General features: G+C 52.1%; 15 protein-coding genes and 2 non-coding genes across 42 annotated transcripts in view; 6 read left to right on the forward strand and 11 right to left on the reverse strand.

Annotated features, from left to right (window-relative positions):
- Positions 1-1,645, forward strand: part of chrd (chordin) — a 15,279-nt gene extending 13,634 nt beyond the window's left edge. For 2 of the 4 annotated variants that reach the window (XM_029255742.1, XM_029255743.1), the window contains exons 19-21: positions 1-208; positions 329-422; positions 498-1,643. The exon at positions 1-208 is cut by the window's left edge and continues 59 nt beyond it. In XM_029255742.1, the coding sequence (XP_029111575.1) occupies positions 1-208; positions 329-422; positions 498-565 (370 nt within the window). In that variant the 3' untranslated portion in view covers positions 566-1,643. Of the gene's footprint in view, positions 209-328; positions 423-497 lie in introns of all 4 variants that reach the window. The other 2 variants (XM_029255741.1, XM_029255740.1) reach the window with 2 other exon arrangements.
- An 8,314-nt stretch (positions 1,646-9,959) lies between these two features.
- Positions 9,960-34,745, forward strand: LOC108932238 (chloride channel protein 2-like). Of its 4 annotated transcripts, XM_029255394.1 has the most exons (25): positions 10,028-10,154; positions 18,430-18,583; positions 20,685-20,729; positions 25,228-25,359; positions 26,027-26,155; positions 26,240-26,373; positions 26,988-27,065; positions 27,463-27,541; positions 27,637-27,762; positions 27,847-27,931; positions 28,290-28,391; positions 28,521-28,605; positions 28,805-28,960; positions 29,058-29,127; positions 29,214-29,324; positions 29,421-29,634; positions 30,402-30,535; positions 30,670-30,848; positions 31,119-31,230; positions 31,363-31,433; positions 31,633-31,695; positions 32,877-32,915; positions 33,045-33,149; positions 33,238-33,324; positions 33,511-34,745. In XM_029255394.1, the coding sequence occupies exons 1-25, from the start codon at positions 10,104-10,106 to the stop codon at positions 33,706-33,708; spliced, it is 2,739 nt and encodes a 912-aa protein (XP_029111227.1). In that variant the 5' UTR covers positions 10,028-10,103; the 3' UTR covers positions 33,709-34,745. The 4 variants fall into 4 exon arrangements, with proteins under 4 accessions (XP_029111225.1, XP_029111226.1, XP_029111227.1 ...); XM_029255392.1 differs by lacking the exon at positions 31,633-31,695 and having other exon boundaries at positions 9,960-10,154; positions 33,511-34,743; XM_029255391.1 differs by lacking the exons at positions 20,685-20,729; positions 31,633-31,695 and adding an exon at positions 25,783-25,876 and having other exon boundaries at positions 10,044-10,154; positions 33,511-34,741.
- Positions 34,746-38,818: 4,073 nt separating this feature from the next.
- Positions 38,819-51,140, reverse strand: LOC108932239 (protein FAM131A-like). The gene is made up of 5 exons (XM_029255395.1): positions 50,651-51,140; positions 44,601-44,694; positions 44,333-44,515; positions 43,220-43,354; positions 38,819-41,215 (listed from the first exon to the last, which is right to left on the reverse strand). Exons 2-5 carry the CDS (start codon positions 44,668-44,670, stop codon positions 40,710-40,712), a joined length of 894 nt encoding a protein of 297 aa, XP_029111228.1. The 5' UTR covers positions 44,671-44,694; positions 50,651-51,140; the 3' UTR covers positions 38,819-40,709.
- A 2,572-nt stretch (positions 51,141-53,712) lies between these two features.
- On the reverse strand, positions 53,713-57,634 carry alp3 (alkaline phosphatase 3). Its single transcript, XM_029255893.1, has 11 exons — positions 57,574-57,634; positions 57,374-57,490; positions 57,131-57,246; positions 56,506-56,680; positions 55,828-56,000; positions 55,599-55,739; positions 55,151-55,220; positions 54,932-55,066; positions 54,462-54,653; positions 54,272-54,388; positions 53,713-54,124 (listed from the first exon to the last, which is right to left on the reverse strand). Exons 1-11 carry the CDS (start codon positions 57,632-57,634, stop codon positions 53,844-53,846), a joined length of 1,578 nt encoding a protein of 525 aa, XP_029111726.1. The 3' UTR covers positions 53,713-53,843.
- A 933-nt stretch (positions 57,635-58,567) lies between these two features.
- eif4g1a (eukaryotic translation initiation factor 4 gamma, 1a) lies at positions 58,568-80,832 on the reverse strand. Of its 11 annotated transcripts, XM_018748732.2 has the most exons (33): positions 80,493-80,832; positions 80,005-80,262; positions 75,891-75,969; positions 75,554-75,671; positions 75,385-75,468; positions 73,594-73,614; positions 71,769-71,951; positions 71,136-71,238; positions 69,012-69,145; positions 67,053-67,145; positions 66,893-66,965; positions 65,990-66,811; positions 65,701-65,789; positions 65,392-65,593; positions 65,131-65,264; positions 64,895-65,011; positions 64,425-64,811; positions 64,086-64,232; positions 63,612-63,848; positions 63,359-63,463; positions 62,648-62,908; positions 62,440-62,548; positions 62,244-62,358; positions 61,849-62,126; positions 61,633-61,754; positions 61,354-61,526; positions 61,141-61,266; positions 60,786-60,867; positions 60,592-60,690; positions 60,379-60,513; positions 60,210-60,291; positions 59,935-60,075; positions 58,568-59,790 (listed from the first exon to the last, which is right to left on the reverse strand). In XM_018748732.2, the coding sequence occupies exons 4-33, from the start codon at positions 75,626-75,628 to the stop codon at positions 59,609-59,611; spliced, it is 4,911 nt and encodes a 1,636-aa protein (XP_018604248.2). In that variant the 5' UTR covers positions 75,629-75,671; positions 75,891-75,969; positions 80,005-80,262; positions 80,493-80,832; the 3' UTR covers positions 58,568-59,608. The 11 variants fall into 11 exon arrangements, with proteins under 11 accessions (XP_018604248.2, XP_029111212.1, XP_029111213.1 ...); XM_029255379.1 differs by lacking the exon at positions 80,005-80,262 and having other exon boundaries at positions 71,136-71,235; XM_029255380.1 differs by lacking the exon at positions 80,005-80,262 and having other exon boundaries at positions 71,145-71,238.
- LOC114911721 (small nucleolar RNA SNORD66) lies at positions 64,318-64,393 on the reverse strand. Its single transcript, XR_003797981.1, has one exon. It is a non-coding gene; the product is annotated as a small nucleolar RNA SNORD66 (small nucleolar RNA).
- LOC114911722 (small nucleolar RNA SNORD66) lies at positions 65,863-65,938 on the reverse strand. Its single transcript, XR_003797982.1, has one exon. It is a non-coding gene; the product is annotated as a small nucleolar RNA SNORD66 (small nucleolar RNA).
- A 938-nt stretch (positions 80,833-81,770) lies between the features above and the next one.
- psmd2 (proteasome 26S subunit ubiquitin receptor, non-ATPase 2) lies at positions 81,771-92,825 on the reverse strand. The gene is made up of 22 exons (XM_018748920.1): positions 92,739-92,825; positions 91,684-91,865; positions 90,538-90,594; positions 90,235-90,399; positions 88,774-88,895; positions 88,457-88,681; positions 88,009-88,167; positions 86,256-86,400; positions 86,093-86,153; positions 85,854-86,000; positions 85,620-85,726; positions 85,401-85,528; positions 85,199-85,286; positions 84,917-85,079; positions 83,996-84,097; positions 83,755-83,912; positions 83,581-83,664; positions 83,315-83,483; positions 83,082-83,176; positions 82,866-82,992; positions 82,652-82,770; positions 81,771-82,559 (listed from the first exon to the last, which is right to left on the reverse strand). Exons 2-22 carry the CDS (start codon positions 91,798-91,800, stop codon positions 82,377-82,379), a joined length of 2,721 nt encoding a protein of 906 aa, XP_018604436.1. The 5' UTR covers positions 91,801-91,865; positions 92,739-92,825; the 3' UTR covers positions 81,771-82,376.
- Positions 92,826-92,913: 88 nt separating this feature from the next.
- On the forward strand, positions 92,914-96,338 carry srprb (SRP receptor subunit beta). Its single transcript, XM_018748529.2, has 7 exons — positions 92,914-93,105; positions 93,392-93,486; positions 94,430-94,507; positions 94,597-94,679; positions 94,879-95,015; positions 95,123-95,177; positions 95,258-96,338. Exons 1-7 carry the CDS (start codon positions 92,964-92,966, stop codon positions 95,472-95,474), a joined length of 807 nt encoding a protein of 268 aa, XP_018604045.1. The 5' UTR covers positions 92,914-92,963; the 3' UTR covers positions 95,475-96,338.
- Positions 96,339-96,468: 130 nt separating this feature from the next.
- On the reverse strand, positions 96,469-99,054 carry wdr53 (WD repeat domain 53). Of its 2 annotated transcripts, none has more exons than XM_029255676.1 (4): positions 98,998-99,054; positions 98,658-98,736; positions 97,860-98,346; positions 96,469-97,716 (listed from the first exon to the last, which is right to left on the reverse strand). In XM_029255676.1, the coding sequence occupies exons 3-4, from the start codon at positions 98,343-98,345 to the stop codon at positions 97,021-97,023; spliced, it is 1,182 nt and encodes a 393-aa protein (XP_029111509.1). In that variant the 5' UTR covers position 98,346; positions 98,658-98,736; positions 98,998-99,054; the 3' UTR covers positions 96,469-97,020. The 2 variants fall into 2 exon arrangements, with proteins under 2 accessions (XP_029111509.1, XP_029111508.1); XM_029255675.1 differs by having other exon boundaries at positions 96,470-97,716; positions 97,860-98,350.
- A 1,097-nt stretch (positions 99,055-100,151) lies between these two features.
- neu4 (sialidase 4) lies at positions 100,152-103,336 on the forward strand. The gene is made up of 5 exons (XM_029255798.1): positions 100,152-100,174; positions 101,453-101,756; positions 102,144-102,190; positions 102,329-102,399; positions 102,537-103,336. Exons 2-5 carry the CDS (start codon positions 101,556-101,558, stop codon positions 103,334-103,336), a joined length of 1,119 nt encoding a protein of 372 aa, XP_029111631.1. The 5' UTR covers positions 100,152-100,174; positions 101,453-101,555.
- Positions 103,337-107,684: 4,348 nt separating this feature from the next.
- LOC108932242 (G-protein coupled receptor 87-like) lies at positions 107,685-112,057 on the reverse strand. The gene is made up of 2 exons (XM_029255817.1): positions 111,993-112,057; positions 107,685-109,060 (listed from the first exon to the last, which is right to left on the reverse strand). Exon 2 carries the CDS (start codon positions 109,056-109,058, stop codon positions 107,943-107,945), a length of 1,116 nt encoding a protein of 371 aa, XP_029111650.1. The 5' UTR covers positions 109,059-109,060; positions 111,993-112,057; the 3' UTR covers positions 107,685-107,942.
- A 2,263-nt stretch (positions 112,058-114,320) lies between these two features.
- p2ry13 (purinergic receptor P2Y13) lies at positions 114,321-118,145 on the reverse strand. The gene is made up of 2 exons (XM_029255744.1): positions 117,959-118,145; positions 114,321-116,162 (listed from the first exon to the last, which is right to left on the reverse strand). The coding sequence occupies exon 2, from the start codon at positions 116,135-116,137 to the stop codon at positions 115,085-115,087; it is 1,053 nt and encodes a 350-aa protein (XP_029111577.1). The 5' UTR covers positions 116,138-116,162; positions 117,959-118,145; the 3' UTR covers positions 114,321-115,084.
- A 2,626-nt stretch (positions 118,146-120,771) lies between these two features.
- Positions 120,772-131,352, reverse strand: LOC108932311 (P2Y purinoceptor 12-like). Of its 2 annotated transcripts, none has more exons than XM_029255793.1 (2): positions 131,315-131,352; positions 120,772-122,070 (listed from the first exon to the last, which is right to left on the reverse strand). In XM_029255793.1, exons 1-2 carry the CDS (start codon positions 131,350-131,352, stop codon positions 121,071-121,073), a joined length of 1,038 nt encoding a protein of 345 aa, XP_029111626.1. In that variant the 3' UTR covers positions 120,772-121,070. The 2 variants fall into 2 exon arrangements, with proteins under 2 accessions (XP_029111626.1, XP_018604094.2); XM_018748578.2 differs by lacking the exon at positions 131,315-131,352 and adding an exon at positions 122,862-123,009 and having other exon boundaries at positions 120,772-122,123.
- A 6,481-nt stretch (positions 131,353-137,833) lies between these two features.
- igsf10 (immunoglobulin superfamily, member 10) lies at positions 137,834-147,264 on the reverse strand. Its single transcript, XM_029255894.1, has 6 exons — positions 147,000-147,264; positions 146,421-146,550; positions 145,821-146,211; positions 141,386-145,612; positions 140,323-141,223; positions 137,834-139,742 (listed from the first exon to the last, which is right to left on the reverse strand). The coding sequence occupies exons 1-6, from the start codon at positions 147,185-147,187 to the stop codon at positions 137,834-137,836; spliced, it is 7,746 nt and encodes a 2,581-aa protein (XP_029111727.1). The 5' UTR covers positions 147,188-147,264.
- A 15,567-nt stretch (positions 147,265-162,831) lies between these two features.
- On the forward strand, positions 162,832-170,005 carry aadac (arylacetamide deacetylase). The gene is made up of 5 exons (XM_029255236.1): positions 162,832-163,066; positions 164,715-164,943; positions 165,087-165,156; positions 165,922-166,093; positions 167,252-170,005. The coding sequence occupies exons 1-5, from the start codon at positions 162,923-162,925 to the stop codon at positions 167,858-167,860; spliced, it is 1,224 nt and encodes a 407-aa protein (XP_029111069.1). The 5' UTR covers positions 162,832-162,922; the 3' UTR covers positions 167,861-170,005.
- Positions 170,006-186,567: 16,562 nt separating this feature from the next.
- LOC108932351 (muscleblind-like splicing regulator 1) lies at positions 186,568-222,528 on the forward strand. 8 transcript variants are annotated; one of them, XM_018748633.2, is made up of 11 exons: positions 186,568-186,622; positions 197,407-198,180; positions 210,254-210,424; positions 211,398-211,610; positions 212,829-213,068; positions 213,701-213,754; positions 214,752-214,905; positions 215,811-215,846; positions 216,580-216,671; positions 218,889-218,962; positions 219,440-222,528. In XM_018748633.2, the coding sequence occupies exons 2-10, from the start codon at positions 198,007-198,009 to the stop codon at positions 218,943-218,945; spliced, it is 1,191 nt and encodes a 396-aa protein (XP_018604149.1). In that variant the 5' UTR covers positions 186,568-186,622; positions 197,407-198,006; the 3' UTR covers positions 218,946-218,962; positions 219,440-222,528. The 8 variants fall into 8 exon arrangements, with proteins under 8 accessions (XP_018604149.1, XP_018604148.1, XP_018604147.1 ...); XM_018748632.2 differs by lacking the exon at positions 186,568-186,622 and adding an exon at positions 189,365-189,535; XM_018748631.2 differs by lacking the exon at positions 186,568-186,622 and adding an exon at positions 191,997-192,289.
- The last annotated feature ends 9,058 nt before the right edge of the window (positions 222,529-231,586 follow it).

Consider the following 231,586-nt stretch of genomic DNA (forward strand, 5'->3'; position numbering starts at 1 on the left):
GCCCGTGCGCCGCAGCCCCTCCGACTGCTGCAAGGTGTGTCCGGGGGAGGGGGGGCCCCCGCCGCCGCCGCCGCCGCACGCCGAGCTCATGCAGGCCGACGGTTCGCGCCACTGCAGGTTCGGCAAGACCTTGTACCAGGATGGCGAGCGGTGGCACCCGCACGTGTCCCTCGTGGGAGAGATGAAGTGCATCACCTGCTGGTGTGACGTGAGTTACTCCACGTCGGAGTCAGCTGACAGCTCTCAGCCAATCACAGAGCTCCGTTGGTCAGGGGGGTGCGGGGGGTGCAGCGAAGTGTGCGTAAGTGCCAGTGTGTCTCTGCTCCAGAACGGCGTGACCAAGTGCCAGAGGCAGCAGTGCCCGGTGCTCACCTGCCACCAGATCATCCACCGCCGGGGCGGCTGTTGCCCAGAGTGTGAAGGTCAGGATGGGGAGGGTGTGGCGGGGGTGTGGGCGTGAAGGAGGACCCGCCCACTGAAACGGTCTCTCTTTACAGAAGCGTCCACCGTGGAGGAGGAAAACTTGATGATCCTTCCTGAGAAAAAGAGCAGATGGAGGCACTGAAAACGGCGATGCCCCACCCCCCACCTGCCAGCCCAGCGTCGGGTTCGAGGAGCGAGGGACACGTGGAGACGGGACGTTGCAACCTGTGGACGCTGAGCGCCGAGCGACACTCGCAGAGAGACGGTTTCTTCTTCAGCTGTTCTTCAGTTTTTGGGCCGGGAACAGGAAGCGTCTTCTCCCTCGTCTCCCGCCTCTCGTTCCAACGTGAGCCGTGTCGAGCAGAAGTCCTGCGCTGTGGGGACGGACTCAGGGTTTGGACCCTCTTGCGATCTTCTCTCTGCAGCTCCGTGGCTTCCGTGCGTGACCGTGAGAACTGCGTAACGCAGCACACGCCACATGCGGCTTCTGCTCTTATTGCACTTTAAATGAACTGGGAAGGGTGGTCATTTGGGTGGGCGGGGGGGGGCTCAACACTGATAGTGCAGTATACCGCGGTACTTCCGACATTTTACGCAAACCTGATGTGTGACTGGGGACCGGAGGAAAAGCTGGAAGAGGCCCTCAGAGCAGAAGAACATCTGTAACACACCTTTTCCTGTTATTTGTCCATATTGTTGTGTTTATATAATATTTTTCTAAACTTGTTTCTATTTTGTATTTATTGTGCGTGTGCAGAAAATAAATGCCAAAAGAGCCAATGGGTCAAAGGAGAATTTGCGGTGTGATAAGTCCAGCCCCCCCGGCATCCTGACACATCCGTGTCTCTGTGGATGTGCAGACTTCGCTCACACAACGTGGATAATTGTTTGCCCAAAATGTGCTTGTAAAGTGAATTTTTTTTAAAATGAGAAAAATAAACGTGTTCCTGAGCCACAAAAGCTATTTTTTTCACTCAACACACAAAGTTCTTGCGTTGCATGTTCTCTGCATTAAAATACAAGTTGATCAAAATCCAGAACCTTGTAACTGCTCAGGACACCTTTAAATCCAAGCTTAAGTCCCACACGTTCAGAATCACTGATGGAGATGCCATCTGTAAGCTATTGTTTTCCTTTTTATTTTCTAGTTTTATTATGTTGATCTACGGCAGCACGATGGCATGGATTGAAATACAGCTTAGTTTGTATTCCCTCCATCCTTTCCTCCAGGTGCTCTGGTTTCTTCCCACAGTCCAGTGATATGTGTTTCAGGTGAACTGGTCCCTCTAAAATCGCTGTAGTGGGTGCATGTGTGTGACTGGCTTGAGAGAGACACTCTGCCTCACACACTATGTTTCCGGAATAGGTTTCAGACCACGAGATGAATGTTTACTAATTATGATAATGAATGGATTTTGATGTTCTTTTATTGCTGTAACTCACGGTCACTTTTTTTAAATGCTAACATTTATTGTAAATTGCTTTTGAGCTGTAAGCCCTATACCTCTTTACTGTAAATTCACAATATAGAATAAACATTATTTATATACACTATATAAAATATAGATTACTATTATGAAATCACTACCTATCAAGGCAATTAGCCATAAAAGAATAGTGTCAGATTACACAAAACAATATTGTTTCAAAAAAGTGTTGTACATTTTATTACTTGAACTGATAGGTAAGGCTTTCCTTTGCCTTTTCATTTTTGTTTAGCTCTTTCTTTCAAACTCTTTTTGCTTTAGGGCTCATTGACAGACAGTGATTTTGCGCTAAGATACAAAGGAGAGACTTCTGAATGTGGGGGTGGGTTCCTCATCTTGCGCGGTTCCTGCTGTCCGGAAGCGTTTCTCCTGCGAGCCGACAGGTCGTTACGCAAATGCGGGGCCCAAATTACATTCGCTGTTCATTACGCAAAGAGAGCAAAGCATTGTGGGTGCGGGACTGACTCTCTATCTGCGTGTAAATGTTTCACGGAGCCTGTTGCGCGGGGCTCGGGATCGAGGGCCCGTCGACCCCTCGGACGGAGCTCCGCAGTCACTGGAATATGAGGAGATGAGGAGGCCGGGAGCCTGAGGAGGACAGCGAGGCGAGCGGGACTGTGGCTCTCGGGCACAGAACGACACTTTTGCTACAGGGGAGACGTGTTGCGAAAAGGGAGACACCCAAGAGCGGTGTCACGCCCCCCCACGGCTGCGCAACAGGGAACACCTGCTTCGAATTAGCAAGCACAAGCTTAAAAAGGGGCTGCGGAACCTTGTTCAGCCTTCTTGATCACTTGCGCGCCTAGTCTTGCTCCTTGATCCTCGTCTCCGACTCACTGGTTTGCCTGATCGCTCGCCTGCTTCTTGGATTACGCCGGTTCTTGGATTTGCCCCTTTGGGTTCTGTTTGTACATCCGTGACCCTTCGACTGTTCCCTGACAACGTCTACTGAACCGGCCCTTGACCAAGCTTCCTGTGCCCCGCGCTCGGGTCCGACGCAACCGCGCCGGGGAATAGCGTGATGTGCGGTAGGTAAGGTGTGCGGTAACACCCTGGGCCGCCACAAAATCGCGACTTTTTACTCTATTTTACCGCACTCGAGAGCGGAACCCCTTTCACCACGTAAAAGGAGTTCGTGAACGTCACCCAAGTGTAGAAACGGACACGGAGCTCCGTTTATTTGCGCCAAATTTCTCTAGATGTTTCGCACGTAACTAATACAACGTAAAAATGCACTGAACGGAAGCCGCGCGCGCGACTGCCTGACAACCGGCCCTGTCTCGCGCTCCGCCGCTCCGAGTGCGTTTCGCTGCCCGCTGGCGGCAGACTGCGGAATCGCGGCTCGTTTCCGCTCCGCAACGGACACGTTGCAGAAAATAGAACTGTGGAGAGGAGGGCGCGGTGGGTTGGACCGATTCCTGCTTTTCCGTGGGTCTGGGGTTCGAGTCCCGCTTGGGGTGCCTTACGACGGACTGGCGTCCCGTCCTGGGTGTGTCCCCTCCCCCTCCGGCCTTCCGCCCTGTGTTGCCGGGTAGGCTCTGGTTTCAGGAAGTGTGTGTGTGTGTGTGTGTGTGTGTGTGTGTGTGTGTGAACCGCGGAGAAAAACCTAATAAAAATAAACAAAAGTGAGAAATACGCTTATGTGCGACATCTTAATGACACAAGGTGCAAGTGTGCAGAATTACTACGCTACAGCAGAGCTGGATTCCATGTTGATCTCTCACACACACATTGTCTGAACCGCTTGTCCCATACGGGGTCGCGGGGAGCCAGAGCCTAACCCGGCCACAAAGAGCATAAGGCTGGAGGGGGAAGGGACACACCCAGGATGGGACGCCAGTCCATTGCAAGGCACCCAAAACGGGACTCAAACCCCAGACCCACCGGAGAGCAGGACTGTGGTCCAACCCACTGCTCTACTCCACCCCGTGAGTCCATCTTGATTGTAAATGTACAGTGGAGATCTTTTTACACACACACACACACACACACACACACCTACCTCTCTTCCCCATAACAATGTCATCTTTAGTTCCCCAATTTTGGCCGTACATGTCGACGCAGCTGAAGGAGTCACATGAGTAAAGGTGTGTTTTAGTCAGTTTTATACAAAGCAGAGGGTGAAAACAGCATAGCAATAGAGATACACCGAGAAAAGGCATTTATCATGTCATTGTACACAGAGGAGAGTTCAGGGTCAAAAGGTCACAATTCATCACAGGTATGATCACGTAGCACTTTCTAGTAACTTCCAGAAGGGTGTCAACATATTTCATAATACACTGTCGCTGTCTTGCAAATCAAATGTCACTTTTTTCCAGTGGGGGAGACTTAAACACTTTGTCCTCCACATGGTAGCGCAGTGGTTCGATCTCCTACCTTAGGACCCGAAGGTCATAGGTTCCAATCCCCCCTCCTGCTGTTATACCCTTGAGCAAGGTACTCACCCTTAAAAAATGCTCAAGTAAAACTACCCAGCCGTATAAACAAATAAGTATATTAACACTGTGTTGTTTTGCTTTGGCAGAAAACTGTCAGATCCAGGTAAAAATGTCCCAGTGGACGGTCTGTGTACTACGACAATGAAGAAAGGAGTTCGGGTTCTCATTAACAAGAGAATAATTAAATTCTATATTATTAGAGGTGTCTTGGATCGAAGTAAGTAAATAAACAAATGTAAAGTGCGCTCAAGACCTGTGTTTTCGGAAGTCGCGCGTGTTGCGTCGTAAACGTTTCAAAAAACGTCGTTTGTCTCCACCTGCTGGACGCGGTGGGAACTGCAGCCAGGAGATTCCGCTCTGCGCGCGATTCCAGCGCCACGTGTTTGGTCGCAGATCTGGACGAACCTTCCTACTGCCAGTTGGACCACTAGTTCTTTCACGAGGCCTTCAGTTACCAGGTTTGTGCAGGAAATCAGCTCACATGTCTTGCCAGCTCCCATAGATGGAGGACGTGGAGAGCAGGTCCACATGTAGGACAGATGTGCTGAGCATCTTTGTCCTTTGCCTCCTATTGACAAGTACTTGCACAATACACAGCATATACAGTATACTCATACTTTTCGCACTTACAAAACACACACACGCGCGCGCACACACACACACCATCTGAACCACTTGTCCCAGATGGGGTCGCGGGGAGCCGGAGTCTAACCCAGCAACGCAGGGCGCAAGGCCGGAGGGGGAGGGGACGCACCCAGGACGGGACGCCGGTCCGTCGCAAGGCACCCCAAGCGGGACTCGAACCCCAGGCCCACCGGAGAGCAAGATTCGGACCAACCCGCTGCGCCCCCCCCCACTTGCAAAACACCGTAACCCCTATTTTTGGTGAATGTAAGTGCTGTGTTTTGTGGTGTGTTGTGTTTTACGTTAGATGCAGGGTTTCAAATTTTTATGGCGCGTTTTATTCATTTTGCACTATTTTAAAAATTTACAGCACTGATTGCACTTACGTAGTCACCTATAAATGGCTACATGTGGGGTGTGTTTGTATTTTTTATTTATTGTTTATCTGTTGACTTTAGTGTAACGTAGATTTATTTTTGTGTGGTGTATGTTGTGTTTTAACTCTGTATATGTACTTTATCATTCACCTACTCTACTAAAACAACAATGGGGAGACGTGTTGTGAAAAGGGAATCACCCAAAAACGGTAGGTAAGCTGTGTGTGTGTGTGTGGTAACACCGTGGGAACAGGCCAGGGGTCCGCCCCTCTTGACCGGTGAAGGTTAGCGGGTAAGTTTTCCTTTAATTATTTATTAAGTATGGTTTTAAGCCTTGGGGTATGTCTTTTAGTGTTTTAAAGGTTCTGCCATGCTGTCTTTATATTAGTTGGTCTTATTGATTTTGTTTCGTTTTAAATTTTAATTGTTTGCATGGAAGTTTCTAGGACTAATTTATTTACCGAATAAAGATTTTAATTATCGGAAATGATGACGAACGGTGAAATTTATTCCTGTCGAGTAAGACCGTGGGGACCCAGCCACCCTTGGGTGGGTCGGTGATCCATTCTGATCTGTAAGAAAAAGAAAAATACAGTATACTCATATATGGGGTCACGGGAGGAGCTCCTGGGGTCAACGTGTGTGTGTTCACCTGTGTGCTGTGAGCACAGAGCGCGGTACACAGCTGGACAATAATCACAGCTGTGAAAAAAGTTGCTGAGTACACACTGGTGTACACCGGTAAATGCTGGTAAAGACCGTAAGGTCCAATGGGTCTCTTGCCTTCCTTCAGGTTGGGATGTGTCTCACAGCAGGACCGACTCCACTTACCAGGATTTACCGCAAACCCGCTGTGATGCCACGTTGTTATTATTACTCTCGTTACATCATGTTTTCCAGGTGCCTCAGCCGCATACCGCGGAGAAGTACTCATGACACGGTAAAACCACTGTGCAGTGACTGACAGCACCATCACTTGAAGAAGCAGTAAAAGAGCGGTGTGGTTGGGGGGTGGAGGGGTCACACGGCTACATGACGGGGTGCTGTTGAGCTCTCGAACCCGCGCACCTCTGGCCTGCGGCAATACACTGACCCACTGTAACACGGTGTCCAGGGGATGACGACTCGATGAGCTCCGCTCCTTCCCACGGTAAAAACAGGGTACCGTTTCAGTTACTTTTTCAGTTTTTTCCTCCACATGCTGGCTACTCTGTTTCACTGTATTTATTACCACACCCCCTGAACTTCACCATGTTCGCAGTCTGTTCGCACTTCCTCGTTTCTCAACCAACATCCTGCACATGGTCAGATCCAGACCCATTGAACATCTGTATGTGTGCGTTAGGGTGCCGCGTGCTCTGCTGGTGATGAGGGCAGTAGCACCGCTGCAGAGATGTGCGTGAAGGACCCCTCCCCCAACGGTGGACGTGATCACCGGCAGGGGGTGGTGTTGTCCTCTCTGTGCTACTCCTGATAGTGACAGGAGCCCTGATCCTTAACACCCCACACACACCAGTCCAGGGGCAGCCAACAGAGCTTTAAATATAAAAATAAACACACTGAGGTACGACTGAGAGTCTCCACCGTCGCAGCGGTTCGTGTTCCATTGTTGCGGTCGCATGTCGAACAGTTGGAACTCCAGAGCGCGCACACCTCTGCGAGGCGTGTTGTGCAACAGGGACTCTAGTCACTGCTGCCTACATGGGTTTGTCCAACAGAAACACGCCACCAGGTGGAAAAACCCACGTCGGGGAGGGCGGCGAATCTGGGTGTGGTACGCGTGGGGTTTTCGTCCCGCGGTCAGGACCGTCCTCGGCTCCACGTGCCCGGAGGAAGCGTGCGGGACTGACCGTCACGCGGCGGTTCGAGCGCAGTGACGTTTCTCTTAAGGCTTCTTTCAGGGAAGGAGGAGCCCTGCTGCACCGTGTCACACAGAGGACACGCAAACACGCCAATGACACGGGCTGCTTCTGACACCGGAGACCTGTGAGCACGAACCATCCAGTGCGGTCGTCCTGCGACACTTAACCATCAGAGACCACAGCCGTCACTGTGTGTGTGTGTGTGTGTGTGTGTGTGTGTGTACGTACACCATGTCCTGAGGTGCTACAACTGGCGGACTCAAACCCTATCCCCAGAGAGCTGTGAATCGTCACCTTTTTCACACGGGTACCAGCAGTCCTGCGCGTTCCCTGGGGTGTAGTGAGGTCTACAGCCTCGGTGTGTTTCCCACTAAACAAACAAACACACACACACACACACTCAGTGGGACCGCAGTTGGCACTAATTGATATTCGCTGCACAGAGGGCCTGTGAGACACAGGAAGTGTGGGTGCGTGACTCTGGAACGGGGGTTCGTAGGCGCTGCCAAAAGGCGCTCGGAAAAGCCGAAGCCTGATTGGCTGAACCCGCGTTGCGCGTGGTCCTGTGACTGGCTGCCCGGTGTTCCTCCCTTCCAGACGGAGCGGGGCTTCTAGTCCCCGAGGGCCCCTCTAGGCCTCAGAGGGCACCCGAGCACCCGCACCGTGTTGTCGAACAAACTGTACGTGAGTTCCCCTAAAGGGCCAAGACCCAACACCCACCTGGGCACCAGAAATCAAAGTGCACCTGCATTTATTGGTCTGCAGCCTCTTTGCTGCACAGTAGCACCGTCAGGTAGTCGTTCTGCGTAAACACACTCCCGTCTCCGTTCATTTATGAGGCTGAGGGTTACAGGTTTGAAAGTCCAGGTCGGAGCCACTCGGTGGAATGAAGTTCCTGCTGCACTCATTTCCAGAGCTCCTCAGTTCGGGGTGTTTGGCCTCACTGGAAGAAGTGTGTGACCCCGGGGGGGGGGAGCAAACCCACCTATCGACTGTGTGTGTTTGCATCGGGTGGAAGGTAATAACTTGTCGTATCTACACGCTCTGCACTTTGATACGCACAAACACTCGAGCGCAGGGAGCTCTTGAGGTTAAATTTTACACACTGTGGAGATGCAGCTGGGTTTGGACCCCACTCCCCACCGCGCGACAAAAGCAAACAGCTACCACTGATAATACTCCTCCAATACTCTTCAAGTTCTGATCCAATACGGGTTCACTACTTGCTCCGATACTGTAATACTGGTCCAGAGCGCTCCGCTACCGGTGCATAAGTGTTCAGAGAGCGGTCCAATACTGCTGGAAAACTCTCAACCCCCTTTCAGTAGGACCAGTGCTGTTCTGGTGCTGTTCCAGTGCGGCTCTAACAGTCGTGTAACTGTTCAGCATCGGCATGAAGAGATAAGTGTGAAAGATAAGCGCTGTGGAAAAAGGATCTGGACTCGTCCTGAGCTCCACCCCTCTGAAAGTCCACTGCTGTGGAATTCCTGTCTTCTGCCAGTAAAAGACATCAAACCGCGGTCTATTTACCCAACAGCGCAGCTCATTGACCACAAAAGGAACACAAGGAACAGGGCCTGGAGTCAGAGTGAGTGTGACTGAGCACAGCGAACTTCACGGTCAAAGTTGACCTCCCCGCATGAGGAAAGGCTCCTTTGCTCCCAGGGCCCCCTGCGGGTCGCGACCCAGGCGCCGCAGGAAGTCCTGGGGGACCCGGGTCTCACCGAGGGCGTGAGGGAAACACGGCCCTGAGTTTGCGTAACGGTCACGTACGGAGCCCGCAGTCCAACCGAGCCGTGGCGAGCGTGTTCCCGCCGGCCCACAGTGTGAAACGTGGTAAACGTGGGTTCAACGCCTGGCGTGTTGCGGGCGTCACAGCTGCGCGTTTGCCCAGCCGTGTCGGATCCCCGTGACGGTTCCGAGGGCCAAGCGTTCAGCAGCCCCCGGCGCCACGTGAGATGCGTTTAGGCATGTCTTCCTCCGGGCTTCTGAAATACGCGGATTCGGCGACCGGAGCCAGAAGAGGCGCATGACAGTCAGAGACCAAATGGGCCGAAAGGAGCGAAACCCGAGAGGAACTTCAGAGACGGGCCCTCGGTGCAACCCGAAGGGAAGAGGAGCGGAGCGGGATCGCAGGGCGCTTGAGTTTTTGGGCCGCAGCTCCATGGTTCTGCCCTCCTTTAGGACCTTCAGGTTCTCTCTGGACTTTTGTACTGGGATGGATCCAACAACCATACCAAGGTGTTTCGCCTGGGACGCACGCACGCATACACACGCACACAGTTGGAACTCAGCACTGTCTTGTAACTGTTTAAGTTAGAAGTCACTTCCTGTGGTAAAAACAAAATGCAGAGACTCCGCCACACGGGGCTTTGAACACTGCGGATCTGTTCCGTGTCGGTTTGTGCGTTCAGGGTGTGTGTGTGTGTGTTCGGTGTGAGCTCTTCGTTCGCTCCATCTCTTTCATAACTCGTCACGCCGTGCCGTGCCGCCCCCACTCCGGGGGAGATCCACACACGAAGCCCGTGCCTCCGCGCTGCGCTGCGCTGCTCCCCCCCCCCCTCCCCCCGCGGCCCTCGTGGTACAGTCCAGCCCAGGGCGGAACAGGCGGGCGGACCGCACCACTTCTCCAAGGCGGGGGGGAGAAGTTCCGCGATAGTCTCGCAAGTCCCGCCTCGGCCGGAGTCCCGGACGGAGAGGCTATAAAATGCGGCAGGAGACGCGCTCCGCGTTCCAGAGCGCAGCTGCAGCGCCGTTCGGTTCCCGGCGGCCCAGTCCAACTTCATCCGGGTTCGGGTCCCGATCCGGGTTCTGATTCCGCTCCAGGCGCGGTGTTTAAGGGCCTCCGAAGAGCTCCGGCCGCGGGTTCGAGCGCAGCGCTTCGCAGCCATGGCGGGGGACGGGACGGAGCAGCGCGCGCTGCAGTACGAGCAGACCCTGGTGAGCGAGAAAGTCCGCGGGGGGTCCGCTTTCCGGGGAAACTTGACATCAGACAGTGGGCTTGTTACATTGTTTCTGAAGACGGGAGGTGACACGTGGGCGCGGTCACATGATCGCTTTTCGCACCCCGTCGCACGCGCGCACACACACGCGCACGGAGGGGAGAATGAATCGGTATCGGGGTCCGGAGGGGGGACTGTGTTGCGCGTGGGCTGGCTCGCGCACCGCTCTACATTCACGCGTGAAAGGGGGCGGGTCTGAAGGTGTCTGCGAAACTCCTCTGTCTTTCTGAGCGGGATCACCTGTTGGACCGTCTGTTGGACCGTCTGTTGGACCGTCTGTTGGACCCTGTCCCCTCGCTGAAGCGCCTCACCTGTTGGACCGCTCGTGCAGCCCATTGGTCATGTTGGCTGTAACGGACCTGAGGTGCGATATTGAATATTGTTTTAATCCCATATTTACTGTAAACACACACTCTGTGTCAGTGTCTCCGCTTCTCTTTGCAGGGACACTTCTTGTCTGTCGGGAATGTGAAGTGAGACTCTTCCTCCTCTGCAGTCTGACAGGAGGGACAGGAGTCCAGCAGCCTGGACGCACGCACGCACGCACGCACGCACGCACACACACACCCATGGGGGGTGCGACTCTTATCCAACCGATTCTGTGCTCTACTTGCCATCTGGAGACTCCTGGTCTCTCTCACTGTCCCATGTCTGTCCCCGCCATTGTCCCCCGTGTTGCTCCCAGTTCCGTCTCGGCGCAGCATCTTCACGGTGAAACGGCCCCTTTGTCTTTGCTCAACTGAGTGTTGAGTCGGAGCCCGAATGTTTGTACAGTAAACAGAACAAACACAAACTGCAGCGTGGGGGGGGGTTCGAGTGTTGAACACTGAGTCAGGTCACAGGTACGGGTCGCTCTCCCTGGTCCTCCGCCGGTGTCCCGCTCTGTCCCCCGTCCTCGGTGGCTCCAGAGGGAGGAGGGACCCGGGCTGCAGCTGAGAGGACGGAGAACAAAAGGGCGTCTAATGGGATTAAAACCCAGAGCCAGAAAATCCAAAATCTCCCGTTTCACTCTGTTCCAGTTTGGCATCTCGCCTTGTGAGGCTCCGCCCCCTCGCACCCGCACGGCCCTGTCTTGGGCATCTCTAATGTTGCTGTGGACACGCACTTGCAGGACTGAGGAGCGCTGATCCCACCGCTGGGTGTTGGTCGGGACCTGGTGCTGTCTGACCAATCAGGGACGAGGAAGGCAAGGGCGGTGGGCTGTGATTGGACCCTTGGGACTGTGAAGGCGGAGCTTCAAACCCTGTACTTTCCTGTGGTCCATTTATGTGATGAAGCCCTGGTGACCCACTGAGTGTCCAGAGAGGTTGTGGACAGGTGTGTGTGTGTGTGTGTGTGTGTGTGTGTGTGTTTGGGGAGGATTGAAATAAATGATATAATTGTATCACTGCATAACCATGACCACCTCTCAGCCCCCCCTGGATATCTGTGGTGTGTGGGCAGCGGGTGGCATAGTGGTTAGTGTGTACACTCAAAGGACTTGGGTTCAAATCCCATCTCCTGCCTTATTGATGCAGTAAGTAAATTTATTTTGCTCTTTGGAGAAAAGGGTTTCCTAAATTAAAGTGTGTGTATGTGTGTCCCTGCGTTAAGAAGCTTATGAAACAGTTTCAGGTTCCTCAGTTGTTGTGAAAGTCCTCCAGCTCCCTTCAGGTGTGTGTGTGTGTGAGAGAGAGAGACGGAAAGAGAGAGAGGGAGAAACAGCGTGTTTGTTCTTCTGCGAAAGCCTCCCTCTTGAAGTCACCTTGAGTGGCTCGTGTCTGAGCGCCCCGCACACTCCCTGAGCTACCGGACGCGTCCCGCCGCTGTTTGCTGTTCTCTCGAACCTCGCGGCTCTGCGATAAGTGCTGTTGATCCTGTAAACTGCTTTGCACCGGAGCGACGCTGGACACGCTCCGCGCACGGCTCCACGCGGTTCACGTGGGCTCCCGTAGACCTCCCGGTGCCCGTCCCCCTGGCCCTGGCTCCGCCCCCTCACTGTGTCCGTAGCGGAAGAGGACTCAAACATGTAACGGAACGAAGCGAATCGCTTTTCTGGCCTCCGGTGGCTGCTGGGAGTCTGTTGTCTGCCGGTTGCCGGGAGACTTGTCCCGCGCTACTCGTGACCGCTGGGCTTCCTCTCTAAATGAGTGAGACGCTGAGCAATAAGTAACTAGGCGGAGGTGGGCGGGGCCAGCTATCCTGGGTCGGGGGGTGGGGGTCACTCAAGGGCCTTTGAAGGAGGTGGGATATGTGGGGGTGGCCTTGTGCCCTGGTGTGTTGTGGTCCGGCAATCATCCCGTTAATGCTGGGCTCACGCTGAGTGGCGGGGCTAGATGACACCAGGGTGTGGGTTCGTGTCCCGACCCAACCGGTGTCGGGTGTCGGCGTTTCCCTGCCCAGTTGAACTCTGAGGGCCAGCAGGTGGTGTCGTGGTTAGAGCTGCTGCCTTCAGACTTGGAGGTTGCAGGTCCAAACACTACCCTTGATCAAGGTACAAATCCTGAACTGATATGGTAAAAATTACACAGCTGTAAGTAGCTTTGCTTTGTAAGTTGCTTTGGGGGCACAGAAGGGTCTTGAACCCCTGACCCCTTTCCTTGCTGATTGGCCAGCGCATGTCTCCGCACCACTTGCTCAGTGACAACTCCAGCGAGAGCGACCATGTGGTGTGGCATTTTGGTGGGTCGGTGGGCGGGGGCGCAGGTGGGAAGGTCCCTGAGCGGCTTGGAGGGGGCGTGGCTAGCTGAAATGGGTGTGGCCTGCAAGATTTCCACACCTTTGGCCTCCAGTGAACCGGCGGGAGAGAAGTGGAACGGCGCAATGCAGAAGTGTGACGATGAGACGCTGACCGGAGGGCAAACGGGTCAGGATCAGTTGACCAGTAGCGCTCTGCACACGGGTTCGAGTAAGGAGAGCAGAAACTGAACTGCCGGCCCAACCCCCCCCAGGCTTGAGCAGGTGGGCCTAGACCCCCCTTCCCTGCTGAGCTGTTCAGCGATCAATCGTGTTGATTGAGCAACACACGACTTGAGTCTCTGGCAGGACAGAATCGTCCTCCTTGATGTCCTAACAGTGACCCCCTCCCCCCCCCCCCCCCAGTCGGATTCTGCGGGACAAAAATACACCCCCCCCCCGCCCACGCTGTGGAAGCACTGTTTCCTGCCGTGTTGCACTGATGTGGGGGCGGTTGCCCTGACAACGGCACAGTTGTCAGCTTGTCATTCTTTGGTTGCTGTGTGGGGGAGGGGCAGGTGATCCCCCCACAGGTGGGTTCAGGTTGGTACGCTCTTGGAGGGGGGTGGGGCGTTGGCATGTGTTCCCTTGTATCCTCATGTGCAGTCGAACCCCCGGCGCCGAGCGAGCGTGTGACCAGCCTACCAACTGTGCTGGCGTGTGCCCAGTCCCATCAATCAGCGCCCCCCGTGTGCCCCCCCCCCCCCCCCCCCGGGAGCTGCAGACCCCCCCAGGACACCCCTCCTGGTTCCACACAGGTCACTCCTACGAAGTCTGCTCTCTGAGGGTCTTTGTGCTCTGGGGACTTTGACTGCCTTGGGGGGGCTGTGTCCCAGCAGGCTGTACTGTACCCCCCCCCCCCCACCCCCACCCCCAGTGCGTCTGTCCAGCTCAGCCAATCGGAGCACGTGGGAAAGGCACTCGCTGTTAATTTGGCTCCGTTCGGATGTCTGGAGGCCGTTGTGTGACCCCAGGACTGAATGAGGGTGCGACTGTCCCACCTGTCCTGTCTTCTCTTGTCTTGTCCCGTCCGCTCTTGTATTGTGTCCCGTGCTGTGACCTGTCCCTTGGGGGCGGGGGGTGGGGGTTGCCCCACGTTAGCCGTGTTTTCACCGTTCTTTGTCCCGCCTCTAGGCCCGTGGGAGTCGCTCAAGGGTCGATAAGTGTGTGATAAGAGGTGTCGGGTGAGGACAGGAAGACGGTAGGATGTTTGGTCAACAGCGCTGAGGACACACGCACAAACACGTCATCTGCAATCTTCTGGGCAGCTGAGCCCTTCTAACGCAGTTACTGTCCCTCAAATGCACAGGGGGAGGGGCCAGTGTGATGGATGGCTGCTGTGGGGGGGCGAGCGGGTCGCTGTGGGTCCGAGGTTTGAAAGCCCTGCTGTGTCACACAAGTGTGTTTATCACTTGACAAGGTCAAGTGGAGGGTGGGGGGCAAAGGTCAATTGTCTGGCCGGATCTGGTGTGTGTGTGTGTGTGTGTGTGTGTGTACATCTTAAACACATGGCTGTTTAGTGTCACTTTAAAGGGACCTGTATCCGCCCGTTTCCCTGCAGTTCTGCTTCATGTCAGATCAATAGCTGCTAAGTTTAGCTGCCAGCAGGTCTCTCTTCTGGTCTCTCCTTGTGCCCCTCCCTCAATCCCACCCACGGTGCTCCTGCTTTTCTGTGCTGCCTGCGGAAGCCGTGTGTGTGTGTGCGCACGCACGTTCTTCTATGACCTGATGTTTTGTTGAGCTGTTTTCTGTTCGTTCGCCAGTTTCAGAGATGTTAATTACCCACAATTCCCTCATTAATTGCTCCGAATTGTTCTGTCGGGTCGTTGGTTCTGTGAGTCTCAATGGACCTTTCTAAGGGTCTCGGCCAGTCCGGTTCACACAGGCGTTTGCAGGACAAATGGACCTCGAGTGACCGCAGGCCCCGGGGCATCGTGTGGTTCTCGAACCCTCGCTCCGCTGGCGGTCTGCTCTCAGCTCAGGGTCCCGCTGGTCCAACACCTGTTGTCGGAAGGTGTGCGTTCTCCGTTGCGTAACACTCCGTTGCTGCTGTTTGTTCACCGTGTTGTGCAACGCTATTGTCATGAACACGTGCAGCTGGTGACCTTTGACCCTGGCACCGTGACGGCTCCGCGAGCAGCTGAGCCGATGACGGACGGTGCGCACCATCACGTCTTCTGTGATTGGTTCTTCCATGCAAGTTCGTAACCCGTTTTCAGCGATTGGTTCGGTGTTCCGCTCTTCTCTGCGATTGGCTCCGTTCTTGTGGCGCCAGCCTTTGATTGGCTCTGCTCTCCCAGTCTGGCGACTGGCTCCCCGCTCTGATTGGCCGTTTGCGGAGCTACCTGGCTGTGATTGGTTCCTCCCAGCTGCCAGGTGTTTGAAATGCGTCGAATCTGTTGGAAATGGTGGCAAAGCCTGTTTTATTGCTTAATCGGCTGCGGACCCCCCTGAGGATTTAAAAGCTCTGACCTCCGCGGCCCCGTGGCCTCGCTCTCCATGAGCTGTGGAGGACCTGATGGGAGCCCGCCGTGTTTGGCTGCTTTCTCCGAACCCCTGCTGTTCCAACACGGCCGTGTAACCCTGAGGTTGGCGGTCAAGGGGACGCTGACCGCCCCCCCCCCCCCCCCCCCCCCCAAGACTCATTGATGGCAGAACCGCCCCTGGGCCTCCTGGTCATATAGAGCTGGGTTTGACTGCACACAAAGTTTTGACTGCACACAAATTCATAATAATAAATAGAGAAAACAAGAAAATGGCAAGACCGTGAGCGGATTCCATGTTCTGGTGGCTGCTGGACTCCCGTGTTATACCCGGGTACGAAAGGCGGAGACGGGATGCGGCTCCACTTCCAGCAGCGACACACCTCAGGGTGTCCGAAACACCGGCCGATCAGGGGTCAAGGGTCAAGGGTTCAAGGTCACGTTCACACCGAAAGTCAAACACCCTCACTGCTTATCAGAGGGAAAGTGCACTTTCAGCAGCTGTTATTTGTCTGTGTGTGTGTGTGTGTGTGTGTGAGATGGGGAGAGAGAGAGAGAGAGAGAGAGACGAGGGCTCTGTGCGCTAGCTCTCCTCCAAAGAACGCACCCGTGGGGGGTGGGGGGGCGGTAGAATTGTGTGGGTTTAATGTCACTTCAGATTCCTTCTCATGAAGGAAGTGTGTGTCACATTATTTAGCATTCTTTTTGTTCCTCATACAAATCGGCCATTGTGTGTGTGTGTGTGTGTGTGTGTGTGTGTGTGTGTGTGTGTGTGTGTTTACTATGACTGATGGGGGACTTTGACTGTCCTTCAACAAGAGGATTATTAATTGTTCTCAGAATGATGCAATACTGATTACAGCACTTTGATTGATCTTCAAACCGCTGTTGGTAAATGATTTTCATTGTTTTGTCTCTATATAATTGGTGCGCGCGTGTGTGTGAGTTTCTACAGAGTTACGTGCACCTCAGAGTAAACAAAAGAGCATCAACAACAAAGAACTTTAGACACAGGATTATGGACACACAGCTGGGGTGTTTCACACCAACATGTTGCTGGTTCACATCCCTCCAGTAGCTCCAATAGAAGTAAGACTGAAATGAAATGCATAGATCATCATAGCAGATGGTGTTGGACTCACTGATAGAGCTGTCAGGAGATGGAGGGAGAAGTGGCTCTCAAAGAGTATGAGTATGAGACGGTATGAGACTCTTCTTGAGTGTGAGAGGGATTCAGCAGCTCCGAGGGACACAGGGCGCTCATTCCATGTCAGGGACAGAACCCAGATGTGGTGACCTTTCACTTTTGGTCTCTGAAGAGTTGGAGCACCGAGAGGGCAGAGGTGCAGGAGCAGAGCGCTCTTGCTGGGCTGTAGGGAGTGACCAGGTCCTGTAGGTATCAGGGTGCAGATCCATTGACCACCTGTTGACCTTTGTCACCACAGTGTTGAATTTTATCTAGACATCTGCAGTGGAGAGTCACGGAGGGAACACATGATAACACTTTGGCAGGTCAAACACAAGTCAGACACACACTTTCCCCCACGGTTCCGTGCGAGGGGGGGGTCTCCCGAGGCGAGTTCCTCGGAGGAAGCGGCTCCACAAACGGTCGCTGTGTGTTCGACTCGGTGGGGCGGAGAGGCGCTTTAGTCACGACCCTGAACATCTGTCCTGGCTGAGGTTCTGCATCTTCTGCGGCTTCACGGTGTCTGGACATCCGTCCCACAGATCATCTGACAGCCTGGCGGCCTTCTGCTCCCCCACCCCCCACCGCCAGTGGCCCTCCGTGTTGCCCAGGGTTATAGTGTGACCGCAGACGTGGAGGCGGGGTGTGTGCTTTCAGCTGCCCCCCCCCCACCATCTGACCCCTGAAAGGGCAAGTTGGGACCAGCTGGACCACAGTACACTTACCCCCCCCCCCCCCCCTTAGGGAAGGCAGAGTTTACAGCTGTGCGTGCGTGCGTGCGTGCGTGCGTGCGTGCGTGTGGTCTGGTGCATGCCTGTGTGTTGCAGTACCCCCCCTTGCCGGTGCTGCCTGGTGCCTTGTATCCACCCCCCCCATTCCCCCAGACACATGCAGGAGGAACAGAGGGCCTCCTTGTGCTGTTTTCACTCCTGCAAAACTGTCTCCACTCAGCAACTGTCCTCATGTCCACAGTGTGATGGAGACACTGCAAGGTGGACATGGACTCATTTCACAATTAATATAATTAATATATGTGATCATTACCTTAACCAAAATTAGTTATACTGGAGTCAGTATGGTCAGGGAGCTGTGCGTGCGTGCGTGCGTGCTCACACTCGCCTGTACAAGTGTTGCACTAGTCTCCATAGGTCATGGCCAGCAGGGGGCGCTATCTACTGGACCTGGGAGTCAAGGGCTCGTTTCACCTTAGGTGCAGCTCCCCTGTTCTTCCCTGGCCGTTATGCCTTGCTGTCCCAACCCCCCTCAGTGGCTCTGGGAAATCAGTGTCAGCCCTAGGGGGGGTTTGGGGGGAGGCTGAGACCCCAGAAAAGGAGACGGTCAAGTTCAGTGTTTCGTGGGCTTCAGATGTCGGTGAAAATGTTTGTGCTTCCTGCTTCCCCTCCCTTGCAGGGCTGTGACCACACAACCTACTCGCCGTGACCGCGGGGGGACGGTCGGCCGGCGGCCTTGCGCTCGGGCCATTCTAGGAAACGTTAATGTTCCGCCGAGATGACGTTCAGGTCGACTTTCTAGGAAACTCATCTTGTGCAAGAAGGCCGCTGTACTCTGACCACATAAAGTGTGTGTTTCACTCTTTACACTGGTGTGTGTGACCTGCAGAGGACCTTTTAATTGGTCTCCCTGTGCAGTGTAAAAACACAGTGTTTATCTTTTACCCTGAATAGTCTTCTGAAGGTTGGTTTTGCTGTAAGGTGTGTGTGTGTGTGTGTGTGTGTGTGTGTGTGTGTGTGGTTTCTCATCCTGACCAGTTTCCGCTGGTCATAATTTGACTGTGACCTTTGACCCCTGATCCCATGTCCCTCCCCCAGATGTACGGCAGGTACACGCAGGACCTCGGGGTCTACGCCAAGGAGGAGGCGGCGCGGCTGCGCGACCAGGGGGGGCTGCGGCGCTCCGTCAGCGAGAGGAGTCGCTCCATCGAGCTGCTCGAGTACGACAAGGGGCGCTGCGCCAAGTGCCGAAGTGAGTGGGGGGTTGGGGGATGGGGGTATGGATGATTCTTCCCAGCACCACCTGACTGCGTCTCTGACACCCCCCCCCCGCTTTGAGAAGCTCAGGTGCCCTGTGGCTCCGTCTCGTGTCCACCCTGCCTCCCTGTCCTCTTCCACTCAAAATTCAGCTGCTGTGTGTCAGTGTTGTCCCTTCCCCTCGTCTCTCTTCGCCGTCCTGCTGATGTTGCCGCCCCCAAGTGCGGCTAAGGCTCCGCAGAGGAAGTGTGGTGCTGGAAGCCTCCGTGTCGAGGACGTGGCCGTAGCTGTGAAGGGGACGAAAGCAGGACCTGCCGCTCAATTTGCTTTTCCTTCTCCAGTTATGAGGCGTGTTTGTATGGACTGTCGGGTGGGGGATGACTGAGCGGGTGACTGCTGATGGAGTGGGGTTTCTGTGCGGAAGGAGCGCCCCCTGCTGGCGCAACAGTGCTGCGTCGCTCTCGCTCTGTGTGGGACGTGTGTCTCCGAGCTGCGATGTCCTCGTTGAACCCGTGTCCTCCCGCTCGCAGAGGAAGTGTGTGAGTTTGCGATGAGGAGGTGAGACAGAGCGAGTGGCGCTCGTGTTCCCTGGCAGAGACGGAGACAGAGATGGAGACGGAGAGAGACGCACATGGGCTGTTCCTCAACAGCACCCATGCGAGTCACAGGGCCTCCCAGATCCCCACACAACAGCGCCCCCCAGTGGCCAGCGCTGCAGCTTCACTGTGTGGCGACCCTGCAGACCCTGGGGTTCTAGCATCCTTCCCGGTCCCTGGACTGCTGGTCTTCCTGCAGTAGGATCCTCCGCTCACTCCAGGCACCGCCCCTGAATGCTGAACTTAAGCTGATGATGATGATGATGATGATGATGATGGGGAAACTCACCAGGGCTGCAGTCGCAGTTCCCCAGCGCTCACACTTGACTGCAGATGAGCGAAAGTGCTGTCCTCCTGCAGTAACGGCCGATGTCCAGCAGGGGGCGGAATGCCTCTTTGTGACGGGAGCCACCGGTTCCGGGGATGGAGGCGGGACCAGGCAGGTGGCGAAGGGACTGCTGGACTCCAGGCGTCCTGTTTGCGGCAGAAAGACGCCGCAGTCCCACCGAGTCGCGGTTCAGCTTCGCTCTCTGGGATGTGGTACGCTGATGGGGGGGGGGGGGGGTAGTGAGGGATCATGGGTAGGGGGCAGCAAGCAGCTCTGCATCACAGTGGAGCTCCTTTCCTCAGGTGCAGACTGCAGTAACTTCCTGCTAGCCGTGTGTGTGTGTGTGTGTGTGTGTGTGTGTGTGTCTTGCAGACAATGCAAGGTGTCTGGAACATGTCCCTTCAGCAGCCCCATGCTGCCCCTGTCTTGAAATGCCCTGAATCACCCTTTGCTCCCCCTGCCCAGCCCCCCACCAGGGGACAGGTTAGGCTGTTGGGGGGGCACAACAGGTGATGTCAACATGAACACCGTGGGTCACCATGGCAACAGGCATGCTTCCCGATCACCACTCTCTGCTGTTTTGGCTCAGACCCCACGGCCACTTCCGCGCCACGTAGGTACTGGGTCCAGGTTGACTCACGGATGGGTTGTCATGGAAACTTCCAGGAAGCAACGGATGACGGATGACTGGGTTCGATGCTGTCGCTTGTGGTGCGGTGATGCTGCGCAGATGCTGGTCAGCGGCTGTTTCCGCTAATGGTGTGTAGCTGCAGTGCGGTGTAGCTCATTTGTGTGGGGGTGGGGGGCAGGGTGGGGGGGACATTGAGGTCTGCAGTTACATCAGCTGTAATTGGACTCCTAAAGTGATCTTCAGCTGGGTGACCCTTGATCAACACAGCTGTGGAAAAGAACACACACTTCAGAAATACAGCGAAATCTTCTTGCCCCCCCCAGCAGAACTTATCTCCATTACAGCCCCCTCTGTACTGTGTGTGTGTGTGCGTGTGTGTTTTGCTGCAGTGGAGAAACCGAGTAATTCTATAAAGCATCCCCCCACTTGCATTGTGGGTGGGGCCAGGCAGTGGGGGGGTACAACAGTACAACGGTACAACATGTCCCTGAATGGCAGGGCTCCACGGGGCGTAACTAACCCACTGTTTATTTGTCCTCAGGGTTCCCGTACTCGCTGGAGCCTCCGCCCCAGGACTTTATCTCTGGTAAAACTTTTCATGAGTAAATTAAACCCATTAAACACTTCCCTGCCTCCACCGTTAACCCTGGGGGGCAGCGCCCCCTGCCTGTGAGGAGGCCCCCGCTGTAGCGGCCAGGTTTAACACCGCTGCTTTGACCCTGTCATGCTAGCAGGGCGAGTTGCTTTTCTCCCCACTCAAGAATCCCATTGGCTGACAGCGAGTCCCCAGACCGGTCCCGTCCAATCAGAGCTCAGTGCGCTGCCTGGGGCGCAGAAGAAAAGCTGCTCGCCTTGAAGTTGGGCTCTGCTGCACATCATCCATCCATCCATCTGTCCATTCAAGTGTCTGTACAGCCATCTTTGCCCCAGCTTGTCGTCTTCTTCTCCTGCCCCCTTACTTACTGTTAACAACCCCCCGCATCCGTGCCAATGCCTTTCTGTATGTGGGACAGGAAGTCGCATGATTACTGGGTGCTCTGGACCAGGTGACTCCTGGGGGGTGACCGTGAGTGTGTTTTCACCTTCTGTTCCATGCCCACCCGTGCCCCCCTACCCCCCTACCCCGCACGTTCAAGTTCCACGTTTGCACAGTTACCACGTCTGCACTCGAATGTGTGCGTGTCGCTAATGCCGCTCCTCTCCCTCATTGGCCGAGTGTGTCCCAGTGGGTGTGGCCTTCTATGAGCCCCCCCCCCCCTCCGCCCCAAGCGGTGCTGCGGAGGAGTAAATATTTAATAGACTGGTTTGAACGGAGCAGAAGATGAACAGGTTTGATTAAACAGTGAAACCTGTGTGCCGACGGTGATCAATGAGCCCTGCGACTCGTTAATATCGCCAAGGTGATTTAACGGGCCAGGCGGCTCCCGCATCGTTATTAATGTTTTAATTAACAGGACCGCTTTCGTTTTTAAAGCCTCCGGCTGCGGCGGAGTGTTCACTCGTGTTGGGTGTGACCCTATCGAGGTGCACTGGTTTGGGTGCCCCCCCCCCCCGTCTCAGTACATTGCAGTAAAGAGCAGCCCTCAAACAGAAGTATGAGAACATCTTAGTTCAACTCTCTTCAACAGTGTTTACAGCTCATGTCTGGTGTTACTGAGTGTCAGTGATCAATAATGTTGATGGAATAAATCGGTGAGCATGTCTTCCTTTATTGTTAATCGTTTGATGTACACTGGTTGGAGCTGCTGCCTTTGGACCCAAAGATCGGAGGTTCGATTCCCACCTCTGGCTCTAGTACCCTTGAGCAAGGTACTTTCCCTAAGTTGCTCCAGTTAAATGACCCAGCTGTGTAAATAGGTAAATAACTGTAAATTAACACTGTAAGTCGCTTTGGAGAAAAGTATCAGATACGTGAACACATGTAATTGTAACTTTGGAGTTCTGAACAAAATGACTTATGAACAGAAGCAGCGTTTGTAAACTGATGGATTGGCGCCGCGTTTGGCTGGGTCCTGCTCTCTGGTGGGTCTGGGGTTCGAGTCCCACTGGGGGTGCCTTGCAGCAGACTGGTGTCCTGTCTACGGTGTGTCCCCCTCCCCCTGCAGCCTTGTGCCCTGTATTGCCAGGTTAGGCTCCGCTTTGCCGCGACCCTGCTCAGGACAAGCTGTTTCAGACTCTGTGTGTGTGTGTGTGTGTGTGTGTGTGTGTGTGTGTGTGTGTGGAGTGGTGCTCCCTCCTGGTCCCCTGTGCCTCTGGCAGTCATCAGCTTGGCACCAGGGTAATAAACGGTAAAGTGACCTTCGCACCTGTAAGAGAGAAAAGGGGGTGATGAACGTCTGATTGCTGCGAACCAACGACCTGCGCACTGGGATGGAGAGGAGCACCGGTTGTGGTCTTTGTGTCAGGAACAGCTCAACCAGCTCTGCTGGTTGTTAGAGCTTCCTCACTAGACTGCATCATCATCATCATCATCATCATCATCTTGCTCAGTCAGCATTCCCCCCCGTGATCACAGGTCACTCTCCAGTGGTGAGCAGGTCAGGACCTCTTGGGTGACTTCACTGTGAGCTGGTACAATGCAACTGCTTCAGTTTTTTTACTGTGGTACAAATAGGGAGGGTGGCTTTACCACTGAGGAATGATGGTGACAGTGACAAGTGTGGGCAGGAGCTCCAGGTCCTACCAGGCAAGTGTGTTTTCTGTCCGTTGGGCTCACTAGGGGTCCCTTTGGTGGGACGGACACACACGCACACACCCACCCACCCACCCACCCGGAGCCACTTCAGTGCAAACGAGTGCCATTCTCATGACATCACTGCTGGCCTCCTAGGTAGCTCTGTAATAGAGGTTTTTTTTTTTTTTTTTTGTGTGTGCGCACTGAACCTCTCATCGTGTCTCAGTCATCAGACGCTTCTGCAGACTTTCCTTCTTCATCACTCATCTGCACTTTGACCTCTTCATATGGAGGTTTCTCATTGGCCATGTGGCTCCTGCCCAGGACATCTCCTCCCCCCACAGGATACGGACCCCCAGGTCCTTCACCTGCTCCTTCTTATACTTCAGCAGCGGGCAGGACAGCGACGCCCCCTGCTGGTCCCTCTTCTCTTGCTGCCCTGCTGCTTTGGTGCCTGAGAGGGATGCGGGAGCCCGACCCTGAGGCGCAGCGGACCGGGGGGGGAGGGGGTCGGGACGCACATCTGCTGGGGGCGGAGAGTTTTCGAGGGCCGGGGTGGGGTGAGTCACTGTATAAGCCGGCCTCAGGGAGGCGTTTTTGTTCAGAAAGGTTGTTGCCATGGCAGCAAAGTGTTTGCATTGAAAAACACCAAGTTCGGGAGTAAATTGGAGCCCTGAGCTGTGTGTGTGTGTGTGTGTGTGTGTGTTAATTATGTTTCAAGAGCTGCAGGTGATGGGGCAAACAAAGATTTACTGTGCACTTCCTCCAGTGCATCGAGACTCGGGTTCAGCCGTGGGGGGGCTCACTCGCGTTCTCCACACGGGGGGGTTAGGGGGCTGAATCCCCCACCCCAGGGACACGAGCAGAAAGGAGAAAGACGTCCCTTTCTCAAATGGGGACAGTGGAGCCATGGGGCTCGATGCGACGTCCCGCCGAAGTGAAACGTCTTGTGGTGGAACGTTGCTCATAAAACATGACATGGGATGATAAACGACACTGAATCGGTGTTGGTCAGGTGTTCCGGTGATAAATGCGCTGTTGCTTTCAGTGTCGCTCTTGTTGCTGTCGCTCCGTGTGTCGCTGCGCAACTGGACTGCACCGCAGTAACCACATCGGGCCACTGGGGGCAGTGTGGAGCAACCCTGCTGTTGTCAGAGCAACAGGCCTTCGCCGCAACGTTTAACGGGTGCTTGATCAAGGGTGATGTCACTCGTGTGTGTGTGTGTGTGTGTGTGTGTGTGTGTGTGTGTGTGTGTGTGTGTGTGTGTGCGCTGACTGAGGAATGCAGGGATAACTGACCTGACAAACACCTGTCTCACCTGTAGGCATTTGGCTGTGCTGTTAGTGCTGCATTGGGCTGAGGGTGACTATATTAACGGAGCTCCTACTGAAGCACCACGGTGACACACACACACACACACACACACACACACACACACACACACACACAGTCAGGGTGGGCTCAGATCCAGCCAGCAGATTTGTTTAGTATCCAAGGCAACCTCTATTAGGAAAAGACACATCAGCACTTTGGTGTGTGCGTGTGTGTGAGACAGAGAGAGAGATGTCTTATATAATCCCACACATTCGCTAAATGCAGAGATGTGTAGGTGTTCTCTAAAGTGTGTAATGTTCAGCAGTGTGAAGAGACCACATATGACCACAGCCTGGCTAGAGTGTGTTCACACATCCCACAGCAGTGCCCCCCCCCCCCCCCCCCCCCCCCCACCCCCACCCCCACCTGCTGTCCCAATGCTGTGTCACACGGTCTTCGTGGCTCCAGTATCCGTTTCATTAAGATCAGTGGGTGGAGTTTGGAGAGCAGTGGATCCTCCCCTTTGCCGGGATCAGAACCCAGGAAAAGGTGGACAGGTTTGACATGTTAGTGTGTCCACCGTTCATGCCTGCGGGATTGTTGGACACTGCGTCCTCCTCTTATCAGTACTGACTGCGCAGGGATGTGTCCTCGGCCTCCACTTGATGTGAACACACACACACACACCGAGACAGGAGCAGTTTTACTGGACACAGATCTCGGACAATGATGCCAGAATATATGAAATAAAGGGATGCATGGGAGTGTTTCGCACCCCAGACCAGGCGAGGAGCACAAAGATGATCACCGAGCAGCGATCTCCGCCTTGCAGGATACTTGTCGTCGTGGCGACCGTGGGCTCCTGCAGGTTCCAAAGTTTCACTGTTGTCTTCCACACACAGCAGTTTCAGGAACTCAGCCACACCTCCTTTCTCACCTCTTCTCAGTCTCTCTTCATTCAGCATGTGGTGGCCATAAGTCAGACAGGTGCATTGTGGGCAATGTAGTCCCATAAATTGTCCTGGCTGAGGACCAGAGGATTGTGGGTAATGTATCCCCTGTGTCTAATCCTGCTGTTGCCTGTGATCTCGGCAGTTTGTGCGGTGCGCTGTCAGAAGTTCCTCATCTCACGGGTGGGCGAAGACTGGATCTTCCTCATTCTTCTCGGCCTCCTGATGGCGCTGGTCAGCTGGGCTATGGACTTCGCCATCGCCATGTGCCTTCAAGGTGGGGAAACGGAGGACTGACGAGATCTGTGAAAGTTCCAAGACTTGTGTCTTGTGTTCTGTGCACGTTGTGCTCAAAACCAGTAAACCAGCAGTTAAACACGCTGCACACTTGCACACACTGGAAGGCTGTTCATAACTCAATTTGTTCATAACTCTGAAGTCAAACAGACAAAAGAACACTTAAAGAAATAAAAAGCCTGTCTTCCATAGTTAGGGTCTGTAAAAAGTTCAGGTGTAGCTACAGTAAGAGAAAATAGTGACTCCACTGGTCTCATGCTTAATAATTTTCATATGAAATTGAGTTCTGGTCTCAACTGTTTACAATTTCTCAAGTCTTTTGTTACTTATAATGTTCACGAAAATGTTTTAAAATGGCTTTTGGCGGCTGGTTGTCTCACAGTGTAGGGTTCCACCACTGCAGGTCACTTCAAGGTGTCATCAGAGAGGGTGTAAAACGATGTTATGCCACAGTCACAATGAGAGACCTCCCCCAGCCGAGTTCAGCTCAGAAAGAGGTAGCAGTCGGTCTGCGAACCCCCGACGCAACTCACCTGTGTGCTGGGAGTGTTCGGGTGTTACTGCGCACCTGGTGGGCGGAGAGCATGTCTGCGATTGGCTGTGATGTGGCTGAGCAGGCGTCTGATTGGCTCGCTGTGCCTTTGCAGCACAGAAGTGGATGTACGGGGGTCTCGACAGCAACGTGCTCCTTCAGTACCTGGCCTGGGTCACCTACCCCGTGGTCCTCATCACCTTCTCTGCTGGCTTCACACAGATCCTCGCCCCCCAGGCTGTTGGTGAGTCCCACACGCACACACGCACACACACGCACACGCGCGCTCTTTGAGCTCTCACTGAGTGCCCTATGCCCTGCCCACCAGGCTCAGGGATCCCCGAGATGAAGACGATCCTGCGGGGCGTCGTCCTCAAGGAATACCTCACCTTCAAAACGTTTGTGGCCAAGGTGATCGGGCTCACGTGCGCACTGGGCAGCGGGATGCCCCTGGGCAAGGAGGTGGGTGTGTGTGTGTGTGTGTGTGTGTGTGTGTGTGTGTGTGTGTGTGTGTGTGTGTGGGCGGGCGGGCAGAAGGGGGCGCTGTGCTCCCTCAGGCCTGCATTTATCTCCTACACAAGATCTGCTTCACACTTGAGCTCCTCGTCCTCCTCCTGTTCCGTGGGTATTTTTAGGTGTGACGGACTCACCTCGCATTCACATGGCAGGAACTCTCTCTCTCTCTCTCTCTCTCTCTCTCTCTCTCTCTCTCTCTCTCTCTCTCTCTCTCTCTCTCTCTCTCTCTCTCTCTCTCTCTCACACACACACACTCCCACATTAATCCATCTGCTGCGCTGCTCTTTGCCAGCCATGCTCTGCGTGTGGGACATGAAAATCGTCATGCCTTTTCCTGAGAGTCCTACTTAAAGCTGTGTGTGTGTGTGTGTGTGTGTGTGTGTGTGTGTGTGCACGCTCCTCCCTCTACCTCTCTGTGATGAAGCTGTTGCATTGATACTTGTTCTATCTTCTGTTTGACTTTTTACATTAATTACTGTTCCTATGTTCTTTGACCTTTGACCTCTGTGTGTCCTGACCAGTGGATGGAGTGTTGACCCCTCCCCCCACTCTGTCCTCAGGGCCCCTTTGTTCACATCGCCAGTCTGTGTGCGGCGCTGCTCAGCAAGTTCATGTCTCTTTTTGGAGGTATCTATGAGGTAAGGGGTCCCGCTCACTGGCTCTGCCCCGATTCTCTCTTGCGCACACACACACACACACACACACACGCACACGCACACCACTTATGTCCCTACACTCCACAGTCAAATTCAAATCTGATGTAGCACCTGAGCAGCCCCCCCCCCCCCCCCCCAAACCCCAGTCTACCGTGTCCCTGGAGAGACGCACTGTGGCATTCGGCTGATTTCACCGTACTCTCTCTCTCTGATCACTGCTGTCCAAGGAGTGCTGTGTAGAAAACAAGGTAAAAGCATGGTGTGTGTGTGTCTTGTTCAACCTCAGCTTCTTCATGATCTCCACCCTTTTGTTGGTGGCTCCATCCCAGCATTCCACAGCACCCCTCCCCCTCCTGACGCCCTTTCTGCTTCCTTCCAGAACGAGTCGCGGAACATCGAGATGCTGGCGGCAGCGTGCGCCGTGGGGGTGGGCTGCTGCTTCGCCGCACCCATCGGAGGTGAGTCGCACTGTGCACCCTGGGGGGGTGGGGGGTGTCCCAGTGCGCTGCTCCTTGACGCACCCAACCTGTCTTCCGCCCCCCCCCCCCCCAAGGTGTGCTCTTCAGCATCGAGGTCACGTCCACCTTCTTCGCCGTGAGGAACTACTGGAGAGGCTTCTTTGCAGCCACGTTCAGCGCCTTCATCTTCCGTGTCCTCGCCGTCTGGAACAGGGACGAAGGTGAGGACACGTCCACCCCCCCACCCCCCCACCCCCCCCAGCCAGAAGCTCCACATCGAACGCACCCCGTCTCTGTGTCCGCAGAAACCATCACTGCTCTCTTCAAGACGCGCTTCCGCCTCGACTTCCCGTTCGACCTGCAGGAGCTCCCCGCCTTCGCCGTTATTGGGTAGGTGGGGCTGTTGGGGGCGGGATTGGGGCAGGTGCTCGAGGCCTTTTTCTCCTCCCACTCATTCGTCGTCCGTTCCCAGCAGGATCAGCTCTTACCCTGTTCTACTGTTTGGAGAACATTCATAGAGTGCAGACTGTGCGTCGGATAGAGACACAGAACGTTGTACTGTGGTCCTGGTTGCGCGAACGTTGAAGACACCAGGTGTAACACAATGGGGGAAATGTGATTTGGGGGGGGGGGGGGGATTGTGGAGGCGGAGTCTCAGGTGGAGGCTTCTCTTCCCGGTGCAGCAACACAGAGAAAACCATGGCTGGCCAAGTGTGTGTGTGTGACCCTGCTGCTCCCTCTTCTTCAGGATCGCCAGTGGCTTCGGGGGGGCTCTCTTTGTCTACTTTAACCGGCTGATCGTCCAGTTCATCCGCAAGCAGAAAACCATCAACCGGTTCCTCATGAAGAAGTGAGTGATGGGACATCCATTTTGTGTGTGAGTGTGTGAGTGTGTGAGTGTGTGTGTGAGTGTGTGAGTGTGAGAGAGCCAGGAGGACGGTGCAGGTTTAATGTTTCCCTCCACCCCACCCCACCCCAGACGACTGCTGTATCCTGCCTTGGTCACCCTGCTCATCTCCACACTGACCTTTCCACCTGGGTTTGGGCAGTTTATGGCTGGGAAGGTAAGCTGTGTGTGTGTGTGTGTGTGTGTGTGTGTGTGTGTGTGTGTTTCCAGTCAAACAGAGGTTTCAGTCAAGTGACTGAAGACATTTTGGCAGGAATTGAGTGCTGTTGTCCGTGTGCTTTGTCTTCTGTCCAATACCAACTTCAAGTTGTGTGGGGGTGCTGTCACCAGTGTGACCTCTGACCTCTGACCCTCAGCTCACCCAGAAGGAGTCCCTGGTGACCCTGCTGGACAATCGAACGTGGGCAAAGCAGGGCATCGCTGAGGAGTTTGACTACATTGGTCATTCACAGGCCTGGAAGCACCCACAGGTCAACGTGTTCGTCACCCTCGTCCTCTTTATCGTCATGAAGGTGTGCTTCCTCTCTCGTGTGTGTGTGTGTGTGTGTGTGTGTGTGTGTGTATATATAGACCGCACATGTCCCAGCCACTTGCTCCCTGTCCCCACAGTTCTGGATGTCAGCTCTGGCCACCACCATCCCGGTCCCCTGCGGAGCCTTCATGCCAGTCTTTGTCATCGGTGAGCCCTTGTCTGATTGGTCGTCTGTACGTCATTTGCATGTAATGTCCACTATGTTCATCTGCCCTCTGTGTGTGTGTGTTTAGGCGCGGCATTTGGACGGCTTGTTGGCGAAAGCATGGCAGCTTGGTTCCCTGATGGGATCCACACAGACGGGAACATCTACCCCATCGTGCCGGGTGGCTACGCTGTGGTGGGTGAGTGGGGGGGTTTGCGACGTGGACCTGATGTCCCGCTGGGGGTCGGGGGGAGGATATCTCTACTCCACCATCCGTTTTGTTGCTCTGCGCCAGGTGCGGCGGCCCTCTCCGGCGCGGTCACTCACACGGTCTCCACCGCGGTCATCGTGTTCGAGCTCACGGGTCAGATCTCGCACATCCTGCCGGTGATGATCGCGGTCATCCTGGCCAACGCCGTGGCCCAGAGCCTGCAGCCCTCACTCTACGACTCCATCATCCGCATCAAGAAGCTGCCGTACCTCCCGGAGCTGGGCTGGGGGCACCACGAGTGAGTCCCGCCTCCTGCCCCGCCCCCCAGCTCTGCTCTGCCCTGCCCCGCCCCCTTTGCAGGCCTCATCTCGCCTTTCAGGTTGTGCACCACATGGCTGCTGGGGTCGCTAGTGGCCTAAAGTGTGGGAGTGGCGCTCTCCTCCTCTCTTTATCGTGTTTCTCTTTCACTCGCCCACAAGTCCACTCCTTATCGTTCCGTTTAATTGCGCGTGTGTGTGGATGGACTGTGGCTGTCCCTGACCCTGCAGTGGCCAAACTGGAGTTGAGGGTAGAACAGTAACTCTCTCTCTCACACCCGTCATCCGCTCGGCCATCTGGGTCTAAGAATCATTTTTGAACACAGAGAGAACCGTTATATAACACTGCAGTGCGTGTGTGTGTGTGTGTGTGTGTGTGTGTGTGTGTGTGTGTGTGTGTGTGGTGGGGCGGGGGGGGGGTGATGCTGTGGCACCAGTGGCAGTACTGCGAGTCAGTGTATTGCTGACGGGGCGTTTCCATAGCAACGTGTCAGTGTATGGGGGGATTTTTTGGTAATTTTAGGTTCTCCTGGGGGGGCAATGTTGTTTTAGGGCTTTAGGGCTCTGGGGGGGGTGTTAATCATTTGGAGTCCAAATTGGAATGAGGGCAAGTGGCTTCAGGATGCAAAGTCATCTCTGGACGGACACACACACACACACACACACACACACACACACACACACACACACACACACACGGAGCTCCGCCTCCCTCGGTTCACACCCATGTCCCCCCCCACCCCCGCAGGAAGTACAACATCCGTGTGGAGGACATCATGGTGCGCGATGTTCGCTACATCACACTCAACTGCAGCTACAGGGAGCTCCACGAGGTGCTGCTCTCCGGACACCTGAAGACCCTGGCGCTGGTGGAGTCCGCAGGTGAAGGGGCGGAGCTTGTGTCTGGGGCGGGGCACCAAGTCGTCATAAGTATCCTCGGGCGACGGGGGCTCTGTCTCGGGGGGGTATTTTACTGCGGTGAGCTCAGTGTGTCCGTGTCTCCTTGGGGCCACCAGACTCCATGATCCTGCTGGGCTCCATCGAGCGCTCACAGCTGCAGGCGCTGCTCACTCAGCAGTTGGGACGACCGCGGCGACTCGAGTTCCTGCGGCAGCGTGCCCTCAATGCCAGGAAGAGCCAGGAGGGGGCGCCGCAGGAGCCCGTGCAGAAGGCGAACCAGGAGGTCCGCTTCCAGGTGTGTGTGTGTGTGTGTGTGTGTGTGTGTGTGTGTGTGTGTGTGTGTCACAAGGGATTGCAGCACTGGGTCTGCGCACTGAGGACTGCGGACTGCATGGGGGGCGGGGGGTGGTGTTTGATGAATGAATCAATTCCTAAAGTCTGGAGGGAGTGGGCGGAGTGTTTCAGCCTCTCGTCCTGTGTGTGAATGTGGGGGAGTAATCTGTGTGTGTGTGTGTGTGTGTGTGTGTGTGTGTGTGTGTGTGTGTGTGTGTGTGCGCGCTTGCAGATCTCCACCGAGGAGTCGTCCTTCGGTCCCGCTCGCTCCGGCACCCAGAAGCCCCTGAAGCCAGCACTCAAGCGCTCATCGGTGGAGAAGAACAGTGTGGAGATGCCCATGAGTAGGTCCCGCACACACACACACACACACACACACACACACACACACACACACACACACACACACACACACACACACGCGCGCGCGCGCTCTCTCTCACTCTCACTCTGACCCCCCTCTGCCTCCCCTGCAGGCCCCCATGAACATTCCGGAATGGCTCTAAAGAGCCTGTTCTGCGCCCACCCGGACGCTGCCACTGTGGAGGTGAGACTGAGGCTCCTCCCCTTGGTGTCACACACCTCGCGCTGCTCTCCTCACTGTGTGACAGATCCCACAATGTGCTTGTGCTGTGCCCCGGATCTCTCTCTCTCTCTCACGCACACGCGCCCTCCCGTCCTGCCCCTCGTGGTGCGCCGGTGTCTTAATGCTCTGTTTCCTGCCCCTGTGTGTCTCCACTGTGAAGAGCAACAGCAGCTCAGGGGCTCCTGACAGCAGGAAGCCCAAACGCGTGAGGATCTCTGTCGTGGTAAGAGCGCACACACGCAAACGCGCGCACCCACACAGAGCATGGGCGGCTGTCCAATCCCATCCATCAATCAGACAATCATCTTTCGCCGCGTCAGCCACGCCCATCTCTGTTCTCTGCCTGACCAGATCTGCCCCGATGACCTCTGACCTTTATCCCCCCTTCCCTGAGGTCGATGGCCGTCTCGGGTCCTGAAGGGGACAGGCCGAGCCCCAGGCGGGTCGGGACGTCGTTCGCACAGCGGCATCTCCTTGACCCCTTGTGAGGGCCGATCGCAAGCCGTCGCCGTGGTGACGGGGCCCGCAGAGGCCACAGAGCAGAGACCCTGCTGTTGAGCCGTGTGAGGGAGCCCGGGGGCGTGGCCTGCTGTCCGTCATGAGGCCCCCGGTCACCTGTCCAATCAGATGGTCACTGAGAGGCGGGGCTTGAATCATCTCCTCTGTGCCCCATGTGCCAATGCTTCTGCTGCTGTAGAAGAGGGCCCGCACCGCCCCCCTGCATGCCATTGCCCGTGTCTGAAATTGACAGATGTCAAGTTGGAAATGCACAGAAATTTCATGCATGGTAATGAGCACGGTAATACTGCATGTTTCACTGCGGTCACTGAGATCAAGACCCTCAGATTGGGTAGGCGGAGTCTCTTAATTGCCTCTTCTCCGATTAAACGTTGTCCCATGTCTGTGTGCTGCGAGGGGACGGGTGGGGTACCAGGAGGGGGACACCAGCGTTACGGTGCGGTGAAGCGCCGAAGAACCATCCTTTTACCACACTGTTGTGGCACCAGGAACTTGAACCCCTCTACAGTGGGACTCGAACCAACGCACCTCTAGCCCTTGAACCGCCACGGAGCGGAGAAGTTGGAAGCACAAAGAGTTGATGATGTGTTGTGTGGGCGAGGTGAGATGAGATCACTGGATCATAGGGTCCTGACCCATGTGTGGACGGGAGTCCAACAGTGCAGCATCATGTCCATAGGTCGCACTGGTTGGTCCCTCCGGTCCTCGGGGGACCATCCAGCTGTCCTGCACCATCGCTGTGTGGGCACCTCACCTCTGTTTCTACTGTCCCCCCCACTGAGATCATCACTGTGAGACAGGAACCCCCCGGAGGTCCCCCTTCCACACGTCCCCATACCTGTGCGTCGCTGTGTATCTGAGAGCTCCTCTGTTTGTCCCCCACAGGATGACCTGGACCTGGAGGATGAGTTGACCCTCCAAGAGGTGAGTGCCCCCTGCTGGGCGGGAGTATACGCAGTGTGTAATCCAGGCTGTGTGCTCTGTTCCTGTGGACAGAGTGTGTGCTGCACTGGGAGGGGGACCCGTCTCTCACTCTCCTGTCTCTTTATGTAGATTGCAGAGTGGGAGGAGCAACAGCTAGATGAGCCAGTCAACTTCAACAACTGCAAGATTGACCCTGCCCCCTTTCAGCTCGTGGAGCGAACATCACTTCACAAGGTCTCCCTCCACATCTGCATGTCCTCTCTGTCTCATGTCCCATGTCCCACCCTGTAACATCCCCCTCCGGTGTCTACACCCCCCACAGACTCACACCATCTTCTCACTGCTGGGCCTGGACCACGCCTACGTCACCAGCATCGGGCGCCTCATTGGGGTCGTGTCACTGAAGGAGGTTAGTGATGATCCTGGCTGCTCAGATGTCATCATGATGACATCACGGTGACATCATGGTGACATCACTTGAGGGAAAAGGTCCACTTTGTAAACTGTGTGGGGGGGGGGGGAGAGCTGAGCGCGGTGGATGTTATGTGACGTTCCATATGGGACGCTGTGCCCGCCCCCCATCTCATTCTCACAGCTCCGGAAGGCCATCGAGGGCTCGGTGACGGTGAAGGGGGTCAAGGTGCGCCCCCCCCTGGCCAGTTTCCGTGACAGCGGCACCAGCAGCAGCGAGACAGAGGCCACAGAGCTGCACAAGCTGTGGGATCGACACCGGAACCTGACGCTGCCGGGGGAACACCGGCCCTCTGACTCGGAGGACAACAAATCGCAGTGAGGGGCTGCTGAGGGGCGGCTCCCGCTTGATTTTTGCCCCTGTACCCCCCAAACAAAAAAGAAAAACTCCAAGTGCCCCTCGGCTCCCCCCAACTGCCCCGGACTCGGAGGTCAAGGCGCTGCTACTGCTGTGGGCTGTGACTCAGTGAGGAGATGTGATGCAGTGTGAGGAGTACCACCGCCACTGCCGCCGCCATCGCCGTCACCGTCACACCCAGCAGCCCTTCTAGAAAATTCACACGATTCTGACAGTCTTCCCACCGCTCGGATTCCCTACTGTGTTCCCTAGTGCTGCTCGTTTCACACCTGGAGAGGGAGCAGCACACACTTGCTACTGGTGCTTGAAGTCACACACTGGGCCTTTCCAGGAGCTGAGGAAAGAGAGAGAAAGAGAGAGACACACACACACACACACACACACACACACACACACACACACAGCCTTCCAGGGTTCTACATAGTCCTGGAGTGTGGTTTAATCCTTCTGTGCAATCAATCACTTTTCACTTTAATTCTAAGATACTTTACCTCACACAGAGACCACACTGAGGGGAGCAGACATGCTGTGTTCAGTTGTCTGGACTTCACACCTGGTCAGAGTGCGGTTAGGAGACCTTGCGACCATGTTTGTGCCCCACTCTAATTCTTAGATTGTTTTCTTTTTTTTTTGTTTAAATATTTATATATATATTTCCCATAGCATTTCCAATGGAAAGTGACCTGCTCTGATTCACAGACACCTTTTGAAGGTGTTTCCTACTGGTGGTCGTGGGGACTGTGGACGAGAGGTGCTCCGTGAATAACCGCTACTTTCGTACTGCTTTACCGCTACGTCTACTCTTGCTTCCGAGCTCCTCTGAAGCCTTAATGCAAAAATCAGGATCACACACACACACACACGCTTGCTCTCCACTCATGATTCCGAGCTTCCAAGTTACAGCCGTGAAGGAAGAAACTCTGCAGTCCATCTATGCATCCCTCAATGGCCGTGTGTGTGTGTGTGTGTGTGTGTGTGTGTGTGTGTGTGTGTGTGTGTGTGTGTGTGTGTGTGTGTGTGTGTGTGTGTGTGTGTGTGTGTGTGTGAGTGAGAGGCTCTGCCTCATCCTGCCCAGTTTGGCGCAGCTAGGGCTCAGTGGGGGCCCCTTCCACTTCCTTAGGCCTTGCTATGCATGAAGGTTCCTGTGTGACACACGTGTGCTTGCCTTGTAAAGAGCCTGCACTCGCTCTCCTTTTCTACTACAGCTTACACACACACGGGAACACATTTGTTTTGCATTCTGCAAGGAACACTCCAGCACACACACACACTGTGCCATACTCATACACTCTCACTCTTCCTCCATGACCATGAGATGGTTAAATGCTGCTTTTTTGCCAACTGAACTGTTTGTGACCAAAAAAGTAAATGTTTCTGAGAAGTTTGTGCCATTTTATAAGACAATACTGCTGTTATATTTCCGAGTGTGAATTTACACTGTTTTCACACTGCTTGTTCTGTCTGGTGTTTCAGTTACTGTTGCGTCTTGATGGGCGTCTACCATTCCTTCATTCATTGATTCATCAGTGCTCAGCACACACTGAACTTTTTAAACTTCTTAATCCACAGGTATGATAAGAACATCTTATGCCACTAAAGCAATGGTTTACAACTGTAACGCTGATTCACGTAACTTCTAGTATATATCTCCAGTGCAGCGGGGCTGCATGTATCATGCTAATGTAGGACATTGGGGCAGTCTAGGCAGCACCGTCTGATTGGCTGAAGCAGAGTCACATGATGGTACAGGATAGGACTGAGGGCAAGTTGTTGTTGTCGGATTGGTTAAAGCATAGTCACGTGATGGTGCAGGACAGGCCTGAGGGTAGGTTGTTGTTGTCTGATTGGCTGAAGCATAATCACATGATGGTGCAGGATAGGCCTGAGAGCAGGTTGTTGTTGTCTTATTGGCTAAAGCATAGTCATGTGATCGTGCAGGATAGGCCTGAGGGCAAGTTATTGTTGTCTGATTGGCTGAAGCATAGTCATGTGATGGTGCAGGATAGGCCTGAGGGCAAGTTATTGTTGTCTGATTGGCTGAAGCATAGTCATGTGATGGTGCAGGATAGGCCTGATGGCAAGTTATTGTTGTCTGATTGGCTGAAGCATAGTCATGTGATGGTGCAGGATAGGCCTGAGGGCAAGTTATTGTTGTCTGATTGGCTGAAGCATAGTCATGTGATGGTGCAGGATAGGCCTGAGGGCAAGTTATTGTTGTCTGATTGGCTGAAGCATAGTCATGTGATGGTGCAGGATAGGCCTGAGGGCAAATTATTGTTGTCCGATTGGCTGAAGTGTGATCTCACACCAGTTCCTCCTTTGTGCCCAAACACTTCCATTCTGGCACTAAGTGCACCATGAACCACTTTTCCTTCCAGTTTGTTCCTACAATGTCGTAGGAGTGTTCTAATCATTTTTACAAGATGTGTGAGAAGTATTTAAAATATTTTCTGGGTTCCATGTTCAAACATGTCAAGCCATCTCACCAAGTGCCTGAGACCGTGTGGCGTTACTGGAGGCGTGAGGAGGTGCGACCGGGTGCACGTTGTACACGGCTGCTGTTCGAGTGGCTTTGCTGCGCTCCACAGAAGTCGGTCATTAAAAACAACCGTAGACCACAGCGGCTGGAGGGACAGGACCGGAAACGCGTTCAGAAATGCGTGCGCGCGCGCGCTGACAAATTGCATTCCTTGACGGTACACTTCATTTTCTGGCTCATTTCAATGACAGGTGCGTATTTATTGAGTCATTAATCAGAGCTAGGTGATCGCTCGTTAATTATCAGTGATTTATTAATAGGTGATAAATTTGTGCAATAACGATTCTTCATCTCATTTTGTAACCAGATTTTAATCTATTACTTGACATGAGTGCAAGATAACCTTATTTTTGTAAAGAAATTGAATATATGATGTGGAATCCATAGAGAACAAACTAATAAGTGCACAGGTAGAGTCCTGCAGGCACCGTGACCCTGCGGTGACCCCTGAGGGCGCTGGAGTGACGCAGTGCACGTGTGTAAATATTGTACATGCCAAGAATGCAGGAAATTAACTGATTTTTTTTTATTTTTAAGAGATGCACAATGTTTTGTATATCAGGGATGAATAAAGTTTTAACAAAACGCTGTGGAAACGTGTCCTGCTGTGCGCTCTCCCTCCGACGGCCACGTGACGAGCATCGCTCGCCGTTGACCTGCGCGTCACCCGGGTCGAGTCCCACGGGGTCACGCACACTGTGCCAACGAGGTTAATTATGTAATTAATATTAAGAAATTTAGTCCTTTGAACCCCCTTTGGTCTGATGTCTCCATTCCTGACGACCGAAGTCCCCCCAACCCCCCTTTGTCCACACCGCTGTGGACGTGTGATGTGTGTATTCGGTGTCCTGACCCCCGCTGCTCTGACTAACGCTCACTTTTCCCGAGAGCACCGCGGTAACCGCAACTTCTCACCCCTCCAACCTTCGTTTTACCTCCTGAGGCAACAGCTGTGCTGTGGAGGTCAGAGGTCACAGACCCCCCCCCCAAACTTAGTCTGCGATGTGATGAAAGACGAACACACGGTGGTTTGAGCTGCCGTCTTTGGACTCAGGTCACAGGTTCAAATCCCACCTTCTGCTGTAGTATCCTTGATCAAAATACCCTGAACTCACAGTAAAATTTACCCTGCTGGATGAAGGGCCAAGTAGTTTAGCGTTGTCACTCATCCCCTCCCATGGATTGTCCTACTGTTGCTATGGTGATGACACCAAGCTCCTGCTCTCCTGTCCGCTGGAGAACAGACCCTTGGCCTGCCAGCTGGATCGTCCTGCAGATCACAACTTCAACGCTCTCATCTCGCCAACATCATCGGCTAAGATCCTGGGAGTAACGACGGATTCGGGTTTGTCTTTGTTTCAACATATCGAACCCACAACCTGGTCCTGCACATACAGCCTATATAACATCCGCAGGCTCCGCCCCATTTCACAACAGACTCTATGCAACTCCTGCTCCAGACGGGGGGGACGCCCCACTTGGACAACTGAAACTCTCTTCTGTCTGCTCTTCCGACCTCCTCCATCAAACCTCTCCAGCTGATGCAGAATACCGCGGTAGGAGTTGTGGTTGACCTGCCGAAGCTTTCCCACGTATCCCCCTCCTCATCAGGAGTCAGGTGGGCTCGTGTGCTCCGTCATGTCTCGCTGCTCGATGAGTGACCACCAGACACCCACTGTGCATGTGTATGTGCAGCAGTCAGCGACCGCACAGCGACCACCACGTGCAAAGAACATCAATTGTTTTTATTCATCGGTTCAAACAAAGGCAGGAGATGCAACACAGTGGTCATGTACAAACCAAAGGGCAACAGAAGAGAGCAGGGGGGAAAAAAGGGCTCCAACGACTGAACCGCTGGTCGTCCGGTTGGTCCCAGGAGGCTGTCTGAGCAGAGGTCAAAGGTGAGGAGGTCACAGTGACCGCACTGAGGTGGTCTCAACGGCGCCACCTGCCGCCTCTATGTTTGCGGGAGGCACGCTTCCCAGGGGTGGCGCTGCTTGCGGCCGAGGGGCTCCAGCTCCCGGCCAGTCCTAGTAAAGACATGCGGCTCACGTGAGTGACCGTAGGCACCCTGCCACTGAACCGCGGTTACCGTCCGTAAGGGCGGTCAATCTCCTGTGTGGGAGAACGTGGCTTGTGAGCTTCATCTAGCAACTAGCACAACACAGGGTCGCGACCCCACACCCACTCTCCTCTGGATTGGAGTTAACAGAAGAGGGAAGAGCTGGTCGAGAACCGGCGGACCGCCTTTGTTCACCGAGACCACGCTGCGCACGTTCGGACGCATGGAAGGTCGTCCCAAAGAGCCCCTTGGGCGGAACCCTCAGGGGGATTAAGGGACTCTTGACCACGGCGGGGTGGGGGGTCCCGCTATTCAGCAAGCGGAACGGCAGCGGGGCAGGAGGGGGATAAACCCTTTGGACCAGGTTGATGGGAGGGGGCGTGGCCTTGACCGGGAGCGTCCGTCACTCTGACAGCGACGTGGAGTAAAAGACGGCAAAATGTGTGCGTTTGTGTGTACGTGAGCCCCCCCCCCCGCCCCCCACCCCCCACCCCAGACAGCACAGACACTCAGTGTCACCGGATGCCAAGACACCAGAGTGTGTAATCAATTGACCAACTTCTCCCCAGTGAAGGTGCCACCACACACACACACACACTCTCGCTCGCTCTCTTTGGGTGACTCCGCCCCCCCCCCCCGTCCCTCCAGCCTCTCTCTGATGCGACGAAACACACTCTCCATCGACACGGCCTCCGCACACCCCCCCCTCCCCGCCATCGCCGCTGCCCCCCCAGCAGGAGCTGAGATCTGGACCGTCAGAAAAGGGAAATAGAGACGAAGGCACAGCGTTCGAGGTGAACCTGAGTTTGACCCGACATCTGAGCGCCTCACACCTGTGCGCTTCACACGGTCCTTCTTACAAAAATATGACTCTTTACAAAATGTGCACAAAAGTCCTGCTTGGGCGCGACATCGAGCTCCACGAGACTCCACTGCGATCCAACAGGGGGCGCTACTCCCGACCACAACTCCGAGCACAGCGGGAAGGACGCGGAGGGGGGAGCCGAAAGGGCCGTTGGCGCGATGGTGTCCGCTGGTGGACACGGGTATCAGAGTGTCCCGCCGCTGCCCGACACACGCACACGCTCACGCACACACGCACTCACAGAGACATGAGGAGATGATTACTGAGCCACGTGTCTCCTTCCATGTCCTCCTCCTCCTCACACGCCATCTCGTAAGCGGGAAGCCTCGACGTCGGACTGAAGGGTCATGTGGACGGCTGGTCCTACACTCGCGGTTGTTACGGAGACGACGGGGACTACCTGGTGGGCGTGGACACTGTCAATGGGAGGGACTGGCGGAGGGACAGGTCAGCTGCACTTCCTGAGCTGTGGAGCAACACGCTGGTCCTTCACACCCCCCTCCGCACGTCACAAGAAGAGTGCAGCTGTCGCCATGGCGACGCAGCATCACCCTCAGCCCTGTTCACAGAGGCAGCCGCCGCTCCGACCTCCCAGCTGAGGGAGGCGCTTCGGTGCCGTCAGCAGGACCCGGAGGCCCGATACCGACGGGCGGAGCGGCAGGTGGTCACGACCGCTCTCGGCGTGGGTCGTGACCACAACCGCAACATGCGAAGTCACACATCCAAAATAAGGGGGGGGACCACATTTCAGACATTTCTTTAAAATAGTTTTTGTTCAACGGGCCTTTTCACCCACTGGGAACCAAGAAAAGAGATACGGACACGTAGCGTCGTGCAAAGCACAGAGAGCCGAGGCGCACAGCTGGGGGGGCGGTGACGGCGGCGGGGGGGGGACATGTACAAAAATAGAGACTCTGAGACAGAACTCACACCTTCACTGCATCACTGGAAACGAGTGTTTCTGTCTGGGGTTCTTTTTTTGTCTTTTCCACATTTTAAAATCAAACTCTGCACTTCTAGCACTGGAGTGAAACTTCAAGAACATTCCGTTTGAAAAGACGACTGCGCCGGGGAGGGAAAGCGCCCCCCCCCCCCCCGTTAGAAAAGTAGGAGTCGGTGGAGTTGAGAGCCGTTACGACGAGTCGAGAAACAGCGTTTCATCTCGACAGCTTTAGAACATTCCAGCATCTGCTCATATTCTCAAGGTTAATAGTTTGCCATGCTGGGGGTTGGGGGGGGCAGCCATAACCATAAACCGTGCTCAGCCCACGGGGTCATTTCAGCATTTGCGACCACATGCAAAGGACATTCCCTTGTGCATGTCCCGGGCAACGCCCGCCGCACTTCCGCACCGACAGCAGGATTGTTCACTCGCCTCAGGACAGAACACACACTACAAAATATCAAACCAGGCAGGAGATTATCAAACCAGGCGGGGCATTCGCAAGGGGGGGGGGGTCTACAGGCTTTTTGGGGGAGGGGGGCCACAATGAAAGAGTCTAGTTCCCCTGCTCCATCTTCCTACCCCCCCCCTCTTCCTCCTCCGCCTCCTCCTCGAGATCCTCCTCCTCGTCCAAGGACACGACCCCGGAGGAGGCCACGTCGGAGACCTTCCTGCGGCCGCCGTACCCCGGTGACCCGTCCCGGTAGACGCTGTCGAAGTCCTCGGCCGCCGACTCGTCCTCCTCCGGCGACAGGAAGGATTCGGAACAGGAGGCCGAGCAGGAGGAGTCGTCGGCGGCGGCGGCGGCGGCGGCGCGGTGGCCCAAGGGCCGGAAAGCGCAGTCTCCCCGCTGCAAGCCCTGCAGGACGCCCAGGATCTTCGCCGCCAGGTCGGCGGGTGACGCCGGGGAGGCGGGGGGCACCGCAGGACCCCGGAGCAGGGGGTGGTCTTCCAGGCTGCACAGGCTGGAGCAGAGGGCGTCCGGGGAGCCGCCGTCGCCACCCTGAGGACATGCCTGGCCGTGCAGGAGGTCGCGCAGGTAGTGAGGGTACTGCACGCCATCTGTGGGGTGTCCCAGGAATTACCATGGTAAAAAGCGTGGACAAGTCACACTTGTTGTGATTTGAATTCTGAAGTGTTTACAGAAACAATGACATCACTGGGCGTTAACAAAACAAACAACAAAAACGAAAACGGTGGAGTGATGAGGACAGGCCCCCCCCACCCCTGGCGCCGCTCTGCATCGCTATTAAACTTTCATGACGGATGAATGCAGGAGGATCCGGTTGCAAGAGGGAACAAGAAATGTTTAGAGAGGAGGAAAGTAGGGCAGTGGGACAATGGAGTTCAACACCGCGTGTGCGTGAGTGCGGCTCTGCGGCTCTGCGGCTCCGCGTGTCGGACCGCGAGCTCCTGCCCGGGCCGAGTTCCCGGACCCAAACGCACCCCCCCGCTGCCCGCTGTGAAGATGATCTACGCGACCGGTGTCGACGGAGGTATCATTACAGTGTTTATGAGACCGTTTCGCGTTTCTCACGGAACCTCTGCTGCTCAATCGCACACAGACGCCAAATGACCCCGTTTTACCTCGTCTGTCATTGGCCGTTTCGGACACGCGATGTTCTCACGTATTCAACCAAAATCTAATATTAGACGAAGGGCACCTGAGTGAACAAATAACACTTTTTTCTTTATTTACTTAATGAACAAAAGTTCTGGAAAAGCAATTACCCCAATTAAAGGGGTAATTAGTCCGCTCACTGTAACCCTCCTCAGTTTGACCCCCTCCATCAGAGCCAAGCTGCAGTGCAGAGACTCAAGAAGCACATTACACCACAACCAAGGGACTTTCCTGAAAAGACCAGACCCTGGAAAGGGTTGAAGCCATTTCTAAGGCTCTGGGACTCCGCCGAAGCACAGCCAGGGCCATGATCTCTACCACCTGGTACAGTAGGGAGTCATCATCCCAGGATTGGCCAGGCTGCCAAAGTTTCTTCAGGTGCCTCCTCAGCTAAGTGCTTCACGAGTCCCATGATGAGAAAGACACTGGGCAACAATGGGCTTCATGGGAGAAGAGCAAGATGGAAAACACTGCTGACCACGAGAACATAAATGCTCATCTGTCATTTGCCAAGAAGCGCCCTGATGGTCCCCAAGTCTGCTGGGGGAATGCTGTTTGGACAGAGCAGTCCAAAGTGGAGCTTTCTGGACAACATGGGTCCCGTGATATTTGCCATAAAGCAAACACTGTACTCCACAGAGAGAACTTCATACCGGCAGTCGCACGTGGTGGCGGCAGTGTGATGCTCTGGGGATGCTACGCTGTCTCAGGACCTGGATGACTTGCCATAACTGTAGCAATTATGAAATCTGCTCTGCATCAGATAATTGTCCAGTCACCTGTCCACGAGCTGAAGCTGAAGTGTGGTCGGGTCATGCAGCAAGACGGCGATCCGGAACGCAAATCCACACCAGAATACACACCGTAGCTCAATGAAACATTTGGAAGGGTCTAGTCAAAGTCCAGAGCCAAAGCCAAAAGACAATCTGCGGCAGGACCTGAAACAAAAAAGGACTGGTGTGCAACTGCAGGAAGTGTTTGCTTGCAGTCGTTGCAGCTAAAGGTGACGCAACACATTACTTTTCCACACACTGCCAGTTGGTGTTTGTAGGACAACTTTGCTCATTACGTGAAATACATTTTTCAAAAGTCTTCTTTCTTCACTCAGGTTTCCCTTTATGTAACATTAGATTCACGCTGGAGACCAGAGAACATCCCATGTCAGAAATTAGGAAGGAGGAACATGCTTCTGCACAGCACCCTGTCTATGGACACGTACAGTATAGTGTCACAGGTGGGGGCGGGGCTTCTACGGGCAGTAAAATATATGTACGGCTCTGGGGGGGGGGGCGGTATCTGAAAGATTTATAATGGAAATATGTCTCCTATCCCCACAGTTCAGTGACACATATACGCGCGCACACACACTCACAGGCACAGAGATGCTCTCATGAGGGGCCCTCTGCCCTACGTCGGTGTGTGTGTGTGTGTGACCAGATAGACACCTGTTGTCCGAGACGTGTAGGACGTCTCGTTGGCGGGGTAGTCCTCGTCGTACGAGTCGTCGTTGGAGTCCTCTCCGTCCACAGATGACCAGGCACGCAGCTTGGCCTCAGCGATGGCAAACTGCTCAGCAACACCTGGACACAGCACAGTGAGACAGGTGAGAAATTTCTTCTAGAGGGAGCATGTGTATGGACACACACACACACACACACACACACACACACACACACACACACACACAATAAATCATACTTCATCGGCTTTACTGCCCCGGACGCAGTAAAGTTTCCCCGTGTCCCCACTCCGGTTTTCCTTCCGGAGCGTACTGTCGGGCTCCACGTCCTGTCCAGCGCTAAGGTCCAACAGCCGGCATGTCCTGCGGCCCCCCAGGACTGAGGCAGACTGACCCGGCAGCTGTCCAAGCTCACCAAGACACGGGGCTCCGAAAGTATCCCACAGTGGACTGTCTCTCAGGACGCCCGACTCCAGAGCCGTGGCCACCGTCCTGGGTGGACCGTCCCGGTGTCCTCTCGGGAAGCGGATCGGATCGGGGGTGGAGCACAACAGGACAAGGATGGGGGGCGCACAAACACACACACACACACACGTGCCTGGAGATGCCCTTGGTTACTGTGGAAGCCCCTCCAACGCACAAGAGCAGCAGCGTCACGCCAGCTGGACAAGACATGACGCAAATTGACTTGGGGGTCTGCTTGGGGGGACAGACACAGGGGGCAGGGGGCTCCGTCCTGTCCGGCTTGCTCACAGTCTGACCAGGAGGGAGGTGTGTGTGTGTGTGTGTGTGTGTGTGTGTGTGTGTCAGGTGGCTCAAGTCCCAGGACAGAAAGTGCTGTCCAACCCGCGTCTGGACCGGTGTGAGCAGCACCGAGCTGCGTGGAACCGTGCAGCTGCACACACTACACACTACACACACTCTGCCTGCTCCATACGCTCTACGCACACTGCGCTCCGGAGCAAAGTGTCCCCTAACTTCTGCTAGGGAAGCATCACCCGGAGTGAGTATCTGTAACGTGTGCGCGTGAGCGTGTGTGTTGCAGCAGGAGGAGAGCGCGGGACAGCTGCCAGGCGAGCGGCAGGGTACACGACCGCACCTGCCGCAAAGCGGGCCTCTTGCTCCCCCTCTGTTAGGTCCGAGTAGGAGTTGAAGTCGGACTCGAGGGCGGCGGGCGGGTCGCTGGGTTTGGACCAACCCTTCCACTCGATGAGGTGAGCGACGCGGCCCTGCGCCATGGCGGTCGGTTTCGTCACGTGGTCCTTCACCACCTGGGAGATACCTGTGCGCAGAAAGAGCCGCTGGAGTGTCCGTGTCGCACGTTCGCACCCTGCGCGTGCGTGTTTCCGCTGACCGCGCGTGTTTACCTTGTAACGACGACCGGGCCAGCGCCGCGATCTCCTGAATGGTTAACGCTCTTCTCGATTTCGGCAGCATCTCCAGGGTGTCATCAGCATTTACCTGCGAGGAGACGGAGGTGTGAGGACCGGGTCCCGCGGACAGAGACTGACCCCAAACAGGTTTCATCATCAGGTTGTCGTGGCAACACAGAACGCAGTACGATTACCGATGACCTGGACCGAGACACTGATGAACACCAGTAAGAGAGACATTAAGCCACCCCCCCGCACCCCATCCCATCCCTCTGAGGGCCCCCTGCGGGGTCCGGGCAACCGCAGCGCAGACGTTTCGCCGATTCGAGTTGACCGGGGGGATGTCCTCCTCAAACTGACAGCCAGCTGCAACAGAGACGTCGAAGACGCCGCTGGATCGTCTGTCCTCGCGGAAGGACGGAACAAAGGGGCTCGTCGCTCGGCCCGTAACTCCGGGGACAGAATATCGGTCGCTGCCGTGTCGCTGCGCCGCTTCCCCTTTTGTTCTCGCCGCTATAAATAGACCTTCTCTCTCTTTGTAAGTCAGGGCCCTGAATGGACCGAGCGCCGAGCCCCAGACCGTTTACATCGTTTACCGAGGACGCGTCGGAAAGACCTGGAAACACGCGGGCCGGTCGAGCCGTAGCTCGTATTCCCGCCGGTCGGCGCTCCGAGGCAGACGACCCGGTCACGTGAAATGCCCGTCGGAGGACGTCGCCCCCTAATGGCCGCACGGTCAGCGCAGAACGGCGAGTGTCCAGGTGGACGATGGAGGGCCATGGACGTTTCACTCGGGCTCAGGCGTCCATGTACCGCACCCTCCCGGCCCCCCCCTCGACCGCAGTAATGAAAGGTCCGCACTCAGGTCCCGTCCACACGCTCCGGAGTCTGTACCAAAGGGAACAGGTAAAAACACAGTAAGGTGGGCGCGAACACTTTAGACACTAAATGCGGCCGACCGCTGACCGCTCCTGCGACATCGGGGCGACCGCACGGAAATCGCACGAGCTCCGGTCGGTGCCGTGAAGCGCTCCTGACGACCAGGCCCCTCTGGAAACGCGCTGCACCCTGCTCCCCCCACCCCCCGAGTTTCCACTAAAGGTGCGTTGCTATAGCAACCGGTCACCATGGAGCAGCTCCTCCCGGGATGCGCGCTGCGAATCGTGATGACGTCACGCGGATTGTGCCGCACGCTCTGAGAACCAGCAGCAGCGCTGAGATGAGCTGGTGCTGCAAACGCTGAGCGGCGGAGAGGTGCTCTCCTTCAGGTCCTCTCATGTTTACTAGAAATTCCCGAAATCGGTGTCATTGCTCCTTCGGTTACAGCACTTCCCAGTGACCACCAGCTGCTCCTGTTGGACCGGACCGGGTTCAACCGGGATGCCCCGCGCAGCGCTGTGAACAACACACACACACACACACACGGCGACCAGTTTTTCTGCTCCTTTATCCTCATCATTCACTTCTCTGCAATTTGCAAAGAATTTTGACACGCAGCGGCAACGAAAGCTGTTGCTACGAAGACAAGCAGAAGAGAAAATCATGTAAATATGAGGAAGATGATGCCATTTGCTAAAGAATACACTCCGTGTCTCGGCTCGGGTCACACACCTGTCGGCAGCATCTGTGCAGGTTATTTAAGGCTATCAGGGGCAGGTGAAATAAGAGTACAGACCATATTCGTGAGCGAGTTCTCGTTGCCATGGCTACGACCTGCACTTCTGGTCAGTTACACTCCATTTACATATTACACTAATGGATCAGCGCCTTTCAGCAGACCACGGTGCACGGGTTCGACTGCGGCCCCCTGCCTGACACGCACTGCTGTGGAAGCATGGATGCGTCTCCTCCAGATGACATCATCACATAGTGACAGATGCGGCGGCACTCGGGCTCCTCCAGCACCCCTGTGTCCATGCAAACGATGCACCTTACCGCTGGAACGACAGGACATCCCGTCACCTAAATGCAGCAGGTGTGGGACATCAGAGGTCCCGGGGGTCCAAGGGGTATCGTGTCCAGGCACCACAGACAGGGCGCAAGACGAGGCAGCGGAGACGCACCTGGACAACGGGCTGGAGAGGACCTGACAGAGCACAGTCACCTTCACTTTCTTTCTCCGGAGACTGGAAAGTCTGCTCCAGGGGGCTTCTTGTGGTCATCATTACAACTGACCGCTTAGTGTCTGTACTGCTATTCTTCACCTGAGTGTCTTCATTGAGAATCATCTCAGCGTCACATTGACTTATTGCAACGTGTTCTGCCAGCACTTTGCTCTGCGTGTGTGTGTGTGTGTGTGTGTGTGTGTGTGTGTCCACTTTCCCCGTGCATCAATATACTGTCTTATCAGTCATTGGTCGACCGGTCAGTACAAGTATCTCCAGGGCAGGTTCTTCCACTGCTTTTCGTCAAACAGTAACGGACAATTAGGCTCGATGACTTGCGAATAATTTGAAAAGTAAGTGGTCGCGGAACATTCCGGGAGGCCGACGGGGCAGCGGAGAGCACAATTAACGCACATTTGGTTAATGAGAGAATCACGAGGCTCAGAAAACCCGTTTCTGTCTCCCTTCCTCCTGAAAGCCGCGCACATTCTGCTTGTGATGCGTTCGACTTTCCTTGCGACCGTGTGACGGTGTGGACCCGTCCCTTTCCAGGGGGATGAGCGAGTGTGTGAAACGGACCCCGGACATTTGTCCTAAAACATCTGAACTCTCCTCTCCTTCTCCAAGTGAACACTGTGACTGTGTGACCGCGTGACCTGGTGACCGTGTCCTGCTGGACAGCAGTTCCGCCGCTGAGAAACGAGCAGCAGGTTCAACTAAGCCCTCGGGCTTCCTGGAGGGGTCAAAGTCGGGCGAAAGAGGCCCGGCACCCCTACGACTGAGAAGCTCTGCGGTCCACTCACAAAACACACGGTTGAACCGCAGACAAGGGATTTCCTCATCGTTGTCCTTCAGAGCGTCTCCAAGAGGACCAGCTCCCTTTGCTCGTAAGAGACAGGCAGTGCACGTACGTGTTCGTGCGCATCTTCCCCGTGTGTGTGTGTGTCTGTGTGTCAAGCAGCACCATCTTCGCAGACATGCCGAGCGCAACCATGCAGCTGTGCGTGACCGTGTTGGAGTGCGCAGCCCAGAGCCCTTGGCGGGGGGGGGTATGGAGACGGACGGATGAGGAATCGTCCCGTGTCGCCAGGTCAGCTGATCGAAGTGCACAAGTGAACTGTCAAGAAGCCAAAGCCCACGTGGGACGCGGCACAGGCGCTCCCACGGCTCCGTCTGGGTCCGAGACCCGACCACACGACCGCCTGGCCAAACACGACCCAGATCTGAGATGATGAGTGATGAGCTCCTCCTTATGAGAGGAGACGTCGCTCCTCTTCATTCTGCAACGCACAGGCCACGCCCCCTCTGAGAGGAGAGCGGCGGGGCTCTGAGCCTCATCAGCGCCACGGCCATCTCACGTTGCCATGACAACAGGATCGACCCGGTACTGAAGCTGCGTGACTGAAAATGAGCGAATTAGTAAGAAGACAAAGAGCCGCGGAGATCAGTCGATACCGAACGCGTTTATTTACCCCACCCCGCCCGACCCCCCCGCAGCCATTAAACACTTATTGATGGATGAGTGACGGAGCCTCAGAAACCCCGCGAAGCTCCTCGCGCCGCGAGCCGCACCGGATGTCTGGTTGGCGAACGAGACGGACAGATGGACGGGCGGAAGCGGTGAAAGGATCTCGACCTTGTGCTGCTCCTTGTGCTGCTCTGCCGGCGCCGCGCGGGGGGTCCTGCTCACCCCATGGTGCACGTGCCCCTCCTCCAGTTCCCGCCACCGGGGCTCCGGGCACACAGAGCCTGTGAACCACCATCTACTCGGGTTCCTTACGCAGCGTCATCGTAACGCCCCCCCCGGAGCGCGCTCGCAAAGTTGTTGTCATGGAAACGGAACAGAAACCCTCCTTGATGCACGCTCTGTGTGGAAATTTGTGGAGGTTTGACACAAACAAGAATGCAACCGGGCTCAGACAATTAATAATAAATGTAGAAAAAGAAATTTCAAAAATGGTAATTTATTCATTTAAATTTAAATAGTTAATTTAAACTAGATAGATAGATAGATAGATAGATAGATAGATAGATAGATAGATAGAGTTCTGGTAGAACAGTGTACTAGTGTAACAGTGAAACGCCATATAACATATAAAATTGTAAAAATGAAACTGTGTCAATGAGACACTGTACTGGAGAAACAGTGTATCGGCGTGCTGGTGAAACGGTGTATTGGTGATGAAATGGTATATCAATGTACTGGTGAAACAGAATATCGGCGAAACGGTGTATCAGCGTGTTGGTGAAACGGTGTATCGGGGCACACACACACACACATTTTCAGAACCGCTTGTCCCATACGGGGTCGCGGGGAACCGGAGCCTACCCGGTAACACAGGGCGTAAGGCCGGAGGGAGAGAGGACACACCCAGGACGGGACGCCAGTCCGTCGCAAGGCACCCCAAGCGGGACTTGAACCCCAGACCTACCGGAGAGCAGGACCGTGGTCCAACCCACTGCGCCACCGCACCCCCCATTGTGTATCGGCACACTTGTGATGAAATGGTGTATTGGTGTGTTGGTGGTGAAACGGTGTATCGGTGTATCAGTGTGTTGCTGAAATGGTGTTTCGGCACACTGGTGAAACGGTGTTTCGGCACACTGGTGATGAAATGGTGTATCAACGTACTGGTGAAACAGTGTATCGGTGTATCAGTGTAGTGGTGAAACGGTGTATCGGTGTGTTGGTGAAACGGTGTATCGGCACACTGGTGAAATGGTGTATCGGTATGTTGGTGGTGAAACGGTGTATCAACGTACTGGTGAAACGGTGTATCGGTGTGTTGATGAAACGGTGTATCGGCATACTGGTGAAACGGTGTATCGGCACACTGGTGATGAAATGGTGTATTGGCGTGTTGGTGAAACGGTGTATCGGTATGTTGGTGAAATGGTGTATCAAGGTACTGGTGAAACGGTGTTTCGGCACACTGGTGAAACGGTGTATCGGCGTGTTGGTGGTGAAATGGTGTTTCGGCACAATGGTGAAACGGTGTATCGGTGCATCAGTGTAACATGTTTTAAGCTCCTTGTTTCTCTTTATTTCACTTCTTATGCTTGTGATATAATAAAAATCATCTTTTACATAAAGTGACTTTTACATGGAGGAGCAGGATCTTGAATCATATTTACAGGCCTGTTTAGACGGCGAGAGAAACGGGATGAGAGCTGAGGGACGGAGCCCTTTTTCCTCCTCGCCCTTCACATGTGTGTAAAGAGACACGTCCACTGTCCACATCACTTACAAGGACTCACTGTGCAGTGCAGCAGAACTGGGGACCAAATCACAGAAAGGTGTTTATTTTCTTCTTCTTCATTATTATTATTATTATTATTATTATTATTATTATTAGTAGTAGTAGTAGTAGTAGTATTACTGGTTTGCCTGTTTGTGAGCAAGGCAGGAGAGGCTCTCACACCCCCGAGTGGAGGACAAGAGCAGAACCGCCTTTTGCGCTGCAGGATCAACAACAACAACAACAACAACAACAACAACAACGGAAACTCCTCCGCCGTCACTGCGCTCACATCACGTGCGGATTCCTCCTGCCCATGATCACATCAGTCATCACGGTCACCGCTTGGTCTCGCGCCCAGGTGCGCTGCCGAACCTCCCCCGCCGTCTCGTTGTGAACATGACCCCGTCACCGGAGCCCCAATGCGGTCAAAGCCCCGCCATAGGGGTCTTGCGGGGGGGGCTTCACCACCGCACCGCCACCCGCAAACCGGCCCGGCGGCCTCGCGAGGTCCACCTACCGGGGGGGGGGTCGGTAATGGGTGCGCGCAGCGCGGCGCTGTGTCACACACGGACGGAGCGAACTGGGGTGACCGAGCGGTGTGTGTGTGCGCGTGTGTCGGTACACAGAAATCTGCGAGTGTGAAGGAGCCCGAACGGCCCGATCGAGTCCCGCTGTGCTCGAATCCCGGTTCTCGTACCTCACGAAGGGACGTCTCCTCCTTCTGTCCGTCCTCCTGAAGCCCGGCGGGGGTCCGCAGGGGGTCCGCAGGGGGTCCGCCCACTCGTGTCGGGCGCTTTCCTCTCGGTGTCTTATCCTTTCTCCGCGTCTGTCTTCATCAGCGCGCGCGAGCGCCTGTGTGTGTGTGTGTGTGTGTGTGGGGGCAATGTCGGTGTGTGTCCTGCTCGTCACCGGCGTGAGGACGAAGCGACGACAGGCAGCAGCGGCTCCGGCATCACCAGCATCATCATCGGCCTCCCTCCTCGGCGTCTCCGTGTCCGTGTCCCCCCCCCCGTCCCTCTGTTTCGCGAGCGACCGTTGCGTTCACACTCGGCTGCACACACCGAAGCGCGCTGACATAGACGACGTCTGGAGCTTCCTGTCCGCGTTCGGCGCGCGCCCTCTGTCCCGCCGGGGTCGCTCCTCGAGACGGTGGCGCGCGCGTCGAGCGTCGGTGCGCGTCTCGCGCGGAACAGGACGTATAAATCAGGGTGTTTTTTCTAAGACGGAGCGCAGCCGGCTCTGATTGGAGGAAGGCGTCGAACTGCCGGGGGGGGGCGTTTCAGAAATGGAAAAACATCATCATCATCATCAACATCATCATCATCATCACCGGTAGCAGCGCGAGCGGCTCCTCTGCCACCTCTCCGAGGAGCAACAGGATCTCGGCTGAAAAAAACTGTTTAAAACCCATAGAGGCGCCGCGCGCCGCAACAATATTACACTTTAAAATCCAAAATCATCATGTGTAATAAGATCATATTTCCTCGAAATGCCCGCTGTGCGGAAACACACCGTCCCGAGAGGGTCGATAACCCCCCCTTCCCTCCCCGTTATTGTTCATCATCGTGAAGTGACATAACTGCACATGAAAGGCTCCCGCGCGCCGCTCACTGTCGCCCATCACGCGTGCATTCATGTCTTTTCATATATTATAAGCATGTATGTGGAAGGCGTTGGGTCCGAGTCCTGCTCCCGGCGCGCGCCACCGACCCGCGGGGGTCGAAACGCGCCTGTTTGTGACAGCAAACAAAACCCACGGAGGTGAGGCGGTGTGTGTATATATATATATATATATATTATATATACATACACACACACTTCATTATTCGTCTGACACTTTCCTCCGAAGTCACGTACCACGTTATGTGTCTGCACACCGCTGTTTACACTGATTTACCCTTTTTATACATCACGCCGGTACATACTGTATTAGTTCGGGGTAAGTTCCCTAGCAGCAGCTGGGATTCGACCCAATCACCTTCGGATTGGACAGCAGCGGCTCGAACCACTACGCCACCTGCTGTACTGCGGCCCTGTACTCCGTTCGAACCCGTAACCCAACACGCCACACTCCCGAATCACGACCCAAACCCCTCATCCATCAGTCCTGAAGCCAAACGCGAGTCCTGACGGGGGTTCGAGTGACGGACGAAGGACTGACTCCGCCCCCGGCCGGGTTCAGAGTGGGGCGTCGGCAGGTGAGGCTCGGAACACCAGACCTGTGGGGGGGTCTTTCCATCGAGTCGTCACCCATTTTTGTGTGTTGAATAAGTGGCCATAAAGAAATATACCGACCCCCCCCCGACCCCACCCCACACCCCAATATTTCAGATTCAACAGGAGATGAAGGCGATGCCGCATTGAAAGATTCTTGTGTTTTAGCGCCACCTACTGGCGCCTCTTCCTACCGCAGCATGAGGCTCCATCTGAAAGCCAGGCGCAGAGCTCTGCGAGGGGGGCTGGGTGCGCGACCCTGGTGGGTCCCTGGTGGGTCCCTGGTGGGCCCCGAACCTCCGCGCGGGACAGAACCGAGGGTCACACGCAGTACTGTAGCCCGGAATTCAGGATGTTGGTTCGGTACCCGGATGGTCCTGCATTCGGTACTCTGATGGGCATCAGTTCAGTACCTGCAGGGGTCGTGTGACACCAGAGTATCGGGTCACTTATTGCCTAAAGCGCCATATGAAGAATAAGAGAATAATAGAGATATTAGAGAAAAAAAATAACAGTGTTAGGAGTAAATATTCACTTGTTCCGTGGTGAGGTTAGGGTTAGGTTTGGGTTCGGTTAAGATGAGGGTTACGGTTAGGGTTTGTTTGCTCTCCGGTGCTGCAGTAAAATCTTATGAAAATGGACTGGAGGGCAGAGGAAAGGACCCTTCCTCTCTCAGAGGCCCCCTGTCCTACAGCATCTCCTCACTGCCCTGCACATGATGGACCATGAAGGATCTACACATGACCCTACAGGTGAGGTTCGAGATACCTGTCCAACAGGCAGAGACATGGCGAGAAACAGGACTCAAAGCTTAATTTAAATCTTAACTTAAACTTAAAACTTAAAAGTGTGTTCCACTGATGTATGGATGAGTGACCCAGTGTAAGTAGTGTATCTAGCAGTGTAAGTCACTGCGGTGAAAAGGTGTGTGGGCTGATAACCCTACACAGAGATCACTGGACACTACATAGAGTTCATTGGAAGTCGCTTTGGAGAAAAGTATCTGCTAAATGAATAAATGTAAATGTAAATGTAAATAGGGGGGCGCGGTGGCGCAGTGGGTTGGCCCACAGTCCTGCTCTCTGGTGGGTCTGGGGTTCGAGTCCCGTTTGGGGTGCCTTGCGACGGACTGGCGTCCCGTCCTGGGTGTGTCCCCTCCCCCTCTGGCCTTATGCCCTGTGTTGCCGGGTTAGGCTCCGGTTCCCCCGTGACCCCGTAAGGGACAAGTGGTTCTGAAAATGTGTGTGTGTGTGTGTGTAAATGTAAATAAAACAGCAGTGTGGGAGGAGCTATCTGTGGAGTAGGAGGAGCTACACACTGGGTGGAGCTATCTACAAAGTGGGTGGGGCTACGCACTGGGAGGAGCTAGCTGCATAATAGGTGGGATTATCTGCATAATAGGAGGGGTTTTTAGTGTGATGCCAGTTGTGACTTCTGACCTCCACATCCTGTGAAGATGGGACACAGAAAGCATGAGAGTGCCCCCATGCTCATCCTTTGCACCATTTATTAATCACTGTTTTTTCATACACAACACAAATATGTTTTCTTTATCAAATTTAATCCAATTAAAAACACTTACATCTCCACATTTCTCACTAAAATCCTCATAATAGCAAGACATAATTCACGTGTTGTGTTTTCACACGGATTGGGGCGTCACGCTGCTGCTCCATTCAGCGGAGCAGGTTCTGCAGCACGGGGACAAGAACAGCGATGAGCCAGGCAGCAGGCGAAGTGGGGGCGGAGCTCCGTGGAATGGGGGGCGTGGTTTCACAGTGGCTCTGGTCATCGCCGATGCATGCGGCGAAGGCCAGTGCATGTGGGATGTAACTCTGCTCCTGCACTCCGTGGAACAGGTGAGCCATGGGGCCCCGGGCCAGGACCGCAACGTCCTCCCCCCCGTGGGTCTCAGACTCGGTGGGCACCGCCGCCTGTTGGATGTAGTCCTTCGACTCTGGGACCGAGAGAGAGAGAGAGAGAGAGAGACGGAGAAACGGGGGGGAGGAGGAAGAGGACGAGCAGGAAGAGAAGAGGCACGGTCATTTCCACTCTCCCTGGACCAGTGGGACCCGCGGGAGGAGCACGAGACGACGCGCCACACCTGTGTCCACGCCCCGGATGTCGGGCCGCTTGTTGTTGACGATTTTATGACCGGGACCGTTTCCGTACATCAGCGTGGTGTAGGGCATCATGTCCTTGCCGAACAATGGAGATTTCCCTGCGGGGGAGGGGCGTGTCTGAGCAGTCGGTCCAACTGCGGTCAAGGACAAGTCGGAGACTCGGCCGCCTACCCAGAATGCTGTTCCCCCGGAACGGGAAGCCGTTGAAGGTGAATGAGTGGGAGTGGTCAGCGGTCACCATGGTCAGGGTGTCGCCGTCGCCCGTCAGCTCCAGCGCTCGGCCCACAGCGTTGTCCAGCTCCACGGTCTCATGCAGAGCCATGGAAGCTCGGCTGGCATGGTGTCCCTGGTCGATGCGTCCGCCTGGGGGATGGGATGCGGGGGGTCATCGCAGCGGTCCTAGTGGTCATCCAATTCAGACTTTATGGCAACTTGAGAGCCTCTCTAGGGCGGTCGTTGCCCCCTGGTAACACTTGGTCCTTTCCCAGCCCCGGCAGGGAAACTCAAGAGCATGATGGCGCCCCCTGCTGGGGCTCCAAAGCCAGTGTGGTCATCAAGCCCCAAGTAACAAGCAACTGAGTTGTGTTGCGGTCGTCAAGGGGTCAGCGAACCTGACCGCAGGCTGCTCAGCGGAAACTCACCTTCCACCAGAAGGAAGAAGCCCTTTGGGTTCTTCTGCAGGATGCGGATCGCCTTCTCCGTGGTGTCGCTGAGGGGGGGGTCCATGCTGAGGTCTCTCTCGAGCTCGTAGCGCAGGTCCCCGGGTTCGAACAAAGCTGCAGGCGAGCGACGACCACATTTCAGCGGAAAGTGCCGGTGCGTGACCGCATTCCTCAGGTCGAGCCGCACGCTGAACTCACCCAAGAGGTAGTCGGTGGTGGCCGGGTCCACGGCGTCAAAGTCCGTTCGGTTCCACACGTATCGGGCCACCTGGGGGGAGCGGGGGGGAGGGGGGGGGCACGCAGGGTTAGCGCACGACGTGTGCGGTTGTGCAGCAGTTATGTCACCAACAGGAGGACGCATGGACCGCTGCCCCCCCGGAACCCCTCCCTCCAACTACAGAGATGATTAAAGTGATGGACATCGACATCGACATGGGGGGTGGGGGACATAGCAGTCAGCCGGCCTCCTTTGGATTGGCAGGTTGCAGGTTCGAATCCCACTTCCTTCTGCAGTACCCTCGATCAAGGCACTACACTGGTACAGTAAAAATGACCCCTTATATAAGTCAAATAAACGTGAATAAATATGAAACGTGTGTGTGTGTCTGTGTGTGCACGCGTGCGCATGGACCACGTTGTTCTTCACCTTCCCCCCCTTCGTGTGCTGCCACTCGGAGATGAGGTTCCTCCCGTCGGAGCGCCTCCCCCTGGCCGACGGGTCCAGTGGGTACTCGGGGTCCCTCGTGCCCTTCGGGGTCATGTACTTCCTTCCTCCTCCGATGATCACCTGACGGGAAGGAGGCGAGGCTGAGCGCACCCACTCTGCAGTGAGACAAGGTGAAACACCCCGTGTGAGTGCAGGGTCGAGTCCTTACGTCGATGTCCGTGTTGCTGAGCAGCTGCGCCGCAATGTCCCTGCAGCCCTGGGCTTTGGCCGCCGCCGGCATGTCCGTGTCGCAGTACCACTTGCGGCTGGCGCTGTGGGCGTAGGCGGCGGCGGGCGTGGCGTGCTGCACCCTGGTTGTCGTGACGATGCCCACCGATTTGCCTGGTAGGAAGAGACCGCGGTAAGAGACCGAGGCACTGGGGGGGCGGAGCTGACCCGCCTACCGGCCCCGGCCCCGCCCCCCTCCTGCCGCCAGCCCGGCACGCTCGGCGGTTCAGCGCAGCCTACGTGAGGTTTCGGAAGACTCCCTGCGCCCCCGTGGAAACTGCACCGCCCACTCAGCCCCCCCATGCCGTAGTAATATACGCCTCAGGACCAGGTGGCGCCAGGGAGCGCAGCGGTTAGAGCTCAGTGTCTGCCTTCCATTCAAAGGACCTGGGTTCAAAACCCACTGTCTCCCATAGTAACCCTGATCAAGGTGCTAAACCCCGTAAGGAGGCAGTAAAAATTACCCTGCTCTATAAAAGGGTAAATTGGTGTAAGTAGCTCTGAAGACAAACATCAGCTAAATGATATAGATAGGTGAATTAATGAACAACAGAAGAATATTTAAAAAACTAAATGAGCAGGCCACCCCCCACCCCCCACCCCCCAACTCTCTTCTCACCTGCGTCTTTGGCCCATTTCAGGATGGATGTCACCTCATTGCCCTTCTGGGAGCGACACGCTCCGTTGCGCCCGGCCGCACTCAGCCCCACCGTGTTCAGGTTCGCCTTGACGCCACACAGGTAGGCCGTTGCCGTGGCGGCGCTGTCCGGGATCTGGAAGTCGACGGCGTACACCTGGGGGGGTAAACGTGGGACGCGAACCCACGGGTGGGAGGAGAGCGCAGAGCTGCCGTCCGCATGACAAACAGACCAAGTGCACGGTGTGACGGGAAGCGTGCGTGTGGAGCGGTGGGGGGGTGGCATGTGCCAGAGTGTCCTAACCATTAGCATGTAGACAGCAGGTGAGACATGTGGCTCTGCTGTTCCAGCTGATCTGAATGTTCAGGTGTGCAGCACCTGGGGGGTCCAGCTGATCAGAACTTGCCAGTGTGTGTGTGAGCGTGTGAGCGAGCTATACCTTTGCTCAGACACACTGAGGTGCCCCCACGCGGTACTTTGACCTACCTGCTTGTGGGAAGTGTGTAATACCTTGGCCAGCTTTCAGTGTTTGTGTGTCTGTACACATCACACCTCGATCTGTGGTACACACAGTTGTGTGTGTGTGTGTGTGTGTGTGTGAGGTACCTTGACCAGGCCCACATAAGGGAAAGTGTCCATGTTCATGATGGTCTCCTCTCCGGTGCGGTTCTGCAGCTGACCCTTGAGGATGCGGGCAGCAGTGACCGTGGTGATGCCCATCCCTGTGGGCAAAGCGAGGAATGCTGGGAAACGGCAGCGTTTCGACACACGCGGAGGGCAGCATCGGGGCCCCCAGAGGGTGCGGACTGCGCTCGGCCTGCGTGACGGACACCGCGCCATCGCTCTCACCGTCCCCCACAAAGAGCACAATGTTCTTGGCCACGTTGGTGTTGAGTTTGCGGTCGAGCGCCAGGCGTAGGACCGCTCGCGCCTGCTGCCGCCAGAACTCTGGCTTTTCTTCTTCGGCTGCCGGCGACAGGGATAGTGACGGTCACAGCCACGGCCGCGCTCAAAAAGAACCCCAACTCGCCTCATGGTGCCTTCCTTACCTGGATGGACGGTCATAATGAGCAGGACCAGACACGCGACGCTCAGGGGCAAAAATGCCATGACCGTGGTTGCAGGACCCGTGCTCTCAGGCTCCGTACACACGGGACAGTACAGCGTCGCCCGGAGTGCCCCTCCCCCCTCCTGCCAATCATATGATGAATCTTATTACGGTCATAAACATTAGCTAATGGTGGCCAAGCCACGCCCACCAGCAAACGAAGGCGCACCTTAACGAGCCCTTAACAACAGAGCTGGGGGGAGACAACATTGGTTTTTCAGGCCTGGACATGAATGGTTAAGGGTGCCGGTCACTGACTGGGAGCCCCTTGACCACCAGCCCACTGGGCACTGGAGAAACGAACCCAAAAACAAACTCCCTGCTTCTCCCTGGGCCACGGACTGCATCGCGGAGGAGCGTTTTTTCCGGAACCTTCCCGGAACGCTGACATATTAATAATTAACGCATTAATAAAAGCACAGGAGTTCAAGGAGAGCTGTTACGTAAGAGGTGGCAGCTTTTTGATGGGTGACCTCTGACCCCCTGCAGACATGTGTGGTCTTCTCACACCTTGGTGGCACAGCGCCCCCCAGTGGACAGTGCAGATCAGCACCACCTTCGCTTCCTTTGCATTTAGCTACACAATTTCACCGTTCGCACAGTAGTAATTTTTACTGCATCACTTCAGGGTGAGAACCTTACTTAAAGGCAATGCAGCAGGTGGGGTTCGAAGCGGAAACCTGCAGGTTAATCACTACAGCACTTGCTGGCTGTCACCGGAAGGACGATAGGACAGAGCTCACGGGTGCAGAGCACGTCCCCCGCCGGCCTTACAAACATTACATAGCAATGGACTGCAGTGCAGTGAACTGCTGCTCTGTATGTGGGTGTAGGGATTACTGCCCCTTTCACAAACCATGCAGCTGCTCCAACCCACAGCCCCTCCAGGTAGAACCACCAGCATTCAGCCACCCCCAACTGCACACACACTTGTCTTTATTTGCAACGTTCTTTATTTTTCTTTTCCAGTTTCTGATGTGAAAAGAGGCATTAATTTCTTAAATACTTAAAGAAAGCAAAAAAGTATTTACACATTTCAATTAAACCGTAATCAACGAATCCAGGTGATAATTACAAGCACCTTCTGCTAGGCAAGGAAGAAAGTATAAATACAGAAAAACTGCCACTTCTGTAAAGAAAAATTACATGGCATTACATTAGCATTTTTATTTCTGAAAAGGAAAAGAGAATATATATTTACAGAACTGTCCTGAAACATTTCCACCATAAGCAGAAAAAGCTTCAGGATCTGTACTGTTTCTCTTTATAAGTTGATTTCTCTATATATGTTCAAGTTTTTAATGATTTTTTTTTTTTTTTTTTTTAAAATCCACTACAGGCATTTTTGAGGGGCAGAAACCCCCCAGACTGAAGTGTAGAGCAAATCTGAGGAGAGCACTGTCCCCACCCCAGTGAAGGCCGAAGTCCGCCCCCAGCGGCGACACGCAAAGGGGGAAGGGGGGGGGGGGTTCAGCTCATCAACAAAACCCGCGTTACATGTAAAAGAAACACGAATAATCCTAGGGCTAAAAACAAAGACGTCGCCACCTACGTTAAGAGCGCCATGTTTATGATACATATGAGACACGTGGAAATAGAGTCTGAGAAACGCAAAATGATAGTGAAATATATAAGAGCAGCCTCGGTTCATCTTATCTGGGTTTGTTTATTAGACGTCGGAAATAGTGTGTTGACGCGTTCAACAAAAGGTTAAACCTCACGCTGAAGGAACCGCACTCCCACAGTTAATACGTTTATCACTTTTCAATTATTTCCATTTTATTTCATTGTTAGACATTCGCCAGGAGAAGAGGGAAAAAAAAAAAAAAAAAAAAAAAAGACGAAGGAGCTCGTGCGAAGCCCCTCCCCCCCACTTCCGCAGGAGATCCGCTTCGATTCAAACTCAAGTCACATCTGCGACCAAAAGCCAAAGTCCACGTGCCCTCGTGTCCATCCAAGAGGGGGCACCGCGGGGCCTAGCTGTTGTCAGACTCGTCCTCGGCCTCCCGCAGCCAGGTGAAGAAGGCCGTGACGGACTTGAGGGCGACGCCTTTGCCCTGCTGCTCGGCAGGGTCTTTGCTCGATTCCCACTTGTAGAAGGCGTCCTCCTTGATGACGTCCTCGTCATACAGCGTGTCGAAGAACATCCGCAGCAGGTCTGGCGCACAGAGCAGAGGGAACACGTTGGAACCGAGCTCTCGTACCCCACTGTGGGACCAGCCCTGCCAGCAGGCCCCGCCCACAGCCCAGCGCAGGAAAAAAATTCTTTGCACACCAAAAATAAAACCCCGCCCTCACTCACTCGCTGGCTGCTCCATCTTCACCATGAGGGCTTGGAGAGCGTAGAGCGCCTGCAGCTCCTTCTGCTCGTCGCTCAAGTACTTCTGCAAAAGCTTGGCCCTCTGGGTAATCTGCACTGCATCCACCTTGTAGGGGTTCTCACCTGTTGGGCAGGGGGCAACAGTTACAGCACTGCAGGACAGCAGCTCAAGAGCAGGTGCTTGGCTACTGCTTGTGTGGCTTTACATCGTGCGCGTACATACACCCACGCAAGCGCGCACACGAACATTCACTCACAGATGATGGCCGATTGACACACAGAGGTCATCACGGCACGCACAAACGCATTGGAGGCGATCTGCTGCTCGTCCAGGTTGGCCTGCAGGGAAGATAAGGTGTCAACACGGCGAGCAAGGTGGCGAGTCGTTCCAAAGAGCAGGACTGGGGGGGGGGGCGCGGCGCTCACCTCAACCCAGTCAAACACACGCTGATTGTCCGCCTTCTCCTGGAAGAGCCTGTCCAGCTGTTTGCTGATCTCCTCAGGCGACAGCTCTTTTGCGCTCATCTTCTCGGAGTCCTCCCCCAGTGTGAACTCCACTTTCTGCACAGGAAATGAACGTCAGGTGAACACTGTGCTCCGGATCCTTGAACACAGGGCCACACACTGCAGCGGTCTCACCTTCTCTGTCACAAACTTGTTCACATCCTCATCTGCTGGCAGGAAGTCTTTCCAGCTCAGGCCTGCTTCTCTCCACAGTGTGCCAGCTTTCTTATGGCTCTGAGACAGACAGATACACACCACAGTTACACTCCCTGACACCATCAGCAGGTTTTACTCACATACCTCAGGCTCAGGGGGTGGGGGTTACTCACCATTCCCTTGCACAATAAGGTAAGGATCTCCACCAGCAGCACCCCTGCCTTCCCTAGTGGGACAAGAGGCTTCGACAGCTCCCTGGGGTGGGGGAGTCAGTGGGGTCATGGTGAGTGACGCTTTTACGCACATACAAATGTTTACATGTATTCCAAAAAAACTACTAGGAAGATGACTAGAAATTGATTTTCTTGCAAAGTTCTATGCAGCTACTTGGGTGATGAACATCGGTACATATGGTGACGGAAACCAACTACTTAAGGTAATGCACAAACTTTTGTAGATGTATGTCGCTTTGGAAAAAAGCATCTGCTAAATGAATAAAAGTAAAAAGGAGCGAGGCAGGGGCCTAACCTGAAGAGCGGACCCATGGCAATGCCCCCCTCGTGCAGCATCGGGGTGATGATCTCGGCCAGGTACAGCCAGATGTGGGGGATGTCGATGGCCATGTCCTCAGCCACCTCCAGGATCTCACGCAGCCTGCAGGAGGACACGCGGTCAGAGGGAAAGCAAGCGGAGGCGAAGGAAGCACCCAGGGCGGCATGGAGAACAGCGCAGGCGTCTCACCCGCGGTAGTACTGCTCCGAGGACAGGATTCCTGCCTTCACCAGTTGGTGGAGCAGCAGGCCCATGTGCTCGCGGGCGATAGTGCTGCGCTCGAGCGTCGACTCGATGCCGATTCGCACAAACACGAAAAGGAGTGTTGGGCAGTTTAGCTCCTGCACACACTGCAGTGCCTCCTGTGGGGGGGCAAGCACAGGTTTACCACAGTGTTACCATACAGGGTTACCAGAGGTTGCATGCAGAGGACAGGGGGGTTGGTCCCGTCAGGCACCGCTCACTTGCCTTCATGTCATTGATGTGCAGGTACTCCTCAATGATGGCGGTCGACTTCTTCTCCAGCTCTTCCTCACTCATGGAAGGCTTGGGGGGGGCAGGCGCTGCAGTGGGCGTGGCCTCCCGTTTCACTGTCGGTGGCGAGACATGTCATCCATGACCACACTGAGAAAGTGCAAGTACACCAAATGCGGCACCACAGCCTCGGCAGAACTGGCAACGTACCCGTCTCCTTGCTCCTGGCCCGGTCGCGGCTGCTGCGGTCGCGTTCCTCAGTCATGCTGGACACGCGGCGCACGGGGTCGGTGGGGCCACGCTCCCGTTCTCTGCTGCGGTCGTCCGTCTCCCTGCTGTAGCTCCTCTTGGTGACAGGTGGGCGGTTTCTATCGCCTCTATCTGGACCTCTGCCGTCACGGCGATCGAAGCGGTCACCGCCACGGTCCAGGCGATCCGCACGGTCAAAGCGGTCACTGCGCTCCCCACGGTCACGGCTGGAACTGGTCCTGATGAGTCAAAGCAACCAAGGATCAGTTCCTGCCTTCTTTTGACGGAGGGCCCTTACGGCAGGGCGGTACAAAGAGGAGCAGCTGTTGCCGTGGGAACAGGTGGGCCAAACGAACCTCTGAGGGAGCCTGCGGTCGGAGTCAGAGGACGACATTGTGGAAGATGAAGAGGACTGCTGCAGCGCTGAGAAACGGTTCAGAGTGCTCGTGGCAGGGCGTGCTGAATCAGAGGCTGAGATAACATTTCACTGTGAGGGACACTGCATCACCGGAGATCTTCCTTGCCATTGGCACAAATGCTCATGGAACCTACCTGATTCAGTCTTGGAACCAGAGCCACCACTGCTGCCCTTGCCCCAGCTACCCCACGAACCCTTGCCCCCAGGGGCAAGAAGCTGGTTGTTGAAGTCTACAGCTCCAGGCTGCTCAGGAGGCAACAAAAGGAGATGGGTTAGGATGGGACACATGGAGAGCAGTTCACTCCTGAACGCTGCTCTTGTCCAACTGGACAAGCCACCCACCTTGGTGATCTTGCTGAGGCGACTAGTGTCAATAGGCCGGTTTTTGGAGATGGGCACCGTGTTCCAGCCCTCATCCTGTGGCAGACTGCTGCGTCCTCCTGATGGGTGGAGGCCACTCCGACCACTGCTGCGGACGTCCTTCTTGGACAGGAGCTGCTGCTGAACCTTGATTTGCTCCCTGTGCTCCTCCAGCTCGGCTTCCTTGTGAATCTGCTCAATGGTCTTCGGCCCCTGGTCACCCCTCCTTGGGACCCAGTTGTTCTGGCAGCGACAGAAGCCAAGTTTAGATTAGCAGCATCATGTGACAGGAGGCAAAGGGACACAGTGCTTGTGCGACGCCTACAGGGGACTGTCTACAGCTGCAGCACAGAGGCTCTGCTTCAGGAAGCCCTCTGCATTGAATTGCTCAGCTGGTCTCTCTCAGCCCACTTGGAACCAGCAGACAATCCAGGGCTGAAGGGTCCGGCACCAAAGACCTCACTTGTCACACAGCAGACTCGACAAACATGCTGTTCAACATGTGGAGCAGAACACACCAATCACACTTGGGAGGAGAAAGGCACCAAGGGGGCCAACATTCAGCATCTTTTCTCTCTAGTCTTTGGTTCCCGTCACCCAGGTCACAAAATACCGCTTGGTCAGGGTTGGACAAAAAGGCTGGGACTGTGCATAAGAGGTGCTGAAACCCAAAGCAGTAAAAGGGGCTGTTACCCGTCTGAGGTCCAGCACGTCCTGCAGCATGAAGCGGATTCGGGACGAAGTCTTCCTCTCCTTGATGATCTTCTCCATCTGGTTGAAATACTGGTCCATACGTGGCTGTGGGTGGAAGAGACAGAAGCAGAAGATGAGCGCAGCAGCCAATAGTAGGCGAAAGTGCTGGCCCGGGCCGCCGACGACCATCCTACCCCACATCCCGAGAGAGTGCCCAGCACCCAAAGGGAGAGCACGAAACAGCCATCCTTACCTTGGCCTTCTCAAAGTCCAGATCCTTGCCAATAGTGGAGAGAAGGCGGCAGAGGCACTCAAGCGACTCCTCGTCGTGGTTCTTCAGAAGCTTGACAATGCAGTCATGCATGATGGGCTCCGTGAGCATCCTCAACTTGAAAAGCTCACCGATGAACTTAATATTGCCGAGCGACCGCCGCCTCGCCTTGTCCTTGGCCTCCTCAAGCTCCTCCTTGAGACGCTGCTTCTCCTCTTCCTGACAAGAGGCAACCGATGTGGGGAGATAAGGGGTGTGTGCACAAACTGTCATAGTTAGTGTCCATTGGCTCATTTAGCAGACGCTTTTCTCCAAAGCAATGCACGTCTCAGAGAAAGAACACAACACGAGTGAATTCGATCAACGCGATGACAAGTTTGGATGCAGACATGTGACCCTTGACTACAGTCAGTTTGAGCAGAAACTCCAAGCAAAGGCCAAGAATGTGTCAATTACCCCAGTCGCAGCATCCAGCTCCTTCTGCTTCTTCTCAAAGACCTCATCATCATCCTTGTCCTTTTCAAACTCCTTCTGGCAGCGGTTGAGCAGCAGCTTGCGGAAGTTCACAGTGGTTCCCGGCTTGTCGGTGGTGGAGACTTTGAGCTGGAGTGCAGAGAAAAGGAGCAAGCGTTAGTTTCACGAACATGTACCTGGCATGATGTACAGGAGCATGCCGCACTCATCAGCACTCCTCAGATCCTCACTGCCATCATTGCAAGTCAGTGGCCCAGACACGTGGCACTGAATGGAGGTCATCACAGGAGCCAAGATGGTTCAGACAGACAGCACACCTACCCCCATGAGGCAACGGCACATGTTGGCGTAGGCGACGGAGAAGTTGGGCTCCGAGATGGCCTTCTCAAAGATGAGGTCGATAACGCCCTTGAGCCGCTCCTCCGTGTCGATGGTGAGCTCGGTCACCTGCTTCATCAGCTGCTGGAACATCTGGGGCGTAAGCTTGTTGAGGATACTCCTGACGCGGCGGAAGAGCTCTTGTGTGCGCAGCATCTCAGGATCATCGCCCTCCTCGGTGCTGGCGACTTGCTTCCGTACGGTGGGCTTCCAGGCCTTCTTCGCCTTGTTCAACTGCACGTCGTCATTGAGTGACACACTGGCTATGATCTTACGAGGCTCCTTGCGCTGACCCTGCTGAGAACGACGGGGGCCCCCCATCACAGAAGGCTGAGAAAGGGAGGAAGATGCGTCGTTACCACTACTGCACTAATAGTTACCTGCGTCAACTATTCCAGGTTGGCGCAACTTACTGGGCCGCGGCTGCCGACAGGCCTTCCGAGGTTCGCGAAAGATGGCGTGAAATCTGGGCTGCAGTTCATGCCCGTCAGGCGGCTGGGATCCAGAGGTCGCAGGGGTGTCTTGTTGGCCTAGATGGAGACCAACAAGAGCAGTGCTCAGAGCAGACTGCTGCCTGTGCACACAGAGACACTGACAAAACTGGAGCACAGCTTTAGTCCTATGCTTTAGAGGGCAACACCTTGCGCACCTTGTCCAGGACCACGTCGCTGATCTGTGGCAGCCCTTCAGGCTTGTGCATGCTGGCACTGATGAACTGAAAGCCCAGCAGGAATTCACGGTCATATTTCTTCTTCTCTTCTGGGTTTATGGGCTTCCATTGCTCTAGAAAACAAATGCAGGACTCGGGGTTATGATTTACCTTAACATACACTTCACACAACACAAACACTGCATTTCCACAGTCCACGATCAACACTGCATGTCCAGTGAAGAGAGATTACAAATGCACCTTCTTTATACTGGTACTTTTGATCCGAAGGCTTGTGGGCCTTCGGTTCGATGTTTTCAGCATCCAGCTTGTCTTCCTTTTCCTCCCAGGTTTCATCCACTTCTTCAGCAGTGGGAGGGGCTGGGTGAGACTCTTCAGCATCTACAGGGGGAGCCAGGGTTTGGGACTCCTCTGACTCCGGGCGGGTGTCTACTACCTGCTCCTGAAAGCAGAATCAAAGGGGGTGGGACAGTGAGACAGTGACATTCCATCCTTATCACCACACCTGTGGTGCAACTTCATGGGAAAACAAATTGCACAGAGACCAACCTCTTTGAAGGCATCCAAGAGATCTCCAACAGCCTCCTTTTTGTTCAAGTCCTTCATCTTCCTCTTCTTCTTTGGCACAGAGACAGCAGCTGTGGTGGACAGAACACATAAGGACCCTCTAGCAAGAATGTGAAACACAATGATCACAAAGGCAGCATCTGTCACCTCAGATCCTCATTGCCATCACTGCAAGTCAGTGGCCCAGACACGTGGCACTAAGTGGAGGTCATCACAGGAGAAGGCGCGTGCGCGCACACACACACACACACACACACACACACACACCTACCTTGCATAGAGGTCTCCCCTGCAGGGGAGCTCTGTGGTGACGGTGTATCCTCCCTCTCACTCACTGCTGGAGCTGCGTCTGTGGTCGTTGCGGTCACTGTAGACTCTGCAACTGGAGCTGGCGTTTCCAAAAGTGGCGTAACATCCGCTGCGGGAATGATTGGTGGCATTGGCACCACAAGAGGGGGTGTCTGCGCCTGCGGGACATCGGGTTCGGCGATGGGGCTCACGTCACACACTGTTGGGAACTCAGGGGTGCAAGTTGCGACCCGGGACCCTATGGCAGACATGCCGTTGACCAGCTGCAGCTCCTCAGGCTCAGCAATGGGAGACTCCAGGGGGGCCTCTGGCTGGGGAGGGGGGCTTTCCACTTGTTCCGGGGTGGAGGCAGGCTCCACGCCATTAGCAGCCAAGGGCATCTCCACAACAAGCTGCTCAGGTTCGAGCAGCACCTCCCCTGCCTTCTTTTCCACCGTCTCCGGCTCCTCATCAGTGCTTGGCTCCACGTTGGCAACTGGAGACTCAATAGCTGTCTCCGTGGCAACAGTGGCATCCTGCTGAGGGGCGATGTTAGTGAGGGGACCTGTGGAGGCATCAATGCTGTCGCTCACCGGCGCAGTGGAGCCATTAGTGGGGACATTAGTGTTGTCAGGCATCTCTCCGGGGGGAACAGGCACGTCTGGTGAGAGCGCCACCTTGGTGTCCGTGTACATTTCATCCTCAGAAAGGGTGGACGCCGTGGAGCTCACATCAGCCTTTTGGAGCTCGGGGCTCTTTGATGGCAGGGGGACAGCCACACAAGGCGCAGGTTTCACTTGTTCATCTGCAAATGGAGAATGCAGTGAGACCAAGCAGTTACACCCTGCATACCAGGAGGCACTTTGTTCCTGCACTGCCAACTCACCCAGCTGGATGGAAGCAGGACCCATGTTCTCACCGTTGGTCTGTATGCTGCTGGCATCCAAGCCGAGAGCAGACTGCGGAAGGAGAAACCATAGCATCAGAGCAACCACCGTGCTGACCGTGAGCTCTGCAGTTCGGGAGATGGTTACTTGGAAACTCACCTGTGGGGGGGTTGGGGTGGATGTAGTTCGGCCTCCCGACATGATCTCTTCTGTGATGTCACGCCCTCCCTGGTTAGGGTCGCGTATTCTAATCTGTTGAAGCAATCAGTATCATGAAAATCACAAACTGGTCCGGAAACAGGCATCAAAACAGGGAGGAAACAACTGAAGAGAGACGCTAAAGCTTCCGCTCATGTCACGCAACCCACCGCTCTGATGCTACACACATGAATGTGTCACGAGCAGTACAGCAGCGTACAAGTGATGCCTGGAGTTGAATGCAAGTGCGCCTGGTTAAAACGTGCAGGCAGCAGCAGCACACTGCGAAGCTATGTGTGTGCCAGAAGGAGACTCAATGTGCCAAACAAAGCACCGTCAAGCACAACAGAACAAACTAACCTTTGAACAACTTTCTCTGCTGATAAAAACAGGAGGACAAGGAGAGCCCATCCTTCCTATCCCCACTAACGCATATACAGTACCTCGTCCAGTCCAGCGTCGTGATCGGCACACGTGTGACCTGGAGGCCCAGCGCGCTTGCAGCAAGGCCTCCTGCATCCCGGGCCTCAACTGCCACCGTGAGCCGACTGCTCTGCCAAACAGGCCTGCATGTTTAACAAGCGCTGCCGTGGCCCAGGCCCTCTCCCTCTCCCAGCGTGCAAGTGAACAAGCGAGCGGGAGAGCGATAGGAGCGGCTGCATTGGTGAAGCAGCGCTGCTGGAATGTGATACCCGCCCACAAAGCGCAGGGCCAAACGGAGGGGCCCGGGCGGGGGGGCTACGCTCTCCAAACAGCCAGGCTCGCAGTGGCTCTTCTCGCGATTGCTGAGCAAACTTTCTGCCCACGCTTGATCCCCTGCCAACTGCCTGCCTGCTTTCCGCTTCCTGGGGTTGGGGGTGGGGCAACATCGAGCAGCAGGGCAAAGTTGTACCATTCCCCCCACCTCTGTACAGAAAGTGCTTTCACCTCAAACCTTCTCTCTCAGACAAACAAAATCATTTTTAAAGTAACGGCACGGAGGAGCGGTGTTCCCGCACACCTCCCCACCCCGACTCAGAAGGGTCTGCTCAAGAAAGGCGCTCTGTTTGGGTAGGGGGTTCCCCCACTGTGCCCCTCCCCCTCCGGCAAGGACAGGTTCTCTATGCAGTCGTACCAAAAGCAGTCGAGGCCTCAGAACACAGACCAAACCAGCCAAAAGGTGCAGCTCTCACACCACTAGTGCTCCCTACCCCTTCAGGGGTCTGGTCATGGACACGGACACAGCACCGCGCATTTCAACATCTGAGCAGTCACCTGCAGAACAGCTGCGCAGACACACCGTGGAGGACAAACAGGATGGGACTTCAGGTGATGAGCAGCTCTGCGCCTTTGTATGCGAGAGGTGTGCACGTGCGTGCGTGCGTGAACTGTCTCAGTGCTCCTCTCTATCTCCGTAGTCCAAGCTAGTTGGGGCACCGCACACACATTTCCTCAAGGTGCAGATCGGGAGGGGAGGCCAGTGACTCCAACATTATTCGTTCAGCTTCAGTTCAGTGTTTTCAGTGACTTCTCCCATTACTGAGCGCAGTATTAGGTGCTCAAAATGATGACCATGTTTAACCTTTCATGCCGTTTGTTCAATCCCCGCCAATACAAAGGGGACAAATTACATTTATAATTATTTAAGTGACACTTTTCTCCAAAGCTACTTACACTGATTTACCCATTTTTATAGCTGGGTAATTTTACTGGAGTAACAAAGTACCTTGCTCAAGGGTACTATGGCTGGAGGTGGGATTTGAACCTGTAACCTTTGGGTCCAAAAGCAGCAGCTTTAACCACTAAGAGCTGTCCCCACATGATTGACACAGTGACAAAAGTGACACACAGCACCTTTGTATGCGAGAGGCAAGTGATGTGGTGTGTGTGCACGTGTATCCTGCAACAGGTGGGACACAGGTGGGTACAGAGCCAACGTACCTGCTTGCGTTCCCTCTTGGTGGGGATCTGCTGTGGTGGGGGTGGCTGCTGCTGCTGCTGCTGTGGGGGGTTCATCATGACTGGTGCTGCTGGCACTGAAGGGGGGTACTGTGGCTGGGGCGAATAGTAGGCTCCTGCAGATGGGGAAAAGCACACTGAGGGACGCCGGACACTCGAGAATGCCACCTGGTGGGACCTGCCGGCTACGAGTGGGACACGCAGGACAGACGTGGACGCCGACAACGGGGTCAGCGCTTGTTTTGCGTCACGGTCTATTTCTGCAGCCTGACTGTCGGAGAAGCAGCTGAAACAGTCAACCTGCAGAACCTCAATTCCAGATCCAGTTCCTTCGCCAAAAACACCAGCAGCCGAAGGCCCGAATGACACACAAAACTGAGGGGGGCAGACCTGCGGCGACTGTCCACACACTCTTTACAGTGTATGGAGCGTGGCGGGCATACTCTGTCAGCCTGGATGGATTGACTGTCTCATTGTGAAGAGCAACACCCACTACACACACACAGCAACTCCCTAGGCCGCTGTCACACCATGATGGGGAAACCAGGACACACGAGCGTGGCACCTCCCAGCAGCACAAGCAGCTTCACATTGTTGACCAGGAAGAGCACGAACTATATTTAGTCATAACACAGGGAGCACAGCATGGAGGATGGAATGACGGAGTGGCTTCAGTGCGAGACATGCAGAGCGCGCTCTGGAGCCGAGCACATGGCACAAACGCGGGAAGCACATACCGGGAAGCGGTCCACGGGACGAGCGATTGCCCATTTGTACAAGACAGGAGCCGCAGACCCGGGGTCCCTCGTCCCTACAGGGGTCTGCAGTTCCCTGGTGCGCTTGGTCCTCCTTACACCTCCTGCACAAGGGCTCTTTTCACACAGCTTTCTGAACAGCAGCTCTCTGCTCACCTCAACCCTTTGGGGCGGGGGGGGAGCAGGAAGGCTGGAGCCGTACTAGGCAATGGGGCTTTCACCAGCAAAACCACATCGGAACGGTGTGTGTGGGTGAGAGAGAGAGAGCCAGCGGGGGGGGGGGCATTCAGTACTTTCATACTGAGTTATAAATAATCCTTCCATACAAACTGCCTACGTGGACTTGGGGGGGGGGGGGGCGGTCTAATGGCACAAGGAGCATCTTGACAGAGTCCCAAACACTTTACAGCGTATTTGCGGTAACTAATCTGACACACAAAGAGCCTCGACCTGTTCACGCAGCTCAGGGAAGTGCTATGTAATGACAACATGGTGACCCAGCTGAGCTCGGCGACGGGCAGGCTGGTAAAGGTTAAAACACAGTACGGCTGTGGTACAAGACGGGACAGTGAGACACGTCTCACTAAAACTCATGTATGGAAGTAAATGCAGGAGGGGAGATGAGCGCTGCCTGCGAAGAGTGGCCCACACACATTCCTCAGCTCAAATTAACTCAGCTCTCTGTTCAGGCACAACAGACTGCTCTGCAGGATATTGGGGCAGCCCTTGGGGGCTACGAGCCAACGTGAGTGGGAGTAATCTGAATACACGCAAACGTGTAACCCACAGTAAACTGCTCCACTTCTCACCATCCCATCACCTGCATTGTCTCTCACACACAAAGGCCTCATACAGACAAGGACAGTAACCATCCCAAAAATGTGCCGATTCTCCACAACAATCAGAGCAATTCTGAACAAACAAGAACGTGCATCTCACACACCTCCAACACAGTGCTGCTGGAGACCCAGATTCTCCAAAAGCTTTGACATGCAAATGAGTCGACAGCCAGATACTGGAGATGTCTTTAGTCACACAAAAGCATACATGCCACACCTCTATCCCAAACACACAAACAACAAGGAAGGGAATGCTGAAGGCAGTTTAGCCAGGGAACAATGAATATTTTGGTCTGGCAAACACACAGAATGGGATTCCTCAGTAGGTGATGGGGGGGCCACAAGTTCACACAAACACATGCACCAAAGCCATCTCCCCTCTTCCCCCGACAACACACACACACACACACACACACACACACACACAGTAAGCATGTCACACTATGGCAGGTACCAGGCCTGGCGTGCGTTTCTTTTTCTGTTCAGATGAGGCCCCAAATAGAGCCTCTTACCATATGTACCATATTCTGCCGGGCTGGATCCAGGGTAGAAGCTGGGTGTTCCCGTGGCAACTGGGTACTGCTGTGTCGCAGTCACATAGGTCGATCGGTACTGCTGGGGTTCAAGAGGGACAGAAAAGAGCGGGGAAAGACAGGATTAGAAAGCAGATCCTCCAAAAGCAGACCTCTCTCTCTCTCACACACGCGCGTGCACAGACAGAGCCCTCTCACAGCCATCCTACCCACCTCCGTGCAGCCAGAAGGGCTGCCCCCAGCAGACTGGTTGCCCTCCCTCAGCATGCTGCACTTTTAAGCACTGCACAATGAGGAAGGGCCTGGAGGGGTCATCCAGGGAGCCACCCATTGGGTGAGCCAAACCCTGGGGCCCGGAGCCTCCTGCCTTTTCACCACATGCAGCAGGCATGAATGGATGTGCTGTGGTTCACAGATTGTTCAGAGGATGGCTCTGTGTGTGTGTGTGTGTGTGTGTGTGTGTGTCTCAGCACCAGGGACTGAGGTCACTGAGGCTCACATATGGCAGATGCTGAAGCCTGACCAACCCACAGACAGGACACGGTTTGTGTCAATCTGCACTCTGCAGGTACTCAGAAGACCCCCGGCAGGGCACTGTGAGGAGGACGATACCTGCCCGGAAGGGATGAAGTAGGCAGGGGCCTGGGAGTTGCTGAAGGTCAGAGACTGTTGAGGAATCATCACCATCGGCGAGTTGTGCTGGTAAACGTGTGTGGGGGCCACAGACCGCGCCGAGCCGCTGGCTGGGACCCGTGGGGTGCTGCTGGGCAGTGTGGGCCGGTTCTGGTAGAATGGCTACAAGGCAAGATATGAGATGCCATTACTACCAGAGTCCATGCTGCATAGAGATAAACTGTAGGAGCTACAACTGTATAGCACCAGTGCTGCTAAATTCCAGCAATTAGACCATAAAAGACCAATTAAGTGTTGTGCCTCTACCACAACCCACCCAGCTGAGTTAAGTCAGACTTAAACATTCAAAACAGGTGTTTACAGCCAATCACACGTGCTCCCACGTTGGACAGACATCAAACCGGGTGATGCATGGAGTCCAGGTATTCCACACAAAATTCACAAGTTTATTTTACACACTGCTCCTAAGAGCAACAAAATATGTAAATGTTTAGACAGCCACCAATGACAAACACACATATGGAGCAGCCGCTCCAGCACAATCGATAGATATGAAACGCACAGCTCCCTCCCAGCAAAAGCAAACGATGGATGAAGTGCGACGAACCAGCCTGGAAAAGATGCAAGACGGAGCACTATACAGGAGGCTACGCAGAGCTATTCCCTCACAATCTGTACCCGAAAACCTGCTTTGTAAGGAGAGTTATTTTACAATGAACTCTTAATAGGCATTAAATGGAAAAAATGAGCAAAAATTTCAATTTTTCAAGATTTGCCTTTTAAACTAAGAAAATCCCATTAAAACCAAATGCAGAATATCAGCACCATGCAAGATTCCTTTAAAAGGCATGTTTAATACCAATATGTTCAAGAACAGCTATAGATTTGCAATTTTCAATTGTATTGTAAAATTTGATGCATTAAAGATGTATGAATCATGATACATGATTACTATAAAGAGGTTTGAGAAGTTGCTCAGATTACCTAATGAGGCAATTCATACTTATATAATGCTCATAACCCCTCTAAGCTATTCATAAAATATTTGGGACAAATGAACAGTAAAACCAAATCAGTCATATCAACATTGCCTTCCAAGACAATTCTACATTTATCACGTGAACTTTCAAACCACAGGTGAGGTTCTCCTGAGCCTTTTCAACACTTGCATTTTGAGCTTTATGGTTCATTGCTATCATGTTTTCACGGTACAGCAAAGTCACAAGATTACTGAACGATTGCTGTTAATGGGCTAAAGACTACGAGAGTGCAATACATAGGAGCAGCCATGCCACTGTGAGAAGCCTGCTCAACATCACCAAGATGGGCATCTTCAATGGAAGGATCTATTCTTACTTCTCTGCTCTTTACCTGACCCCTCCCAAAGCAATTTTCTATTTACAATTTACCCATTTGCAGAGCCAGGTCATTCTAACTGGAATAATTCAGGGTAGGTACTTTCATCATAGGTATAAGAGCAGGAACTGGGATCTTCAGCTGCAAAGGCAACATCTCGACATTCAGTGGCCCTGGTCTGATATGTCTAATGGACATCAGAAATCAACAGAAGTAGCACTTTCTCCATATCTGTTGACATCTGAAGACCTCTGCATCATTCTGTGACCTTAATAAAACACCTTCATTGGACACGAGGCCTGGACAAAAGCAGGCTGCTCATCACCTGAAGACCACCATCTGTGACATCACATAAGCTGCTGCAGCAACAACTACAGCAGCCAGCAGATACAAACACCTCAGTGCCCGGCACTACAGTGAGGAAGAGTAGGCGTGAAGATGTCTTTACCTGCAGTGATCTGAATCCTCCCTTCAGCAGCACAACACACAGAGGAGCAAGCAAGAGGAAGAGAGGAGAGAAGGCAGGAAAGTCATCCATTACCCATTAGCACAACACAGCAAGACAGACCCAACCCAGAAGCTTGGCAGCATGCGGGAACACTCCCAGGCCCCACAGCCCCCTCCCTGACTGGAGTGTTTAGACATTGGGGGGGGGGAAGCACTGCATGAGCAAACAGACCCCCTCCCCAACAGCCACACAACCAGAAAGAGAATGAGGGCCCCAAATTTACTGTACTGGAAGAGCAGCAGCACCTTGCAGCCCAGCCTGAGGGCTCCTGTGTGCCAGTCTGCACTTGTTCATGTGTCCACACAAGAACTCTGCACACTGGACCCCAAAAGGTGAACAAGAGCTGAAACATTCCCAACTGCTGTATGGATCTACTGCCGCCTCGCCCACCTCACCTTGGGATGGATGTCCGCTGCCAACCAGGGCAGCAGGTTAAAAAACCATACAGCAAAGCAATTCATTAATTACTGCCAGTTAGTGGAGAACTTGGCTATGTCTAGCAATAATGTGCTACCAGCAGCGTTTGCTTTCTCGCAGAAGTAAAGAGTTGCCCACTTCCTCCATCACCAAGGAGGAACAGGGCATCAGCTGTCAACATGGAGACACAGATCACCAAAATTATAGGGCAAAGACAGTTGGGAAAATGGATCTCTTCTGGTCAAGAAATGACCACTCCTGGGAATGTCACTGAACACATTCTCATCCCAGATGGGGGTCAAATTACCTGTAGAAAGGTGAGCATGCGCATAAATAAGGGCCCTGTCTCTGCTAGTAAACTCTTTAATGGTGCTCCAGCTTGGCGGACCAGCTAGGACTCCTTCAGGCTCACTTTAGCTCTTGAGGCTCCACTCCAAACATCCAGTTGCTCTCCACAAACTGAGCTCCAGCAAACTGAACTGGTGCCATAACCTGCTACAAATTCATATCTCATGCTGTTATTGTTCTTATTGCTCTGCAAACTCCCTGCCCTCGAAGCCTCGTGTACCTGTCGATGACAAGCCATGGAACGGTTCTGAGACACGTGCGGTCGTGCACGCATGCGAAGGGAAGCAGGGGTGAGCACAGCAGCAGAGGAACGGCGCTGGGAGTGTGTGGCAAAGCTCACAGACACTGGGTCAAGCAAGGGGTGTGCAATGCGTCCATCCGTTCCTCATCTCAGCACATCTGTCTGTGTTGGACAACCGAGAGCCCAACAGAACACTTAAAGTGGGAGCCAGGGCCAAAGTGCCACCGAGCCCCCCGGGCTGGAGTTAGTACCTGATGGTGTAAAGAACGTGGCCCCACAGAGTACTGGAACAGGAGCAAAAGAGACAGGTCAGAGAGGACATGGGGAGGACACAGTGACAAGAAGGAGGGTCAAAAACATGGGGAGAGACTCGTTCAGAGAAAGAGACCAGAGAGGACCGAGCCACATGAAACGGCGTGTGCCACGCAGCGATGCCGGGGCCTCAGAGGGCGCTCGGAAGGGGAGGATTCAGAAAGCACTTTGGCACAAGGGGGTTTCAACAGGTTTACCTACTCACACCTGAGTCGAGGTCACCGTCACCCCAGCCAGTGACGAGGCACACTACATACTCGCAGGCCCGGTAGCCAAGCTGCAGACAGACACACCTACATAACCACAAATACTTGCAGAGCTGCTACCCGTATCAGGTACACGGGACAGCACGCACCGCAGCATAGAGTGCAGGACAGACCCAGGGCTTGACGGCAGGGGGGAGGCATGTGTACCTGACGAGGCTGCGGTGCTGTGTTCATCTGTGGGGGTGGGGGGCCAAAGACGACAGAAGGGGGCTGTCCAGGAGGATAGGTGGCCTGCAGACAGAGTGAGAAACTGACCCATCCAAGACTGACCCATCTCACAGCATCACAGTGCCAAGGCTAGACACACAGAGCTTACCTGTGAGAGTCCAGGGGAGGGGGCAGGGTGTGGGGCTGCGGGGGGTCCTGCTATAGGTTGCGGGGCTTTATTCATTTCATCTGGTTCTGCATGGAGAGCTACACACCTGTGGAGAAAGCTAAGGAAGAACATCAGTGAAAGCGGTGTAGAGCCAGGCAAACAGCCCTTCACACATCCCAGAAGGAAGGGAAGAGGGGCTCCTCTCAGTCACACACACACACACACACACACACACACACACACACACACACACACGGTACTTTGTGCGCCATGCTTTCACTAACACACCACCTTGGGGTAAGAGCAGCAGGGCGAAGCATCTGAAGGACAAGCTCACCGAAGGGAAGGAAGAAGGTCCCTGACACAGGGATGGCGGTGTGCGGAGACGCCGTGTGGGAGCCACTCCTGTGGTCAGCCTGCAAGACAGCAGAGAGGGGGGGGGGAGTCACACACTGTCTCTGCGAGGACACGTAGAGGGACATCTAAGGTGCTTCCCAAACCTGTTATCACAATGATGCACTGTGCCACGTCATTCTCTCAGCCGCCCCACTCCTTCCTGAGGTACACAAGTACACCCCGGATGTCTCGTTGCTTTGCGATTCAGGAAAGAGTGGAAGCGCAAAGATCTCAGAACAAACACCATCATTCGAACCTGTGGTCCAGCAAGGACTGGGAGGGGGACTTGAAGGAGCCTGCTGAGAACCCCTGGGATTTCCTGCAGCCACTTGAGACTCTGCCTACTGCCTCACACTGCCTGCAATCACCATCCTGGAAGGAAGGGGGGACGCTAAGGGAAGAGGCAGGGAAAGACATTGCTCGTCTTGAAGGCAGGGCTACCATTAGAGGGTGGCAGGGGCTGGCTGGGCGGGTTGTGCTGAGTGGGCGCTACAGAGGCTGGGGGAGGGGTAGCCACACTGAGCACGCTCAAAGAACACGTATCAACACTACAGCGGATGCTTCCCATGAAGCCAACTGGGGTGATAAGGAAGGAGGGGTGTGAATTTACATCAAGATTATATTGACTTGTTTAACTTTATTCCCCACTGGGGTCCTTCGCATGCTCTCGCTTGTTTATTCGCTCTCACTCACTCACACACACTCACACTCGCTATGCTGCCCTTGGACCTGGAGCTCGGATGAAAGCAGCCATTGGTTTACACAGAGAGCTGCTGAGTCCAACACTTAGTCATGTCTGGTCAACACAGAGCAGAAAGAGAATCACTCAGTCCAGTCCAGTACACACACACCGCAACAAGACACCCTCTGGGAGAGCTCCATATCCTTGTGGGGTCATCACACCCAAACAAGGCCAGGTGCTGCGGAGGAAGTGAGACGAGCCCCCCTCCCCCCCACCAGAGCCTGATGGGTGTCTGATCACATTTACCCAGGACCTGGGGTGGGGGGGAATGGGACAGAAAGACGAGAAGGAGCGAAGTACACTCTTACCCCCCAGGGACCAGTCACACACCTCCGGCTGGGGTCATGCACCTTTCCTGCCATGAGTGCATGTGTACAGAAATCACCTGCAGAGCAAACCATGGTCCACAGCAGATGGCACACGATGGCACACACACACACACACACACACACACACACAAAACCACAGGGCAGACTGGGACTCCTACAGGTGGTGGGGATCATTCACAGGAGAGCTCCTGCGTAAGGGCACCTTCAGTGTATTCAGGTTGACGTGGAGGGTCAGCACTACATGCCTTAGATACAAACTGGGTCACAGTCGGACTCCCATGCTCTGCGCCACAGGTCCAGTGCTGCTATGTGAAAAGCAGCAGGAATATGCTGGAAGAGCCAGTCAAACCTGGAGGAGCAGAGCCAACCAGGTGTAACAGGAAGGACTGAGCATCACTTTGACTGGCACCTTGAAGTGCAGGCTGCTGTAATTAGAAACGTTACCCTGTTCCCCAAACGGCCAGGATACCAATCAAGGGGGTTTGAAGTTAACCTTTTAGTAACACACATATGTTCACCTAATGCTTCAGATTCGGGGACTTCATTTGAGGTGTTTACACTGTTCACAAAGATTTTACTATATCCATTAAGGGTAAACACCTTGATCAGAGGCACTACAGCATAAGGTCACTTTTGAACCTGGAGCCTTCACATGCCAAGTGGGCGCTCTAACCACGCTACCTGGTGGCCCATTACAGATATAAAAGGACAAGCAACTCAAACCCATCGATGCACGTAACACACCGAGTGATTCCACCGCAGCCTCTTGCGTGTCCAGTTGCAGCAGGCGAGGGAATGTGGACTAAAGCCAGGACGACCGACAACCGTAAACAACCGGGCTCAGAGGAACTGCAACGTCACCGTCCACTTTACATTAACACACACACGAAGGCACACTCCAGCAGCAGCAGCCAGCCCATGATATGGAGGGCAAAGTCCACACACAGGGAACAGTGACCACAGTCCATTTACACACCACATGAGCTCAGGTGGCCTGTTTGTCCAGACCTGTAGAGCACAATGTTAGTCCATCCCGATGACCGTCCTCCTCCAGTGAGTGACGTAGCAAAGAAAAAAAATAAATTCTTTCAGAAACACTATTGCAGGTACCTCGTTGGAGCAGGACAGCTAGTTCACCCACCCCCGACTCTTTCTCTCTCTCACACACACACACACACACACACACACACACACCTTGTCACGCAGCCCCTCCTCCGCCGCCATATTGCGCACATGCCGATCTCCCGTCCGCGTGCGCACCAACCACGTGCTTCCTGCGCGCAACTCCGGCACGACCCGCCGCAGCTGCTCCTGCGAGCGGCTCGAGACACAGCGCGCGAGTCAGCGAATCGCGCGACTCCCGCACCGCTACTTAACCGGTTACTTTACCGCCCATCAAATGAACGTCTAACGGAAGCTCGCCGAGTCCGAAGCCACTACTTTTACCTCAGGGAAGCGCTCAACGCGCACGAATTGTGCTGTAGGCCCCGTTAGCATGTAGCTAACAGCAAAGCCCAAGCGAGTTTTACACGACGGGAAAAAGTCAATTTCGCACCAAAAGTACATGGTTTCATTAACAGCGTGGTACATTTAATTACTGCTGAAGTACCTGGGGGGCTTCAGGCGGCGATCGGTGAGCGAGGTTCTAAAAAACTGGGAGCTATTATAATTAATAAGACAGCGCGTCCGAGTGTTAAAGTCCGCAAGGGGTCAGGAGAGATGAGACAAAGGTGACTTATCCATGTCAGCAAGACAACGGGGGTCCAAACAAAGATGAAAAATCCATAAGGAGAAGGCAGGGAGGTCCGTACAGGGCCGCAATAATCATCGGAACGGCAGTGAAGCGCCGCACGGAGCAATGAGAAAACCCCTCCCCTTCCTCATTAGTATTCACGTTAATTTGCATAAACAGTCACGTTCATCCATAGCAAGAGAAAACTCCTCCCATCAACATTACGGTAAGCCGGTGACAAACCCCCCCCCACCAACACATTAACCGGTGTGTGTGTGTGTGAGTGTGAGAGAGACCTCCACCCGCACACAAACGAAGAAAAACATGGACATTTCATGAAGGGGATGTGTGAGAAACCCGCCCTACCCTCCAAGAAAGGCATGTCCACTAAAACACATTATCCACAGGAACAGAAGACACCCTCCCACAGATAACGGACACTGTCACTGTGACTGACCCCACACACACACACACACACACACACACACACACACACACACACCCTAAAGAACGGCAGTAGCCCACACTCTGGCCATGAACACACAGGTCGAGTTTAAGCTGAGAAGAACAAGATTACAGGTGTTTCACTAGACTAGTTGTTTCTGGAAGTTACAGTAGTTACATTATTTTGCACACCGTCGGTGCCGAGAGGCGTCAAAGGCTTCGTAAGGACGAAACACACACACACACACACACACACACACACACGGCAGACGCGTAGCCCCGCGCTACGCACGGCCTCTTCAGATCCCGGGCCTCCGCCGTACGGCAAACGGCTTAAGAATGTCGCTGCCTGGAGCGAAAACGCCGCTAAACTCCAACGCTCCGCACCGCGGTGTCCGATCCGTTGCGCTCATCCTCATGCAGGCCGAGGAGGGAGCGGTTCGGACCCCAGGCCTAACTGAGCCTGCAAGGCCGCCCGGCCGCCTGTCCGTCCCCAGCGCCGGGGCTCACACGTCACGGGCGATCCGGCCTCCTCCCGACGCCCATCCCGCCATTCGCATTTATACAAGCGGCCGTGGCGTGGCTCAAATATCGCAGGGAAGTATTAGTATTATGACCAATAGATAACTATTATTAATACCGTGGCCGCCGCTCAACTTCTTAGCTTTAGTTTCAACGAACGGCGACAAGGCGACGCGCCATTCGCTGCCCATCATCATGGTCATGCCATGGTGGATATTGAAGGCCGAAGCGGTCGAGAAAGCGGCTGGAGGGCGGCCGAGAGCCCGGTGTGTCCATCGGACCTTACCGGCGGAGCGGAGCGGCTTCCCTCGACCCTGGCCTAGCGGATCGGCTCTGCTCTGCTCTCTGTCTCTTCTCTCCGCTCGCTTTTTAGCTCTTCTTCTTCCTCCCGGCCGGCGGCCACCCGCTCTGTGTGTGTGTCTCTCTCTCTCTCTCTCTCTCTCTCCTGAGCGCAGAGCTCCCGTGCGGCCGCTTCCACGGGGTACAACGACTGAGAACCGCGTAAGAACCGAGTCAGAACCGGCTGAGAAACGAGTCGCAATTCCTGGAACAAAAAAGAGAGAGAGCGGCGCTCAGCGGTTTGACCCCGGAGCTCCGCGCACACACACACGGACACACCACGTGGCGGCGGGCCGCGGCGCCGGCTAAGGGCCGCGCTCGGAGGCGCTGCTGCGGGGCTGCGCGATGGGGGAGGACGGGCGCCGCAGTGGCGCTCGGGATTCCTCCCGCTTCGCTCGGATCGGACGAGAGAGCCGCGCGGAGACACGGTGTTACCTTTCTCTGCTCGAGTCCGCAGCCGGACGGGGTCCTTGCAGGAGCCGCGCGGCACTTCCGGCTTGATCACCACGGGGGTTCCACACGCCTGTGTCACGTGACAGGGGGTGAGGTGGAGGGGGCAGTTTGGTGAGAAGGAGAGCGCGCGCGGCCCGCAGCGTCTCTCCCTCAACTGAAGTTAAAATTTTCGGGGGGAAAGGAAAGAAAAAAAAAATAGAGTGACGGTGTTTTTGTAACGGCTGGACAGCAGAACACGTGTGCGCTCGCGATCCGATGAACTACCGGGCGGTTAGAGTGACGTCTGTGACGTAGAGGCGCCTGTTCCTCTCGGCCGGTTCGCTGACTCAGACTTGACTCGTGGTACAGGGGCGGGGCCTGTGACGGAGGCGGTGGCGTCACGGGGTCACAGAGTCACAGAGTTCTTGGAACATTGTGTTCGTGATCTGCTAGAGCGCCCCCTTTGTGCGGTCTGCAGCATTACAGGTACCCGTACCGGTACCGGTACCGCGGAGAAATCCCCTACCTTGTACCAAAGACAAGAAAATGGATATATAATACAGACATATATATAAATATGATGTATATAAACTGATATAGGTATACATTAATTTATGTAAGCTGAGTAGCGCTGCAGGTGCTGTGAGAGGACGTGGGTTCGATCCCCACTCCGTCTGTGTGGAGTTTACATGTTCTCCCTGTGCCCGCATGGGTTTCCTCCCACACTCCAAAGACATGCTGCTCAGCTTCACCCATAGTGTGAGAGTGACGGAGAGAGTGCGTGTTCCACCGATGCATCGATGAGTGACCCAGTGTAAGTCACCATGGTGAATAAGGTGTGTGGGCTGATAACACTACATGGTATCCATTGTAAGTTGCTTTGGAGAAAAGCATCTGTTAAGTGAATAAATGTAAAAGCCTGCGGTGAACAAATGGCTCTCCCTCCACACCCTTTAGTCCACCTGTGTTCAAGTGTTTCAATAATCCTGTAGAGATGGATCAATTTCTCCTTTCAGCAGCTGAGTTTCTGCACTAGGAACCAGTGCTAAATTGAATAGATGATACATAAAGTTGGACTCATGTCTCAGTCCTGGTGGACTTTGGTGGACATCAGATAACCAGCAAAATGGTCAAAAAGGTTTCTTACTGTATGCAGTGTGACATGTTCATAACATACTACCATTTACCATATTTATTTAAAACGAGACCTCGATATGTATGTCATGCTTTCATTTATCCCCAAAAACTGATAAAACAGGATGCTTTCTCTCAGACACATGCTGTGTTTAGATCACATTTTATTTAAGCTGAATTCTGTCCTGTACGAAAAACCAACCAAACATCACTAAAGATACTGTAGACACATCTCCATGCTTTTTTTTTTTTTTTTTACAAAAATGTTCCAAAAAAAAAATGTGTATGATACTTGTCACCTTGCAGTTGACTGCACCATCGTTTTCTACAAACAGATTTTTGGCTCTGCATTATTGAACTCATCCTCATTTTAACTGGGGACATCAGAGAGGGAATGGTTTTAAACAGTGAAAAGTTGAGCACTGAGCCTCAATCAGCATCAGTATTTGCGTTTAGCTTTTCCAAGTTAATCATCAGATGATATAATCGAGGATCAGTACTCATTGGGGGACCAGTCAACCTCCTGCCATGGACCAGGCCCCGTGGCCCCTTGAGGAGGATGGAGCCATCGGAGCTCCTCAAGGCCATAGGGGTTGGCCTCGGCCAACTTCCCGAGCAGCTCCCAGCAACCTGATTGCTGACCTGCAGGGTCCTACTTCAGAGATGATGTTCGGGGGAAGAAGGAGAAAGGGACATTGTGTGGTGTGTTTAAAAGGCCTCTGTTATAGAGACAGGGGAGTGGCAGGAGGCATCCTAGGCATCATAGTTGGGGTTTTTGCGCAGAATGACAAAGCCCTCCAGGATGGGCGTGACGGGCAGGTACTCTTCCGTGGCGAGCTCCGCCCTCTCGCCGTGAGCCAGCAGCACTGGGGTCGTGTGAGTCTGGAAGCCTGTGATGGCTTTGGGTTTCCCAGCCTGGCCGACCACATCCACTGCCTGTACGCAGACATATACTGTTCTTTAGCTTGTGCACGTGCACACACACGCAACCTGTCCTTGTGGAAAACAAGGCACACGAGCAGTCTCACCTGTCCCACTCGGACGGACACGGGGAGGGGCCGCAGCTCCTCGTCGAAGGTGACGAGCATGCGAGGCTGCATTGCGGCCACCAAGCTGTACAGCACATAGTGGGACTTCCCCAGGATTACTATGGTACAGAGGAGCACAGAGACTTTGTGTGAGAGTCCACATCAGCAGCGCTCAGGACAGGAAAACACTGGTGTCGCAAAGAGAGACACTCACTGTTTTTGACATCCAGGAAGGACACAAGGACGGTGAGCAGGCCAGCCACTGCCACCTGGCTCAGAAGCTGCCGGTCACTGTGGTAGGGGCACAAGGTGAGAGTGCCTTTGCCCAGGTGAGTGAGGCCCTGTAGGTACAGCACAAGGCACTTAACGACAATCCAGTGCACTGCCCCGACCCCCCCAACGTTTCACGGCCGAGCTGCTCGAATCGTACCTGTGCAAGCCGCACCATGAACAGGTTGTTGGGGTCCTTTGCGTGGTATTGCGCGAGCTGCCGGAGCATCGCAGCAAGTCTCGCATTGTTGGTGCCTGTAAGAGCGCAGTAAGATGGGAGAGCAGCACAGGTCAGCGCCACAGGGGAACTCTGAGTAAGTGCAGGTGCCAGGAGCAGGACACAACGGAGTATCTCTCAGTTTAACACAAGGCATAATAAACAGTGACACTCACCGCTGCCCACCACACCCATAGCGAAGATGGAGTTGTAGGAGACCTCAGGGTCGGCATCATGGGAGAACTTGCTCAGAGTATCCAGGATGTTGAGGCGTGGGTTCGAGACAGAGATAAGGGCAAGTGCCAGAGGCACAGCTCGGCGAAGGGTGGGCTCCCCGTAGCGCAGCTGAACAGGACAAGCACGGCTCCAATTACACATGAGCAACAGGTTCACACACACAGACACACCGAGCATTGCGGTGCGGGGAGGTGTGGGAACTGACCAGATGTCCAAATGTCCGCAGAGCCATCTCTGAGCCAATCTCTTCCCCCATAGCGATGAGCGCGATACCCAGCACAGCCACCCCCTGCCAAGGGAGACACCACTTTATTTACCCCACAGACGTGGTGCTTCCAGGTGACCAACCTTCCAGGGGTGTGGTGGATGCGATGCCTACCTGGTGGGAGCCCATGTCTGCTGTGCTCTCCTTGTCCTTGTCCTTCTTCTCCTTGTCCTTCTTCTCCTTCTTGTCCTTGTCTTCCTCCTTGTCCTTGGTGTCATAGTGCTCACTGCAGATGTGCAGCAGCTGTTGTACCTTCAGTACATTTCCTGAGCCTGGAAGAACAAGGGTGAGAGTGAGGCACTCAACCTGGGAACCAAACATCCACATAAACAGTTGTTTCCACGACAACCCTAACCTGCATATGCACATATGTCCACCAGGGTGTTGGCAAAGCTTCGGAAAGGCTCCGGAACCACCTGTAGAGCAGCTAGCGTAGTCTCGATGGCCTCACCTTTACCTGAGGACAGAGCGGGGGAGGACCAGAGAGCTTAAGACAGCTGGTAGCACAGTGCTCTGCTCCTCTGAACCCAAAGGTCACAGGTTTGAGTCCCACTTCCAGCTGTAATAACCTTAAGGGTACTTACCTTAAATTGCTCCAGTAAAAAAAAAAAAAAAAAAACCACTGCGCTGCCATGTAAATGGATAAATAATGGTAAGTAGCTAACTTTATAAGTTGCTCTGGAGAAAAGTGTCAGATAAATGAATAAATGTAAAAGACAGTAGGACCACATTAGTTAAGGGTCAAGGGCTCCGTTCTTACCAGTTCTACATATTTCAGATGCTACATTTACTTATGGATTTTTAATGTATATTACTTATGTATTTCAGTCTGAAATGTAGGTCACTTTGAAAAAGAAAAAAAAAAAAAGTGTCTGCTAAATGAATAAATATAAATGGAATGTAAATATATTTACTTACCTGATGCTATTCTCCAGAATAACTTTTAGTGATCTACCCATTTATACAGCAGTGTCATTTTTACTGTATTAATTCAGGGTAAGTACCACAATCAAGGGTACTGTAGCAGGTGGTGGGATGTCAGCCTGGGTCTCATGAGTCCAAAGGCAGCAGCTGATCACTACATAACCTGCTGCCCCTTATTAAAACATTGTGAGACTTCATAATAGACATTACTGTTTTTTTTTTTAGAAACTATTTAATCATGAGAAAGGTGTGTTTCTAGTGTTACACCACACAGGACTACCTTCTGACTGTGTTTAGTTTTTAATAGTGAGGAGGCAAAGTCCAAGGCCCATGTGTCACCCATTCTCCTTACCCAAGTGGTTCAATCCCAGGCCCAGGGGCAGCCAGCGGGCATACGTGTCCTTCAGCTCCTGTTCTGACTTCTCCATGATGGTCTGCACGATGGTGGAGGTGACATCCCCATTGCAGGAACCCACAGAGATCATTCCACAGGCAAGCGCCGTCACACCCACTACCTGCGTTCATATCGAAGGGTGGAGAGCACTGAGCTGTCTTTCTGGGTCTCTGCACAGCGCCGTGGGTTCCACCAGGTTGCCAACAATCACAGTTTCTGTAAGCAACCTGCTCTACCCACCTCCATGCTGGACTTGGAATCCCCCATGACTGGAAGCAGGAGAGAGAGGACATCCTCTCGGTTAGAGCCAGCGTAGGCCAGGCCCAGCCTGTGGGGAGGCCAAGAGTCAGAGAGAGAAAGACACACCCCCTCCAGAAGGCAACCTAGAGTGACCTTCCAGCAGCCCTGGGCCACGGTCCGCACGCCTTGATGGTCGGCTCACCCGAAGATGGCTCCAATCCTCATGATGTTGCTGTTATGCAGGACGTAGTCAGAGAGCAGCGCGAGGGCAGGGTCACACTCATTCCTCACGCCCGAGTTCACGATGCCACAGGCCAACAGAGCACCAGACTGCAGGGGACAGAACATATCACCAGAGAGCCCTGGGAAACCTGGACCGCAGTTCAGCTCAGGTCTAAGAGCTGGTGTGGGAGAAGCGCACCTTGATGTAGTCCTCGGTAGAATACAGGTACTTATCGATCTGGGTCAGACCACCGTCCACATCCCACAGCAGCACCATCCCAAGGGAGGCAGCTGCGCTCAGCATGCCTGAAAACAGAAACACACACACACAAAAATCACCAGCTTTGCTCTCTCAAACTAACCTCAGTTTTACCACGTCAGTATACAACGGTGTGTGTGGTGGGGGGTGCGTAGTAAAGCATGCATCACACACCATGATCCTTGTTCTTGTAAAGCCACTTGTTCCCATCGTCTGTCAGCAGCTTGTCCTGCCCAAAAGCAGCATTCACAAAGCCGTTGACAAAGGAGGAGGCCAGGTTCATGCGGGCAGAGTCCACCTGGGAGCCGCTGCCTCCGAACCCTGGAGACAACCCGGAGTAGGAATGGTCAGAGGGCCGAGAGAAAAGCTTCTCAAAACGAGGCCCTGGAATTATTTTCTTAACAGGAACTTACTGTTGTTTTCTAAATGGGTTTTGTAGATATCATCAGGGACTTTGGGCTCCATGATGTCCAACTTTAGAAAGGAATGCAGAAAGGAAAATGGTTGTGATGAGAGCAAAGTCCACCGAGATTGACATCCTATTAACTTTACCAACATTCCTTTCACCCCACACACCTCTCTGGCCAGGGCCAGGAAGTTGCTGTTGAGCTGGACGTTGGACATGATCTCTGTGAGGTCCTCATAATCCTCAACATCCTCGCTGAGCTCCAGGAACATGCCATGTCTGCCAAGCATGTAGGCCATCTGCTTTTGGATGATGCTGCAGGAAAAAGACATCCCTTTTGAAAAGTAGTGTAAAAATACAGTGAAAATGATGGTGTGTGTGTGTGTGTGTGTGTGTGTGTGTGTGAGAGAGAGAGAGAAAGAAAAAGCTAGAATGCAGTTCCCTTTCCAAGGAGGTTTTGCTAAACACGAGAGGCTGCAGGCAGCGTAGCTACAACACACAACAACAACAACCCATATTGATTAAACACACCTCTACTGATGTGCTCTTCTTGTGTGGTCTTATCTCACACCTCTACAGACAAGACAGACAAATATTGGACTCTCTGCACAGGCAAGCAGTGATTGGTGCCTCACTGAATGTGGAAGCCTCTCGAGTGACTGAAATTACCGAAACAACTGAAATGAGCCTTGGAACTCGAAGGGACAGATTAGCAAATTCAGTCAATGGCAGTAAAAGGTTGTTCTGATCTCAGTCATGATCCAATCAGAGCAGTTTTAATTTGTGAATATAATTTGTAATTTGTGAATCTCATCAAGTCGTAAACAGACAGATTCACCATCCGTATTACCGTTTTACATCTGTGTACTCAGGATCCTCATGCTGCGCACATTCCAGTGGCAAATGTTCATATGTACAAACATTTTTCCATTTATTTGCATTTTCACTTTTCTTTCCCCCTCCTTCCAAAATGAGGTTTTTGCCAAGGCCAGGGCACCTCAAGAGTATTAACTGACTGGCTTCCACCGTCTCCAGTTCTAATTCCGCTGTCCTTCATTGACAGCAATCAATAACAGGACGTCGAACGTTGCACAAGTTCATGGGATTTGTGAAGACTTTTGTCACTCGTTTTAAATTATTTTACATTAATGTTGTAGCATTAAAAAAATTCATTAGAGCTTTCATCCAAGACCTTTATAGAAACTCATACTTCAAGGTATGTCTCCATTATTACAGTTTCATTGACTGAACAGATAGTAAAGCAAACTGAAAGCGGCCAAATGCTGGCAAATGTTACACATCATTTCAAGTTTCCAGTATAGTCTGTGCATCCTACAATAAATGAGCAGTTAAAGTCGTACAGCAAATTTTAAAATTGATAAGAGGTTTTTACAGAGTGAAGTCCATGACTAAATGGAAAGATGCATGTGATGTAAATGTAAACTGAGTTGCAAAAAGACCTCCAGTCACATGAGTATGCATGCAAGACTGTAGAGTGCCAGCAGATCCCACAATGTAGTGCATCTCACATTCTCTCACACAGCTGTTTGAGGTAATTTTCAAATGCACTTTCAGCTTATCATGCTGGACCAGATAAATTAAGATTTGGACCAATTAAAAATAACAAGTATTACCTGTGGATCTGGTGCACGAAAAATGGATACAGGGAGACCTAATAACAATGGACCACTGTTGATTACATCTCCACATTGTTGTGAGCTAACTCTGTCCTTCTGGTTAAAAACCTATATTATTCTGGTGACAGAATTCAGCTGTTATACTGGGAGAGATTTGTCAGGGGAGTGTGTGTGTGTGTGTGTGTGTGTGTGTGTGTGTGTGTGTGTGTGTGCGCGCGCATGATTGTGTGAGAAGTCTGAACGTGATTTTGGACACCGAGAGATTCGGGTACAGCAGGCTACTCACATATCCTTGCAGGAGGTAAAGATGTCCTCCACCAGCTCAACGTCATTCAGCATCAGCGCCAGACGCAGTGCCTCTGGGTAGCGACCGAACTTGCGGAAGATGTTGAGGGCGCACTTGAGCAGTGCTATGTTCTCTGGCTCGGGGACATAGCTCACACAGCTGGAAGCCGCAGGGGCATTAAAGAGTTTTCTGGTTACCTGACACTTATCCTAAACAGATTACCCCTTTTCACCCATTTACATTTTGGGGAATATTTTTTACAGCAGTAGGAAAGAGTGGGGCTTGAACAAACAACCACTGGGTTACAAGTAAATATTCTTGCCTACATTGTTACCTGCTGTGCCACCTTCTGGATGAAATCAGCTGCACGTTCACTTAAGTTCGTCTGCTTGCTTGCAACTGTTGAATGGGCTCGGTTTTGGACTTGACGGTGGGCAGACACACTCACCTGGTCAGGTAGAGGCACACCTTGGCGTAGGCATTCTCGTCAATGTACTGCTCCAGCATGTCAAGGCGTTCGATCTCCATCAGCAGGTCGCAGGCTTCATGTTCTGCGTTGTGAGCCATGTTGTAGGGCACTATCTCCTTTACGAGCTTCAGCAGCACCTCCTGCTGGGCCTTGTCACTCTCCTCTACTTCCTGCCACTCCTTGGCCACCTCCCCTGCCAGGTGCCTGGTGCAGGAAGCAAAAGGCTGAAGATCAGCGCACTGCACAGTTAAACGTGTGCGTACGAGATACATTCTCCACGTGCAAGCCATGCGTACCTGACGTATTCGTGGCCCCAGGATGCCAGCTCCTCCTGCGACCCCAGCAGACGATACTTCAGGCACTCTCGGTCGCCGCTCATTGTCATGGCGAGCACCGACACCACATCTGCACAGAACCTCTGACCAGAGAAATGATGCAAAGGAGCAGTCAGAACCAGAAGGACAGAGCTTGAGCTCCCATCGCACCACAACAGGCACCAGTAACAGAGACACAAGGACACCAACTGCTGTGTGTTCCCTTAGGATGATGAGATGGCTAAGGTACCCCCACCTCCATTTTTAGAGGTCTGCAGGTAGAATCAGGAAGACAGGACTCTTTTCCTAGATGTTACTTCACCCTGCGGAGGGGTCACTTCTTTCAAATATGATTAATAATTAAAGTAGAAACAAGAAATGATATCTGAAGCAGTAAAAAAAAAAAAAAAAAAAAAAAAAAAAAGAGCACCACACAGTCCTTTATTTGCTTATTTCTAAGCTGTGCACAGCCCGTGACACTGCAGGCACAGACTCTAGAGGTTCTATCAAGGCAGTTCACCAGCTGAACTAACCCCAGCTCAAAGGTACCATCCAGCAGAGTAGATTACAGTACTGTGTATCCCAGGCACATCAGCACCACACAAACAGATGTTTTCATTCACATCCAGCACTGTGATCAAAAAGTGTTCTGACCTTGAATGTGATCACATCAGCCAGCTCATCTTACATACAAGTAATGGGTGGTGTACAGTTTGGAGCCACTTCTGTGCACCCAAAGGGCCCCCCATAACCCAAATGGTTCAAATCCCAATTCATTTTGTTGTGCCCATAATCAATGTATTTACCCTGAAAATATACATTAAAAATTACCAAGCTGCCTACATTTCTAAATTGTTATACACAGCTTGGCGTACAAACCTAAAATAGTAAATTGCTTTAAAGAAAAGCTTCACATTAAGTATAAAAATATTTTGCAGCTCATAGAACTAAGTTAAGTTCAGCAGTTACTTTTATGGTTGGCACCCTTACTTTTAATTGTTGCTTGCAATGTGGTACTAAGGGTCATATTACTACTGTAACATTATTACTTGGATTTTTTTTAAGCCGATGCCTTTATGGGAAGCAATTTAGAATATCTGACCCACTTATGCAGCTGGGCATTTTAACTGGAGCAATTCAGGCTCAGTACGTGACAAGGGAGCTACAGCACGAATGGGCCAGTGCACCAACTGGTACTCCAACTTGTCTGACCTCACAGGAAGAAACACTATTTGCCTTTATGTATGTGTAACAACTTCTGTCAACGGAAAGGCACCGACACATTCTGTGTCTGATTTCGGCACTTTTCACGATGAAACAATGTTGAGAAAGGTGCGCTGGACCAGTTCCATGTCAGGGTAAATGTCTAATGGGACTGTCCACCGTAAGGACAATGGTGCTCACAGAGCTCTGGACACACCAGTGTACCACAGCAGGACTCACCTTGTTGTCCCCTGGCGCCATGCCCTCGTAGATCTCCTTCAGCTTGGTGTAGTGCGGACGCAGGAACTTGAGTGGCTTTGGCACCGACGTCATCGAGGTGGTGGAGGAACGGATGTGGCGTCGCAGCTCCTCCAAAGCGGGTCGATACAGGGAGGTGTCATCCTCCTGAGGCCCAGGGAGGGGCAGACATGGAGGAAGGCAGGGACTGTTAGTGGTCTCCCTAAGTTTTGCCCTGTGCACCAGTGCAGTGTGGACTTCCAGTGTTCCCACAGGCCAAAAAGGAATCTCCGCAGCGATACTCACACTCAGTCTCTCCACCATCATCTCAAGCTCCTCCTGAAGCTGCTTGTCTTCTTCAGACTGAACAGAAAATAAATGCAGTAAGTATATAGTACAGACTTTGTCCAAATGTGACTAGCAATCTCTGTGTAGCAGGTGAGTCTGCAAGTTAATGTGACAATGACCAGCTTGTCAGTTTCTCTCTCAATAAAGCAATTCACTGTATTTTACCTTATTTAAGTGCCTATTACACAGAGCCACTTTCAGAGAGACATCTGTCAAACAGAACAGTTCACACTCTTTCCACTTCTGACACGAGTGGGACGGTTGAGAAATGAGTTAAACATGATCACACATCTTCTCTCTCACACCCTGCGGCCCCAAGCTGAATGCACATAAACCATTACACAGTGCATTCACCAACTGTAATATGCAGACACACTGGTGCAGCTGATTAATAATGTTAGCTGTCTTTGATCATCATCATGTAGATGCTACTGATCATTAGGTATCCACTGTGTTCATCATCATGCAGGTGCTAGTTGACACTACCAATATTAACTACCTAGATTATAATCCAGTGTTCATCATTCAGAAGCGAGTTATCCCTAACTACCCATTGATTATGTGTACTCGATGGGACAGCTGTCATCACGTACGTTGCCTTCGCTTCGATTTCGTTCTTAGGTCGCAGGTTCGAATCCCACCACCTCCAGCCCACTTGAGCAAAGTTTACCCTGAACTGCCCCAGCAAAATTACCCAACAACTATGGATAAGTAACTGGAGGAAAGCGTCAGCTAGCCTAATGAGTAAATGTACAGGCGAGTGACTAGCCTAGTAGCTACAGCTAATGAGAACTGGTAGGCTGCACCTGCTGGTGGTGGTGGTGGTGAGTTAGCTGCTCACCGTAGCGTTACTTTTAGCTGCGGAAACACGTATTTATAGCTGAAGCAAAGGAATAGGAGAGCAATGAATGAGAATGTGGCTCGTCTAGCCTCCCATCGACATTTCCAAGAGTGTGTGTGCGGTATTTCGGACGCGTTGGACGCGCTGCTCGCACTCGGCCTGCTCCGCCGCCTGTGTGTGTCACACAGTGACTCAGTGAATTCCTCCTCCTGCTGCTGCCGCCGCTTCAGCCGCACACGACGCGACGCGGCACAGCCTCTCACCAGCTCCTGCTCCTCTTTCTTTTCCTTGTCCTTGTCCTTGTCCTTCCCCGCGGGCTGCTGGCCCTTCTCCTCCATCTTTTCCGGCTGTTTCTTCTCCTTGTTTTTCGCCTCCTCCATGGTTGCAGCTCCGTCCGTCTCTCAGCGATAGCGAAATCGAGGCGCCGGCGGAGCCTACGGAACCCCTGAGGGGACAAACCTGTGAGATCACGCGCGCTCTACGGTAGCCGAGCGCAGACAAACTTCTTCAAAGTCCTCGCTATGTGAACTATGATTAAAACGATTATTTTTCAATTCCACAGAACTTTATTGAATAAAATCACTAATATCTTATTTTGTCACAAAAAATTAATTTGTGGAAAAAACATAGAGATACTTTATGAAATAAAACTACTTTTAAAGTCTGCGAACATTGCTGGTGGTTCAGAACATTAATTTAAAAAGCTTAATATGAATAAAAAAAGATACTTTTTTTGTAATGACACGTTTACACTTTTGCTTAAGGAAATTTTTACTACTAGTACTTTTAGTTGAGTATTTTTTTGAGTACGTGACCCAAATGTGATTACAGTATTGTTAGATTAGAAATTGTTTTAATTTCTATCTCAGCCTTCTGCCGCCTCAGAGCCTTCTGGACACAAGAACAAACAGAGTGTTTCGTTCCAAATTCTCCTCAAGTTTACTGTATGTTCACAAAGAATGATTATATACTATTTGCAGAACAAAGAAATAAGTTCTCATTGATTGGCTTAGAAAGTGAGTCGAGGTCTAGGGACAAGACTAATAATATTAAACAACAGAAAACTGTAACTGGTTATACACGATAGGGAAGCTATACGGAGGATAATATCATGTGATATTTCAGTCGACTCCGTTCGCCCTTGAGCACAAAGAGAGAAAAGTAAAAACAACAAGAACTTCATTCTTGCACGCACATGATCTAACAGGTGACTGACGAGAAAGAAACCGACACATACGGGAACTTGCAGTATCCAGTACTTTACTTCAGTTCGCCTACAGTGTGTTTAGTTTACATTATTAGTTCATCCGACACATACTTGTGAGAAATAAACGGCTCTCGTGTCTTTCTCCACCTCTATTTCCCTGTCCTCCTCCTGTTCTTCTGGTGTGTGTGTGTCACTACTACGATACCACTGCACTAGCGCGCCGCGAGTCCGTCGGTCTTGAATGTGTGCGCATGCGTTCTGCGGAAGTCCACGTGTCGGTTCCCTCGCGCTGTCATAGGCAGCGGCTCCAGACGGCTCGCGCTCATCGTATCCAACATGGCGCAGGGAGAAGTGGTTCCGCCGCAGCCTCTCGCTTTTCAGCCGTATTTGGAGTCTCTCCTGGCGGAGCTGCGGGCTCAGGAGCCGGCCGTCGTGCTCGGGGTGGCGGTCGCCGTCGTCGTGGTCATTCTGACCATAGGTGGGTGTTTGGGGGAGGCCTGAGTGCTGTCGGGGGCTAAACGGGGGCCAGACTCTGAGGTGGGATAACTGTAACTTATTCTTAAACTATTTAAATTATATAAATAAATGGCTGGCGTATAGGGTTCAGAACTTTTGGTGGGACTTCTCACATGACTTGGATAAGAAAGCTTAACTTGAGATGTGAGGAAGAACAGTGGCTCCTTGATGACAGCTGCGTGTGCGTGTGCGTGTGCGTGTGCGTGTGCGTGTGCGTGTGCGTGTGCGTGTGCGTGTGCGTGTGCCAGTGTTTCTACACGCTTTCCTGGGCAAGAAGTCCACGAGGAGTGCGGTGCTGCTGATCGGACTGTGTGACTCCGGGAAAACGCTCCTCTTCAGCAGGGTACGTGTGTAATCGCCCTCTGAAAAAGTGTCACTTGCATTTTTTTCGTCTCATTTCACCACATAGATAGTCAGTTCTGCTATTAAATTGCTACATTTCTGTGAAACACTGCTAATTGACATAACAAATTTCCATTTCTTTGGGAAAATGGGTTCAGGGACAGTGTTTATGAAATAGTCTCCTACTGACTTTTGACAGCACACCCAAAATTAGATTTGTTTGTAGGTTTTCCAGTGTCTGTTGCAAATAAATAACAAAGCATATGAAATAAAGAATATGCAGTTTGTGACACTTATTGGATACTGTAGTAATGTAACATATCGCCAGCTGTCTGTCTTATCTGTTTGTCTGTTTGTCTTATGTCTTTGTTCTGTGCACCATGTGAGAAGAGCTCTCTATAAAAATAAACTGCATTGAATTGTTTAGTTTCTGTCAAAGCATTTTATTTCATCCAGCTTCTGTTCCAGCACTGGACCTTTCTTACACCATCTCCACCGGGACCAGCAGAGCACTTCTTCACACTCGCATTGCTTTGGCCGGCTGTGTTTAACTGATGAAAATGAGTCCCAAAATGCAACAGATGCATAGTATGAATTAGAATTTTTTTTCAGCAGAATTTCCAGATCGCACTCACACATCTGTGTCCAGTGCCCTGTGTTCCTGTTCTTCTTAGTTTCGTTATAGTCAGATCACGTCATGATGACAGGACAGGAACAGAACTTAACTGTAACCAGTTAGATCTGTATCAAAGCAGTAGGTAAACGCACATGCCTCTGTGGATGAATGAAGTATTCATTTGTTCGTTCGTTCCAGGAAAACCAACCACGTTCTCCACTCTCCTGTGCCGTACGTCTGGCACTCGCATTCTCTCCTGTCTCCACTTTGTTGTCATTATCGGTCACTTTCGGTGCTGTTTGCATTCACCTCAGTGTTTTCTCTCCAGCTTCTGTGTGGAAAGTACAAGAGAACTCAGACGTCCATCACGGAGAGTAGCGCCCTGTACAGGACGAAGGGTGACAGGGTAGGAGGACGAGCAACGCTTGTACGCTTCTCTGTGTTTGCAGGCTTTTCCTTGATCAGCTGTGAGTGATGATGTTTCTTTGACTTCAGGGAACTGCGTGGACTCTCTGTGACCTCCCCGGCCATGAAAGCCTGCGTCCACAGTACATTGAAAAGTTTAAATTGGCGGCACGGTAAGGCTTGGCCCTCCACGTGGGGACAAGGGACAGTGATGGATCAGAGAGGGGTTCTCCTCATTGAGGGAGGGAAGTTGCAGTGCCGCTGTCTGAATCGTTAACAATCCATGCACTACATCGGTCAGCAGTCACTCTGTAGGGAGAAAGTGTGTGTAAAGGTGGTGCTGGGGGCTCATGCCCAGTTATCTCTTTGCAGGGCCATTGTGTTTGTGGTGGACAGTGCCATCTTCCAGAAGGAGGTGCGTGATGTGGCGGAGCTGCTGTACTCCCTGCTGACGGACACTGTGGTGGTGAAGAACGCTCCCGCGCTGCTGGTGGCTTGCAACAAGCAGGGTAGGACAGCCGGGGCCCTGTCTCGTGGGGCTAGGTGTGCCATATGCAAAAAGAAGAGTGTAAGCAGTGGAGAAGTGTGTGATGGGTATGTGCTCCGTCCCCTGCAGACGTCACCATGGCAAAGTCAGCCAAACTGATTCAGCAGCAGCTGGAGAAGGAGCTGTGAGTATCCCAAGTCACACATTTGCTCCATGGACCCAAATGTTCTTGATCTGAGTTTCCCATCTATGTCGCTGTCACAGGAACACCCTTCGAGTGACGCGTTCCGCAGCTCTGAGTGCCCAGGATGGGTCACCGGGGGGCACCACTGTCCACCTGGGCAAGAAGGGCAAGGACTTTGAGTTCTCTCAGTTGCCCATGCGGATGGAGTTTGTGGAGTGCAGTGCTCGTGGCAACAAGGGCGAGGAGGGCGATGCTGACATTGCGGACCTGGAGACGTGTCTGGCCAAGCTGGCCTGACGGGAGGGGCAGTGTGTCGAACTTGAGTTACAGCACCTCAAGGTGTTTGTGGGTCGCACATGCTCAGTGTGTAGGTAACATTGGAAACTGATGAAAAAGGCTGTAAAACATGGAAGTGTTTCCTCAGAAAAGGCATTTTTTCTTTTTAATTTTAATGGCAAGCAGACACACTGACTCTGTCTGTGTGAGAGGATGTCTGGTATTTGAATATTTTACCCTGAACAGGCTACGTATCTTTAATGTGATGCAACTTGCTGTAAATGTTGTTATTCATAGTTGCTGAGTCCAAACAGGAGCTTTAATAAACATGTACCATGCAGTAAATTCTGAATGTTGTTACTTTAAGAACAGCTGCCAGTTCTAAGAACAGACGTATAATTAAAAGTATGAAGCTGTTACAAATAGGAATAACATTTCAGATTGTGTGCTGCTGTATGATTGCTGTGAGGGATTGTGTTCAATACCCACTGACACACACAACTCAAGTGTCAATGGGGGGGTGGGGGTGGTTCGTGTTCTCCTGTTGAAAAGTATTATCAGAATGTGTTCATCTGGATGTTCTTCAGGGTGCACCTGGCACTGAGAGCCTTAACTGCGCTGCTTCTGCCACTGTGTGAGTGCAGTTTTGTCTGAATACAATTTAAAGGTTTTTCTCATCGATTTTAAAGTCTGATTCATTCCTTGTCCTTCAGTATTTCTACAGAAACTGTCACTTGTTGCTCCTATTATACGGTAGAAATCTGATCGTATGAAAAGGGGTCTAACGGATATGCAGCAGAGCTAGCTGTAAAGGGTGTAAATGTGCTGCTCTTCATCTGTTTGTAAACTGCACTTTGACTATTAAAATGCTGTTCTTGCAACAGATTACTTGTGAGCAGAAACAGGTTCTTACATTTACTGTAAGATCAAAATTTGTGAATTTTTTTTCAGCTGAAGTCAGACGAGTTGTTAGCAAAATGACAAAAGTCAACAGTAATACGTAATGCTTTATTTCACAAGCAAATGTTGATGAACAGAACATGTAGCTTGACTTCACCTGAGCTCAGCTGTGCCCACTGAGAGGCGCGAGTTGGCTGAGCTGGTAGTAGGTAAGCTCCGCTGGCCTCCTTGCTGTAGCTAAGGCAGGAGCAGCACCGCTCTATCTTCCTGAAAGAGGGGAGGGAGGAGGGAACGTGGTCTTCTCACACAACTGTGCCCCCACAGGAAGGTGATGAGACTGAGGGCTGCGGTGGAAACTCGGACAGCACAATGTGCATCCAGAGAAGCACCCAAGACCCATCTCGCCCCTGACCTCACGCTGTGCTTCTCTAGATGCATGCTGGCTCAGACGGGACATGTCAAAGAACAGGTCAAGCTGGGCAATAACCTTGTCTCACACTGATTGGTAAATGTTGGCTGCCAATGAACTCCATCATCCCTAAACAAGCAGCACAAGCTGGATGTGTTTGTTCATTCAAACATAAAAGGTAAGACTGCTATCAACATCCCCAAAGTGACTGTTTTATCCAAAGTCCAAACACGCACGCACGCACGCACCCAGCGAGCCCTAGAAGGGCTGACTGCCTGAGTCCTTGTGTGAGATGCCTGAGAGGGAGTACACAGTGATTGCACTGCCCTGATCAGCCACCAGGAGGCAGGGTTCACCTTTCAGCAAAGCCGGACACAACCAGTTCACCTTGTCCCCGTGGCTGAAGCGCAGTCGGGGCCCAGTGTCCTTCCCTGGGCTCAATGTGTGTCCTGTCTCAGCAGCAGAGGCTCCCTCTTCCACCCCCTGCCCCAGCTTGTCTGCGGGGACCTGGGCTTTGGGCTTGACGGGGCGCTTTCCCCTGTGTCTCCTGCTGGGGGCCGCTTCTCCGCCCTTGCTTTCGCCCCCTGTGCTGCCCAGAGCCCAGCTAACATCCCACAGCGCCACCTGCGAGTCGTTGCCCCCGGTGGCCAGCCAGTAGGGGTGTGACAGGAAGCTGAGGAAGTGGGTCTGGGACACGCCCTGGGAATGGGTCCGAAGGGAGACGTGGCGCTCCACACGGGACCCGGCGCCCACCTGCAGCAGGTGCACGCGTCCGTCCTCTGCGCCGCAGGCCACCACGTTCCCGCAGGTTGCCACGGAGACGCAGTGCGCCAGCGGGGGATTCAGAAGCTGGCCGGATGACTGCACGCTACCCTCCTCTTCTTCTTCCTCAGCGAAGTCCTGTAGGTTTGCTGTCCACAGGGGGCGGGCTTTCTGCAGGCTCCACAGCATCACCTGTGATTGAACAAGCAGACGGGTCAGTCAGGGGGTCAGCGTCGAGGTCATGTGACCAGATGCCACAATTTAGGCGGACATGCGACAGAATAGAATACACGAGGCTGCGGCGACCTTCCCGCTTGCCGCTTTGCACGTCTCACCTGCATGTCCAGCCCTGCGGACACGAGGCTGTGCGGCCGCCGCGGACGGAAGGCCACCGAGGAGCAGATGTTGGTGTGTCTGCGCAGGGTCCTCGTCACCTTCCCGCTCGCCAACTCCACCACCCGCACGGCACCCGAGTCGTCGGCGGCAGCCATCAGCGCTCCCGTCTCGTTCGGCGACAGCCAGTTGATCTCGTCGGCACCGACGCGCAGTTCCTCGGCGGGGCCCTTCAGGCTCCGGGGGTCCAGGGCGCTGACGGCCTCGCCGTGCGACACGTAGAGCGCGTTCGGCGACACGGGCGAGAACACGGCGCACGTCACGTCCTCCCCTCCGCGCAGCCGCGCCGTGCCCAGCGGCGTGCCGTCGGGCGCCCACAGCGCCACCTCTCCGGCCTCGCCCCCGGAGGCGAGCGGCCCCCCGGGGTCCCCCGAGACCCCCACGCAGAGCACGGCTGCAGAGTGGCCCCCGGACCACTGCCTCGCCATGCTGTCTGGACAGGACGGCGCGCGCGCACACAAGCGGAGGACAGAAAGAGTTTTCACTGATACAGTAATAGGAGAGTAATACTACAGTACAGCGGGTACACTGGAGTAAACCTGTACCGCCATTATGGCTGTAAAGGAAACAGCAGCATGATGTGATCATCAGCTCATAGTTTTCACGGGGGAAAAGGGTTAAAGGGCCCTTCAACTAACCAAACAGTGAATGATGAGGTAACAGTGTGAACTACGGTAAACTGTGGTAAACAACAGTAACAGTGCATTAGGGTCCGGTAAATAAGGTAAACAGTACGGTACCTGGCTGTATCTGCCGTCACACTCCACAGTCCAACTGGTACAACCTTCTGTTCCGGCCGGGACTAGTAATAGTAGTGAGCTGGACAGATAAACACGACTGAGTGACTGACACACACTGTGACTAACTAGCTACTAGCAGCAAACGCCTGACTGACTCGTCTACGGTCTAGAACCGCTGTTAGTTACGCGACTAAACTACTACTAGTCTAGACGGACCGCTCGACTCGAGTCGCTCTCGAGTCTCAGTTCGTCACGAGACAAACACACCCTCGTGCCCAGCTGTACCCCCCGCCCCCCGCGAGGTTTGCGCGGTAAGAGAAGCTCCTCGTAGCGAACTCACCGTTTCGCACGTGCCAGCAGCGGCCGTCGTCTCGAGACAGGCTGGTGGCGCGTCGTGATGACGTCAGAGGAGCCCGCTTCGCGTTCCGGCTCTTCCGCTCCAGTTTCCTAATTTGAAGCAAATTAAATTGCGAAGCGAGTGTTCGTGTGCGCTGTAGCGCGAAGGAAGAACGAAAGACTGAAAGTAAAGTAAAATGAAATAAAATGTAATGAAACAGACAGAGAAGTGGAGCTGAGACGTGTCTGAAGGCCTTACGCCGCCTTCTCCGCCTCACTGCCGAGGACCCTGCGAATCCTCTTGCTGTCGACAAAAAAACGTGCCCTTTGACCTCAAACCCCTCTCTGTGGTCCCGGTGTGAGCCCCGCTTCTCTTTGGCTCCTCTCCTTGCCGAGAGCGGTAACCAATGGCGACGAACGGAACCGCCGGACCCGCTTGTGGCGCCGAGAAATTAAGTCGCGACCCAAAACCCGTTCACTCGCTCGCTACCGTCAACAGGCATTCCCAGCGGGACTCGCGGGGGTCCGGAGCCCATCCCGGTGCGGCGGCTCCTCGGACCGCTCGGGGGACCCCCCTGGACTGGACCCTCGGTCCGCGATCGGGGGTGCCGCGGTAGGCCCGGGATTCAAACCCAGGCCCCGCGAGCGAGCGCACGGCCAGGGCTCCGACCGCTACGCCCCCTGCCGCTCGAGAGCAGCAGAGAAAAACACCTTTCACCTGTGTGACCAGGGGCCGTGCGCGCTGCAACAAAAGTGTTTACAAAGCCTTCCACTGGCTTTTGTGTGACGAGCCACTGCAGCAAAAGTGCTTCTGCTCTTCACAATGGCTTCGCCAGCTGTTGCTCGGCAACACGGTTCTGCAGCGCTCTCTCACTCTTTCTCTTTCTCTCTTTCTCTCTCTCTCTCTTTCTCGCTCTCTCGCACTCCCTTTCTCTCTCACTCTCTCCCTCTCGTTCTTTCTCGCTCCCTCTCACTTTCTCGCCCCCCCCAACTCTTTCCCTCTCTCATCCCTCCCTGGAACACGAGTGCTGGACGCGCAATGGTCCACTGCTCCGGCTCCGTGGGCCGACACGCTGCACGGCACCTGGATCTGCTCAAAGGGGTCCCATACACACACACACACACACACGTGCACTGACACTCTTTCATTGTCCGTCCTGCTCTTCCACCAGTCGGACGCTGTAAGTATCCCTCTGCTTCCATTTAAGACCTTATTTGTGTGTCTCCTGAAGAGTAAATTTACCACGTTGACTGTGAACATGACTGTGTTTCAGCATCTGTCGTGTGTGTGTGTGAGACGCTTTGCACTGTGAATCTTGCTGCATGTCCAGTGAACGCTCACACACACACACACACACACACACACACACCTGAATCCCGGGCACACGAACCCACAGCAGCGGTCAGCAGCCTGGCCTGCAGAGCACATGTAGAACAGGCAGAAAGTTCTGCACAGCGGGAGGTGGGGTCGCGCTCCAGTCCCTCCCTGCTGCTGCGCCCCGTGGACTCGTCCCTGTGGACGGCGCTCAGAAGAGAAGCCTTTCTGACAGCGAGCCCAGAGAGACGGAGAGGACGGCGGTCCAACGGTTCACCTGTCCAACAAGCAGTCGGTTTCATGTCCGTCTCATCCTGTATTTCTGCGCATTAATCGCTGTTTATGTGTTCTGCTGGTTCATCAGCGAATGGGTTCTACACATGGGCTCCAGGGACCCCCTGCAGGGCTGTGGATGGGCTACAGGGGTCCATGTAGTGCAGCTGTGCTTTGAAACTAACACTGTCCAACCAAATAACAGTTAAATAGAAATGCTACAAATAAATTCTAAGACGAAACACTGAAATACTAATTTCAATGGGTTTTTATGATTTTTTTCATTTCATTGCTGTTTCATAATAAACTAGATTTTTTGCAATATGATTATCATATTGTTGTCGCTGTGTGACATAACTGTATGTGAAAGTAGTACTTCTGAGGGCAATAAATGAAAACATGTACAAGTAAAAGAAATCCTTTAAATACCGTGTTTTGCCATAAAGGTGGACTAAATATGAGAGGAAAGGAGGAAGTGCGTTACAGAAATTCTATGTGTCTCATTAATGATTCCCGAAATCGAGGGTAACATCCTTTCTGCTCTCTATTTCGGTTCCTTTAGTTCAACTTCCTTTATGTGTTGCTGCGCTGCGTTACAGCACCCGGGCCGCCTGGGCATAGGTTCGAATCCGGCTTGGACTCTGTGAACTTTGCATGTTCTCCCCATGGATTTCCTCTAGGTGCTCTGGTTTCCTCCCGCAAAGCAAAGATGCCATTTTTGTGTATGTGTGTGTGAGTAACTACCTTGTGATGGACCGGTGTGCCATACAGGGTGTAACCAGCCTTGTGCCCTGCGTTTCTAGGACAGACTCTGGACCACCTGATTTGGACAAGTGGTTAATTGATTGTGTGTGTGTGCGTTTGTACTTAGAGAGAAGCAGAAGCTCCGCAAGAGGAACATAGACACAAAGACACAGCGAGATACACAGGTTCGCACGCACACAGAGACGCAGACAGATACACACTCGAGAGCCATGGCGTCCCCGTACTTCCCGGCGCGCGCGGTGCTCTTCCAGAAGGAGCCCAGTGGGGTGACGTACCGCGTTCCGGCCCTTGTCTACCTGCCCGGCTCCTCCTGCTTCCTGGCGTTCTGCGAAGAGCGGCTGAGTCCGGCTGACGCCCAGGCCAATCTCCTGGTGATGCGCAGGGGCTCCTACCGCCGTGGCCACGTGGAGGTGAGCGATGGGCGGGGCTTCAGCTCACACACACAGACCCCCCGTTGTCACACACAAGTGCCGCTGGATTTATTGCTCTCTTTATTTACTGTAACTGTTTGCTTTTGTCCGTGTTATCTCACTCAGTTGTTGTTCCATATAATGAATGTGTGTCATTTGCATTGTGGGAGATGTGTGATACTGTGACTAGAAGTGTGTGTTCAGGGCAGAGAGCTGTATAAAGTCACAAGTTGTACTCCACTGCATTACACACAAAAACATTTCTGTTTGTCTCGTTTTTGCACAAAATTCCATGCAAATTTTTTCCTTATTTTTCCCACAGGTGTTTTTTCCCAGTTTTTAAAAAGCGACGTTTGCTGTAACATTTCGCTCCTGTGTTGTTCGCAGTGGGAGGCCATGAAGGTGCTGCCGTCTGCACGGCTCCAGGGTCACAGGTCCATGAACCCGTGTCCCGTGTACGACGAGTTCACCAGCACCGTCTTCCTCTTCTTCATCGCCGTCCTCGGCAAGACGCCAGAGTCCTTCCAGCTGATCACGGGCAAAAACGTGACCCGCCTGTGCTTCGTGTCCAGCGTCGACCAGGGGGACACCTGGAGCACCGTCACCGACCTCACCGAGAACGTCATTGGGGACACCATTAAGGGTGGGGCTCACGGGTGGGTGGGGGTGGGTGCGAGCATGCGTGTGTGTATCTGCGTGCGTGTGTTTTTGCCGCAGCTGCTGTGCTGTTCCTGTCCCCGTCCCCCGCCGCAATGCCACCGGTCTCCTTTGTCCCAGCAGAGTGGGCCACCTTTGCCCTCGGACCCGGACACGGCATCCAGCTCAAGTCCGGCCGGCTGCTGGTGCCAGCGTATGCCTACCACATCGACTGCAGGGAGTGCTTCGGGCGCCTCTGCGTCACCACGCCCCACTCCTTTTGCTTCCACAGCGACACACACGGCCGCACCTGGCGCTTCGGGGAGGCGGTGCCGGCACTGGAGAGCGTCGAGTGCCAGATGGTCTCCGTTGACCAGGAGGATGGCACCAACGTGCTCTACTGCAACGCGCGCAGCCCCCTTGGCTGTCGGGTCCAGGCGCTCAGCTTGGACGATGGGGCCGTCTTCCAGGATGGACAGCTGGTGCAAAAACTGGTGGAGCCACCGCACGGTTGTCACGGCAGCGTGATTGGCTTCCCAGCGCCCATCCGCCTGCCCGGCAGGGCTCAGACTGCTCCTGGTACCACCCAGAAATTCCTCACCCCCACCTGGGTGGTCTACTCCCACCCCACGTGGCCCAACACCCGCAGGGACCTCGGCGTGCACCTGAGCCCCTTCCCCCGTGACCCGGACAGCTGGTCCGAGCCGTGGGTCATTTACAAAGGCCCCAGCGCCTACTCGGACCTGGCCTGCATTGAGCCGCCGTCCCCGGGCTCCGCCTTCGGCACCGTCTTCGCCTGCCTCTATGAGAGCGGCACGAGGACAGCGTACGACGAGATATCCTTCAGCACGTTCACGCTCTACGAGCTCCTGGACAACATCCCCCAGCGCACACCAGCCTCGGGGCGGGAGAGCGCGCCCTGCGGACTCTGCAGCGTCTCCTAGTGGTGGAGCGTGGAAGTGCAGTTTGCCAGCTGCGGAACCCGTCCACCTCTTTCCTCTTGGCGGGCCTCTTTTTGCAAAATAAAAGTGCAAAAGATGCCATTGCACTGACAAATTGTGTTCATTGAGTTGTCTATAGTACTAATAATATTTTTTGGAAAAAGCAAAATTTGCACAGAATAATACACCTGCGAATTGTCCTCCTGTTTACAATGCAAATGATATGTGAGTATGATTTGGTGAAGTTACAGATGTCGTAACACTAATAGGATGTAATTTCTTCACCTCTCATTATCAGAATCAGAACGAGCTTCATTGCCAAGTATGTTCACACATACAAGGAATTTGTCTTGGTGACAGAAACTTCCACAGCACAGACAGAATGACAGTGACAAGACACTGATGAGAAGATAGAATATGTGAATAAAGGATAAAAATATATAAAAATATAAAGTACCCAATATACAAAAATGGACACTAGACATATGTATGTACAGGTATGTTCTATACAAATGCAAGGGAATGTGAGTAAGAGATGTGATGTGATAAATAGTTCTAATTATAAATATAAATAGCGTTGTGTATTGCACTGGTTTACTCTCTAGGGGAGAGATTTAGCTGTTCATGAGGTAGATGGCCTAAGGAAAGAAACTTTTCTTGTTCCTGGCTGTCCTGGTGCTCGGTGCTCTGTAGCGCCGGCCAGATGGCAAGGGTTCGAAGAGGAAGTGGCCTGGATGTGAGGGGTCTAGAATGATTTTGCTAGCCCTTTTACTGACTCTGGACGAGTACAGTTCTCTGAGAGCTGGGGGGGATGTGCCGATGATTCTTCCAGCAGTCCGAACTATCTGCTGTAATCTTCTGCTGTCTGATTTCGTAGCTGAGCCGAACCAGACAGTTATAGAGGTGCAGAGGACAGACTCGATGACTGCGAAGTAGAATTGCATCAGTAGCTCCTGTGGCAGGTTGAACTTCCTCAGCTGGCGAAGGAAGTACAACCTCTGCTGGGCCTTCTTCACAGTGGACTCTATGTGGAACTCCCACTTCAGGTCCTGTGAGATGGTGGTGCCCAGGAACCTGAATGACTCCACTGTTGCCACAGTGTTGTTCATGATGGTGAGTGGGGATAATGCTGAGGTGTTTCTCCTGAAGTCTACGATCATCTCCACCGTTTTGAGCGTGTTCAGCTCCAGGTTGTTGTGACTGCACCAGAAAGCCTCGTCACCATCCCGGATGAGGCCAATGAGTGTGGTGTCGTCTGCGAACTTCAGGAGCTTGACGGAGGGGTCTTTTGCGGTGCAGTCGTTGGTGTACAGGGAGAAGAGCAGTGGAGAGAGCACACATCCCTGGGGGGCGCCAGTACTGATTGTATGAGTATTGGATGAGAATTTTCCCAGCCTCACTAGCTGCTGCCTGTCTGTCAGGAAGTTGGTGATCCACCGACAGATGGAGGTGGGCACGGAGAGTTGGGTTAATTTGGACAGGAGGAGGTGTGGGATGGTGGTGTTGAAGGCTGAGCTGAAGTCCACGAACAGGATTCTCGCATAAGTCCCTGGTTTGTCCAGATGTTACAGGATGTAGTGCAGTCCCATGTTGACTGCATCATCCACAGACCTGTTTGCTCGGTAAGCAAACTGCAGGAGGTCCAGCAAGGGTCCAGTGATGTCCTTCAGGTAGGCCAACACCAGTTTTTCAAGTGACTTCATGACCACAGACGTTAAGGTGACAGGTCTGTAGTCATTAAGTCCTGTGATTTTGGGTTTCTTTGGGATGGGGATGATGGTGGAGCGTTTGAAGCAGGAAGGAACTTCGCACATCTCCAGTGATCTGTTGAAGATCTTTGTGAAGATAGGGGCCAGCTGGTCAGCACAGGTTTTTAGGCAGGCCGGTGAGACACCGTCTGGGCCTGGTGCTTTCCTTGTCTTCTGTTTGATGAAGACCCGACGCACCTCCTCTTCGCAGATCAAAGGTGCAAGAGGGGGGAAGGTGGGGGTTACTGGAGGTGTTAATTGATGCATGGGGAGGGGGTGTGAGACAGGGTTTTTCAAACCTGAAATAAAACTCATTCAAATCGTCGGCCAGTTGTTGAGTTGACACGGAACTGGGGGATGGTGTCTTGTAATTGGTGATGTCTTTCAGGCCTTTCCACACTGATGCAGGATCGTTGGCTGAAAACTGTTTCTTCAGCTTTTCAGAGTAGTTTCTCTTAGCCATTCTGATCTCCTTTGCCAGTGTGTTTTTGGCCTGTTTATACAAGACTCCGTCCCCGTTCTTGTAGGCGTCTTCTTTGGCCTGACGAAGCTGTCTGAGTTTTGCAGTGAACCACGGTTTGTCATTGTTGTATGTTAAACGAGTCCTGGTAGGGATGCACCTATCCTCACAGAAACTGACATATGATGTTACAGAGTCTGTGAGCTCATCTAGATCGCTAGCAGCAGCCTCAAAAACACTCCAATCGGTGCACTCGAAGCAGGCTTGTAAGTCCTGCTCTGCTTCCCCAGTCCATCTTTTAACAGTCCTTATTACAGGTTTAGCTGATTTCAGTTTCTGCCCGTAGGTCGGTATAAGATGAACGAGACAGTGATCAGAGAGCCCCAAAGCTGCTCGTGGGACAGAGTGATATGCATCCTTTACTGTGGTGTAGCAGTGGTCCAGTATATTACTGTCTCTGGTAGGACATGTAACGTGTTGTCTATATTTTGGCAGCTCACGGGAGAGATTTGCTTTATTAAAGTCCCCGAGAACGATTATAGCAGAGTCCGGGTGTTGTTGCTCTGTGTCAGTGATCTGGTCGCCCAGCTGTTGCAGCGCTGCGTTCACGCACGCTTGCGGTGGAATGTAAACACTTACGAGGATGAACGAGGAAAACTCCCGCGGCGAGTAGAAGGGCTTACAGACTAATCAAGACTAAGAGTGTAAATTAATGTTCATTTCATTGAGGCACTTTGTGCATTTCTGTGTTTATTACTTAACCCTCATAAGGATCCAGTTAGGGGTTAGGGGTGGGGTTCAGGGTTAGGGTTAGGGTTAGGGGTAAACTCCGTCTGACGCTGAACACACAGGACAAATCAGAGGGCCGTTTGAAGGTCACCACGGTGATGCGGTTAACTGTCCTGTTTGGGACTCGTGTTCAATATTAGCGGTCAGCAGGAGAGGGGCGGTCATGCGGCTCCAGCCTGCTGTCCTCACATCGCTCACCGCTGGACTCCCTCGTCTCAGCGATGCAGGAATACAGAAGGCTGTACTCTTATGGGGGGGTAGAGGAGAGGGCACCATTGCAACCCCCCATCGCTCTTCCACACTCTTGGCTCTTTACCTGCGCTTACTGTACCTGAGAGGAACCACAAGGAGACACGACAAATAGCCCTTTACACCCAATAGCGTGAACTTGAGGCGTGACCCGTTTTACATCTTTTCACAGCCAAAAATTGCAGACTTTACATTAACTCACTGAAATGTGTCCGCGTCACCATGCGGGCCAGTTTTTGTCTGTGTACCTGTACCACGGGTGTACCTGTACTGTTGTGTGTTCCACTGACACTTGATCACGGCTCTGGGGTGAAGTGTGTTGTCGCTGTGGACGCGCACAACTACGCACAAACACACAGAGACAGGAAACAGTGACACACGTTTATCTTTGCTTTAAATGTTTAATTGCGTCCGATGTATTTTTATAAAGCTCTTTTCACACTGCAGCACAGAGCGCTGAACCGGTGTTCACAGAGATAAAAATAAATGGTTGGCTGTGCATTAAATTACTACAATAACTTTATTAATTATTAATGCTGTAGGTTTGCCTTTTGGTCACGGTGGAAAGGAACAAAGAAACAAAAAACCTCCAACTGCAAATCGATTGAGAATAAAACCTCTGGGCTTCCAAGTGCCGGCGGTTGGCCCCCCTCCTGTGCATTTGAGATAGAAGAACAGTGCCAAACAGGGCCAAACCGGGCCAAACCGAGTCAAACGGGGCCGAAAAGGGCCAAACAGGGCCAAACAGGGCCAAACCAGGTGAAACAGGACCAAACAGGGCCAACCGGGTCAAACAGGGCCGAAAAGGGCCAAACCGGGCCAAACCGGGCCAAACGGGGCCAAACACAAACAAAAATTTTCTGATTTGCGGTATTCTTCTGAATTATGATCCTGTAAAGAGCACAGCATTTTACACATATATCAAAACGCTGCCAACGTGTCTTAGGTATGTTGTGAGTACAAAGCGATGTATAATTCAGTGTAAAACAGTGTAAAATTGTCTCTTTGCCACAATAGTCAGAAACGTGAACATGGACCATTGGGTGCCGCTTGGGGGCACACGAGACCGATATGATGGAATGAAGAGCACAGAGCAGCCTGGTGACAAAGACATGAAAGTGCAACAACAGCAGTGGAGGTGGAGGTGGAGGTGCTCTTCTCTCCTCTTCAGTCTGAATCTGGAGACCAACAGGGAGGTTCAGCCGGACGTTCAGCACGACGTTCCTGAATTCCCGGCTCTGCATCATCTCTTTCAGGAGGACCGTCCCGTTGTCGGGGGGCGACTCGGCGGTCCGTCCCGCTGCAGGGTTCCGCATCTCATACCGTAGGAGGTGCGCTCAGTACATCACCCTGATTTACCGGATCACCTGGCACCGTGTGACTGGAAAACTGCTTCCTGCGACGACAAGGCGAGCGCGGAGATGTCCGGGAGGCCTCGGTCTCGCTCCGCCGCGGGGGGGTCCTCTCGGAAGCGGCGCACCTGCATCCTGCCGCTGAGCGAGGAGGAGTTGGGGAAGAATTTGTGAGAGGAGCAGAGCTTCCTGCAGAGGCGGCGCGTGAACGACTTGCACATGAGGAAGTAGATGATGGGGTCCAGGCACACGTTGCACGCCGACAGGAAGAGCGTCGCCAATTTGCCTTCCATGAGCACTTGCTTCGCCCGCGGGGAGAAACTGTCCTCCATCTGGCTCAGCGTGAAGGGGATCCTCAACAGGTGGTACGGCACGAAGCACACGAAGAAGACCATGAGCACGATGGTGATGTTCTGGCCCGGCCGCAACTCCCCGCCGTTGGCCGAGCTGACGAACTGGGCGTTGGAGCGGTGCACGTGCCGGTAGATGGACACGTAGCTGGTCACCAGCACCACCAGGATGCCTGTGAAGATGACGATGTTGATGTAGGTGAGAATGCTGTGCCACTTCCTCCCCGGGAGGCCTTTGAGCTTCATGCATTCGCAAACCGTGGCCCGTTCGGGCACCCCGTTCGTCAGGATGGTGTTGGGCAGCGAGAGCGCGACCGTGACCAGCCACACGCCCGCCGACAGCCTCTGCGTGAAGCCGTAGCTGTAGAGGCGCGAGCTGCCGAAGGGCCGCACGATCTTGAGGTAGCGGTCGAGGCTGAGCAGCCCCAGGAACAGGATGCTCACGTACATGCAGGTGTAGAAGAGCACGGCCGAGTAGCGGCAGTCCAGCGCCGGCAGCCACCAGGGTCCGAGCCGCGCCTCGCTCACGATGCGTATCGGGAAGGTGAGAGTCATGAGAAGGTCGGCGGAGGCGATGTTCTTCAGGTACAGCGTGAAGCTGCTGCGTCCGTCCATCACGCAGAAGATGCGCAGGGCCGTGCAGTTGAGCAGCAAACCCGGCACGAAAATGAGGAGGTAGAGCGCAGGCCACAGGATCCTGCCCTCGGCGCCATCCTGGGATGTGCAGTTTTCGGTGCTCGCGGAGAGCGTCGTCATGGCCGTCGTGTTGGAATACATGCCTGAGCAACACAGAGAAAAGCAGGTCAGCCATCAAAGACTCTTCTAGAAGCAGCGGGTCGCATCGAGAGAGGCGGGCCTGCCGCACGCGTATCGCCGGCGAACCGAAAGGCTCTAGGAAGAGGACGGTGTCGCCGCCGAGCCACACCTGTCGGCTGGTCTCAACATGGTGTTTTGCATGACGGCGATGCGGCGAGACGACGTCATGGCGACAGGCGTCACGGCGATAAGGTGTCACGGCATCGTGCGTCAACCTCCCTAATCCTGGCTAATTAAGTGACGACCTTCGTAGGACTCGTTTGACCCTTTCTCAGACGTTCATATTCGCTCTGTTTACCAGGAGCCTTCTCTGTTTCTCTCACGCGCTCCTGGAGGTCCTGGCCCTCCGAGCGGCCCTACGCCAAGGCGATTCGTCGAAATACCTGCAGCGCAGCTGGTATCTCTGACTGGGAGGTTATGGGTTCGGTTCCCACGAGGACACCGTCCTTGTGCTTTAATGGAGATAATAATAATGATAATAATGCTGCAAAATACTGCAAGTGGCAGAACTGTGTAGACCTGGACGAGACGCGAGATCTTTTTTCCGACCAAGAAGGAAATGTCTCTTTTCTCGCTGCCACAGCTCACCAAGGTTTGTATAAATACAGAGCACTGGGGGGGTGGAGAAAATACCAGAAACACCACATGAAAACATTCCGTTGTCAGGTGACTATCCTGCAGTCACAAAGACAGCGGCTGATGGATCACATATATTTCTCTGGCTTTCTCCTCCACATGGGGTGCGAACGTTTGAGAGAAGTCCTCAGAGCGTTTTGGAGATGGACCTCCACTGGTCCAGTCACCGGGTCCAACGATGACCCTGAGCTGCTGAGTAATAGTCAAGGAATGTTGGGGCATGTAAAGTGACCAGGTGCACACAGGGGTGCCAACACCGCTTCCTCCAAATTGTCCCGCTCACACACAGGCGAAGGGGTTCGGGGATGGAAACGCACGCTCCGGGTGCAGTCGGACACTTTCCCCGACCCTCCGGCACAGCGCCTTAGACATCACCGAACGGGAAGTCACAGGAAGCCTGCGACGCGCGTCCACGTCGGGGCCGGACCCGCTCCGTCCCGAGGAAGAGTCCGTGCCGGGACCCGTGCGGCGGCGCGCCGTCAAGGCCCCTCCTCGCTTGCTCCCCCTGGACTCCGGCATTTAGCCCCGCCCACCGTGACAGTCCCACATCACCACAACCCCCCACAGAGCCAGAGATACCCCGGTACCGTGACATCCCTGGTTTGCTTCTGACAGCTTTTATCTCCGGTATATGACGGTGCGTTCACCACGCTGACCGGGGTGTTTCACTCGGGCTGGAGCACTTGTACCACACATTGTACTTGCTGCGCGAGGCGAAGCGAAGGAGCCGCATCGTCCGACCGCATTCCCGATTTCGGACTCCTCAGCTGTCTTGTATGGCTCACGCGGCTTATGAGGGTGTGGCGTAGGAAAGCACGCCACGCACCGTTTCAGCATCGCTCACATTCCTCACGATTACATGGCATTAGAGCAAATTCGTTCACTGGCTCGAACCTCGACCGCACCGAGCAGCGCGGGTGTGACTGCGCTACACCTGCCGACGGCGCTGCCATGCGTCTCGGGCCCGTTGAGCTCTTCTATACGCGGAAAGTGTCCCCACGTGCACGCAACGCCCCCCCCCACCTCCCCAAAATTCATCTGGCACACCTTTCCAAAGCAACCTACACTGATTTACCCATTTATACAGCTTGGTAATGTTACTGGAGCAGCTCGGTGCAAGTACCACACTCCAGGGTACTACAGCTGGAAGTGGGAGTCGAACCTGCAACCGCAGGAGTCAAAGGCAGCAGCTGTAACCACTATGTTACCTGTTGTGCACCTCTTAGTTATGTCACAAACACTCTGCTGCCTCACAAGTGTCCAGTGTCATTATTATGACTGTAAAAAAGTGAGATGATTATGAAAGAGAGACAATCATGAAAGTCTCTCCTCGCTTCCTGCTGCCCCCCCCCCCCGTTACATTAGTGTGACCACAGACTTGTTGAAATTCATTGCTCATGAAGAAACAAACCGATGAAACTCAGTGTCACCCCCTGACCTGGAGCTCAGTGCGTCACCACTCGGTGCATCAATTACTATGATTATTACCATACTTCGAGCAGTTCAGCTGAGACCCCCCCATAGCTGACATACCTAAGTAACTGTAGCTCAGCCAATCTAAGAGTTTGAGTCAAACGTGTTTAAAAACTCTCACATCCTTTGTGTGTTAAACACACGACACAGGCACTTCTTTCACACCATTTGTATGTGATATCAACTGAAATCATAGTCTGATATAATCACAGAGCCTGCGGTTTCCGTTGGGGTTTACTACGCTCTCATCTAGTCTAGTTTAGTTTAGCCTAGTCTAGTTTACTCTACTCTAAGTGGGTTCGATACCCACTCAGTGTGTGTGCAGTTTGCACGTTCTCCTTGTGTCTGTGTGGGGTTCCTCCAGGTGCTCTGGTTTCCTCCCACACTCCAAAGACATGCTGTTCAGGTTCACTCGTAGTGTGTGAGTGAAAAAGAGAGTGTGTGTGTTCCACTGATGCATGGATGAGTGACCCAGTGTAAATAGTGTATCTAGCAGTGTAAGTCACCGCGGTGAATAAGGTGTGTGGGCTCATAACACTACATAGAGTTCACTGGAAGTCGCTTTGGACAAAAGTGTCTGATAAATAAATGTAAATGTGCTCTGGTTTAGTCTAATATGATTTGTTGTGGTTTAGTCTATTGTGACCAAACTGCTGTACACTCTTCTCTCCATGAATGTGAGAAAAAAGAGTTGTGTTTGTGTGAAGAGCCTTGTCTGCCACACCTCCCATGTGTTCCATATCGCTGTCTCACACACACACACACACACACGCGCGCTGTACGTACCTCCGCCCGATCCGGACTCTCCTGCTCGATGTGTGTATGTGGCGCAGGAGCAGACCTGCAATCGCACCGTCCTGGTTTTCTCCACGCCCCTGCGGTCCAAATAAGGCAGCGGGTGGATGCGGCGCTGAGGGACTCCGGCACTGCCCACCATGAGGTTTTTCTCAGGAAAAAGGGCTGGATGGGAAGCGAGGCGGCGTGCAGAGACTGGCCCGGCGAGAGGCCCGGGGAGAAAGAGGGGTGCGGGGGCGGCGCTCTCTGCTCTCTGCTTCCACGCGCTGTCGCACCTCGGCCTGGAAAGGGAGGGAAGTTCACCTGCATTCCTCACCCCTTTACCCCGGTAAGGTCGTCAAGATACTTACTAAGGCCTGAGCCGGCGGCTGTGTTTTCGCACCGGTCGTTCATTTAGCGTTCGGTCCGGGAACGTGAGCGGTGTTCCCGTGCGGAGAAGCCGAGGGGCTCCGAAGCAATACCCTCCCGGCGGCCCCCCTACGTGCAAGCGCTGTCCTCCTCGCGCTTCCTCACCCGATGTCCCGCCCCCGCCTTTGAATCAACAGCTGACCCGGGAGCCTCCCCATACCACTTTCCCTATCAGATCAAAGCGGCTGATCTTTTGTAGCCTTATCGCGCCGCCGCTCCGCAGCTGCTGCTGGGAGGGACGCCACAGGTGCGTAGCTGCACCGTCGCTTCGCCAGCAGGCTCCCTCGACCCCGGGGCCCTGGCCGAGAGAGCGACAGCTCCTGTCACCCTTAAGGGAGGTCGTAACCCGTGCGTGAGCCGCAGGAAACTAGCTGTGCAACTATAACTAGTCCCGGAGGCAGCGCTGCCTGGTTCTGGTGACCTGAACGAACCGACGTCCAGCGAGAAAATTGTCACATCAGGGTCTGAGAAGATCAAGTCCCTACAGGGTTTTACCTTCTGGGTGACAGGGTGACTGACTCAAGACGCCAGCTGTCCTGCCTTGTGCAAGCATCATAAAACACCTTTCCCTCAACTGTCCCCTCGCTCAGTGCCCTCTCACAACCTGGCCACAATGTTTCTTCACATGCAGTTGGGCCACTTTCAAGTATCGCATCTTTCTCAATCACACCTCTGAACCACAGCATTGCCCTCAGGGCAGCTGTGACCCTGAGTGACCCTGGAGCTCCTGTCTGAGCACCTCTGCATATCAGCATCCAGACAATGCTTCACTCATCACAGGGACCCAACAGCCCTGCAGTGTCTCACTCATCACTGCACACAGCCTCATCCTGCTCTGTGGGCCTCATCAGTCCTCATCTTTCTCACCCACCTGCCCACATTTACATGTTTACTAGAGTAATTTGGGGTAAGTGGGGGGATGGTGTGGCACAGTGGGTTTGACAGGGTCCTGCTCTCCAGTGGGTGTGGGGTTCAAGTCCCACTTGGGGTGCCTTGTGATGGACTGGCATCCTGTCCTGTGTGTGTCCCCTCTGCCTCCAGCCCTTCACTCTGTGTTGCCAGGTTAGGCTCCAGCTCCCCACAACCCTGTATGGGACAAGTGGTTTCAGATAGTATGTATGTAACTTAGGGTAAGTACCTTGCTCAAGGGTACTACAGAGATGGGGCTCAAACCCATGACCTTTGGATCCAAAGGCAGCAGCTCTAAGTGCTGTGCCACCAGCTGCGCCACCAGCTGTACCACTCCTTTCCAGCCCCTTGTGCTTCTGCTCTCACACTTCCACTTGCTGTTAGACACGCAGCTTCCCCTTCTGGGGCCGCGATCTCACAGCTCGTTCCTGAAAGACGTCCGTGTGCCACGGTCGCTCAGGCTCCGCTCCACCTGCTCCTTGAACGGTCGGGCTCTCGCCGCGCTGTTGTTCTCAGGAGGCCCGGGCCTTTTTCAGAGGAAAGCGAAGTGAAGGTGATTGTGCCAACCTACATTCTTCTGCGACTCATGAAATGATAGAACGTTGACTGATTTCTTTGGCAAGGACAGGTTTTACCACACCTTCACTTCACTCTGTGAATATGACGCAAGTGCTCATTTCCTTTTAACAGCACCACAACTCAGAGGGACTCAATGTGGGGACGCCCATCTGGGACGTATCACATGGAGATACGTAGTAGTTCCTGTGAAATATTGCAGCCTTTTCTCATTGTTGAAGGTGCATGCAGGTGTTTGCTCCCCCACCCCTGCCCCTCGAACCTGCATCAGTAACACACGGGGCGCTAGTAGCGTTGAACAGATAAAGAAAGTAGTGTGTGTCGTGTATGTATTTGTGTACAAAGCAGAGTTTTCGCATAGTTTCAATTCTTTCTTCTTCTCACAATGTCGCAACACAATGAAAAGTGAGCAAAAGCACCAAAGGACTCCATGAAGCAAAATCATTATTATTGTCAAATCCAAAATTACAAAGTCATCGCTCACTAAATAATACTGCACCAATGTACAGAAGCTGAATTAGAATATATTTTCAGTAAATCTGTGCTCAATAGTATATAATTACATCATGTATTTGCCATTGCCAACATGAGTTTACACCTCAGCTGGTGAGGACAGGAGACAACGCCAGCGATTGTACTTCTCCCACATCGTAACATTGTGTCCCCAGGTGCTCAGCTGCCCCTCTTTTCTCTTCTGTCCCATATTTACAGTCATTATTTCCCATGCTTTTCTCCAAAGTCATATATACACTCATTTACCCATTTAAACAGCAAGTGAATTTTACTGCGTCCATTCAGGGTAAGTATGGTGATCAGGGGTATTGCACCAGATGGGATTTTTTTAACCAGGCCCATTCAGTGCGAGGTATGAGCTACGACCACTACGCCACCTGCTGCCCATCTAAGCCCATGGTGATGAACAAGATCCTTGAACTGATGCAGTTTTCCTGAGACCCCCGTCGGGATCCAGGTGTCGTCTCTCCAGGTCACAGGTAAACAGGTCACCCCCGGTCTCTGGCTGTAACGAAAACAACATGGTGCGGCTGCTACTTCCAGCTCCACGGACGCTTGCACACCCCCCTCCGGAGAGCGAAACCTCTCGGCGTACCCATGAGGAGAAGGTGCGACCAGCCCTGGAGCGGCAAAGCAAAGGGAGCGTGGCTTGTCCCCGTGGCCGTGCCTCAGACACCTCAGAGGTTCTCCGGGGTTGGACTGCGCTCGCGCTGCAGCGAGAGCTCGGTCGGCCTCTTGGTCTGCATCTGCGTGGACGTCTCGGTGGCCGACTCCAGCGGGCCCAGGGGGACGGAGCGGCAGCGCAAGGCACCCAGGAGCTTCCTGCGGAACATTCCGCACAGGAAGATGTAGATGAGCGGGTCCAGACAGATGTTTGTGGCAGAGAGCCACAGCGTGGTTGCCTTGGCCACGTAGAGGCGGTGCTGCGCGGCGCAGGTGTGCGCGCCGCGCGTCTGGCTCAGTGTGTAGGGCACGCGGGTGAAGTGGAATGGAGCGAAGGACACGAAGAACACGAGCACCACGACGAACACCCGTGCCTTGGTGCGATGGGCGGCGGCACCGGAGCGGCTGCGCGAGCTCACGTATGACTCGTAGACCCGGTGGCTGATGAAGCTGTAGCACACGACCATAAGCACCAGCGTGCCCCAGAAGAGCACCTGGCAGAAGTAGTTGAAGCCCTCGTGCCAGCGGAGCCCGGCGGGGCCCTTCAGCGCGCTGCACTTGAGGCTCAGGGCCGGGGCGGCCGGGCGGTCGCTCAGCACGGCGTTGGGCAGCGCCAGAGGCACCATCAGCAGCCAGAGGGCGGCGCTCAGCAGCCGGCCGCAGCCGACGCGTTGCAGCACGCAGCGGCCGAACGGGTGCACGATCTTCAGGTAGCGGTCGAGGCTGATGAGTCCCAGCAGCACGATGCTGATGTACATGCAGGTGTAAAAGAGCACGGCCGAGTAGCGGCAGTGGAAGAGCTTGAGCTGCCAGGGGCCGAGGCCCGAGTCGGCCAGAACCTTGACGGGCAGCGTGAGGGTCATGAGCAGGTCGGCCACCAGTACGTTCTTCAGGTACACCACGAATGTGGACGAGCTGGGGATTTGGAAGAAGACCCAGCAGGCGAGGCTGTTGAGCAGCAGGGCGGCCAGGAAGAGGATGCTGTAGAGGCAGGGGAAGATGAGCGACGTCACGCTCGTGTCCCGGACGCATCTGGCCGACGAGTTGCCCAAGCTGCTGCCGTTCATGCTGCTCCTGCTGCTCCTTCTGCTCCTGTGTTTGGAGATAAAGGTAAATAAACTAACAGATGCAACATGAGGGCTGAGGGCCACTTTGCCGAGATTGGCTTGAGGAAAAAAATGCGGTATCGCAGGGTAAAATAAGAGATGCTTCCTTCCGTCACATGGATGCAGGTTTCATCCCCATCGGATGCGAGTCAAAGCGCAAACTCATCACATTTTCCTCACCCTGGTGGCAGAACCTCCTCCTTGGGGTTTATTGAAGTTGGCTCGATATTCTAAGCCTCCTACCAGTGTGAGCAGCTTTGGAGAAAAGTGTCATGAATATATACAGTTTTTTTGCAGTTGGTTGCATGTAATGTAGCATCTCATACTACTCAAGGACTACCCTCTGGGGCAAGAGTGGTGTGTTGAACCATGAATTGGTTGGTCAGTTCAGTTGGTCATTTGCATATGGAATGCTGGGTAATGTAAAGAGCTCTTCAACCATGGGTGGGACACCGTGTGTCTGTATTCAGATGAACTACGTTGGGTGACAGAGGACAGCAGAAATTCTGAGAATTTGTTCTTGGGAAGAACGATACATGCTCACCCTTACGAGATCATCTGGATGTTTATTTTAAAATTTTTTTTATGCCATTTTAGATTTAATGATGTTTTAAAGGTGTGTTACATGAATGTGTTTTTATAACTGAAACAAACAGAGTAATGGAAAGATGAGTTGATGTTTAAATGAGTGAATAATCTCTGTCATGTTTACAATGAAAAAGGTTTGAATGATGTATTGTCTGGATGTGTTTTTGTAATTTTGAATTTTGGAGTAATTTTATTCTAATGGTATGAAATAAAGTTTGGAAGGGAAAAAAGCATGTTACACATCAGTTTTACCCACAGTTAGTTTGAGGTATGAAAATGAGCAATATTAGTAACTTAAAGTTCTATATTAATACAAATCAGTGAAAGTAAATGAGGTAAATGTTTATACGTGAGGTCTAAAGAAGATACCTTTAGTAGCTGGAGTTCAGCTGGCACAACATACTTTTTTAAGTAAAGAAAGTTGAGTGAAGCTCATTAATTTGCACATTGCTAACAAAGGGCTTCCATTCATTGCACTTTTAAAATCCTCTTTTCTTGAGTTTACACAAAGAGCTCAATGAATTTTGAAAAAATAAATGCAACATATATTTTCTCTTTTTTTAGAACAGGTTAATCTTTTACTGTGTCAGTTCAAAGGAGGGCGCGGTGGGTTTGGGATTTGAGTACCGCTTGGGGTGCCTTGCGATGGACTGGCGTCCCGTCCGCGGTGCGTCCCCTCTCCCTGCAGCCTTGCGCCCTGCGTTGCCGGGTCAGGCTCCGGCTCACCACGACCCCGCTCGGAACAAGCGGTTTCAGACAATGTGTGTGTGTGTGTGTGTGTGTGTGTGTGTGTGTGTGTGTCGGTTCAGGCCCAGTACCTTGACCAAGGGAACTACAGCAAGAGATGGGATTCAAACCCATGCCCTTCAAGCAGAAAGCAGCAGCTCTAAAAGCTTCACCATGTAATGCCCTCGTAGCCGCAAAGACATATAATACAAAGATAATGTTGAAAACATTGTTTCCTGTAAAGAGCTTCTTACTGTAGTTTGCAGTTGTAGGTTAGTGTCTCGGTGACCAGTGGTGCACTAAATAATAATAATTGTTTTTGTTGTTATTTTGCCATGTAAATAATTTGGGAAAATGCTACATGGAATGATAATTTCATTAAGATAATATCTCACAGTTAAATGTCAGTATCAGTCTGAGAAAATCTTCCTCGTCGGTGCAGAAGAGCAGTATTTAGAGCGGACTCACCAGTGGCGCTGCGAAGAGCCTGGGCGTCCAGTACAGCTCTCTGGGACCCGGGTGGTTGTGTCTTTTTGCCTTTTTTCCGAGGGTTAGGACTTCCTGCCGCAACAGCGCTTCTTCTCAGCTGCTTTCGTATCGACTTCCTCCTCATCGCTTTATTGGGCACTTCTGCTTTTCATGTCTCTGTGGTCAAAAACACTGAGAAAGAAGGTAATGAGTGGCGGAGGTGGAGCTGATGAATTTACAAAAATGCACCAGCAGGGACATTTCCATCCTTCTGCAATGAGAGTGTGTTGAACCAGGGTTATGAAACGGGGCACCGCAGCTCAGAATAGCTGACACGCATCACAGGGTCTGTCCATGTTTATATTTGCATGGCCTTTATTCATGCGATTGATGTCTCTCCAGAGCGACTTTCAATGTTCGGCTTTTTACCCTGATTTATCCACTTATACAGCAGGGTCATTTTCACCCTGATCAAAGGTACCACAACGGGAGGTGGGATTCGAACCGCGAACCTCCGATGATTCCGGTTGAGATCAGACTTCAGTAAGGTGTTTGGCGGGAAACACGAATTTCACAACCAGGGGACTGATTTTGGGTATTAATGTCACACGCGGCATTTGAAAATGGCTGGCCGTGTCGGTCTATTTGTGTCTTTGTGTGCGTGTGAGGAAACCGCAATTGCCTGGGCGCCGCTGATAAGCACACGCGCTTGGTCCGGCCGACGAATTTTCGCACAGCATCCTGACAGCTATTTGTCTTTCTTGCGTGTGTCCGAGAGAAGAGGAAAACACACAGATAACATGTCAGTTGTGGGGGAGGAGGAGCAGGAGGACCGATGTGTGTCTCCAGGGACACAGTGAGAAAGTGGACCTGGACCCTCGGAGGAAACGTTGTAGAACGGGCAGAATCGCGCGCGCGCACACATGGAGCGAGGTCCCCTTGAACAGCCCTTTCACAAAGAACTGCACCAGACAATCAGCTGATGAAACCAAGAATTTTTTAATTTACTACAATTATAAGCCTTTAAAGTTCATGCATAGAAATCAGTGTCAGACATTTTTTTTTAACAGAGATTAGAAAACAGCACATAGTACGGACATGGCAAACTCCACCATGGTAAAACGTGAGAGAGACGTCCGACGCTGCACCCGCACAGTATAATGTTCACGCGTGTCCCGCGGCATTTTATGGTATTGGACGGTACGCGGTGCATGTGCCCAGGTGTGAACGCCACTTTGGTCTCCCACAATCCCCCTGTCGCAAGTTTCCCAGCCGCTTTCTCAGGGGTTTGCCGCCGTCTGCATGTTCTCTGTGCTTTGCGCACACCGCACACCCACACAGGATGTCCTTCCCCAGCACAGAGCACAGAGCACAGCGTCCCTGCTCATGTCGCTCTGCGGTGGTCTGCGCTGAATCATGCACAAAATGTACAGGAAGAAGGGGGTGGGGAGAGCAGCCTGTGATCATTTAGGGACAGTTTGTATCGCTGCCCAATTAGTACTCGTGAGTCCAGGGTTCGAGAGCGCCTCCGAGTCGGCGAAAGCGCCACCCCAGCTGCTGCACGAGCCTCACGTGCTCATTGCTCCCGGGTGGTGTGGCTCTTCAGAACATGCCTGTTCAGCCGGAAGGTTGCGGGTTCAAATCCCGTTCGCTGCTGCTGTGGGCCGGGGGGTCTCTGCGAGGCGGTCACCCTGAATGACGCCCGTCTATTCTCAGTAAATGCTTGTCCTGGTCAGGGTCCCGGTGGTCCGGAGCCTATCCCAGAATTGCAGGAGGAAGGGCTGAGGGGGGTTCACCCTGAATTAATAGGGTAAAACATGATCTGTATAATTGTAAGAAAATATTCTGCTGCGGTCACGTTCCAAAGGAACCTGGATGGAGCTTTTTTAGAAGAACACGGATGGATCCACTAACGTGTGACCTGCAGAGTGTGTCTTCTGACTGACCCACACGCCCCCCACCCCACATGCTGCTGTCGTACCTGCGATGAGCTGAGCTCCATAAATGGGTAGATCAGTGTAAATAGCAGAGCCGACAAACCTTACATGGTGAGTCACTTTGCGTAAGTCACAGTATCAATGAAAGGAGTAAATTTTACTGCGGTGAATAAGGAGTTACCCTTATTCCACTAGTTGCACTTAGATTTCTGGAGAAAGTGCACTTTTCGGGGTGTGAGTTTCAGAATTTTTTTTGCTCTCTTGCCCCGTCTTGAGCGACAAGCAAGCGCACGCAGGCAGGGAAAGTGATGGTGGAAGAGCGCTCGCAACCCCTATCACTGCGCCACTGTGCCTGTTTAAGATGGAGCTTAATATCGTTAGTGACTCGGAACATTAAAAACAGTTCGAAAACTAAGTGGATTTTTGCACAGGTACTTTTACCCCGAGGTATGTTTTTGAGCACTCTACCCTCCTCTGCCCCTCCCCTGCGGATGTCCTCGCCGCACCTACTCGCATGTGCAGCGAAGGAGTAGGGCTTGACAGAAAGAGCATCGCTGTCACTTGCCCGGCAAACCAACCCCAAAAAACAAGGTGAAAAAACAGAGTGAAGTAGCAAAAGGGATTCAACGTGTGGACGACCTTCAAAGCGTTCAGATGAGGGAATCACTGAGCTGCACGCTCAGGTACATTTAGCTCAGCTGCTATCTTGGTTATTTAACACCAGCGGTAGCCCTGGCCGTTCACGGACTGCGTCGCCTCGTCGTTCGACAAGCTCGTGCAGTCTTCACGTGATGCAAAATGTGTGTGCAGGGCGTTTGGGCTCTTTACGCCAGGGAAACGAAGCCCCGATGAGTCGTGAACACACTCCTACGGCCGTGTGTGTGTGTAAACCCCCAGGGCTCCTGCATTCCTCCACACTTGTGGCAGTCAAGGCCGTGGAAAGGAGCCCTGAATGGTGCTACGCTCAGCAACAGGGGGCGCTCTGGGGAACAGGGGGTGGTCGGCTGTCCCTCCCGCCGCGATGGCGCACGGACGTTGTGCTGCACACATGTTCCGTCACCAGCATTTCCGAGGCCGCGGTTACAGACGGTCGTGATCTGCCCGTGTGCTCAGTTTGTCCATTCCGGTGGAAAACCCAAAAGGCTCCTTTGTCCCAGGTCGCAGCTCCGTCCTCTTCAGAGGTCCGAGAGGCCCGTGTGTGGACCGGCACCGTCCTCCCGTGTCCAGAAGGACTCCAGCGGCAGGCGGAGGGTGCCGTAGAGCTTCATCCTGAAGGACTTGCAGAGGAAGAAGTAGATGAGAGGATCGAGCAGGGAGTTGAGCGAGGACAGCCAGAGCGTACTCTCCTTCAGCTGGAACAGGAAGAGGCGGAGTCTGCAGTCGAACATGTTGCGCGTCTGGCTCATGGTGTACGGAACGCGGGCAAAGTGTAAAGGCACGAAGCAGACGAAGAACACGCCCATGACCAGGAAGACGTTGGCCCTCACCTTCTTCTCCTTGGGCTGCGTCCTGGCGCGACCGGCCCGGGTGCGAGCGTAGGAGCTGTACAGCTCCCGCGAGATGAGGCCGTAGCAGACCACCACCAGGGCCAGGTTGCCCCAGAAGATCACCTGGCACATGTGGTTGACCACCTCGTGCCAGCGGAGGCCCGACTCGCTCTTGAGGTCGCTGCACTTGAAGTGGGTCGAGGCGGGTGGACGGGAGCTCAGGATGACGTTGGGCAGCGAGAGGGCGAGCAGGAAGCTCCAGATGAAGCCAGAGAGCACCTTGTGGCGCCCCATGCTGGCGGCGCCGCTTTTGGCAAACGGCCGCAGAGTCTTGCGGCAACGGTCGACGCTGATGAGGCCAAAGAAGAGGATGCTGATGTACATGGTGAGGTAGAAGAGCACCGAAGACCCGCGGCATACGAAGATCCGCAGAGACGTGGAGGCCACGTTGGAGTCGGACAAGATCTTGAACGGAAAGGTGAAGGTCATGAGCAGGTCTGCCACCACGACGTTCTTCAGGTAGAGGATGAAGTGAGACCTGGTGGGGATTTTGAGGAAGATGCGAGCGGCCAAGCCGTTGAGCAGCAGGCAGAGGATGAAGAGGAAGGAATAGAGTACAGGGAACACCACCGTCTTCAGCACGTTGTCACGGGAACAGCGAACCGAGCGGCTGCCGTTGGTCACGTTGAGGCCGGTTGGAGACAAAGCAAACTGGGTCCCGTTGTCCATAGTTTGAACGGTCTGTGCAGGGGAAACGAACCAGTTCGGTCAACAAGTTACATTTATTTATTTAGCAGACACTTTTGTCCAAAGCAACTTCCAATGAGCTCCATGTGCTGTTACAAACCCACACCTTATTCACTGCGGTAACTTACACTGCTAGATACACTACTTACACAGGGTCACTCATCCGTACATCAGTGGAACACACACACACACACTATGGGGGAACCTGAACTGCATGGCTTTGGACTATGGGAAGAAACCAGAGCACCCAGAAGAAACCCATGCAGACGCAGGGAGAACATGCAAACTCCACACAGACTGAGAGGGGATTGAACCCACGGCCTCTCGCACCACCCAGGAGCTGTGAGACAGCAGTGCTACTCGCTGTGCCACCATACCACCAGCATGTACACTTAATGTAAAAGAACAGTGGTGTCTGGGTCCTAAATTAAAGCTGAGCAAATGCAAGAATACGAGCACAAAGCGAGCTCTAAGGATGTGTTTCGTGTGTTGATCTGAACCCAGCAGACCATCTGTGGGGATGGTGTGCTGAAGCTGCGCTGATGACCCTCCATAGCGGAGGACCACAGCCTGGACGCACAACCAGCCTCCCACGTTCTTGGTGGCACCACCACAAGGCCTGTGGTCGACAGCCATTAGAAGCGCGGCAGTGTGTGAACGTGGAAGAGTAACAGTGCGCTGCAGCAAAAGTGCCACCCAAGAGAAGATGCTGAAAATGCTGCAGATCCCAACCTGTGGTCCTGCTGTCCTCTCAGCTCCTTCTTGCTGCCTTCAGCACAGTGATGGTGGGCGCCGAGATCCAGACGGGTTCCCGAGGAAGGTTCCGGAGATCCGAGGGAAAAGAATGGAAGAGCAGCGTGGCTGAGCTGCAGCTGCCTGCGAAGTGTCTGGAGAAATTGTTGATCTTACGGATGTCTCAAAGTATTGGCTAATATAAAGCCCGGAGGAAGATGGTCTCTTCTGCTTTCGGTTTCCTGGTTGGTTTTCACCAACATCTACCCATGAATGATGAATCATGGCAATGCAGCGAGATCAAGGCTGTAGCTCTGCGAGATTTGAACTTTCACTGGACCAGGAGGTGATGAGTTGTGCAACAGGCGAGATAGAAAAAGGGGCCGGAAGCTCCTCTATATAAAAATATCTCCCGAGCCAGACAGCGTGGAAAGATCTGTGTGTTTGGTGTGATGGAGCGGTGAATGTTGGTGTGTTAGTGTGTTTAGCACTGGTACGTTGGCGTGTTAAGTATTGGTGTGTCACATCCCACGGGGTCACTGCCCCTCCTGGTCAGAGGCGGCGCCACTCAGTGCCGCTAGCTAACGCTTACCTATCACCTCACAGTCTCGTAGGACATGGAGGTATAAAAGGAGCCAGCGGAGCAGAACTAGTCGCGGATTCTTAATCAGCAGTTCTCTTGTGCTTCGTTGGCGATTGGTAGTCTCTTGTTCCCTCAGTTTGTTTCCTAGGTGTGCATGTTCCAGTCCCGAGTGCCCGTCCCGTCAGTTCCTGCCTCTTGTTCTTCAGTCCTGGTCCATCGTTCCTGTCCGGTATTTCGTCACGTCTCAGGGTTGCGGTCAGACTCACAGATTAGCGTTTCACTGTTCACCGTAGTTCCAACACCGTGTGTGTTTCCTGGTCTCGTGTTTCTTGTTTCACTTCCACCGAGTGTCTTACAATACTCACCGTACACGTCTAACCTCACACTGCACGTGAAGTCATTATATATTTCGTCTGTGTTTGGACGTAATAGCAACGCGCGTCCGTGTCGGACTCCCGTCCGGACGCTACAGAAGAATCCGCCAGTTAGTATGACTTCAGCGGAATGGCGTGAGCTGGCGGATCTGACAGAGGCGAACCAAGAACAACTCCTGGTTTGCACAAACGCCGCTAGCCGCCTCACAGATCAGTTGGAGCGGTTGACACGACTCCTCAGTCACGGTGGGCGGGGCGCCGATCCGACCAGTTCGCAAACGCATGATGATTGGCGGACATGTCTTTTTGATCGTCTTTATGCTTCCTCGGGTCCTCGCGCGGAGCCCACGAGCCCTGTGCAGACCAATGGGATCAGCGCTACTGAGCAGCTGTCCGTTCCCTTCCAGGAGGCTTTGCAAGGTAGCAGAGGTGAGAACCAGAATTACACAGAATACTCAATCTCCAGTCCAGCCTCTCTGTTCCCAGGGCCCTACTCTCCTGAGTCACCCCCTAGCCCAGACAGAAAGACAGAGAGACAGTTCTTCCCCAGCACCAAGAGTTTTCAGGTGCGTTCCTGGTCTCCAGTGGAGAAGACATCCAGCCCCCGATTGTCAAGACCACTCTCTCAGGAGTTCTCGCCGGATTACCGGAGCAACTCCGGTTCCAGCCGGACCCCGACGCCGCCAGGGCAGCAGGTGCCCTACAGCCCTGTGGACAGTGAGCCGGCTCAAGCACGCAACCTTGTCAGCTGTGCAGGGCTCGAAGAACAGTGCGTCAGACAGGGAATAATACGACTCAGTAACGGGCGTGTGACAGAGGAGGAAAGGAGGCGCCGTTTTCTGCAACGCTTGTGCTTTTACTGTGGAGCTGCGGATCACGTTCAGGTTTCCTGCCCAGTGCGGCCACCCCGTGGATCCCAACGGACCGACTTACTGGTGAGTGATGTATCTCTCCATACCTCCCTGTTGACATTACCAGTTACAGTCTCCTGGGGTTTCCAGCAGCAGCAGACGAAAGCTATGGTAGACAGTGGCGCTGCAGGGAATTTCATGGATCATGATATGGCCGCGTCCTGGGGCTTGCCCTGTGCCCGATGCCCGAAACCCCTGGCTGTTAAAGCTATTGATGGCGCTCCAATCGGGTCGGGGCGTGTAGAGCAGCGCACAGAGCCCGTTACTATGCAGGTAGGGCCACTCCATAAGGAACAGATATGGTTCTATCTGATTAAGTCTCCTGATAACCCCATTATTTTGGGATACCCATGGTTATGCACCCATGACCCTATTATCTCTTGGAGTGAGGGGAAACTGCTGTCTTGGGGACAGCAGTGTCCCAAACACCTGGAGACGTCTTGTAACTCCACATCCATAGAGAGCCCTAATGCAGATCTGCCCCTGCAGCTTCCAAGGGAGTATGCAGATCTAGTGGCGGTGTTTAGCAAACACAAGGCTGCAGAACTGCCTCCTCATAGACCTTGGGATTGTGCTATAGATCTTTTTTCGGGCACTACACCCCCTAGGGGGCGGGTATACCCTCTTTCTCAACCTGAACATCAGGCAATGGAGGCTTATATAACGGAGGCACTAGAAGCCGGATTCATCCGGCCGTCTACCTCTCCAGCTTCCGCTGGCTTTTTCTTTGTTGAGAAAAAGGACGGGGGTTTGCGCCCCTGTATTGATTATCGGGGGCTAAATGCCATTACTGTGAAGTACCCGCACCCCTTGCCTCTTATCACGTCGGCCCTCGAACAGGTTTCCGGTGCTACCATCTTTACGAAACTGGACCTTAGGAGCGCATATAACCTGATTCGCGTTAGGGAAGGGGATGAGTGGAAGACCGCTTTTAGCACCGCCCTCGGCCATTATGAGTACCTGGTCATGCCTTTTGGCCTGGCGAATGCACCTTCCGTATTCCAGGCTTTTGTTAATGAAGTACTCAGAGAGCTAATTAATCGCTCAGTATTAGTGTATCTGGATGATATCCTGATCTTTTCTCGGTCCCGTGAGGAGCATATTGGACATGTCAGGGAGGTGTTGCAAAAGCTGGCAGCACATAAGCTGTACGTGAAAGGGGAGAAGTGCCAGTTCCATGTGCACTCTGTGGATTTCCTGGGGTACATCCTAACACCCAACGGGGTCACGATGGATCCACAGAAGGTCTCGGCAGTTCTGTCATGGCCCCAGCCAAAGACAGTAAAGGACCTGCAACGGTTCCTAGGTTTTGCGAATTTCTATAGGCGCTTCATAAGGAACTTCAGTTCCGTTGCAGCCCCGTTGACTGCTCTGTTAAAAGGAGCCCCTAGGCGCCTGACCTGGACTCCTGAGGCGAGTCAGGCCTTTGAAGACCTAAAGAAGCGTTTTACTTCTGCCCCAATCCTGAAGCACCCTGATCCCAAACTGCCCTTTATTGTGGAAGTTGATGCTTCTGAGGCCGGGGTAGGGGCAGTGCTCTCACAGCGCCAGGGAAGTCCCCTGAAGCTCTATCCATGTGCGTATTTCTCACACAAGATGTCGCCTACTGAACAGAATTATGATGTAGGAAACAGGGAGCTCTTAGCCATAAAGATGGCCTTAGAAGAGTGGAGACATTGGTTAGAGGGGGCTACGCACCCATTCTTAGTGTTAACTGATCACCGGAACCTGGAGTATCTGCAGAAGGCAAAGAGGCTCAATTCCAGACAGGCGCGGTGGGCCATGTTCTTCACCAGGTTCCGTTTCACGGTGACCTATCGTCCTGGCTCCAAGAACGGCAAGGCCGATGCCCTGTCCCGTTTGTTCGAGGTATCGCCTCAGCTCTCCCCACCAGACACCATCTTGTCCCCGACGCAGTTTGTGGCTCCTATCCGTTGGGCTTTATTGGACGATATCCAAGCAGCCCAACGTCAAGAACCCGGTCCCAACGAGCAGCCCCAAGACAAAGAATACGTCCCGTCCACTGTTCGGTCCGAGCTCCTACACTGGGCCCATGATGGTCCAAGTACAGGACACCCAGGGGTCAACCGAACCTTGAAGCTTCTCGCTGAACGCTTCTGGTGGCCATCCATGAGACAGGACGTACGAGACTTCGTCCTTGCCTGCACCACATGTGCCCAGGCCAAGGTCCCACGGCAGCTGCCAGCAGGGCTTTTAGAGCCACTCCCGATTCCCAACCGTCCATGGTCCCATATAGCGGTGGACTTCCTTACTGATCTTCCGTGTTCTGATGGAAACACCACCATATTGGTCGTCATAGATCGCTTTTCCAAGGCCTGTCGACTGATTCCTCTGAAAGGTCTACCTACAGCCCTGGAGACCGCGGAACTGCTGTTCCAACATGTCTTCCGGCTGTATGGCCTGCCAGAGGATGTCGTCTCGGACAGGGGACCCCAGTTCACCTCAAGGGTCTGGAAGGCCTTCTTTGCCCGCTTAGGAGTCTCAGTCAGCCTCTCCTCTGGTTATCATCCACAGTCTAATGGGCAAGTGGAACGCCTCAACCAGGAGGTTGGACGTTACCTGCGGAGTTACTGTGCTCAGAATCAAGCGGATTGGAGCAGATACCTCCCCTGGGCAGAGTACGCCCAGAACTCCCTGGTCCATTCGTCCACAAACTTAACTCCTTTCCAGTGTGTGCTCGGTTACCAGCCTCCGCTGTTCCCGTGGACGATGGAGACCAGTGGGTTGCCAGCTGTGGACGACTGGTACAAGAGGAGTGAGTCGGTGTGGGAATCCGCACATGTCCGTCTCCAGGAGGTGGTATCCAACCAAAAGGAGAAGGCCGACAAAAGGCGTAGGACTGTATTGTACCAGCCAGGGCAGAGAGTATGGTTGTCCACCCAGGATCTCAAACTGCATTTGCCCTCGAGGAAGCTTGCCCCCCGTTTCATCGGCCCCTTCAAGATCCTGAAGAGGATCAACCCGGTTTCTTACCGTCTTCAGTTGCCCTCGCATTATCGTATCTGTCCCACGTTTCATGTTTCGCGCCTCAAGCCCCATTGTGTTTCCGCCCTGCAGAGCCCAGCAGTCTCTCCACCTCCACCGTTGGATGTGGATGGTTCTCCTGCCTACTCCGTCAGGGCCCTCCTGGACTCCAAACGGAGACGGGGTACGCTGTACTATCTGGTCGACTGGGAGGGCTATGGGCCGGAGGAGCAGTCTTGGGTACCAGCACGGGACATCTTGGACCCAGCTCTTATTGAGGACTTCCATGAGTGTCATCCAGATCGGCCTGCTCCGCGACGGCGGGGGCGACCGCCTACCCGCCGGCGTTCTGCGGCTGGAGCCGCCCCTGGAGGGGGGGGTACTGTCACATCCCACGGGGTCACTGCCCCTCCTGGTCAGAGGCGGCGCCACTCAGTGCCGCTAGCTAACGCTTACCTATCACCTCACAGTCTCGTAGGACATGGAGGTATAAAAGGAGCCAGCGGAGCAGAACTAGTCGCGGATTCTTAATCAGCAGTTCTCTTGTGCTTCGTTGGCGATTGGTAGTCTCTTGTTCCCTCAGTTTGTTTCCTAGGTGTGCATGTTCCAGTCCCGAGTGCCCGTCCCGTCAGTTCCTGCCTCTTGTTCTTCAGTCCTGGTCCATCGTTCCTGTCCGGTATTTCGTCACGTCTCAGGGTTGCGGTCAGACTCACAGATTAGCGTTTCACTGTTCACCGTAGTTCCAACACCGTGTGTGTTTCCTGGTCTCGTGTTTCTTGTTTCACTTCCACCGAGTGTCTTACAATACTCACCGTACACGTCTAACCTCACACTGCACGTGAAGTCATTATATATTTCGTCTGTGTTTGGACGTAATAGCAACGCGCGTCCGTGTCGGACTCCCGTCCGGACGCTACATGGTGTGGGACCCAGCATAGATGGAGCTGCTGCTCAGGTTGCTGATGCCATAGATGAAGCTGAAGAATGTGAGGAATGATGGCAGCTAAAAGGGGGACCAGGGCTACAGTGCGCACGCGCACACACACACACACACAGAAAAAAAGACAGAGCCTCACTCTTGACCATGGGTTTGACATCCAGAATTCATTACTTACAGGTTGAACTGGAAGTCTACAGTTCCAAAGCAGATGCTTCAACAGCTGGAGGAGCCTTAAGTCACTTGGTCCTCCGGTGACAGACACGCACATGCGCACACGCACACGCACACGCACACGCACACACACACACACACACACACAACAATGCTCTTCCATCTTCCTGAGCGGAGATGCGAGGGATGCCTGATAATGTGCTTCTAATGACTAATGAAGTTTCTGCTGCTGTTCAACGCCTCATCACTGGCCTTGGGTTCCGAGGACAGGATCTATGGCGGTTAGCGGCAGGTCAGGGGCACAGAGGGAGGAAGGGGCACCGAGGATCGCTCTGCACGGGCCGCGCGTCTCCACATTACGGATCATTTAACAGCAGTTACTGCAGTCCCTGTGTCTCTATTAAACCGAGGAGGGCTGCCTTTACATGTACCACGTACATGTTCATTTATGAGACGCTTTTCTCCAAAGCGACAAACATCTCACAGAAAATACAGTGTGTTCATGACATGAGCAGGAAGAGGCACTTAGACACCAGTAGCCGCATTTTCCCTTTAAAGGCTGAACTGGCAGTGGAAGCACCAGCAGAATTTCGTTTGTTTCCTCCTGACCTCAGTGTTCGTGAGCATCTCATTTTCGACCGGCACCACCGGTCGTACCGCATTGTACAACATTCGTGGTAAGTGCAAACTCTGCACTCAGATTCACCCCTAACTCACTTGCTCAAGTCAGGAGATGGACACACAGCTGCTGTGCACGGTGTTATCAGCTGGAGGAATCAACAGCCATGTGGAGTCTATCTATCTATCTATCTATCTATCTATCCATCCAGTCTTTTCCATCCATCCATCCATCCATCCAGTCTTTTCCTTCCATCCATCCATCCATCCATCCATCCATCCAGTCTTTTCCTTCCATCCATCCATCCATCCATCCATTGATCCAGTCTTTTCCTTCTATCCATCCGTCCATCCGTCCATCAATCCATCCATCCATCCATCCAGCCATCCATCCAGTCTTTCCCCATCCATCCAATCTTTTCCATCCTTTTCCATCCATCCATCCATTGATCCAGTCTTTTCCTTCTATCCATCTGTCCGTCCATCTATCCATCCATCCATCCATCCATCCATCCAGTCTTTTCCTTTCATCCATTCCAGTCTGTCCGTCCATGTAGCCGTCCATCCATCCATCCAGTCTTTTCCCATCCATCCGTACATCCATCCAGTCTTTTCCTTTCAGCCATTCTACAGTCTGTCCGTCCATGTAGCCGTCCATCCATCCATCCTTACGTTTACATTTATTAATTTAACAGAGACTTTTCTTCAAAGTGACGTACACCTCAGTGAAAATACAATTTGTACATTACATTAGGAGAAAGAGATAAAGTTGCAGACGTGTGAGTCTTAAGTAAACCTAGTTTCTTTCTTTCTTCTTTATGCACCGATGTTCATCGCGCAAGTAGGGGCACAAAACCAAGATAGACAAATCCTGGTCACCTTCCTACAAATATTTTTTTTTTAAATTTTTTTTTAAAGGTACACAAACATTTACATACAATGCTGGACTAGCAGCTGTGTAAAGGCTTATCTGGGGATGACCATAAAGTTACGGTGCATGAACATTTACACCATACGTGAGCTGGAGAGATGTTGGGAGAAGTGAGTCTGGAAAAGGTGAGTTTTCAGACCCTTCTTGAATGTAGACAGAGTTTCAGAAGTTCTAAGTAAGAGGGGGAGGTCATTCCACCACAACGGAGTCACCAAGCGAGCAGAAGTAGATGAGCAAAGGGGTCTGGTTGGGGTGTAGCAGTTGATCAAGTCTTGTAAATAGCTGGGAGCAGTTCTATTGATGCATTTGAAGACAATAACCAGGGTCTTGAATTTGATCTGGGCAGCTATAGGAAGCCAGTGCAGAGAAACGAGTAGAGGAGATACGTGGGAATGCTTTGGCAAATCAAACACAACTCATGCAGCAGCATTCTGTATCAGCTGCAGAGGTTTGATGGCAGTAGCGGGAAGGCCACACAGGAGAGAGTTGCAGTATCCAGATGGGATGTCACCATTGCCTGGACAAGTAGTTAGGCAGAGTCAGATGTGAGGTAGGGTCGTATCCTACAAAGATTATGCATGATGTATCTGCAGGACCGGGTTGTGGATTTGATTTGCTGAGAGAAAGATAGACTTGAGTCAATCGTCACTCCCAGACTCTTAGCCAAGGAGGTTGGCAAAATGAGTGGGTTGTCCAGTTTGATCAATAGATCGTAACAGGAGGACAGGCCAGCTGGAAAGTAAAGAATCTCCGTTTTGGAGAGGTTAAGTTTGAGGTGGCAATCAGACATTCATGCAGAGATGTCCGACAGGCAGGCAGCAATGCGTGCGGAGATGTCTGACGCACCAGGTGGAAAGGATAGGAAGAGCTGGGTATCAACAGCGTAGCAGGGGTACTTTTCTTTCTTTCCATCCATCCATCTATCTATCCATCCACTCTCTGCAGTTTCAGTGCCACTAAGTCCTGCTGTTTTGACATACAGTTCTATATTTATTCAAAAATCACTGCGTTTGCAGGTTCTTCTGTCCCCACTTCACTTCCTCTTTGGTTGCTTCATCAGCACGGGATGAGCTGATGATAACTTTGCCACTGGCCCACAACAAACGCTCTCCTGACACAATCCTGCGGGTTCAATTCCTGAACGCCGCACTGCTTTACAGTCACTGGGATTCTGGGCTGTTCTGGGAACATTACTACATTTATGAAAATCAAGTTAAAAAAAAAACGAACGGAAAAAGCTCCCTTCCGGTTTTCCACCATCGGCCTGCTGCCCACGCTGATGGAGTCCTGAGTGACCGGGCCACCAGGCCAGAGGCGCCGATCAGCGCCAGTGAACTACAGTGACCTGGGCGTCTCCTCTGGACACCAGGGGACAGCTGTCTGTAATCATTATGGACGTTAATTACCGACAGTCCTTAATTGATGAACAATGTCCTGAGATGAAGGAAGAAAGAGCTTGGAGAAATGAGTCAGAAGGACACAGAGTTGACCTCCGCTGAAGTTTCTCCTTAAAACCTCAATTTCCTGTGAAAAACACAAGACGGACAAACGAAAAGCTGGTGCTATCAGAGGGACACGGGTTCGAAAAAGAGACCTGCGACTGTGGGCCGCAGCTGCAACCATCCCCTGGGTGTCCTTCACACGTGTCCCAGCACGTCCCACACCAAGCGGTGTCCCAGACGAAGACTCCGGTGAGAGAGACTGCAGCGAAACAGAGGAGTCATCAAACCGAAATCACTGACACGGTCACTTTCGCCTGTTGACCGAACATAAAAAAAACAGGAAGAAAAACTGCTGCGGAAGAAATGAGATACAAGGAAGAAGAGAAGAATAGAATCTAAAATCTTTCTTTTTTAAATTACGAACAAGAACATCTACAGTACATTCGACAGTTCCGGTCAGAACACACTGTTAACACATTGTAATATGAAACGACAAAGTTGGACAAACAGGATTCATGTTACAGCAGCAGGACCAAAACAAAGAATATTTAGAAAATTATGGATTACGATTTGGAACAAGAGGGAAAAACGGATAAAAACGCAAAGCAGAGAAGCGAACAGAGCATCGCAGTATCCCATCATGAGGAATATGTAAGACTGCATAGAGATACACATACAAATAAGTACATTAGTGTATATTTTTACACTCGTATTAAACGGAATCGGTGAACACGGCCTCACATCTGCTTTGTAGCCATTTACTAGTTACTACTGTTACAAAGTGGGGTTTGTTTGTATGCCTCCCTCTTGAGTGTGACGACTCTTCACTAGTTGAACCAGCCCAGCTGGAACGGTGTTAATAAGGGGTTAATGAGGGTGTGAAGCTCCTTAAAAGGGACGGCGAAGGTGTTTGTAGGGCAATATAGTAATTACTACTCGGTGCCTAAAGATGATCAATACCCTTCTGATTGCATCTAGTGACGAGCACTGATTTATTACTCCTCCATACTGTGTGTCTGAGTTATTTCTCCATATGGCTTTATGGGGGAGTGTTTGTTTTCCAGGAGACAAGCGCTTATTGATGAAATTTCGATAATTTAACTGGCAATGTGGCTGATGCAAGGTTACGCAGTAGCAGAAATGGAAAGTCACCAATTTGATACAATCATTTGAGTCGGAGTGAATTTCCAAACCGAGCACGAATTAACCAAACATTTCCGAAGTTAAATTATTTTATTATTTATGCTTTATTTTACTAATGACCACTGAGTGACCACAGAGAGAACATGTTTTCCATTTTTTCAGCTGCTGTCGGGCATTGAAAGATGAGGATGAGAGAAGAGTGAGGAAAGAGGGCCTGTGTCGCCCCTTGCAGGCTGAGCTGGTGAATACACTCAACTCCCATGTTTCCTGTGTTACAGTCTCTCTCTCTCTCTCTCTCTCTCTCTCTCTCTCCCTCTCACACACACACTAGTTATGGGTGAGATAGAAACAACATCAGCTTACAGACTGAGTCACTAAAGGCTCAAAGTGTGTGTCTTCTGAGCTCAACACACAGCTCCACTCTTTCTGCTGTATGAGGAGAAAAGGGCAGCAGAAATAAATAATTATTTGCAAATTATAATGTGTATATGGTGTGTACTGTATAATACTCTCTCTGTGAGGTGTGTACTGCATAACACACACTGTATAAGGTGTGTTCATTCACTATAACTTTGAGATCATGCTTGCTAAACAACAGAAAAACCTTCACGCAAGTACTCCTGTAACGTAACGTAACTTTATGTATATATACATACAAATTTTTTAAAAATTACCATGAAGGTGATCAGGAATTGTCTCTTCTCATAGTTTTATGCAGCTACTCGTGTGATGAACGTTGGTTCATATGGTGGAAATAAACAAACTAACTGCACTTAAGAATCACACGTCTGCATCCAAGTGTCTTTTTCTCCTAATGTAATGAACACATTGTATTTTCTACGAGATGTTCGTCACTTTGGAGAAAATTGTCTGATAAATGAATACATGTACATTGTGTGTGTGTGTGTGTGAGGGTGACTGGCAGGAAAATGAATCTCCCTTGTGTGTGTGGTGGACATGAGGATTCTCGAGCGCTCGTGCAACATTCACACAGGAGACCGATGGCGACCGGGGGGGTGGCTGGGTTAAGGGTTAACTGCCTGTGCACTCGCCGCATGGCACATGTGACATTTTCTCTGGACTTCAAGGACCTACGTGTGTCAAACGTGACGGGAATTAAGAGGGCGGCTCATCGGTTTATCATATTCAAACTGCTGGAATCGGTTCATTTCTGCCCTCCGTTTCTCTCCTTTCCTGGCGTTCCCACTCAGGTCCAGTTTCTCTTTACTGCTACTCCGGGGGGTGGAGCCAGGGACCCGCCGACTGGGGGCTAGCTGTGCGGACCCCTCAGATGGGGCTCCGACGGCAACGTGGGAAAAGATCATTCATCCTAGACTATAGTGGTTCCTACATAAAGAGCTCCTGCCGGGGGAGGAGTGTTGTGGGGTGGGGGGAGCAGGGGGTCTCAGAGAGAAAACAAACAGTGGAACCCCCACAGGGGGACACCTCATGGGCTCACCATCCATCTTCCTCTCAGCCCTGTAACGTCAGGTGGCCTCCTGTGGAGTCAGAGCTGCAGTCGCTTAATTACATCGATGTCAAGCTCTGAAACAGGCGTTGTTGTGGTGTTGTCATGGCGATGTCACGGCATAGTCATGGCATTGTCGTGGCACCTGCCCATGCAATTAGCAAATAGTCATAGTAGATGGTGCTGGAGTATTTTGGGAGCTGCCAGAAGGTCAGGAGAAAAGTGGCACTCAAAGAGATAGGTTCGAGACCCTTGTTCAATGTGGGAGGGATTCAGCAGCTCCGAGGGACACAGGGAGCTCATTCCACTACATTGGAGCCAAAACGTGAAAAAAGTGGGATGGTAGAGGGGGACCAAGAAGCAGACAGAGCTGGATGATGGATGGATCCAAGACAGAGCAGGTTCTGTAGGTATCAGGGTCCTGGAGCATCATGGGTCCTGGGGCAGGAGGAGGGGGCAGAAAGGATTTTTGCTGACAAACCATCAGTGGGGAGGGTCAGTGGGGGTGCGCGCTGATATTTTCAACATTGAAAAATCACAAAAGAGATATTTCTTCTAAAAATTGTCATCAGAAATGTTATTTCTGAGAGATTTGAATTCACTTTGCAGCGCAGTCAATGCTGCAGGTGTTATTACTGTTAGAGCTGCAAACTGGCACCGGTAGGACCCAGGTTCAAATCTTACCTCATGCTGTAGTACCCTTGATCAAAGTACTTACCCTGAACTGATACAGTAAAAATTGCCCTGCTGTATAAATGGGTGAATCACAGTAAGTCACTTTGAAGAACAGTATCAGACAGAAGGGCTGAATTAATATAAATGTTCTGCCTGAAAACAATGAAAAATCCATCAAGCCAGAACATCCAGTTTTGTCCTACGGTAAAAGTGACATTCAGTGTAAGTTCTGCATTCTTGTGTAATAACTGCTTTCTCAAGGGAGTTTGGCTCTGATTTACACCGCTGATGGACATCAGCTTGGTACAGCGACATGCTTACAGTGAAAGGTGGTCCGCAGTCCCCCCCCCCCCCGGCCCCTCCGCCGGGACCTTTTCACCCCCCGTCGCTAAGTACCACAAAATACCACAAAGCCGCCTTTGTTTCAGCCCAATTTTCAGCTTCAGCAACCAAATGAACTCAATTACTGTAATTTACACCAAAATCACTTCCAGCCACACGGGAACTTTTGTGGGAAAATTTCTGAAGCAAAATCACAGACGAAGAGATTAATTTCAAGCCGTTTTAATCATGATCAATTACAAGGTTCAGTTTGCAGTCTTTATCCTCTGTGCTGCGGGAGACATTAAAGAGCCCTGACCGGCATGACTGACAGAACCAACAGCGACGGCCCTCTGGGTGCTTCACTGGAACCTGACACAACACTGGGACTTTCTATTGGACTGCAGAGTAGACTGGGACGGCACTCAGACCTCCTAGACTGCGTGTTTGTGTTGGAGCAGCATCGCTACCCGTTCAGTTCAGCGTCACTCTTTGGTAAGGGAGACTGTGCTTGATAGCTACTGGCAGTGCACTGGCCCCGGGTTCGACAGTAGCTCTCCCCTCACTGTGTGAAGACGTGAGCGCCCCCCCACACACCCTCCCGCGCCTCCCCCCAGCCGTCTGGCACAGCTCCTGGACAAACAAGCCGACTGCTCCCTAGGCACGTGGAGCCCGTTCCAGCACAGAGCTCTTCACTTACTGAGAGCTACTGTGTCTGTGTGTATGTAATGTGCACCAGTGGCCAGCAGGGGCGTAGTGTTTAACAGACATTAGGGTGGTTCCTTGTGAGTGCGGTGGTGCAGCGGGTTTGGCTGGGTCCTGCTCTCTGGTGGGTCTGGGGTTCGAGTCCTGCCTGGGCTGCCTTGCGATGGACTGGCGTCCCAGTCGGGGTGTGTCCCCTCCCCCTCCGGTCTTGCGCCCTGTGTCGCCGGGTTCGGGTTCAGCTCCGGCTTGCTGCAACCCTGCTTGGGACACGTGGTGTGTGTGTGTGTGTGTGTGTGTGTGTGTGTGTGTGTGTGTGTGTGTGTCTGTGGAGGGATTGATTATGGTGCCTCATTGGACAGAGCACTGTACACAAAAAACAAGATTCAGGCAGAAGTGTGGTGAATTGTCTGACTGCCATTAAGGAAGGTACCAAGACAAATGGAAGACATTTACACCAATTATTAACTGATTTACCTGTTTATACAGCAGGGTAATGTTTACTGCATCAATTCAGCTTAATACCTTGCTCAAAGGTACTACAGCAGGCTGAAAGTCCAAAGACAGCGGCTCTGGCCCCCAGCCCTTCTCCGCAGGACCCCCATCACCCATGAAAACATCCCGTAAGAAAGAGCCCAACTACCGAAAAAGAAACAGGCGTTGCTATGGAGACGGAAGAGCTGGAGTCAGCAGTTTACCATGTTCATGTGCTCATGTTTCGTTCCCTCCACACACCATGGAACTGAGCTCCTGGAAGCCCAGACCTTCTGCTCTTCTCTCTTTCTCTCTCACTTCTGCTTCGGTATGTGGTGCTCAACAGTGTGCAGGACATGTCCTCTGGTTCACCACCCCAGGGGGGCCTCCGAACAGGACCGGCCGTCGACCGAGGCTTCAGCAGGGCGCCGAGGCACTTCTGCTCCTGGGGTTCATTTGTGATTTTGTGCGACCACAACATTCATATATAAAACCCAGCAATGAGATATTTATTTAAAGAAACAACAATGGTAAATACGTTATGTCTGAGAGGTATGATGTACGTTGGAATTTCTTTCGCAGCCTAGTAGAGGAAACAGGTTCAGAAAACAATGAAGTTGAGTTATACCTCTAATAACACATTGCCTACAAAGTGACATGAGCTTTTTTGATATTAATAACATCAATCCAGTGCCAGATACTTTACATACTTTCTTTATAGATAATGTTGTATACAGTTGCTGTACTGTAATAACGCCCTGTAATAAAGTCTTTTCTTTTCTCCCTCTTGAATCAGCCCACTTCCTCAGACATGTTCAGTGCCCCCTGGGGGCCACGGAACATTCCAGAGCTCGTAACCGGATCTCCGTCAACTCGCCGTCTGGTGCGCGAGCTCCATGTGTAGCGGCTCACACGTCAAAACACGCAAATGAGGAACAGTTGTACATTTCCAGACCCGCATTATTACAATAAAAACAACAGCTTCTCGTTCCAGCTGCCTGCCAAAGAACAGCGTACTGTATGTGGGCGACCTGCCTCGCCTCTTCACCATGTGCTCCTACTTGTCTGGCTAATCTTAGACGCACGTAAGTAAAGCAGTCCAGGAGGAGTAGTCCTCAGTGGGAAGCAAAAGTGAGGAGCCACACATAGTCCAGGCTGAAGTCCTCCAGGTACCAGAAGGAGAAGGGTGTCCGTGCTCCTTACTGCTTCCTTGCTGTGTTGCCCCAGTAGATGTTCACAGCACGTGGACGTATGCGACCCTGGAATCCGCTCCAAAGTGGTTCTTGGCCACACATTTGTAGGTTCCCGAGTCAGAGACCGTGGGTCTCTGGATGATGAGGGTCCCTTGTGGATGAAGCCGCTTGTTACCGGTGGTCTGACCGGTTCCGGTGGAGGACAGCACTGAGCGGTCCGGTAGCTCCCAGCTGATCTCGGGTCGGGGGAGTCCCACAGCAGCACAACTGAGCTGCACCGGCAGTCCTGGTAATGCTCTCAAGGTCTGCGGCGGTCCGCTGGTTATGCGGGGTGGGTAAGTGACCACAGTGACCGGGACCATGAGAAGATCCTCTCCAGCATCGTTTTTGGCCCGACACAGGTAGTTTCCACGATCGTGGAGGGTCGAGTCCCGTACAATCAAGGTCCCGTTCTCCAAGAGCATGTATCGGCCACTCACCTGTGGATGAGACAAGACAGCTCCCCCTGGGAGAGTCCAGTGGACCTGAGGACGGGGGCTGCCATCAGCAAGGCAGTGGAGGTACAAGGGCTCCCCAGACATGCTGCGGATGATGCCTTTGGGTCGAGTCAAGATGTACGGTTTCTGCCCCACCTCCAGGACTATCAGCTTCTCGATGTAGCCCACGCTATTCTTGGCAGCACAGCGATACTTGCCAGCGTCCTCCTTGGTGGCGCTGTAGAGTATGAACACACCATCATTTCCCAGCTGATACTGAGCCCCACGGGAAGTGCCAGTGACTCGAGTCCCATCGGGAAGCAGCCATGTAATCTCTGGCACTGGCTGCCCATCCGCTGAGCAGTTCAGTACCGTGGTTTTTCCCAAGCGGGTCACCACCCGTTCATTCAAAGGGTTTTTGAAAATGGGCCTTCTCAGCATGCTGGTGACCTGCAGCTGAACCACCATGACCGCCTCCCCGCCGTCATTCCGTGCCATGCAGATGAACTCGGCCGTGTCTGTGGGACGTACGTTCCGGATCTCTAACGTGCCATTCTCGTGGATGTTGATTCTGCTCCCGAAGTACGGGGCTGTGATGAAGATGTTGTCCGGCATAATCCAGGTAATCTGGGGTGGTGGGTTCCCTTCGGCCTTGCAGTCAATCATCTTCCTGGAATACTTGGCAGCGGAGTCTTTCACGACCGTTCTGTTTGTGTGGTACCCATTGATGATCGGTGGGTTGTCGTCGATGTCCAGCCTGTATACCTTCCTGTCCTCACCTGCCGCGTTCCTGGCCACGCACACATACTCGCCTGCATCGGTCAGCTTGATGTTGCGAATGTCCAGGGAGCCGTTGACGTGCATCAGATAGCGTTCGTTGGAGGCAGCGATGATGTCTTGAGAAGGAAGCATCCACAGAACCTTGGGCTTGGGCTCACCCACAGGCTCGCAGTCGAAACGCACTTTGCCACCGGCCTTCACCTTAACGTAGGTGTGGCCTGGAGTCCTGATTCGTGGGGCAGCCATTACTACGGTTATGTGGACATGCATCTCGTCTTTCCCCACGGTGTTCTCGGCGTAGCAGGTGTAGTCGCCCTCCTCCTCCATGCCCACGTTGTTGAAGTACAGCGTGCCGTTGTTGAAGAGCACGTAACGACGGGTGTGACCCTTGCCATCATCTGCCTGTAGAGCACTGTTCACCAGGGTTCCATCTGGAAGGCCCCAGGAGATCTCGGGGACAGGGGTACCAGATGCCCGGCAGTCCACTTTCAAGTCATCGCCGTAGGGCACCCGCTTCTTATCGAATAGCTTCGTCTCGATCTTAGCTGGCTTCATGGACACGGAGACCTTCATGAGCTGCAGGTCGTCGCCCATCTTGTTGCGGGCGATGCAGAGGTAATCTCCAGCGTCTTTCTCACTCAAGGAACTGATGGTCAAAGTTCCGTTGTCCAGGATGTGGATCCGCGCTCCCATTCTGGCAGAAGGAGGAAAAGCAGCAACAGCATCACTGCAACGTCTTTCTTTTGGGGGAATTTTTGATAAAAGCTAAGTGTTTCTGAGGAAAATCTCGTCTTCAACAACCTTCATGTTTATTAAAACAGATTGTTTTGTTTATCCGTACTTATTAGGGACTTGCTACTTTTAAAATACAACAAAACCGAGTTAATATAGAAATTTATTTTTGAGCAGCAGTGCTCTGGTTGTCTGTACTCTGTTAACTGTCCACTGGAGGAGCGAAGATCCCAAACTTAACTGAAAATTTGCTTCCTAAAAATCTACATGTATAAAATAAATTCACACAAATCTTAATTCCTACAAATCACATTGCTTGTTAAAGGTTCTTGAAGTCCAAATTTCTTACCACCTTACAAATGGCTGCAAACAGTCCACTGTTAATCACAAAATGTTGAATAATCCCCTTTATATTTTAAACTCTGTGCAGAACCCTCAGCTGACCTATATGTGGGGCGGGGGAGGGGGGGGGGGGGGGGCATCAAACTTTTAGTGGAAATGGCTCAGGAATTCTGAATGAGAAGCCAAGCATTGATTTGTACCTGTGCCACCGGTCGACAACGACCTTAGATGGGAGCTTCCAGAGAATCACAGGCTTGGGCTCCCCAACCGCAGAGCAGTTGAGCAGCAGCTGCTGGCCATAGCCGATTTCAGTCCAGCGCTGAGAGGCTTCCACGATTCGGGGCACCAAGGCTGTCTGCTTCACGCTCAGGGTGACCACGCGACGCTCAGAGCCCGTGGAGCTTGTGGCGATGCACTCATACGTCCCGCCTTCTGAGTCAGAAAGGTCCTTCAAGAGCAACGTGCCATTAGCCAACAATGAGACATTAGCTCTGATGTCCTGCAGGGGCCGAATTACTGTTCCATCGAGGAGCACCCAGTGGACAGTGGGCTGAGGGCTGCCCTGGGCTGAGCATGGAAGACTCACGCTTTGTCCAGCTTCGCCAATCACATACTGCCGTTTCTCCTCCAGGATGCCAGGGGGTGCTGCCACCACATGCAGCCGCACACTGACCGTGTCCACGCCGGCAGGGTTGCTGGCGATGCATTTGTAGTGGCCTCTGTCATACGCAGACACCTGATGGATGACCAGAGTTCCATCGGGTGTCACCGTCACCCTCTCGCGGTCTGAGCTGTAGCCCCTGACCTGGGTGCGATTGGCCAGGATCCAGGAGATGAGAGGGACAGGGCGGCCTTCAGCCCTACACTTGATCTCGATGGTATTCCCAGGGTGAGAGTTTATTTCCCGCACCTTGGGCTCGAGTATCCGTGACGGATAGGCCACCACGGACAAGGTTACCAACAGTTTGTCGGAGCCAAAATCGTTTTGGGCCAAGCAGAGGTACTGGCCTCGGTCCTTCATATTGGTGTTCTGGATAGACAGGGTGCCATTGCTGAACACCTCGAATTTTCCCATCTTGCCCTTTATGGTCAAAGTGCTTCCTTCAAAAAGAAAAGAAAGCAAGAATAATCATCTACTGTGAAGACACCGCAAAATCTTAAATTATTCCAACACAAACTAATTTTGATTACATTTTCTAGGTTAGCAAGTGGAAAATGTCCTTTCGCGGCAGATTCGACACAGAAAGGAGCAAAGCTCTTTACCTGTGATGGACGAGAAGCGTTTCCAGATGATGTTGGGCTCAGGGAAACCATCAGCCACACAGGGCAGAAAAGCATCGGAGTTGGACAGCACTGTGTACTGTGCAGCGTTCCCTCCCACGATCTTGGGTTTTGACCCCGTCTCCAGAGCTGATGACACACTGTTGATGGTGTGAGGTGTGCTGGTTTCCTGCCCCTCGAGGAGATCATACCCAGCTGATACGGAGTTGTGGATCTTGTAAGGTGACGGAGTGCTGGCGTTGCCCCGCTCTTCTCTAAGAATGGTGAACGTTGCCCCCCGATCCCTTGGCCCATATATACCCCTATGCTTGCTGGTCTCAGCTGCTTCTGGTCTAGGTAGCTCCATGTTGCCTCCATCTCCAATCCCAGACTGAGTGTTTCGCTCAGGGAATGAGGGGGGCCTGACCTTTTTTATGGGGGTCCTTCTTGTTGGATACTGGGGTTCTTTCCCTGGAGGAATTCCTCTGTAGGTATCTGTGCTGAAGGTGTTAGCTGTGCTCCTGATTCTACTCACTGCAGGTGATGTCTGTGTTTGTGTTTTCAAAGGCTTTGATGTAGGTGTGTTTTTATCAAGTGTTGTTGGACGTGCGGTTGTTCTGCTCCATGTGGTGGTTGTAGAAACTTTGGAAGGACTAGTGGTAAGAGCACTCAAATCTTTCCAGTCTTCTGCATTTGGGTAGGTGGTGGTTTCATCTCCAGAAGAACGAGCAGTGGTGGTTCTTGTGGATTTTACTGGCTCTGCCACTCTGAAAAGTGTGTATTGCGGTTTAGAGAGCAGCATTGTGACACTAGATGGGATCATCCTCACTGTAGATGTGATAGCCACAGAAGTGATGGAACTTTGTGTAGTTGTTTTCACTGTGGTGCGTGGAGTTGCTGTGGTGAAACTCTTCCCTGGTCTTCTTCGTCTGAAGCCGTTCCTGCGGGGGGGCCATACTGGTCTCCTTGACCCCCCACGCCTGTATACAACATCTTTGCTGTACCCACCTGAGCCAGAAATTGAACCAGAAGAGCTGGACGAGGCTTCAAAGGTCTTCTCCACAACTGGTTGGATTGTTGGTGGAAAGGCTATGGTCTGGGTGGTGGCAGAAGCTTTTGCGGTGGTGGTGTGGGCCTGCGAAGGAAAGCTGGGGGGAATAGTGGGAGACTGACTGACAAATGTCCTTGTATTGAAACTCAGTGGGGGGACAGCCGGTGTTAATTTCCTAAATCTGGACTCAGCATTAGGTTCAGGGGTGGAGGATGAGCCAGAAAAGTCCTCAGGTAAGGTCTCAGTAGGCTGAGCCTCTGTATTCTCATCAGTTACTCTTGGTCTGATGGTGATGGGTGAGATGAGTGATTCAGCAGTGGGGAGCTGAGGGACTCTTGCCGGGGCAGCGGTGCTTGTGGTTTTAACTGCTGTTGTACTCTCTCCGGTGGGTGTTGGTTTCACTGGCTTCCTAAGTCTATTCGGAAGCTCTTTGTGGTCTTTTGTCCCAAACAGTTTCTGCCATGGAATTTTGCCTCTAATTACTTTGGAAGGTGTGGAGGCTTTTGTGGAGGCAGTTATTCTGTCCATTCGGGACGAACTCTTCCCCACCTCCCTGGGCGCTTGTGAAATGTACGTATCAGGACAGCCTGCAGAGGTTATGAAGTCATTAGACCTTGTTGTGGACAGTGGGCCTATGGTGGAAGGCTGCATAGTGATGCCCTTCACATTCATGTCAGGTGTACTTGCCCTAGCGGAAGCGGGAAAAGAGGTGGATGTAATGAGTGAGGGGCTGAGGGCAGCTGTGGCGGGTCTTTCTGTTGTGTACCGAGAAGGATCCCGACTATCAGGTCTTTCTACCCCTGGTGGCTTCTTCAGCTTGTTGAGATAGGCACTGATATCTGTGATTTTGTTCGGCTTTATGATTCGCCTCCGGCCAGGGAAGCTTCGTCTTCGTCCAGGCCGCTGCTTGAGGGCAGGGATGATGTGGATTTCTTGATGGGAGATGATGGTAGATCCAGCAGGGAGACCTGGGGACTTGATCTTCTGTGTAGTATGAAACATAATCTCACCAGCCACTTGCTCAGTGGTGGTAAGTGCTGTGAATGTGGTGTGGCCGTTGGGGCCAGAGGATGTGTGGACCACTGGCTCTGCCCTTGGACCGGGCCCATTCAACATGGAGGTACCATTTGGGTACTGTGACACAAACAGGGTCATCTTACCCGTGGCGGTGTCCTCGCTGTCACCTGAAAATATCAGCTGCATTTCACTGGTGGAATTGGTCATTTCCATCTTTAGTGTCATTGGAAGATTTGGAGGCCTCTCTGTTTTACTCTCAAGAATATAAGGGTTATTGCTATTGGGGGTGACACTATGGTGATGAGTGACTCTAAACTGTGGAACTAGACTGCTTGTAGTTCCACCACTTCCAGGTTCAACAAGCGAAGCTGTAGAAAGAACTGGTGTGGCATCCGTTTGAGAAAGTGTGCTTTGTGTCTCATCCGGCATCTCTGAGGTTGCCACCATATTGCTTGGAACAATGATGAGCTCTCCTTCAGACAAGTCATCACCTGAGCCCATATGCTCATCTTTTGTGAGGCCAGATTTTAATGTAATCACAGTGTCATCTTTCACATCTTCTGTTCTTCCTTTTTGGGTTTTTGTCAACATTTCTTCCCACTTTTTGGGGTCTGCTTTTCTGGAGGATTTATCAAAGGTTCTCCTTGATCCCCATGCTCGCCAGTTACTTGTGGAGCCCCTCCTTCTCTGGATGATGCCACTAGAGACCCTCTTCCGTGAGGCTCGGTGTCTGGGGAATGGGCGATCTGCGGTAACCGTCGTAGACTCCTGGCCACTGAAGGACCTAGAGGAAGGAAGCTCAGTGATGACCGACTCCACACTCTCCTCAAAATTGGAGTCAAACTCATCCCCTGAGCTCTCAGCTTCTAACACCTTGCGCCTCTCTCCCAAAAGCATTACCTGGGAGGTTAACAAGTCCACTCCCATGTGGTTAGCAGTGAGGCATCTGTAAAACCCACGATCCCTCTGTGTCAGCCCTTGTACTCTCAGGCTGCCGTTTTGGAACAGCCTTCTGTGTCCGTAAGACTCATCCAACACTGTGTGGTCTGGCAAAATCCACCGAACGGAGGGTTTCGGGTTTCCAGCAGAACTGCAGTCAAGAAGCAAGTCGTCACCTATAGAGTACGAAAGCCGGACCCCGTTCACATCTTCCTCTTCCACCTCAGGAGGTAAAACCGTAACTCGAAAGGTGAGGACGTCGGCATCCAGGTAGTTGGTGGCAATGCAGTGATAAAGTCCCGTGTCCGATGTGTCGGCCGCCCTCACCGTGAGCCCCCCTGAGTCTGTGATGACGATCCTTCCGTCGTCATTACTGTACGGTGCGCGGACTTTGCTGCCGTCCGGTAGTATCCACTCAACTGAAGGCTTAGGATGTCCATAAACCTGACATTTCAAGTCAATGAGACCGCCAACAAGAGCTGAGTGCTCTGTCTCGGTCCGATTGTCTCTCTTGATCATGGCCCAACTGTACCTGTCTTTCCTTTGGACTTTGCTGTCCTCCCGCAGGTGGACAGTTGACATGTACTTTATATGCAAGGCGGTAAAGGTGGTGGTGGTGCGGTCCAGCTGAAGGGAGACTTCATCCTGCATAAGCCACCCCGGGTTGGCCTTGATTTCGGCCTCGACGTTCGTAAAGACCTCGCTGTCACCCGCCGGGTTCTTCTGTGTGTACCTGTAGATCATCTCCGGTGTTTTGGCAAGCATGAGTCCCCTCTGCAGTCTCATCGGTGTGTCGCTGTATGCGGCTAAGATGCGCCACAGCTGCTGGATGTGCTCATAGTCAATGTTGCAGACCAGCGACGAGGCCACATTGGCACACAGTGTGACGACGCCTTCGCTGTGGGCCACGGTCAGGTTCTCCATCAGCGATGGTCTCTGAACGGTGCAGACCAAGCTGGCATCGTTGTGGAACTGGTCCGTCATGTTCATCACCAATGAGCCAATGGGTGCTATGAAGTCACCAGGGGAGGCTGTGCTGAAATCACCTTCATCCAAGGTGAGGTTCTTCTCCTTCAAGCGAGCAAGAATCCATGGCTTGCTGCAGGACAGGGCATCCAGAGGGAGATGGACAATGTTCTGGCCCCTGGAGACAGCTGGAGTTTCACAGATGGGACAGTGGGCCCCCCTGACATGCTTCCTGTCCCGCTTGCACTTGAGCACTCCTGGAAGAGGATGTGTGCACACAATTAATGTCATTAATGAAGTAAATTTGAAATCACACCTGGACCTGAATCACATCACTCAAAATTAATAAAGAAATAAATGTAGAAAGACAGGAATGTGAGACGTGGACTTGAAATTAAATTCTCAAGCAATAATCAGCTGGACCTGTGCTCTCCGGGGGGGAACAGAAAGGCTGCTTTTTACTACCTGGGTCTTTTCTTGCCCACTTCACGAGCCATTCCAGGCGGCAATCGCATGACCAGGGGTTGCCGTGGAGATAGACGCTCTCCAGCTTGGTGCAGGGAGAAAAGACACGGGCAGGCAAGGTGCTCATCGCATTGTCAGACAAGTGGATGCTCCTTATGGAGGAGGTCTTGAAAATCTGGCTGTAACGCATGGTCACAAAGGTGTCAGGGTGCAGCTGCTGGAGCAGGTTGCCCTCCAGGTGGACCAGCTGCAGGGCTGTGAGCCCATAAAAAGCCTCGGGGTGGATGAACTCGATGCGGTTGTGGTCCACGTGCAGCCGCAGCAGACTCTTCAGGCCAAAGAAAGTGTCTTTGTTGATCTCTCTGACCCTGTTGTAACTCATCTTCAGGACCTGCAAGTGAAAAAGTGTTTCACTCATAGAGCCACCGTCACAGTGAACTATACTGCACCTGCTTGGCCAGCAGGCCATGGAAATGGGTAGAACGCAAGCAGAAATGACACCGTTCACAGTCGGGAGAGTATCTGAAGCACGCGTGACAACTGACGCTGCAATGGCCATCATCACAAGGGAGGTGCAGTGTTTTGTGGCTCATCAGGTACCTGGAGGACATGGAGGTCACCGAAGGCTTTGTCCTCCACCTGATGGATCGTGTTGCTGTGCAGCAGCAGCAGCTCCAGTCGACTCAGCCCAGCGAAGTCGCTTTCCTTCAGTAAAGTTAAGCTGTTGTAGCTGAAAGAAGGAGCGACAGTCCGAAGACGTGACCAAGGTGACACTGAATCCAGGTGATGCAGAGAAGTTGAGCATCAGAGGGTTGGGATCCTGCTGACAACGGCATCGAGCGATTCACTCATAGTGAGTGACAGCTGTGGCTGTTTGGAGAACAATCAGCACTCCGAGAAATGTGGTGCGATTACAAATCGGACGTCTGTGTGAAAAAGTTGACCCTCGACGGATCGCTGCTCAACACGGAACTCCCCACAAACGTGGTAATAGCAGCGCAAAATATTGAATATCAGCGCAAAGCGGTGTTTCGGAAGCACAGTTGGTCAGCTTGGTAAGGTCGCAGTAGGAGTGCTGTAGGTGCTGTCAGTGAAATGGCACGTGTGTGTGTGTGTGTGTGTGTGTGTGTGTGTGTGTGTGTGTGTGTGTGTGAGTAAGAAAGAGAGAAAGCTACGAACCCCAGGTTAATCTTCTCCACAGCAGGCTGGATGTGCCCTGGTACCACGGTCAGGTATCGGAACGTGCAGTGCACCTCGGTGGGCACGTAGCAGGTGCAGGATGCGGGGCACGCGGCCCCCCGCAGCACCGTCTGGGCGAAGACACACAGGAGCGTGAGGGGCACACGGCTCCGGCGCAGGGCGGTCATTGTGCTGGGGGAGGGGTGTCGTGTTTACCGCGATGCCATCAGGCGTAACACCGTGGTACAAGGGCCACCTTTGGAAAGATCACGAGTGCGTGTGTTCGAGTCACTCAGCTGAGGGATGGAAAGACGTCACAAAGATGATAAAGAGTTGAAAACCGGACAGAGCAGCATTTATTAGGGCACAGGAGGAACAAGTCCAAAAACACTCACAGAATTAACTGAAAAACAGTAAGTGAGAAAAAAATATTTTTTTAAAACTGTGGTCTTTGAAACAAGTAAATGACACATAATTGGCGTGTAAAAATCAGCGACATTCCAGAAAAATGAGCGCAACAGCGCCCCCTCTGGAGGTGAGGAGAGTTGGCGAAACAATAGCGCAGCTTTGTCCCTTGATGATAATAATAATAATATAAACCACTAGTCTTCATTTACTTGAGTACCTAGCATGGCAGATCATCAGCCTCACACTGATTTACCCGTTTACACCACACGATATTTTTTTTTTCACTCTGCTCATACTCTTCTCTAGAGAGGGTTACATGATTAGAAAGTTACTTACCGTGATTTACCCCTTACGCAGCTGGGTAATTTTTACAGAAGCAGTGCAGTCGGATCACATCCCGAACACACACACACACACACACGTTCCGAACACTCAGTCTGAAAAGTCACTCACTCACTTCCCTCCGCTCGAGGCGAGCAGCCGCTCCTCACTTTCACCCTCACTTTGGGGTGAAAACGATGTAAAAACCGAGTGCCGGTCCGTTCAGGTGGTCCAACCGGAGGGTCTCAGCGCTGCGATGGAGTGAAGAGAGTTGGGTGGGCGGGGTGGGCTGATGGGGGGGTTAGGAGGGGCCTCCGCTGTGTTGCCGAGTCTCACACACACGCCCCCCCCCCCCCCCCCCCCTCCGCCACAGGGACCCGCACGAGCCGAGGCTCGTTCTACGATGAGTGTGAGCGCAGTGATGAAGGAAGGACTTCATTAATATGAATATTATCAATATTATTGCACTCATAAGTGCAGTGCAACATGATCGGGACACGTTTACATTTCATTTTTCCGACTAAAATATTAAAACAGCACATTCATTGTGTCAACTCAACATTGACTCTTATTATTGTTATTCATCATGATCGTGTTTGTCTGAAAGTTCTCGACCGCTTTATTTCATTTCATAAGTTTGATCATTTACTGCGTTTATGTCTCACGAATGATCGATTAGAAAAAGGAAAGTATTTCGTTAGGAAAATATTCACGTGATCTCAGCTCATCCTCCTGTATTTATATTTATATTTGTATTTGTATTTATATTTATATTTGTACGTGTGGAGTCTCGTGTGTTTGCGGCACCAGGGCGATTTTATGCTGCACTGAAGTTCGGGGAAAAACTGTGTTTTGTTTCTTGGCCGTGTCGTGTACAGCGAGTGATACCATGGTAAACGTGAACATGCGACCCCATAACCCTACAGCTCGGAATTGTGGGTTTTCTCCCTTAAATCTACTGTAACCCACTAGGTACAGCGGGGCGGTGCGTGTGTGTGTGTGTGTGTGTGTGTGTGTGTGTGTGTTAATGCCACGCACCCATCGATCCCAGGACAGGATCCCAGGATGCCTTATGTCCCCCTGCCCCAATGAACAGGAGCCCTTGTTCCCACGTGCAGTCAGGTGTCCCCAGCTGGGGGGGCTGTGACACAACAGGGATATGGTGCCGCGTCCCTGTGTGGAGCTGCTCTGTGTCACCAACGTTTCTCTCCAGAGTGACACACAGCATTAGGTTCATACAGGGCAAGTACCCCGATAGGGAGGTGGGATTCGAACCCGTGTCCTTTCAGCGAAGCGTCCTCACGGCGGCTGGACACATAGATCTGTACGCCGTCGCTGCTCAGCACAAATGCTGTGCTTCGGTATTTCTCTCTTCCAGCTTCAAAGTGGCTCCTGTGGGTCCACACGCAGCCCCAGGACACACACCTTGAGCTCTTCCCCCCAGGGGCCGTGACACACACACACACACACACACAGGAAGTGCACTTTGGAGCGGCAGGAAGTGGACCAAGCACATGTGAGAAAAGTGGAGCTGAGCAACAGCTCCACAGGACAATCAAAGGAGAAGCAGTTCATCTGTGTGGACGTGTCCCCCACCGGCCCCCCCCTCCGCTCACCCACCTGAGCAGCAGGACTAAATGTCGCAGCTCCCTGGTAGCATCTGTGGAATGTGTGAACTAACACCCTGCTGGAGAAGGTCCAGGTCGGAGAGGGCAGGTGGGCACTGGAGGCCCGGACTAAGCGGAACATTCTGGACTCTCGGTGTCGGTGAACAACCGTGGGAGACGCCTTCATCTTCGCTGCGTTCGCTGTGCATAGATTGAGAGTCGCTTCATCTCAGAGCTGCTGAATCCCTCCCACGCTGCAGAGGGGCCTCGAACCCGTCTCTTTCAGAGCCACTTCTCCCCTGATCTCCTACAGAGGGATGTGAACCAGCAACATGGTGGTGCCAGACACACAAGCTGGGTGTCCATAGTCCTGTGTCTGTGTCTAAAGCTCTTTGTCTGTCGTCAGTGCACTGTGATTTACTCTGTTTTAGGTCACTTTGGAGGAAAGAGTCTGATAAATCAATATAAACGTAAATCTAAGATTCGAACCCTGAGCCTTGTTCCTTACCTGACGTACGACCGCCCCCGGGTTTCTTCTTCACAGGCCTCTTGGACACTCTGTCTCATTCGTGCTGCACCAGCGGACACTTGTATAAGTGAGAAATACTTCACATTTCTGCGATGAGCGCGGCCGACAGCAGCAGCGATCGCTCCGCGTCGTCCAGCTGGACGTGATGCTGAGTCCATGTCCACCCTTAAAGACACTGAGTCTGCAGCTCGTTGCCGTACTTCGTCATCGATCTCTGCAATTTTTGCTGCATTTTACTGTGCTTTTCGCTGTGCTTTTAGCTGCAGTAATTCTGCTGTTTCTTAAAGACTGTGTAAAAGAAATTATTCAAAATTCGCAGTGCTCAAGGAATTTATGGACATCCAGTGTTCGACAGGAAGTGGGACGCCAGGGAGCTGCAACGGGGGGCGTGAGATCAGCATGTTCCACAGCGAAGAAAATGAGCGACTGTGAGCTGCTCGGATTGCCCTCCGCCACCATCGTGACCACATTTCCATTCCGTTGTCCACCTCTTCTACCCCCTCGCTGTCTCGTCCACCGCGTCCTAATGGACAGCACAGGATTCGTGCAGCTCAGTGGCGCTGATGGAGACGGACCTCCAGCCATGTTTGTAGGGTGTCTCACTCCGGCTGACGGCTTCAGAGAGCTCGGGATACAAATCGCACGTGTCCTCGTCCCAACAGCCTGTCCACCACCACGACCAGCTGCGATGTCTCCGCAGAGTCTGACGAATGCTAACGAACGCTAACTCGGTCGGCTAACAGCTCTCACCTGGCTCCGGCTCCGCCGTTCGGGTGGGGTGGGGGACATCTCTCCACTGTGACCTCGTCCCCCTCCCCTTTGGCTCCCAGGATCCAAGGTCCACAGTTTGACCTCTGCTCCTCTGCCAACAGCTTTCCACATGTGTCAGCATCCATCACTGCTCTCCATCCAGAGCCCCTCCTCAGCCCCTCGAGGGTCCCCTGGGGGAACGGTTCTCGTTACAGCCCCCTCGCCGGGTTCCGCAATGCTCTTACATGTGGAACAGAAATGTATGGACATGTCAGTCCCCAGTCAGCGGGGGACATTAACGAGGGAAACAAACAGCTCATTGGGACAGGGTTTCCGGGGTGAACAGAGGGGGAGGCAGCAGGGCAACATGGTCAATTCTACAGGACTGGTGGACACCATGTGTAGGACATGTCCAGGGAGATCAGCACTGGGGCCCAAAGGGACAGAACACAACCGTGAAACCGTCTCCGGGACCCATGACACCCAGGAGGAGACAAGAGGGACGCCGGTGCCGCGCAGCCAAGGCTCCTGTCATACCGCACTTTCTGTTTAGGCATTCGTGTTCGTGCGCTTCTCGCTTCGTGGACATGTGGACCGAGAGACGTCCTCGTTTGTTTCTCACTCGATGACGAGTAACATTCGAGTCCATATCGATTCAGATCCACCTCCGGGCTCATGGGAGATGTCCCTGCTTGACGTGCGTTCGGCCGACCGGCCGGAGCACCGACAGCTTTCGCTGTAGCCTGAAGAGCTGAGCCGAACCGGGCCGGTCGGTCGGTCGGTCGGTCGGTCGGTTCTGAACACAGAGCCCAGTCATTATGGTTTTGGGTTTAGTAACGGGGGGGAGATGCCTGTGGGCCCTTTGGAATTCATGCCACAGCATCACAGTTGCTGTTGTGCAACTGCTGGCGGTGGGGGGGAAGGGGGTGTGGACGGCGCCAACTCGCCTGGGAATCCGGGGCGACCAGTCGAGGACGCTGCCGCTGGACGGCGAAACAGTCGGACCGAAATTGAGAAACACAATAAACCAAAATAAGACGAGACCATTTAGGCCTTTTTGATCATGGGAGGAACAGAGGCGGAGGACTGGACCTGGACGGAGGGGTGTCTCCTGCATGAGACACACCATGAGACTCTGTGTGTGTGTGTGTGTGTGTGTGCAATGGTGTGATGGTGCTAAACACAGAGAGCTAAAGAGCTGCCTGTTTACTGCGGTCACCATAGCAACACAATGCGGTTGCGAGGCAGGAAACCACCCTTGCAGTTCTATACGCAGGCCGGTGGCACAGCGAGTAGCACTGGTGCCTCGCAGCTCCTCGGCTGAACAGTTGGGTTCAAACACGGCTCGGTCCGTGTCCTCGTGTTCGCCCGGGTTTCCCACGTGTGTTCCTGGTTGACGGGGTGAAATTAATTTCATTCGGACCCGGGTCAGTGTGGCATATAGAGCGCGCTGCCAAACGCCTGTTCACGGTCACTCGGCAGAGCCCGTACCATGCTGTACCGTAGAAAGAGCAGCGTGACGTCACCGGCAACCCCATCATTCATCACTCTGAAGTGATGCGGATTGAAGACGCTGAGGACACTGGACGCTTCGCACAACACATTTGTCCTCCATCCTCACTCTTTCCTCCAGCATAGATGGACTTCAGAGGCTCATATCTGTGTGTGTCTGTGTGTACTGTGGTAAAACAGAGGTGTGAAACTGACAGCCCAGAGAGGAACTGACCTCCTGCTCACAAGGAGGAATGGGGGCTCAGCGTGTGACTCCCTTCTAGAACACACACATACTGTGTGTGTGTGTGTGTGAAAGAGTGTGTGTGTGTGTGTGCGCTCCTTTCTTTTATTCTGACCACATCAATAAAGTTTGGAGGGTTCATATGGAAGCGGTTAAGGAAACGTGCGCCGCTTCTGTTTTGTACCGTTCGAAACCCAGGCCAATGAGGCGAAGGGCCGAGCGCAAAACACTGGCAGCGAACCCTGCGCTTCACACACGCTTCTGCTGACACCTGTGACTCTTAATCGGGTCCCAGGGAACGGTAGCCGCTCTCACCGAGCGATAACGTGCCACGGTCCGGACACGGCCTCGCGACGCCCCCTGCGCCGACGCCCTGACGTGACCTGTGACCCGCGGCCTCCGGCGCTGAGCTTCTCCACAAACTGTGAGACACCCCCCTCCCCCCGCCCCCCCAGGAAAGCAGGAGCAGGAGCCGAAGGGTCCGAATTCCCCGACACCTCCTCCGCTTCCAGCCTCTGTTCTCCTCGCGCCGTTCGGCTCTGCGGTTTCACGGCTCCCCGGGGGGTTCGCTGGAACAGCCGACACAGACAGCAGGAAGTCGGCACTCGGCTGCTCCGGGCTTTGAGTCTGCATTACTGCATTACGTGAGGTTTTACCGCGTTACGTGTGGTTGCGCTGCGTTACGAGTTTGGAAGCAGAAGGGCCCGTCCCACACGAGGAACCGGAGCGCCGGAAGGGGCCATTTCCGTCTCCGGCGCCGACGGGTGTCTGGACTCGTCCTCTCAGGGGAGGACCTTCAGAAACCTTCTTATCCACCTTAGACATGGGGGGGTGGGGGTGGGGGTGGGGGTGCACTAGTGTTTTACAGCGTCTTTTCTTCGGCTTCTGTCCCAAGGACACACACCGGTACACAACACACCAGCACCCGGCATACAGCCGTCACGTGTCTTCAGCTGCTGTGTCTATCATGAGCACAGTCTGATCACAGCTCTTACCCCCCGATCACAGCTCTTACCTCCCGACTTACCCCCCGATCACAGCTCTTACCGCCAATGACAGCTCTTACCTCCCATTTACATTACATTTACATGTATTTGTCAGACACTTTTTCCAAAGCAACTTCCAATGGACTCTATGTAATGTTATCAGCCCACACACTTTATTCACCGCGGTGACTTACACTGCTAGATACACTACTTACACTGCGTCACTCATCCATACATGAGTGGAACACACACACACACTCTCTCTCTGTCACTCACACACTATGGGGGGATCTCTCCCAACAACAGCTCTTACCCCCGATTACCCCCCGAAACATGCCGTGATTTTACCAGTTATATAGCTGCCCCCCCCCCACACCCAGATAAAGTGCTATAGAAACCTGTGTCGGTTACACACTGATCAGTAAAACATGTTGGGCTCAGAGAGGAGCACCAGTACCGTGTCCCAGAACTTGGACCACGTCACCTGGTAAACTATTTATTCCCTCCATTTCCTCCTTTTTACTGCTGTGCGGAACCTGTGAGTCACAGAATTTGCTTTTTTGGTGCGATCAGTGCCAAACGCTACTGTGTGCCAGCGGGTGAATGGTGTGTGTGTGTGTGTGTGTGAGATCCAATCAGTGCCAAGAATCTATTTGTTCAGGGGCAGTTGCTGAAGTTCATCCTTCCTTTTCTTACTCCAGGGACTCTGTGCTGCTTTTACCCTGGTTTTTTACCATAGACACATCCATCCAGGTACTTTGTAAGCACATTAAAATGCCGAGGAGGAGGAGGAGGAGGAGGGCGAATCCACTGGCACTTGGACCCCCTCAAATTCTCTCTCTCTCTTCATGGCTGACAGTCTTTTGTTTTCCTCTCCTCATCTGCCGCTGGCTTACAGCGTTGGTCCAGCTCAGCTCCACGTTGTCTCTGTTTCCGTCTCTGTCTTTGCCTCTGTCCCAGAAGTGTCCGCAGAGGAACGGGGACACCCGAACGCTGAGTCCACAATCGGACTGTGGAGGCGGAACGTCTCGGAGACAGAGAGTTGCGGAGGGACGACTAACCAGGCGCCCGGCAGAATTTACACTGTTAATTCACCTGGATTTTGAAAGGGCCTCTTGGGAGGAAAGATGCTCTTGGCCTCTGTGCTGCAAAATATGACGTGTTTACACACTGCATTCTTGAGTCAAAGTGAGAATGGAGTGTGTCCCGGAATTGCGGGCTGCAAATGGCGAACGGTCCTGTCCTCATCCGCCGCACGCGCCCCCGGGTTCGGCTTCTGCTCCACCAGCTCGCTCCGCTCGCTCAGCGATGCCACGGTTCCGTCTTGAGCGTTTCTTCCCCCGTCCTTTCGAACCCTTGGACCACGGGGTCCTCCCTCACACACTCGTCAGCGACGCCGCTTGTCTGTCCGGCAAGCGGCCGTTGCACAGAAAGCCAGCAGAATTCACCGCACTCGCGTTCGCGACACGGTCCAGGCCAAGGAGCGCGGTCCAGATCGACTCCTGGAGCTCAGCAGCCTGCCGCGTGCTCGTCGGCTCTGCGCCTTTGATCGCTGATCTCTTCTGCAGATCTTCCCGTTGTTTCCCTCGGTTTTCCACCCAAGGGGGCGGTTAAGGTTCCCTTTTGGACGCTTTCGAAGCCCATCGCCGTTTTCAGCCTCATGACTGCTTGCAAACAACAAACACGACACCTTGACAGTTTCCTGCCAGCATCATAATGAGGCGAACCCTGGCAACGGCTGCAGGGGTCCAAGCGCAGCGACGTGACATTTTGGTACCGAGATCAAAAAAAGGAATTAATTAATATACTTGTTATTATTCAGAAAATGAATAAACACAAATAAAAACCCATCTTAATGAGAAAGAGATTGATGAGAAAACGAGACGAGATCTGCCCCCAACACGTGACATCAGACGCCAGACAAGTTTTAGCCTGGAGTCCCTTCCCCAACGTCCCCGTCCCCAAGTGTCCCAACCTGAACCGCACTTGTTGTTCTAGGCAGCGTCCAGCCGGAGGGGGCGGATGAGGATGTCGGTAGGTGGACCCGCACGGCCTGCTGATGGCTGGTCTCCCAGCAGCCCCTGGGACTCCAGCAGATGGACGCTCTTGACACTGGACGCTCTGGATGTTCTCTTCATTTCTGCTTGACGACTTTGACAGTCAGTAACTGTAGAGGAGTTAGAAAAGAAAGAACCGCAAATGAGTTTCCTGAGGCCCGATACCGAGCGCAGTGATGGTTATGCCTCCTTCTGCAACACAAAGAAACGGCTGTACTCTCAGCCGCAATGCATCATGGGAGCTCTATGTGCCCTTGAGTTCGTGGAAAGAGAAGGGGTGTCTTCCCTTGGACACGTCGCTATGCTTTAGGGATCTTCTTCCACAGTCTGGAGTTTGGCTTTGAACCCAGGCTCCCGCCGTTCGCTCGTACCGTGTTTTATCCGACGATCATGTGACACAGTTGCTCCGCTTTGCGCAGTTGGGGTGCGGTAAATCATGGTATGAAATGTAGAGCAGATGCACGTTTGTGCTGCAATGACTTCATCTCGCAGAGCGATTCCATCCCGTCCTTCCTTGTCGGCTGTCCTACTTCTCCGGGGACTCGAACCAACAAGCTGAGACGGCAGCACGGGACGTGGCATCGAGCCACCGCAGCCAGCCTTGCTGGGTCTGCACCCGTCAGTCATCTTTTTGAAAGGTTCTAGAACATTCTTGGGTTCTCATTGCTTGCATTGTGCCTGAAGTCTGGGGGCAGGAAGTGGGGAAAATGAGAGCTCATCTCGGGAGGTGATGCTGCTCTGACCCCATGTTTGGTTATTTCCTCATCGGTCTGCTGTGACCGTTCCTGTCCGTGGTCTGCGTTCTTTCAAAAAATGCTCTTTCATCTCAATTTATATTTTCTCATAGTGCTGGTCAGTGGTCAGTGGTCAGGTTCCGGTTATTGCTCAGTCCCGGTCAGTGTGCAAAGGCCCCACAGCCCCCCCGGCGCTGCTCCCCCCACAGCAGTGACCTCTCCCACTAGTCATCGACTCTGAATGTTGCTTTTGTCCACAGGTCCCCTCACAGCGTCATGGCGGACAGCGGAATCCGACCCGGTGACCCGACCCGCTCGTCTCCGGTCCAGTCGGTTCACGGTAACCGAAACCCCGGAAATGTACCGCGGTCCCGCCGAAGAGCCTCCGTAAACAGGTCTGCTCAGATCCTGTGGACCCCAGGAGGGGCTCCCAGCCTAAAGAGTGAACGTGGAACGCGAACGCAGAACGACCGTGTTTTTGCCTTAATTCGTACAGTAAATTTCCAGATGCAGGAACAACGTGTGGTAACGAAAACGCGCATTTTGCCGAGTCTGAATTTCCAAGTGTCACACGTTCCGCACGAAAACAAACATCTGCATGGCTCCCTTGCGCCGTCCACACCCGCTTTTGGTCTTTTCTGTCTCTGTACTGCCACCTACGGGCCGACACAGTGACCGCACAGCGCAGGTTCGCGCCCCTTCGGACAGTTTGTGCAATGGAGTGAAGACACGCGGTTCGAAATGAAGAAACGAAGCGGAAAGTGTTCGCAGGTTACAACTCGACCGTTCGCCGTAGTTGGAAGCGCAGCAGCGAAGCCCTTAAACGTGTCCCCAAGTCGTGGTCCCAGCAGGACCACAACCGAAGAACATCGGGTGATAACGGCAGTATTAAAAAACGATTATGATGGAAGGAATATGTGCGACATGAATGTTGAAGTGTTTCAAGGCCGATCGGTCGGTGTGTGTGAACTGCACTCTTCACACCGTCTCGCCCCCCGTGGCCTGAGAGTCCGGGGTGTTTGGAGCCGAACTGGACATAGAGTCGCGTCCAGCAGCGTCTCTGGCTCACTTTACCTGTCCACACCGGCATTTACTCTACATTTACACTTCATCACTTGAGTGGCGCCTTCCTCCGAAGCGACGCACAGCTCCGAGTGAACAAAAGTGCGTCGACAAGCGACAAAGAGCTTTAGACACAGACCCTGGATTATGCACACCACCTCGCCGCTGGTTCTCGTCCCTCCCGTAGGAGAGACATTCAAATAGCAAATGGTTTTAAAAAATTCTCCCAGCTTTATAGATGGGTAAATAATTGTAATCTCGACATTGTGAGCCGCTAAATGAATGAATGTAAATGTGAGGAAGCGCTGGGGCTGCAGTCTGGCCGTGTGGCTCTTGGACGTTCGCGATGCTTGTGATGTGAACAAACACACTTTGCAGCATCGCTGGCTCTGTGTTTCGCTCTGTGCGGCACTACTGAGAAACGGGAGAATCCCTCCTGCTGCCTTAGTGCTCTTGATCACGGTATTTACCCTGAAGTGATACAGTAAAAAAGTACCCAGCTGCATAAATGGGTAAATCTGTGCAAGTAGCTTAGTGTACAAACCTAATATTGTCAGATAACTTCTCTATAATAATAATAATAATAATAATAATAATAATAACAGATCAGTGTCCTTTACAAAATACCATGGTCCCTTTGTTTTCCACGGTCGCGGTCCCCGCTCCGCACCTGCCTGGGAAACACGTTCACGTTTGGTTTGAGGGGAACGCGTCCAGGCAGCAGGTCACTGCAGTGCAGCTCGTCCGACAAGAGAGGGCAACAGAGTCCAGAGCATTTAGGGTCATCGTGGCGTCAGACACGTTTCCCACAGTACACCGGGTAACAGCTAAAGACAAGATTTGATAATGAAGTGCACACTTACTGTACACTCAGTAGCACATGTACATTTATTCATTTACCAGACGCTTTTCTCCAAAGCGACGTACATCTCTGAGAAACACAATGTGTTCATTACATTAGGAGAAAGAGACATAGTTGCGGACGTGTGATTCTTTAGTAAACCTAGTTTCTATCTTTACACTTGATGCACCGATGTTCATCGCACGAGCAGCTGCATAAAACTCAGACGATTCCTGATCACCTTCCCACTTCATTTTTTGAGATACACAAACATTTATGTTACATTATAGGAGTAGCTGCATAAAGGTTTATCTGGGGATGATCATAAAGTTACGGTGCATGAACATTTACACCATACGTGAGCTGGAGAGATCTTGGGCGAAATGGGTCCGGAAAAGCTGAGTTTTCATGCGCTTCTTGAATGTAGACAGAGTTTCAGCAGTTCTGAGTGAGGGGGGGAGGTCGTTCCACCACAGCGGAGCCAGAACCGAGAACCTCTGTGCTTTACCTTTCGTACGTGAGACCGCCAAGCGGGCAGAAGTAGAAGAGCGTAGCAATCTGGCTGGGCTGTAGCGGTTGATCAAGTCCTGTAGATAACTGGGATGAGTTCCATTGATGCACTTGTAGGCAATAACCAGGGTCTTAAATTTGATCCAGGCACCTACAGGAAACCAGTGCAGAGGAACGAGTACAAGTAGCAGAAGTAACATTTATTCATTTAGCTGATACTTTTCTCCAAAGCAACTTACAATGTTAACATTACAATTAGCACAATCTTACAATTAGTTGCCCATTTATACAGCTGGGTAATTTTACTGGAGCAATTTAGGGTAAGGCAGGAGGTAGGGATCAAAGTAGTGACCTTTAGATCCAAAGGCAGCAGCTCTAACCACTATAGCTGTTCCCACACACACACACACACACACACACACACACTCTGAAACCACTTGTCCCATACAGGGAACCAGAGCCCAACCCAGCAACACAGGGCATAAGGCTGGAGGGGGAGGAGACACCCCCAGTCTATCACAAGGCACCCCAAGTGGGACTCGAACCCCAGACCCACTGGAGATCAGGACCCAGTCCAACCCACCGCACCACCGCACCCCCCAGCCATATGTAATTAAACACATGTAATAAAACACAAGTAATTAAACACATAATAACTGTAGGAACAGATGGATGAGTCACTGATAATAACCCTTGTATAACAGCAACACAACATATTGTTCACTCATTTGCGGGGGGATCGAATCTGTTTACTTGTTTACCTTGCTGTCTTTATACAGTAACACACTGCTTTTATTTAACCAACCCGTTCATTTATTCTATTCTCCCCAAATGTACACTGATTTACCAGTTTATTCAGCAAGGTAGTTTGTACTGGACCCACCCAGAGTGAGCACCTTGCTCAAGAGCACTATAGCACAGGGGTGGGATTTAAACCCGTGGGCTTCTAGTCCAAAGGGAGGAGTGCAAACTACTGCGCCACCTACTGCCTACAGCTGAAGGCTCCTTAGAAAAGAGGAGAGGCATGTGGAGGACAGGGGACTCGCCACTGCTTTTCCCTCCTTTCCAGTTCCTGGCAACTGGGACAGGAGATGCTACATTATGTTCTTTTCATACCGGAAACTTTTGTTCTTGTTTCTGTCTCTGTAGAGCGGAGGTTTCCCCAGCTTTTTATACATCGCTATGACAACCGTGTTTCATATCCTCATCTGCTCCTTTGCCTGCGATGGACTGGCCTCCTGTCCAGGTGCCTTCTGTCTCACGCCCTACGCTTCCGGAATGGTTTCCGGACCACCGCAACCCTGAACTGGACCGGTGTTTCCAAATCATAGTCGATGGACGGATGACTGGGCCGTCTCTGCAATTACCACAGACCTTTGGGCGTCTCCATGGCGATTACCCAAAAACAGTGAGCCCTCTGTGCAGAGGACAGGGGCTCGGCTCCTGTCCACGGTCGGGCGGCGAGGTGGAGGGACATTAGTGACCGGGTCTGAGTCCACTCTTACTGCTGACAACATGGCCTGCGCCCATCAGGAGCGGAGCTGAACTTCCCCGAACGCTTACAGCACAAAACAGGGTGTTTCACGGTGTTTCTCCAGTGCGTGCTGATGTCATGGTCTCCTTTGCCTGAGAACACAGGCCTGCGCGGGGGAGGGGGGACCGGGGTGGGGGTGGGGGTGGGTTGGGGGTGCGCGTGGTGTCTGGCCTCTCGAAGCCCTGTAGTGTCCAGACTGCTGAGATTAACATTCCACTCCTGAACCCACATGTGCCACCTGGCCCACGCGGCGTCCTGCAGGGAGCGCCTTCATTAGCGTGCGTGCTAGACTGAAAGAAATGAGCGGCGGCACCGGGTCTCCTTCCGAGGACCACATGGTCAGGGGGGCGGAGCAGTGCCAGCAGGTCCGAGGAAGGGCACGCTGGCCGACGCCGGCTGGGCGCCACGAGTTTCTGCAAAGGAGGGCGTGGCCAAAGTGAGCGATTGCTGTGTGGAACTGGCACAGCTTTCACGGGAGGGCGTGGTCACACTGACCGATAGAGCAAGTCAGGCTCTGACCGCTAGGACACCTGCTGACCCAACAGTGCCCGACCTATGGCCAATTGAGCAGGTCACACAGCTCAGATGTGGTCCAGTGCTGACCGTTGACCACTCCGGTTGTTTGCCGCATGGAAACTGGTGTTGAGTGCCGCTGCACACCTGTTCAGGTGTCCCGAAGGTGCTCCCGCCGACCCTCTGCGATCCTCTCCAGTTTTCCTCGGGACGAGAACTTGGCCCGAGCTCCTGAGCACCGGTGCCTTGTCCTCGACCGCGGACCAGAGACGTGACGTGCGCCGACGCCCGGCGAACACGTGCCTTCCCGCGGGCGCCCAAACTTCTCTTCTCCAGAACCGAGTTCCATGCGAGTCGCGCTAATTAGGCAATGCTGTGTTTGCGTGGGACGGGGAGTTCTGCGCTGCCCGTCTCTGCGGGGGGTCCCAGCCTTGAGGAGGCGCAGACCTCATCGGCGGCTTTTCATGTGAGCGAGCGGCGCGGTCCACGTCGCTCGCTCACATGAAAAGACGAACGTGGGCCGGCGGTTCTGGAGGCGGCAAGAGAGCAGAAGCGCTTTCATCACAAACAGGGACGGTGATGTCTGCAGAGAGCGTGGAGGAAAGAAGCACCGGGACCGGAGCGGCGGAGGTCTCGCCCGCTTCCTGCGGGACGAACGGCCGAGAGGAAACGGCAACTCCCCACCCCCCAGACCCAAAGGGAGAACACACTGCGTTGTGCGTCGGTGTGTTTGTGTGCGCGCACGTGTCTCACATGGGTCAGAACTGCCCTCACAGCACCCCACGGTAAGGATTACCTGCTTCACGGTAAAGAGACACACGCTGGGTGTGAACGTGTTGGTGCTGCTGGTGCATCATGTGAGTCTGTGTGTTAGCGCTGAGTGCTGTGAGGCAAGGCAAGCGTGTGTGTGTGTGCACGGAACAGGAAGAAGATTGTTCCAGAAAGGGCTTACAAAACAGTGTGTTTTTTCCTAATTATGTAACCTGAGTGCGGTGGGGGGGCTTGGCGCCCGGCTGTCCTTTGACCCCCACCGGTTCCCTCCTCCTCTCCCAACCCCAGCGTTTCCGCTCCTCCTTCTGCCGTTCCCACACACGTGCCACCTTACCGTGTTTTACTGCTCGTGGGACGAACACGGCTGAGCAGCGGCCCGTCTGAGGCCCAGTGGGACACAGAGACAGCACTGGTGTCTCAAGGGGGGGGGGGGGGGGGGGTCTAGCTGTGTCCCTACTAAACCTGGTGTATTAGCATCCCGGTTACCATGGAAACAACAACCTTGATGGCCGGATGAGGGGAACGGGCTCTGAAGGCTGCGGTCAGTAGTTCACGGGTCAGTCAGTAGTCGTAGAGACTGCGCAGGCGCAGTGTGCCGCGCGCGCCTCTGGACCGCACGCGCTAAGGTGGAGGAGCGATTGTTACAGACACGTGTTGCTGCTGTTATTACGCTCTCAAAACACCTCTGTTTTCGCATTTTCAGTAATTTCATTCGACGGATTTTTTGTGCCGGAGCCAATTTTTGCCCCCAGAAATCCCGCTAATTGGAGCGGCTGAACTCGCCGCGCGGTGGATGAATGGAACCCGTTATCATGTGGCGGGTCGGTCGCTCGGTCGGTCGGTCTAAGAAAAAGAGCCGTCGTCTCGTGCCCTCTGGACCCCGGCGCGGACCCGGAGCCTCCTCTTTAGTCTCCTTTGGGGAAACGGACCATGAAAACGAGTGGAGTTCAAAGGGCTCTAGGTACCGGTTCCGCAGTTCGGTCCAGTTCGGTCCAGTGCGGTTTGAACACTGACTGCAAGTGCAAGAATTGGGCTGATGCATGATGATTTACCTATTTTATTTAGCCCCCTCGCCCCCCCCCCCCCGCACACGCACACACAAACAAACTCGTCCAGAATCTCGTCCCCGGGTCTCACTGTGTCACGGCAGCGACGCGTATTGGGAGGGGGTGTTGCGGAGGGTCGCGCTGCCCGTGACGATCAGATGACACTAACACGTGCTGTCACATCTCCCCGGATCACCTCCAGATTTAACTGCAGATTACACTTCGCGCGCTCCGCGCTCTGTCCGTGCGCGCGCCCGGCAGCTAGACAAGCGGACCGAGGAGTCCAGAGAGAACGGGGAGGGGGGGGGGCAGAGACAGAGAGGTAAAGAGAGAGAGTGAGGACAGTAAAGAGGGGGGGCGACAGGGAGGGAGAGATAAAGAGAGAGAGAGTGAGGGGTAAAGGGGGGGGTAGAGATAGGGAGGTAAGAGAGGGAGGTAAGAGGGAGGTAAGAGGGCGGTAAAGAGAGGCAGACCCGGCGGAAGCGCGACAGAGAGAAAAGCTCCTCGTCCCGGTGTGAAATGCGGGGGAACGCGCTTCTCGCGCTGCTGCTGCTCGTGGGCGCGCTCAGCTCCTACTACCTGTACAGCCCGATTCCCGAGCAGATCGAGCAGCGCTGGAAGCTGCTTCTCACCGACTGCTTCTTCAGGACCCTCAGCCACCTGGTACGTACGTGTCCCGCGCGCTCGCTCGCTCGCACGCGCACACACACACACACACACACGCCCCTTTACAAACGCCGATTTAACTGCCCGTGTCGCGTGCCCTCACAAACTCTAACAATATCACACACATCCCACACACTGCCACGCACTGTCACGCACTGTCACGCACTGCCACACACTGTCACACACTGTCACGCACTGTCACACACTGTCACACACTGACTCGTCCGCACGTCCCGCGCCCGGCACAGATGCGCTCTTCTTTCTTCTTCTTCTTCTTCTTCTTCTTCTTCTCGCCTTCGCGCTCCGTCCTCAGAAGCGACACCTGCACAGATTATATGGATTTAATCCTCACCTGCTGCTAATAATAGAGCCGCAGGAGAGGAGCGGAGCGGCGCACTTTACACACACACCTTGACGCGCACGTTCAACACACCGTTAACGCACACATTTCACGCAGTTTGGTTTACAGTTCTTTACTCACGGGGACAACTTGCAGACTGACTCCACACGCTGTCCTCTCACTGTCCTCATCGTGTCCTCCACGTGTCCTGAGCACGTCTGTCCCGCCCTGTCGCAGCACGGGGACGCGCGCTGTCCATCTCCGACTCCGTCTCACTACGAGACGCTATAATATTCTCATTCAGCCTGAATTTCAGGTGGAAAAAAGTAAGAATGAATCTCTTATGTTTTCATTATAGGCATTATTCTGAAAGACAAATTAATTTTATTCATCATGCCGTGTCTTTAGAAGCAGCTCCTCAGACTATGGGAAAGATTATATAAAGTAGCAACTGAATTAAACAAATAATAGAGGCAAATGGAATTAATAACACCTGATCAAAGACAACTAATATGATAACGAATATAATAACGGGTAAAAAGAAAGGGAAATGGAGCAAATGCGCGATTTATGTAAAATTGCGTAAAATTCGGCCTTTGAAGTTTGAAGACTTGAAAAGGTGCTTTGATGCTGTACGCATGTGTGACAGTGGAGCAGAGTAAAGCAGAGTAAAGCAGAGTACAGCACTGTGTTTCTAATGCTCCCGAGTTTGACTGCGAGCTGCATCTCTACTGGGGTAAAATGTCGGTAAAATAGCAGAACAAACGTCGGCAGATACAGGATTGTTGCATAATAAGCAACGTCACAGCATCAGTAAGAAGGGTGACTATGGTGTAGAGTAAAAACCATGTAAAAAGTGCTGCAGTGCGAGCGCTCCGATGCGCTGAAAGAGACCCGCTTTTTGGGGAACTGGGTCCCGTTTACTCTGTGCTCCTTCACACAGCCAGAGGTCAAGAGGAGAGCTTCCTCAGAGCTTCCTTGGCCACAACCAGGTCCACCTCCCTGATGGTCCGCTGCTGTTCCACTGCCATCATCCCTCTGTTGTCTCCCTGCTGTCCCTCATCAGAGCGAGACGTGTCCCAGCAGCTCTGGAGTGAAGGATCCCTGTGTGTCTCCTTCTCCGTCTCCTTCTCCTTCTCCTTATCCTTCTCCTCAGCCTGACTCCCTGCGCAGCGCCGTCTTCAATCCATCCTTTTCTCCGTGTCGGAGCCCACGTTGGGCGTGTTTTCTCCCTTTGGGGCTTCGTGATTAATTCACATCGACCTCCCGTGTGTCACCCTCTCCCGTCTCTTTGGCCCGGTCCAGGCAGACCTCAGTGAACTGCTGGGTGTGAAGGACTACATGGGCATTATGATGTTCATCACCAAGATGGAGGCAGTGGTGCCGGTGTCGGACGAGCACGTGCGTGTGACCGAGGAGCTCTTCGACGGGGTCCAGGTCATGGTGTATGAGCCCAACTGCCGGCACAGCGATGGAGACCTGAGAAGGGCTGTCATCTATCTCCATGGAGGAGGATGGTGTCTGGGAAGTTCCAGTAAGTGCTTCTGGTTATGGAGACACAAGACAAGATCAAGATTGATTTTAAATCGATGTCTGTGTGTGTCCAACATAAACGGGGGAAAGCATGAAGTTTGGTGACTGAACTTGACGCTGGCACTTTTCTTTCTTGCTATCGAGGGATGGAACCCTACGATCATCTCTCAAGGCAGATGGTTAAGGAGCTCAACGCTGTTGTGGTGTCTGTGGAGTAAGAATGTTTTTTTGGACCTTCTTCTTTTCATATGAGAGTAAATCCATAGAGCTGCAGCCCTGCCGTAAGTTTCCAAGCACAGCCTACCCAAGATTTCCTGAGGGCAAAAGTCGCAGGGGCTCAACCTCGCGCAGCAGTAAACGCAAGAATTGATGTTTGAACCGGTGAGCGATAAGGTGCTGATAGGGCCGGCTCTGAAGTCAAAGGTATCTTGTGGCTTTCTTCGGCAGAGCCAAACAACCCATACTGCACTCTAACACGATACACCGTAGGACCATATTAACAGGTTTGTGCGAAAAAGGTTCAGCCTCTGCAGGAGGTGCCGCCGGCCATGACCGACAGGGGTTCAAAATCCCGCCCCCGGCCATCCTCTCGGGCCTGTTTTCACACCGGCGAGAGATATGGTTGCGGTGATGGCCGCTGGGCCACGACAGCTGGCTTTCACTAGAAAGCCTCTCCTCTTTGTCATCGAAATCCTGCAGCTTTGCTGTCCCCGGCGCCGATGCCGAGGTCACGCGGTGCAGTCGCGGTGAGCTGTGCAACTTTCCCGTGGGCGCACGGCGACGGGGGCCCCGTGAGAAGGCTGTAGTGAGCCCGTCCTCACTTTGAACCCCCAGCCACTTTAGCTGTCCTTTTCACTCAGTGTAAGCGCACCATCTGTAATGCGCCCCTGGTTTTGGAGGGAAAAACTCATTTACACGTAGGGTTGAGTCCCATGACTCTGTGAACGGGAGGTAACGCTGCTCCTGCCACCTCCTGCAGGTACCGCCTGGCTCCAGCGCACCACTTCCCCGTCCCCTTTCAGGACGTGTACCGAGTGGTGAAATACTTCCTCCAGAGGTCCGTTCTGGCCCGCTACGCGGTGGACCCGGAGCGTATCGCCGTGTCAGGGGACAGCGCCGGGGGCAATCTGGCAGCTGCCGTCGCTCAGCAGGTACCGTCAAGTCGGCCGGGGGGGGCATCTTCCGGAGCGCTTTATGTTCGCAGCCCTTCTCTCCGTCAATCTAAACACACAGAGCAGCAGCTGCACCAAAATGTCACGCGGAACACAGGGAGCCGGGACGGCTGAACCCAAGCGCGGCGTTGTTCGTCTGAAGTTGAGGGAAGAGGCGAGTTCTCAAAACCAGGGACGGGCGAAGGGTCGGTCGATCGGCGAACGGGACAGGAGCGAAGATCCACGGACGTGGTCGGAAAACGAAGCAAGGAGTAAAAAACCGGAGATCGTGAACAGGGAATAGAGCAAGTGTGTGCGCGAAGTAACGCGAGGAAGGGCGGTTGTCCCAAACGAGATTCTGCAACGGTACGGGAGCTGAAGAGGGTCTTCATAGGGCGAGCGATTACTCGGGAGCTAGTGCAAAGTCAGGTGTTGTCGCGTGTGTTGTGGGCATGGACGTGACACAAAAACCGTATCGCTGACTTTCTCATTCCTGTCATTTTATGTCGTCGTCATTTGCGATAACAATACCAACAGTACTAACGAGAAGTTGTTTTCTGTGTCAGGGTCGCAGACACACCACACAAACACTCCGTGAGACATCCACTTAGCTCACGTAATCAGATCCATTAGGTAATATCGATACATTAATATATCAACATTATAATGTGATACAATCATGATGGTTTCTCCGCTTGAACAAGACGTCTGCGTGTTTTCGTACAACGCTGAGGATCTACCTGCAGCTTGACAGCGGAGAGGAACCCGCGTTGTATTGAGATGTGAGCAAGGATGCACTTTTACACGGGGAGTGTGTTCTGTTCCGCACTGCACCGGACGGACCCAGGTTCGAATTCCATCTCCTCATACGGTCGACTCGATCAGGGGAGTCACCCTGAATCGACGTAGTAAAAAGTACCCTGCTCTATGTATAAATGGGTAAATCCGTGCGAGTCGCTTTGGTGGAACATGAGATCGGAATAACGCTGTGGGGGGTCAATGGGGTCAATGGGGTCGACGGGGTCACGTGACTCTTAGGCATTAGTTATTCTCCGGCTCGGCGGTTTCCACTCGGGGCTCCTGCTGCCCTCCCTCCGGTTGCTGTCATGTGCTGTGCGCACGGTGCCGCCAAAGTGCCCTCTCTGTGTCGCCTTGCAGCTACATCAGGACCCAGAGCAGCAGGTGCAGCTGAAGGTGCAGGCGCTGCTCTACCCCGTCCTGCAGGCTCTGGATCTGAACACGCCCTCGTACCAGCAGAACGAGAACATGCCCATCCTGCCGCGGCGCCTCATGGTGCGCTTCTGGAGCGAGTATCTGACGAGCAACAAGTCGTTGTTCCGTGCCATGCTCACCAACTCGCACAACGGCCTCGAGTCGGCCTCCCTGCTCAAGTTCGTCAACTGGAGCACCTTGCTGCCCGAGAGCTTCCGCGGCTCGTACCGGTACAGCGCCCCCCCGATCGAGGCCCAGGGGGCCGGCCCCGCCCTGGACGGCCTCACCGACCCCAGAGCGTCGCCGCTGCTCGTCCCCGACGCGGCGCTGCGGCCGCTGCCCAAGACCTACATGCTGACGTGCGAATACGACGTGCTGAGGGACGACGGGCTCATGTACGCCACGAGGCTGCGGCACGCCGGCGTCCACGTCACGCACCGGCACTACTCGGGCGGCTTCCACGGCGCCCTCATGTTCGTCGTGTGGCCCACCGACTTCGACATCGGCCACCGCATGACGAGGGACTACGTCCGGTGGCTCGAGCACAACCTGTAGGCTGAGAAGACGAGTGTCCCTGTAGCGCTAGGCATTCTGCTCGTGTCTCCCGGTGGTTTCCTCTCGCATGTGCATGTGGACAGAGAGCTTCTGGGGTGTCTCATGTTCCCGTGTCGCACTGCTGCAGCTGCTCGTCAACCTCACATTAGGACCATGAGCACTCTGAAGGATTGGCCGAGCCTCGATTCGTCCGCTGCTGCTCCAGCAGGGCTGCGTCTCCTCCGTGTTTACGCTGCTTTCTAGATTCTTTGCGAGAGAAGGATGCGTTCTGACGGTTCGTGTCACAAGGTTTCCGAAAAACTTCCTGCTTTCTGCGGTTGGGCCCGCAGGAACATGAGCAGCAGCAGTGAGAGATTCTTGTGGAGATCATATGAACGGCTCCACTGATAGCATGTGACTTTACTGCATGTGTAAGATACACACACACACACACACACACACACACACACACACACACACACATCTTCCCCAAGGAGGAGGAGGAGCGTGGTGCCGGTCCCCCCCGACACTGCTGAGGGACTCGTCGCAGGCCTGTTTTTTACCCAGTGCTCACCTGACAGCGGGTGACTTGTGCCTCGTCATCCGCCCTGTGCACTTACTACGAGGGATGCGCACGGCTCCCTCCCCTCCTCGCCTGAACTCATCACCTTTAACACACACAACACACACACCTCACCGGACCAGCGGGTGACCGTGGCACCGGGGGGTGGGAGTTCGCACACCTCTAACATCACCAGTTCTCCTCTCACCGCTGACATGGTGATGCCCTTGTAGAGAAATAAGTTCAATTTTGAACTCCAAGCAATAAATTAGTTTGTGAATAATAGACACTAGAGCAGCCAGAATGCAATGCCGTGCTGATCTCCTTAAATTGATTAGAAAACATTTTGATGCGACACAGGTTCACTCCTCCTTTCCATGGTCACTTGTATGTCCGGCCCATTGCTGGGAGTCCACAGAGCTCTGGACGTGGATGTGAAGCTCAGCTGAGGTCTGCAGGGTGCAGCTCCCAGGTACAGAGCAGAGCTCCACCACCCAAGGGTGGCCAGAGAAAGAGGTCCAGATCACAGACGCCCGGCGGCCGCCACACACTCGTCCTCTAGTTGCCATACCTCCTCGCATTGCTGATGTTCTTGATGTGCTGATGCTGCTCTCAGCAAAGCGCCGGAATTTTCCATCACTCTTCTTTGGGAATAAACAACCCCGCCGTCGTTGCACTCTTCTACTCTTGCTTTGGTACCAGTGGTCCTGCTGATTTGTAACAGGACGTCTCGTCACTGATGCACAGGCACCAGGACGTCAGCAACACGCATCTAAATCTCCTACAGCTGGCCCAGCAAATTCAATGTTGATGGTTTTCCTTTTCACGTTTTCAGCTGCAATGAGAGCATAAACAGAGGAGCGACAGAGTCCAAACACGGTTAAAAGTGAACAACATGCAGCCTGAGCTGGCAGTAGATCACAGCGGTGAGAAACTCACATTGATTTGCTGGGTTCCTCTGATGAGCAGCTCCTCGGGTGGCACCGCCATGCTTGTGGTGGCTGTTTCGGGGCCCTGAAGCGAAGACACAAGGACCGGCTGTGTCTCATTGAGTAGAAACTGTTCTTCTCCACATGTTGGTATCGAGAGCTGCGAGCCCCCAGGCTGCACGTGAGCACATCATTCCTGCCAAGGCTCTCCTGGTGTGGTCATTCGCAGATCTCAAGTTGTGCAAAGGCCCTTTGGAGAGGAGGCACTTTTGGACATGCAAACACACACACGCACACACACACCCACACACACAAAAGCACACGCTATGCACGTTTTTCATCTCTCCTCCCAGCAAGAACAGTGTGTGACTTTGGGATCCATGCGTGATCACAGGGATGTGTTGCTCTCCAGCCCGTGCAAGTCGGCCTCGCGGACCCGCTGGGCACCTGCGGGCTTAGAATCCCATTGAAGCGCTCATCGTCAGACGTATTTCACAGCTGGCGCATGTTGATCAGTAGCGTGCAGTTTCACGTGACTCATGTGTAGCAGCGTTTGTAATTGTGACTTAGGTACCTCGGATTTTCACGTGATGTTTCTGTCCACTCTTTGTAAAATATGGCTATGAAAATGTAAGAGATCCAATCTACTAAGAACCAGCAATTAAACTAACATCACCAGACAAAAATACTCTCTTGTGTTGTTTTTTGACGAATCTTTTAAGTGGTGTGAAAGGCCCCGCTGCACGTGTACGTGTATTTGCTCAGTCCGACAAAAAAGCACTGAGCTGTCACTCGCAGATTCTCAAATCCAGTTCCTCGGAGGGATGGTCTAGGTACTGTGTGAAATGACAAGAAGAAAAGGGAAGAAGTGGGTTCACCACGACTCCATGTGCTCTCTGTGCTGCGAAACGAAGCCCTTTCACTTTAAGAGTTCCACCCCTATGAGCTGTCACTCCGCAAACATTTGAGGAATTTGGTTACACAATTTATGAGCCTTATAATAATAACTGCAGAAAAAGATTCTTTAAACTTGAACAAAGATAAGACACTTTTCACTTTTGTTTTCATTCTTGTCCAAACCACCGATTCATTGGCTGGAGTCACAGGAGCCTGTGAGGAATCCATAAACGAGGAGGACTCGGTGTCTTAGAAATTGAAAACAAACTCTCTTTTTGCTGGGATCTTCAATATCTGAGGGCTTTGAGGCTTAAGGTTCAGGTGAATGGCTGCAGATGCATCCTGAGCCAAAATGCCTTGGGTCCCGTAGACGTGATTTCATTAGATAGTCGATCCTGGCCTTTGCTCTTCAGTATAAAGAGCCTAAAGTCATTCTGTGTGTTCCTCTTGTTTTCAGCACTGGAAAACATGGTAAAGCGAACTGGAACTTTGATAGTCCTCGACAATGTAAGACAAGCTAGACTCCAGAGGTTTAAGGACAGGCTTGCAGTCCAGAGAACCACAATGCTGCTGAATGCGAAGATGACTGAGTCCAGCCAGCAGTTGGCCAAAGGCAACTTTGGGAACCAGACTAACCATGATGTTCAGCTCCGAATTCAGTGCACGCTGCAAAAAACATGCAGAGAAGACTTCTGATAGCAGGACAAGTCAAGAACTGAGGAAGAACTACCAAGACTGACACCCTTGACAGGAGCTGTGCCAGAATTACCCTTGAATAGTCTCCACATCCTATCATCATACCCAGAATCTGGACTGAATTCCTTTCATTAAAGGCAGACATGTCTACACGCATGCTTAAGACGGGACACCGGTGCTCACGACTGTCCACTCTCTACCTCTGTGTATGTCCCCAGGATGGACATGACCAACACTTTCCTTCCTCAATCTTCCCGACTGATCTTTATCGCTTATATCTCACAGGTAACCATCCATAAACTGGATTATCTAACTTCTGGGTTGGTCACTATCATGACCTCCTGACTTGGGACTCGAGTTTAGACGGACCCATTTCTGCTGTTGTGTCACTCCAGATAAGGAGGTACGCTCAGTGGGCAACATTACGGCCCATTGGGGACAGCGTTGACATCCGGTTCTTGTTCTTTCTGCTGGTAAATACAAACAGAGCAAAGTGCGCATGGTTTTAGCGGAACCATATCAGTGTTACCTGCAGCACATCGCTGCAAAGGGAGAAACGAGATGAAAGACAAAGTGATTGAGTTCTGAACACGAGCTCTGCCCGAAAACACAACTAGGAGAGACGGGAAAAAAACACACCATTGACCAAGAACGAAACCTGGAGTGTGAATTTTCCCTGAGATGCACGTTGCTTTGGAGAAAAGCATCTTCCAAATGAATAAACGTACAGTAAATGTCAATGAAACAGAGAGCTTTGTAATAACTCTCTTTTATCAGCTCCTACCCTTTACAGGGACTCTGTTCAGCCGTGACCTTCCGGAGGGATCGTTACCAGTCACGAGGGATATGTCTGAGTCCTCTCCCGACACACACAAATATACACCCAACACAGGGATCGTTGGCTAGTTTTTGTAGTATATGGAGCTGAGGCTCATTGTCTTACTTACTGGACTAAGAAGTGTACTTTGTTGTGCTCTCTATCTCAAATGGGTGAGTTTTGTTTCAATATCTACAGCTGAGGATGAGAGTTTCTTCAGTTTGGCATTGACATTCAACTCATGCAGCTTCGGGAGCTTTGTGAGCTGAGCTTCCACGCAGCACCTTCCGTTGGACTTCGTTTGCGTACCACTCACGTGCTCTCTCATCCATGCTTCATAGCGTTCATCTGAAGGCGAACTGGTACGGCTGACTGTGGAACGGGAGGCCAGAACCCCAATCTGTTTTTCTTCACAAAAAGCTTCAAGTGTCCATAACAGCCTTCTTTGGCTGCATGCTCTGAGCTGATTTCTTCACCGCATTTCCCGTCTCTTTCCCGTCCGAGAGCGTGTTTTGGAAAGATTCGGATAACCCTTGTCGTCCTTGGAGAGAGAGACGTGTTGACTTCTGTCATCTGTGGTTGCTTAAAAGCAGTATGTGGGAGAAAAATACCAAATCTGTGGGTCCCAGGAGAAGGGCCACGTGATCCAAGATTCTGTTCTTTCAACACCTTATGTGTAAGAGCTGCTGCGGAACCGGCGAAGTGCCGCTATTGCTCAAGAAGGCTGTGCTTCGAGTTTCTGCTCGTTGACTGAGACCTGGACTTCAGCACTATCGATGTTTCTGAAGATCTCAGTGGCTTGAACCTGGATCCCTTAATGTGTACCTGGGTAGACATGAATATCTCGAATATGAAAAGAACACATTTTGAGGGGGTTTTGCTTCGTGAAGGTATGATCTATAAACTACGACTTAGTGGAGAACAGACTCCAGGAGGCAACAGGGCTTCCAGTTTTACATCCCGTTTTATGAGATATAAAACCCATGCCGTGCCATGGGGTGATTCACTGATACGGTTGATTGGCTGATATACCTGCTTGGTCAAGAAAGCTGATTTGCCGACACAGCTGATTGGTTGATGCGGTTGATTTGTTGACACACCTGCTTTGTTGGCAAAGTTGATGGGTCCACACAGCTGATTGGTTGCCATGGCTGATTTTTTCGATACGGTTGAATGGTTGACCTACCTGGCTTGGTTAGCAAAGCTGACTGGCCGACACGGCTGGCATCGCACTAGTGCCGCTTCGTGTGAAACAAGCGAGAACAAAGGCTTCTTGTTAGGCGCCATAAAATTCAGAGCTTGATGTGTGTGTGCAGCTCAGCCCCAGGCTGCACAAGAGTCATAAGTGTGAGAAGAAGAAAGCATCTTCCTGGAGGTCCAGCTGTGCTTGTTCCATCACAAAGGCTCGCCCTGTTCTCCAGCGTCAGGTAATTTGGTTCCAGGGTTGCTCTGTGAGGTCAGCTGCTGTGTGCTTTAGGCAGGCCTGGTAACTCGCTGTAAAAACAAACATCCTCTGTAAACCTCCCTCGAGGGTGCGAACTATTTGTAATGTCACATCTGAGAGATTAATGCAGCCTGGAGTGTTCGATGGGGGAGAGCGACGGAGCACTTGAAGGACTCGTTGATTAAGCTTCGGCTGAAAGTTGGCGGCGGTGGCCCAGGGGCCTGAAGGATGGGAATCTGGTGGATTTCACAAACACAGTGCTGTAGGTGGGAGATGCGATCATTGAGGGTAAGAACCTCGTCCAATGGAGTCGCAGCAGGCCGTTCCCACTCAAGTTTGCCACATGATGGCTCACGCTAGTACGCCACCTGCTGACCTTGTACGGTTCGGTGCCTTGCAGAGGAATTAGTCTGGAACGTACAGCACGCTGAAAAAACAGTCCTGGAGCCACTTGTGAAGCCATAAGGGAATATCTCTCGAGGACCGAGCTATCCTAATTTATATCCTACTTTCTATCCCACGAGATTCTAATTTAATGGTGTTCCGTAGCGACAGGCGCTGAAAGTCTGCTTTCTGACACGGGTCGCCCAGTATACCGCAGCAGCAGCCACGGCCGCCAGACGCGAGGCCCTTGAGGACGGGACGGGAGTTACTCACCATGTTTCTTTTTTTGAGAACAATTCTGCAGTAAACCTGAACAGCTGACCTGTGTTCTCATGGATTCCAAGGGGAAACTGCACAAAACAAACCTTGAGCACCGTCAGCTCTGCACTTGGCTGCAACTCGTATGTTCCCCTGGGGCCTCTTTGCCGCCTTACTCCAGGATTCAACCCAGAGCCTCATCTAAGTCCCCAGACAACATGAAATAAACATTCGAATGAAGTAGAAGTGAACAAATTTAAACCATATGTGAGAAACATGTACAGAGATGCCCCCCCCCCCCCACACACACACACACACAGACACATGCGCGCGCGCACATACACAGAATGAGAACTGTTTGGAACTGTGCACAGTAACAATGTAATAACCGCTCAGCAACGTAAGTTTGAAATAGTACTGGGTTTTGTTAGTAAACTGTTGCATTAAACATGGTAAAAATCTCAGCCAAGGCTGGGGACCCCCAGCAGGACCGTGTCTCTACTTCCCCCTGGTGGTGCAACGTGTTACTGAGGACAGAGAGAAAAGTGCAGGATGGGCAACAAGGGGCCAGTTTCACGCTGGCTCTTACTTCATCCTTGTGCTCGCCGAAATAAAACGAGGCGATGGCACAAAGGCTGCGTTGCTTTTAAACCAGAGCATGTTTATAACTGCCTTCTCCTCATGGCGTTCCTAGTTCTGCTTTCAACGGTCTCCGGTTGCGTTTCGCTGGTTCTCCGAGCTCACATTGAGATGCCGGAGTGCGTCTCGCCGGGCTCTTGCCCATCCTTCCTTCACCGCTGCTCCACCCCGCTACGCTGCTTAAAATAGCTCCTGCGGCCTCTCCTGGGTCGCACCCGGCGCTGCTGGCTCGGCTCGGCTCGGCTCGGGTTGCAGCGAAAGCGACCCGACCGCCACTGCGGCCGCTGGCCGTGGGCCGCCGTCTGTAAACATCTGACAGGTGCAGGGGGTCACCTGAGCCCCCCCGGGCACCCAGGAATCTGGCGCATGGGGGAGGGCTTGCGAGTCCGATCGGGGGAGCGGGGGGGGGCTCCCTACTCACCAAGCCCCCGTGACGAAGAGCACCCAGCAAACACAAACACACGTGCAGCTCTTAGTTAATAAACGAAAAAAAAGAAATACACTCTGTTTTATTAAATCCCGAATGACACATTTTAAAGAGCCGACAGAAGCCGCCCGAAACGTGAAGTCGTCAGAGGATCTCCTCTAGTCCCACGTGTTCCTCTAACTCCCTCTCAATCCCAGCGCGAAGGCGGCGGCAGTGGCCAGCAGAGGGCGGTGTGACGAGACGCATGTCTGTTGGCGAAGCTGCGCCGGGGGCAGGAAGCGACTCTCCTCTCGCGGTGCTTTCCCATGGTCCTCTTCTCTCACAGCACCACCTGCAGGCAGCAGCTGAAAGGAAGATTCAGGCTGAAGGTGCTGTAGGGACATTGCAAACACACACAGAGTTCAGTCTCGAACCCGTCGCCTGCTGCACATCGAAAGCCGTCTCCAAACTTGGTGCGCACACCTCCGTGGGGTAAAAAGGAGCTTTCTACCATGGTTTCGTTTCTGTTTTTCCGGTGTGGATCGAAGAGATTTATGGTGCTTTTGGACGAGTTGCAGACACAGACACATGACTGTCGAAGCACAGACTCTCCATCCAGACCTCTTTCTCCTGGTACAGATCACACAAACAGCAGCGCATAGAACTGATGGGAAGGATGGAGGTGATGCTGACAGATGGTCTGATGCACATTTATGTAGCTGTCAGGAAATCAGGAGAGCAGTGGCTCTCAAAGAGATGGGTTTGAGACACTTCTTCAGTGTGGGAGGGATTCAGCAGCTCTGAGGGACACAGGGAGCTCATTCCACCACATCGGGACCGAAAATGAGAACTGACAGGCTTCTGATTTTGGACCCCTGACAGCGGGGCCACCAAGCGGCCAGAGGTGGAGAAGCACGGCGCTCCTGTTGGGCTCTAGGGAGTGACCAGGTACTGTAGGTGCCGGGGTGCCTATCCTTTGACCGTAACACCCAGATACATTCGGAGTTTGTCGAACTCTTGCCTTTAGCCCAAACATCAGAAGCAGAGACAGCAACATTCTGGCGACGAAGCCGTGTCCTTAAGCGCTTCTGTTTCTCCTCCCCGGTGAACAGGCCTTGCAGTGTGAGATTTTGGAACAAGACCTTAATGAAGCGACCCTCTGATAAATGTGGCAATAAAGCGCGAGAGCAGAACGCACACCCATCTGCGAAGGGGTGCGTCAGCCCTGAGGCCCAAAGTGGCCGCGTGGTCAGGGGCCAAGCGCGCGGGGGCTGTCAGTCGCAACCCCGTGGGACGTTGCTGAGTGGCGGCGTCCAAACGGCAGCATTTTCCACCGCGCTGCGTTTCCACCCACTCGTCCCGCGTTCGAACCCTGAGCTCCCATCGGCAGCCCGTCACTCCCCGCATCAACACGGGGCCTGCGGTGCAATTATTGTGGTGCTGCGCTCGTTTGCTTCAGCAATAAAGCGCCAAGAATGAGTTCCCTGCGGGTTCGAGGCCCACTAACAGCTGACACCTCAGTGGAGCATTTTAGATACTTTGGCTTCGTGAGGAAACCAGGTTGTGGAAGAACACAGGACAACATTTCATGTCCTGTTGTGCTAAAAACGGTAACGACTTCGGGGAGTCGGTCGCGGTTGGACGTGTTGAGCTGCTTCAATGTACAACGTGTAGCCGGACACCTGCTTTTTAACTTCATAATAGTCCATACAAAGCCGTTAGCGTGCATGCCCGCGCGCGCCTGTGTGTGTGTGTGTGTGTGTGTGTGTGTGTGTGTGTGTGGGTGGGTGGCCCTTGGAGAGCAACAGTGCTTCACTTTTTTCAACATGCCAATGACATAACAAGGATGCTGGTGATGAATTTGCATTCATACACAACATGCTGCTTAATTTCACCCTATTATGAGGTTATCTAAGGGTACAACGCATTTTTCCGAGGCGCGAACCCGCTCTTGATGGCAGTGACAGGTGACACCTAGTTGTGGGCAGAAAATATGCCGGGACTCCGGTGAGATCCACACAAGGCCGTTAAGATGCAAAACACTTCAGAGGCTGATGAAGTTCTCATTTCTGACAGCGTGAAGATCAAACTGAGGTGAAAGGTCAGAGGTCACGGGTCAGGTGTCTGTGCCCCCCCCTTCTTGATCATAGGCCGCACCTGAGTAAGGAGTGTCACCGATTCAGAAAGTTAGTCGACCGAGAGCACGCGAGTGTACCGGCAGCGAGACCAGCGATGAGGAGACCAGTGGCCAGGACACGAGTACAGCGCTCATTGGAGCCTCACTTTGTTTCCGGGTCGGCCCCGCCCCCCACCCCCCACCTCCATGTTCAAAGCTCCTGCCGGGTTTGCAGCGCTTCTGCGTCACTCTGCTCCAGAGGCTGAGAGGTGTAATTACGTGTTGCACTTAAACGCCGCGGCACTTGGTTTACAGTAGGTCCACTGTTCTCTCGAGTGGTTGCTTGGTTACACCACCTTTCGCCTCTACATGTCACTTCCTCTGGTGGGGGAGGGGTTGTATGTGAGGGCCTTCTTCTCCACACTCATGCCCACCTTCTTCCTCATGTTCTTCTCCACCTTCATCTCCACTCTCATCCCCACGTTCTTCTCCACCTTCTTCTCCGCCCTCATCCCCATCTTCTTAACCCTCATCTCCACCCTCATCCCCACCTTCTTCTCCACCTTTTTCGCCACCTTCATCCCCACCTGTCTGTACTCGTGCCCCTTGCTCCGGCCCCTTGCTCTCCACACTTGATTCTCTTTCTATCTCCACTTTCCCTCTCCTCCTCCCTTTGCTCTTTCTGTATTCCGTCCTCAAAGTACTCGAGAGTTCCGCATTCAGGGTACCGTTACCATGATGCCTTCACCGAGCGATCGCAGCAGGTGACTCCTCATTATTTGGACTCCGCTGTATCTCATTGAGGGGGTGCGGTGGCGCAGTGGGTTGGACCACAGTCCTGCTCTCCAGTGGGTCTGGGGTTCGAGTCCTGCTTGGGGTGCCTTGCAGCGGACTGGCGTCCCGTCCTGGGTGTGTCCCCTCCCCCTCCGGCCTTACGCCCTGTGTTGCCGGGTAGGCTCCGGTTCCCCGTGACCCTGTATGGGACAAGCGGTTCTGAAAATGTGTGTCTGTGTGTGTGTATCTCATTGTGCTTTTCCGGGTGTCTTACCACGGTGTGTTTACTGTGGCTCCGAATTACTTGGGGATTCCAGAGCAGGTTGGCCAACAGCTAGGACTCGAAGCTCCGCCTGGACCCAGGCTCCACAGGTGTGTTGCTTCCACCCTAGAGTCCTCACACACCTAGAGGAAATGGCCCAGGGATTGTCGCTGCACTGTGTGTGTAAGCTGCGTTTTTGTTTTCTTAGCAAGTCAATGATCGCGGGAGCTTTCCTTATGGGGATTGCTGTGATGGCCCTCACTAGGGGTGCAAAGGTGTGTGCGTGTGCGTGTGTGTGTGCTACGTTACTTCCTTCAGAATTCCTCTGAACCGCTTGCTGATGACGACTCTTCTCCGGCTCCTGGGCCTGGACTGCTGCCCCCATCACATTCCTCCCCCTCCCTCTGTTTCTCTGCGGCTCTCTTGGGGAGGGGGGGGGGGGGGGGGGTGCGGTGGAGGCAGAACCTCAACAAAGTCTTTTAAGGACTTTTGCATTCTTCTCTCCCATCCGGCATGCTGCTGTGGCCGGCCCAAGGTGTGGCTTTGCCACCGCCCGCTGATGGGATGCACGGGTCACACACTCGACAGGGTCAGAGTCCACTTTTCACGGGGCACATAGTTCTCACTCTGCACTCTTAGTGGCTCAAGGTCTTTATGAAGATCCAAACTGTAATGTCAGTCCCCAGATCTGTGTTGCTCTACACAGCAGCTCATTGAAGCCACGCAGCAGTTGGCAGCACACACTCCACACTCTGCCACCACACAGGCGATTCCTGGGACGTCCCTCCTTAGTTTTGCCACCATCGAGTGTGTATGACATTCGTGAACTAAATAATAAAATAAGTTTGTGCTGTTTCGTGTCGCAAGAGCAAAATCTCACCTATAGAAATGGACAAATCAGACTTTCACATTTGCTGTGTTTTGTGTAGTGTAAATAGACGATTGTCCCAAGTTCAGTGCCATGAGGAACACCCACAGAACATCTACATGTACTGACTGCCAGCCAGCTCCATTCATACTTATCGGCTGCCTGTAAGAGGGCCCAGTGGCTGGTAGCTCTGGGACTGGATGAAGAAGGTGAGGGATGAAGGTCCAGAATTTGGATTTGTTGGAGGGAACTAAGGAAACAACGTCCCAGATACATTCCTATGCTAACAGGTTGAGTTTGTGGACCTTGCCACACTGTCTCCTTCTTTTCCATATTTTGCTGCCCCTTAGTTCACCCATGTCCTGTTTCACGCTGTGTCCCCGTCCTCAGTATTTATGGCATGTAATTACTCGTTGGGCTGATTACCCCCACATTGAGCCGCTGAGTCTTAATGCTGCACAAACTGCTTCTATTTTTGGGTTTCCCAGTAGGGGTGCTAACTTTAGGGTTGGACCACGAATCCAAGACTTCCCCTCTCCTTTCGTCTTGTTGACATTTGCACTGCTCACATGACCCAGATGCATCATATCATATCAAGTCTGGGTATCGCATGATTTCTGTGCACAACCCTGAAGGAAGGAAAAAGCTGTTGACAACAATCTGAAAATGGTTAAAGGGAATGTTATTCAGCCTTAACTATCTTAGGGACGAAGGAGACCTGGACTAAGGAGGACTGAGCTGAGCAACAAGAGAACTATGTCTCATCATTCTTGTCTTGGGACGTCATGTCCTTGGAAACCCCTCTTCTGTTTATTTATCGTTGTCATTAAAGTTTGTGTGTTAGGTTTGGTGCAAATGTGGAAGACAGATGCTTATGGAGTCAGCCACTGGACGAGCTTCAGAGATGCTCCACCCCTTGTGTCAGAGTCCTCGCAAAGTGGCGTAGAGAAATGTGAGAGAATAGGCTCAATTCAACTTTAACGTCTCCACATGCAGAGGCTCAGGAAGCCCAGGGCGTTGCTGTATTGGGAGTTTGATTGGTCATTATGCTCAAGAGACTTCCAGAAATAAAAGTGAGCTCGAGACATTCAGAGAACGCTGCGAATGCCGTGTAAAGTCCTTTACTCCTGTTTCTCCACAGAACCCCAAAACTTCCTTTCAGACTCTCTCCCAACTCTATCATTTGCTATTTATTCCATCTAATGGGAAACGATGTTGAGCAACATGGGAAAATGATGTTTGCATTCCTTGGATTCACAGAGATTTTATTCTTGCCCCTTTTCAAACAGCTGCCAATTTTGATCTATTTTAGGAGGAATTTCACACAAACACACGAATTAACAAGGTTATGAAGACATGGTGAGCCTTAAATTGTACGATTTGTACTTTTACCATTTCAGCACAAATGCGGGAAACACGGGACCCCTGGCATGACTCTCAAACAGGTAGGTGCAGAAGTTCTAAAAAGAGCTCAGAAGACTCTCATGGTTGAAGGAAGAATGAACATTTTGATGTGTCCATGGAACAACGCGATCACGAGATACGCTCAGAGGAACTGAATGACGACACGTCTGGGTGGAGCAGGAGCGGAGGAGGAACGGAGGAGCCCCGAATCTCCACAGTGCACCATGTTGCATCGCTAGGCCTTCGCTAGGCCTTCGCTAGGCCTCATGCACTCTGCTGGATTTCTCCAAACTACTCAATACATTTGTGGAAAAATAGCACTTTTCAGAGTATTTCTGGCAATGTTTTTCCTTTTCCTCATATATGGAAAAATGTACATTTACATTATTTACATTTCTGTCATCTTCTCATTACTTATGAACTTTTTTATTTAACGTTTCAACTTTCCTTCAAACCACCCACAGTAGCAATGCTAACTCAGTGCACTGGGAACCAATAGCCACAGCTTGTTAGTGTCAGGTGACATTTTGAGTGCGTTTCATTGGCTACTGCCAGCAGTCAGTCACAGTCTTCCCGCAAATGAGAGCCATGGAGAAGTTGTGTGAAATTCTGTGTTGTGTTACAGTATTTATAGCGGATCCGTTCAGAATAAATGCAACAGACTGTGGCAAAGATTCAAACCTGCAACTTTCTTGTTACAAGTCATTTCCACCTAACCACTGAACTACTGACTGCAACCCACATGACTATATATCATAGAGGTATAATATAATATTGACCAAAAGCGCGACCAACACAAGAAGAAATGATGGAAATCGTTGTTAATGTGGCTCATGGAGAAACGAACGAGCTTTTCACCTTTTGCTCGAGAGCCAAAGATTCTGTTTGTTTGGTGAACTTTTATAGAGATTACATATAAATAAACGGAAAATACAAGTGGGGTAGTTCAATGTCAGTCCACAGTTTATGCAAAGAAGACAACAATCAATCATGGTAACAAACGGAAGTACAGATAAAAGCGAACCAAGAATAGTAACAGCATAAAAACACAAGGAAGGAACGAAGCAAAAACATGATGAGCTTATGCACTATTTGCTTAAAAAACATTTCAAAATAACAAAAGGTAGTATTTCTTGAGTAAAAATATATGTTGCTTTTTACAAGTTAAATCGTATTGTTATTCTCTCCGCGTATGAATTTATTGCTGACCAATCAGAGATTACTGGTAATCCATCTGATTAATATGGACCAATCGGAGTTTACTGTTAATCTATTTTATTACTTTGGACCAATCAGAGTTTACTGTTTTTGTTTTTGAATTAAACAAAACATTTCGTTTATTGAATTGAACCAATTAAAACACTTACGGATATACATGTGTACATTTCTCATTAAAATTATCAAAATACCAACTCATAATATATTAAAATGAGTCAAAAAACGTCAAACGCCGCAGAAACAAACACTGTACAGTATTGGTAATATATCGTTGCTGTTGGCCAATGAGAGTTGACCGCCGAGGCTTCTCGCGCTGTGACCGACAATCCAGTTTTCTCACGATCTGTGGAAATGATGGTTGAGCTGAGGCGAAAAAATGTCTTATACGTTTAATAAATTATCAGTCTTTTTTTTTTATCCCAGCCATGTTCTTAGCGTTTTTATAATAATAGTCTGACTTGCTCTTCACTTGAGTTGAGATTTATTCGGTGAGTTATCCCCTGTTTTTTTACTCATTTTAAGAATAAGAACTGATAACATGATTATGATGATGATTCATGATCTTTTGTTTCGAAACGGTGGAAAACTTTTCAGAAAAGAATGCTCTGTCTGTATTATTACAGTTATTATTATTAAAAATAATATATAAATTAATATATTTTATAAATACCCCGTGTGCTTCTTCTTCTTCTTTATTATTATTATTCATCATCATCATCATCATCATCATCATCAAAGTCTGAGGTACTTCCTCAGTAACCGCTAATACAGGTGTGAAGGAACATGATGAGTAGAGGCGAGAGTTCTAGAAAGTTCCCAGCGGTCATGTTTATGCGCATAGCTAGTGACTGACTGGTGTGTCAATTTAATGTTTGTGTGCTTATCGACAAGTTCGTGGTACTGTAACTGTGAGAAGAAAAGACATTTGTGACCCTCATACAGTACCTGTTGCTGCTTGTAGCGTGTGCGGGTAGGCCTGGATCCTGCAGGCTGAGAACTGAGAGCCAGCTGGTCCTCCTCTGACTCAGTCCAACCTCACTGGGGGCTATGACTCTTTCTTTGCTCACATTTAGTTTCATTTCTATGATTTCCCCTTGAGGTGTTGTCATAGCAGAGGGGTGCGGTGGCACGGTGGGTTGGACCACAGTCCTGCTCTCCGGTGGGTCTGGGGTTCAAGTCTTGCTTGGGGTGCCTTGTGGCGGACTGACATCCCATCCTGGGTGTGTCCCCCCCTCCGGCCTTACGCCCTGTGTTGCCGGGGTAGGCTCCGCGACCCCGTATGGGACAAGCGGTTCTGAAAATGTGTGTGTTGTCATAGCAAAAGTTTCAGTGCTCATTTTGTGAATGTATTTGCTACTTACATTTATTTAGCAGATGCTTTTTTCAAAGCAACTTCCAGTGAACTCTATGTAGTGTTATCAGCCCACACTTTACTCAGCAAGGTGACTTACACTGCTAGATACACTACTTGCAATGGGTCACTCATCCATACATCAGTGGAACACACACTCTCTCTGCCACTCACACAGCATGGGTGAACCTGAACAGCATGTCTTTGGACTGTGGGAGGAAACCAGAGCACCCAGAGGAAACCCATGCAGACACAGGGAGAACATGCAAACTCCTCACAGCCTGATCAGGAAGCAAACCCACATCCTCTCATACCACCCAGGCACTGTGAAACAGCAGCACTACTCACTGTGCCGCCGTGCCACCCACAATTTCATGTTGAATTTCACTTTAAATTCCATGTTGAATTGGGTGAACGCATTTCTCAAACTGTGTAGTAAAGGTGGGTAGTTTTTCCCACCTTAACATTGGTCTTTGCCTTTATTGACATACCACTGCCTCCCACTGCAGCCAGCAGCCTGGTTCTGTGTGGGTTTTGAAACCTGCAGTACACACAGTGAGTCAACATCCACCCAAACCCTGAAAGATAAACTGGCTACAGATCTTCTGCTGGACACTACCAGCATGTCACATGTGTGCCATCATCTTCATCTACCAAAGTATGTAGAAAACTCAGTGCATGACATCCGCTCTAGGAAAACCTGATGCAGTAATTAGTTGCTCTTATCGTGCATTCTAGCTAACTTCTTAACTATTCACTAACCAGGTAATATGTTTTGCTTGCCTTTTGAACAAAACTTCAGCATGAACATTACAGATGGACTTTTATCAGTTAGCTAAATTAAACATTTCACTAGCGGCAGTAATGTAGCTGGAATATATAACTTTTCCAAACCACTGTTTGCATCGCGGGGGTGTGGTGGCGCAGTGGGTTGGACTGCAGTCCTCCTCTTCGGTGGGTCTGGGGTTTGAGTCCCTCTTGGGGTGCCTTGCGATGGACTGGCATCCCGTCCTGGGTGTGTCCCTTACGCCCTGTGTTACTGGGTAGGCTTTGGTTCCCTGCGACCCTGTATGGGACAAGCGGTTCTGAAAATGTGTGTGTTTGCATTGCCCAGCTTAATGACATTAATTCATTTATCTGACAGTTTTCTCCAAAGCAACTTACAAGGTTAAGGTTACACTTATTAGTTACAATCTTACAATTATTTGCCCATTTATACAACTGGGTCATTTTACTGGAGTAGTTTTAGAGTAAGTACCTTTCTCAAGGGTACTACAGCTAGAGACAGGGATCAAACCTGTGACCTTTCAATCCAGATGCAACAACTTTAACTGCTACGCTACCAGTTTTCCCCTGATTTTCTTACTATCAAATCACTTAGGCTGACTGGGGAAAGAAAGTTCAGTGTGACTAACCAGCTGGTTAGCAAGCAGATCTTAGCTAGTTAGTTTCCAGCCATCCAATTTCAATAACCACTTGTCCTGAGCAGGATCATGGTGAGCTGGAGCCTGTCCCAGAGGCAATGGGTGGGGGGGGACACTCTAGACAGGACGCCAGTCCATCTCAGGGCCACAATTACAGGGCTGAAGTTACAATCTTACAATTATTTGCTCATTTATACAACTGGGTAATTTTACTGGAGTAGTTTTATGGTAAGCACCTTGCTCAAGGGCACTACAGCTGGAGGCAGGGATTGAACAGGCAACCTTTGGAGCCACTCCAACCATGGCACCACCAGTTGCCCCATAATTACTTCCTTTTTATATTTAATCTATCACTTGTTCAAAATGTTTTTATTTCACTGGAGCACAGATTCAAGCTATTGAAAAGATACATATATTTTGTAACATTGCTCATGAATTGAATTTTTTGAATTGGAGTAACTTGACACTTCGGTATTTTTTTTTTACTTGATATGTGCGTTCCTTGGTTGATGGTTCTTAACAATGGAAATACCGACCATTGTACTCCTGAGTGTTCATCCTGTATGAGTGTCTCATGGAAATGGTCGCGCTGGAAAGGAATTATGTAAGAACTGAGAGAGTTGTTTTTGTGGGCACAGTTTATTCTTAAGTTGGATAAATATATCATTAGAAAATCGTTTTCTAGTCAGGCTGGATTAGTGGAAGTAAGATTCATGATCAGGGTTCAGACAGGTGCCACTGGGTTTGCTCTTTGGGTCGGACCAGGAGACGGTAGGGAATGATTCTAGCGCTTTTAGAAACACAAGGTATTGACAACTCTTTGTGTGGGCTGGACCAAGAGGAAGTGTTTCAGTTTGTCAAAGACTGCAATCTGGAACAATACTTGGTGAATGTATTTTAAATTTATACTGACGGATAAATCTAACCTAACTCCCATCCCAAAGTGGGGCTGGATTGCATTTGTGTTCACTTGACTTCTTGGCCCCAGTCATATCGAGCCTTAAAAGGGCAGGCAGGAGTGACGTTTGAGGCTCTGGTAGCAGGTGGGGGTGCGGATGTGGGGGTGGGGGTTGGGAAAATGCAGTCACCAGTGCCAGAAAGGAGCAAGACTGGTGTTCAGAAGGCGCACAGCTGGGGTTGTTGAACCCAAGCAGCAGAGCTTAGGGAGGAGCAGGGTGGTGCAGAGAATAGTGACTGGGGTGTATATATGGGGTAGAGGTAGGTAACAGGGTCATTATCATGACTCATATGATCTGTCAACACTCACCTTGACTGTTTAGCTATAGAAGGATACTGTGCTTTGAAGTCATGCAAATAACAACAATTATAGTAAATCTATGCAAAAATGTTAAAATAACTGATACTCCATGTGGGAAAGGACTTAAAATTACTGTGAGAAAGAGACAATAGACTAACAAGGTGAGAAATTTGTAAATATACTGAGATTTGGACATCCTTGTTAGAGCTGTTGTTGTGCAGCTGTAGGACCAGGGTTCAAATCAAGGTACTTTCCCTGAATTTATATAATAAAAATAACTCAGCTGTATAAGTAGGTAGATCATTGCAAAAAGCTTAGTGAGGGGATTTCAAATTGGAGCTAGATGAATAAATAATAAAGCAATCAGTAAACATAGTGTAGGCAGCAGGTGGTGTGACAGGATTTTGAACATCTAGCTTGGGAAACATCTGCTGGTTTCTAAAGTTTATGTGAAGTGTTCTGAAGTTCTGAGGCCCCTTCCACTTGGCCCTTAACCTCTTACATGGCTAGACACAAGATCCACAGCTGTCTTCATCATGGCAAATCCAGAGAAGTCAAAACGATGGGCCTGAGCCATTCCATTGGCCAACAAAAAGCGGTGCTCAGTGCTCATTGGCCAGCTGCCCTCATGAATCATGTATAAGGAAACGCCTGATATGAGGGAAAAAACAGGATCTGTCTTGGAAAGTAGAACAGTATACACGTGTGTGTGTGTGTGTGTGTGTGTGTGTGTGTGTGTGTGTGTGTGTGTGTGTGTGTGTGTGTGTGTGTGTGGTGTGTAGTGTGTAGAGTGATGAGGAGTGGACAACTCATTCCCCTCGCAAGTTCTCTCTCTCATCACATTAGAAAGTGAGGGCTGTCACTGTGAAGCACGTCTGGTTTACATTTTTTCACTCGTCGTGGTTTCTCTGTAGCTACTCTGAGGGGTGTGTCATCCCTTCCTTCCTGCTCAGACACAGTGAGTGCTTTCCTGATGTGAAGAGTTGATGGCAAGCAGCAGGGCTGTTCCGTAAGATGAATGTGTCATTACCGGTGCAGTGGACGTACAGAGGTTTTAAAGAGATTTCAAGAGTGAAGTGAGTTACCTACACTGTTACACCTTAGAGTTATCAGATTATATTGATATCGATCAAGGCCTTGAATCATTTCTTTTAAATGTGAGCATTTTTCTCTTAGAAGAAATTGATGATGGAATTGTTCGTTGTGCATGTGCATATTTTCCTGGCCGGCTGCTGTGTGACTCAGTGGTGGTGTGTGGGAGATTTCTGCAGGTCTCTCGGTTGTGTTCACTGCTGGACTCTTGTACGAAGAGGTGGATTGATTTTGGTGATTCAGAATTAGCACCTCAAACCACTGATCACCCCCTACCATTGAATGCTGCGGGCAGCGGTGGGCTGCACTGTACTTCATTTGTCTTGATGGATCTGTGTGTGTGCGTGTGCGCGTGTGCGCATGTGTGTGAGAGAAAGAAAGTGTGCACCATGATGAAGATTTTCCCTTGGCCAGTCACATCCAGGACTGTGGTGAGGTTGTTCCCATGATGGCACATTGGAGCTATACAGTCCACTTTGGTCACTGGAATGGCAGTGAGCTTAGAGAGCTAACAGTAACATGATAATGGACAACAAGGGGCTTTTTTTAAATTTAATTTAATTTATTTATTTATTGGGGGCGCAGTGGCGCAGTGGGTTGGACTGGGAACTGCTCTCTGGTGGGTCTGGGGTTCGAGTCTTGCTTGGGGTGCCTTGCGGCGGACTGGCGTCCCGTCCTGGGTGTGTCCCCTCCCCCTCCGGCCTTACGCCCTGTGTTGCCGGGTAGGCTCTGGTTCCCCGCGACCCTGTCTGGGACAAGCGGTTCTGGAAATGTGTGTGTGTGTGTGTGTGTGTGTGTGTGTGTGTGTGTGTGTGTATTTATTTATTTATTTATTTGTTATCTAAGCCAGTAACAACACAAAATAGAATGTGCATGTAACAAAGGGAGTTCACTACTGAACCTCACTAATGTAGTGTGTATCTGGTTTAATCTTGAAAAAATCATTGGGAAATACAGATTTCCAATTTACAGGCTCACAGGGTGTCTGCTAACCACAGTGTGTGTGTGTGTGTATGTATGATGTTGATGCTTTTCTGGGTTGGTGTCTCAAACAGTGATACAGGATAAGGACATACTTATTCAACCCTGCTTAGATAAACCTTTAGTTATAAGGGAAGGAAAGAGAAATAGATGGAGAGAGGGATGGATGGACAGTCCTCAGCACCCATCCCCATGGAGCGCAGAGCAGAGCAGCGGTCTGGAGCTGTGTGAATTGGCTCATGGAAGAGATTCTTTATGGTATTTGTTTCAGCTATTTCTGGTGTTACACAGAATGGGAGAAACAGGACATGTGTAATAAAATAAAGTATTAAAAGCAGGAGGCAAGTTTTGCACATCTCATGGGTGTCATGGCAGGTATGCATTTGCTTTGTGTTTGTTTTAAAGCAGTCAGAGTCTGTTATAAGGGAGGTGGTGCTGCTGTGAGACTGTGATGTTTACACTTGTACAGGGCAAAGCAGGAGGTGGAGACCAGGAAGAGAGGAGGTTGGGAGAGAACGTCTGACAGGAAGTGATCAATGTGTGCCTCTGCAGAGGTTCCTGATTGATGGGTCGGGGTCTGTGAGACAGCAGTGTCTCCCTTCAGAGTTTGTTGCCATGGGAGATCCCAGGAGGCTGGCGTGATGCTCCTGTGTTGTTTTTCCTTTCTGACGCTCCTGAAAACTTTATTTTGATGTCTTTGTGCTCCAGTGTCTGTTGTGGTGCTGAGTTGAGAGCTGCTCCTCTGAACCTGCAGTCTAGTGATTAAATGGAATTGTGGGAATTGAAACCTGTTGCCATAGCAGCTGGTTGGTAAACATTTCGTCATGTCATACTGCATCTATTTTTGTGACTTTGTGGAAAAGGGCAATGATCCACGCTAATGTGAGGACTGCAGATGTCATGTTTTCTGCCTTGTTTGCACAGCATACTCAAGGTCCTAGAGTTTTCACAGTTGCAGCATGTGCTCGTACCTGTGCACTCTAAAGCCCTTCGTGGAAAACTAGCAGCACTGATGTAGCTGCTGTGCAGGTGGTCATCTGTGCCGATCCAGTGTTACTTGTTAAACACAAAGCAGTTTTGGGGTTGTGCTGCTGCAATCTGTAAGGTGCTTATGCAGAGACTGTGTGCTATGTGCACACCTGTGTTGGGTGGCACTGAAGCAAATGGGTGAAATTGTTGCTCTTGGTGATAGTGAGGGCAGCATATAATGGTGTCTGCCGTGGTGTTGTAAGTTTCCTCATTGTCAGTGTGTCAGCCTTTCCCCTCCAGCATAAATTTTGTTTTCACGCCTGTCTTTATCTGTCAGTTGCAGGCCCCCCACGGAGGGAGGAAGCCAGCCATAGAGAGCTAGTGACTAAAACCGCAGGCTAATTCCAGGAAGCCCTGCTGCTGCACTATCAGCATGGGGGGGCTGCGTTGTGCTTGCCAAAACCCACCAAAAAATGAGAGCACCTGCTATGATGACCTGGGAGCTCTGAGTAGGATTCCTACCAACTCAGCCTCTCACCTGCTCGGGTGGAGTCCTTCCCCACTTCCCCTTGGGGAGCTGACGTGGAGCGATGCAGGTCATATGACCTATGGCTGTGGGCCCCTCTCTCTCTCGCTCTCGCTCTAAAAGCGAACTATGAAGGAGTAGCGGAAGGTGCAGAAACAGAGGGGCGTTTCCCTTTTCAGCAGTTGAAATTTATGCAAAGGGAAAAGATTTTTTAAAAAAAACAGCCTGTTGCTATAGAAACCTTAGCAGTGGTCGTCAAACAGATCATTTCCTGCTCTGTGAAGCTTGCGGTACGGTTTTCAGAGAGCGTGCGTGGTGGTCACTCAGAGTATGCGCAGTTTACTCCCACAATGCCCTGCGGCAAGTGATACCGGCAACCTGCTGCTCCCCCAAGGCTCATCCACGTTCCAGATGTGTTCAGGTAAGTGGTGGAACCCTCGCCTTTCTACAGGAGGGAGGGCTAGATGGGAACTTGTTGGGAATACGCTTGCACTGGTGAAACCCTGAAGCTATGGTAAGATTGGTGATGGCACAGACTGTTAGAAGGAACATGGATTTTGTTAACTCTCTTGGTACATTTTTGAGTAATATGCGGGATTTGACACACTTATCTGTTGCAGAATCCAGGGTCCAAGGGCCGGAGGTGATGAATTCTTGTTCACACTAAGTGCTGTCTTTGCTAAAGTTGTGCTGATGGCGGGTGGTGAACTGTTTCCTGCTTCTGACAGTGTGTGTTGCGTGTGTGCACTGTGTAATTGTGAGCATTCACTTTCTGGCTGGCTTAGTCAAAGGTCGTTTTGTGGAAACGTTGAAATCGTGAAATTGTTATCAAGGTGCTCCGGGTCCCTCAGGAGGGTGAGTAATGTGCCCGTTTGTATTTGCTAGTTAGTTCTGCATTTTGGGCTCGACAGTTGAGCTCATATCAGAGTTTCCTGGTGAGCTGTAGTTAAAAACGAGTGAAAGACGAAAGACACAGAGAGGAAGTAATGAAGCGGAAAAAGGACGTTAGTGGAGCGTTTGGGCGCCACACCGAAGGACCAATGAGCTCGGCGTTTGCTAAGAGACGTCTCACTCTCCCATTTGGGGTGTGGGGGTGATAGGTTATGCTGCCGAACGCAGAAGGAAGTGGTGCGTTTGAATTCACAGGTGCTCTGCTCAGCGTTTGACACCACTATGCCAGAGAACTCCTCAGAGCTGCAAGTTTATTGCCCATCCAAGAACAGAATATGGCGTCTCCATAGGAACGCAAGCCGCATCAGTGGAGCTGTTCGATGGCATTGGTGTTCAATTTTGGAGGCACATGAGTCACTTTTAAAATGTTATCATGTGAACAAAATTAGCTGTTTTTCCCCGGTTTCTTATCAGAATCAAGGCTGCAGCTGCAAATTAATTAAAAATTATACAGTATGAGTGTATAAATGTACAGTGTTTGAGGGTTTCTTTGAATATTTTTCACTGAACTGTGCAAAAGGAATTTTAAAGTTTTACTTTGCAAGCTTACTATGTAGGACAGTAAGACTGAGCATGAGAATGAGAATGTTCTGCATTTACAGTCTAGTAAGAACTCATATCAAGTTCCATGGAGTATTCAGCCTGAGAAGAGAGCTGTGAGAACCCGGACAGACCTGGAAACACATGTTGGAAAGGCTGTTCATTTGTGTGTGTGTGTGTCTGGTGAGGATGGCAAAGTGCAGACAGAGGAGCGATAAAAGGTATAAAATGTGTTGCAGGCGTGAGGAGCGATAAGGATGCCACTGTGCCGTCTGTCATCAGGTCATGTGGCCCTGTTTCTTTGCTCCTCTTTATCTCACTTCCTGTTGTGTGGGGGCTGCCCTGTTGCAGGTTCGTTGGTCTGTGGGGTGGGTGCGGGGTTGTGGTTATGGAAGTCCGTTTGCTCTCCGTCTCTCCAGCCTGAGGCACTACCCAGCTCCGCTAGCTACGGTTAGGGCTGCGGGTGATGGGGCACACACACGTGTGTGTGAGAGCGGGAGGGAGAACCACTCTCCAGGCAGCTGTTCTGACCTCCAACTGCCGTTCAGGTGCACACTTTGCATGCGGCTCAGAACACTTTCATAATGGAGGGCCTGCATTCTCGTACAGTGTACATATTGCTGCGCTTCACATCCAGCGCATCTCTTTATTATGGCCTTCTGATCACTCCACAACAACAAATAACAAATGATTGCGGTCTGGCCTCAGTAGCAGGAGAGACGGTGTAGAAACTGCAGGCTGGCAGCTTGCTTGGGTTATCACCATGGTAACTGTGACCTTGCTCAGCTGCAGCCTCCGTTGCAGCTTAGCATCCATGGATTGTGTAGCTGTCTGGTCTTCTCTGAGTAGGTCTGTGTCCCCATGCAGTGCGCATTCCTGTGCCGAGTGAGGACTGTTGCTCGATATAAATATTTACAGAACCTCAAAGTAAACATTAACACGTCGGCCGGAGAGCAGAGACATCTCCACTGATGGCAGAGTTCCCTGGTGCACTCCCTGGACCCCTCTGTGAGACGGCCCGCTTTCCTGGCTCCTTTTGGGAGTCGGCCCTCTGCATGCGGCACATCAGATGGAGTAAACCAAATGCAGCCACCCGGGGGCAGGGGAGTACTGTCAGACAAACAGTGTGACAATTTGACAAAACATCACATGTTATGTCATATCTAAGTGAAGAAATGACCATCAGATCTGTGTGTGTGTATGAGTGTGAGAAATATTCAAATAGGAGAGTATAAGAGGACAGAGAGCAGCTACACGTTCTTTCTGCTGTTGTCTGCAGTGCCTTTTCCCCCTTTTCCATCTCTCTCTTCCTCTCTCTCTCTCTGACTCTCTCTCTCACTCTGTCTTTCTCTCTCACTATCTCTCTGCTTATCCCTCCCGCCCGGCAGTGTGCAGTTGAAAAGGCCACAGTCGTGTAACTGAGCTCTTCCTGGTGGGGCGGTCTCAGAGGTGGGGCCAGCGCCAGTGAGCAACGTTTGGCAGAGGCAGTAGCAGTGCCGTGCGTGCGCGCGCGGGCAAGGGAGCAAGGGAGAGAGTCTGAAAGAGCTACGCCGTGAGGCAGGAGGAATGCTCCGCGTGTGACCGCGGCCAGAGACTGTGAGACCCCGCAGAATGACCTGCAGCGTGCCGGGGGCTGCCTCTGAGCGCACGCACACGCGCAGGCACGCGTCCAGCGATGTGAGAGGTAAGACTGTCCCCCCCTTTCTCTCTGTCTCTCCCTCTCTCTCTCGCTCTCTCTACATCGTTGCCGCATCGGCTCCTGGGAACCAGGGGAGCGAGGGCAGTATGGACTTGAAGATAGTGTGTGCGCGCGTGTGTCTGCAGCCGTGTTGCTAGCTGGGGTTCAGGGTGTCACACTGTGCGCATGCACCCGCATGGAAAGTCACGCAGGCCCCAGTGTATTCACACTTCCTGTGTCAGAGGCTGGAAGGGAGCCGACACACAGCCCCTCAGCTAGAGCAGGGTGAGAGGCAGAGAAACGGCGAGAGACAGGTGAATGTGTTTGCTCGCACCTTGGTAAGAACGTCTGCCTCGATGTGCTTACATGTGCGCGCGCACGTGCATGCACGCGTACACGCAGCGATACAGGCACAGCGTGCTGTGGTGAGCGCTGCAGGACTTCTTTCTCCAGCTTTGAATTTCTTCTCCTCTCTGAGTTGTGAAGGGGAAGGAGGATAAAAAGCAGCCTGTCGCACACGCTCCAGAAAAGCGCTGCGAAAGGTGAACTCTCTGCCTGCCGCATGTAAATTATGCGTGACATGTTTCGCTGCGCTGCCTTATATGGTGAGCGCTGTGTTTGAGTACGGCGGGGCCTGGCAAGTACGCGCGAGAGGCGCACCGCTAGCATGAGCGCTGCTTAGTTCGTACTCAGTGCGCACGGAGGAAACGCGCAGCTTCCTGAGACGCGTCGTGGCTCTGTGTATCGACTTGCCAAGGTAAGCTGTGACTCCGAGCCCCGATCGGGCCTTGTTTACTCAGCAGCGCACCTTAATTCGCTCTGGAAACTTTGAGATGTTTCTGAGCGGTTCACGGGATCGACTCGGACCCGCATCCGTCGTGTTTGGACTCGTGGGAGTGTCGCACTCCTACGGGGACTGGCCAAGTGGATGTTTTGCTCAATTCTATTTTTGCCCATACGGGCAGAGAAGCTGCTGTTTACACGGGAGGTGCCCCCGGGAAACCGCTACGTGACATTGCTGTGCCTCTGGGCTCGGGCTGTGTGGTGGTGCTCAAGTGATGTGCAGCATTTTCTCTCACTTGCCCCTAGCCAGGCCAGGGGGCCGAGAACGCTGCCGGGTGGCTGGACGGGACGGGACAGGATGAGGCAGGCAGCCTTGGTGGGGCTGGGTGCTAGAGTACAGAAGTGCGAATGAGAGGAGCCATGTGTCACATGGTGCTGTATTAATGTAGGCCGCACGGGGGGTGGGGCAGCACTCTTCAGCCCGTCTCTCCACACTGCTGCCATGTGACTGCCATGAAAGTGAAATGAAACCGTCAGAATGGCAGCTCCTTTTCACCCCTCTCCCTTCTTGTTTGTGCATGTTTACACGGCACCACTATCTATAGCAGGGAGATAAACAAATACCCGTTGACTGTTGGTCTGCTAAAATACAAACTCTCTTTTCCCGATCAGCGGTGCATCGTTCGCTAGCAGCTAACAGCTAAACGTCCACGTGTGCTTTGCTGCAGCTCAATCTTAGAGGAGTGTGTTGTAACTCAACAAGACAAAGGTGCTAGTCCCTCTCAACCCATCCACAATCCTCACTGTTGATATATTCGCTGAAGGTATGGTGTTGTCTCCTTTCTTCTGGTCTTGTAATGGCACAAGCTTCCCTGGCTGCTCTCCTGAACCTGCAAAGCTAACAAGGTTAGCACATTAACATTCCACACACACACACATGCACACACACACACACGCGCACGCACGCACACACACACGCACACACACACACACACACACATGCACATGGGAGCTGTAGTAGGAGAATCAGACTGATGAGGGACCCAGAGCCACAGTACAGTGTCTGTTCGTCCTGTCGACGTCACACTCTCCTCATTGTGTTTTGGAGATGTCACTGCAGCTGGAAGGCGACAGCTTTGTGTGCGTGTTTCAGTACGTGGTGAGGAAGGAGGCATCTGGAGAATGGGGGGGTCGTTCATATTAAATCTCTATTAGGAGGCACTTTGCTGAGTCTCAACCAGAGCCAGGCAGCACACTGGGTCAGATCTCAGAAGTGGTACCAGTAAGATGAGAAAGAACCTGTGCCAGTGAGTGCCTGTGTCTGTGCTTCCAGACCTCTGTATCCCTGGACTCCTGTGTTAGGGAGTGATTTGGTTCATAACAGGCCAGGAGCTCCTGCTTCCAGGGACCGTCTTCTATGTTCTGTCCTCATCCCACCAACAACCTTCAAGTGCAGTTCTAGCCTTCCTGTTCCCGTAGTGACCTAGCAGAATGTTACCGTGGATACTGCAGCATCACTGTGCATCGTGCTCTACTGTGCGGACTGCTTGGAGACAGGGAGAGAGAGAGATAGGCTGAGAGGATAGTAAAAAAAGAAAGGAAGAGAAAGCAGGAGAATAGCTGAATAGTTCCCCTCACTAGGCTGTCCAGTTGTGTCCATCCTCTTCCACGTCTCTGCACCGCAGTGAAAGATCAGAATGAGAAACGTTTTTTAGATCCATGGGTGGAATGCAAAGGGAGCCAGAGGTGGTCAGGCCAGGGGGCACTGCAACCTTCCTCCTTATTAGGTGGGCTGGGGGTAGGGTGGGGCTAAGCACTGCGTTGCATCTACTCAGCAAGGAGTTGATGACCAGTTAGGGCACCAAGGTACCCTTAGTGCAGTAGTAATGTAAACTACAGTTCCCAGCAGCCCCAGGGACAGCAACATATCCTGAGGCATTTACAAGGGTGTCTAGATCCACTCAACAGCAGAAACTACAGTTCCCAGAAGCCCCTGGGGGCAGAGCCACGTTCTGAGTCCCCTCCCTCAACTTCATCCTGGCTCAACTTGCAAACAGTTTATAACACAGCGAGCATGTTTTCCAGCAAAATTCCACTCCCTTGACACAGTATATAAGTGTAATTTTAACCCAGCTGACCAGATGTTTTGCCAGAAACCCAGTCATGCCATGGTAAAGTGTCAGTGTATAGAAGATTTCTTGTCACTGTTCCACTTACCGGATATTTCTACCGTGATTTTTACCTGCTGGTTGTTCTGCACTATAATGTCCTATGTTAATGTAGATATTGTAACACCTCATGGTGTGAGCTCTGTATTCACACACCACCTGGCATTAAGGTATACTGCAGTACGAGAGCTGAACACAGTAATCAAACAGTGTGATAGCATCTGGGAGGCTCTGCAGTCATCCTGACTGTAGATGTGTTGTTCTGGTCCCGTGCGTCAGAGCTGCCAGTTATTTGTACATAAGAATCACATGGCCATTGGGCCGGGTCTCCGTTTTTGTCCCTGTTGCTGCAGTCACCAGTGAAAACAGAAAGACTAGCATCGTGGCGAAACTCTACATTATACAGTTGTTCGTATGGGATTAGAACCAGCAGCTTTCTGGTACCGGTTACACAGGGGACACAACCTGGACCCATGGTATGTTTACTGTTCTAGTTCTATTTGTGTAGGATCCTTTAGGTCTGACATGCTGCTCAGTCCTTGGGCATCATTAACATGCGGAAAAGCTTTTGACGGTTTAATAAGATCTCGGCGCCATCGGCTCTGTGAAATGGTGTTATTTATTATTCATTTTGTGTTATTGATGGTTCTTATTTATATATTTCAGCCTTGGAATAATTTCCACATTTCCGATCCCTGCGGACTTTGATCGCTGCTGTGGCTCTGCACTGTGTCCAATTCAAGACTTGCTCTCTGTTGTGTAATGGGGTTGAGGGGTAACGCAATGACCATGTCAGAGGTCACTCAAAGCTCACCATATTGCAACTGCTCCCTCCTCCAACTGTTCCCGTGGCTGCTGAGGGGAACATGAGATCCATTGCTCATTGCTGTTCCGTCTCCGCTTTCTCACTCATCTCTTGTGCAACGGTTTAGTGAACCAGGCAAGACTGGGACGATCCTGATTTTTCTTCCTGAAACGTGACACAGTGTGCTAAGGACAGGGACGTGTCGGAGCATTCGCGGTACCTCTTCACTTGTTGCTCTTCCAGAGAGTCGCTTTGAGCACTTTGAAACACTCCAGTTTTTAACAAGCAGCAACAAGTTGACAGAGACCTGTTTGATACTTGCTCTAGGATGACTCTTTAAAAACGATTTCAAAGCCAAATGTCAGTTTAGGCAATTTGTACGTCACATTATCAGCAGACCTTAACGTGCAGTGGGGTTGGATGGCGTCCTTGGGGAGGTACGGTGCTGTGTGGTCGGGGTCTGGCTCAGCTGAACGATCAACTCCGACCCTGGGAAACCAGTGGACCCAGCCCAGAAGAGCCTCTGCGGAAAGTGATGCCTTCGCAGGGGTCACCCTGTTGTTCCCAGGCAGCAGGAGGACACTGTGAAGCAGGTGCTGCCACACCCAGCTCGGTGAAAAGGTCGCGCCGCAGGCTGTGTGTGCTGGAAATGTATCTGGCAGATGGAAACACAGTGTTTTACCTCTTTGTGTTAGCTGCTCAATCTGCTTCCTTCTGAGTGTGTGTCAATGTGCAGCAGAGGGTTGGCATGCTGTTAGGGGGGTCACACACACCATGTAGCTGTGTAGCTGCTGCAAGAAACTGTTTCCTGTTGACACAAGGAGGGGGGCAGAGAGAGGGGGCAGAGACGGCCACAGAGTCGCCCTGCCGACCTCCTCCCTGCCCTCAGCATGTGACGTGTTCTTACTTTCCACTGTGTGTGTGTGTGTGTAAATGGAGATGTTGGTCCAACACGTGGGCAACATGCATGTCCTTTGCACGAGAAGTAGGAAGCAAGCTCTCCTCTCTCTCCCTGCGCTCACTGTCTCTCCACGCGCTGCGCCGTAATGATGGTCAGACGGTCTCGTCCATGTCGAGCCCAGCCCCCTCCCACCTGGCAGCTGGCCCAGAGTGTTGCTGCAACGCAAGGCGCTCTCATTGGTTCATTCCAGGCCACGTACCCCCACAGCAAAGAGAAGTGGCTGAGCTGCCCCCCCAGCTCCCCACCCCCATCCTTTAAATACATTTGCCATGGCTGGCTGCATTGTGCTTAACTGAAAGATGATATGGTCTGATACTCTGCGGCGGTTCGGAGCTGTGTGTGTACACGCACCCGTGTGCACGCTCCAGACTCTTTGGCCGATGCTAACTGTCCCTCTCCTCTACAGGTCCGTGCTAAAGACGTGCCTTTTCCTGACATCCGCTGCTGCTTGAAGCCACTGCTAGGGCGGTCTTCTCGCTTGCCTTGCTTACCGCCGGTGCCACTGCGAGGACGGCCCTTCCCACCCAGCACCAGCCAGCGCCACACGCTCCCGCTACAGCCTGCCCGCACGCTGGTCTGGAACCTAACGCTGGAGCGAGAGAGGAGGCGTTCTCGTGCACACCGCCCGTGTCCCTCTCACTGCCGCGCCCCTCAATAATGAGTTCCACCATCGGGCCACTAGGGCAGTTCAGCTGAGGAGACTGTGAACACAACCAGGACCAACCCGCAGCGGCCTATCGGACAGGCTTGGAGGATGGGACACTGTTCGTAGGCGAGTCCTGGGTGCTGTTCCCCCTGCCTGACAGAGCGTCACCCTGCAGAAGCCGCCTCTGAAACGCAGACAAACACTTTGCCTCCTTTTTTACACGTTAACTTGATTTTTTTCACTTTAGTGCCATTTTTCCAAAGTTGATCTCTCGCACAGACATACACACACGTGCACGCACACCATCTCAGGCCTTGCGGATCCCCTCTCACTCGGGCCTGAAGAGAGCAAGTGGCCACCATGGCGGTGAACGTGGCTCCTGTGCGGGATACCAAGTGGCTCACGCTGGAGGTGTGCCGTGAGTTCCAGAGGGGCACTTGCTCACGGCCAGACAGCGAGTGTAAATTTGCACACCCCGCCAAGAGCTGCCAGGTGGAGAACGGCAGGGTGATCGCCTGCTTCGACTCTCTCAAAGTGAGTACCACCGTCCCCCCCCACCCTTCCACTTCACTGGGAGCTAATCTCACTGCCAGACTGGGCTCTGCTCCGTGCCGTAGTGCTTATCTCATTTCATAGCTTGTTGCTGTGACTCGAGTGGGTGGAGCTTGAGCCACGGAGCCGTTCTTGTGCCCCCCGACACGGCCTGGTTGCCCTGGTCACCATGTAGCATGCACCCGTGACATGGTAGGTGTGTTTGCCTGAAAGAGGTTCACTGTGAGAGACACGGCTCTAACAAGACAACACAGTGAGCTCTGGTTGAAACGAAGGACTGCGCGTGTCCAGAAACAGTGTGGTGGCAAGTCACTGCCTTTGGGGGGCATTGCTGGGTCACAGCAGAAGGGTCTGTTAACCTTGTGAAAGATGCATCTGCTGGAAACAGAACGGCTCCTAAGGGACACACACACACACACACACACACACACACACACACACACAGTCATGTATCTATTGAAGAATGTGTGCTTGGCTCACCTGCACGGAAGAGTAGCTGGTCAAAGCGCCCCCTAGCAGCAGCCTAACACTGTGCTGTTACAAAGAGCTGGTGGCCTTTGAGCCTCAGATCGTCTCTCCTCTGGCCCTCTCTCCAATGGTGGTGAGTGCCCAGACCATGTGACCAGCAGGCCATACCGTCTTAGGCTCTCTAGTTAGGTGAAGTAGTTAAGGAACTGGGCTTGTGGACTGTAGGATGCCGTTCTATATGTTACAATACCTGCAGTGGGGGGGTGACTGTATAAATGTGTGAAAGTGTGAAGCTGTAAGTTTCCTTGGTTATGAACATGCCACAAAGGGGTGGGTACAGTAATAACATGGTAACAATGCAGTACTAACACAGTGCTTTTCTATAGCCTCAGTGGGTAAGTGTTTGGGTCTCTTCTCATTGTCTTGTTTAGCTACCTGGGAAGGCTGAGGGAGCCTCAGTGTGTGTGTGTGTGTGTGTGTGTGTGTGTCCTGCTTTCTAACATTATAATTAGTGCATGTCTCACATTGAAAGCACTCAGGGACTGCGTGTGTGTGTGTGCGTGTGTGTGTGTGCGTGTGTGTGTGTCTGCTGCCCTGTACTGTGGGAGGAAGAAAGCCGTTAATATTCAGTAAATGAAAAATAAATCTGGGGGCATTTGAATGGAAGAGCACAGTAACTGGTGGAGTTCCCGTAATGGGAAACATGTGGGAAGTGCGTATAGACACACACACACACACACACGCACGCACGCGCACACACACAGACTGCGCCATGAGGAAGTAGTGTTGTTGTTCCTGCTCAGAAGTGTGTTCCAGTCCTCTGTCTGACATGTATGATGCCAGTGGGCTATGGGGCAGAACCCCCCCAGTCTATGAGGACTGTGTCGTGTGTCATGTCACATTTCACTAGGGGTTTACGACTTGGGTGGTGTCGTCCCATAATGCTTTTGGGCAAACCCTGTAGTTTCCTGCTGTGCCGTTGTGTCGCACTTGGGAGTCACAACAGTGTCATGAGGCCATAAGTAGACACTTACAGGGGTTCCAGAACCGTCTGCACTAATAATAACCTCAGTGCAGCAGGAAGTGCTTTGCAGTCCTCGCCATCTCAAACCTGTGGCTTCCTCTTTTCTTCAGTATGGAGATGGAGGTGGTCCTATGATCTGTCATAGTTCAGCTATGTCACTGCGGTAAGAGCCTTTGTCAGTATTGCGGTGAGTACCAGAGTCAGTACCACGGTCAGTACTATGCTCTCTGCCAGAGTGACACAGAGCAGGGCCAAAGATTCCACCCCTGTTTATGGTGTCAGAGAGAGACAGATATGTGGTTGGGCGTGGCTTAGGAGGCATGGCACAGGGGCGTGGCATCATAACACCGCAGAGCAGAAGTCAGTGGCCTGAAACGACCGCTGACCCAGCAGATGGTTCACATGAATCCACTGTGAGGTCTCTATCAAGAGAGATATTGAATTAGTGCTCCGTTAATACTCAGATGACACCAGCAACCCCAGACACACACCATGCTGCATGAGCCCTGCACTCCCCACTCTCCTTGAACCTGTGCATCACTTGTGTGGGACATGTCCCATGTGTTCCAGCAGCTCCATCCAGAGGATGCTCATTTCTATACTGTTGAGCACCGGAGTTTAATCCCCATCCTGGCAAGGTTTGAAACACTGATCGCCAGCTGTTTGACTGAGGGCCCACAGACACAAAGGTGTGTGAGTGTGTGTGTGTGTGTGTCCTTGTGATCTTGGTGCTCAGGCATGTGGTGTCCATGATGTTGATGATGTTGCTGTGGCTGTACCCCCACTGCATACTATGACACAGCTCTTCCAGTAGAAGGCACTCTGAAATTGCCTTCACTTAGTTTGGAAGAAAGAGGGAAGCACAGATGTGCATCATATACTCCGTGGAATAAAGAAAAGGACCTATATGAGTGTTTTCAGTGCTGCTAATCATAAACAGCTCAGGAACGGGACACTGCGGTCACTGCAGTCAAAGCACAACAGCAGTGGGACCATGTGAGACTCACTGTGGCAGGGGCCCTGGAGCTGCTTGAGGGGACCTGGGACTAGGCAGTGGACTTCAGGGTCCCACCTGCACAGCCTCTTGCACCTTTGGGCTGCGCAGCCTTGTCTGTGTAAAGCAGCAAATGCGGATCATGGCGGTTTGCGCACTACTGCACAGCCTGTGTCCTGCCCCATACGTGTCCTTCGCTCAGAGTGGCCCTGGTGCAGGTCGCCGTGGTGACAGCGATGGGCACGCTCTAGTTTTTATTGATTACTGAATGCCTGTGCTGAGTCGCCAGACCTGGATCAGTGCCAGAGGCCATGAATCTGCACTTCCATCTGCTGGCCACAGGAACGGGGGTGGTGGGAGGGGGAGGGGGGAGTGAGAGTGAGTGAGAGAGAGAGAGAGAGAGAGAGAGAGAGAGAGAGAGAGAGAGAGAGCGATCAGCACATACAGATCAGTGTAGATCCTGAGCGAGAGGAAGCTGGGAAGTGAGAGTATCAGATAGTCGGCAGCCAGAGGCATGCTGGGAAGTGGAGTTTTAGCTTCACGATGCAGACGAGAGCAGGGGTTCGATTAGAGGGGTCTTTGTCCTCTGTGTCAGCCGCTGCCTGGCCAGCTGCTGTCCTGCGCCACACACTGTTCCTCATTCACCTCTCGGCCTGGGGATACAATGGCACTCTTGTGTGATCGTTTGCCAAACCCCTGTCTCCAAGCATTCGTCACTCCCCCACATGACCCAGTCCCCCCGCTTCTCTTGCGTTTTCTTCCATTAGAACCAGTTTGGGTTCAGTTAGCATACCCCCCAGCATTGGCCTGCCCTGTGACAGACCTCCCAGTGGCCTTCTCCTGGACAGTCCTGTATCTGTGTGCATTTGGTCTTGTCTGGTGACAGGCAGAAAGCTGTTGTCGGGCAGGAGATCGGTGTCTGTCATACGTAAAGCTCATTTGGGGGGTGGCGCTCGGCTATTTGGCTCCTGCTCCGCTTGGCTCTAACTATAAAATCGTGAAAGCCTGGCAGCGTGGAGGTCAGATGATGCTAAATAAGAAAATCGGATCTCAGTGGGCTCGTTGCTGAGCCAGTGCCCCCTCCGCCCACATCTCTCTGCAGCCGATGAGTCTTTGCGTCGCAATTCTGACCAACGGGCACTTTTAGGTGCTCAAATTACCCCCAGTTAACATTCTAGATTATGATTACTGTCGTCCAGTAAATCAACAAGAAGTTCTGTGCCACCAGACATCACCTGGGTATGCTAGCCTGTCTTCTTCCAGAAATATCCATGGTGTAGGAGGGGGTGAGGAAGAGAGGAGGAGAATGAGTGCTGCACTGGACCACTGCAGCAGCTGGAAGTGCTTTTCACGCTGACCTAGTGCTTATTGGTGGAGAAGTTGGAGAGGGGTAGCGAGTGGCACAGTGCATAGAGCTGCTGCCTTTGGAGTCAAAGGATTTGGGTTCAAAATCTCCCTTCTGCTGTACTACCCTTGGATGAAGTACCCTGCTGTATAAATAATTGTAAACATAGGTTAAGACTGTAAGTGGCTTTGGAGACTAGTGTTAAATAAGTAACTGTGGGGTAAGGTGTCTGCCATTCAGACTTTCTGACACTGTAGTTTGGAACCCCTTAATATGCAGGTGAGTGTAGGAACATTTCCTTTGTACTAGGTGTACATGTGTCACACCAGCATCCATATACACCCACCCATCCCTTAATAACATCCAATAAAATACTTGCACTGCTGAAAAAGATGTTAAATTTGTAACTTAATAAAGTAAATTAAGGATTTTGTCCTGGAAACATAGTAAATGGAGACAGCTCGAGGGAAAGGGATCGCTTCTTTGTCTGAGCTGCAGTCCAAACACTTCAGATACTCCATCTATTCAGTTTCTTTGTCCTGTTCTAATCTGTTTTGTGTCATTTGTAGTTGTTCCTACAAAGTTCATTCTGTCTCATTGTCCACAACGGCGCCTCATTTATGGCAGCAGCACAAATGGCATGTCGTGTTCTTTCGCTTCATTCAAAGCGTTAAAGCTTTTCCTTCACAATTTTCACCTGAAATGTTATCCCAGCACACTTCACTTCGCTTCCTCTTTTTTCCTGGGAAAAGGAAAGTTGAGCAGTACTAATAGCAGCGTTGAGGAGAACCTCACCATACACACCAAGAAAGCGCAGCGCGTGGAACACCTGACTCAGTGAGCCAAGACGAGTGTGTGTCCACCTGCTACTTCTCACTGACGCAAATGGGAAACCTGGTGGAGATTGTGTTTGTGTGTGTGTGTGTGTGTGTTTGTGATTATGTATGAGATTGTGCCAGATTTTTTTTTATAGGACCTTCTTATACAAGGGATGAGTATATCAATTTCTGCTTGGTTCGTCATCCAAGTGTCACATTCTGAGTTTGACCCTGCTATGGGGGTCCAGGTGGTCCAGAGAAAGTCGGACCTTTCACAGAAGGTGATGAGACCCAGCACTGACAGCATGGGGCTTTCTCAAGGTACTCACTGGATGTCACTGGTTTGTGTGGCTGCTGCTTTATTGGTGTGTTATGATGTGCGATAATTTCTGTGTTTATTTATACAAGTTAATACCGGAGCTTCTCTGTTTATTTGAATGCACTACAGACATGATGAGATTTGGTTAATGGATTTCGGTACTTGAAGGATTATTTGTTTTTTCCTTTCATTAATTGTTTCCACTTCACTGGAGCAGAAAGGGATGGGTGTGAGGTGTTGGCAGTTTGGTCTCTGATGAGTGTTAATCCCCTCCTATCTGCATGAACCCAGAGGCGAGCTGCTAATGCTATTAAAGACATTACCCGCCTCCCCCCCAGCTGAGGAGAGTGTGAGCGCCTCCAACAGCCCGAAGTGCCTGGTGTGGGAGGACGGCGCCCCAACTGTAACCCGTAGTGTTACTCAGCGACCTGACTCAGATACAGGCAGCCCCTCAGTGCATGTGTGCACACACACACAGACACTCACACACACACAGTCTGACAACATTGCAGTGCAATTATCACATTGACACTCGGGCCTCCAGTGTGGCAAGGCACTCCACGATTTACTTAGTTGCATCCTTTTTTTCTGCAGACCGACAGGAGTACTGACCAGAGCAAGTCAGGCCCTTTGGGTGGAGCACATCTGTGGCAGGTGGAGGCTGCCCATTTATCCAGGCGGAGTCAGTACTTAAGAGGGTTGAGACTCTTCTTAGAAACATGTGGTCTGAAGGACTTTCTGTGGGAAAATGAAAGTTGTGTGTAGGGAATTTGAGGAAGGTGGAGGTTGCCATCATGGATTTTAGAAGCAGTCAGATCTTCATCTTACATTGTCCCTGTGAAGTGAGAGAAGCTTGTTGCTACAAGACCACGACCACAGTGGCAGTATTTATGGCTCTGTGTGTGTGTGTGTGTGTGTGTGTGTGTGTGTGTGTGGGGGGGGGGGGTTAAGTATATGTGTGTATTCATGTACCAGGTACAAACTATATATTGGTCTTTGTGTGTGAGGCCACTACTCAGAGCCAGACTTGGACCGTGACTCCAGTCAGTGCTCCAGCTTGTCTCTGGCTGTTTCTCCAACAGGAAGTGGAGTCCTGGCACAGATGCCGCTCTCTTCACCCCAGCGACACTTTCCACAGAAATGCTGCCAATGGATTCTGAGCTTTTAAACTTCCCATCTTTGCCAGTTCTGGGAAAAGTCAGGAGCTCAAACCTCAGGTCCCTGGTCCTGCCTCTCCTGTCCTCCCCAGTCCAAAACATCTCCTATGGACCATCTCCTGGTGCCACTCTTCTCGGGCGTTGCTTTAGAAACGGCGCTCTCGGCCACAGGGATGTTGCTCTTGGAAAGTCGATCTGTTTAGGACTGACTCACCAGCATCGGAATGTCCACATTCTGACAGTGAACCAAGCAACACACACACACACACACACACACACACACACACACACAAGTAATATCCCACATATCGCTCAGAAACAGCTCCCTCGCAATGTTTATGTGTTTTTAAAGTAGTACTTGCCTTTGTGAGTGGACTAGAGTTCCTATAGGTGTGGTGTAACTGTCACTGAGCAGCAGGGGACAGGATGGTACACACAGCATTTTAAAGGCTAGGGAGTCTGTGGAGGGGGTGTGTGGTGGCGCAGTGGGTTTGGCCGGTGCCTGCTGTGTGGCAGGTCTGGGGATCGAGTCCTGCTTGGGGTGCCCTGTGGTGGACTAGCATCCCATCCAGGGTGCTTCCCCTTCCCACCTTAGCCTTGTGCTTTAGGCCTCGGCTTGCTTGTGATCCCACTTGGGACAAGTGGTTGTTGATGTTGGAGTTTGTGGAGGAGTCAGGTGAGGAAATTCCACATGGAGGAACTGGGAGGTGTACCAGAAAGTCCTTGAGGGGGTAGTGCAGTTGATGGACTTCCAGCGTGTGTATTTGTGAGAGAGAGCAGTGAAGTGATGATATCTGTTATTAAAAGATGTTTCCATAGCACAGTGTCAGTTCAGGACCTGAAATATTTGTCCTTTCTTAATTTTCCATAGTTTTGTCCACATTTCTGAGGTCCTACACATGGGGGGGTGGCAAGGAAGCACACAGAAATAACATGGGTATGAAGTGTGGGATCTCTGATAAGAGACAGAGACTTACTTACTCCTTCCACCCCTCCTGGGGCATAGGCCGCCAACATGGGCTCTCCTTGAAGTTTCCTTGTTGGCGTTTCTGTAGCTGGCAAGGTTTTTATGGTGTGAAGTAGCTAGCCCCAAGCCTAACCCTCCTCCTTTCTCAGCCGGGCTTGGGACTGTCCATGGCGGAGTTACAGACAGAGACATCACACAAAATTGATCCACAGACAACAGGCACAAAAGGTTTTCAGATTCAAAAGGCTTGAATTGTTCACTCTCCTGAAACCAATTTCTTTTTTTCTGGAAGGAGAATTATGAAGTGGGGGGAGGTGAGTTATGGACGAGCGTTTAGAAGCTGTGGAGCCGTTTCCCATTTGTTACATTTCTGTTTATTAATTGGGGGAGATGAAAATGAATCACATCTGATGAGAGTGAATATTGAACTGCAGCCCATGATTGGAGTTCTCAGACTTGGTGGGAGAAGAGGCTCATGGGAAAGGAAATGATGGGATTTTCCACTGTTTTTGCAGTCTGGCACCCTGGGCCTTCCTATGAGCACTGTCACTCCATGTGTACAACTCTGTGTGTGTGTGTGTGTGTGTGTGTGTGTTGTGGTTCAGAAACTCTGCTGCTTTGTTCTTCTGAAGGATGCAGGTTAACTTCTCAGGAGTAGCTCTGGTCTTGCCCTCCCTCACATGACCATGTGTCGACCGTGTTTTCCCTCAGTAAAAACTGTTACCGAAGAGACAGGAATGTGTGACTGGATCAGACTCGAGCCACGCAGAGGGTGTCCATGTCGAAGAGCGACCGTCTCTTGGAGCCGGTTAATTAGCGCTGTTATCTTGCTGATCGCTATCAGCATGCTACGAGGAGGACGACTGCCGCGCCACGTCGGGAGAGGATGGCGATGAGTCATTAGGCCCCTGCGTCTCACCTCGCCGCATGCCGCTCTGAAGAACCTCACCCACTTGGCATCCTCGGTGCCCACCCAGACAGCACTAATGAAAGAGTGGGCGATGCCCCGAGCTCGTGTGTTTCCACTTTATTGACTGTTGTTATGGAGGCTGGGAAGTCTCTCCAGCGGGGAGACCTTGGAGGATGACCTTGTCACGACCTTGGAAGGACAGATCAGTCCTTGACTTTGTCCTGACAACATTGTATAGAGAGCTTACTGTCATCGGGGTGCAGTGGTACAGTGGGTTGGACCAGGTCCTGCTCTCCGCTGGGTCTGGGGTTCAAGTCCCGCTTGGGGTTCCTTGCGACGGACTGGCGTCCTGTCCTGGGTGTGTCCCCTCCCCCTCTGGCTTCATGCCATGTGTTGCCTGGTTAGGCTCCGGTTCCCAGCGACCCTGTATGGGACAAGCGGGTCAGAAAGTGTATGTGTGTGTGTGTGTGTGTGTGTGTGTGTGTGTGCTTATTGTTGTTGTCCTTGACCCCTGGACAAGGTGAGAGAGGCCTGTTACTGGGGCCTGCTGTCCACACAGGCGATACCGTGTTTCACATAGCCTTTTGCACTTCTCTCTGGGTGTCACACTGGGAACTTTACTGCACATATGTTCCACACGTGGCTGTTTGTTGTGTGCAGGGTGTGTTTGTCTGAGTTCACATTATGCTGTGGCCACTAGTGGGCAGAGTGGAATGAGTCCCGCTGGGCCAGTGCAGAGAGAGCTGTTGCCACCCACAGCTCTGCTTTAGGAAGTTGTCAGCGAGTTCAGGGGTGACTGGACCCCTCCTCAGTGAGTCTGGCCACGGCCCCCAGGGCAGCCCCTCCACAACGCTCTCGGGTCACACAGCTCCAGAGGGACGTGGGGACATGCAGGGGACATGCAGAGGACATACAGGCCACTTTGTGCTGTGTTCCATGTCTTTCTGAGGGATGGTTTGTGTCCACGTGAGCTGATAGCTCTGTCTCACCCCTAGCATGGTGGGGTGGGGTTGGGTGGGCCCTTGTCTCTCACAGTGCCCCTCAAACACGTACATGTCATGCACTCCGTTACCATGCTGATGACTCATGGGCTGCAATGTGAGCACTGGCACCTGAGAAAAATCGAACTAATTGTGGCTTTTCTGCCTTTTGTGGTCAGTGTGTAGGGTTAAAGGTCACTGAGCTGGCAAGGCAAACCGACCCCTAGGGTTGAGTTCGAACCCAGAACTGGTACACTCATTGAGAAGGTGCACGTGCCCAAGTCTCCCCAAGTCTGAATGCCAGTCTGAATCTCCTCTTTCCGTTGACTTCTATTTCAAGCACTAAAGTATTGCTTTTTTACACTTTCACTGAAATAGTAGTGTGTCTGTGTGTTTGAAGGCCGCTCCTGGTGAGTCAGCGCTTGGCTGTTTGTGGTCAGCAAGGGAGAATAAAGAGTTCCTGAAGAGGAGTCCACTCTCATTTCTGTACCTCTGTCTTCAACACAGACGTCCTTCCCATGTGTCTCTCTGGTTCGGTGTCCACACGGCGCTCATGTCCATCTCTGACTGCTCCGCAGAGGAGAGCCTTTCTCCTGTGTGTCTGTGTCCAAGAGCACAGCGCATTCCTGTGTGTATGTGTGTATGTGTGTGTGCGTGTGTGTGTGTGTCTCTCCCTCCTTCCCTTTCCCCAAAGGGTAGCACATTGCCATATCTCTCTGACTCTCTGATGTTGTAAATAAACTAGTAGCCTTTTTATTTGTGTGTGTGTGTGCCTGAGTTGCTTGGGTTTTTATTATCGTGAACAATAATAACACCAGTTTCGTTTCTGTTATTACACTGCTGAGGTTTCATTTATATCTCTGACTATTATGTATTACAACGTCATGTTCCAGCCGTTGCTGTATAATAACACAACCCAGCCTGCTTTGCTGCTCTGTGTGCAGCTGCAATAAAACAGTGGGTCCCGTTCCTATTATAATGATTACTGAATGCGAACCGAGCCCTACCCAACCCGCGCGCGCGCACACGCACGCACACACACACACACACACACACACACACACACACACACACACACACTTGGGTGGTGTGCAGTGACTTCCGGCCTGAATGCAGTTCACTCTTCAACTTCCTGTTGTTTACATTCCCTGGGGAAGAATGGAACTGTGATCGTTTCACATGGAATTACAGAAAACCCTGTGTTGTTCCTACACTCATGTTACTTTACTGTAATATACTTTTACATCATTGGCTACAGAAAATAAAATGAATGAGATTGGCAGCCATATTTATGAATATGGTAAATTTGAAAGTCGTGACAGCACTCCACTCCTGGAAACTCTTCACACACTGTGTGTGTGTCTGCACACGCACAGACCCGGTCTCCTGATGTCACCGTGTGACAGAGCATCTGCAATTCCGTTGTGAATCGAGAGGCTGCGTTGGTGCTGTCGTGCTTTTTACACGGAATTCCATACACTCACACACACACTCATACACACATGCGCTGTATTAGGATTGTTTGTTATGTGGTCTGTGCATTACTTCTCGTTGTTTTTGCTTTGCTGACAAAATGACTTTGTAGACTTAGGAAGTGGAAACATCTCAGTGGTGGGGTGAACGTGTGTGTGTATGTGTGTGTGTACATTAGCTTGCAGTGATTGGAAGGTCAGCTGGGGACGAGCCCTGTGACCCTATCCCACATGTCATTTTTTTCCTTTATAGGGGGAGGGGCTTCCCAGCCTGCTCACTGCTAAGAAACAGAAAGCTGCATGTACCCCCCACCCCCAGGAGAAGAGTGCCACCCCATGGTGGTGTAATTGGGAGAGAAAGCGCCGATTGGATCGGCTCTAAACAGTCTCTGTCCCCTTCCTGTGCGGGGAGGAGGCATCACCTCTGCAGATTAATGGGGCTGAAAGATCCGGGCTAATAATAGCACTTCCACAGCTTAGATTACAATCTGGAGCTGCACACACAACTCTTGTGTGTGTTCTGTCTGCATGCGCACACACATTGTTTGGGTCAGACTGTCTCCAGGTTTGCACTCTTGTTGGTAAACACAACTGAGGACCAGGGAGGTAAACCACATGTGGTTGCCATAGACACCAAGGGTCTGTGATCCTGGTCAGCCTCCCCACAATGAATGTGAGTGACGGGTGCATTGTTAACAGTATGTGTCCACTGGGGGGGGGGTCAAGGGACCTGGGGGTGTTATCCTGCCTTTTTATAGTCACACATCAGCTGTGCATCTCGTGCTGCACCCCCACTCCCAGGAGTGGAGCGGATGGGAGCAGTGGAGGCTATGTGCTGGATGTGTTATGACTGGTACTGAAAGAGCGCCCTCCTGTGGTGAGGAGCCAGAGCAACAGACCTGCAGTGTGTCTCCTAATGAGGCCAAGGTGATTTTATCTCTCCCCCTCTCACACAAACACACAAAGCAAACCCACATGTGTGCCAACACTCAGATATGGTGTGGGGCAGTTTGTGGTGAGTTCTGTGTCAATGTCTGGACCCTGACCACCTGTGGTGCTGGGTTTATGTTCCCTGGCACTGCAGCAGCCGCGTGTTCTGCTGGACAGCGAGATTCTCAGAGTCTGGCTTATAGATCTGTAGTGACTGTGCACTGAGCGCACGCTCAACCTGCAGTGTGCGTGGAGATCAGGAAGACAAGGCCCCTAGGAGCCGGTTGTACACATCTTCCAACCTAGTCCTCCAGCTCTGCTACCTCCTTGGAGGGGGGGGCTGCTCACTTTACTGTAGGCCAGCTGTGGTACTGTCCTCCGTGTGACTGGAGCGCTGATTGGAAGACTCCTTTGTCTCTCAGGGTGAATGAGACCTGTAGCAAGATTGGGAGAGACCGCCGGATATGGGGAGAGTGAGACAGAGTACCATATGCTATGACATTTGTTCTTATTGAAATTTTGTACTATGGTAATGCAGTAAAGGTCCACTGAAGGTGAAATTGATCAGAGAGGAGAGATTCTTTTGACTGCAGCTGATCATTCGTGATGTCACAGAGTGTACCAATGTCACTGACCTGTGCCTTTGCTCCCCCCTTCCCACTCCCCCCCAGGGACGATGCTCCAGAGAGAACTGCAAGTACCTGCACCCCCCTCCGCACCTGAAGACCCAGCTGGAGATCAATGGGCGCAACAACCTGATCCAGCAGAAGAACATGGTCATGTTGGCGCAGCAGATGCAGCTGGCCAACGCCATGATGCCAGGCACACAGCTGCAGCCAGTGGTGGGTGAAGCTCTGCTCTCTCGCTCTTTCTCTCTCTGACACACACACAGAGCCCTTACCTCAGAGCACCACCGTAAGGGTGAGATTGGCAGCACATACAGGAGATTAGGAACACCTCTCTGGAACACAAAGGATGGCACAGATGGATCGGGACGGGCTCCAGGCCCCGCCCGCCAAAGCCCATTTTAATTTCATGCGTGATGTAGCACTGAAGGTAATCAAATTAGCACACTGTCTCATATGCACGTTGGGGCGACTGACTGCCCTTCGCCATCCCTCACAGGATGTCTCCTGGGCTGGTGAGACAGCTTTAAGGTGGGGGGGACTAGGAGGCCAGTACGGCAACCTTTCACCTTTTAGCTGCAGAGTGGTGGCCTGTGGATGAATGTCCAGTGTCGATTGTAGTGTGAACGCAGGGACAAACACAGGGACGAGTACAGAGACGCGACCACACCTGCTCTAGGCAGAGGCTGGAGTGCTGAACTGATGAGTCACTGAGCAGCAGCACCCTCCTCCTCCAAGCCATTACCTCATCATTCCAAGAAGTTTCTGGTAGTTTCCATGAACAGACAAGAATTCACAACACGTTACTCTAGCTCAGAGACTGCAGACGCTGGACGAGGGAAATGTCCACAGGGCTGTTGAGGTGAGGTGTGGAGAACGTCTTGTGGGTCAGAGGTCATTGTAGCACCAAAGGCGATCACAGATTAAGAGTAATAAATGAAAGCTGAGCCGTTGACAAGGCAATGGGGAAATGGGTGCGGGTTTTAAAGAGAGGAACCACCATGATGCGGTAGCTGCATACAGTAAATAGGTCGTGGGGAAGAAGACACGGGGAGGAAGTGCCTCGGGGTCACACGGCAAAAGTAGGAGTCTAGCGCCCTGCATCCGTCTCACTGGGCAGGTGACATGTGTGTGGTCATTAGTCACTGTGAGTCATTTTGTGTGACCTCTGGCTTGTGACCTCCTGCAGCCCATGTTCTCGGTGACCCCCAGTCTGGCGACCAATGCCTCGGCAGCGGCAGCAGCAGCGGCGTTTAGCCCGTACCTGGGGCCGGTGTCGCCAGGCCTCATGCAGACGGAGATCCTGCCCAGCGCGCCTGTACTGGTGGCCAGCACTCCGAGCGTCCCTGTCCCCACCGCCAGCGCTGCCGCCCAGAAGCTCATGAGAACAGACCGGCTGGAGGTGAGTCCTTGCTGAAGGAAGTCAGCGGAGTCTTTCCCTGGATTTGAACCTGAAACCTTGTGGCACGCAAAGTGCAGGCACCACCTCCACAAGGCTCAAATAAACATGGGCTCCTCAATGTACAAAACACAGCTGGGGTCCTTAAGTCAGTCCCTAACTCGCTTTGTTTGTAACTCCAAGGCAGCTAGTTTGGCACTAAGCCGTGGTCATTAGAAGCTAATAGTGATATTGATGGAGGATGGAGACACCCCTCAACTATTCTCTCGTTGTTCTGTAGGGTCTGTGTGTTTGTGTTCGCATTGCCTCACAGCGTTCGCTCCACTACTGTCACGGAGGCTGCAAAACAGGGAAGTGAAGAAAATGCTGTTGAAATAAATGGTTTGTATCACTGAAAGTCCATTACTGGACCGTTAGTGAGGCAAGGACCCCTCGTGCCCATTGCAACGTGCTGATATGATGCAGACACATGCTTGTGGCCATTTTATGTTGCCTCCTTCCCAAGTCGATAATTTTATGTCGGACAGTGAGAGGCTCTCGTGAATTATGCAGGACATCGTATATCTGCAGCAGCGCAGACAAGAGATATGTCCAAAGAGAGGAAGCATAGCCAACTGATGACACACTGATGACACAGAGTCCCGAAGGTGCTTCTGTTGGACAGGGACTGCTGAGGACAGCAGGGATCAGATTCATCTGACAGAGCCTAATTTGTGTGTGTGTGTGTCTAGAGGGGATGCTGGGTACTCTCAAGAGCATCTGCTCGAGGTTGCATGGACAGTGCCTCTCCATTGTGACTCGGTGAAAGGAAGCAGTCTGACTGATGGGGGCGCTGTGTGGTCACTTTGGCCTCTGCATTGTGCCTTAAACTGTACAGGGTGGTCACTGTGTCAGCAGTAGTGACAGCTGCAGCAGAAGGAGAAGAGCGCCCCCTGCTGTCTACCAGATAACAGTGCACACAGCTCTCATTTTCCCATACTCTGTGTGAGAGAGAGAGAGAGAGAGAGAGAGAGAGAGAGAGAGAGAGAGAGAGAATAAGAGGTGCTGCAGCTGTGAGCGTGAAATGTGATGTACCATTCCTTGATATTTCTCCTTCCTCTTTCTTCTATTTCTGTTACTCTCCTGTGCTTGTCTATGAACACTCACACACTCAACTGCTCCCTTTCTCCCTCTCCCTCGCTCTGTGCAATTGTGTGCGTGTGCGTGTGCGTGTGCCTGCAGGTGTGTCGGGAGTACCAGAGAGGGAACTGCACTCGGGGTGAGAATGACTGCCGCTTCGCGCACCCCTCCGACAGCACCATGATCGACACCAATGACAACACGGTCACCGTGTGTATGGACTACATAAAGGGCCGCTGCTCGCGTGAGAAGTGCAAGTACTTCCACCCCCCAGCCCACCTACAGGCCAAGATCAAGGCCGCCCAGCACCAGGTCAACCAGGCTGCCGCCGCCGCCGCAATGGTAGGTCCAGCCCTCCGCCGCCCAGCCTGCAGGCTCTGCTGCCCCCCTTGCCCTGGGGACACCCCTGGGAGCCATAAAACTGTAAAAGAGTTTTTTAAAAAAAAAAAAAAAAAAAGAAAGAAAGAAAAAAATGAGTAACTGTAACCATAGACCCAGACGCAGCATGTTAGAGACGGGCGGGCAGCGAGTTTACCCTGCTCTGAGCGCTGTAGAGCAAGAGCCTTGGCTGGACACGGCACAGTGTGTATCTACTTGTCAGCATAGAAGAGTCTAGAAGAGTGTGTTTACCTTGAGCAAGACATTGCCGCAGCTGTTGCCATGTGCTGCAGAGTGTGACTGTAGAGATGAGCCCAGTAGTGTGTACTGCAGTCAGGTATGCAGGTGTACAGGTGTAGCTGTAGACGAGCTCAGCCTCAGTGTGTACAGTAACCACAGCAGTGCCTTACAGTGCATGCCTAGTCTTGTTATTCGTTGTATATTGCATTCCGATGATTTGTTTTTTATTTGTTTTTTTTCTCACCTACCCAAACTGCACTGCTGCCCCCATGATGCACCTCTGCTTGCTGTTTATGTTAATGCGCTTGAACCCCATTGGCCCATTGCCATCATGTGCTCGCTGCCTGCTAATTAAGACTCAGTCGGCTGTCAAATCACTGAAGCGACCCCTCGAGGCAACCTTTGACCTGGTACTATGACCTTTCACCTTTTAGCTTGGCATGTAGCTTTGTTGTAGTTATAAGTTTTTAACTAAAATATTATTATGAAAGAAATTAAATTTACATTTTGTTGCAGAATTTTCATTGATTTGGTGGTAAATTGATTGTGGCATTCTCAATGTGAACCTTTGAACACAGTCATTTACACCTTCAGCTTGCTGAGAACTGAGCCCAGTGAAAAACCAAAATGTAGATTTAAAAAGTGTTTTTGTAAAAATGGACCACAGTCAATCAATCACCTGAACTCTGTTTTAATGGTAAATGAAGAGCGCTCTAAAGTGTAGATAAACACTATGTGTGTTGGCATGACTCTGTGTTTATGTAGAACATGTCAAGTACTGCAGTGTAACTATTCAAATGTCTTGCATGTTTGTACTGTTGGGGTTTGCATGTCTAATGGGGGAGCGGGGGGGCTCTATGGGTTGTAATCCTCTCTAGTGACAGAATTAACATGGCTTCCACTGTCCTTCATGGAGTTAGCAGTGCAGCTTTCCTTCTCAATGCCATTTCCATTGAAACTCCTGTTATTTACTACTGTTACATTGATTTACTGTCTTGATTAAAGTATGAGAGAACATGGTAACGTGCAGGTGCAGCACACCCTTGCTAGATGTGTTAGAGCAGTGCTTGCCTGTTTTGCATTATTACATGTAATGTTAAGAATGTGATTCCTGTCGAGTTACGAGGTGTTGATGTTATGACTCGTTCCCATGGTTACCATTGTCCGTATTGCTGTCAGCACCACTGTCTTGCACTGGAAGTAGTTTAGTCCACCGCCTGCTTGCTGGTTGCTCATCATCAAGGTCCAGAGAGGTGGGCCTGTTGTCCTCTAATGACATCTTTGTTCTCTCTCTCTCTTCTACTGTCACTCCGCTTCTGTTGCGTGGTCACCCCCCCCCCTCCCCCCCCCCCACACACACACACACACACACACACACACACACACACACACACATTGGGTTGGCAGGGAATCCCTCCCGGAGTCCTGCCCCCTTTACCAAAGAGACCCGCTCTGGAGAAAGCCAATGGTGCCACTGCCATGTTCAACGCTGGCATGTTCCAGTATCAGCAGGCCCTCGCCAATATGCAGTTCCAGCAGCAGGCCGCCTTCATCCCGTCAGGTACAGCGCTCGCACCTCTGACGTCTGACCCCTGACCTGCTCTAAGCAGGAGATGCTCGGTACAGCCGGAAGCTTCTCAGTGCTGAGTGGCCGGGACGGGGCTTTAGTGACCTGTACAATTAACATTAGTTTGTGGGCCCCCGTGGTAGACAATGTGATTGACAGAAGAGGAGGTGTCTCGGAGACGCTGTCCTCAGCAAGGCTGTTTCCCCCCAGTGCAGCCAATCAGAGACTGTTTTATACCAGTGTGTGAACAGACTGCTCAGAAACACAGCTCACCACTTACAGTGGCATGATTCCGTAGCAGTGAATTGAGGTGCGCTGTGTCTTAGCGCCCCCTATCCATAGCTGTTCTGCAGCACACGCACTGCAGCCACATCCTCTCTTTTTAGCTGTGCGTGTGTATGTGTATATAGTAACAATAAAAGCACCGTGCTTGGACTGATTAATGAACTGAGCCCTTCAGCTAGAAATTCTTTCCCCTAAATTGTATGTATGGCCACTGGAATTCAGAACACATTTTGTTGTGCAGTGTGACAGATATAACTGTATTCACCAGCATTTATACCCTGGTTTTATTTAGTTTATCCTCTGTAGTTTAGTCGTGAGCCCTGCCGTCATCTTAATTGTACCTCTTGTTGTGATCTTGTCATCATTATAACTCCCCTCATGCCTGTTGTTACTCGATGCAGCTACACACTGCAAATAACACTGTCCTTATTTTGGCAAATTGTTCACGACTTTGTAACTGATCGATTTGTGCTTATCGTGTTTATCCTGCTGTTCCCATAACAACAACATTCTCTTCCTTAGTTTTTCATTCTAATGACACTTGTGATGGGTTGTTTTGATTCTTCTCCCTCTCCCTTTCCAATCCACTTCCTGTTGCAATGCATGATGGGCAGGCTCAATATTGTGCATGACACCTGCAACAAGTGTTGGTAGGTGCCGGCTTTCTTTCTTAATGATCCTAAAGCCTTTTACGTTGCTCCCACCCCTTCATAATCCACAGCTCGGAGGAGGTAGCCATTATCCCCCACCCTCCCACTAACATCCATCAATTAAATTTAAGAGCTGACATTTAATTGACATTTTGCACCTGAAGAAAAAAGCAACAAAACAAAAGGGCAGCTTTCCTTGCACCTGTGTGGATTATGTTGGTTGTGAGTTTCAGACAAAGGCCTTGTTCTTGTTTACAGTTGTTGTTTTAATCTTGTACAGTATGTGAACAATAGTTTTTTCCCCCATTATTATAATGCTTTGTTGTATTTGGCAGAATGTTTTATCATGAGTTCTGAAGACAATAACATTTGACTTTGGCTCTATTAGTGAGACGTATGGTAACATGATACAGTGTGGTGTGGAGACCTGTGTCTCACGTGCTCGTGGGTGTGTGAGTGAGCCGTGTGCAGGTACATTAGTGCGGTAGCTGTTCTCATGTGTTGTGTCCCCATCCCCCATCCCCCCCTCCCAGTGGAATGCTCTGCTCTGTGGCTGCATGTCACTGTGCTGGTGGTCCGTCCCTGTGTCACATGGCTTTCCGCTGTTGCATCCACCCCTCCCTCCCTCCCTCCCTCCCTCCCGCTCACTTCTCCTTTTACCTCACATCTGCACTGATAGCCATATTGCTGCACTCCTCTGTCTGTTTGCTTATGTGATTTTCCCTCCAAAAAGTTCCCATGATGCACGGTGCTACGCCAGCCACTGTGTCTGCAGCAACCACGTCTGCCACAAGTGTTCCCTTCGCAACCGCCACAGCCAATCAGGTTTGCTCTTTTACTGCTTCTTACCTCCCTACGACCAGTTGATGCCTCTCTCCTGTCTTCATGCTGGGCTCTGGGCTCTGGGGTGGGGTCTGTGGGGCCTGTGGAGTGTGGGAGCTCCTCCCTGGTTGGTCTGCACGCCACTGTGCTCAGTGAAGCCCCTTCTTCATGACCACCGTGAGCCATTAATGAGTCCAGTGGGACTTCACTGACATGGCTCTCGAACCACTGACCTTCTGTCACTTTTCACCCCACCTGTACTTAACCTTTGTCGTTCAGCCCGTCCAGGAGCTGCTGTGAGTTCATCATTACTTGTGAAACAAACGGAAGCTTTTATTTAAGGATTTAAAGTGCACCGTAAACCATTTAATTTGAAATATTACATGTAAATATAGGTACAAAATCAGAACTCAGCAGCTTGAGTCTTCACTCACTTTTGAGGACACTTGGTGTGTATTTGGCATGTTCTTCTTCGTGAAGGACAGTCCGTCGCTGTTACCAGCGCTCAGGGTGTCACGGGGCAGCTGGTGTCACTTTAGTCATCATTTGGCCACAGCTGCGGTCAACAAGACCACTCTAGTCATACACTTGCAGTGCACCTCGGTCAGCTAAGAACAGCTTAAATTCAGTCCACGACAATTCAGCGGTTCCAGCTGTTTTTCAGATGTGCCGTGATATTTTACTGTACAGATTGTACCGTACAAAGTTCTAGTTAAGCTCATAGTGTTTTCTACACTTAGTCCCTTTCACCTGTAGACCTTTCAGTTCACAGTCAGACTGAAAGGTTTGGACTGAGTTACATATTCTGATATTCAAATCCAGCTTTTTAGTCTGAACAGCGTCAATTTCGAAGATTCGAGAATTTCCCGAAGAACAGAAAAAGTCCAGCTGCCCTGCGAAGGAAAGTTGCACTAGAACTGAGTAACATTGACTTTTTGACTGAGGATAAAAACAAACCACATATGCTCTTCATATCACAGTCCACCGTCCTACCTGTTTGTCCTTGACACAGCAGGCAGCACGTTACCCCATCACGCGGTCACTTTACTTCCAGAAAAGGTATTTTATTTACTGCACAGTATACAAACATTAATGCTTGTTCCATAACAAATCGCAGTTCTGTACACAGTGACAATCTCAGAGAATCACATCATCAATAAAGGCAAGGGACACTACAGAAGTAGCACATTCAGTACTAATGGTGAGACCCTTACGCTGCTGGTAGTGTGAGACTGCGCTGCGCCTCTCGCCCTCAGTCGCACACAGAAAATGGAGCATTAAAAAACACAAGTGAGAAATTATTAAGACCATTAAACATGGTGGGAAGCAGAAATTAAATTGTAGGTCCCGGTTCATATAATTTCTCCCAAATAAAGGGTAAAAAGTGCAGAAACTTTGTTAGTGACAAATTGTCGTCGTGTTGTTCTGAGCAAAACAAGAAAGTAGATAGAAGAGCACGGTGAAGGAAGCGAAGAAAAAGAAAAGGACTCTCCAGCAACCAGGATGTAATAATTATTAGTCGCATGACCACAGTTAGTCACCTTCCTGCTCAGCTCCTTCTACCCGTTTTAATAATTTGGATAAGTGAGGCAATGCAATAACTCTCCTTACTGATATGGTAAAATGTGTAGCAGTTGTCAGTGCCACGCATAACATGCCTTTATTCTGGCTTCAATTAATTTTGGGAGATGCATCGTTCATCCGAAAACATATTCTTGCCCCATTAGAAGGGATGGTCAGTCAGTACCCCACCCCCACACAGCAGCTCCAGGGAACTAAACGACATCAGTGCTGCTAGCGGAGGGGCGGCTGAATGCCGAGCACCACGGCGCTCTACCGCGGTAGCGCTCGTAGCGCCTAGCTGCTGCGTGCAGGTCAGCCAGCAGGCCCAGTGGGATTTGCACGGGGGGTCTTGGTAAGCACGGCTTTCCGTAGCCCAGCCCCAGCGACCCCCGACTGCGTTTTTGCCCCAAAATTATCCGCAGGGATTCAGCCCTTTTCTGGTCTTCATTGTTCATCGTGAAGACGGTCAGGAAACCAATTGACCGCATTAAAACACAATGTTTAGGTAGAGCTCTGCACGTAGTGCAGACGGAGAGAAGTTCGCACTCCAGAGTAACCAGTGTATGTGTGCCTGTGCGCGTGCGTATGCGTGAACTGCTATTTGCTCTCGGTCGACCTGCATGTGGGTGTTTCACTGCCCTTCTTCTCTGTCTTCAGATTCCAATAATATCTGCAGATCATCTGACTAGTCACAAGTATGTGGCTCAGCTGTAGAAACTCCACCCTGAACAGTGAGTTTGTTTCGCTTCCCTTTTTGTTTCAGTCCACACATCAGTGTCCTCGCTGTTTGTCTTCATTCTGTCCTTCAAATATGTCATGCTGTGGTGCCCCCTCCTAGAGAAGAGGGCCAGCATGTGGAGCAGCTTAGAGCCTCTGCCTTTGCGTGTTGAGATTGATCCTTGGTGAAGGTACTTAGCCTGCGTTGATGCGGTAAAAGGTACCCAGTAGAGAAGTGTAAATCAGTGTAAGTAGCTAGACGCTGTAAGCGGTTTTACAGAAAATTGTCATATGAAGGAAGGAAGGAATGAATGAAGAGAAGCACTGTTGTTTGCTACGTCGCTCCCACACACTCGCTCCTCGACTCTTGCTGGAGCTGTGAACTCCTAGACGAACGTGAGCATCCTGCCAGCGCCGATAAGACCGTTGCCGACTTCCTCCCCCTGTATTTGGTTCTGCGTGATCAGGTTCGTATTTTGTTCCACCTTCAGATCATCCTGAAGTGTGCAGGTGTCCCATTCCCGACAGACATTGGCCCTTCATAACATCGAAGAACCACGCTGAGATCAACACAAGACGGATAGGAAGACCCCACGCCCAACTGAAGCCCCTCCCTCTCCCGGAATTCCGACAACGTGGTGTCTTGCCGTGGCGGGGCTAGGACCCCACACCCCGACCCTACCCTCAGTGTGCCGGTGTGAGCTGCGCGGGCTGCACTGTCTGCCTTTCCCTTCCATCTGCGCAGGGCTGCTCAGGCCGGCGGCCACATTGGCGCAAAGCCCCGCCCCCCTGCACACACATCCAGGAGCGTCCGACCGCAGAGGTGTCAGGCGAGCGCAGCGGTACAGCAGTAGACCAAGAAATGCTTCTCTTTTCATTTGTTCCTTTGTTTGTTTTAAATCAAAATCTTTCTTTCATGGTTTACAAAAAAAAAAAAAACAAGAAAAAACAAAGGTGCACCTTGTATTTAAACGAAACGGGAATATAGAATATAAATGCCATATAAGATGAGTTGTGCATGCACAGTGTTCTTAAGTGTTTGTACGGATTCTGTTCAATAAGCAAAGTAGATTGTATGGAAGGAGCGGGTGCGAGGTGACGAAACAGATGAATGTTTAGGGTACGAAACACACGAGTGTCCTTGGTGAAGCACATCGAAGCTTTAAAGACGGGGCTCTAGGACCCAAGTGCCATTGACTGTACACCCCAGACTAGTGTTATTCCAGCAGTGTTACTGAGCACCGCCTCCCCGGTGTTTTCTGTTCTCTACCTGTCATTTGACTCGATCGATCGCTTTATCGTTTGTCAGAGGCCTTCACTGAAGACGCGTCGGCGATGACGTGGGGCGTCAGCCCAGGGGTCTCGACCCAATGCCTTACCGTGGCTGCACTTCCTCTCTGCTCTCCGCTTCCTCGCGGTACAGCACGGCGAGGTGGGCGGGGAGACAGGGGGGTGGCGTGGCGCGGCGCGGCGCCTCGCTGCACGCAGCACCAAGGAGGCACTCGCTACAGACGCACGCGCCGTAAACCAAATTGCCGAGCAGATGCTGAAAGTAGTTACAGGGTTGGATGTGAATTTGATGACTATTTTACTGGCTTTTACTTTGCTGTCGTTACGATGACTTTATTGTTGTGTGCGACGCGGCGGCGGTGTGTCCCGGTGAAGGAGCGCCGTGAGAGGCGTCGCCCAGTGGCTCTTACTGATTACTGATTGTATTGTACATCCGGTGAAGCCTTAGATCCCACCTGGGGCTCAATGCCGTCACCTGGAACCGCAATCACGGCGTCACCACACTGTACAGTGTACTCTGTACTCGTTGTACTCCGCTGTGCTCCTCGCGCGCGCGCGCGCACACACACACACAAACACACGCTTTATTACACCTTTCGCTTCCCTCTTTGTTTCTCTCTCTCATTGCATTTATACACTTCTGTTTGTTTTCTTACATTTTGATTTTATATTACTTACAAGTTGGATACTGTTGTAATATTTAGTTAGTGGATTTCTGTCTCATTAGATTTTGCCGATAACTTTTGTAGAATATGAAATATTAGAAAATGTGTTCTTCATACCATACTCATAGTTTTAAATTTACATGTAGTGTCAGTTTAAGTATTAGTATTATTGTTTATTGTAAACTAAATGATTTTTATTTTTAGTGAATTGTAAGAATGTCGGTCATTTTTCATTGTCTGTTTGAATTCTTTGAACAAAGATCTTTTATATGGATATCTTACGATGAGGAAATCGTTCCTAAGAAAGGTCTTGTTGCTGTGGCAACGGCTCTGGTGGACAATTGCGTAAAATTTTAATGATTTATGGTTTGTAATTAGTCACTATTAGAAGAGGAAAAAAATGAATAAAATGTCTAGCTCTTAGATGTTAGAGTAAAAGTTATTTTCTACTGTATCCATTTGAAATAGTGAACTATTGTTTTAATATTTTTAAAATCCCTGGATGTCTTGTTTATAAAAGCTGCGTAACGGACGGCTCTCGGTGTCGACGGGAGCTGAGGCTGCAGGCGAGCAGGTAGAACTTAAGGGACGAAGGTTGACTTTTTTGCACTTCTGTACATAGTCAAAAAAGAGAGAAAACATGTATAATATTGAGATCTTATTTTGAATAAAAAATGTCTATAATAATGAGGAATTTTGTTAGGTTAACTAAAAAAAGACTAAAGACAGGCTGAACAAAACTGCTTGCGAAAGCGCCGCGGAGGCGTCGAGCTTCGGCCTGCTCCGGAAAAGGCCAAACGTCGCTCTGCTTTCTGCGCAGCGGCTTGTAGTTCGCCCGGAAGCCCGGTGGGGGTGAGCGGCGCCCCCCACAGGTCACCCGACTGACCGGTTAGCGTCCGGCTGCCTTGCCTGCCGTAACACAGGTGTGGCCGGACCACGCCCGTCCCGGTCCAACCATATAAAAACTTCTGTTTCTTAGGTAGTCAGAGAGGATTGCATGTTTGAGGCGACATACAAAATCAACAAATAAATACAAATTTTATAGAGCAGAGCATATTTAAAGGATAATATCGAAATAATGGACTAAGACAAAACAGGATAACAAAAGCAAATATGTGTTTAAAAGTTACAAACTAAGGTAAAACTCATAAGTTTCATTAGTTCAGGAGTATTAACAGACTGAAAACACACACACACACACACACACACACACACACACAGACACACACACACACAAGCACACGCGCGCACATGCACACACCGTAGCTGTAGTGGTCACATGATTATTTATATATTTTCAGTTGTGCTTTTAGCAGATGAAAGAAATGAGGAACGCGGAGGAACCTCCGTTGAAATACTTGTTCAGCGGAGAAGGATGGCGTCCCGTGTTTGGGTTCAGCGACCCAACTTTCACCCTCTCATCTGCTCAAAGCACACGTCTGGGGTTCAAGCAGCGCGTAACCAGACCTGCCGACATTTCTTCTGCTTGTAGTTGCTAAAAAAAGACAATGTATTCTGTCCTCTGCTGCAATTTGTTTTATGCTAATTTTATTATCAATGCTATATTTGATTCTTGCTGTTATGAATTTAAAAGATAAAAAATATATTAATAAAAATAAAGTGGATTTGCTCTAAAAAAGAAAAAAAAACATGGTTTCGACTGTTTTGTGTTGTTCTCATCCTAAAAGAGCGCAGAGGAGTGGCTGTGGACGGCTCCTCATAATAGCAGCAAATTCGCATCTCTCTCAAACTTTTCTCCCCGGCAGTACCTCAAAAAGCAAATTGCTGTGCCCTCTGTGTCACGGCTCTGGGTTCGAATGCCACACTGAAGTGTGAGGCAGCCAGAAACCTACAGGGCAGCAGGTGGAATGAGGGAAGTGGTGTCTCCTCCACGTGAGTTAGTCCATCACGTGGTGTGACCTGCAGCTCACAGTCTAAGCAGGCGGTGGATGTTCAGCAGGGGAGGTGTGTGTCTCACTAACTCTAACACTAACTGGCAGGGCCTCGAACCTTACTAGTATGCAACTGGCATATGAATCAATTCAGAGGGAAAAGCAGGTGAAGAAATGCAAAAATGGATCCCGTGAAAACTGCTCTACCAGCTGAAGCGCTGAAAGCAAACATGAGGTCGAAGTGGTTCTCTTTCCTACCACAAGGTGGCAACTCCTCCACGGGGAGGGACACGTGTCCTACGGTGCGGCAGCAAGACGACGGTCACGTTGAAAGCAGACTTTCCCAATAATGAGAGCCGAATGTTGGTTCCGTCATACAGGGCTGAGATATCCACCACTGATGTAGGAACTGATCTCATGCCCACCCGCTGGGCCGGTGTGTTTGCAGACAGGGCCGTGACACCGCATTCGTTACCACGCCTCCCTGAACCTCAGCCACCTCGTTTCAATGCACGCAGTCAATCGGTGACCGAAGTTTTGCGTCTTTTCTGCAATTTCATGACTGTCAATATCTCAATACATTTGGCACTGAAGGCAAGGGCAGCTGGCAGCATAATGCTTAGAACTACTGCCTATGGACCCAAAGGTTGTGGGTTTGAATCCCCCTGACAGCTGTAGTACACTTGAGCAAAGTACTAACCCTGAATTACTCTACTAAAATTGCCTAGCTGTACAAATGGGTAAATAATTGTAGGTAGAGTTGCATTTTAAGTCACTTTGGAGAAAAGCATCATTTAAGTAAATAAATTTCAATGATGCTTCACTGAATTGATATAGTAAAAACTGGGTAAATAATTACATGCAGCTTCAGTTTGTAGAAAAGCATCAAATAGAAGTTCAAATTGTTTTATAGGGAACAGAGAATTTTGAACTGAGAAACATCTCTCTAGATGTAAGCATAGCCTGTGGGTGGAGGGTTCGATCGGTGCCCTTTTTCCTTCTCATGCCAGTGCAGCAGGGGGCAGCGTAATCACCCTTTTGGTTTTGCAGCCTGCAAATGAATCCACTGAAGAAGCGTGTGTGTGTGTGTGTGTGTGTAAGCGAGAGTGGGGAGGTGGGGGTGAATATGATACGTAATTCAGCCAGGGGCCTCCGGAAGAAAGTCAATGAACTTGTGGCATTTCCTCTTGCTCCAGTAATTGGTTTTCAGATTGTTTGCTGGCTGAGCTTCCCATTAAGGGCGCAGAGAGCCGGCACCCAGAACTCACCCCCCAACCCCCCCGCGCCCCAGGCATTAGCAGCAGATGATTGCATTAGGTGGCTTAATGACCCAGCCCGGAAGCAGTAATGGCACCTACCGTAGCGCACCAGCCATCGCTCACGGAGCCGCCGCAGCATCGCCGCCGCCTCGCCAGCGCAGTCGGGCGGAACTGGGACGCAGTTTGCAGCTCTTCATTTTTCATCCATGAGAGCGAAGAAACCCTGAGAGACATCGGACCCCGTTCTAACACTCAGACACACATTTATCAGCAATGAAAAATCAATGGAATGTGTGTCAAGAGTAATCAAATCTGAACAGCAGTAGAGGTGAGAAAACGAATCCCGTTAGAAATGATCAACCAGGAAAAACGAGAGTTTCTTAACCGCTTGAGGCCTTGCGAGGTGCACACCCATGGACCAGGTAAGGTGATTCTGATCTGATGCCACCCCAGTGTAATGCTGTAAAACGGCAGGTAACATCCTCTCTCTGCCAGATATACTGCAGCACTTGCGTTTTACGGTGGACGGCCCTCGGCAGGCTGAGGAGACGACGGCTCGGTCCTCACCCGGTACCGATGGATCCTTTCACTGCATCTCTCCTGAAAACGAGGAGCCATTGATCTCCACGCTGCACTGGCCTTTGCTCCCAGGAGGCCAAACAGTCCAGTGGGGCATCCAGCCAGAGCAGCCACAGGGTGCAGGGACTTTCACCTGCCCTAAGTGTCACAGCAGGTGCAGGTGTCTGCGTGAAGATGTGTGTGGCAGCGCATGTCCTCATTTACATTTATTCACTCACTTTAATCCAAGGTGACTCAGTGTGAAGCTACTGACAGTGATTTGCCTATTTATACAGCTGGGTCATTTTTTACTCTATCAATTCAGGGTAAGTACCCTGATCAAAAGTACTACAGCAGGAGAGGGGATTGAAATGAGGCTTTTGTGAGTGCAAGGGGGCAGCGCTAACCGCTGCGCCACATGATGTGTGTATTCCCTGCGATGTGTCTGGAAACACAGGTTTAAGGAGCGTGATGTGGTGCAGCGTGTAACACAATCAGCTGAACTCCAAACAAGAAGGCTGAGTCCAAGGTGTAGTGTAGTGGTTAGAGCTACTACCATTTGAGTCCCACCTCCAGCTGGAGTACCCTTGAGCAAGGTTACTGACCCTAAAAAATTGCTCCACTTAAATTACCAAGCTATGTAAATAGTTGTAGGTTGCTGTGGAAAAGTGTGTCAGCTAAATGAGTAAATGTAAAACATGGTGCAGAAGGGGGTGCACTAATGCCAATCTCTCATATTTACACCACAGGTCTGTGCTAAGGATGTCACGAGTACAGAATATACAGTTTCGAGAAAAAGTATTTCTTCCCTTCCTGATTTCCTCCTATTACTGCAAATGGGTTCACGAATTTGTGCTTGAAAACCTACCGTTGTTTCTGGACTAAAGCAGCTCTGCAAGGAGGAGTGGAGTAAAAGTCTTCCACAGCGACGTGAAGGACTGGTATCAAATTATAGGAAGTGTGTGGTTGCAGTCGTTATAGCTAAAGGTGATGCAACCAGTTACTGGGGGTAAAGGAGCAATTACTTTATTTTCACAAAGAAATACGTTTAAAAAAAAAACTGAAATTTGTTCACTCAAGCGCTCTTTATCTATCATTATATTCCGGCTGAAAACCGGAAAACGTTCCATGTCAAAATCTTGCAGTAATAGAGGAAATAGGGATTAATCACACACACACACATTTTCTAAACCGCTTGTCCCATACAGGGTCACGGGGAACCGGAGCCTACCCGCCAACACAGGGCGTAAGGCCGGAGGGGGAGGGGACACACCCAGGACGGGACGCCAGTCCGTCGCAAGGCACCCCAAGTGGGACTCGAACCCCAGACCCACCGGAGAGCAGGACCCGGTCCAACCCACTGCGCTACCGCGCCCCCCCTAGGGATTAATCAGGGGTGAAATAATCTTTCACAACACTGTAACGCTACAGCGCAGGTGCACGCCGCCCATCTACCCCTCAGCGTTTCACCACACATTTACTGTTGTCTCTCTCTGCTGTCAATCTGTTGCCGGTCAGGAGTGTTCTTCCATTTCTTGGCAGCCAAGTGAGGTCACATTTACTGGTGTCCTGGACGGAACTCCGGCTCTTTGCCAGCAGATGATGGCCTTCTTTTGCTCCGTGGAAAGATATCTCCCAGTGCTGCCCAGTAACGTGAGCCTTTACCCCCTCCCAGCACTGCTCCTATTTCTGCTCAGAGGAACACGCCGCAGATCCTGTGGAGATGTTTACCTGACAACAACCACCCTGAAAGCAAAAGCAGTGTAACGCTGTAGAGCAAACTGCACCCCTGGCTGCACACCAACAGGAACAGTTGGGCCCCAATCTGCTGAACTCAGTAAGTGCAGTGCAGTAAGGGGGTGGGGGGGGGGAGAGTGCACTATGGTCTATCACTTCCTCATAAATTCATGCGCAAAAAGACTCTGATTCAATTCAATCAGGTGTGGCTGCCAGCTCTTCCAAATCTGAGGCTCTTCCTGCGCAGACGCGTCCAGTCAGCGTGTGCCAGGGCTGCCATCCCTTGTGATGTGGCAAAGGAAGAGAAGGAGGTGTCATCAAACTGACTCCATTTAAGGCCTCTTGCTGCTGTTGTCTGGCTGCAGAGGAAGGACCCAACATCCCTAACCGAAGACATGCCCATCAAGGCTGAACATCAGTTGCATATATATGACCTCATTTCTTCTCCCTGCTCCAGTAAACAGCGCTTGGGCTTTGGTCATGCTATAAATCGAAGCTATAGAACGTTTTAAATTAATATTCAGCTGAAGCCCAGCAGACAGACTTGTTCACCGTATCTCCCCTCCTCTGCATTAATGAATTTTATGAAGTTCAGATGCGATTTATGGAGAGAAGGGCTCACTCTGGCAGGTTTGCGGCGGTTTAAACTCGGATTGTCACTCCAGTCCATTAACTTTTCGCACCACAGTTCGGTCCTCCTGGACAAAGACCTGAAGGTACACGTTCACCTACTTACATTTACATTTATTCATTTAGCAGACGCTTTTGTCCAAAGAGACGTACATCTCAGGAAAAGTACAATTTATGCATTACATTAAGATGAAAGAGACATAGCTGCAGATATGAAAGTCTCAAGTAAACCTAGTTTGTTACCTACTACTTGCTGCACCGAGGTTCATCGTTTGAGTAGGTGCATAAAACACAGGACAGACAAATCCCGATACCCTCCCACCAATTTTTTAAATTTATTTATTAAATATCATAAGATACACAAATAAGCAAGTACAATGCCAGAGTAGTGGCTGAATAAAGGTTGTATCTGGGGATGCTTATGGAATTATGATGTGTGAACAGTTACACCGTAAATGAGCTGGAGAGGTCTTTGGCAAAGTGGATCTGCAAGAGGTGTGTTTTCAGACCCTTCTTGAATGTGGATACAGTTTCCCCAGTTCTGAGTGAGAGGAGAAGGTCATTCCACCACAACAGACCCAGAACTGAGAACCTCCGAGCTTTGCTTTTCATGCGCGGGACCACCAAGCGAGCAGAAGTAGATGAGCAAAGGGGCCTGGCTGGGGTGTCGCAGTTGATTAAGTCTTGTAAATAGCTGGGAGCAGTTCTATTGATGCGTTTGTACACAGTAACCAGGGTTTTGAATTTGATTCGGGCAGCTATAGGAAGCCAGTACAGAGAAATGAGTAGAGGAGATGCATGGGAATGCTTTGGCAAATCAAACACAACTCATGCAGTAGCAGGATTCTGTATCAGCTGTAGAGGTTTGATGGCATTAGCAGGAAGGCCACACAGGAGAGGGTTGCAGTATCCAGACGGGATGTCACCATGGCCTGGACAAGTAGTTGGGTGGAGTCAGTAGTGAGGTAGGGAGGGATCCTACGAATATTCTGCAGGATGTATCTGCAGGACCGGGTTGTGGCTTCGATATGTTGAGAGAATGACAGACTCGCGTCGATCATTACTCCCAGACTCTTAGCAAAGGAGCTAGGCGAAATGAGTGAGTTGTCCAGTTTGATCGACAGATCGTGACAGGAGGATAGGCCAGCTGGGAGATAAAGAATCTCTGTTTTGGAGAGGTTGAGTTGGAGGTGGTGATCATAAATCCATGAAGAGATGTCCAACAGGCAGGCAGCAATGTGTGCGGAGATGTCTGACGCACCAGGTGGAAAGGAGAGGAAGAGCTGGGTATCATCAGTATAGTAGTGGTATTTGAATCCATGGGAGGCTATGACCAGACCGAGGGGGGAGGTGTAGATCAAGAAAAGAAGAGGACCCAATACCGAGCCCTGCGGAACACCGGTTGAGAGAGGCAGAGGAGAAGCCCAGACGCTAGACAACTTAATAGGATCTGTCAGAGAGGTAGGACTCAAATCATCTTAGTGCTGCACCTTTGATCCCAAGCTGGTTAAGAGAGGAGAGTAGAATCTGGTGATTGACAGTGTTGAACGCTGCAGACAGATCGAGGAGGATGAGGACTGAGGAGAGGGAGGCAGCTCTAGCAGCTTGGAGAGCATCAGATACCACCAGAAGGGCTGTCTCAGTGGAGTGACCAACTTTGAAACCAGACTGATAACCACCAAGGAGATGGTCCTGGGTGAGGAAATCAGAGAGTTGATCACAGGCCGCCTGCTCAAGGGTTTTAGACAGGAAGGAGACGAGAGAGACCGGTCTGTAATTTTCAACCAGACTGGGGTCCAGGGAGGATTTTTTTTAACAGAGGTGAAATTAGAGCAGTTTTGAAGGCAGCTGGGAAACAGCCAGAGGAGAGTGAGGAGTTGATGATTGTAGAGATGAAGGAGTAGAGTTGCGGGGAAATGTTCTGAAGGAGTGATGATTGGATCGGATCAAACGAACAGGTGGTGGCTCTGCAGAATATCAGGAGGTCAGCGACTTCAGATTCGGAAAACGGTTTGAATTTGGAGAGGATAGCTTCGCAGGGAGATCCAGTGTGAACCGGGCAGGTTGATGCTGAGAATTTGTCAGTGATTGCTTTGACTTTGTCTCTGAAAAATAAAGCGAAGTTGTCAGCAGCGAGAGAAGAGGGAGGTGGCGGGGGACACGGAATGGATGAGAAGGTGGCAAAGAATCTGTGGTTTTTTGGATGCAGACAGTATTTTTTTGTGGAAGAAGGAGGTTTTAGCGGAAGAGACAGCAGACTGAAAAGCAGCTAATAGCGACTGGTAGGCATCCAGGTCCGATGGAGTTTTGGATTTACACCATCTTCACTCTGCAGCCCACAGTTTGGTCCTGTTAGCTCATAATGTATCAGACAGCCATGGGGTAGCAATGGGGCCTGCTGGTCTAGAAGACAGAGGACAGAGAGAGTCAAGGGAGGAAGATAGGGCAGAGAGGAAAGTGTTAGTGGCATCATCTGTAGATAGATCTGAGAATTGTGGAGGAGAAGGGAGAGCGGCCAGAGTAGCAGAGGCAAAGCAGGATGGTGAGAGAGAATTTAAGTTGCGGTGAAAGGTGACAATGAGTGCAGGAAGAGACGAAGAGTTAGTGGTGAGAGAAGGTTGAAAGGAAATGAAGAAGTGGTCAGAGACATGAAGGAGTGACAGAGAGAACGGGACAGCCATCCATCCATCCATCCATCTTCCTCCGCTTTTATCCGGGGCCGGGTCGCGGGGGCAGCAGTCCGAGCAGAGTCCTCCAGACTTCCCTCTCCCCGCACACCTCCTCCAGTTCCTCTGGGGGAACCCCAAGGCGTTCCCAGGCCAGCCGGGAGACATAGTCTCTCCAACGTGTCCTGGGTCTGCCCCGAGGCCTCCTCCCAGTGGGACAAGCCCGGAACACCTCCCCAGGGAGGCGTCCAGGAGGCATCCGGAACAGATGCCCGAGCCACCTCAACTGGCTCCTCTCGATGCGGAGGAGCAGCAGCTCTACTCCGAGCTCCTCCCGGGTGACTGAGCTCCTCACCCTATCCTTAAGGGTGTGCCCAGCCACTCTGTGGAGGAAACTCATTTCTGCCGCTTGTATCCGCGATCTCATTCTTTCGGTCATGATCCAGAGTTCATGACCATAGGTGAGGGTAGGAACGTAGATCGACCGGTAAATTGAGAGCTTCGCCTTACGACTCAGCTCCCTCTTCACCACAACAGACCGGTACAATGACCGCATTACTGCGGACGCCGCACCGATCCGTCTGTCAACCTGCCGCTCCATTTTTCCCTCACTCGTGAACAAGACCCCGAGATACTTAAACTCCTCCACTTGAGGGAGCAACTCCCCCCTAACCCGGAGGGGGCAATCCACCTTTTTCCGACTGAGAACCATGGCCTCGGATTTGGAGGTGCTGATTCTCATCCCCGCCGCTTCGCACTCGGCTGCAAACCTCCCCAGTGCACGCTGCAAGTCTTGACTTGATGAAGCCAACAGGACCACATCGTCCGCAAAAAGCAGAGACGAGATCTCGCGGCCACCAAAACAAACACCCTCCGTTCCCTGACTGCGCCTAGAAATTCTGTCCATAAAGATAATGAACAGAATCGGTGACAAAGGGCAGCCCTGACGGAGTCCAACATGCACCGGGAACAGGTCTGACTTACTGCCGGCAATGCGAACCAAGCTCCTACTCCGGTCATACAGGGAACGAACAGCCCGTAGCAACGAGCCCCGAACCCTATAATCCCGAAGTACCCCCCACAGGATGCCACGAGGGACACGGTCGAATGCCTTCTCCAGGTCCACAAAACACATATGGACTGGTTGGACAAACTCCCACGAACCCTCCAGCACCCTAGTGAGGGTATAGAGCTGGTCCAGTGTTCCACGGCCAGGGCGAAAACCGCATTGCTCCTCTTGAATCCGAGGTTCGACTGTCGGTCGGATTCTCCTTTCCAGTACCCTGGCATAGACTTTCCCAGGGAGGCTAAGGAGTGTGATCCCCCTGTAGTTGGAACACAATCTCCGGTCCCCCTTCTTAAAAAGAGGGACCACCACCCCGGTCTGCCAGTCCAGAGGCACCGTTCCCGAACTCCACGCGATGCTGCAGAGGCGTGTCAGCCAAGACAGCCCCACAACATCCAGAGACTTGAGAAACTCGGGGCGGATCTCATCCACCCCCGGAGCCTTGCCACCGAGGAGTGTTTTGACTACCTCAGCAACTTCAGCCAGGGTAATGGACGAGTCCCCCTCCAAGTCCCCAGCCTCAGCTTCCTCTACGGAAGGCGTGTCGGAGGGATTGAGGAGATCCTCAAAGTACTCCTTCCACCGCCCGAGAACATCCTCAGCTGAGGTCAGCAGCGCACCACTTTCACTGTAAACAGTGTTCGTGGAACACCGCTTCCCCCTTCTGAGTCGCCGGACGGTTTGCCAGAATCTCTTTGAGGCCGACCGAAAGTCTTCCTCCATGGCCTCACCGAACTCCTCCCAAGCCCGATTTTTTGCCGCGGCGACTGCCAGTTGACAGCTCAGCCCCTCTCTTCACCCGAGTGTCCAAGACATATGGCCGAAGATCAGAAGAAACGACTACAAAGTCGATCATTGACCTCCGACCTAGGGTG

Source organism: Scleropages formosus, chromosome 10 (assembly GCF_900964775.1).
Source record: "Scleropages formosus chromosome 10, fSclFor1.1, whole genome shotgun sequence".
NCBI classification, from domain to species: Eukaryota; Metazoa; Chordata; class Actinopteri; order Osteoglossiformes; family Osteoglossidae; genus Scleropages; species Scleropages formosus.

Bases quoted from the DNA above. Each gene is read 5' to 3' on its own strand.
- LOC108932238 (XM_029255394.1), top strand. From the start codon at position 10,104: ATGGCGGGGGACGGGACGGAGCAGCGCGCGCTGCAGTACGAGCAGACC. The intron at 28,606-28,804 runs GTAAGCTGTGTG...TCTGACCCTCAG, and splicing joins GGCAGTTTATGGCTGGGAAG to CTCACCCAGAAGGAGTCCCT. The intron at 31,696-32,876 runs GTAAGAGCGCAC...TGTCCCCCACAG, and splicing joins GCGTGAGGATCTCTGTCGTG to GATGACCTGGACCTGGAGGA.
- LOC108932239 (XM_029255395.1), bottom strand. From the start codon at position 44,670: ATGCTGCCGAAATCGAGAAGAGCGTTAACCATTCAGGAGATCGCGGCG. The intron at 44,516-44,600 runs GTAAACACGCGC...TTCTGCGCACAG, and splicing joins GGCCCGGTCGTCGTTACAAG to GTATCTCCCAGGTGGTGAAG. The intron at 41,216-43,219 runs GTGTCTATCTGG...GACACCCCACAG, and splicing joins CTACACGTCTCGGACAACAG to ATGGCGTGCAGTACCCTCAC.
- alp3 (XM_029255893.1), bottom strand. From the start codon at position 57,634: ATGGCATTTTTGCCCCTGAGCGTCGCGTGTCTGGTCCTGCTCATTATG. The intron at 55,740-55,827 runs GTAAGGACTCGA...CCTTCCCGTCAG, and splicing joins TCAGCAACACGGACATCGAC to GTGATCATCGGAGGAGGAAG. The intron at 55,221-55,598 runs GTGAAGAACAAC...CGCTCCCCCCAG, and splicing joins AGCACACGAAGGGGGGGAAG to GTGGCCCGATACGTGTGGAA.
- eif4g1a (XM_029255376.1), bottom strand. From the start codon at position 75,628: ATGAATAAAGCCCCGCAACCTATAGCAGGACCCCCCGCAGCCCCACAC. The intron at 63,849-64,085 runs GTAATTGACACA...GCCTCTTGTCAG, and splicing joins AGCTGGATGCTGCGACTGGG to GAAGAGGAGAAGCAGCGTCT. The intron at 62,549-62,647 runs GTGGGTGGCTTG...CCTCCTGAGCAG, and splicing joins GCCTCAGCAAGATCACCAAG to CCTGGAGCTGTAGACTTCAA.
- psmd2 (XM_018748920.1), bottom strand. From the start codon at position 91,800: ATGGAGGAGGCGAAAAACAAGGAGAAGAAACAGCCGGAAAAGATGGAG. The intron at 88,168-88,456 runs GTGAGTGTGTCT...TGCGGCTTCCAG, and splicing joins GTGTGCCTCTACCTGACCAG to CTGTGTGAGCTATGTCCCCG. The intron at 82,771-82,865 runs GTGAGTGTCTCT...TCTGTACCATAG, and splicing joins CTTCCTGGATGTCAAAAACA to TAATCCTGGGGAAGTCCCAC.
- srprb (XM_018748529.2), top strand. From the start codon at position 92,964: ATGGCGCAGGGAGAAGTGGTTCCGCCGCAGCCTCTCGCTTTTCAGCCG. The intron at 93,487-94,429 runs GTACGTGTGTAA...TTTTCTCTCCAG, and splicing joins AAACGCTCCTCTTCAGCAGG to CTTCTGTGTGGAAAGTACAA. The intron at 95,178-95,257 runs GTGAGTATCCCA...TCGCTGTCACAG, and splicing joins CAGCAGCTGGAGAAGGAGCT to GAACACCCTTCGAGTGACGC.
- wdr53 (XM_029255676.1), bottom strand. From the start codon at position 98,345: ATGGCGAGGCAGTGGTCCGGGGGCCACTCTGCAGCCGTGCTCTGCGTG. The intron at 97,717-97,859 runs GTGAGACGTGCA...GTTCAATCACAG, and splicing joins CCGCAGGGCTGGACATGCAG to GTGATGCTGTGGAGCCTGCA.
- neu4 (XM_029255798.1), top strand. From the start codon at position 101,556: ATGGCGTCCCCGTACTTCCCGGCGCGCGCGGTGCTCTTCCAGAAGGAG. The intron at 101,757-102,143 runs GTGAGCGATGGG...TGTTGTTCGCAG, and splicing joins ACCGCCGTGGCCACGTGGAG to TGGGAGGCCATGAAGGTGCT. The intron at 102,400-102,536 runs GTGGGGCTCACG...TTGTCCCAGCAG, and splicing joins CATTGGGGACACCATTAAGG to AGTGGGCCACCTTTGCCCTC.
- LOC108932242 (XM_029255817.1), bottom strand. From the start codon at position 109,058: ATGTATTCCAACACGACGGCCATGACGACGCTCTCCGCGAGCACCGAA.
- p2ry13 (XM_029255744.1), bottom strand. From the start codon at position 116,137: ATGAACGGCAGCAGCTTGGGCAACTCGTCGGCCAGATGCGTCCGGGAC.
- LOC108932311 (XM_018748578.2), bottom strand. From the start codon at position 122,111: ATGGACAACGGGACCCAGTTTGCTTTGTCTCCAACCGGCCTCAACGTG.
- igsf10 (XM_029255894.1), bottom strand. From the start codon at position 147,187: ATGACCGCCCTGCGCCGGAGCCGTGTGCCCCTCACGCTCCTGTGTGTC. The intron at 141,224-141,385 runs GTAAAGAGCTTT...TTCTTTTTGAAG, and splicing joins ACGCTTCTCGTCCATCACAG to GAAGCACTTTGACCATAAAG. The intron at 139,743-140,322 runs GTACAAATCAAT...TCCTTCTGCCAG, and splicing joins GTTGTCGACCGGTGGCACAG to AATGGGAGCGCGGATCCACA.
- aadac (XM_029255236.1), top strand. From the start codon at position 162,923: ATGCGGGGGAACGCGCTTCTCGCGCTGCTGCTGCTCGTGGGCGCGCTC. The intron at 163,067-164,714 runs GTACGTACGTGT...GGCCCGGTCCAG, and splicing joins TCAGGACCCTCAGCCACCTG to GCAGACCTCAGTGAACTGCT. The intron at 165,157-165,921 runs GTAAGAATGTTT...CACCTCCTGCAG, and splicing joins GCTGTTGTGGTGTCTGTGGA to GTACCGCCTGGCTCCAGCGC.
- LOC108932351 (XM_018748633.2), top strand. From the start codon at position 198,007: ATGGCGGTGAACGTGGCTCCTGTGCGGGATACCAAGTGGCTCACGCTG. The intron at 210,425-211,397 runs GTGGGTGAAGCT...GACCTCCTGCAG, and splicing joins GCACACAGCTGCAGCCAGTG to CCCATGTTCTCGGTGACCCC. The intron at 214,906-215,810 runs GTACAGCGCTCG...CATGATGGGCAG, and splicing joins GGCCGCCTTCATCCCGTCAG to GCTCAATATTGTGCATGACA.